This window comes from Pseudorca crassidens, chromosome 18 (assembly GCF_039906515.1).
Source record: "Pseudorca crassidens isolate mPseCra1 chromosome 18, mPseCra1.hap1, whole genome shotgun sequence".
In the NCBI taxonomy this organism is placed as follows: domain Eukaryota; kingdom Metazoa; phylum Chordata; class Mammalia; order Artiodactyla; family Delphinidae; genus Pseudorca; species Pseudorca crassidens.
Genome location: NC_090313.1, coordinates 11,601,740 through 11,872,598, shown reverse-complemented (window position 1 = coordinate 11,872,598; position 270,859 = coordinate 11,601,740). Strand labels below are relative to the sequence as shown.

At 41.8% G+C, this 270,859-nt stretch overlaps 1 protein-coding gene and 2 pseudogenes across 3 annotated transcripts; all 3 read left to right on the top strand.

The window, feature by feature from the left end:
• The first annotated feature begins 27,677 nt into the window (after positions 1–27,677).
• Positions 27,678–267,691, top strand: CLYBL (citramalyl-CoA lyase). Of its 3 annotated transcripts, none has more exons than XM_067713350.1 (9): positions 27,678–27,777; positions 167,549–167,735; positions 238,840–239,028; positions 242,987–243,088; positions 244,835–244,928; positions 246,248–246,415; positions 250,952–251,076; positions 266,422–266,541; positions 267,567–267,691. In XM_067713350.1, exons 1-8 carry the CDS (start codon positions 27,716–27,718, stop codon positions 266,515–266,517), a joined length of 1,023 nt encoding a protein of 340 aa, XP_067569451.1. In that variant the 5' UTR covers positions 27,678–27,715; the 3' UTR covers positions 266,518–266,541; positions 267,567–267,691. The 3 variants fall into 3 exon arrangements, with proteins under 3 accessions (XP_067569451.1, XP_067569452.1, XP_067569453.1); XM_067713351.1 differs by having other exon boundaries at positions 267,547–267,691; XM_067713352.1 differs by lacking the exon at positions 242,987–243,088.
• Positions 153,662–154,770, top strand: LOC137211362 (CUE domain-containing protein 2 pseudogene; annotated as a pseudogene).
• On the top strand, positions 227,539–228,362 carry LOC137211363 (STING ER exit protein pseudogene; annotated as a pseudogene).
• Positions 267,692–270,859: the final 3,168 nt, after the last annotated feature.

The following is a 270,859-nucleotide window of genomic DNA, read 5'->3' as shown; positions in this document are numbered from 1 at the left end:
CTACAAAGAGGCTAATTGAAATCAGAATGCTGGGTCATTTCTCATTCAAATAAAACAGATGGCCCTCCTTGCCACACTTCTGTCAAATTTGGGGGGAAATGATTAAATGCATTTTTAACTCCCACACATGGTTACTCTGCTCCTCAAAGGAATTATACACAGCAATTGAGATGCGGGGGGTGCAGGAGGGAGGGCTTTTTTAAATAGCAGAGCTTGTTTCCCTTTATTTTGAAGGTTTAAGAAAAAGCACTTTAACAGGGATAGTCTGTATTCACAGTTTCAGTTTAGATTCTGAATATTTAATTTTCACTTACTTTAATACAAATTTTTCTTTGGAATAGGTAATCCATGGACATGGTAAACAGTTCAAAATGGACAAGAGAATATAGAGAAAAGTAAGTCTGCTTTTATCCTCAGTCACTGACTTTTCTCCCCTGGAGACAATCATTGTTAACGGTTTCTTTCCAGAAACTGAAACTTCGTTTTTAATTTACCTACCTGAAACCTCTTTTTTGATTCCTATTTAACTGACAATAGTATCTGGAAAAAAAAATAGTATCTGGTTTCAGAATTGGCGTGAGAGTTTTAAGAAAGCAGCTGTGGGGTTTGTATTTTTCTTGGGTATGTTTGGTATATTAGTACAAAGCATCACTGTTACAAAAGTCACCTCGTTGACATTTAATAAATCTGTAAAGTGGTACAGACCACCTCTTAGGATCTGTCTGGGGAAAGAAACTTGAAGAGAAAATTCTCTTGTCCCATAGCTGAGTAGTTGCTCCAGCTCAACTGCCCAGAGACAGTACACAATGACAAGAGATGTAGTAAAAGATCCCAGCTCATGGATGCAGCATCTGATTCCATGAATTGCTATGCAGAAATGTGGCCCCTTGTTACTGATCTCTGGAAAAGGGACTTAAAAACAACCTGATGCCTGGCTAAAATGTGCACTTGTGCACACACACTCACGTGCACCGTTTGCCTCAGGAGCTGGGTGCCCGTCCTCGGCTTTCTCTCCACCTACCCTCCCCACCCAGTCTTATCAAAGCTTAATTTCAGAAGAAGCCACAATGTGGTTTATTTCTACCTCAGGTGTGAATTTTGTTTGTTTGTTTTTACATCCATGTCAGGGTGGTTGCATTTTTAACCATGTAACAGTGAAATGAGCTTTGTTTCCCAGGGGAAAAAAAATCCAAGGATCGGTGTGAACAGCTGGGGAGTAGTTCCTTCTCAGCACCTCGTCGTTGCTCCCCCAAGGTGGCTGACTTCACGCTCTGGAGCAGCCCCTCCGGGGTTTGAAGGGACACCCCGTGTCCTCCCTCACTGTCCTAGGCTGTGGCCGGAAGCCCAGGTGCACAGGTGCCTCAGACACACTCCCAGCTCAGGCTCCAGGTTCTGGCAATTCCCCAGGCTCACCCTGCTGCGCCCTGGCCTCCTAGGATGGTCCCAGGAAGCTGTGGCGACCCCCACCAACCAAAGCCCAAGGTGCTGCTGGTGAAATGCGCCCCGAGGGAAGGAAGCGCAGACCCTACACAGTGCCCATGAGCTGCCCTCTTCCACTGGAAGATGCAGCCTACCTTTCAGAGCTGTGAAAAATCTGTAAAGTCCCCTTTGATCCCATCTGACTTGCACTTACATTCAAATATTTACTCTTCAGACTGCTATGAGGTATGTGCGAGTAAACGTATGTGAAATTCTGTCAGCAAATGATGAAAGGCTAAACGGGAGTTGGGTAAGGATGTCATTTTACGTTAAGCCACAGTTCCTCTGGTCCTCTCAATGTTCTAGTTACTCAAACAGAGTGGTTTGGCATTGCAATCTTTATCCTGATTTCACCAGCTTCTCTAGATGTTCTATGTATGCGTTATCCAGAGTAGCATATTACTCTTTATTTTCTTAAAATCGTAACGTGGCTGCTATAGGAAGGAGAGAAATTGCTGGAAGATGTGAGCGTTGCGGGGAGATGGGGGCCCCATATACCCTGATCCTGCTTCCGGCAAGAAGAAGCTAACCTGTGGTGCGTTCTGAGGGTTTCAGTTGCCAACTGGGCGGTGGAGGCGAGCCCCAGGCCACTTGAGTGAAGGCAAGGAATGGTGGTGGAAACCACTGGAGATTGACACAGCAATGTTCATTGACTGGGGCCTGCTGATGGAGGAGCCCAATCTGCTGGCTTTCTGGTGAACAGAAAACATGAATAAAATACAGGAGAGGGTGTGGCAGTTGAACGGCAACTGTCTTTGAGACAGAAAAAGGCGGGGAGGAAAAGGGAGCACAGTGACTTGCTCTCCGTTTATGGAGCCTGACTCCTGTCATCCTGCCACTTGCACTGTGAACTGCAGGGCAGCTCAAGGTGTCGCCCTTGGCTCATGCCTTTACTATCCTTGTCTGCACCGGGCAGGGCAAGAAGCTGAAGTTCCACTAGTCTGTGAGCACCCTGTAAACACTGAAGGGGCAAGACTCAAGTAGGTGGGATGCCAAGGGATGTGGTGGGAGGGAAGTTCCAGAACCCTCCGACTGGGCACCCGGCAGTCCTCAGGGAGATGACCTGTCCCACAAACTCCCTCTTCAAGTAGAATTTGATGAGGCCCTCAGCCAAAGGCAGGTCTTAGAAGCTGCCCAGGGCCTTGATGAAAGAACAGCTGAGCCAGGCCTAGCCTCCTGGTAGTGTGTGGTTGAAGGAACACCCCAGACAGACTTCTCCCACATCTGGAGGCTGCAGAGCAGTGTCCCCCAGGCCCATCCTGCTGACAAACAGGGCTTCTGACATGTGGTGCCCACGAGGGCACAGAAGATCTGTTTTGTAGTTTCTTAGGATTTCTGGCGGGTTCTGAGGTTTGGCTGGACTTTGGCAACCAGTTATTTCCTGAGGAAGGATGGTCCAAGCACTTGTCTACTTAGCCTAGAAATGTAGGGCTTTCTAGAGAATAAATAAAACGTCTTCCTTGGCCTTCCCTCGTGGCGCAGTGGTTAAGAATCATCCTGCCAGTGCAGGGGACACGGATTTAAGCCCTGGTCCGGGAAGATCCCACATGCCGCGGAGCAACTAAGCCCATGCACCACAACTGCTGAACCTGCGCTGTAGAGCCCGGGAGCCACAACTACTGGAGCCTGCTTACTGCAACTGCTGAAGCTCGCGTGCTCTGGGGCCTGTGCTCCACAACAAGAGAAGCCACCGCAATGAGAAACCCGTGCACCACAATGAAGAGTAGCCCCCGCTCGCCGCAACTAGAGAAAGCCCAGGGGCAGCAACGAAGACCCAACACAGCCAAAAATAAATAGAATAAATTTATTTTTTTTAAAAAAAAGTCCTCCTTTTCCCCTTCTCTGACCTTCTCCCTTCCCACTCACACCCAGCAGAAGCACCAGAATTCCTCAACTGGCAAAGAATTGAAGCACATTTCTCTAATGAGGACCAGGACCCAGGTCTCTATGTCTTTCTTTTTTTTTTTTTTTTTTAAAGAATAATTTCTTTTTTCTTTCTTTATCTCTCTCTGTCTCTCTTTTGAGAGAATTGTAAATTTATATGCAATCGTAAAACACAGCACAGATGGACCCCACGTACCCTTTGCCCAGTTCCCCCCCAGTAATAACATCTTGCAAAACCATAGCACAATATCAAAATCAGGACATTGACATTGATACATGAAGGTACAGAACATTTCCATCACCACAAGGATCCCTCAGGTTGGCCTTGTATAGCTATCCTCACCTCCTGTGTCCTCCTCCCACCATTAATCCATTCTCCATTTCTGTAATTCTGTCATGTCAAGAATATCATTTAAATGGACTCAAGCAGTATGTAACCTTTGGGACTGGCTTTCTTCACTCAGTATAAGTCTCTGAAGATTCATCCCGGTTGTATTGTGCATCAGCAGTTCACTCTTTTTATCGCTGAGAAAGTTCCAGAGGGTGGATGTTCCAGAGTTTGTTACCCACATTGAAGGACATTGGGGTTATTTCCAGTTTGGGGCTAATACGAATACAGCCTCTCTGAACATTTTTATACAGGTTTTTTTGTGAACATAAGTTTTCATTTCTCTGGGATAAATGCCCAAGAATGAAATCACAGGGTCAAATGGTTTAGTTTTTTTGTTTTTTTTTTAATGGTTTAGTTTTATAAGAAACTGCTAAACTGTTTTACAGAGTGGATGTACCATTTTACATTCCCACTGGGAACATATGAAAGGTCCAGTTTCTCCACATTTTCACCAGCATTTGCTGGTGTCACTATTGTTTTATGTTCTGATAGGTATGTAGTGACATCTTTTTTTGTATTTATTTTATATAATTTATATTTTTGGCTGCATCGGGTCTTCATTGCAGTGCGCGGGCTTCTCTGTAGTTGTGGCGTGTGAGTTTTCTCTCTCTAATTGTGGCACGTGGGCTCCAGGGCATGTGGGTTCTGCAGTTATGCACAGGCTCCAGAGCACGTGGGCTCTGTAGTTTGCGGCACGCAGCCTCTCTTGTTGAGACGCATGAGCTCAGTAGTTGTGGCGCACGGGCTTAGTTGCCCCGCGGCATGTGGGATCTTAGTTCCCCGACCAGGGATCGAACCCGCATCCCCTGCATTGGAAGGCAGATTCTTTACCACTGGACCACCAGGGAAGTCCCTGTAGTGACATCTTATTGTGGTTTTAATTGGTATTTTCCCTACGGCTGCTGATAATGGATATCTTTTCATGTGCTTATTTGCCATCTTTGGTGAAATGTCTGTTCATGTCTGTTGCCCATTTGCGAATTGGATTGTTTTTTACTGTTGAGTTCAGCTCTCCTTTTTTATAACATGAATCTATGTCAGATTGCAGGGTGGAGATGGGGTGGGGTGGGGGGGAGTTCTGAAGTTAACCCAGTAATCCTGTTGGTCTTTGCTCATTTCCTGAATCTCTCAGCCAAGGATTATTAGCAAGTGGCGGGGGGGCCATTGCGTTTGAACCCTTATTTTCTGCTCTGAATGGGGTGACAGCTGCCTATAGGATGAGAGCCTTTCCTACCTGTATTCACAGCAGCTTAGAAGCAGGGATGAACATCTTTCCTCCAACCTGCTATCTGAGGGGACGAAATGAAGGAGGGGAGAAATTGTTTCATAGTGACCGGCTCCTTGATCTCCCTCTGTGACTGCCAGACCCAACAAGTCTTAAATCAGTGGCTCTCAAATTTCCACGTGCGTGTGAATCACCTGGAGATCTTAAGATGCAGATTCTGATTCAGCGGGCCTGGAATGGGTCCAGAGATTCTGCACATCTCACCAGCTCCAGGTGATGCCCATGTTTGAGTACTCAGGAAGGGCCTAAAGAGACCCTCCATCTCACAGAAGAGGAAACTGAAGCCCCAGTAAGTTAAGCAGTTTACCCCAAATCACAAAGTCCACAACCAGCTTCCTTCCCACCCCCATTACCACCTTCGCTGGCAGCATCCTGACATTCTTCTTAGGAAGCAGCCAGAAAACCCTGTCCTGGGATGCAGTTGAGTCAGTAAGTTAATGAAATTTCCTTCTAGGGATTTCTGCAGTTTTGGTTTGGTCTTAAGTGGTTTTTTGTCCACTAAGCAGATTCCAGGCTATGTCAATAAAAGTGCTCACCTATTCCATAAGCCCAATTTCATCAAACCAGCAGAGTAAAAACTTTCAGGGTTGGGACTTCCCTGGTGGACCAGTGGTTAAGGCTCCGCATTTGCAATTCAGGGGGCACAGGTTCTATCCCTGGTCGGGGAACTAAGATCCCACGTGCCACATGGTGCAGTCAAATAAAAAATAAATAAACAAAAAACTTTGAGTGTGTGTGAGAGTGATATGCTGGCAATCTGGTTCAACCCTGAACCAGCTGTTTAGGGCTGACTTATGTCCCCCCCACCAATCCATATGTTGAAGTTCTAACCCCCAGTACCTCAGAATGTGACTGTATTTGGACATAGGTCCTTTAAAGAGGTAATTAAGTTAAATGAGGTCATTAGGGTGGGCCCTAATCCAATATAACTGGTGTCCTTATAAGAACAGGATATGAGAACACAGACACACCTAGAGGGAAGACAGTCATTTAGAAGCCAAGGAGAGAGGCCTCAGGAGAAACCAAACCTGTCAACACCTTGATCTTGGACTTCTGGCCTCAAAACTGTAGGGTATTAATTTCTATTTTTTAAGCCACCCAGTTTGTGATATTTTGTTATGGCAGCCGTACAAAACTAATATACCAGCTAATAGGATGGGGAGCGAGGGGAGGTAGCAAGCATTCCTTGGCATGTGCTGCAGGAAAGTATGCTGGAGGGCAGCCATCTTTCAGCAGCAGGATGCCAGGTTGCAGATCCTAGTTTGTGAGAAGATGAGGGCAAGCCAAAGTGGAATTCCTAGTCTTCAAACTGCACACACTGCCCCAGTGAGAGAGCTTTTAAAACTTCTTCTGGCCAAGTAATTTAAAAAGAAGAGAAAAAATGCATAGCAGCATTATTCACATTAGCCAAAAGGCGGAAACAACCTAAATGATCACCAACAGATGAACAGATAAACAGAATGTGGTATATTCATACCATGGAATATTCAGTCTTAAAAAGGAAGGAAATTAAGACACATGCTACAACATGGACAGACCTTGAAGACACTATGTTCAGTGAAATAAGCCTGTCACAGAAGGACAAATATTGTATGATTTCATTAATATGAGGTACCTAGAGTAGTCAAATTCATAGAGACAGAAAGTAGGGTAGGACTTAACAGGGGTGGGAGTTATCGTTTAATGGCTACAGAGTTGGTGTTTGGGAAGATGAAAAAAATTTTAGGTATAGATAGTGATGATATTTATACAGTATTTTTAATGTATTTAACGCCACTAAACTGTACTCTTAAAAATGGTAGCTATCATGTTATATATTCTACCACAGTTTCACCAGTTTGGCATAAATCTAAAATTAAAAATTTTTTTTCTCAAAAAGGAAAGAAAAAAATACCCTTGAGGAGTTGTACTCAGTTTCAGCCTCTTAGTTAGGCAGAGGGTCTTGCTGGGAAAGGAAAAAGGAATTTTGGATCTTGGGGATGGAGGGGTGGGTTCAGACCCTGGTAGGGTCTCTAGAGAGGATATTTATGTAGCCTTGGGTCAGCAAGATGAGGAAAGTTAGGGTGTTAGGAGGTTAGAGAAAAGAGAATCGGAAAGGTCCAATGACAGACTTCACTGCTTTTGAATTTTTTCCCCAACATGTTACTTTCTCATCCCTCCCCAACACTGGCTTGATTTTCTCCATAGTTACTACGTCTATGTTGAAACTTTGAGACTCCAGGCATCCATGCCATCCTCACTTTACTCCTATTTACCTCTTTAACTGTTAAAGTGTAATATCCTGAAAGGTAAAATGTGACTCAGACAAATATAAACTGCTTGCATGTTAAAGATTTTAGTTAACTTATTAATTAGTGAAAGAACAAGTAAGAGGCTATAACCAGGTCAAATGAGATTGAGACTTACAGGGATTTATATTCTCTACTGGATAAGATTCTTCTGCGTTACTGTGAACAGGACTCATTGGCATTGCTAGAGACAGGAAACGTTTGCCTGACTATCCATTTTCTACAAGTTTACTTCTATCTCTACAGAAGTGTATACTAGTCCAATCAAAGACAGTCAGAGGTGCACACACCCTTATAGGATCTGGTACTCCTTTATGGTCAGGAGAAAACACCCCAGCATTTTATTGGAAGGATACTAATAATCTCTTTTGCCCATTTCCAAATCTTTAACAATTTTCCTAGCATATCTGTTTTGCAATGTGTAAGTGGGTCCATGAAAGTCTCCTTGAGTTTGCACCCAACTTTATGGGTCAAACCCCTGCAGGTCTGGTCCACGCGGTCTTTCCTGGGCTGAGCTAAAGTCATCCTATTAGCCGACCTCCTTCCAAGGCCACTTGAGCCCCACTTGAGCCCCCCTTGAGCCCCATCCAAATCCCTGGGGACCCACTATTACTTGGTGCCTGAGGAAAAACACAGACTCTCTGCCAACATTCCAGCATTTTCTGTGTCAGCATTTGCCACTTTGTCTTGTTTAATCTACTTGCAAAAACACTGAACGTGGTCCCAGCCTGAGCACCCACAGCTGTCCCTCAGGCTCTGCATCCATTGCCTCGGTTCCTAGTTGGGAAAACCAGTATCTGCTCCTTTAGTAAAATACTTTCTCACTCTTTCTGTGGCATAGGCAGATAACTGCTCACAATGGGGCAGAAAAAGGATTTAGCAAAATAAACATATTTAACAATATTTGAAAATTTATGCAGTTTAAGTGCCTATTATATGTTAGGCTTTATTACAAGAGCTTAGATAGATTTTTTTTTAAAGGATCAACCTTGCCCCAACTAATGGGGTAAATCCAGGAAAGCAGGTAATTGGCACACTAATGATCTGAGATGTGCCACGACTATATATGGCCTTCTGATGTGCCCATCTCGTAAAGGCTTGTCACTTTGCCCAGAGTCCCCATAGCCGTAAGCTCTTCAAGAGAACAGTCTGGGGGTTACCCCAAGTACCTATTTTTTGCACAGGAATGACTTGTTGGGACAAGCAATTGCCACATGGGCAGGGTCTTCCCAGTCTCAGCTTGGATATTTTTGTTCATAGTTGTATCAGTTAACATGCTTTTGGGAAAACCTGGGTTTTTTGTTTGTTTGTTTTTGATTTTAGATAAATTTGGCTGCGCCAGGCCTTAGTTGTGGCGTGTGGGATCTTTAGTTGCAACATGTGGGATCTAGTTCCCTGAGCAGGGATTGAACCCAGGCCCCCTGCATTAGGAGCGCAGAGTCTTAACCACTGGACTGCCAGGGAAATCCTGGGAAAACTTGGGTTTCATCAGGAAAGAGTAAAGGGTCCTGGGTAGATAATATGGGTTAATTGTGTCCTCCCAGAAAAGACATGTTGAAGTCCTACCCGCCCCCCTCCCCCTTCCCTCTACCTCAGAATGTGACCTTATTTAGAAATAGGGTCCTTGCAGATGGAATTAGTTAAGACGAGGACATACTGGCGTTAGGTGGGCCCTAATCCAGTATGACTGGTGTCTTCATAAGAGGAGGAGAGCGCCATGTGAGGGCAGAGACACACAGGGAGATGCCACGTGATGACTAAGAGCCACTGGGGTGATGATGTCTGCTGCGAGCCAGCGAATGCGGAGGATGGCCAGCAAATCTCGAGAAGATGGGAGAGGTGAGGAAAGACCCTCCCCTACATGTTTCAGAGGGGGTGTGGCCCTATTGACACCTTGATTTGGGCTTTGTTCTGTTTTGTTTTGGCTGTGCTGCACAGCTTGCAGGATCTTAGTTCCCCGACCAGGGATCGAACCTGGGCCCTCCTCAGTGGAAGCACGGAGTCCTAACCACTGGACCGCCAGGGAAGTCCCCCTGTTGTTTTAAGCCACCTGTTTTGTGTTAATTTGCTATGGCAACTCTAGGAAACTAAACGGTAGGCAACCAATAACTTCCCATATTCAGCAAGTAATGAAATGTGCTCTAAAGTGGGGACAGAATTGAAATTAAAATGTCCATCTGAGGGAGCTGTAGAGCCTTTGCTTCCTCGTTCCTATTTTGACCTCTAACCTGGATGATGGACAAATGATAGCTGTTTTCAAGGGGTGACTCTCTTAATCACCTTTCAAAGTGATTTTGCTTATTTTCAGTTTCTGTTCTATTGAAATGTGGATTCAGACCACGAATGCCTTTATCGCACTGAAGGCTTTTGACCTGAGGGTTTGGTTAAAAGTGCAGGATGCTGAGGGTGACAAACGCTGACTGACCCGCTAACCCACTGCGACTGTCCTAGTCAGGGCTGGGCACTGGGGCAGTGTGATTGATGACAGCTTTAATGAAGAGGGCTCACCCACGCTGCCTGCAGCTTTTGACAATGGGGTATTCCCAGGGGACAGGAATAGCTTTTTTGGTATTTTTTCAGGGGACAGGAAGCCACCAATCTGCTATTCTCTGGAAATCACTATCTGAACTGACAGCATAGACATTTCCTCAATCTGTCCAGTACTTCACGCCAAGCCTCTGAGGTATTCGATTTCCTTAGCCATTCACTTCTTCTTGAAACTCTGGTGGCTCTCAGTGTGGTTCCCCAGTCAGCAACAGCAGCATCACTTGAGAACTTGTTAGAACTGCATATTTTCAGGCCTGGACCCAGACCTGCTGGATCAGAAACTGCAGCGGGTGGGGAGGTACCCAGCAAGATGAGGTTGAACAAGCCATTGAGGTGATTCTGATGCTGTCTGAGAACCAGAGCTTGAATCTACTGGCATCTGCTCAGTGCCTTGTCTTAAGGCACTTACCTGCCTTTCTAGCTGCTTCTTTACTGTGTCCCGTCCTGGCTCATTCTTCCTTTATCCCCCTGCTAGTGTGTGTGTGCGTGTGCGTGCATGTGTGTGTGTGTATGCATTCATGCACATGTTCAGCAGACATCCAGGGAAGGGTCTCCTATGGTCAGTTTGGCAGATGGATCTAGACAAGCCTGAAGCTCTGTTGGGATGTTGTTAAGCCCCTTCAGGTTGTAAGGAGCAAAGACCCTTTCAGGTTTTTTTCAGGTGGCAGCACTTATTGTAAAGACCATGATCATAAGCATCTCCTACTACAGTCAGGGGGGAAAAAGCTATATAAAGCTATTTCTATGAGAGAGTGACAGAGACAGAATGAATGAGTGAAGTGAAGCAATGGGAAGTAGGAGAGACAGGAAGTCACCTCAGCATCTAGGCTCCCTGGAGTCATGGCACGTTCTTCACGACAAGCAGGAGCCCCCAGCCGCTCCAGCTGCCCAGCACGGGGTGTCCTTTGCTGCTGGCTCTATGGGAACTCCACTCCCGATAACGGGGCTTTGCTACATCTCTGCTGCTTCTGTGACTCTCTCTCCTTCTCTTCAATGCCACTGCCTACCCCTAGGCGTGATTGCCATGAGGGATCTGCAAATTGGCTTTTCTTGTTTTCTTTCAGTTCTGGCTGCGCATACCACGTTCCTGTCTGTCTCACACTAAAAGAGCCCACAGAGAGGGACTACCGGGTCTCCAGGGTCACGGTGTCAGTAGAGAGACCCCCAGCTTTGGGTGGAGGCTTGCTGTGGCCGGTCTCGAGGTATAGCTCTTGCTGGAGTGCCTGTCCCTGGCTGGTCAGCTGTGGCCAGGACACATGGAGGTGCAGGCAAGAAAGTGCTCGGTGTTGGGGGGTTCGCAAGGGGGTTGTAGGTGTGATAAGGTGCTCAGGTGACGTTAGACCCCTCGCTGGGTTAGAAGAGAGGTCTCGGAGGAAGATAGATCTAGAAGGCATGACCGAGTAAGTGGGTGGTAGTTAAGAGTCTCCTGTGTGGTAACATTGCCCAAGGAAGGTGCTGTAGAAGGGAGCCTAAGATCCACTGGGGAGGGGATGGTGGAGGGCCATTAACATACGGGAGCCAGCATTTGTTGAGCGCCTACTATTTGCCAGGCCCTATGCTTTGATGCTTTACATAAATTACCATATTTATTCTTTAAAATAATCTGTGACCTGCGTGTCAACATCATTATTCCCCAATTTACAGATGAGAAGGCTGACCAAGGCTCACAAAGATTACGATCACCAGACTTGTAACTGACAGAGCTGAGACTTCAAAGCAGTTTTGTCCAACTCCAACATGGTAGCTCTTGCTACCGTATAGAACCATATTGGCTTCGAAAGGAATGGTCTGAAACATGGTAGGTATCAGGGAGAAGGAATTAAGAGAGAAGAGGTCTGAAAGATGACTTTTGGACAGTTAGGAATTTATCAATGAAGTTTCTGATTGCAATGGATCAAGAAGACAAAGGAGACAGTGAAAGTCAGCTGTGAAGGGTGAGAAGCATGGAAAGGCTTGTGTTGTGCTGTTTCCTGCTTTACTGTGCGAAGGGTCCAGTTGGAAGAGAAACCACACCAGTAATTTGAACGGGGAAAATTTAGCATAGAGATGACTAAATTGCTAAGAGAGAATTAACTGTAAAGAGAACTCTAAAGACACAGGAATCACAGCTATAGGGAGAAATCACTACCTCTAGAGCAGAGGCAAATTATCCAAGGAAGACATACAGGTTAAGAACTCATTGGGGAGGGTATGATCGAGGCCACTGGATGGGGTAGCATTTTGCTGGGGTGCTTGGATCCCCCTGGCAAAGCAGTTAGGGTGCTGGTGAAATACCCTGGGAGGCCACTGCTGGAGTGACAGTGAAACTTCTCAGACTGTGTATGTCACTGGGTCTCCCGCTGGCCCCACTGGCTTTTACACTGTAGCAACAAGAAAAAAGACACTGAAACTAGGGGGAAAAAAGTCCCTTTCACCTGCAGTGTCCTTCCCGTCCCTGCTACTGATAAAACTTACCATTGGGACAGGAGGCAAAGGAGACATGTTTATAGGGTTCCAGCTCCTGTGTCACAGGGCAGGGCAAAGTAAGGTGGATTTGGAGCCCTGAGAGGCAATAAATCGATAGCTGGCACAAATGGGATATACTGCAATGGAAGAACCAGTGAAGTCACATATTTATCAAATGAAAGTTCATTCATATTAGAGCTCCAGTGGTAACACTCTATGGCGAGCTCTCAAACCATCTCTAGTCCTGTCCCTTCACTCAAGTTCCCCTCCAGTCTGGAAGCTGCCACCACTTTCTCTGATGAAAGTTCACACCCATATGTTTGGAATTCAGGTACCAGAATTTAGCTAATTCCACTAGTATCATCTGTATATGTAAGACCCTTCTCTTATTTTTTTCTTTATTTCCAAACCTCACTCCCATTCCCACTTTACTCCATCCTCCTGTAATATGTTTGGTGTATGTCCTTGAATATGTCCATATGTACATAATTCTGAAAAATACAGGCATATACTTATATATACATATATATATATATACACACACACATATACACACACACACATACACACATCCCTACATATATACATACATACAGTATTGGGCTATGGGTCTCATTCTCTTTTCATTTTTCTCTCCTCCACAGCATGACCTACCCATGCAGCTATACATACCTCTTGTTCATTACTAACTGCTGCATAGCCCCCAACAGATTGCACCCAGCACAGTTTGTCTGCCCTTCCCTTTGATGTTACTAGGTTGTCGCCAACAGCCTGCTCCCACAAACTGCTGGGATGAGCATCCTTATCTACCTCCTCTTATGGACCTGGGTAAACTTCTGAGTTGCACCCAGGCATGGGATTGCTGGGTCATGGGGTGTACACATAGGAATTTTACTGAGTTCTGCTGAGCTGCTCTCCGGAAGATAGCATAGTCTATGCTCCCATCTGCATTGCATGCTAATTTCCATCTCCCTACACCGTTCTCAGCAATTGCTATCATCTGACTTTCTAATTTTTCCTGTGTTGTGGGTGTAAAGGGGAATCTCGTTTTACATAATTTGCATTTCTCTAACCGTGAATCCTTTGTCAGTGTCTTGCCTCATCCTGTACCTGCTGCCTCCACACGTGTTCTGGGCTCATCACCTGACAGGCGGATTACTATACTATCTCTCCCCCATCTCATCCATCCTGTACACAGCCACACGTTAAACTCCCTAAAGTATAGGTTCTTAAAAAAAATTTTTAATGATTTTTATTTTGGTTAAAGGTGTGTATCAGTTTGTATTAGTACAATGATGCAGCACAGCAGAGCCTTCCAAAACTCAGGGGTGTAACACGATGGGTACTTATTAGTGGCAAGCGTTTATATGTCTGCTGAGGTTCAGCCAGTCTGGACTGGGGGCTCTGCTTTCTGCTGGGGCAGGTTTGTTTCTACTGCAGGTCTGTGGGGAAGCTCTGTTCCACGGGTCCTTCCTCCCCCTCCGCCTCTTCCTGGTGGGCTTTGCCAGGGTGTGCTCTTCTCACAATGATGCAGAAAGATGTGAGGCCTCACGAGGCCTAGAGCTGGAACTGATACACTGTCGTCATTGGCCAAGCGCAAAGTCAAGGGACAAGGAGAGATACTGTACCTACTCTGAGCCTATGGAAAGGTGTAAATGTAGAGAGGGGGGAGAACTGGAGTCAACCCAATCCACTGCACAGAGAGTCAAGTCTAGACTCTACTGCCTGGATTTCAAAGTCTTCCACTGTCTGGTCTCACTCCAACCATCCAACCCAAGCCTCTCCCTTTGGGCTATTCATCTGGGACACATGAGTTCATGGACCTTGGGAATCTTATAGAAACCAAACAAGACTGGGCAATTCCAGGCAGCAAACTATATTACAACTGCAGGCCAAACTTAGCCTGCCCCCTGCTTCTTTCCCACCACACACAAAAAAGGGGGGAATTTTATGGGCCCACTTGCTATTGGTAGGTTTTACAAAATAAACAGATGTTAAACAATTTTTCCTCTAGGAAATAAACTAAGCCAGAGATCTTCTTTATGATTTTTTTTTTTTTTTTTTAGTTCTTTGGGGAAAAAGAAATCTCAAGGAATTATTTTCTCAATAAACAGTAGCAACAGTTTATTTTTGTTGGATTGACTTAAATCCTCCCCCACTTTCTTTTTTTGGGTTGAGAAATTGACTACAGAAATGAGAAAGAGATCATTTTTTATTCTTTTTGTGTGTGTGGTTTCTCTGGCTGGAAAAGAAAAGCTCTGCATTCTTTCTGTATTCGGTGCACTTCAAAGTTATAAAAATTTAGATAAAGTACATCAAGGTTATGGTTGTTCTAGATTTCAGTCTATTTATAACTTCCTCATATTTCACATTTGTTTGACCTCAGGTTAAAGGAATGCTTTTGAAAAGAATAACGATTTGATCCTAGCAATGGATGTAGCAAAAATACTGGGGTCAATAAGTTAAATTAAAAGGCTTAAAATAAAAAAAGAAGAAGAAAAAGAAGAAGCAAAAACTAGATTTCGCAAACTTTAAGCTTAGGATTGCATGACAATAGGAGAATTTCCTAGCTGTGTTCCTATAAAAATTTTACAGTGTGAAAAATATTTTTCAAAGTTTACCAGAGTAAAAAAATTTGAATTAGAAAAAAGTAATTTTCGAATACTCTGAACTCATTTTCACAGCTTACATAGGGTCTCTCTCTGGATTTGTCTTTGGTATTTTTATATATGTATTTTGTTTGATTTTTTTTTCCACAAAAGTATGAGTATCTCCATGTGGGTTGGAGAGTTACCATATTAACTAAACTATATGTTTCAGTGATTTACTGAGAGGAAAAACACAAGTTTTAAAACAATCTATATGTGATGTTATTTTTAAGATATATGTGTATGTGTGTGTGTGTCTATCTATATAAGTTAATTTTCCATTTCTGGAGAGAGAAAAAGAGAGATACACACATACACGCACACACACAGAGAGAAAAATGCATAAGAACATGTCTATAAGGAAGCCATCGGAATATTAACAATTACCTTTGGGTGTTAACTTCCCTATGTCCCTATTGATTTATTTCCATAAGAAATAAGAACCTATTTCCATAGGTTTCAATTTGTCTATAATGAACATACACTGAATACTAAATGGGATTTTAAAAAGAGAGACAGAGAGACATTTAGCAGTTGGGCATTTTCAACTTCTGGAATCCTAAAACTCCTCTAATTTTGAGAAAACTAATGACAAAACCTTCAGAAGGGGCCTTGTTTGAAGGCTGGAAATCCTATGGCTAGCTGTATTGTTTCATTAAGCAGAAGATTAGAATGAAGAATATTACAGATGGGATCGGATGAGTTTGGATACCAACGATTACGTTCTTCACCAGGCAGGTCCTCATGGATCCCTAGACTAGTATGCAAAGTGCAGAAGTATAGGTGCCTCCCCCTCCAATAAAAAAGTATAGGTGCCCAGAGTTCCCTCGGGGTCTGGGCTAGTGTATCGGTTTCAGGTGCAGCTTACATAGGAGAATAGTCATAAGATCAAGGGTCAGGCAGATCTTGCTAAGTGAGATATTAACTTATGCTTAGAAAATTTTTCTTATGCAGCAACACTTTAAAAAAATAACCACATTCATTGAGATGTTATGGATAAGATTAAATACTAACAATATGCATAGGTTTAGAATTTGGCAGATGACATTTTACTTCTTATAAATCAAAAGGAATGACAGAGCTAATTTAAGTTAGTCTCTATTTGGGTTTCCAATTGTAGTTTGCTAAAATTTAGATATCTAAGAACATTTCACTGCAGAAATGATGATAGTTTATGAACAAGCCAATCCCAAAACTGGTTTTGAGAATCTCCAGTGTGTTAGCTACTGTACCTGTTGCAGGGAATACAGAGACAAATGAAGAGTTCAGCTTGTCACACCTACAAGTTCAAGACGTGCTTTGTCCTTTTGTTTTAAATAATTCTCAGAACAACAAATAAAAATGAGGAAGAGTGATTAGTGAATGTCAGCCACAAGAATAGGCTCTTTGGTTACATGGACCATTTTGACCTGGATCAAGGCCATTTATGCCATTGTGAGCTGGGGTGCAAAGGTTTAGTAAGTGGGGATTAGGAAACTGTTCAGAGCAGTTACATCACATAAAGTCCCAAATGCCCAGTTTATCAGGATGAATCCAAGTTTGGTTCCTGTTGCCAAAAGAAAAGAAAAAATAAAAAGCAACGCACATGTTACTTACAAGCAAACCTTAAAGCATACCATCTATTATCAGCAATAAACAGATTTGATTCTTTTGTAAACGAGACTGTCAGGGCCCAGGGGATTTGTCAGCGTCTGGATAATCCTCAAATCACCTGCCTGCCCTATCAGGGATATTAGGAGATTGTCAGTAATAAGGCTGGTTAGCAATCTTCTTGTCTGGTGCATTAAAGATTATTCCACCAAAGCCAGAGGGTCTTAACCAACCAGCTTTCATTGTATGTTTCAACGTTAGACATTTTATCAAGTCTCCTGTCCATAGAGGCTGTGAAAACTCTGTCAGCTGTGCAAGTCCCTGGGCCCTCACTCCGGGAAACAGGCTGGGACTTTGGGAGTTTTTAATCCAATATGGGATATGAAACAGACACAGAGCTCAGTGGCCACAAAGATGCTAAAATGCATATGGTATCCCACTGTCCACATACAAACACGGTGCAGGGAGCTCTGCATCAGGTTGAGTTAGGGACCCAGGTCTAGCTGGGTGAGACTGTGGTTTCTCTTTTCTTCTTTTTGCTTTATTGTTCATATGATTTAAATTTAGTGTTTTGAATAAATAATACATATACATGATTCAAAAGTTTTAAAATTGCAAAAGGGATACAGTGAAAACCTTTCCCTTCCCTTTCTCCATTTGCCTTGTTCCTGCCTTCTCCAACAGGTAACCCCTGTCATTAGCAGCATTATTTTATCCTTTCAGAGTTTTAAAATAATTGACTATAAGAAAATATGAAACTTTTTCTTTTTTTTTTTTTTTTGCGGTACGCGGGGCCTCTCACTGTTGTGGCCTCTCCCGTTGCAGAGCACAGGCTCCGGACGCGCAGGCTCAGCGGCCATGGCTCATGGGCCCAGCCGCTCCGCGGCACGTGAGATCTTCCTGGACCGGGGCACGAACCCGTGTCCCCTGCATCGGCAGGCGGACTCTCAACCACTGCGCCACCAGGGAAGCCCTATGAAACATATTTTTATTTTACTCTTCTTTTTACACAAAAGATAGAATATAATACAATTGTTCTGTGCCTTGTCTTTTTTCACTAGCAATGTCTTCTATTATACATAACAAAATAGTTTCTATATTAGTACATTATATTAGTAAAAAGAATAAGGAAATAAAATATTAAGGAAATAATTTATTTCCTTATTCTTTATATGGTTGCATACTTTTCTGTTGTTTCATGTACCATACTCTAAAAAATCGGTTCCCTGGTGATGAACATTTAGATTTTTTTCCCCAATATTTTGTGATAACAAACCATGATATAGGGAATAACCTTGCACATTAGTTCTTTCACGTTATTACTATATACTTTTTTTTTTTAACATCTTTACTGTTTACTTTTCATAGGGCTACCTGGTAGTGGGCAACACATGGGCCTCTCTCCCTGGCTCCATACGTTAATAACCAAAATTCCTAATAGATTCTTTTTTTTTTTAATTGAAGTATAGTTGGTTTACAATGTTGTGTTAGTTTCAGGTATACAGCAAAGTGATTCAGTTTTATATATATATATATATGTGTGTGTGTGTGTGTGTGTGTGTATATATATATATATATATTCTTTTTCAGATTCTTTTCCCTTATTGGTTATTGCAGAATATTGAGTATAGTTCCCTGTGCTATACAGTAGGTCCTTTTTGGTTATCTATTTTATATATAGTAGTGTGTATATGTTAATTCCAAACTCCTAATTTATCTCCCCACCATTCCCCTTTGGTAACCATACATTTGTTTTCTATGTCTGTGGGTCTGTTTCTGTTTTGTAAACAAGTTCATTTGTATCATTTTTTTAGATTCCACATATAAGCGATATCATGATATTTGGCTTTCTCTGTCTGGCTTACTTCACTTGGTATGATAATCTCTAGGTCCATCCATGCTGTGGCAAATGGCATTATTTCATTCTTTTTATGGCTGAGTAATATTCCATTGTACATATGTACCACACCTTCTTTATCCATTCCTCTGTCGACAGACATTTAGGTTGCTTCCATGTCTTGGCTGTTGTGAATAGTGCTGCAACAAACATAGGAGTGCATATATCTTTTCGAATTATAGTTTTCTCCGGATATCCCACTCCAGCAGTGGGATTGCTGGACCTAAAAGACTCTTATAGTAGGCAAATATCTCTTTTATTTCCTCAATGCGTAATTTGTGAAGAGACAGGCAAGGGATCATTTTGAAGCCTGGCTGTAACTCCTGTGCCACCTGCATTCTCACTCTTATCTTCGTGTGACTCCTTCATTTCCTCCCATCACTCAAAACTAACAACCTGGGACTGCTTGCTTTTTTTTTTTTTTTCTTAATCTCATCATTTTCAGCTGCATTTGAATTGCTATCATTTGTTTTTTCTCAGAGGTAGGGCAAAGTGGTGCTGAAGGATTTCTTACATCTTCTTAGCATGTCAACTTCCCAGCCATTCACTCAACAAATATTTATCTAGCATCTACTGTGTCTCAGGCATCATTTTAGGCATTGAAAATACAGTAGCAAACAAAGTAAACTCAGTTCCCACCCTCATGGGGCTTACATTCTAATGGAAAGCAGCACACCATAAATAAATGAATGGCAGACAATAAGCAAATAAGTGTATAATGTGACTTCAGGCAGTGGTAAGTGCTTGGTGTCTCTTTAATCAGTTCAGGGGTGGAGAGTCCTTTTCAAATGACATACAGAGAAAGGATTCCAATTCTGGCTTGAAAAATTACTTAAGCTGCTCTCTTTAGAAACTTTCAGTCAAGGAGGTTCTGGCCAGAGCAAAAGTTTGTTGATTCTGTCTGACACTAACAGAGACATTTGTGGTCATTTGAACCAACAGTGTCACTTTGGACTTGGAATTGGCGTTAAAAGCACTCTTTAAGAGCCAGTTTGTCTGTGGAGGTGTGCTTGGGAAGGTTTTCTTTTTACTAGGTGTGTTACCGAAAGTGGGGTCTGGCTGCTCGCCACTCAAAAGCCAATAAAGAGGCAATGTTGGTGGAAAGGAAAGTTTGCTTTATTTCAGAGGCCGGCAACGGGGGCGAGGGGAGGTGTGGACACCTGTCCAAAGGCCGACTCCCCTTCACTGACAGCCAGTGGACAAGAGCTTTTATAGATGGAGGGAGGAGGCTACATGTAGAAACAGCACAGTCAGCTCTGACGGTCTTCTTGAAATTGGTCATGTGGTGGTCTGACTGGCGTCATCTTGATTGTTTTAAGTACAGTTAGTCTTCCTTTCCGGGGGTCAGTTTTTTCCCATTTCCTTGAGGCCAGTTCTCGGAATTGTAGCAGCTTATGTCATGGCTACAGTCTGGTCGTCATGTAGTTAACTTCTTCCACCTGGTGAGGGTTTCGGTATCTATAAAACAGGTCCTTGACTATGCTAATGACTAAACTATTATTATTCAGTTTTGTTGAACTGTTTTCCTTTGTTTCTGCGTTTCCTCACTTCTCTGATTAAACTTATTTGGCTAAAGTTTTTCCATAGACAAAGGTAGGTGGAGGACGTGAGGGGGAAGGACCACAGGGTCCTGCTCCGTTTCAAGTATATTTATTTCTTGTTGCTGCTGTATTAAATGACCACAACCTTGGTGGCTTAAAACAACACAGCTTTATTATCTTAGGGTTCTGGAGGTCACAAGTCCAAAATAGCTCTCATGGGGTTAAAATCAAGGTGGCGGCAAGGCTGTGTCCCTCCTGGAGGCCGGAGGGGAGAAGCCGTTTCCTCGCCGTCTCCAGCTTCTAGAGGCTGCTTACATTCCTTGCCTTGTGGCCTCTCATCACTCTGACCTTGAGTCCGTGTCACATCTTGTTCTGACTCTGATCCTCTTGCTTCCCTGTCCCAAGGACCCTGTGATTACATTGGGCCCACCTACATAATCCAGGATAATCTCCCCATCTCAAGATCCTTATTTCATCAAAACTGCAAAATAACATATTCACAGGTTCTGGAAATTAGCATGCAGACATCTTCTGGGCTATTATTCAGCCCACCATGTAGGCAATTAAGAAACAGCAACTGAAGATAACTTTTAACATATCAAGTAAATTAAAATAACAGGGAAAGTTATGTAAAGCAGCAGCCCCCAACCTTTTTGGCACCAAGGACTGGTTTCGTGGAAGACAATTTTTCCACGGATGGGGGGATGGTTTGGGGATGATTCAAGCGCATTACATTTATTGTGCACTTTATTTCTATCATTATTATGTTGTACTATATAATGAAATAATTATACAACTCACCAGAATGCGACAGGAGGCGGAGCTCAGGTGGTAATGCAAGTGATGGAGAGCGGCTATAAATACAGATGAAGCTTCGTTTGCTGGCCCGCTGCTCACCTCCTGCTGTGCAGCCCAGTTCCTAACAGGCCATAGACCGCTGCAGGTCTGTGGCCCAGGGGTTGCAGACTCCCTGATGTAAAGGATAATCTTGGCAGAGGATGCCTCAAGATTCAACACTTTGAGTTGGACAAATTAATTCTAAACATCTGCCCTGTGCCAGGATATGTTCCAGGGGCTTGGGATACACCAGTGAACAAAACAGGCAAAAATCCCTGTTCTCATAGGGCTTACATTCAACAAAGACATTACAAATAAGCCTATTATCTAGTAATTTAGAAATGGATAAGTGCTTTGTAAAAAAGAAAGTGGATCAGGGGAAGGGTCGGGAGAGTCCCGAGAGAGTGTGTGGGAAGCAGGGGGAAACCTGCCTATGCCACTAGGGGGCACTGCAGCACAGTTTTGGAGGCTGAGATTAGAAAAGGATCTTATACAATCAGCATTTGAGAGCCAGAAGGAATTTTAGAGGTCAGCTAGTCTAACTTCCTCAGTTTATAAAGAGAAAGCTAAGGCTCAGAAGGTCCACAATGTGGTCTCTAGTTATTTTGCATTTGGCCTAAATTTGAGAGACAGTCTCCTGTCTCTCCAAGAAAGCCAGACATAGTCATCACCTTATCAAAGGCAGCGCCTGCCAGGAGGTAAGGCTGGGAGGGTTTTGTATCAGAGCAGCAGGAGGGATGGATGATTTCAGAGTGTAGTTCCATCTATGCCACTGTTGAAAAATTATTCCACAGAACCTCTAATATTCCTCTTTCTAAGCGCAACATTCTGAAGTCTTGAATCAGTGACACTGGCCCTCCAGCCTTTGAGACGCAACTTTGGCGAAAATAACCTACATCAGCCAGACACCAAAAGGAAGGGGAAAATGAATTATGATAAAGAGGCTTTGGTGTTTGTAACAAAAGAATAATGCAGCTTCATTTTCCTAACTTATGGCTTTAAATGGTTATTTAAGCTCGAAATGGTTATAGTAAACCATGGTTTGATCAGATATTTTTATCCACTATCTCCTTGGGTGTGACTGTTTCCCAAAACTGTAGTTGTAGTTGAGCCAGTACAAAACCTCAATATTTCGACGATTAACGGTGAGAGTTATTCGAGTTTCATGACATAACACCACGTGGTAACAATGTAACGTGTTTCCACTCAGGAGATGTGTATATTGTAGGGCGACATTGGTTGAGACTTGGGCATTCCTGTGGTTTACAATCTGGAGCAGTGTTCTCTCTGCTTTCTCTGCTTTTCTCCTAACACTTTCAGGCTCACTTTCCACGTCCTGGGAGCTATCCCGTCTCTGCAGAGCCTGCTGGTTTCCCTGACCCTCTCACATAGAGGGAATTGCAGCATCCTTTCTATTTCCATATCCCTTTTCTCCATATCACCAGCAGACCTCAGAACCCACCCATTTTTCCCACTTACACCTGTCTACCTCTTTCATGGATAGCTTCTTTTCAAAATGTCCTTTTTAAAAAATTAAAAACAGAACTACATATGATCCAGCAATTCCACTCCTGTTTGCATTTTCTTATGCAAAGAAAATGAAAACCCTAATTAGAAAAGATATATGCAACCCAATGTTCATAGCAGCATTATTCACAATAGCTAAGATATGGACACAACCTCAGCGTCCATCAACAGGTGAATGGATAAAGATGTGGTATATACATACAATGGAATATTACTCAGCTATAAAAAAAAAGAATAAAAAATTGCCTTTTGCAACAACATGGATGGACCTGGAGGGTATTATGCTTAGTGAAGTAAGACAGAGAAAGACAAGTAAATACTGGATGTTTTCGTTTATATGTGGAATCTAAAAAATAAAACATGAATGAATATAAGAAAACGGAAACAGACTCATGGATACAGAGAACAAACTAGTGGTTACCAATGGGGAGAGGGAAGGGGGGAGGGGCAAGATAAAGAAAGGGGATTATGAGGTATAAACTACTAGGTATAAAATAAATAACATACAAGGATGTAATGTATGGCACAGGGAATATAACCAATATTTTATAATAACTTTAAATGGAGTGTAATATATAAAAATATTGAATTACTATGTTATACACTTGAAACTAACAATATTATAAATCAACTATACTTCCGTTTGAAGATAAATAAAGATAAAAATAAATAAAATCTTTTTTCTTATTTGGTAAAATATGAACATCATAAAATTCACCATTTTAACCATATTAAGTGTGCAGCTCAGTGGCATTAAGTACATTCACACTGTTGTGCAACCATCACCACCATCCATTCCCAGAACTGTTTTCATCTTTCAAAACTGAACTCTGTACCCATTAGACACTAACTCTCTATTTCCCCTCCCTCCAGCCCCTGGCAACCCCCATTCTCCTTTATGTCTCTATGAATTTGACTAGGAAACTCATATAAGTGAAATTGTACAGCATCTGTCCTTTTGTGACTTGCTTATTTCACTTAGCATGATGTCCTCAAGGTCCATCCATGTTGTAGCACGTGACTGAATTTCATTCAGATTAGCTTCTTGAGGTCAGGAATCATGTCGATAAATGTTTGAGTTGAAAAAAATGGGTGGATATCAACGTAATGAGATCTGTAGATAATCTCAAAAGAGAGGAAGTTAACACTGACTGCCCCATGTCAGCAGGGTGAGCACACGTGACCTGCTGCTTCACCTCCACCTTCCAGAGCTCGTGCAAATGTCTCTTGTGAATGACCCCAACCCGGTACCACACAGGCAAGGAAATTATGGGAGAAGTGGTCCTAGCCGAGCTGGGCCGACACTGCGAAAGCCACCACAATGTTATTAGAGTGTATTCCAGACAGGAGAGAGCTTCCATGTTGGCCAGATACAGATAAGAACCAAACTCTCTCTTTACAATTTTACATTTCTGTTAACTGGAAGAATTTTCCACAGATGGTCTCTGGCTCCATGCCTTTCAAACTTTGTTTCTCTGCTACTACTCACACTTCTGGTGCCAGGTGCCCCAGGGGCACATCCTCTGACCTTTGCATCTTTATGCTGGTGAGTCAGCACAGCGGATAGCAGAATTTCTGAAAGCCATTCCTAAACTAGGACTGCTGGTAATAACCAAACATGGAAATGATTGCAAATCACATAAACGTATTCTATTAAATCTAAACCAAATATATCCCAGCTCATCTTCTCCTTGGCCGGACTCCCAAAATACCTGCAGCCACTCCAACGGCACCCAACACAAAGGAAGTCCAAGAGAGGAACAGTTGAAGTAGACGAAGAAAGTGTCTTAACCAATGGTAGTTAAAATATTTTACTTTGGTACAGTTTACAAAAAAAAAAATGCCCTTGTGAACACATTGGTGGGGACTTGGAGGGGACCAGTGCAACTCAGTGGCCCTGAGGCTTAACTGGCTTTGGGTAAATTTGCATCTTGCTCTTTCTATGCAATGTATTATTTGAATTGATTTTTAATTTTTTTTAATAAATGTATTTATTTATTTTTATGCGGTACACGGGCCTCTCACTGTTGTGGCGTCTCCTGTTGCAGAGCACAGGCTCCAGACGCGCAGGTTCAGTGGCCATGGCTCACGGGCCGAGCCGCTCCGCGGCATGTGGGATCTTCCCGGACCAGGGCACGAACCCGTGTCCCCTGCATCAGCAGGCGGACTCTCAACCACTGCGCCACCAGGGAAGCCCATAAATTTATTTTATTTATTTTACTTTTGGCTGCGTTGGGTTGTTGCTGCGTGCAGGCTTTCTCTAGTTGTGGCGAGCAGGGGCTACTCTTCATTGCGCTGCGCAGGCTTCTCATTGTGGTGGCTTCTCTTTGTTGTGGAGCACGGGCTCTAGGCACGCAGGCTTCATTAGTTGTGGCACACGGGCTCAGTAGTTGTGGCTCACAGGCTGTAGAGCGCAGGCTCAGTAGTTGTGGTGCATGGGCTTAGTTGCTCTGTGGCATGTGGGATCTTCCTGGACCAGGGCTTGAACCTGTGTCCTCTGCATTGGCAGGCGGATTCTTTTTTTTTTTTTTTTTTAAACATCCTTATTGGAGTATAATTGCTTTACAATGGTGTGTTAGTTTCTGCTTTATAACAAAGTGAATCAGTTATACATATACATATATCCCCATATCTCTTCCCTCTTGCGTCTTCCTCCCTCCCACCCTCCCTTTCCCACCCCTCTAGGTGGTCACAAAGCACCGAGCTGATCTCCCTGTGCTATGCGGCTGCTTCTCACTAGCTGTTGGTTTTACATTTGGTAGTGTATATATGTCCATGCCACATTCTCACTTTGTCCCAGCTTACCCTTCCCCCTCCCCATGTCTTCAAGTCCATTCTCTACGTCTGTGTCTTTATTCCTGTCCTGCCCCTAGGTTCTTCATGACCTTTTTTTCTTTTTTTTAGATTCCATATATATGTGTTAGCATATGGTATTTGTTTTTCTCTTTCTGACTTACTTCACTCTGTATGACAGACTCCAGGTCCATCCACCTCACTACAAATAACTCAACTTCATTTCTTTTTATGGCTGAGTAAAATTCCATTGTATATATGTGCCACATCTTTATCCATTCATCTGTCGATGGACACTTAGGTTGCTTCCATGTCCTGGAAGGCGGATTCTTAGCCACTGTGCCACTGCGGAAGCCCAAAAAATAAAAATAAATAAATAAAAGTAAACCTTTAAAAAAACCCCACAAAACCACAGCAGTCCTGGTGAGAATGGGCACAGCTACAATTTCTTCAAGCAGAATCTGAAAGATATTGGATCATTTAGCAAATAAGTCATTGGAGGTTGTATTTTACCTAAAAAGCCATAAGGACCAGGGCATTTTTAGTAAGGATAACAACTCATATGTCAGTTCTCAGAATTATAATGAGGCTAGAGGAACATTTTCATCTTATATTTATTAAGTACCTACAGGTTACAAGTCATTGAGCCAGGTGCTGTGGGCACACAGCAATGACAAGATATACCGGGTCCCTGCTCTCAAAGAGCTCACATTCTATTCCTGTAGATGGCGTTTCTAGACCAGAGCACTAGCAGCCCTTCTATGAGTGGGATTGCCCAAACGTCCCTAGCTCTGCACCCTAAATGACAATAATGCACTCTGAAAGCCACCTGATTATGGGCAGTAGTTCCTTCCCACCTTGAGAACCACCAGGGGAAAGGCAACAATAAGAAAGTAAATTCCCAAATTGATAAACGTTGTGATGAGGGCTGTGACGGAAATGATCAGGTTGCTGTGCCAGTGAAATAGACCAGGGGGATGCTCTAGTTTGGGTTGTCAGCTCAGGCTCTTTGAGCAGGTGGTAGATAGGGTAAATGTCCAGGAGGATGCGACAGTATAGCCATAAGCGTTCTGGGGATAGGAAACAGCATGTGCAAAGGCCCTGAAGTGGGAGGGGGCTTATCGCACTAAAAAGACAACAAAAACCAAAAAAACCCACAGAAAGAAGATGGGTAGGGCTGAAATAAGGTTGAAGGGACAGGCAGGGGCCAGATAGAGTAAGGACTTCAGGGTCATGGTGAAGAACTGGGGTTTTATTCTAAATGCTTCTGTCAAAAGTTCATAAATAACAGAAGTAAACCCAGTGAATCCCCAAAGTAGTAATTGGTAAAAGTTTATTGTGCCCACATCAAAAAGACATTCTGCAAACTGGGAGCACTCAAACAAAAACGTGGAATGAGGCTCAGGGATATATTGTTATAAAGCAGCTTATTTAGTGAGAAAGTAGTGACTGTTTATTCTTCACAGTGATTGGTTACAATACTAGAGTTTTCTTCAATATAGGGAATTTGTCAGTGGTTACCTTGGGAAATAGTTCAAGTTTTTGCTTATGATTTCCAGAGGCATAAGCAAGAAATGACCTAGGTCAAGTTGTCTTGCAAAATAAGCTAAATTAGGCTTTGCTTGTATGATGAAACAGATTTTGTCTGCTCAGGGAATTTTCAAGGTTGTTCTTCATTTGTTTTTCATTTTTTTTGTTTGTTTTTGTTTTTCATTTTAACACTTCTCATTGGAAGTCACCAAAGATTTTTAAGAAAGGAATTGGTGTGATGATAATAATAATGAGAAGTAATTAACATTACTGAGCGTGTGTTCTGGGCCAGAAGAGGTTTTAAGCTCTCAGTATATTAACGCAACATATCCTTATAATAACCCTATGAGTACTATTTATATTCCCATCTTACAGGAGGAAACTTCAGCAGAGAGAGCTTAAGTCATTTGTCCAAAGTCACACAGCTGGTAAGCTGTTTTAATACCTTAGCATTCTCCTGACTGTGAAGCCCGAGTTTTGACAGACTGGCAGGAAGGAGTTGGAGTGAAGCGCTGTGTTCGCTGCCCCGTGTCTTCAACAAGCATTTCTCTGGCCCCAGAAAGCTGCCAGCAGCATCTATTCTGACCCTATTACAGTCATATATGTCCCATAATGGATTGACTGTTAACCGAGGCACGCACACGGTGAGACTCACAATCTTTGTTAGGTATAGTATTTAAACAAAAACAACAAAGAAATCCCTAGAAAATCTGGCCACGTCTGGCTGGGAAAATGCAAGGTCTCTCAAAACCCGCCCTAAAAACCCAGAAGCACGGGAAGGGTTGGATTCAGCCACCCCAAAATCCACCCATTCGGACTCTGCTTTGCCTCGCGTTACAGCCTGGAAGTTCTGACAGTCGGAGGGGGCAAGTGCGCAAGAGCAGGGGGGCGTGGCTTGCGGGGACGGGGCGGGGCGTGGAGACAAGGGCTCTGGGCAGGACGTGCGCGGGACGCGGCGGCGTGGGGGCGTGGCGACAGGGGCGGGACGAAGCGGAGACGGACATGGCGGGGGCGGGGCCCGCGCGCAGACAAGATGGCGCTGCGTCTGCTGAGGAGGGCGGCGCGCGGAGCGGCGGCAGCGGCGCTGCCGAGGCTGTGAGTGCAGGTCCCCAGTCCCCCGCTGCCCGGTCAGGCTCACCGTGGGTCGGTACCCGGCTCAGCGCCGCGCAGGCGCGGCCTCCTCGCCCACTGGCGGGAAGTCCCGCCAGCCGGGAGCATCGTTTGCCTCACGCGCGCGCGGGCTCGACCTCTGCCAAGGTCGCCGACCCCCCGCTAGGGTCGCCCCACACTGTCAGTGCCTCCCTGTGGGAGGGCCCTTACTTGGGCCGGGAAAATGGGTACAAGCGTTGGATCTTTGAGACCCAGAAAACAAAACTAGCGTCCCCACACGTGGAAACCGTGAACGTATGCGTGTTTTATAAAAGGGGGCCTGGAGTCAGCCTCTCAGAGGATGCTGAGAGGCGGCTCGCCTCCACTGTTGTTGGGCACAGCGGTTCCCAAACTGTCCGGTCTCAGGATCCCTTTACAGGCTGAGAAATTATTGAGGACCCCGAAGGGCTTTTGCTTGTATCTGTTGATTTTAACGGTATGAGGAATTAAAATTTTTAAATATTCATTTAAAAATAACAAATCCATTCAAATTTAACGCAAATTGCATCTTTAATGAAAATAACTATTAAAAAAAAGTGGCATGGTTTTATATGTTTGAAAATCTCTTCAGTTTAATTAAGGACCATTGGAGTCTCATATCAGCTGCCTTGGAGGAAGTTTACCAAGAAATTTCAGGCTCATGCACAGTCTATTTGGAAAAGGGAAGACCTGGCAGATCCTCTCAAAGGGTCTCAGGGCACCCCGCCCCCGCCTCCAGGTGTCCTCAGATCACACTTTGAGAACCGCTGGTTGAGACTTGCTTGTTTGCCAACTACATGCACATACGGTATCTCATTCTGTTCGCCGATCACCATGTGAAGAAGCTGGATGACTCATTCATAAAGATGAGGAAACTGAGGCTCGGAGAGGCTATGTGACTCTCAAAGCAGAGAATGGCAGAGTTGGGTTCAGAAACCAAGTCAGTGGCTCCTGGTCTGGAACTTTTTTATATCTGCTTGCTCCGTGCTTCCTGACTCACCGGTGTCCCATACCAGGACCCACCTGGTTTTATGCATCCCACCTTCCCATTTCCTACATCTGGGCCTGGTAATGTCTCTGGACACCGGAGCTCACCCCTGGAGCCAGAGGAGCCCCTGAAGGGGTGTATCCAGACCCTTCCAGAAAGTCCTTTCCTGGCCTGTGAAGGGGCCAGCTTCTGTGGCCTGTTCAATGGGTCAAATGACCACACCCAGTCACCTACTTCTAAGGCTCTTGGGACTCAGCTCGCAATGCTCATCATCTCCCTTAGCACATTGGCTCATTCTCAGCACACCTACACACCCCACCAAGGCCATGGCAGCAGGCTTTCATGCAGGGCCCTTCCCAGAGCCTACACCCCAAGTTAAATCCTTTGGGTCCTGGCACCTTCAGAACACATGGGGATGGGAAAAGTAAATGTGCCCAAGGTCAACTTAGAAAAGTTTGCCTAGACATGCCTTAATTTCTGTCCCAGTTGTGTTGCACTTCAGCTTCAGGCCAGTGGACTGGCTTCTGTTGGCTTTTTTCTTCTGTTTTTAGAGTATCAGCAACATTGCTTGTTAGGCAGGTGCTGAAACCTCTTCCCGACCCTCCAACATTTGCCTCTCTTGCTGTCCCTGATACTTCCCCGCCTATCCTGTCTCCAGCCTTGCAGCTCTCCATTGCCACTTCTCAGTTTATATAAATACCCTGTCCTCAAGTTGGGGGAACATAACTGCCTACAGGTAGGTGTGCTATTGCTAGGGATGTCTTTTAAATCCTCAAAGAAATATGTGTGAATAGTAACCCATGCATATATACACATCTAGAAATATTTCTGATGTAACCATCTGTATCTATATATATTAAGCTAAACATGAGTTCATACTGTCTCCAATTCTAATCCATTATCACATGAATCGTTCTAGCCTCTTCACCTTGCTTGTTTGTAAATTTTCACTCCCCCAGTGAGAAACCTGGCTCCCACCATGCGCCATACAGTTACTCAGTTATTCAGTTTCAGCATACACATGTAGCAGTATCTGACTTGTTAGACCATACTCCATGGGAAAAAAGCTTTATCAACTAGAGTGCAGTGCTTAGTGTAGTTCCTTTCCCTTTAGTCTTGTAGGTCCCACTCATTTCCACAGTTACTTAGGTTAGCACCTTTTTCTTCCATCCGCCTCAGTGAAGTTGTTTCATATATTCATCATACAGTAAGATTCTCTTTTCCCTTTTCTTGTCTAGTTGCACTATCTAGTGGTTTTAGTAGCATGTTAAATAGGAGTGATGAGAGGGGGCATTCTTGCCTTGTTCCCAATCTTAGGGAAAGCATCCAGTTTCCACTGTTAAGTCTGATGTTAGTTGTAGGTGTTTTGTAGAACATTTTTATTCCCTGTTTACTGAGGTTTTTTGTTTGTTTGTTTGTTTTTAACATGAATCAGTGTTGAATTTTGTCAGGTTCTTTTTCTGTAATCAATTGATATGATCATATGATTTTTCTTCTTTAGACTGTTGATGTGGCGGATACATTAATTGATTTCTGAATATTGGACCAGCCTCGTATACCTGGCATAAATCCCACTTAGTCATGGCATATAATTCTTTTTATACATTGTTGGATTTGATTTGCAAATATTTTTTGAGGGTTTTACATCTGTATTCATGAGCGACATTGGTCTGCACTTTTCCTTTCTTGTAATGTGTTTATTTGGTATTGGTTTCTATATGTCTCATGTCTTTTTTGTTCCTCTGTTCCTTTTCTACTGCTTTCTTTTGCATTAAGTGAATATTTTCTTATGTAATACTTTTTAGTTCTTTAATGATTTTTTCCACTATTTTTTTTAGTGGTTGCTCTAAGGCTTACCATATGCATCTTTTAAAAAAAATTGTGGTAAAATATGTATAACATAAACTTTGCCATCTTAACCATTTTGACTGTACAGTTTAGTGGTATTATCATATTCACTATCCCCCTGATTTTTTCGTCGCTCCAAACAGAAACTCTGTACCCATTAAGCAATAACTCCTCCTTCCTAGCACCTGGTATTCTCTACTCTACTTTTGGTGTCTCTGAATTTGCCTATTTTAGGTATTTCATAGAAGTGGAATCATGCAATGTTTGTCCTTTTGTTTCTGGCTTATTTCACTTAGCATAATGTTTTCAAGAGTTTTCCATGGTGTAGCATGTATTAGAACTCCATTCCTTCCTATGGCTGGGTGTTTCATTGTATGTATAACCTGTTACCATATACATCTTAACTTATCAGAATCTACTTTTGATATATACTAAATTCCAGAAGATGGAGAAATGTTATATCTATATAGTTCTATTCCCTTTTCTTCCTTTTTATATTATTGTTATACATATTATATTTATATATGTTACAAATCCAGTGATACTTTGTCGTAGTTATCATTTTTTTAACATTTTTATTGGAGTATAATTGCTTTACATTTTTGTGTTAGTTTCTGCTGTATAACAGAAACAGCTAAAGTGAATCAGCTACATGTATATATATATACACATATCCCCTCTCTCTTGTGTCTCCCTCCCAGCCTCCCCCCACCCCTCTATGTGGTCACAAAGCACCGAGCTGGTCTCCCTGTGCTATGTGGCTGCTTCCCACTAGCTGTCTGTTTTACATTTGGTAGTGTATATATGTCAGTGCTACTCTCTCACTTCAGAACCTTTTTTTTTTTAGATTCCATATATGTGTTAGCATCTGGTATTTGTTTTTCTCTTTCTGACTTACTTCACTCTGTATGACAGACTCTAGGTCCATCCCCCTCACTACAAGTAACTCAATTTCGTTCCTTTTTATGGCTGAGTAATATTCCATTGTATATATGTGCCACATCTTCTTTATCCATTTATCTGTCGACAGACACTTAGGTTGCATCCATGTCCTGGCTACTGTAAATAGTGCTGCAATGAACATTGTGGTACATGACTCTTTTTTTTTTTTACATCTTTATTGGAGTATAATTGCTTTACAGTGGTGTGTTAGTTTCTGCTTTATAGCAAAGTGAATCAGTTATACATATACGTATGTTCCCATATCTCTTGTGTCTCCCTCCCTCCCACCCTCCCTATCCCACCCCTCTAGGTAGTCGCAAAGCACCGAGTTGATCTCCCTGTGCTATGTGGCTGCTTCCCACTAGCTATCTGTTTTACATTTGGTAGTGTATATATGTCCATGACACTCTCTCACTTTGTCACAGCTTACCCTTCCCCCTCCCCATATTCTCAAGTCCATTTTCTAGTAGGTCTGTGTCTTTATTCCTGTCGTACCCCTAGGTTCTTCATGACATTTTTTTCCCTTAGATTCCATATATATGTGTTAGCATACAGTATTTGTCTTTCTCTTTCTGACTTACTTCACTCTGTATGACAGAATCTAGGTCCATCCACCTCACTACAAATAACTCAATTTTGTTTCTTTATATGGCTAAGTAATATTCCATTGTATATATGTGCCACATCTTCCTTTATCCATTCATCCAATGATGGACACTTAGGTTGTTTCCATCTCCTGGCTATTGTAAATAGAGCTGCAATGAACATTTTTGGTACACGACTCTTTTTGAATTATGGTTTTCTCAGGGTATATGCCTAGTAGTGGAATTGCTGGGTCATATGGTAGTTCTATTTTTAGTTTTTTAAGGAACCTCCATACTGTTCTCCGTAGTGGCTGTAACAGTTTACATTCCCACCAACAGTGCAAGAGGGTTCCCTTTTCTCTACACCCTCTCCGGCATTTATTGTCAGTAGATTTTTTGATGATGGCCATTCTGACTGGTGTGAGGTGATACCTCATTGTAGTTTTGATTTGCATTTCTCTAATGATTAGTGATGTTGAGCATTCTTTCATGGGTTTGTTGGCAATCTGTATATCTTTGGAGAAATGTCTATTTAGGTCTTCTGCCCATTTTTGGATTGGGTTGTTTGTTTTTTTGATATTAAGCTGCATGAGCTGCTTGTAAATTTTGGAGATTAATCCTTTGTCAGTTGCTTCATTTGCAAATATTTTCTCACATTCTGAGGGTTGTCTTTTTGTCTTTTTTACCGTTTCCTTTGCTGTACAAAAGCTTTTAAGTTTCATTAGATCCCATTTGTTTATTTTTGTTTTTATTTCCCTTTCTCTAGGAGGTGGGTCAAGAAGGATCTTGCTGTGATTTATGTCACAGAGTGTTCTGCCTATGTTTTCCTCTAAGAGTTTTATAGTGTCTTACATTTAGGTCTTTAATCCATTTTGAGTTTATTTTTGTGTATGGTGTTAGGGAGTGTTATAATTTCATTCTTTTACATGTAGCTGTCCAGTTTTCCCAGCACCACTTATTGAAGAGGCTTTTCTCCATTGTATACTCTTGCCTCCTTTATCAAAGATAGGTGACTGTATGTGCATGGGTTTATCTCTGGGCTTTCTGTCCTGTTCCATTGATCTATATTTCTGTTTTTGTGCCAGTACCATACTGTCTTGATTACTGAAGCTTTGTAGTATAGCCTAAAGTCAGGGAGCCTGATTCCTCCAGCTCTGTTTTCTTTCTCAAGATTGCTTTGGCTTGTAGTTATCACTTATATAATTTTATGTCTTTTAAAGAAACTAGGAGAAGGATATGCAAATACACACACACACACACACAAACACACACTTACTTTATAGTATTTGTTATAGCAACCATCTTATTTACTGTTCCTGGTTCTTTTCAAATGTTCCTGTGGATTTGAGTTGCCATCTGGTGCCGTTTCTTTAACCCGGTACATCTTTGCTCCTACCCACCTCCTTTGTGCTGTTATTGGCAAATATATTACGTTTCTAAATGTTATAGGCCTAACAATACAATTATATAATTTTTTTATATAGTTGCTTTTAAAATTAGACAAGAGGAGAAAGGCACAGAAGTATGCATTTAAACAGTGTTTTATAATTACACAGTTACCTTTACCATTGCTCTTTGTGTATGTGTATGAATTTGAATTATTGTTTGGGATTAATTTCAGCCTGAAGAACTTCCATTAGTATTTCTTATAAGGTGCGTCTGCCATCAACTGCCCTACACATGTGCATAGACTTTTAGATTCCCAGGAATATGTTAGAGCTTTTCAAACTCTATGGCTATCTCATTCTCCAGCTTTTCTGTTTAAGCTTCTTTTTAGCCTGTTGTTTACCCCAACTGTTATCTACTATCTCAGGTAGCTGTGATGTTAAATAATTGCTTCTGCTGGTTTTTGAAAAATGACTTCGGGGAAAATGCTGTTACCACTGTTCAACTCTGAGTCAGGTCAGTGGGGTCTTCCAGGGAACCACCAGACAGGTCAAGTAGTGACAGTCTTCTGGGAGTGGAGCTTTGAAAGAGCTCCAGTCCTGCCCTGCCCCCTCCAGTGTCTGCCAGGCTGCTGGTTTTCACTGTAGTTTTAGCTGTTGGTTTTCAAGGCTACCACCAAACTGGGGAAAGGGGTGTTGACCCAAAACAAATAGACTGCCAGATAGTTCTCTAGCAGAAATGGGTTTATTTGGGATCAGCAGAGAATTGCAATTCAGGGTCAGCAACCATGGCAATACATGTTCAACTTCCTGCATGACAAGGGAAGGAGAATGCTTTTATAGAGAAGGAAAGAAAGTTGGGAGGACCGTAGTAAGCAAAGAGTCCATGGCTTTTCATTTATTGAGTCCTTGGCAGGAAAGAAGAGCAGTCTTCTTCTTCCTCTTGGGCTCTGCAGTGGTGCCAGGTCATGAGAGTTCCCCCTTCTAGTTTCCCAACTCTATGTAATCAAGGTTTTTGTTTAATTAATTTTTCATATTTCCACCTTTTGATCAAGATTTTTCTCTGAAAGCATTGCTGATCAAGTCAGGTTTTCTCGTTTCAGCAGCTTTTTGTGCTGCAGTGTCTGGAAGGACCTTTCCTACGTATAGGTTTCATGTTGTAGGGAAAGTGCGCAGATTGGGAACCTATTAAGGTCACATTCCAGTAACAAGGAGGGGCCGGAGGGGGAACTCTCAGGCACTTTTTATCTGAAGTCTATGTGTTAACAAGGTCATAGACATTGGAGATCATCTGAAGTGTTACGTCATTCAAAGGTTTGGCAACAAACTTTCAAAAGGCCTGGTACAGATTTCTTGGGAAAGCTGTCTGATCAGTTAGCATCTGCTTCAATTCTGGGAAATCTTTACTTTCAGGTCACCAGGTGACATTCGGTTCCAGTCAGAATTAGGTGCTTTCTTGAGGTGTGTCACATGAATACAGGAGTCTGTTTCTTGGGGTTTGGTGGCACAAGGGTTGGTTAACAGTATTTGATAGGGGTCTTTCCAGTGAGATTGAAGAGAGTTCTTCTGGAGGTGTCTTTTCCAATAGATGAAATTTCCAGGTTGCAATGTGTGATGCTTAAGGTCTTCATTTCCTGAGGGCACACTGTGAAAAGATTGCTCTACCAAAACATGGTTACTTTTTTTTTTTTTTTTTGTGGTACGCGGGCCTCTCACTGCTGTGGCCTCTCCCGTTGCGGAGCGCAGGCTCCAGACGCACAGCCTCAGGGGCCATGGCTCACGGGCCCAGCCGCTCCGCGACATGTGGGATCTTCCCGGACCGGGGCACGAACCCTTGTCCCCTGCATCGGCAGGCGGACTCTCAACCACTGCGCCACCAGGGAATCCCAAACATGGTTACTTTTAATAGCACCAATTAGCCTTTGCAGTATTGAATTGTCTCTCGTTTTACCAGTTGTGCGTCAAAAGAAGCAGGAGCCAAGTGTATTGGGCATCCTGTGACTATTTCAAAGGGTGAGAGTTTATGAGTTCCAAAAGGGATGGATCTGAGTTTTAGAAGGACCAATGGCAATGCTTTTGGCCAAAGTATTTGGAGGGTCTCTACAAATTTTGCCAATTGAGTCTTAATAATGCTGTTAGTCTGTTTAACTAAACTAGAGGATTGAGGGTCGCAAGTACAGTGAAAGTATTATAAAACCAGACAAGCAGCACATACTTGTGTAAGTGCCTGGCCAGTAAAAATGGATTCCTTAATCACTATGAAGTTTGAGAGGAGTTCCCTGTCTGCAAGGGAAAGCTTCAGTCCAGTGTGTAAACATATAGGTCATGACTAAAACATAGGTCATGACATATTCCACTAGATGGAATAAATAGTATAAAATTCATTTGCCAGACTTCAGATGGTTCATTAAACAGCTTAAAACGTCTGGGAGCAATACTAACAGCGTCCCTGGATTGTACTTTGGACAATGGGACAAGTGAGGTAGGCACTTTTTGTGGCCTTCTTAATGTTTCCCCACCAATATTGATTCATGAAGGCTGTCGTTTTGTCGGTAGACCAATGGTTTAATGAATGTATGGTGGTGAAGAGTGGGAATTTTAGTGTCTCTGGTAGGACTGGGTTGTTGTTTGGTCCAAACCTGAGCTTTCTCTTTTTATCAAAACAACAATTATGGAATTTCCAATTTTGTTTTTCCTTTTCTGAGGCCAATTGTTGGGCTTCTCTAGCCAGTTTTTCTAAATTATCATCTGGTGAAATATCCCTTTGGATCATGACAGAAGTTTGGATGCTGGTGGTCCTTTTAAAGGCAGCATTCCTTGCAGAATTATCAGCAAAGTGATTTACCCTAGCTTCCAGAGAATCAAGCTTAGAATGTCCCAGAACCTTAATAATAGCTAAAGCATGTGGTAAGAGTATTGTATTCAATAATTCTTGAACATAGGGGCCATTTAAATTTTTACTTCCAATGGGAATAAGCCACGTTGCTTCCACAACATTCCAAAATCACGAGTTACTCCAAAAAGCGTATCTACTATCAATTTAAATATTGGCAGTTTTATCCTTGGCTAAATCACAAGCACGTGTAAGAGAATATAAGTCAGCCTGTTGGGCCAAAGTAGCCGTAAAGATGCTACCTCAACAACATCAAAAGGAGTAGTAATGGCATACCCAGCACAATATTTGCCATCATCACCTTTAAGAAAAAGAACCATCAGTGAACCATGAGAAGTCAGTGTTACCCAATGAAATTTCCTGTAGATCATTGCGAGGAGTCAGGAGGTGGTCCGTCAGAGTTAAGCAGGGGTGAGGAACTCTTTCCGTGGCGGAGGGGAGAAGAGTAGTTGAGTTTAGGTTATTACAGTGTAAAAGAGTTATGTGAGGGGCAGGTAATGAGAGGACTTCAGAGGAGGTGAGATGTCTGACTGAGAAATGTTGAGTATGGTGGGAATTCAGGAGAGCTTCTACTGCATGAGGTACAAAAATGGTTAAAGGGGATCCCATAACAATTTTCTTGGTGGTCTTAAGCAAGAGGGCAGTGGCTGTAATGGCTCTAAGGCAAGGGAAGTATCCCTGTGCCACAGGGTCCAGTTGCTGGCTATTATACTTTGTGTCAGTGGTGGTCCCCATGTTTCTGGGTGAGTGCACCAAGGGTGTTCCCTTCCTTTTCATATACAAACAAAGAAAAGGGGAATCTATAATGGATGTGCCCAAGGGCAGGTGGGTTCATCATACTCTCCTTTAAGGCCTTGAAGTCTGTGTCATTTAGTTCATCCCATAAAAATGGGTCAGGGTTGTTATTGTTTAGTAAAACATATAGAGGTTTGGCCATAAGAGAGAAATTTGGAATCCCAATTTCGGCAGTAACTAACTAGCCTGAGAAACCCTCGCAGTTGGCACTTAGTTTGGGGTTTGGGGAAACTTAAGATACCATAAAGTCTATCTGGATCTAGGTTTAACCCTTGTTCTGATATCAGATGCTCTAAACATCGAAACTGGGTTTGGGCAAACTGCAGTTTGACAGTAGTCATCAAAGTGACCTACCAGGTGAATTAAATGACCCTTTGACATCTTTTATTTGTTCCATTTCTGACGGTACTAGAGCAGTTTCTGGAAACACTGATTGTTTGTCCCCATTGAATCAGCTACCACTTCCCTTATGGGCAAAATCTCCAACTGATGTTGGCAAAATTCACAGTGTACCTCCCATCAGAATTCAAATAGACCCCTCAAAATCTCTTCCAGAAAGGTTGGTTAGAGGTCCAGAGTTGCCTAAAGCACTTAAATTTTTAACAGTCTCTTTTTCAGTGTCTTAGCTTTTTACAATAACAGCAGAAAACAGGAGGGTTTTCATTTTCTCTGGGAGCCTTCATTTGCTAGAGCTGAAGATTAAGAATTTTGGTGGTCTTCCTTGGAGGTTACCCATCTAGAGTAGGAAAGATCTGTTTTGCCAGATTAACTAAGTCTGGAATGGACACAGTTTCCCATTCTAACCTGGTCCTTTTTACTTAAAGGGAAAGGTCCCAGTTCAGCCCATTAATAAACATGGAGTTAAAAGCTACCTGGGTGGAATCAACCTCTGAAGGAAGACCAGAATTTTCTTTAAAAACAATCTGAAGTTGATTTTAATAATCATGAACAGGTTCTCAGATTTTTGTGTGCAAGCCTGAATTTTGTTCCAATGAACAGGCTTTGGAAAAGCCCTAGGGATTGCTTGATGAAGTCATCTCGTGATTGCCTGAGCCTGATTGTATAAGAAGTTAGTGGGCTGGTCTCCCAGTTGTAATTCTAGAGACCTTTCAGGACTTTTCCAGTTAGTGGTTTTCATCCAAAGCTGAGCCTGGCCTTTATCAACAAGCATATGAACCAGCCAATATAAGTCAGGAAAAAACAGGTTGATAAGTTTGAATGACTATATTAAATTCTTCAGCAAACCTGTGAGGCTCTTCGGTTACTTTAGGAGAATCTTTGACGATGGCTCGCAGTTCACCTTTAGCCCAGGGAGAATAAGAAATTAAGGATTTATTCTCTGGACCCTCAGAAGACTTAATTTTAAAAGGATAGGTTCTGACAAGTTCAGAGGAAAAGGGAGTGGGGAGAGTTTCAGAGAAAAGGGAAGTTTGGCAAGAGAATTAGTATGGGAGGATTGAGGGTATAGAGGAGGCGTAGGTGGTGTAGAAGAGAAGGAGGAAGATGGCATCGGAGGTGGAGTCTGAGACAAAGAAGCCCAGGAAGAAGAGCCTGAGACTTCAGCAGCCATTTTATCTTTCTTTAACCTTTGCCTCAATTAGTCTTAAAACCTTATTTTACAGAGAAGCAATTTTAGATTCCTGATATCATTGGAAAGCCTCAAAATACCAATCAAAATAAGCATTCCACTCAGTTCTGGAAAACTTTGAACTATTGTAGTCCAATTTGGTTTTAAGGAAATTAAGTTTGAAGATTTCAAAACTTCCTCATAATGGCTACTGATATTCTAAATTGCCTTTGATCAGGTTGGTAATGTTTTTTCCATAAATGTTTTTGCCTGGAGTTTTCATTGTGGAAAGAATTTTAAACTACAAATTCAATTTCTTTAATAGATAAAAGGCTACTCAGGTTATCTAATTCTTCTTGAGTGAGCATTGGTAGTTTGTGTCTTTCAAAGAGTTTGTCCAGGGCTTCCCTGGTGACGCAGTGGTTGAGAGTCCGCCTGCCGATGCAGGAAACATGGGTTCGTGCCCCGGTCCGGGAAGATCGCACATGCCGCGGAGCGGCTAGGCCTGTGAACCATGGCTGCTGAGCCTGCGCGTCCGGAGCCTGTGCTCGGCAACAGGAGAGGCCACAACAGTGAGAGGCCCGCGTACCTCAAAAAAACCCCCAAAAAACAAAAAAAGAGTTTGTCCATTTCATCTAAGTGGTCAAATTCATGGGCATAGAGTTGATTGTCCCTTATCCTTTTTCTTAGAGCTTTATAGAGGTATAATTTACACACCATAAAATTCATCCTTTGTGTTAATTAAATAATCATTAGTAAATTTGTAGAGTTGTGCAACCCATCACCACGATCCAGTTTTATATCACCCCCAAATTTCTGCCATCCCCCAAATTCTCTCGAGCCCATTTGCAATTAACCCTCACTCCCACCTCCTGCCCTATCATCCTTTTAATGTTCATATTGTCAGTAGTGACTTGCTCTCTTTCCTTGGTATTTGTAATTCTTTTGTCTCTCCTTTTTACTTGGTCAGTCTGGCTAGAGTTTTATCAGTTTATTGATCTTCTTGAACTATCTTTTGGCTTTATAGATTTTTCCTATTTTTTCTGTTTTCTATTTCATTGATTTCTGTTCTTATCTTTATTATTTCCTATCTTCAACTTACTTTGGGTTTAATTTGACCTTTTAATGCCATCCAAATGGAGGATGGAAATGGGAGAAGAAGGGTGCAGAGGGGAGAAATTGTAGGGCAGAGAAGAATGAAAGCAGTGAGAGAGAAAGGGAAGAAATCTTTATAGAAAGAATGCTAAAGAGGAGTCAGGGGTTAAAAAGAACTGAGAAATTTTAGAATGATCATTTTGAAAAGAACTCAGAATAAGAATATGTGTACTTTGTCACTTGAATTGGTATTAAAAGGTCAGTGTGAAGTGTTAGGTATTTTAAAATGTTTGTTGACATCTTTAGAAATAGACTTGAGTTGCGCAAATGCATGGTGAGAAGCTAAATGGGATGCTGTAAACAAAAATGATGTTTTTGGTTATGAGGCAGAAAGTAACTTTAAGTAGTCTGGGGAGGTAGGGGGACCAACTGTCTCAACTTGCCCAGGACTGTCCTGGTTTTAGCACTGAAGGTCCCACATTCCTGGAAGCCCCTCTGTTCCAGGCAAGCCAGGATGGTTGTTTGCCCTAGAGATAGAGAAATGAAGGGCTGAAGAATGGAGTAAAGATGATCTAAGATGGTAGACCAGAAATTCAGGAATTGGAGCTAGAGCCTTCTGGAATGGCTTCCTAAAAGAATGGGATGGGAGAGAGTATTCAGAATGCTTTCACGGAGAAAGAAAGGCCTCTGCTAGGAGCAGGGCTGAAGAGAAGAGAAAGACAGAGGAGACTCTGAGGAAATAGGAAATACCATAAAGCGGTATAGACCAGGAGTAGCCTGGAGGCAGGGGACATGCCTGTGGGCTGGACGGAGGAGTTGGTGGGAAATGAGGTAAAACTAGAGCTAAAACTAGTGGGCAGTAGCCAAGCTGGTGAGCAAGAACTATAAGTGGTAGCTAGGCCTGAACTGGAAGATGCAAATGCATGTGGGTGGTGCCTCCTGGAGAAGATGTAGCTGTGGGGAAATTCGCAGCAAGGGGCTGTGTGCCAGCAAGGCTGTGCCAAGCCTGTGGAACAGCATAAGGTTCGCTTGTGGATCCATACCAGCTGTGGAGGGCTTCTACTCCCATTGTGCCATTGCTCTGTTAGAGAGTTTCGCTATGCACTAGAACCATCTGTGTGGTCACAGGCTGGGAGGAAGGACATTGGGTAGCCCCAGGGAGAGACCGAGGGTGGGGAGGAAAGGCTGGGACCCAAAGATGAACTGAAAAACCTTTACCTCCTGCTCCCCGGGGCCCATGGATCCAGAAGGGAGTTGAGGACAGTTTCATCACATGTGCTTTTCTCTGTTCTACTCTGAATGACTGTAGCCACCGAAGTCTCTGTCCTCTCAGGGAACTCTCCTGAGTGCCCCTGCTCTGCAGAATGTTTGAGTGGCATAAGCACTTCATTCTTCTAGAAATACTCAATAGTGGTGCGTTGAGGATGGAGTATTCTCTGAAATTACATTTGAGGTTAAAAGGTGACACATATGCTTGGTTGTAGTTAAGGCTGGTGGAGGACATCATATGTGGTCAATGAGGTAGCATCCAGAGTGGCTGACACCACTCAGCATTGGCACTTCCCTGAAGTGGTTATTTTCTCCAGTGATGGCTTTGCAACAGCCAAGTTTTGATTGATGTAATTTCTGAAAACAGCCTTTGGTCACAGTTTTCTTAACTAAATGTTACAGTGGCCGCTCTGTAGGAGCTGCCATTTTATCCATGACTCCCTGTGGGGAAGTCTGCAGGTGCATGTGGCTAAGATTTTAGGAAGACAGGGAGAAGAAAGCTGGGCTCCTTGGGGAGTGGTTATTGGTGGGTTTGATGAATATTCGTAAGATTGGAAGAGTTGTTAATTGTAAAAAACAATATGCTTTCTTGCCTCTGAGTGCATCTGGGTTGTGTTCTGTTGTTACATGTTTCTTATTTATTCCCCTATGCATTGCTCATGATCTTGACAGGTTAAGTTTAGAACTTTATTAATCAATAAAGAAAATTTCAAGGAAATACTATTTGTGTTTTCCTATAGGTCACTTGGGTATGAATTTAAAGCAATTATAATTCATAAAGGTTTAATTTATTTCATGTTGTTACTTGAATATACTTTTCAGTTAAATAACTCATTTGAATGATGTAGACAATCAGTGGGCCCCAGAATTGAGATTCCTTCCTTCCTTCTTCTTTCCTTCCTTCCTTCTTTCCCTCCTTTGTCTCATTTTCTCCTTCCTTCCTCCCTCCCTTCCTTCCTTTTCCAACTATAAGCCAGACCTAAGATGGCTTTTTATTTAGTTGCTTTGATTTTATGTTTTGGTTAAATTTTAGGATGTTAACCTAATCTCTGAGCATTGATGTTCTGATGTTCACTATTGTTCCTCAGCTATCACATATATATTTGTTTGTATATAACCACAGTTGTTTATTGGGTTTATTTCCAAGTTATTTTTTTTTTCCCTTGGGAAATGCAGAGATAACTGTCCCTGTATCCAGATCTCTGTGGCTACCCTTACTTAAGTCCTTGGAGGTAATTTTCTGTATGTGAACTTGCTGGGTCAAAGAGTACGGACATTTTAAGCCTTTTGATACTTGTTGTCAAATTGCCCTCCAGAAATGGTGATAGATACCTGGATGGCAGTATACCTTTTAGAGGCTTACTTACCTATTTTCCTTGGCGTCAGCAGGCCCATGCACAGTAAAATAAGCACAGACTGTCTTATCTTGCTGGTCACACAGCTGGCGGTGCCAGGCCTAGAAAGAACCCCATCTCCTGGCTGTCAGCCACTAGCAGCTTTTCACTCTGTGGCCTCAGCTGTCATACGGACCCAGCCTACAGGTGTTTTCTGTAAACAGCCATGTAATTTTACTTATATAAGTTCTCTTCAAAACTATGCCACATGTAATATCTTCCTCCTAGGCTATGAGATTGACAAAAGTGCCTGATCATAATAAAGGAATCAAAGCCAATTTCCATGAGAAAGTAAGGATTCCATTTTAATAGTATGCTTGGTGTGGGCAAGTCTGTCTGAACTGTTTCCTCATGCTGTATTCTTTCTTTTTTTCAATATTTATTTATTTGGTTGCGTGGGGTCTTAGTTGTGGCAGATGGGCTCCTTATTTGTGGTTCTCGGGCTTCTTAATTGTGGCATGTGAACTCTTAGTTGTGGCGTGCATGTGGGATCTAGTTCCCTGACCAGGGATCAAACCTAGGCCCCTTGCATTGGGAGCGTGGAGTCTTATCCACTGCGCCACCAGGGAAGTCCCCCATGCTGTATTCTGACTGAGAAGGCAGAGTGACCAAAGTGCTATGTAAGTATTTGCAGGACACTTTTCAAATAGTAATACTCAGAACCCCAGAATACTGAAAAAATTTAAAGACAGCACTTTGTACTTTATTGTCCTCCTTGCCACCCCCAGTAAAATTAGGGTTACAATTTAGTGGTAGACTGTGTTTGCCTTTGAGCTGAAAGTTCTACACTGCTAAAAAATTGTATATTGGGACTTCCCTGATGGTGCATGGTTAAGAATCTGCCTGGCAATGCAGGGGACAGAGATTCAAGCCCTGGTCTGGGAAGATCCCACATGCCGCGGAGCACCTAAGCCCATGTGCCACAACTACTGAAGCCCGCGCACCTAGAGCCCATGCTCCGCAGCAAGAGAAGCCACCGCAGTGAGAAGCCTGTGCACTGCAACGAAGAGTATCCCCCACTCGACGCAACTAGAGAAAGCCTGCGCACAGCAACCAAGACCCAACGCAGCCAAAGATAAATGAATAAAATAAATAAATTTTTTTAATTGTATATTTAAAAAATATGAACCTTTTTAAAATTTATATGGTCATTTAAAAACATCGTTGCATGCATATGTATACGTTGTACCACTTTACAAGTAGTGTAGGCTTATTTTAAAGCACTTACACTTGACTTGTCTTCTTACTTAATCTCACAGTATTCTTTGTGAGAAGGATGCTATACCCACTTTACTTTTTGGCTAAATACCAAGATTTAGCGGGGGGAAAGGAATCCGTGCCACATTAAAAGGATCATACACCATGATCAAGTGGGGTTTATCCCAAGAACGCAAGGATTCTTCAATATACGCAAACCAATGTGATACACCATATTAACAAATTGAAGGAGAAAAGCCATATGATCATCTCAATATATGCAGAAAAAGATTTCAGCAAAATTCAACACCCATTTATTATAAAAACCGTACAGAAAGTAGGCATAGAGGGAACTTACCTCCACATAATAAAGGCCATATATGACAAACCCACAGCCAACATCATTCTCAATGGTGCAAAACTGGAACCATTTCCACTAAGATCAGGAGCAAGACAAGGTTGCCCACTCTCACCACTGTTATTCAACATAGTTTTGGAAGTTTTAGCCACAGCAGTCAGAGAAGAAAAAGACATAAAAGGAATCCAAATTGGAAAAGAAGTAAAGCTGTCACTGTTTGCAGATGACATGATACTCTACATAGAGAATCCTAAAGATGCCACCAGAAAACTACTAGAGCTAATCAATGAATTTGGTAAAGCAGCAGGATACAGAATTAATGCACAGAAATCTCTTGCATTCCTATACACTAATGATGAAAAATCTGAAAGAGAAATTAAGGAAACACTCCCATTTACCATTGCAACAAAAAGAATAAAATACCTAGGAATAAACCTACCTAGGGAGACAAAAGATCTGTATGCAGAAAACTATAAGACACTAATGAAAGAAATTAAAGATGATACAAAGAGATGGAGAGATATACCATGTTCTTGGACTGGAAGAATCAACATTGTGAAAATGACTATACTACCCAAAGCAATCTACAGATTCAGTGCAATCCCTATCAAACTACCAATGGCATTTTTCACAGAACTAGAACAAAAAATTTCACAATTTGTATGGAAACACAAAAGACCCCAAATAGCCAAAGCAATCTTGAGAAAGAAAAACGGAGTTGGAGGAATCAGGCTTCCAGACTTCAGACTATACTAACAAAGCTACAGTCATCAAGACAGTATGGTACTGGCACAAAAACAGAAATATAGATCAATGGAACAGGATATAAAGCCCAGAGATAAACCCACGCACATATGGTCACCTTATTTTTGATAAAGGAGGCAAGAATATACAATGGAGAAAAGACAGCCTTTTCAATAAGTGGTGCTGGGAAAACTGGACAGCTACATGTAAAAGAATGAAATTAGAACACTCCCTAACACCATACACAAAAATAAACTCAAAATGGATTAAAGACCTAAATGTAAGACACTGTAAAACTCTTAGAGGAGGGACATCCCTGGTGGCACAGTGGTTAAGAATCCGCCTGCCAATGCAGGGGATGCGGGTTCGAGCCCTGGTCCGGGAAGATCCCACATGCCACGGAGCAGCTAAGCCCGTGCGCCACAACTGCTGAGCCTATGCTCTAGAGCCCATGAGCCACAACTACTGAGCCCGTGTGCCACAACTACTGAAGCCTGTGTGCCTGGAGCCCATGCTCCGCAACAAGTGAAGCCACCGCAGTGAGAAGCCTGCTCACCACAACGAAGAGTAGCCCCCGCTCGCCGCAACTAGAGGAAGCCCATGTGCAGCAAAAAAGACCCAACACAGCCAAATAAATAAATAAATAAAATTTTAAAAAACACCCTTAGAGGAAAACATAGGCAGAACACTCTGTGACACATCACAGCAGATCCTTTTTGACCCACCTCCTAGAGAAATGTAAATAAAAACAAAAATAAACAAATGGGACCTAATGAAACTTAAAATCTTTTGCACAGCAAAGGAAACCATAAACAAGACCAAAAGACAACCCTCAGAATGCGAGAAAATATTTGCAAATGAAGCAGCTGACAAAGGATTAATCTCCAAAATTTACAAGCAGCTCATGCAGCTCAATATCAAAAAAACAAACAACCCAATCCAAAAATGGGCAGAAGACCTAAATGGACATTTCTCCAAAGAAGATATACAGACTGCCAACAAACCCATGAAAGAATGCTCAACATCACTAACCATTAGAGAAATGCAAATCAAAACTACAATGAGGTATCACCTCACACCAGTCAGAACAGCCATCATCAAAAAAGTCTACTGACAGTAAATGCCAGAGAGGGTGTGGAGAAAGGGCAACCCTCTTGCACTGTTGGTGGGAATGTAAACTGATACAGCCACTATGGAGAACAGTATGGAGGTTCCTTAAAAAACTAAAAATAGAACTACCATATGACCCAGCAATCCCACTACTGGGCATATACCCTGAGAAAACCATAATTCAAAAAGAGTCATGTACCACAGTGTTCATTGCAGCACTATTTACAGTAGCCAGGACATGGAAGCTACCTAAGTGTCCATCAACAGATGAATGGATAAAGAAGATGTGGCACATATATACAATGGAATATTACTTAGCCATAAAAAGAAACTAAATTGAGAGGCTTCCCTGGTGGCGCAGTGGTTGAGAGTCCGCCTGCCGATGCAGAGGACGCGGGTTTGTGCCCCGGTCCGGGAAGATCCCACATGCCGCGGAGCGGCTGGGCCCGTGAGCCATGGCCGCTGAGCCTGCGCTTCCGGAGCCTGTGCTCCGCAACGGGAGAGGCCCGCGTACCACAAAAAAAAAAAAAAGAAAAAGAGAAAAAAGAAACGAAATTGAGTTATTTGTAGCGAGGTGGTTGGACCTAGAGTCTGTCATACAGAGGGAAGTAAGTCAGAAAGCGAAAAACAAATACCATATTCTAACACATATATATGGAATCTAAAAAAAAAAAAAGTGGTTCTGAAGAACCTAGGGGCAGGACAGGAATAAAGACACAGACGTAGAGAATGGACTTGAGGACATGAGGAGGGGGAAGGGTAAGCTGGGATGAAGTGATAGGGTGGCATGGACATATATACACTACCAAATGTAAAATAGATAGCTAATGGGAAGCAGCCGCATAGCACAGGGAGATCAGCTCGGTGCTTTGTGACCACCCAGAGGGGTGGGATAAGGAAGGTGGAAGGGAGACGCAAGAGGGAGGGATTATGGGGATATATGTATACATATAGCTGATTCACTTTGTTATAAAGCAGAAACTAACACACCACTGTAAAGCAGTAATACTCCAATAAAGATGTTTAAAAAAAAAAAAAAAATCCGTGCCAGATACTGTTTTCATACAGAAACACTGGAGGGCGCTCTAGCAATGGAAGATGTAAATTATCTCCTTAGAGGCATGCATCTTAGTAAAAGGAGAATTGGTTTTCCTGTTTGTTTTAACACAAATGAAAGACAGGTGTGAGGGCATATTTCTATACTGACCTATAAATGTTCGCTTGGACAGTTTATGAGACATTTAAGAAGTAGCTCTGTGCTCTGGGCCTCATTATTACCCTTCCCTCCTCTAGCCCTTTCCAGGTATACCGGCCTCGTACTCACTGTTGTGTTCTCAGCCTGCAGCACTCTGTCCCTTTACGTCTGTGCTCAAATGTCACCCATCGGAGAGGTCTTTCCTGACCACCCTGTACAAAAAAGCACACACACCCTTAACACACTACCCTCGCTCCACCTCACTTTGCCTAATGTTTTTTTCCATTGCACTCATTTCCACCTGCCGTATTGTATGTTTATCTATTTATTGGTTGTCTGCACCCCATCCCCAGCCCCCATATTCATGAGAACACAGACTTGGTTTCTTTATCCCATTTCTGTATACCTTGGCCATGAAGCAGTGCCTGGCAAGCAATAAGTGTCCAATATAGATTTGCTGAATGAAAGATACTGTATCTGGAGATTAGTGCCTTTTTTATTATCATAAAGTATACATAAATTTACCATTTTAACCACTTTTAAGTATACAGTTCAGTGGCATTAAGTACATTTACCTTTTTTTACAACTGTCACCACCATCCATCTCCAGAACCTTTTCCTCATCCCAGACTGAAACCCTGTACCCATTACACAGTAATTCCCCATTCCCCTACCTCCAGTCCCCAGTAACCACTATTCTCCTTTCTGTCTTTATGAATGGCTATTCTGTATTTTCATAGAAGTGGAATCAGGCAATATTTGTCTTTTGTCTGGCTTATTTCACTTAGCATAATGTCCTCAAGTTTCACCCATATTGTAGGAAATCAGAATTTCCTTCCTTTTTTAAGGCTGGATAATATTATATGTGTATACCACATTTTGTTTACTCATCAATCAGTGGATCTTTGGGTTGTTGCCACCCTTTGGCTATTGTAGTGCATGTTTTATATAGAGCACAGAAACATGATGTTAAGGTTTTGAGTCTAAGGTGGATTTCTTTGAAACAATGATAACATCTTTAAATTATACTAGTGAGTCACAGTTCACCCTTGGGTGATTTCTGCCTTCATGAAATACTTTTAGTTCAGATTAAAGTAGAAACTTATTCAAGCTCCTAAAAATCAGAGTTGGTTTTAATGTCCCTTATTGGTGCTATTCAGGTTTTATTCTACAAATGTCAAAAAAGAAAAAACAGTTCCCAAGATCAAATTACTAACTCTCTTCTCTGAGCAGGAAGATCCTGGATAGATACTCTGGGGTTCCAGTCCAGTGCTGACGCTGCAGTTAGCCCTTGACCTTGTTCAAGGCCCTTGTCTAAACAGCCTTTTTCTCACAATTAAAACAAGGAGGGTGGACTAGATGCCTCCTGCCCACTGACATTCCATAATCTAGGAAGGAATTATTGACCTAAAGCAAGAGGACTTTGGAGAATTCAGAAATATAAAATATATGGCTTTTTGAGCTTTGGGTTATTTTGGTCCATTTCAGCTCAATTTGACTTCAGAGATTGAAGATAATAAAAACTTTGCTTCCCCCAAATTTATGGACACAGCCTGCATCCAATTGATTTATACTCCTCCCTCCTGCCATCTTGGGAGGTTTTTGTTCATGTGGTATTCATCCTCATCCTTTAGATCCTCAGGTCAGGAAGTGTCTTCACCGTTTCTCTCTCTGTCTCTGCAGTAGGGACCTCTGCCAGGTGCTCTGTTCAGGCCCTCAGTCAAGTGGCTGCTGACTGCTGCAGTACAGAGGGGCTGTGATTCTGGAGTAATTGGGGTATAGTGGGAATACAGAACCTAGAAGAACTCAGGAGTAAGAAGAGGTGCATGTCCTAAGTTAGTGTTATCTGCAAGAATGACTCGTAAAAGTAGAGGCGTGATTTTTGCTTGTATGCTATCCGCTTCCAGTTTCCTCCTGCCCTCCTGGAACCCTCAGGCTGCCCCACAAACGCCCCAGTGCTTGAAGCACAGTGTTCTTAGGTCCCATGGTCAGCCGTTCACCTAGTGATGCCCAGAGACTGAGAAAACCAGGATGTGCAAATGTCATGTGTGTAGCCCCACCCAAATGTTGTATGTTTGAACGAATGTCTTCTGCAAATGCCTCACCTGTAAAGGATTTGGCCCGTAAAGAGAATTTCTCCTCTACCAGGGAAGCGAATGTGGACATCAGAGAGGCTTGTGGTGCCCCTCCCACTCCCCATCCTCTAGTCGAAGGTCCAGGCTGTGAGTTTGGGTTGTCAGTCTCTCCCTGTGCTACACAGTCCGGGATTTACCAGGGGTCTGGTGACATGCCTGAGACTGGGGAGAAGCCTTGCCCTTAGGAACCCCTGATCTCACACTCACACTCATGCACCCCCTTCTTACTTAGCTTCCTAAAGCTGGCCTCCAATCCTGTTACCCACCCCCATACGCAGCATAAATTCCCTGATATCTTCCAACTGTCTGCTGCGTGAAGTCTGGACCCCTTAGTGTGGCAGCACAGGCCACCTCATCCATCACCCACTTTTCCAGTGTTTCTCCCAGCACTACTCACCTTGTGGCATTTAGCCAGAATGCTCATCCTTCTTCACACCCCTCCATCCCTCTCCCCTCTCTGATTTGCTCACACCCTTCCTCACGCCTCTCACCTCAGGGCCTGTTACAAATGCCACTTCCTCCTAGAAGTCATCCTTCCCCAGACCTCTCAGACAACAGCCATCTGCCCCTTCCCTCTGAAGCCCAACCCCTTCTGATGGCTCTTTCCACCTTTTCCCTTCATTAAGTTTATCTAGGATCAAACTCCTAGTCGTATTTGATGCTCTCATCTCCCTTTCCTACCCATAGCACATCTGTTGCCAGGTCTGTTGATTCTCTCCTTCAGTTGTCAACTCTTCCCCACCCTATTAGTTTCCTATTGCTGCCGTAACAGATTACTACAAACCTAGTGGCTTAAAACAACACAGATTTTTTATTTCACACTTCTGGAAGTCAGAAGTCTGAAATGGGTCTCAGTGGGCTGAAACCAAGGTGTCAGCAGAGCTGCATTCCTTTCTGGAGGCATGAGGGGAGAATCCGTTTCCTTTTCCGGCTTCTAAAAGTTGCCATATTCTTTGCCTCATGGCCCCTTCCTCCATCTTCAGAGCCAGCAACAATGGGTCAAATTCTTCTCATGCTGCCCTCTCTCTGGTTTTCTCACTTCTGCCTCCCTCTCCCACTTACAAGGATGCTTGTGTTCATATTGAGCCTACCTGGATGATCCAGGCTAATCTTAATCTCAAGGTCAGCTGATTGGCAACCTTAATTCCACCTTGCCATGTAACCTACCATATTCCCAAGTTCCCGGGGATAGGCCATGGATGTCTTTGGGGGCATTATTCTGCTTACCACACCCACTCTCCTAGCTTCAGGTTTGAGCTCTCAGAGTAGCTGTCTGATTAGCTGCCTGCCTCACCTCCCTCATCACCTCCCATGTTACATGCCACCTGCATAGATATTAGGATGTATATTCTGTTATCAAGACTTGTTGGGTCTGCCTCCAAAAATATTTCGTGGTTCTGTCCCTTTCTCTTTGTCTCCAGTGCCACCATCCTAGTGGTCATCTCTCGTCTGGACCACTGTGAGGGGGTTTTTTACATCCACTTACACCCCTCCAACCCATTTTTAAAAATTGAGGTAAAACTTACATAATATAAAGTTAACCATTGCAAAGTGTACAATTTAGTACATTTACAATGTTGTACAGCTATAATCTCTGTTTAGTTTTCATCACCCCGAGGAAAACCCTGTACCTGTTAGTAGTCACTCCCTGTTCCCACTCCTCCCAGCCCCTGGCAACTACTAGTCTGTTTTCTACGTATTCTGGATATTTCATATAAATGGAGTTATGCAGTATATGGCCTTTTGTGACTGACTTCTTTCACCTAGCACAATGTTTTCAAGATTCATCCATGTTGTAACATGTACCTGTATTCCGTTCCCCTTTATGACTGGATAGTATTCCATTGTAGGTATGTACTTTATTCTATTTATCCGTTCATCAGTAGATGGACATTTGGGTTGTTTTTACCTTTTGACAACTGTGAGTTGTGCTGTTGTGAACATTCATGCAGAAGTATTTGAGTACTTGTTTTCAATTCTTTTGGGGGTGGAGTATACCTAAGAATATAATTGCTGGGTCATATGGTAAATCTATGTTTAACTTTTTGAGCAACCACCAAACTTTTCCACAGTGCCTGCACCAATTCCACTGGCAGTGCACAAGGGTTCCAATTTCTTTGCATCCTTGTCAACACTTGTTATTTTCCATTGTTTTTATTGTCACCATCCTAGTGGGTGTGAAGTGGTGTCTCATAGTTTCCTCCAAACTATTTTCTTTTGAAAACTGTACAATTTTCCCAATTTTTTCAAAAAATTTTGTTTATTTATTTAATTTTATTTTTTGGCTCTGTCGGGTCTTAGTTGAGGCACATGGGATCTTCGTTGCGGCGCATGGGCTTCTCTCTAGTTGTGGCATGCGGGTTTTCTCTCTAGTCGTGGTGCGCGGGTTCCAGAGCACGTGGGCTCTGTAGTTCGCAGCTCGCAGGCTCTCTAGTTGAGGCACGCGGGCTCAGTAGTTGTGGTGTGTGGGCTTAGTTACCCCATGGCATGTGGGATCTTAGTTGCCTGACCAGGGATCGAACCTGCATTCCCTGTATTGGAAGGCGAATTCTTAACCACTGTATCACCAGGGAAGTCCCCAAACTATTTTTAAATACACTAATTGGTTCATCTCACTTCGCTGCTTAGCATCCTTAAAGCTCCCTCCCGTGGCCCTCCAGGGCGTGTCTGGTCTCACCCCTTCTATGTCTTGCATCTCACTTCCACCCTTCTCACATACTCTACTCACCCCAGCATCATAGGCCTTCTCTTGCTTCCTTAAACAAGGAGGGCAAAGACGATGGGCTTTGAGGATCAGTGGGGTTCAGACACTTCCCCAAGATCACACAGAGCTGAGCCAGGGCCCTGGCCCTGCCACTTACTAGCCAGCTCCTTCCAGGTCCCTCATCTGTAAAAGGGGCTCGTGATACCACAGAGTGGTTAGAATTAAATGAAATGAGTGCTGGCTCATAACACTGATAAACAGTGGATGTAAAAAAAAAAAAGAAAGAAGATAGATACATAAAGCCCCTCTTCGTCCACCTCAGCTCCACCGTCTAAGACATATCCTCCCACCCCCATTTCCTCCCTCAGGGCATCTTGTTCCTCATCATACAGTTTAGTCAGGAGATGTGAATGGGTGCATTTCCCTCTTATGTTTGGTCTCTTCCACAAGATGGGAATCTCCACGTCCACCCCTTTGAGCCTGTGCCCAGCACAGTGTCTGACACATAGTAGGTACTTATTAAAAAATACCTGGCTGAGAAAAATCATCATATGGTCACAGTAAACAGAATTTGTGACTAATTATCCACTTGACATGAGAGGGTGGAAAGGCAAACTTTTTTGCTGTGAGTGTGGGTGTATGTATGTTTTCCTCAATTATAGATTTGTCTAAACATTCCTGCTAATTTAAGATGTCAAATCTGAAGTTTCTTTCTTGGCTTGAGTTTTTGAACACAGTCCAGGGCTGTTTTCAGATTCCTCAATATTCTTTTTGGGAAAGAGTTTTCAAAAGCATAAAGTGGGTGTCTTCTGTACATGCTTGTCTACATTATTCATTTACCAGCATGAGTGTGGGGAGGGGAAGATGAGATTTTAATGGCAGTACGTGGCTGTACCCCAACATGGAGGTGTCACTGGTCAGTCCAAGTCTATGTGGTCAAAAGCACCTCCCCAGCCAGTGTTTCTGCCCCAGGTACATTCTGTTTATTTTAGAATTTCTCACCTGTGGAACACACTTCTTTTCCTCAACTCAGCATCTGGAAGGTGTATTAAATAAAGTCATGGTCTTTCAGCTCAATGGAGGAAGCTTAGCAGGATCCGAAACAATATTTCTTTCATTCAGAAATCTTTTCTGCTTTTGCTTCTTCCCTACCCCTCATCATTCCACTACCTCTACCCCAGACACTCTGGGGTTTCATACTAGAGTGAGGTGTCGTAGAGAACATGGACCCCCTTTTCGCCGACATTGGAATTACTGAGCTGCTATTGGAGAAGTCTCATGTCTTCTCCATCAGGAATTAAGGAACCCACAGGTTGATTTGGGGCAGAATCCCCCATTCGGGAGCTCTTCTGCTCATCTGAGGCCCATCAAGCTGTACACTCCTGGAGGAAAAGTTACCACCTTTCCTAATTCCTGTCTCTGTGCAGGGCCTGGGTGGACTACTAACTAGCAAGTTTCTGAAAGCAGCTGGATGGCTCCACACATTCTGTTGTGTGTGAGAACCGCTAAGCATTAGCAACTAGCCAGTGACCAGCAGTGATGAGCAGTTTTTAGGCTCTGCAAATGTTTCATGTGCTAAGTGAGGACCCCAGGTATCAGCTGAAGAAACAACTTTTAAAAATGGAAATAGGACTGTTGACACAGGTACCTTTTACTAATTAGTGTACTGTTTTTGAGGAATTAGTAAAAATGTTAGTATTTTCAGGATTGTTGTTAATGAGGGAGGAGAAGCTTGTCTTTTTATCTTCACAACCATATGGTTTACTGCTTGATGTGGTTTTCTCTAGCTCTTGATGTTTTTAAATTTGATTTTTATTTTAGTGAGGACAAAAGCACTTTCTTGCAGGACTCACTGATTTTGTTATACAGGTAAATGGGGAAAGTATTTTCCTTCATAGAACAGTTTTTTTCAACAGGAAGTTCTAGAACATACCAATGGTCTTCTTTTTAAGTAAAAGTCCCTATAACACATCTATTTTTATTATTCAGTCATTCATTTATACATTCTCCTGAAAAGAATGAGAATTATGCCCCTACTAAGTCCTAGGCCGCAGCTAAGAAGGGGGAATGGGAGAAAATTTCCGGAAGGTCTTTTCCGTGGCAGGCACCTGGAGGTCCTTTATTTGGAGCATTTCATGTGAGATGTGGACTGTGGGGCTTCCCTGGTGGTGCAGTGGTTGAGAGTCCGCCTGCCGATGCAGGGGACACGGGTTCGTGCCCCGGTCCAGGAAGATCCCACATGCCGCGGAGCGACTGGGCCCGTGAGCCATGGCCGCTGAGCCTGCGCATCCGGAGCCTGTGCTCCGCAACGGGAGAGGGCACAACAGTGAGAGGCCCGCGTACCGCAAAAAAAAAAAAAAAAAAAAAAGATGTGGACTGTGTTCTAAGAAGTGTAGAGTTTACGTGGGAATACAGAGGGGTGAGTGACTTTCATAGGGCGTGGGGTCTATTCACAGGGAAATGGACCTCTGAGCAGATCTGAAAAGATGACAGGAGAAGGGCATTCCTGGCCGAGGGAACTGCATGTGCAGAGCAGAGCAGGGGACTTAGGAGTGGGTCACTGTGGAGTGTGGGGTGCCTTGTGGCAGAGGGGCTGGACATGAAGCTGAGCAGGTCAGTTAGGGTCAGGCTGTGAAGGGCTTCTAAGGTCCTACCAGGATTTCAGATGTACATTGTGTTGGTAACCGGGAGGCAGTGGAGATGTTTAATCTCTGTCAGCCTCCATCAGGTTAGTTCTGTACTCTGGTCTAAGTGGTAGTCCCATGTCATTTCAACCTCTTGCCTCTCTCTTTTCTTTTAATTACATTCAAAATGTGCTGGGAAACCTAATTGGAAGAGAGAAAAAGTGATGAAACTCCGCAGCCTATGGGGCAGGCCAGTCCATCCTTTCCTTCCAATGCATTTACTATATTTAAGTACTTCTGGTTGTTTGGAGACTTCAGGTGACTTCATTTCTCTGAGTATTATACACTTAGTTTCCAACATCTGTAGTTAATTTCTTAAGAGACCTTAATGAGAAACTTCAAACAGTTTAAATGTCAGTTACCAAAAAAGTGAGGTTTTCAAGTTCCAGTTATCTTCCTATATTGATTGTTAGAACAAAATCCCAGGTGGATGTAATTTAAGACAGATGCCATTCCAGAGCTTCAGTTACAAAGAACTTATATATTTTCAGGACTAACAAACCGGCCCTGTTGTCACTACACTTGCAGGGCTGTCTACAGTTCTGGCTTACCTGGCATGGGCTCGGTTCACTGCTTTCACTCTGGCTCTGTGTTTAGCCTGGTGCTTTTGAATCTAGAAAGATCCAAAAGCTACTATGTATATAAAAATATGTTGAGAATATCGTAGATGTTGTAATAATTACAGTTTTTAATCCTACACTTTTGAGAGGAAAAAAATAGTCATGATGTACTTTATCATAGATTTATTCTTTTTTTAACATTTTTAAGTACTTGGTTCAACTTTATGCATTATTATTACTATTATTTTTAAATAAATTTATTTATTTATTTTTGGCTGTGTTGAGTCTTCGTTTCTGTGCGAGGGCTTTCTCCAGTTGCGGCGAGCGGGGGCCACTCTTCATCACGGTGTGCAGGCCTCTCACTGTCGCGGCCTCTCCCATTGCGAAGCACAGGCTCCAGACGCACAGGCTCAGTAGTTGTGGCACACGGGCTTAGTTGCTCCGCGGCATGTGGGATCGTCCCAGACCAGGGCTTGAACCCATGTCCCCTGCATTGGCAGGCAGACTCCCAACCACTGCGCCACCAGGGAAGCCCCCATAGATTTATTCTTAATGAAAGGGTTCATCTTAAATTTCTGACTGAGAAATCCCGATCTGTTTGCTTCTTGCCACTCCCACTTTTTTCCCCTGTGTTCCTTCGCCTCTATTTTTGATTAGGATAAAATGCATGAAGAAAGAGTTGAATATGGTGATGAGTATTATTTTAACAGAAAGTAAAATGGAAAGCATGCAGAATAAATTAACCTTCTATTTTCTCTGCAGGTCACTTAGTGGGTGTTAGTTACATCCTTAGTTGTGCTACAGAGTAAATAATTTTTGGCAGCTGGTTTGGTTTTCACCACTTCTAAGCCTATGACAAATGATCTTAGAAGAATTTTGGTCTTAAAAAGGAAGGCTTTTTGTGTGTGAATTTTAAGTTCAGCTGTTTTTTGAAGGCTTTTTTATATAAGCCATTTGGTGGAATTTTGTTTTATTTGAAATTTTTAAGAAGTTTTAAAAGTAGTTAGAGCCTGCCATACTGAACTGTTTTCACATTTAGACATTTAAAAGTTAATTTGCCTTTTCTATTTTTAAAAGATACTGAGAAACATCCCCTGACCCCACCACTAGGTATTCATTATTTATTGGTCAACTGCTTTTGAAAACGGAGTAATTATTTTTAATTGTATGGTTTTTAGTTTTTTTGATTCCTCTAGGAGAAATAATGTAAATATTCTTAGATCTACCATCTATCCATTTATCTATTTAGTCTGTCGTAAGTCACTTTCAAAGGTAAGAAATAGTCATACAAAGTTAGATATATCTGAACATGTGAATTTCATGTATTTTCTGTTTTAAAGGTTTCTTTCAAAAGCAGCTCATCAGTGCTGTATTTGGCATGTTGTGTGTTGTTAAAACTTCATATGAATGCAGAGGTACTGAATCGTGCAGTTTACAGAACCCATCAGGACTTTTTCACTTGTATGCTAACATGATCACTTTTCTAAGTATAGTAATCTTTGTGTTGTGAGATACTGTATCACATATGATGTATACTGAACCGATGTCTGGCTTATCTGATTGAAATGTGAAATTTAACATTTTCCAGTAGTTACTTCTTAACATGCAAATTGACTGATACCCACTCAATGTATATCTAAGTCAAAATATAAAGGATCAGTTGCTTTATCAGCTTTACAGGTGTAAGGTAGGATACGAATTCGTATTCCCTGTCTCCCCAGAGGGACTTGATGACTTACTCCTGCTTTCTGTAAGTAACATAGTAGAGCCTCTTTGGCTTAGTCAGCAGCCTTGGGAGTTAAAGAAATCATTTGAAACATCGAGTGGAAAAGTTGGAAAAGTCAGGAGGCCAGGAGTGAGAGACATATCCTCATCTTTTCCCTGGTGGCCCCTCACCTGTGAGTTCACACCAGGATGGTAATAAAATTGTAGGAGCGCATTTTATGTGAAACCATTAGCAGCCTGAGAATTTGGGGCTAGCTACCTCTCATACTTTAAGACACTGGAAGGTGCCATTCATAAGCATGGAGGGTCTGCAGGAAGGCAGAACAGGCTTGTAAACCTTAGCTTTAGGCCCTGCATGGTAATCAGTCTGTAATACAGTTTAAAGTCTTGGGTTATCAGAATCACAAATGTGCCTTTAAGTGTCGCGGGCAAATCCCATGAAACATCTAACTGTAAAAGGCCAAGACAATGGCCAGTTATTTCCTACTTGTTACTGTGATATTGTATTTTCTTATTCTGCCTTTGTGAATGAGGGTGGGGAGGAAGCGGGCCCTGCTACAAGTGGAACAAGTGAAACCGAATACTTTTGTTAGTTTGAAAATAAATGTTGGCTCTGATGACGGTTGTGTCACAGCTAATATGGGGGTTTTACCTTGAAACAGCTACTCCTGCACGGTTCCTGCACCTTTGTGTGACTGACTCTGAATTCCCAGGCTGGGGCAGGTTTTTGACAGGCAGAGTCCTTGGCTGTGGGAGAATGGGGAAGCATTTCCAGCTTCCATTGACTCGTAAGGTGGAGAGTTTCAACATGGAGACAGGATTCAGGTTCTTGGCTGCCTGTGGGACTGACAAATGGCCCTCACAGCGGGCCAGCCCAGCTTCAGAATCTCTGCTGATTATCCTCAGAGTAGTTCTTTAACTGAAACGATGAAGAAAAGCAGATTAGGTGAGAATTCAACAATCTGTAGATCAAGAAAGGTCTACAGAATCCACCTGGGCGTAATGTGTGTGACCAAGGGTGCTCCAGGCTTTGCCTCTTAACCAGTACAAATGTGACTGTTTAAATCTCAGTGTTCCAAGTCCCCGCGCCTACCCTCCTCCAAGAGTAAGATATGTTACCTGAATTGCCCCCAGTCTGGTCAGAGCTGTCCCTGACGCTCAGTGATGCCTTCCTGCTCTCAGGTCTTGTTGCGGTGAGAGCCTCAGGTCCTTCTGCAGCCCTCTTGCTGTCCCTTTCTCTGATTTCCATGGGTGACCCAGAGGGACTATCACAGTGGAAATGGTAGGCTTTCAGTAATATTTCCATCCTTCATATCAAGGTCCAGTTCTTTCCAGAGGACACAGATGGGATTGGGCTGCAGCGAGGTGGCTCCACGCCAAGAGATCAGTATTACCCTGAGAAACCACTGCTCCCGCTGGGCCCCAAGTTCCTGCTGCCTAGAGTTCCTGTTTTAAGCCCGGTTTCTTTTGAAGACTTCTTCCTTTCCCAAGGAGATTTTATGCTGATCCTCTTTTGAGGATCTCAGAATGTTCTGGTATGTGCCTTTCTGCTTGGAGCTGGTGTTTATTCATTTGAAGGCAACCTCTGCTAATGTACCTGTTACAAGTCAGCAGGTGGTCTTCTCCAGTGATGTGGCAGAAAGGCTCTGCTCACCCGCACTGGCCCTGAGAGTTGCCTGGAGTTATTTGGATGTGGCTTCTCTACTTAGGTAGCCTTGCTTGCTGCCCCTGTGGTCCACATCACTGTGAGGTGGGGCCCAAGCTGGAAGTGGGTTATTCCCATCAAGCAGAAACATGCTTGGATGCTGGCTACACATTGCCATCCTCTCCTGCAGAAGCAGCTTGGAGCATTCCTTGTTTAACTATCCTGTGGGCTATTTAAGCAACGCTTTTCCGAGAGGGAAAATGGGGGATATTGTCCTGATAAATCATGCAGTGCCTCTTTCAAAGCCATCTGCTGCTTTTATGCCTCCTCCCTTTTCTATACTCTTGGAGCCACTTGTAGTACAAGCATTAGTGTATTTGTGAGGATGGTCTTCCTGGGGTTGGGAGAGGCTTTAGGAAGGCTCATGGTTAGTACAGTCTCTGAAAAGAATTCCTAGGAATAATTCATGCATCAGGCTGGTAGGAGCCCAGAAAGTTCAGAGAAATTCTAAAGTGGAAGGGTTGTAGGCAGGGCCTTCTGCAAGTGTTGACCAAAGAGTTTCGAAAAAGATAATGTTTTATGGAATCTTACCTTGAACAAAGACATATTATTTTTGGCCTCCCTTTTTTCTTCTCTTCTCTTTTCTTTCACCTTCCTCTACGACCGACCATCCCAGCTGAGCTCTCTTGTCCCCAGTGGACTGTAGTCTTTATCTTGACCCCATCTCTGCCTTCTTCTGGATCCAGTTCTTATTCTTGGGGAGGACTACACTCTACTGAGCTCTTTCTATATGCAAGGATTATGCTTTTATACATTAATATTATCATGAGGAAAGTATGATATTTAGCTAAATATCTTTTAGCTGTTTTACAGATGAAGAAAGTGAGATTCAGGGAAGTTAGGCAAGTTACCCAAATTTACAGACCTACTAAAGGATGGAGCAGGAGCCAGACTCCTGTTTCTGAAGCCTGTTTGCTGAACCACTGCATTTCAGCCAGCTAGTCTGGACACCTTTGGAAAGAAGAATTCTTTTACTGTTACCGAAACAGATGCTAATATATTAATAAAATGCCCATAAATTGGGGATTTGTTAAATAAATTACGATATAGTCATACCATAGTAATGATGTAGCTATTAAAAAGAATAAGATAGGGCTTCCCTGGTGGCGCACTGGTTAAGAATCCGCCTGCCAATGCAGGGGACACGGGTTCGAGCCCTGGTCCAGGAAGATCCCACATGCTGCAGAGCAACTAAGCCCACTATGCACCACAACTACTGAGCTTGCACTCTAGAGCCTGCGAGCCACAACTAGTGAAGCCTGAGTGCTGCAATTACTGAAGCAAGTATGCCTAGAGCCTGTGCTCCACAGCGAGAAGCGACTGTAATGAGAAGCCTGCTCACCTCAACGAAGAGTAACCGCCGCTCACTGCAACTAGAGAAAGCCCATGCACAGCAACAAAGACCCAACGCAGCCAAAAATAAATAAATAAAATCAATAAATTAAAAAAAAAAGAATAAGATAGTTTCCATGAATGGTGGAGTAGCTTGATTGCTCTGATCCCCTCTGTAGATAACATTTATAATATTCACAAAGTATTTTTTTAAAACTAACTCATTTTAAGGCACTAGAGAGCAAGCAAAATCAGGCAGAAACTGGAACAGAATCTACCCTTGAAAGACAAACTACAGTGGGTAAAGTTTGCAAGTTTGTGGCTTTTTACCTACAGGCACTCCCAAATCCACCTAACTTAAGTGGCAAGAAGCCACAGCCTTACTATATTGAGGTGTTAGAAGGCAGAGATGGAGACTGGCAGAGCAGCCAGAAAATTAGGAGGGAAATCCCAGAGGGGAGGGAGCTACAAAGGGGGTAAACCCCACAATCTCTATACAAAATGGCACAAATCCTTGGCTAGCCACTAAACTGTATGTGTGGAGGGAAGATCCCAAGGGGACTGGTGAAAAAGCAGAAGCTGGAAGATGAAAGAACTGAGCAGAGATCTTAGCTACTGCCCATTGTAGGGGAGACAGAGTTTGATGTTTGTGTTCAGCAAAGTTAACTGTCTGCTAGAATAAAAAAATCACTCTTCAGAGAAATATACAGAATCCAGAGTCTCTACAACATATTAATCATATTGCCCAATGCCCTTTCAAAAATCACTATATAACATATATCAGATCATTCTGTTGTACACCTTAAACTAATATAATATGTCAGTTATATCCATAAAACTGGGAACAGTCACTACATAGATGAAGAAACAGGGGGAGCAGTTAATTGAAGCCAAAGTCAAGATCACCCACATGTTGCAATTATCAGACAAGGACTATCTATATCATAAGTGTGTTCAAGAACTTAATGGAAAATATAGGCACAATGAATGAACAGATTAGAGAAAGAGATTGGGGGCTTAGAGTATGAAAAGGGAGACTAAAGTTTTGTTTGGAATGTTTTTTTAATGTGTATGTATCACTTTTATTTTTTAAAAATAAGTTTTACAATGTCTTGAAATAGTTGGAAAAAAATAGAGATACTTGGTATGAGGTGGGAAAATAATATCTGTCTCTACCTTATAAGGAGTTTGACAGAAATGAAGAAAATATAGACTGGGAGTCAGGATTCTGGATTTCTTTCTTGCTCTGTCAACAGGACACTGTCATTTCACTAAGGCTGTGATGGGGTTCTCAGATAGTGTTCTCAGGCCTTTGACATTGTTTTCCATTTCTGGCATCTTCTTCTTCATCCCTAGACTTCCCCTCTCAGGGGACAACTCCAGAGAAGCACTTCTTGCTCAAAAATTCTTTCTTTAACACTGCCATCCCCACACACAATCTGGCTTAATGCTTTCTCAGATGTGAGTGGCTGATATTAGGGCCCCAGGGCTCCCTTCTGCTCCTGGGTTCTGCATCTCAGGTGGTAATGGTACCATCACTTGTGCTGTCACCCAAGCCAGAAGCCTGTGACTTCTCCTTGACTCACCTTTTTAACAACTCCAGATACATGTAGTTACCAGGCTCTGCCAGTTGACCTAAACACTTCTCAAATTTGTCTCTTCTCTCTGTCATTATTTCCATGATCTACCCTGCCTCCCCAAGGGCTGAATGGACACTTTCCCATTGTTTACAGGATGAAGTCCATGTTCCTTAACACAAGGCTTTCCTAGTTCAGCCCCTACCTCATGTCCAGCCTTATCTCCCACACTTTAGGTTCCAGCCATACTGTTTCCAGTTCCTTACCATACTTTCACTCCTGGCCTTCTCCTGTTATTCCTTATTCTTGTTTTCCCTTCTTGTCTTCACACAGAAAATTATTCTCACCTCAGAAATACCTTGTCTAGGGACTTCCCTGGTGGACCAGTGGTTGAAGACTCTATGCTTCCACTGCATGGGGGCACAGGTTCGATCCCTGGTCGGGGAACTAAGATCCCACATGCTGTGGCACAGTCAAAAAAATAAAATAAGTAAAACCAGTTTTGTGGGGGGAAAAAAAAAAGAAATATCTTGTCTAGAAGCCTTACTTATTCCCTACCAAGCTGGACCAAGTGGTCCTCTCTACTCCCATAACTCCTGTTAATGCTTCTGTCCTACTCTTGGAGAGGTCATGCAGGTTGGCAGGATAATGACAGGGTTTGGTGTTGGACAGATTTGGTTTCAATTCTTGTCCTTCAATCTCTTGCCTATCTGAGCTCAGGCAAGTTATTTAATATCCCCCAGCCTCAGTTTCCTCATCTGTATGGTGGCAGTACTATTATTTATTTTTCTGAAACAGAAGGAATAAAGATAATATAAGTAAAGAGCTTAGCATGGTACCTGTTATAGCTGTTATTCTTCCAGTACTTTGGACTTGTATTGAATATACCTGATGTCTCCCTCTTATTAGACTGTATTCCTTGAGACAGCAGTGTTGTTGAATTGAACTCTTGACAATAAATTAGAACTTTAAGAGTATAGGTTTGCTAAGTTAAAGGAGTGATTAACTCTGTGGAATTTCATGTAATGTGAAATTTGGAGCTTTATGCATATTTTCAGCAGAAACTCCTCAAATTGTATCTTTGAAGAAGCAATTTAACCTCCCCAAGCAAAACACTAACCCCAGCTTTGACAAATGCTTTACTATAGGTGTAGCTTAACCATTCTCCATTGCTCACCCTTGCTACAGGTCATTAAATGTATGGCTAAATAGGACTATTAAATTTTACCAAGGTCTTAAAGTCCTGTTAAGAAAATACTGATTGGGCTTCCCTGGTGGCGCAGTGGTTGGGAGTCCGCCTGCGGATGCAGGGGACGCGGGTTCGTGCCCCGGTCCGGGAGGATCCCGCATGCCGCGGAGCGGCTGGGCCCGTGAGCCATGGCTGCTGGGCCTGCGCGTCCGGAGCCTGTGCTCCGTGGCAAGAAAATACTGATTGAGTGATCTAAAGAAAAGATTACCTGTTAGCTTATGACGCTTGAAAACAGAGACAGTATCTGCTGGGACTGGCTGAGCTTCAGCTGATGGCAGTGTCAGCAAATGTCTGGGCCAGAAAGGGCCGCAAACACGCTCTGAACATGGTGTGTCAACCAGGTCTGCCTGGCTAGTGTGAGCTGTCCCCATGGGCCTGGACACCCTGTGGTCTGCACCTACTCCTGAGCCCATTCCTCTCACTAGAGTTGTTTGGGCGTTGCTGCCTTCCCACACTCTTGAGAAGGATGTCTGATTCTAAGGGGCAAAGTTTAAAAGAGGACATTTATGGTTAACTTTGTTGTGTACAGTGTGCCTTAGATCTTATTTTCTTGGCTAGTGTACAGATAAAATGATAGTTCTGCTGGCGAATAGGAAAAAATGAATGATTCTGGATTCTCTCCATGTCCTGACTCACTCCATTATGGTCACAGTGGCAGTATGGAGCATTAAGCCTCTAAATATGCAGAAATTACTATGCTTTAATCATACATTGTTTCATGAATATTGGTAACCATAACAATAAATACTTGACCAAATCCAGTTCTAGAACATGTTTTTAGAATCATTCTTAAAGGAGTGACCCAATGGTATAGCAGTTGTTTAAATGCATTTATATATAGCAAATGAAAGCAAAAAAGGAAAAAAACAAACCATAAAACCTATCCTTTTAGCCTACACAAGGTGACTGTATTTTTAGAACCACAAATTGGTATACACAGTTTGAACATGTGATTTGAGTGTATTTATAGAAGTGGCTAATTGAACAAAATATTTAAAAATGAAATTATCTGGGAAAATTCCAGGCATGTGATTGATGTATACTTAGTTGAAAATTTATATTTTCTATGTACTGTAGTATTTAATTAAACAGAATGATGTGATTTTAAGCTAGCTTTTGATAATATAAAAGTAAAATTTGAATTTGTTCATTTATTTTTGGTGTTCTTTTAATCATGAAAATAATGCTTAAAGCACCTATCAACTTAAAACAATTATTTTATTTTTTCAAGCAAGGCAATTTAATAGACTGGACAGTTGCATACCAAACTATTTAATACTTTGCTCATCTCATATGGCTTTTAAAAATCACTTAGCTTGGAGCCATATATATTTCACTATGGTTTGTGTATGTGAATTGACATAAAATGTCATCTTTAATGTTTCACTAGCTTCACCGTGTTAGGCTGAAGGTATTTTTGGTTGTATCAAATACCCTTTTATGTTTTAATTTAAATCCATATTTACTTGCTTTAAATAGCTTGAATTATTGCTAAGGCTAGTGGAAAATATTTTAAGCATAAAAATGTGTTTTTTCCCCACGGTGTTCTTTTGAGTTGTTGATAGATGTGAAAAACATTTAGCAGGTTTCCTCCCTTTCCACCCTTTATTAAGCTGTACTTCTGAAGAAATATTCCTAGCAGACATGCTGCAATATTCAGAAACACTGCTGTATTACAGATGCAACATCATCTAAAAGGAAAAATTGAGTGTGGGTTTGAAGTTGACAAGTGATGAAAGTAGCCCTGAAGTTGTCAATTAGGAAGCGAAGGCCTGGAACCGATACCTTAATGGGCAGTGCCCCCTGCTATTTTGTCTTCAGGGCTGTACGATTGTTACTGCTCTGGAAATAGGTATGCACGTACCCAGACATATATATACATAAATACACACATGTATGTATATGAATATATGGTGGGCAGTGCAGACCCAATCCTGCTGGGGAGTCTTTTCTCAGATCACCAGTGTAAGCCTACAATCATACATTGTTTGCAGTTGATACAACCCCAATTGACACACTATGCTTTTTGCTGATTTTAAAATATGGGTAATTAGTCATTTATAACTTACAGGTTAAAATGAGCTGTTAATGCATAAAGTTAGGAACCCAGATGAACCAAAGCTATTTAGATTGTGGTGTTGACACTATATGCATCTTTCTATTACTTATTATACAACCCCCCCAAATCGCTTTAAGTATTTAAAAAGTCCCGTAACAGAAGAAGGAAAGAGTGCACAGAAATAAAAGGTCCAAGATAAACTCAATGGAGTGAGATGTTACTGAGATTGGTGCATTTCCCTTTTTGAAACATTAAGTCAAATTAAACTGTTTAAAATTAAATCTTGAAATAATGCTCCCCAATCTTTTGAATGGAATTTTAAAATAAAATGTTACAGAATGCAGGGGACTTCCCTGGTGGCGCAGTGGTTGAGAGTCCGCCTGCCAATGCAGGGGACACGGGTTCGAGCCCTGGTCCGGGAAGATCCCACGTGCCACGGAGCAACTAAGCCCGTGTGCCACTGAGCCTGTGCTCTGGAGCCCGCGAGCCACAACTCCTGAGCCCGTGCTCCACAACTGGTGAGGCCCGCACGCTTAGAGCCCGTGCTCTGCAGCAGGGGAGGCCACCGCGATGAGGAGCCCGTGCGCCGCAACGGGGAGTGGCCCCTGCTCGCTGCAACTAGAGGAAGCCCACACACAGCAACGAAGACCCAATGCAGCCAAAAAAACATGAATAAAATAAATAAATTTATTTAAAAAAAAAATGTTACAGAATGCAAAAGATACATACCTATGATGATGAAAACCCATATGACACATCTCATGGAGGACCCCTCCTCGCAGAGGAATGCCTGTAAGTGTCCCAGGTTCTCAGACACAGTGCGAGGTGGTTCTGAGAGATTGTTGGGAAAAATCCTCAGGTTTGGTTGGAAAGCCCACACTCGGGCGTTGGTGGGAGCCTCACGCTCTAACCCTTCAGTACCACAGCTTTGGCTAATGTGTACCTCTTGTGAATGTGGTTCTGGTCACTGGGAATATCCAGTCACTGTCAGCTGAAGCCAGACATGGGAGAGGGCTGGCATTGGTCATAGGGCAGGAGGCGGGGCAGGGGGTTGGAGGGGGTTGCTTGAATCCACCACTAGGGTGAAAACCAGAGTATTGGCTCCTTTCTAATCTACTGAACTCAAGTGCTCACTGGGCCTTCATGAGGACTTTGCCCCTGGGCTCATGGGGTTCCTCTCAGGTACTGATTTGACCCTGGAGTCCCCAGGGTCATTCCTCCACCCAGAATTTTTGGACTTTTCTCTGGAGAGAAAATGTGGTACGTCTGTACCAAAGGGCTAGAAGGCTTGGGATACTGTGCTTCTCTCTGCTCCTAGTGGGTGGTAATGACTGGTTCCCACTACCAGCCACAGTTTGTGCATTGCTCTGGTGACAAAAGCCCAACCATTGATTAAGTGGTATCTAAGTATTCTGAATAACGAGGTTTTTTTCTTTTAAAGTTTACAGATCTTCAGGCTTTTCATCAGCATGATTTACAGTCTCTGTCTTTGTTACCTAGTATCTATAATTATCTGCATCCTCAGGTTTTCTGCTAACACCCAACGTCTTCAACAAGGTAGAAAAGGAGGCGGGAACTGCTTGAAGAGGTGGGAGCCTGAACTAAGGGACACATGCATTTCTGACACATTTGCAGGAAATTGTCTCATTTTTATCTTTTTATTCACAGTCATGTTAAAAGTTAGCCATGCAGTATAAGAAGCTGAGGGAATGCACCTCAGCAACCACCACTTTGTAAGCCTTTGCTCCTCAGTTTGGGTCGTTCAGGGCAGTGGTGTTTTAGACTGGGGGTCCCAACCCATAGTGAGCTGTAAATATATTTATTGGGTCAGGACGAGCATTTGAAAAAATGAACTATAATAAAATAGAAACTGTTGTAGTCAAAGTATGTTACAGGTGAAGTTTTGTTTTATAACACTTTTGTTTCTTTTAATATGTGGTGGATGTGTGTGTTTATGGGCTTTCCACATAAAACGTTTTTTCCTGTGGGTTGCAGTAAAAAATTTTTGTTGAAAAATGCTGCCTTAGTGGAATTTCTGATCCAGGGAGATGGCTTTGTTTAAGGGAGTATGGGGCATTCATAGTCTGCGAGCCGTGTCCTGGAATCTTTGTTCCCGCAGCTGTGGAGTTCCCTAGTTGAAACTCATCATTCTTGTCCCATAAGCACACTGTTGCAGAGTGGTTGGGTGTAGTTAAACCAGCACTCTAGAACACTGTGGGGTTAAATGGGCTTTTATGAGCTCTCCTGAGTGCCTGACCATCCTTTGTAACATCTTTTCCATCGGGAAGAATTCATTTGCAGTTCCAAAGAAGCAACTTCTTGGTGAGTTTTATTTTAAGGATTTGATGAGTCTTTTTGAGCATAGCCCTGTCATAAATTAGGCTCTGCTTTTATATACTTTCTGCTTTATTTAATAGTAAAATCTGTTTGTACCTTAAGTGTTCTATCGTGCTTCCTTACTCCTTTCTCACTTCTGATGAAGAGTGAGGTGTTACAGGAACTCAAGGGGCGCCTGGGGTGCATAGCATTGCTGACAGTCAGCCGAGGAGGGAGGCTGGCAAGTTTCAAAGTCAGAACATCTGTGTGTCTGCACCCACTAACGAGTCTTGGTAGAAGGGCATCTTCTAACACTTGAAGGGTTTACCATCCACTTCATCAGTTACCTTTTACTATTGAAGCCAAAGTGGCCTTATAGTGTCTTAGTATAAGGTGGTCTTTACATAGATGTGCTCACATGGCATCCGCCCACTCTTCTTTCCGTAGCGTTTATTGAGCACCCTCTCCATGAGAGGCACTCTGCTAGGCCCTGGGCTCTGGTGGTGAGCAAGGCGGGCACCAGCCTGCTTTTGGGCCATCTCACACTCTGGCGTTTTGTCCACTGGGCTTGTTGGGGCCATGCTCTGCAATAGATTTAAGTTTCCAAAGTTCAGCTAGGCCTGAGGACCACTCTGGCCTCACCTAAGTGGAGCCAGGTGTCCAGCATGTGAAAGGCTTGTAAGAGAGAGGGGATTTCCTTTTTGGGAAATGCTATGGATTCTTTTTTTTTTTTTTTTTTCGGTACGCGGGCCTCTCACTGTTGTGGCCTCTCCCGTTGCGGAGCACAGGCTCCGGACGCACAGGCTCAGCGGCCATGGCTCATGGGCCCAGCCACTCCGCGGCATGTGGGATCCTCCCGGACCGGGGCACAAACCCGTGTCGCCTGCATCGGCAGGCAGACTCTCAACTACTGCACCACCAGGGAAGCCCACTATGGATTCTTTAAAGACAAAAATCTTAGATTTTAGGGCCCCAGCTCAACAAAACAATAGTTGGGACACAGGCTTGTCTATAGACAACAGTCAGAGAGGACATTGTGCATCACATCGAGATTTATTGTTCTGGTCTCTGAAAAACCTTCTTAGGGAAGCACCCTACCCCCCCACCCCTTCTATAGCCTCCCAATTCCATAGTATCTAAACCCTTGTGAAATGTATCCATGCCACACTGCCACCCCTGCAAGCACAACTCCATACTAGGAAGAACTCATTTCACTGCCCATTTTTTCTGAGGTTTATTTAAAAAAAAAAAAAGTGTGAAGGGAATGTATGCTAATTCTCTTGGGACTAATTAAACATTCAGGGAAAGAAAGCAGAGAAGATTTAGGATAGTTAAGATGTAAAAAATGTAATTTTGGGGAAAACAGCCTTCAATTTTTCCACTCGAGTGTTTTTCCGAAGGGCAAAGAGCAAGAAGCATCTTACGTCCTCTCAAAGCTGAGACACATTTCAACATGGAGATATTAGAAGCAAATTTGGTGCCCAAGACAGGTGCCAGATTTTAATTACAGTTGGCATTTCTGAGCATGCTTTTGGCAGAGGTGGCCATCTTGTTGGAAAAGCCATAGATTTTGACACTAGCAGTATGGGTGCCCAGTTGAAAACGGTTGAAAATAATTTCCCTCCTATTTTCATCATGTTGATTGTAAGCGAAAACTTCAGTGGTTAATATTTAAACAAGATACTCTCTGTTCAGAGAAAACAGTTATTCATTGGAATTGTCTTGGTGATTTGGTGTGTTAGCTCTGGGGTGATAATTTCTATCTTAGAGTCTTTGAAAAAACCCAGTTAAAACAATAAAATAGGATGTTTCATTAGAAGAAATGAAGTTGGCATACACCAGGTTTTCCATTAAGTTCCAGGTCACAGACAAATAAAGAAAGTATGTTAGGGAGAAAAAATCCTTTTTAAAAATAATTAGGGAGCTGCCTGTTTTGTTCACCAGATGGAAAATCCGCAGTTGTGGGTGGTCCGTGTTGGAGAGGGCATCTCACAATTGGCAGGACCGTGCCTTTAACTTTTCAAGTCCTAGGACAAAAATCTGAACGCCATTGACTGTTCAGAAGACTCCAAATATGTATTAGCCCTCTAGGTTCTGCTTCCTGAATTTTACCAGTTTTCTAAAAGAGTGTGTAGGTAAAATGATTATGGAGTGCCAAAATAAGTAGTCCATTGTTCTTTGAATTCTGAAACAGTATTCTGTCAGTCCTTGTTTTCTGTGACTTCTCTCACTGTCAGTACCTTACGATGATAATCTGATTAGTGGAACTGCCTGTGTTACTATTTAGAAGCGCCTTTTTATTACATTAATGTATTCCAGAGCAGATAGGACGGCCAAGTGTGCCTAAGGCTTAAGAAATCAGCCTTGGGAAAAAAAATTAAAAAAAAAAGAAATCAGCCTTGGGTAGTTATTTATTGAGGAAGGATATTGTACTGTCATCGACGTGTAGAGTCTTTTATAAACTTGCTTTGATATTCTGATAAAAGTAATTCAGTAAGAAGATATGCTTTTCTTACGGCTTTCTTGGACTGATAGTAGAAAGTTAGCCATCTAGCTTCACTAATAGTTTTCTAAAAACTAGTCATTTTAAAAAAGTTATTTATTATTTAATTTTGGCTGCATTGGGTCCTTGTTGCTGCACGCAGGCTTTCTCTAGTTGCTGTGAGTGGGGGCTACTCTTTGTTGTGGTGAGTGGGCTTCTCATTGCAGTGGCTACTCTTGTTGTGGAGCGCGGGCTTCAGTAGTTGTGGCTTGTGGGCTTCAGTAGTTGTGGCTCACGGGCTTCAGTAGTTGTGACGCATAGGCTTAGTTGCTCCGTGTCATGTGGGATCTTCCCGGACCAGGGCTCGAACCCGTGTCTCCTGCATTGGCAGGCGGATTCTTAACCACAGCACCACCAGGGAAGTCCCAAAACTAGTCATTTTTTTACATGCATCAAAGCATAATTTTTTTCCAGCCCAATCTTATGTGTTATATGGCTTTACGTCTGCAAATCAGACTTTGAAATGGATATTTTACGTTTGAACATAAGGATGTATATATGTTTATAGTAATATTTCATTCATAAATGTAACCCCTCTCAAATTAAAAAAAACTGTTAATGATTACAGGAGAGTTAAATTAATAAAATCATTTTGGATGCCTAAATGCGCATAAACTTTCAAATCAAGTGAAAGAAAAGCCCTGGAACGTAAATCATTTTTCTCGGACAGCAAATGTTTGCCTTTGGATGTACTATGATACTCTGCCTATGTGTAGTAAAAACGGCAATGATTTATTAGCTCCATATCCCCCCAGCACAGATGCTGCACAGTCTGTCCCTTTTCTGGGCACTAAACAGTAGGTTTTAAAAAACAAAATTTCACTGAAGTTTTCTGCTTGCTTTCTGTGTTCTACTATTAATAGCAACCCTTTGTTGTTCATGCCAGCTCACTTCTAGCATAAGACAATGATGTGCGGGAACTGGTTTTAGCCAAAATACTTCTAATTGGCACCCATTTTTCATATGATAGTCCAGGTATAGTTCCATGAAGAATATAAACACCTTAAAAATTGTGTCAAAAAAAAAAACTGTGTCAAAAAGCCAAACAAACGTAACAATTAGTCAGACTTCAGTGAGATGTACCTTTACAATGTCACGGTTTCTTTGGCAAATCTTAATTTATTTGCTGTTAAAGGACATGAAGGGTGGGGAAAATTTGAAACAGTGATGAAGGACTTATGTGTTAAATGTTCTATGAGTCTTCATGAAAAAAAATTTGTGAAGAGGGGAATAGAAAACACTGTTAGGAACATCAGGTGTTCCTGCACTTTTACCGCTTCTGTCTGCCTAGGAGACAGAAACTTCATCACTAAATGCTCATTCAGGGGTGAGATTGAATCTTGATTTGGCCAAAGGTAAATGTGCTCTTCTGAGGAGTAAGGTAAGCAGGGAGGTCTCTGTGTTAGGTGTGTTACCGTGGTCATTGCACCACTCAAGGCCATGGCTCTGAAGTCACATTTCCATGTTTTGTGGCTGAAATCTTTGGAGTTATCCTTGACTCCATCCAAGCCCTTTGATTCTTCATATCTTTGCCATGGCTCCCGCCATCCCCTCCTCGCTTCCGTCCTGGCCCCTTGTTGTCTCCCTCTTGCTGGTCCCTTCTCCATCCCCTCCATCTTCCAGAAGGAGCTTTCTAAATACAAAGCTCATTGCTCTACTCTCTAAAAGTTCCAATAGCTCCCAACACTGAAGACCGTACATGGCCATACTGTGTCCTTTACACCCTGACCCAAAATCACCTTTCCAGAATTATCTCCTTCCCACCCTTGTACCTGATTCCATAGTTGCATTAAAATTCTTACTGTAAAAAAAAAAAAAAAAAAATTCTTACTGTAATGAGACACCCCGCTCTTTTCCATCTTCTTGACATTGCTCATGCTGTTCCTTCTGCCTGCAGGGTCCTTCTCCCCATTTTCCCCCTGGTGAAATTTTGCAGATCAGATATCACCTTGCTCTTATGAAGTCTTACCAATCACCCACACCTACCTTGGCTAACAGACACCCTTCCTCTGCATCCCTATGGCTTTGCTCATGTGTAATTGTTGTTCTTTGCACCCTATCCTGTCCCCCATATCAAATTAAACCTCCTGGAGGGTAGAGAGAGTCCTGTATCTGCTTTCAAACAGACACCTGTCTTGGTGCTGAGTGCATGGCAAGAACTGAATCAATATTTTTTTGAATGAAATGGAATTCTGGGTTGTGACTTTCAATCAATTAAGATTCTTGGTTAAAAACTTATGGTTACCAAGGGGGAAAGGGAGGGGAGGAATAAATTGGGAGATTGGGATTGACATATACACACTACTATATATAAAATAATTAACTAATAAGGACCTACTGTATAGCACAGGGAACTCTACTCAATACGCTGTAATGACCTATATGGGAAAGGAATCTAAAAAAGAGTGGATATATATATATGTATAACTGATTCACTTTGCTGTACAACAGAAACTAACACAACATTGTAAATCAGCTATACACCAATAAAGACTAATTAAAAAAGAAAGATTCTTGGTTAATCAACAGATTGAATCTGGCTCTTTTAGGCAACAAAAATTCTTAAGGAACAAATAATGAAATACAAATACTCTTTTAGGCAAAAGGGGGATTTATTGGAAGGGTATGGGGACACACAAAATCGGTGGGAAGGCAGCTTAGGCATCTTGGCATCAGCGTCACTCTTCCATCTTGTCCTAGCTCAGCCACCAGAATGGATGTGTTACCAGCACAAAATGCAAACTCCAGGAAGGGAGTGTCTGCTTGGTCTGTGTCCACTATTTGGCTCTGACAGAGCTGGGCGCCTTGATGATAATTCCAGCAGACTGTAAGCTATAGGCAGGATGAGGCAAATTCTCAAGAGGTGGAGTGGATCTTGGGGCAGTCAGTAACCAATAAGCGTCTGCGTGGGACTGACTTCCATTTCTAGCATTTGAGCACCACACTGGCCTTGCTGGTGTGACTTGCTAGGGATTCTGAGCAAGCCTTTCTTCCCCAAAGAGGGAAGTTCTATTAAAATGCATATACCCCTGGGAAGGGATGATAACGCAGCCCCTGCTAGCCAGCATCAATCTGCTGAAAGTGGAAACTGTGGGTGCAGGGTGGAGGAAACAGCGTGGGTGAGGTGAGAAAAGGCAGTGTGGGGGTACCCCACAGTACCCCTCACACTGCTCAGTGGGGTCACGTCCTCTGTCATCCCCACACTCGAGGGTGAAGCTTCTCAGATGCCTCTGTGTGGGGACAGTTGGTTCTTGGTTGGGCCCTGGAGGCTAAGATGCCCCTGAAGCGTGTTTCTCCTTGTAAATCAGTCAACTGAAACAGTGGATACCTCTCTTCGTTAGGAAGTGGGAAGGACTGTGCCGGCCACCTTGGGTGGCTGATAGAAAGGTGGGAGGAGTTGCAGTCTGGAGCTGGAGGGGAGACGCAACCTAAAAGATGACCAGCAAGTGGCGACAAAATAATATTTCCAGGATGAGTAGGCTTTGAACACACATGGTAGAAGGGGGATAACACTGGGGAGGTGGAATTATGTCAGCACAATCACGAAGGCAGGAAGGTGTGCCTTGTGCTGGGAAAAGATAAGCCAGTTGAAGGCAGAGGTGTGTTTAGGGAGTGGTGGGAAGTGAGATCAGAAAGTCACGTTTGGGTCAAGTTTGGAGAGCCTGGACCTCTAGGCTAAGGATTTTAGATGTTGCTTTGTAGGCAACTAGGAACACCTGTAGATGTTTCAGAATGCAAGTATCGTGATAGATGTGCTGTTTTAAAAGAGCAGGATTAAGTGACGGGACACTGAGGAGTCTGTCATAAGGCTGATAATCTAGGGACAAAAATGGATGAAAGAAATAAAATCATCTATGGGAGGGAGCACTTAGGAAGCTTGGAATCTGGACTTAAAGTTACTCACTGGTAACTCCTGGGCAAGTGTCTGTGCCTCAGATTACTCACCTGAAGGTAATGGTGTTCATTCGTCAATATTTAATGATCAAATGAAATAATGTTTCATTTTAAAATACCTCCTCAGTTACCTACATCTATTTGAAAATTTTAAAACACCACACGTGAACCTGCTAGGATTATTTTCTCCTTTTCTTGGCTTTCCATTTGTTTTCCAGGTATTTTATCCCACAGTGGTCCAATGTCCGAGTGGATCAACAGGATAGCTTTGGTTTACTTGTTCCTTCTCCTGCTCAAAATTAGATTGAGTCAAGTGATAATATGCTAGACACAATGGGCTAGGTGCCCATTTCATTCAGACGCATCCAGTAATTAGTATACAAGTCAGGATACAGGTTTGGGTGTTGTGACCAAAAAGGCCCGAAAATACGATGCCTTTATCAAAGATAGTTTCGTCTCTCACTTAAACTGTGGGTAGGTGGTAGAGGGCTCATATGGTGGCTCATTGAGAACCCAGGTTCCTTTTATCCTGTGGCTCTTGAATCTTCAGCACACGGCATACATCTTACCTAAGAAGGCTACTCAGACCTGGCCCATCACATGGGAAATAGGAGGATACACTCCTTCCTTTTAGGGGATTCCATAGTTCTGCTCACTCTGACCACACCTCATCAACCAGAACATCCTCCCGGGAATACACCCAGACATTGGAGAGACTGGGAAATGTCCTCGTTAGCTGGGCATCAATAGGTGGTCCATTCTAGGGAACAGACAGTGTCGGTAGCAGCATTTGAACCCCAGACGTGAGGGGTAGTTGAAGGGTGGGGCGAGGCTGGAGAGTGAGCCGTGGAGCTTGGACGTACACACTGGCGTGTCCCCACACATGCAGGACTGAGCCAGGGACGCGAAGAGGAGGGGCTGGCTGGGCCATGTCCCCTTACCCCAAACCCTGTATGTGGCGATGTGGGTCTGTCCAACCTGAATCTTCTGGCCCAGAGTCTTCTCTTTCCCATTTACAATATGTTGCTTCCATGTCACCATAGTCTTGCTAACTATCAAAGTCCCCAAAGCAGTCACAGAGCAGTGGGTACACGTGGACAGAGCACAGAGCCTCTAGCCTCAAAGCCAGTGGTGAGCCACACTGAGACAAGGCACAGTTTTTAAATTAAGTATACTTTTTTTTTTGGCCGCACTGCGAAGCTTGCAGGATCTTAGTTCCCCGACCAGGGGTTGCACCCGTGCCCCCTGTCGTGGAAGCTCAGAGTCCTAACCACTGAACCACCAGGGAAGTCCCGTAAATTAAGTAAATAGTATTTTAATAAAGGTAAAATGTCTAAGGTCCTCACTGCTAGTGCCCAATAGGCAAAACTGAAATGCAGGAAGCTGGTCTTATTAATAATGAGAAATAACAGTGCTGATTTTAATCCTACTGGGTGAAACCCAATGGTTAATATCTCAAACCTCACCCTGCCACACGTGTTCCAGACCTGTACTCGGTGCTTTACCTACTTTTATGCCTCAGAACAGTCCTATAACCTTGGTTCTGTTATCAGCCCCACTTTACAGATTAGAAAACATGTTTACAGAGGTCTAGAAACTTGCCCAAGGTTACTGAGATAACAGGTACAGAAGCTCAATCCGTATGCCTGGGTCTGCCCGGTTTCAGAACCTTAATGTGTTCTTAAGCATTCAGCTGTGCTCAGCTGGCCCGTTTAGCATGGGCAGGGGCAGTGTGGACAGTGCTTTGAGCCCTTTCGGTATGTAACTCCCATGGCGATGCACACCACCATCATCCCTTGGCGATCCCCTCCCTCCTTTCTGTCAATCACTGACTATGCACTGAGTCCCACTCCTAGGTTGGCTCTGAGCTTCATGAATACATCATCTCATTTAAGTCTGATTCCAGCCCTTCAGGATAGGTGTTGTCATCCCCGTTTCATACTGGATGAGCACGAGCCCAGAGAGTTAAGTGTCTTGCTAGGATCACACACGGATGCTTGGCGGAACCAGATACTGGCCCAGACCCACTCCAAAGCCCATTCTTTCTATGTAATGTCTGATCTGTCTCGAGTCTGATCTGTCTCGAGAACCCTCTTCCTTGCCAGGCCTAAGTTAAGTGTTCTTACCACGCACACAAAAATAGTAATTATGTGAAGTGATGGATGTGTTAGCTAACCTTACTGTGGTAATCATTCTGCAGTATTTGTGTATATCAAATCATTACATTGTACACCTTAAACGTACACAGTATTATACGACAATTATATCTCAGGAAAGCTGGAAGGGGAAAAGAACCCATGGGAGTATGGCGAGTGCTGCAGTGTTGCATCTTGTTACTGTCAGGATAGTATGTGCTCTTCTGGGTGTGTGACTCACAGAATGAAGCCAGGACAGCGGCTTGTTGTGACTGGGACAGGAGAGTCGGCTCTGGGCATCCCCCCTTCTCCTGGGCCTCCAGGAACATGTGTAGGTCCTGCAGGATGAGGCCTCTGGTGGCACAGGGGGTGAGGAGCACTGCAAGGAAGCATGCTTGAGCGAGTAACCAGTGCGTTTGTCCAGTAGGATCAATATCAGCACTGTTGCTTCTCATTATCGTTCATAAGAAAAGCTCCCTAATTCCAGGTTTGCCCTTTGGGCCGTGGCATAACTGGGTGGCGTCCTCTCTCATCCCAGTAAATGACACACAGGGGGTGGGGGAGGTGTCTGTCCTCCATAGAACTTTAAATCAAAATAAGTATGTGAAGCGTGGAAGTTGTCGGCCTTGCTTCTGTGGTCAGTTTGTGGCACAGCCCTCCCTGTTTGTACGTCAGGTAGCAGGGATGGTCTCACATGATGAAGGTGATAACACTTCCGTTCTGCTGGACCAGACTCTTCACAGAGCTCGTCCACACACGATCTCATCGCATTTCCAGCAACTCCTCTGAGGCAGACAGGCAGATAGCACATCCCCATTTTATCGATGGACAAACTCATGCTCTGATACCACATGGCTCGCCCAAGGTCACACAGCTGGAGAGCACTTACTACCCAGCAGCCCTCACCCTGCATATCTGAGAGCCGATCCTGTTAGTCCCTAAGCAGCCTCTTTAACCACTGAAAGCTTTAAGTGTCCATGTTTTCGTTCAGAGGGAAAAGGTGCTCCTGTGAAGGCAGCACAGCCTAGAGCCAGACCACCACCCTTGATCCAGTGCTGCCACATGCTGGTGGTGATCTGGCAACACTTCTCTCTAGTCCAGTTTCCTCATCTGTGACATGGGGAGGATTTCAGAGAGTTTTTGTGAGGATTTGGTGAGATAAGATTGAAAGAGCTTAATACCACGTGTGGGCTGTGAGCACAGTGTGTGCGACGTAACTTTGAGCTGGAAAGTGATAGTTGGCATAGGGACTTTTTAGCTGTAACAGACTACCTCTCTTTCTCTGCCTCTCAGTACCTGCGGAGGAATATTGATGTCCAGTCGTACAGCTGTTTCCCCCCAGAAAGATTGATATGCTGACACCAGAGAGTGCGCCTGTGCAGACAACAGGGCTCCCTTTTTATTTGGTCTGGTCCTTCAGGTGTGGTCACAACAATTCCTTATGTGGAAACAGCCCCTTTAAGCTTCCCCACGTGGCTTGGAAGTAGCCCTGGGGGAACACCTGTGACAACACAGTTTGCTTTTGGTAGACCCCCTTCAGCCTTCGGGATCATCCCTCTTATTGTTTGTTTTCTTCTTGTTTATTGGTTTACATTAGGGCAGAAAAGCTACAGTTATTGGGCAGGAGGGTTGGGAGTGCTGGAATGAGCCAAAGTGGAGCAGGGAAACAGGTAGGGAGCCACAGACAGGACGGAGTGTTTCTACGTGTAGGTAGACTAGGGTGCAGTTCTAGGCAGACCACTAGATGGCACTCACACATTAGTGTTAGGACTGGTCCATGCCATTTTCCACTTTGGGCGTTTATAAAATCTCTCTAGGGACTAGCCGAAGCTTTGTATGTGCCATCTCCATCCATGCCTCCCTCTAGCCTCTCTTGATCTTCTGCAGATAGGTAGATAAGTCTCTCCGTCTGTCTAAAAACCTGCCAAAAATACCTTAAAAGACTCCCACCTTTTTAGCTGCAGTGCTGTACTTCTACTGTTTTCCTAAGCACATGTTTACGTGGCAGTAAATCCATTTTTGGAGTACTTAACAGAGGGAAACTTGTTTCTCTTCAGTCATTCTGAGGGTGTGTTCAATAAAAGGAATGGAAATTGAGGGGAAAGGAGTTATTTGGAAGGAGTTATTTCAATTTCTCAAGGAGAAATTGAGGGGAAAGAAAAGATAATAGGTGAAAGAAATGTTTAAAACATTTCCATTAAAAATTATGGGTTAGTAACTTGTACTGAAATAAAAAATCACTTAAGATTAGCAAGTTATTTTATGAAATTATTTTCTCTTCTTGGAGAATTTTCCCATAAGCTGAGATTCAAATGCAAAATATCTGGGGATAGGAGGGAGAAGGGATAAGCAGGAAATCAGTTGATATTGTTATCTTTATAAAGGTGCATGTTGTATAAAAGCTAAACCCCATCTTAAAATTGTATAATCTGCTCTGATATTTAAAGAAATAAGAAAATTAATTTCTGTCTGTCAATTATTATGGATTCTGCTACTGCCTGGTTCAGTTCTGTCTCAGCTGCGTGGACATCTTGGGGAGCATTCAGAGCGTCCATGCAGACATGATTCATCTGTGCACTTCTTAGCTGAGATAACAGTGCTCTGAGCCCCACTGTTAAGGTTAACCTGTACACCGCAGAAGGACAACAGATGGAAATTCTGGTTTGCAGCCACTGCAGAAAAATAAAAACATGTTCCAAAGGGAAAAGGATCTTGTATTTCTGCGTTTGAACCTTTGATCTGCATTCACATCTGAAGGGAAGGCTAGACCTTTTGGTGGAGACACATGGCTTTGCATCTGTGAAAACACAGCTGTATATAGCCAAACAAAACTAGTGGAAAATACAATGGTTTTGCTGTGTCAGGCTAGCTGCTAATGCTCAAAATCTATACAAATATTGTCTTTTGATAGCTCTTTCAAAAATCTTTCTTGACTTTCTATATAATTGTTCAGGAATGTTTTATTCCTTTCAGTCCAGATTTTGAGCTTTTTAGGATTAAGGCACGTGGGTCTCTTTTCCTTATATTTGCTTGTAAAGGGCAGTAAAATAATGGCTTGTAGTTAAATTGTAGTAACATTATCTAAATTTTGACTTAATTGCGGGAGGGGAGCAGAGATAGAAAAAAAATTAAACCCTTAAAAAAAGGTAAAGTTCTAACTGGTTCCTTGATCCAGAAAATCTTTTTTTTTTTAAGATAATATTGCACGGGCTTTGTGCCGCAAGTTACAGCTGAAAGGCCTCTTAAGCGCTCTTGAAACTCAGCTGCTTTGTTTTGAGCAATTAAGATCTGTTATTGAGTGCTTTAAGCAGCTCTGCTTTCCTTCATCTTTAAATAGTCGTCTTCAGCTAGTTTCTTTATCAGCGTTTCCCAGTAACTAAGCCAAGTCTGTTTCATCAGGAGGCACTTGCCTTGAACCTCCATGTTTCCTCTCAGTCCCAGACGGGGAGCCCAAGTCTGTGCGCCCGCCTCATCCTGCCCCATACGGTTGGTTTCCTACTATTGAATTGGCAATCTTTTTCCGTCCCTCCCCTTTCCGTTTAAGCTCTGGCCCCTGTCGGCCCTCCCTACTCCCTACCACAGGAATGGGGTGCAGAGAGGTGGTGGACAAAAGATGAGGATTGATGTGCGAGCAGCAGGCCGCCTGGGTGCCCCTGCTCTACAGAGGTGTTCCTTACATTTTTCTGAAGGGGACCGAGCGAGGGCCTGGCTATTGTGCTGTCACCCTCCCCACCCTCTCTGACACCAACAGCTTCATCAGCAAGCGACTCAGGAGATGAAAGGTGGTTTTCTTTAAGAGAGAGAATTTTTGTCAAAAACAATAACAACCTCTAGTGTTAATCACGCTGGTGGGAAGAGCCAGAGCTAGCTAACGCGTCCTTCCACGCAAGCACCGAGAAAGTTTCCCCTTTGAAGTGCTGGTTCCCGCCTCACCCTTCCAGGAGGGAAGAGGGGGAAAGAAAACAAGTGTGAAGATCTGAAGCCACTGAGGAATGCTGAATTGATGTCTTTCCTCAGCATCCCTGCCCCTCTCGCGGTCCTCCCCTCCTTTCAACTCCCTGCCCTTTGAAACTGCGGGGTTAGGGTGGCCGGCCCCCCAGCCAGGCCCTCTTGTAGCTCATGCCTTCTCTCCGACGGGCATTGGGGCACTGGCTGTGTAGGGAAAGAGGGAGAGGGAAGTCGGTGGAAGCGGGGAGAGCCCCGGGCAGATTCTCCATGGGGTTGTGGCGGAAGCTTTTACCGTTGGGAGGAAAGAAAAACAAACCAGAACCCCCGAACAAACAAAAAAGCCCTCCCCCAGCCCCAGACCCTCCATCACAGCTGCATTTTGTTCCCGGGACTGTTGGTGTCACTAGAGCCTCTTTTTTTGCAACTCGAGAAGCTATTGTAGAAGACTTGTCAAGCCTATTAATTTTTCAGGCAGAACAGATCAAGCCTGCCTTTGATGCTGCTGTTTCCTAATTTAGTATTCAAAGGTAAAGAATCCTACCTTCTCTTCGCTCTTTACATAATTAAAAGAGGTTTTTTTCCCCCAGTGGCAAAGAACTAGTCATGTATAGTATTTTTTGAAGTAAAAGGTCTAACTTTTTATATGACATCTGTTCTTATACTCTTCCCTAAATATAACCAATATTTACTTTTTTCTGGTACTTAGTTGCATACCATACGCCCTGCATCTTAATTTTCGACAGATGGGGTTATAAAGAGTGTTTTCCCCCTCCAACTCATTCCTCTAAGTTTAAATTTATGTATTTCTGTTCTAACAAACTGAGAGTGCAATTAAAAATAAAACTCTAGAAAGAAATAAAATAAAAAAAAAAACTCTAGAATCGTCAGATTGCCCTAACTTGTCTGTTACTTCTTTTTTATTTTACACTTGAGTATCCTTAAGTGGACTTTCACATGTTTCCATCTGCTGTGTTTAATAGCAAATTGTGACCCTCAAAACCACTTCAGGGCCTTTTGTGTTCTTATCTGTGCATTTCAATACCTTCTGGGGAAGTGCCTTCGGTTTCCCTACATATGCAAAAACCCCAGCCGAATTTTTTGACACCCCCTCTCTGTTTGTTGGTGGAGTCTTGTTTTCCATTGTTTGGTTGTTGACGTTGGCAAAAGTCATTTATTTAACGGTGCCAGGGATATTATGCCTTATTCTTTATTGGAACAAAATCCGAAAATATCCCAGAGTGTTTAAAAAATTAATGCATGACATTGGAACTGTTATAGCATAGTTTCATTTTCCCATCATAAGGTAGATAATATTTTAAAGGTACTAGGTAGTAGTAGTCGTCACCAGAAGCCAATTAAAATTGCTAAAGATTCTATCAGAAACCTGTCTGGTGGCATAAATAATTGATATCTGGAAATAAAGCGGCCGCTCTATGCGTAGGGCCCTGCTGTACACCACTGGGTAGCGACTGCAGTCCCAGTACTTCATGAACGAGAGGATGATTTCTGGGCATTATGTCGCCTGGGTTTTAAAAACTTGATAATAAGGCCACACACAAGCAGATTTTTTTTTTTAAATCTCCTTTGCCTATGGAGAGAGAGGAATAGTGACATTATTTTCAGGTGTTTGAGCTTCTTAGAGAAAAGGAACAAATACAGAGACTCCTCAGGAGCCAGGTGTGAATGGAATAAATTGAGGCACTGTCCTGACCCATCCAGCTTTTTGTAAATGATGTGATTAAAAGGGACATCTGAAAACAAATTTATGAAGTTGTTATGGCAACTGAAACACTTGGATTGAAATATGTGTGTCTGAAACATGAGAGAAGCCGGAGAAATAAGCACGGCATTGTATTTGGGAAGGGCGATTGAACAGTGGCGGCCAAATATTATTCCTCCGTCGGTCATCATTCAGGGTTACTGCCTCAATTTCCACTTTTCAAAATGTGTGGTGATTGATGCTTTCCCAGACTGTGTCACTCGAAGTCGCCACGCCTTGTACACAGCAGCCTCTGTGCATTGGTTCTTTGACCTGTTGAGAGCACACTGTCATACGTACAAGTGTTCAGCATGAAGATGCATTTAGAGTTACCTCATCGTTTGCCCAGAGTTTACACGTTTGTATTCTCGTATTAATGTCCTTGTTTGTGATTATTCTCTACCGTCTTTTCATTCACTGTCTCCCCCCACCCAAGCCCACCAACAAACAGCAGCACTCAGAAGAGTCAAAATACTTAAATATTGCTGAGGATTCTCTGCTCTCTTCTAAAAGCTGTATATCCCTTCTCCATAATTTAATACTATTATAATTTTTCATGCTTTTTTATTTTTCTCTCCCATACTGGCAAGAGTATGCAATAATTGTTCTTTTAAATCACAGGCAAGGGTATTTAAAATCAACACCTACATATTTTGTATTACAGTGTGGTGGAAAATCAGTACTTTAAGCCACATCCAGAATCCTTTAAATTTTTTCTGTCATTAGATTCCAGATATATACAGTGTCTAAAAATTGTTTTTAAAATTACTACAAATTATTTGCTATATATTTGGGGCTGTTTTGCTTTGAATGAAAAAATAGTTAAATGTCAATTATAATAATTTTAGTAGACTATCCCATAAGAAATATGCTATTTTAATTGAAAGTTTGACACTGAAAAATGAATTTACACCAAAAAATTCAAATGAAAATTTCTTCTTAACAAATATTTATTTTTGAATATAGATTACTGCTTATTTGGTCTCCTTGATTTTAAGCATAATACTTTTCATTTTGAATAGTCTTAATTCCTAAAATTAAGCTAAGTGAAGAAAAAGAGGAAAAAATAAAATAATTTTTTGAAAATTTTATTTTCCTTAAGTCATGAATTGGAGCTTTTCACTCTTACTGAAATTGCTCAACAGTTTTTTAGTTGGACATGAAGGTATACAAAAACTGACCTTACAGATATAATGGAGTGTTTTCCTAATTCTTTAAAGACTGAGATCAAAACATTTTTCTATTCTATTGCAAAATTAACTGCTGTTAATCTGAAAGACTAATTATTCATTTAAAATATTTAGTTAAGCCTGTGTTTTTAATCCCTTTTTGCATATGCACAAGGAAGTGATTGTGTTTTGATGTAACTTCCTTATTTGGAAAATCCATAGATCGAAGATGATGTCAAAATAAAAAAGAATGTTTCAAGAGTATTAAACATAAAAATTTGGGGTCCTTGCACACATTTTACAGTAATAAATTTCCTTTTTCCTTTCCTTAGTCTTTTCATCTTAAGGATTTTTTTTTAAAGTATGATTTTGATACTTCCAAAGTGGATACTATTTTATTTCAGGTGGGTCGTTTAATAGTTTGTTGATGTTTTCAAGGTCTCTAAACAAAGTCTGATGTGTTAACAGTCTTATTAACGATGTTAAAATAGAATTAACAGCTTGTGGATGCCTCCAGAGCACAATAGCCTGTCAACCTCGCCTGCCCCCTTATAAACTGTACCCCTGCTGTCTTCCCTTTGTTTCATGCCCAATCAGCAAACTAAACTTTTGTGGAGAGAGAAGGCAGTTCAAGTGTTTCTGCTGCCGCTGATGGGAGGAGCTAATGTGGAATTTACGGGGAGACCAGTCAGTGCTGGAGGGAAGAATGACCCCAAACGGGGAAGAAGAACTTTGTTGACCTGCTTGGCTCCCTGACCTTTCCTTGTTATTTTGTCACTTTAAAGAGGTTTACTGTGGTTGTCGCGTACTTTATGATGCTTTTACCAAAGACACAGGAGTTTGGGAAGTTTGGGATTATTTAAGATACATCTCAGCACAGATTTAATTGTGTTGTGTGATTTTTAATTATTTGACTAGATGTTAGCACTCAAAATCATTCTTAAAAGTCTGATGCAGCTACTAACAGTTTTTCTTAAAACAAAGGGGAATAGAATTTCGTCAATTATCTTGAGCCAAAGTAGATTCTAAATCTCTTCTAGTGTCTCTTCCCCATAGCTCCTTTTGACCAGAGAGAATCATTAGCCACTGATGATAGGCCATTCGTCCTGTTTTGTTGAAATTATTCTTTGAAAAATAGATTTATATTTTCTAAGTGTTTAAAACATTGTTTTTGTCAGGCAATGGTCATAATGAGTAGAAAATATATTTTTTTAGGAGAAGGCTTATTTTTTCATTCGTATTGCTAATTTGACAGATTGTCCCATTTAAAAGTACAGATTTATGGGATTACCTGACAAATGGGTCATACCATTTTACCTTTTGCCACCATCTGACTTAATAACGTATAAAGTACAGCACATTTATAAAGTATTTCCCAATCTCACTGCACGTTACACTAGTTTTGGTAAGGGATAATGAGACATTATTGAGAATTAAGTATTTTTTAGGTCACACAAGCACTTATTTATTGCTGTTGTTCTTTCTTCTAATGTGTTTTTTTGGTTTACATTACTTTTAAAGAGGCCACTGTTCAGTGGCTCAAAATACAGTGCTGAGATCCGAGACGATCACTGTTGGTACAAAGAAAAAACATCTCAGGTTGGATGCAGGACACAGCATTTTCTTTCAACCAAGGTTAAATAAAATTACTCAGATACATCCAGATATGGGGAATGAGATACATTTAAATGACTTATGGTTTCAAAAAACGATTATTTTGTCAAAGAGCATGCTAGAAGAAAACCAGGCAGCACAAGCTTACCACTTCTCTTAGCTCACATTGCACTACTCAGGTGAACCCCAAGGGGAATATTTTCTTATACTTTATAAGCCCTAGAAATGGCGTCCTTTGATTGAACTGGAGCAAGCAAATTGTATGTCTGTATGAAACTGGAGCAAACAGGGCTTTGTTTGATACTAGCCACATGAGTGGGTATAAAATATCAATAATAACATTTTCTGGTTGGCATCTTTGAATGCGCGCTGCCTCATTAAGGTCATTGTACCTGGCCAAGGAAGAATGTCACTGTGGTAGTTCTTCCACGACTGGAACTGCTTGTCGTTTCTACCTGAAGCAGCCACTGCTGCCCACCCCCCATCCCACGGCCTAGTGTGTCCTCATACTCCGCTGCTGAGTAGCAGAACAGGCTCACAGCCAAGCGTAACTGAGCTCTTTTTGGGTATGCCCGCTAAGTGAGTACTCCAGGCCCTGGAGTTGGGGATACGCCTAGGGATGTGAGCACCACACGGTCATGGGGACCAGACCTCAGTACTGTGGCCACCTGATAGAAGTGTCCACTGCGTGTCCGCATGACTTGGGGATGCTGAGAAAGCCAAAGGGATTAACAACAAACAAAGCTCAACAACTTTGTGCAGAAGCCAGCTGGCATCTCACAGGGACAACCTGAGCTGCTCCAGTGTCACGAAAGCTGGGTTTAGATGGATCCCATTCGCTACTGCTATTCCAGGAGCGTGGCCAGCCTTGGTCCCCATAGGGGAAGGGGAAGAGTACACTGGGTCCGTTGCTGGGATCCATTTCTTTTGTTTCAGGTGGTGCAGGGAGGGATGAGACTGCAAATTTACTGAAATTTTAGTAATCAGAATTTTTCTCCTTAAAGACTTTGTAAATAGCATTTATCCTCCAAAAAATTCTCTCCTTCTCTGTGATTTTATAAACTTGAAGGAAAAGGAGAAAACATCTGTGGTCCCAGCATTTGCCTTCATCAGTTACCTAAATGGATTTTAACTCTTGACCACTGACGTTTAGCGAGATAAATCCTGATTCAGCTCTGGGAGCAGTCCCCTCGGACAAAAGTTTTCATGTGCTTTTTAGAATTCTGAATTCGCCACAGTAACTTTTAGGAAAGTAAAGGATACAAATAAAGTTTATGACAATTTGACTGTTTGCTTCTGCATTTTAAAACGTGTCAATTGTAGGAAATTTTTTCTCTGACTCTTTGTAATTCCCTGAAGTGGGTACTTTAAAGCCAGTTGTAAAATGCTGCTTTAGAAACAATTCATATAAATGTGCTTCTTTATTTAATCATAAGGGAGATTTAGAGAAAGGATGTTTCATTTTTCAGTATTTTTTGTTCCATAAGGATATGGAATTATTATGATTAGTAATGATACCTTACATTTGCACAGCACTTTAGAATTTTTAATGTACTTTTACAAACATGATTACGTATAATCCTTGAAAGAGTTCTACAGGAAGATATTATTATCCTGGTTTTATAGATGAGGAAACAGTAAATGCACATACTTGTAACATACCACATAGTCCCAGCTTTATATTTCCAGAGGATTCTGTGTTTTAGGAAATATATTGGTATGTAAAATGACTAAAAACCATAAACCTAGGACTGAAGAATTTATTTTACTTCCACATAATAGCTATAAAAGATGATAAAAAGCAGGAATAAAATCATGTGATAATGTGCAATCCCCCTTTTAATGCACAACTATGTGAATTTTTGTTGTATGATTGCTTTGTTTTCATGTGTTTCACATGTGACATATCATAGTACTCTATGTTATAGCATAATAATAAAATAGAAAAATAGGAAAATTATCCCCATATATTTAAAGATAGAAGTTATAATCACAATATCATAGCAGAAGAGTATTTTCCGATTAAAGTATAGTTTGATTTGTAGTTGACAATATGATTTTTTTCTTATGAGATCTCAAAACAGGCAAAATATATTTACTCTTAATAATAATATTTTCCCCCTGCTTGTTAAAGACTAAGTAGCCAGAGTATTCGTTTTGGGACAATTTACTGCTGCGGTTCAGAAACAGAACTATATTATTGGGGACAGGAAAATCTGATTAGTGTTTCTAAGAATTATTATAGCACAGCAAGACAGGGAAGCAGTCCAAAGTGCTTAAGGTTAAAAGCAATTTATAAAAACTAGGAAAAGACTTTGTTTAAAAAATAAATAAATACATGTTTATTAAGAATAAGTAAAATTGTCTAAGTGATATTCTTGATTACTTTTCATTATAATACTTTCATGTTATTTTCATTAAAAATATTTTCGTTGAGGGGAGCAGAGAAGGAAAAATTAAAATGAGAAACGAGACCCCAAAATTTGCTATTCTACAAGATCCAAAATCTTATCAGTATAGTTTTCAGTGAAAAAAATTATTAAAGTAAACTTTCATATGATAACCCTAAGAAAATTCTCTACATATGGTCCCAAAGGTTTAAAAAAAGTAAAACTGGGAAAATAATCATTTTATGAAAAAAAAATCTATTTAGAATTTCACTAGGGCTGCTCTTAGAATCAAATCAATCTTCATTTCTTTAATTGTGATAATCAAGCATGTAATTTGCATTCTAGAAGTTTAAAGGAGGAAAAAACTATTGGTATTATATGTCTGGGGTTTTCTTTAAACAACTCTAACATCAAAATGGCCAAACTGTTGGACTGATTCATGTTAAATAAAACAGATGGGATTCCCAGATCGTGCACCGTTCAGCCGTTTGATGGAATTCGCGCCGCCCTGACCAGCGAGCCCAGATGGCGCTTAAATCTGTCACTCTTTAACGACCCTACTGTTTTTTAAAAATATTTTTATATTTGAGCCCATTTGGTTAATCTGAGAGATTAATCATTTCCAGGATATGTCTGGGGAGGGATTTACTGTGGGCTTCATTTGGAGAAGCTGAGGATGAGAAGAAAGAAGAGACCTCCCAATTCAGGGCTACCTACTCCAGGGAACTCCGGGCAGGAGGCCTGAGGGACCTTGGACTCTGGAACATTTTCTAGGCAGCAGGCTGAGAAGGCCACATAGAGAATAGTAGCAATGGGGATTAACGGAAGAGGGGATGGAGATGTAGGAAGGTATGGGGGAGTGGAGATAAATAGATTGTCACCCAGAGAACTCTTGCATTGGCAAGCCGAGACCCCCCAGGGGCCGAGTGCTGACTGTGACCACACTAGGGTGGCTGTGAGCAGTCGACCCTCACTGAATCGGAGGGGCTCTGGTAGTGCGACTTGGAGCAGACCCCAGAGGTCGGGTCCAACATGATGAGCTGCCCTGAGATGGTTCTAGAAAGAACCTGTTCTGCACCAGAACTTTCACAAATCTCACAGGGTTTTTCTTCTTTCTTAATTATTATTTTGAATCAGTTAGTCTACTGAAATGCTTCAGTGATTTGGGACATGAGATGCTGGCAGGCTCCTCCCTCCAAAATCTTTAACCTTGGATATATTGCAGAGTGGCTTGGAATTGCTTTCTATTCCTGCTGGGACAGGAAACAGAAAAATGAATGGCTTTTCATTATGCAGACTCAGGTGGGTTTTTTTTGTTTTTGCATTTGAATCAGATGTAGCAGGTGTCAAAATACAGTGCAAAATTCACACCATTAATGTGAAAATTTCCATTGCCACCAGAAGCCACCAGACCCACCTATATTAACAAAATTTAAAATGACCTGCCGACTTGAAGGATGTTCTTGATGATCTTCAGGCTGCTCGGTGGTGGTTTTCCTGTTTGTCACATGATGCTGCCTATACTTGGGGGTCTCGTGGAGGGCCAGTGCGTCTCACCCTTGAGTGTAGCAGAGCGCATGGGGGTGGTGTCCCAATGTCCTGTGCCCCAGCTGAGTGTCTGCACACTGAAGACATGTCAGAATTCTGCTTGGAGGGTTTCCAACCTAAATTAAATGACCTTCATGTAGACCTCAAAACAAACAGAGAAGGAAGTTGTGTTGGGAGGTTTTGTTTTGGAAGCTTTAGGATTCAGGATTTGTCAGAAATCATTGCTCTGCCAGGATATAACTAGAGCTGACACTTGTAACTAACGCCCCCCCTCATGTAATCATCCCATGGGTGTGAAGCTAGGTAAGTTCTGAACAGAATGGAAGGAGGAACATGGAGCGCATAATCCATTGTTTTCATCTTAAATCTACTGTAATCTTGCCACTGTCACTGTTTCTTCCACCCTGTCTGGGTGGCCCTGTCTCCCTCCCTCCCTCTCTCTCTCTCTCTCTCTCTCTCTCTCTCTCTCTCTCTCTCTCTCTCTCTCTCTCACACACACACACACACACACACACACACACACACACACACACACAGAGCCAGATTATGGAATGGATTGCAGTATAGTCCTGCTTAAAGGATACTGCTTTTTATAGACGGTAAACTGCCTCTGGAAGCCTGGAGAGGCCGCCCTGTATCTTATTTTGTAACAGGTTTAGGATTCAATAGTGATCAGTAAGACACAATTTTGTGTGTATGTGTGTTGTGTGTCAGCCTCAATTTCCTAGGTAGTCTTTGGATGTTTACAGAATAAAATTGAACATTTTGGTGGAAGCAATTAACACCCACATTAAAAATTATTTTTGTGGGGCTTCCCTGGTGGCGCAGTGGTTGAGAGTCCGCCTGCTGATGCAGGGGACATGGGTTCATGCCCCGGTCCGGGAAGATCCCACATGCCGCGGAGCAGCTGGGCCCGTGAGCCATGGCCGCTGAGCCTGCGCGTCTGGAGCCTGTGCTCTGCAACGGGAGAGGCCACAGCAGTGAGAGGCCCGCATACCGCAAAAAAAAAAAAAAAAATTATTTTTGTGAAGTTATATAATGTATTTGGTATTATCTAAAAAGCTAATTTTTTACCTTTTTGACTAGAGTAGATATTCCTAATAGTCACACATTTTCTTGTAAATTTTACCAATCAACTCATTCCACGTTCACCTGTTTCCTCTAAAGACTAAAGTCTCCCTAATACTCCAATTGGCAAATGGTCTGTTTCAGAACAAAAGGGCATGTATATAATGTGTGTGTATATATAATTTGAAGAATTCTGTGGCCATCTGAGAAATAAAGCTGTTGCCCATTATTTTTCAATAATGCTTGCCAAATAAGTATGAAAAAATGAGGAGCAAAAATAAACTTTCACTGTTAATGAACTGTTGGCCATTTGGAGTAGACAGATGTGTTTGGTAGGTAGAAGGAGGAGGAAACCTATCGCTCTCCATTGCCTGTGACTGAACTTCCTCAAGGTGTGGACGTGAGGCTGGCACAGCAACCCCAGCCGGGCTTCCTTCCAGAGGGGTGGGCTGAGGGTGGCCTGGCCAGGTTCAAGGTACCGGAGCCAATCCGTGAAATAGGGTTAAGGGATAAAACCAAACTCAAAGGCCACGGTACAGCCAAATCAAGGTGTTAATCTAGGTGAAGAACTGGAGGGACAGGAGCTGGGTTCAAAGCACCAGGGAGCTGGACAATGCTGGTTCAGGGCAGAAGGCAGGAGGTAGAGCCCCCAGAGGTGCCCTCAGCTAGCAGGCAGAACCCCTGGTGCTTTCATAGGGCCTCAGCTTTGAAGAGGGAGTGACACATTACGGGCCCCAGATACTGTGAAGAGCATGGAAGTTGTCCTTCCTTCCTTCCTTCCAGAGCCTTCTCTAGCCATTTGCAAAAAATCCACAGGCTCTTTTTACAGTATCCTTTAAGAATGGGGGTGTGGGGGAGTCATAAGCCTTAAAAAAGTTGGGTATCCCCAGCAACCCCAGTTTGCCAAATAGGAAATGTAAAGTTGGGTGATGTTTTAAAATTATAGTTTTGTTTTCTTTACTTCTGAAAGATTTCCTAGTTCACTGAGAACCAGCCTTCAACTGCATGGATTTTATGAAGTTTCTTTTTCATTTCACATAGAAGTCCCTATTTTTAGCTTTTAAAAGCTGTTACAGCTGAGATATAAACAGTATTCCTCACCCCACACAGTACACATTTTAGGATTAGAGTCAGAGTTCCTGGAACTGCAAGACAGGTTTGGTCTTAGTCAATCTGTTAGGTTTCCTTATAGGCATGTTTTCTCATTCTATTATTTGATTTTAGTGAAAGATCTGTTAGAAATTACCCTGGGTATTAATGATACTTTAAAAGTCCTCACTATCCAAAGCATTGTATGTGGAGTTTCCCATGGCAGTTTATTACTTCCTGAACTATAACTTGTTCACAGTTTCTAGACACATGTTCTAAAAACAGGCGTCCCTCAGCCCCACCCTTAATGAAGGATGGGAGACTTAATGAAGGACTTTGGACTACCAAGACCAAGGAGTTAGGTCTGAGCTGGGAGGAGCCTCTAAAAATTTTCAAACTAGGGACAGGTATGATTGCATTTTAGGAAGATTAATCCATGGCAGTGGGCAAGGTAAATTCAAGGGCTTGGTGGAGGCAAGGGAAAGACTGGAAGCAGAAAACCTAAGTTAGGAAATTATTGTGGAAGTCCTATCAGTAGGTGACAGGGACCCAATCTGGTAGGTGGAAGCCATGTATGACAGACTCCTCTTCTGCCTGGACTCATTTCCAGAATCATGCCACCCACCCACCACAAGCACACACTCCCCACCTCACATCCTCTCCTTCACCTTCGGTTCTCAGCTCATGCCCTTTGGGAGACTCCCACACAGGCCTGCAGCCTCCAGGCCAAGGATCCTGTCATACTGTATTCTTCCAGTGTCTAGTAGAATAGCTGGCACATAATAAGTGCTCAACAAATACTACTAAACAAATAAATCAAGCCTGAGCAACTTAGTATGCAAACTTCTAGTAATTTATATTGTGACCTTGTCGTGGTTAATGCACATTCCTGCACTTCCTGGTGTTAATTTGATGGCAGGAGAGCTTAATGGTTAAGAGCATAGGCCCTGGAGGTTAGTATCCTGTCACCATATTTGTTGTTCTGTGACCCCAAGGAAGTTATTTGGTTTTTCTGAGTCTCAGTTCTCTCCTTTGAAATATGAGGATACCATTATCGTGGTCAAATGAGACTGTGTATCTTAACTTCTAAGATCATTGTCTGGCATATGATTAGAACTCAAGTCATATAACTATTAATCATAATTTATTATAATTAGTATTGGGAGTAATCATAATGAAAGCAATTTAGTACATTTAGATTTGGGGGACTTCCCTGGTGGTCCAGTGGTTAAGACTCCGCACTCCTACTGCAGGGGGCGCAGGTTTGATCCCTGGTTGGGGAACTAAGGTCCCACATGCCGCACAGCGCAGCAAAAGAAAATACATTTGAGATTCAAAATTTACTGATCAGAACAGATACATTGGGGTTTAAGATGATAAGCATTATTGTTTTATTCAATCCTTCACATTCTGTGGGGCTCCTCATCTTTTTAAACGATATTTGTATACAAAAATGAAACTTCTGGGCAACATTAAAGTTTGCCCGGAAGTGTATTCTAAAGAATCATATGAATAAATGAAAACTTTATAATGAGCTAGTGCAAAACTCAAAGATGTTCATGTGTGGGCCGGTGTTACCCAGCACAGACCACAGGGGTTCCTGAGTAGCCTGGGTGAATTCCTGCTCTCCTTTTGACCTAGTATTGGGAAATGATATGGACTTTTTGTAATTAAAAAAGAAAAAATATGAAAAAAAGAAAAAAATATGCTTAGAAAAAAAATGCAAGCTGTGCTGAATGGTCTGTTTCAGAACAAAAGGGCATGTATGTAGTCCAGAAGTATAAATGTCCAGAAGTATAAATCGTATAAATGTATAGTATAAATCGTATAAATGTATAGTCCAGAAGTATAAATGTCCAGAAGTATAAATCGTAATCAGTTACTACTGTTTTTATTTTTTAATTTTAACTCCAAGTTCCACTGTGCCAGCTGCAGTTGTGAGCACAGGGATGATGAGATGCTGCTTGTTGGAGTTGTCACCTCTGAGCAGGTGCTGCAGGCCTCCTGGGTGATGCTTGAGCGTTGAATCTGTCTCATGTCTTTTAGAAGATGAGATAGCTCTTTAATATAGAGCTGTATTATTATTAGCTGTTAGCTATTCTTATTAATATGAATATTATTGTTAGTAATAACTATGTTATTACTAGCCCCTGTTAAAGCCCTTCTCAAGAAAAAGCAAATACACCATTAGTGACTACTTTGGATCTTTTGCTTTGGGAGTTTTTTTAGTCTTAATCAGAAAATGCCATAACAGTAAGTTTTTGAATATATAAAGTTATGACTTAGGATATGGCAGTGGTTCCACAGTCTCACTGGAAAATTTCATATAACATTTCTAAAATTGCAAACTGTAACATCAATGTGTTCTTTTTTCTAAATTCAGCAACGCGTTTTGCTTACAAGACCAGGGTTAACAAACAAAATAGGTCACTTTAACTTTTCTCCTGTCACAGCATGGGCTATTTTCAGACCCTCTCTCTATTTCAGGACCATCTTACATATCACTGCAGGGAGAAGCACCACCGTACCACTCTGAACAGGGAATTCCCTGGTGGTGCACTGGTCAGGACTTGGTGCTGTCACTGCCAGGGGCCCGGGTTCGATGTGGCTGGGGAACTAAGATCCCGCAAGCTGCATGGTGCGGCCAAACAAGAAAACAACCCACACACAAAAAAACCTTTGCACACCTCAAAGACCAAGTCAGATGGACATCTCTGTAATCTGCCCCTTCCTCTCTGCTCCAAGTGCTGGTACTTAAGCTCTCATGAGACCTATACCACATTCTCCTCCTTTACCTGGGAATTTTCATTTGCTACACGAGTGTAAATATCTCAACATCCACAACTTCATTGAAGACTTATGGAGTTGAGAGAGTCTCCTCTGTGTTACCTAGCATGTTTTAGGGCTATAATAAATATTAAACAGCAGCAATAACTCTTTACCTCAGTTTTCTTCACTGTTGTTTTGTTTAACATTCTGTGTAACAAAATTTTGTGCCCTTAACTCATAAAGTCACCATTAAACAAATGTTGGCAGGTGATGGGTCCAGTAGGATTTTCAGCAGTCATTCATTCGTCCAACAAATATGTACTGAGGAACTACCATGTTCAGGTACTTGAGATCCAACAGTGGACAGAACAAAGGTCCACCCTCCCAGAACTTGTGTTTTAGCAGCCTGACAACAAACAACAGAAATAGTAAATAGGTAGATCATGGAGAATTTTAGAAGATGGTGAAAGAAAAGTTGCAGCAGAGCAAAGGCAATGGGTAGGGGTGGGGTTGGGAGTCAGGTTGCCATTTAAAATAGGTTGGTAAGAATTCCCTGGCAGTCCAATGGTTAGGACTCCGTGCTTTCACTGTGGAAGGGCTAGGGTTCAATCCCTGGTTGGGGAACTAAGATCCTGCAAGCCACGAGGCATGGGCATAATAATAATAATAATAATAATAAATAGGGGATAAGGATAAGCCCCATTGAGAAGGTGAAATGCTAGCAAAGGTTTGAAGGAGTGAGGGACTTATGTATCATATATATGCATATATCTGGGAGGAGAGTGCTCTAGGCAAAGGAAACAGCCCTGTGTGTCCAAGGATAGCAAGGTTGCCTGGAGGCTGGTGGAGTGAGAGGGGTAAAAAGCAGTAGGAGATGAGATGAGAGAGGTAATGGGGGCCAGATCATTGTAAGGATTTTCACCTTTACTCACGGTGAGGAGGAAACCAACACAGGTTGTGGAGCAAAGGAGAGACATGGTAGGACTCATATTTTAAACTGATGCCTCTGGAACCTGTGTTGAGAATAGACTGTAGGGGACAAGGGTAGAAGCAGGGAGACCAGTCAGAAGATGGTTGCCTTGAGCCAGATGAGAGCTGATGATGGCTCAAACCAGAGTGGGAAGTGGTGAGTTGTAGTTTGGATATACTCTGAAACAGAACCAGTAAGATTTCCTAGTGGATTGAATGTTTCTCAGTTGGAAATGAAAGAGGAGACAAGGATGACTGTCAGATTTTTGGCTTGAGTGATTGGAAGGAAAGAGTTGCCCTCAAGTGAGATGGGAGAAGCTATAGATGGAGCATGGTTTTCTTGGGTTTGGGGGCAGGGAGAGGGGGAGAGATCAGGAGTTCAGCTTTGGACATGTTGAATCTGAGATTATGTATTAGAAATCCAGGTGGAGATGCCAAGTCAGCAGTTGAATATAGGAGTCTAGCATTTGGAATGAGGCCTGGACTGGAGATCTACATGTGCAAGTTGCTAGCATAGAGGTGGTATTTAAAGCAGTAAGACTGGGTGGGGTCACTTTGGGAGTGAGCACAAGGCTGCAGACCCGGTGAGACACTCACTAAGGGGCAGGATGGGGGGGAGGTGAGAGGGAGTATCCAGCAAAGGAGATGGAGAAATAACAAGCAGTGAGATAGGATGATAACCAAGGAGTGTGTGTCCTGGAAATCAAATGAAAACAATATATCAAGATGGGGTGAGGGACTTCCCTGGTGGTCCAGTGACTAAGACTCCCCACTCCCAATGCAGGGGACCCGTTTTCGATCCCTGGTCAGGGAACTAGATCCCAAGTGCCGCAACTAAGAGTTTGCATGCCACAACTAAAGATCCCATGTGCCGCAACTAAGACCTGGCAGAGCCAAATAAATTAAAAATAAATAAATAAAGTATTAAAAAAAAGATGGGGTGAGGGTGGTGATTGTGCCAGATGTTGCTGGTGAGTCAAGTAATTTGGGAACTGAAAATTGGCCTCTGAATTTAGCAGCGTTGGTGGGGAGGTCATTGGTGGCCTCAATAAGAGCAAATTTGGAGGAAGTATGGGTTTTTCCTAGTTTTCTTCCTCTTCAGGGGAGGACAAAGTTTAAATAAAAGTGTATTTGGAGCACTCATCAATCTTTATGGTTGACCCTGAAGCTTCTACTGGAACACGCGTTAAAGGGACCCAAACGCAGTGATCTCTACTTTTAAAAATATATGTATAATAGCTTTATTGAAATATGACTTAGATATCATACAGTTTACCCACTTAAAGTGCACAGTTCAGTGGTTTTTACTCTCTTCACAGAGTTGTACAACCATCACCACAGTCAATTTTAAAATATTTTCATCAGCCCAAAAAGAAACCTCGTACCTATTTGTAGACATTGCCTCTGCAACCTCTCAGTCCTAGGCATCCACAAATTTACTTTCTGTTTCTATAGATTTGCCTCTTCTGGATTTCATATAAATGGAGTCATGTTATATGGTCTTTTGTGAGTGGCTTCTTTCTCTTAGCATAATGTTTTCAAGGTTCATCTGTGTTCTAGCATGTATCAATATCAGTACTTTTTTAAAAAATTAATTAATTAATTTTTGGCTGCGTTGGGTCCTTGTTGCTGCATGCAGGCTTTCTCTAGTTTCAGCAAGCAGGGGCTACTCTTCGTTGTGGTGTGCGGGCTTCTCACTGCGGTGGCTTCTCTCGTTGCAGAGCATGGGCTCTAGGCACACGGGCTTCAGTAGTTGTGGCTCACGGGCTCTAGAGCGCAGGCTCAGTAGTTGTGGTGCGTGGGCTTAGTTGCTCCGAGGCATGTGGGATCTTCCCGGACCAGGGCTCGAACCCATGTCCCCTGCATTGGCAGGCAGATTCTTAACCACTGCACCACCAGGGAAGCCCCAGTACTTCTTTTTATGGCTGAAAAATATTCTGTTGTATGGATAGGCCACTTTGTAAATACCATTGGTCAGTTAATGGACATTCAGGTTGTTTCTGCTTTTTAGCCATTGTGAGTAATACTGCTGAATGTTTGAATACAAGTTTTTGTGTGAATATGTGTTTCTGGGGTATATTCTTAGGAGTGGAATTAGATTTCTACTTTCTTGCTAATATTAATAATTAGGTTATATCAGTACTGCCAACATTTCAGGGCAAGAGGTCAAGAAATGAGACAGGGTTAAAAAGGAGGATCTAGAATGCATGCTGTTCTCTTTCTTTTCCTGGTCCCTAAGTTCCTAGAGCTGTTCCAGCCATAGTTACTTTGAGTTACTACAGTGCTCAATGAATGGATATTTTTCTTTGTTCTGTTTTGGAACATAATACTGTATTAAGCCTCATCAAAAGGGGCAGAGAGTGAGAGAGAGAATCTACCTGCATTGGCTTATTGAAAAAATAAGGTTATTTCAGAATCCAGGTCATTGTTTACTTTTAGCTGCATAAAAATCTTCGAGTAGATCTTCTTACAGCATCACCAAAATAAAGATGCCAGGAAAGGCAGCCAAATACATTGACTTTGAGGAGAGGAAAAAAGACTTGTAATTGCCTATCAGTCCTTGGATTTACTTCAGGGGAGCGCCAATTAAAAATCTCAAACGTGGCTTTTTCAGTGGAATTATATTAATATGAAAGAGTTTTATCAAATATGATTGCATGTATGTGCGTGTGCACATGCATGTGTATGTGTGTGTGTGTGGTTTTAAACATTTCCGTAATGAGTTCCCAAGTGCTTTTTTGGCAGTGGTTATTAAAGCTTGTGTGTTTGCGATTTATTTGGCAAAATGCCTTTAGTGAAGAAAGGATATAGTGTTCTCTTGGTTCTTTGCCCAAAGTAATTTTGGAGAAGTCTGTGACTGTGTTCAGTTCATGTCATTCACTGGAGACAAGTCATTGTAATTACATTTGATCACAATCAGTTTACAGTTGTTTTATCATGTTTTCATGCTGAATATCTACTTGGACATCATAGCAAAACTTAATGGCTACTGTTTTATTTGTACATAAAATGTTTTATAGCCTTTTTTTGCAGTACTCATCAGGTTTCAATCATCACTGCTGCATAATGAGAGGAAAGTGATGGATAAAAAACTATCAGAAATCCTTAACTACATAAAATTTTATTTCCGGTCACCTTGTCATAAAAGATATTGAATGTATTTTGTGGCTTTCCCCCTGACATGTTAACCATAGCAGAAGGGTTGCAATATTTGGAGGAAGCCATAGGAAATGTGGAACTTAATTCACCTAAGATGGTGTACATTTGTGTTTGTTTTCCATTGGAAATGGTTCTACCAGTATTAGGAATGGCTCCTAGGTAATAGGGTAAAAGGCAGCATATTGTTATCCTTGGCATTTAAAAGCAGATTATCTTCTTCACTGTAAGGCTAAACATTTTGTCACTGTTGTTTTGCTGTAACATCTGCATTGTGTGGCAGAGTTACGTTACAGGATGTTATTTACAGCCACCAAATGCTGGAGGCTCTCATCAGACAGACCATGATTTGCTAATTGTGGAAGCCTTGCTTCACCAGTGAATTTGGGTGAATTCACTGGTTATCTCCAAAGTGTCAATTCTCACCATTCCTTATTTTCCCCAAAAGGCTGGTCCCTAGGCCTTCTGAAAACCGCTGTTGTTCTATATGTTTGAGTCTTCGTGGTTTAAGAAGCTCCAGTTACAAAAGTGTAATTAATGGGAAACTTTGACATCCAGCTGAGAAAATTAGTTTGCATCAAAAAAGGCAAGATAGAGGATTAAAGAAATTTTAGTCCTAATCTAATTAACACCAATTAAAAGATGCAGATAAATTTGCACCAACAAATTGTTAATTATGTACCAATTTGCCTTTTCTACAACCAAACCAAAATTAGGAAAGTATTATTATCCTTTTTGTTGTAGGAGACTCCCAGAGCAGCTTTGTTAGAATCATCTGTTGTATAATTAACGAAAAGGTAGGCAGTAAGAGTTAGTGTGAAATATTTCACTCTCTTGATATTTTTATGTAGATTAACTCTTTAAAAATGGAAAGTACAGGATAATTCTCCCAGCATTACCACACATCTAATGAGGACCTACTAAGTGATGATCCTTGTTCCATGCAGTGAAAAACCAAGCATGTATGTATGCAGTGATTGGTTTTTCTCATTCATAATATTTAAACTGCTTATATTGCTGATGCACTGCTCCTTTAGAAAAAAAAGGGCTTTGTGACCTAAATTGTAGAGCTAATTAAACTCTGCCTTGGATACATGTTATAAAGGGGGAACTGCACTTGTTTTAGGCCTGAAGAAATGCTCTTTAATGTCCCCAAACTCCTCTCTAACAATGTGGTCTTTTGGGGTATTCAGCTTACATCTTCCTCACTAGGTGTTTCTGTGTACCAGAGTGTTATTCAGATGTCCACTGTGCTGGGACTTTCTTTTTACCTTTTGAATCACTCTTAGAGCTCCTCAGATGGAGATATGAGTAATTATGTTGGGGGATAGTGAAGCACAGACCTGTTATATCTACAAAGGACACATCTGTCCAAGTGTCATGTAATGAGTAACCACAATCCACTTTATATGAACCGTAATTCTACTGTTTACAACGTGAGAAGAAGAGGGAGAAGGAAATGTCTATTAGAAATGGGAAGAAATGTTTTTAACTATGGATTCCTCTAGCCATTAATTATATACAAAATTCAGCAGCTGCCCTCAGATTTCCAGGAGCCTGTTGTTAAACTTCATTCAAAGAAAATATTTGGCCCACTAAGTCCTGGTGTGAGAAACAGCATTCTAAAGAGCAGTGTATATTACTCTCTAGCACGCATACTTAGAATTTAAATAACACATCTAAATGACCATGTTTTATTCTTGGGGCAATATTTAATATAAAAATTTAGGATGCCCAGTTTGCATTTTTCAATATTTGTTCTGGAAACTTTTGTATTCAAGACTTTGGCTGAAAGCAAACTGGTATAGAGTAGCTTTCACTGGCTGGTGTTTTTATGGGTAATGGCAGCTTGAAGTTGGTCTACTAATGGGAGAATTTCAATATGGCAATGCCTGTAGCAACAAATGGGAGGCATTCTTTAAGAGCATTGTCTTCCTCTGCACATGTACAAGAGAATATCTGATACCAACTTTGACTTCTAGGGCACGCATTGTATTGATACTTATCTGCACTCATGCCTGCAGGTCTGAGGATGCAGTGCACCCTTGCATGAAAACATATTCCCATTTCATAGATTCCATGTGAAATATTTTGTGAATAAAGTTAGAAGCTGCATAACCTAGCCTCATGAAGTGGTCATTAGTAGGGATGGTATATCAGTTGCCTGACAGGTACTCCTGTCCTATTAAAATAAAAGAATGATACCTAAGTTGACCTAGTCTTATAAAAGGCAGTTTTGCATGAGGCCTTCAAAAATAATTGACAGGAGCTGGCGAGTAACAGACGAAATCTCTTACCCCGAAATCCCAAACCTAGAGTTTGTCACGATTAGTAGAAAAACTCGTTTGTTTTATACCTAAGTAAGGTCTTGAGTTACCCAATGTGCTTCCATCACTGAATGATGATGATTCCATCAGGGTAGAATAGGAATTTGGAGTGTATTCTCTGGTGCTACTACTGTGTACCTGTGGAATACCTGTGCTCCATATCCAGCCTTCTCTCTGAGCAGCAGCACAGGCGTGGGAGGCTGCCGAGCTCGAGGGTCTAGACTACTTGTATTTCTCTCACTAGCCTGAAACTTTAGTCATATTGGTATCAGGCTAGAACCAAATAAACAGCTTAGTTGTGAAAATGTATCACATTTTTCATGATGTCTTACGGTGGCCAATCCTACATGCTCTTTCTTATCCCATTAAAGGAAGATAAAAATTACACATTTTTCTATAAATTTTAATTTTTCCCTTGTGACTATTTTGGACCAGAGCCATAACATGAAGGGATTATGAGAGGAGTCATTTGTCTGTGAACAAAGTCTTTAAGAAGGTTGTAGTATTGCAGTTTACTGAGTCTAAAGTGGCATGAAAACTAAATGCAATGAGTGATTTGGGATTGGATCATGGGCCAGAAAAAAATGGACATATATTACATTATTGGGACAATTTATGAGATTTAAATAAGGACTGTAGAATAGATAACAGCACTGTACCAGTGTTGTATTTCTTGATTTTGAACATTGTAGTGCAGTTGTGTAGGAGAGTGTCTTTGGTTTGGGGGAGTATTTAGGGGTAAGAGGGCACAATGAATACAACTCACGAATGATTCAGAAGAAAAACTAAACATATGCATAATATATGAACATCAGTCAATCAACCAGTAGAGAGGGGCAGTCATGATAAAGCAGTTGTGGCAAAATGTTAACAATTGGTGAATCTGGGTAAGGGGTATTCAGGAATTTTTCGTGCTATCCTTGCAGCTTTTCTGTTAGTTTGATATTATTTTAAAATATTTAAAAATTAAAGTAGAAATGTTGGATTCTTCCCCCCAAATTAATAAAACTTCTTGTGCATGATTCTGGAAAGAAGTCAGAAGTTCTACTTATGACAAGGATCCTCAGACAAAGGCTGCCACTGTATCACATGCAGAGGGTCAGTCGTACTGACTCAGCCAGTCAAAACCGATTATTAGGATGAACGTTCACCAGGGCAGCAGACTGGTTTTGTTCAACAGTTTAATGTATTTCCTGAAAGTCTATCAGCCTGATGGAATAGCAAACTAAATGATCCCCTCTGCGTCTATAAATAAGAAGATAAAATGTTCCCAAGTCCATTTATTTCTCACACACACCTCCCCTGTAAGATTGAGCCATGGGTTTAAGTGAACACCAGATCTGCAGTTCACTGTATTGTATGTTCCCTTTCAGGCAGGACTTCACAAAGACCCTCTTTTATAAAGAAAACAACCAGCCAATAAAACAGTATTAGAGTACATTATATATGTGACCAGTCATTTATAAAATCTGATGTAAGCCTTCAGGCAAATTGGAGTTCTTAGCAAAATACTTTGGTTTTTAATATTTCTATGACCCTCTAAGGGGGACTTTGCAATTACTCTTAAATTTTCAAAGTGGTACATGGAGTTTTAGCTGCGTGACTTCCATTAAAGCCCATAGGAGTCTTGTTGCTAAAACATCAGACAACTCATGAAAATGTGCTCCTTCTTGTGAAATTGTTAGAAGTAATGGGTGTGGAAGTGTAGCCTGGTATTTCTGGCACATTTACAGGCTTTCTGCACTTGTTTCAAATTTTATACTTTTTTAAAGACTCACAGTTCTATAGGAATTGGGGGGGGGGGAAGCCTATTATGTGTATTCCAAAAGTGAAGGGTAGGAAAATATAGTAGAACTGATAAAGTTCTAAAATAATACTTCAAGAAAATTCTAATGTTTAAAAATATTTATCATCTTTACTTCAAAATTCATATATGAGCTCCCAGATTTTTAAAGCATGCCTTAAAGTAATAGTTGGTTTGATGACCAACTTTCAGTAGAGTAATCACATACAAGTTGTTGGGTTTTCAATCACCTCTTCTGTTGAAACCTACAGAACTTAAGCATCATCTCAGCAAAAACTTCAGTCCTTCAGATGGGGGTGGCAGTCTTCACAGAGGAGTAGCTTTAAAGTTTGCTGAGTCCCCTTTCTGTCAGGAACCCTCCACATAATGCTGGCTCAGTGACCTGGCACAGACTCAGCTCGTGGCCTTGCTGGTGATCTGGCCAAGCACTTTCCAGGTGCACCCCAGTCCCTCTTAAGGCAGAAACAGACCTGAAGTTCTGTTTCCTCAGCTCCTGGGGGGGACACTGGAGACCAGGAAGTGGCTTCAGAACTAGATATATTTGTTTTAAGCCATTCATAGAAAGAGAGAGAGAGAGAGAGAAAGAGAGAGAGAGAGAGAGAGAGAGGGAGGGAGGGAGGGAGGGAGAGAGGGAGAGAGGGAGAGGGAGAGAGGGAGAGAGGGAGGGAGGGAGGGTGGAAGGGTAGGAGAGGAAATGGGGAACTCAGTGATTACTTCTTGAGTTAATTATTGTTGGCTCAGTTTCAGTGGTGCTATGTTTTGCTGTAGATTCTTTTTACTAAGCAATATTGAATTATTTTTATTCATTATTGGATCTCAGGAAGATCCTATAGGTATAATTTTCTCCTGAAATCTCTACTAATGTATGGAGAGTAGATTTTAGGATAGGTTTTAAAAATGGACAACTTGACATAGGACCAATTTTTCAGCATAGCATTGAATGAATAGCGTCGGTTAAGGGTGAGGTATGCCACCAATTTGAAGTGTCCCAGCTGGGGTCAGAATTAGGGACTGTCTAAATAAGGGAATTACAGAAAGGCAGAGGAGAAAATCAAGGTACAAATGAGAGGAAATAAGCCATTGTTCTTTTAAAAAGCGTAGTAACCTCGATAATGAGAGGCTATGAAATAGTTCTTTTTATAACAGTAACTTCTTAACTTCACAGCCCTAAGAGCTCCTAGGGTCACTTTCGGAGAGCCCCAGGGCTACACCTGCCTTGCGTAGATTAGGGCCTGCTGCAGCTGTCTTCATTTGCAAGACTAAGGTGTAGCCCGGCGAGGCTGTGGGTCTCAGCAGGGAGTGCTTCTTCTCGATCTCAATAGGCTGGCATTTCGGATTAAGATGGCCATTGCAAGCCAGGCTTAGCAATTGCAAGATGAGGCAGTAACTATTTCCTGGGTTTTATGTATCTGACCTTAAGAGGTATGAAGCAGGGAACCCTCATGTGTGGCTGCCTTGAATTAGCCACGCCGTTTCCAATCAGCCCTGCTGTAGGGCAGCTGCCTAACCATCTAGCATATCCAGGGGCCAAGCTTGCCTTTGGCACACAAACATGTTTGTAAAGAGCCTGTGAACGTATAGGATGATCTATTGATTAGGACAAAAAGGAATGTCTATGGAACCTATACCCATCAGTGTCAGTCTGTGGGTTGGATATGCTTTCTCAGAAATGTGCATTTGTTTCACAGAAAATACAATTAGGATAATTCTTGTGTGTTCTCTACAGGAAGGAAGTAGTATACTGCTTGTGAATGGTAGGCTAAATGAGGGAATCATTAAAAGGGTTTTTAATAGACTTTTGAACCAAAAGACATAGGGACTATAGTTATGTTGCCTTAATTGAGAAATATTTTGCAGTATGAGGAGACTTAATCAAATTTTATTACACACCTGGTCAGGGACTAGCTGAATGTTTCTTTAAGCAATTTGATAAAATACACATGGAAGACTTGTTAGTTATGTGAGAATAGGTATGAAGTGCTTATCATCTCTCCTGTGGGTGCCTGAGTATCAAATACTTGGTTTACTGTGTTGGGTTGACTGCTTCTGTTCTAATTTCTAATGAACTTTACCACCAGACTACTTGATCATGACTAAACCCAGGAACAATGCAAATGGAATTGCCCCCTGATGGGGAGGAATGGGCCCAGATGGCCCTTAAAAGGTGATAATTAGGAAATATAGCATATCTGAGTAGCTAGAAAGAGAGAAACTTGTTAAAGACAGTCAATCTGTTTGAAGCAATAGTCTTTCCCTTAATTATATGCATTTTCATTTAGAGTTGCTTTAAAGTAAAATTCTCCCAGGAAAATTCTTTGTTAGTAGCTGAAACCTAGAAACCACACATTTTTTTGCTACTCTGTTTCAGATTATTTAAGACATTCTTTCCTTCATGCATTTTTTTGTTTTCTAGATCTGTGTAACAGACTTGCTGTGTTGTTTTAGGGGGCCGTTTTAGGTTATTTTAGCTCTTATGCTAAAACAGTGGGGGAGTGATTAAAAGTGAGAAAAATATTGGTATATATTTGTAAACTGAGCTTTTAAAATTCAAATAGTTGCAGGATATTACAGTCTGTGATTTCATATACTTTGTAATAAGATTGCCTTGAATGTGTTGCCTTCTTGGCAGCATATCTCCAGATTCTTCTTGAATATGTCATTACAATAATTTTACATATGACAGGTTGGACTTTTAAAGCATTATCTTTTTATGCGAATTAGCATATTTGCATTTGCTAATGATATCATTCCTGAAGCTTTTCTTTATTCAAAAAAATTTTTAAGTGTACAAGCTTGGCATTACAAGTGAATGACAAGTGAACTGAGAATGAGGAAGTGGTGACATAAAGAGAGAAGAAATATGCTCAATATATCTCTTCCAGCTTCTATATGGAATGGAGTATGGTGAAAATAGCTGTTCCTGGGAATTAAAGCACAGAGCAAAAGCTATAATGGCCAGAGGCAACTTTTTCATTATTTGTAAATTCAGGAAGTAAAATTACATTGAAGTGCTAAATCACATCATTCCAAATATCTTGGCAGTCATATTTTGGCAGATGAGTTGCTTTCCTGAAATGACTCAATACCATCATTCATCCTGACAAAAGCCAGTGGTATAGATGTACCTTTGGGACTGTGGCCAAGGTAAGACCTGCATTTTCCAGGTCTGCCCACTAAGGTTTTGAAGGACTCTCCATAAAATAAGCCTCACACCCCAAGCATTGCCCCTCCCATCCTTAGCAAGTACACTCTGGCTAAAATGTAGGGGGTCTTAGGATCTAGTCCTTGGGCCTTAATACAGATTCACAAAGTGTCTTCTTCTACTCAACATCCTCTTATCAAGTCTTTGAATTTTTAAGCCTAGGTATTGAAAAGTGGTCATAGTTCATTCTCAATTTCAGGATTCAGAAGCACATATACCAAGACAGAATGAAGAAGCATCGTGCTTTCCTTCAGCAAGCTTCAGGGGGAAACAGAATCAAGCATGAGCCATGAGTGCATTATTTGCAGGACGTTTTGAATTGTATCCTTGCAATCATTGACAGGTTGTCCCAAAAGAATAATCAGGCTCAAACTTCTCTTGTTATCACTGAAAAACAAAAATTACCTAGCAGAGGCGTCCTTTAGGGAAGAAAAGTCAAGAGGAAAACTGCAGATAAAAATCATTTCTATTTTTAATTCCATAATTCACACAGCAAGGAAGGAGTATAGTTTACATCCCATTGCCCAACTGTATCTATAAGTGAGAGTATGCTTTTTGAAGATCGTACTCAATTATTTCAACTTCAGTAACTGCAAAAAAGATCTAGCACTGTTTATGAACAGTTACATTTATTTACTGTTACTTTCTAAATGTGATGTGACTTGAAACTTTTATAGTTGTTGAAAATTTTATCCATCACAGAACAAGTTCAGAGAAAAGCAGCTTCAACTTATCAGATGTTTTTCAAAGAGGCTTAAATTTGACCAAAACCTACCTAGCCTTTTCATAAGATATCTAAAACATGATTTGCTATAATAATATTTGGAATTTTGTTTAACAGCAAATTTAAAGAACCAAGTTGAAATAGCCCAGGAGATGGATGGCACTTAACTCTGCATTCTTTTTTGAAGATTTTATTAATTAGCTCTCTAACTCAAATAGATTACATCCTCTGAGCAGTAAATTGCATTCCATTTGCAAAGCTCTGCGGATGAAATTTGCATGTGGCCTAAATGCTGTCCACATTGTTGTGTTAAGTAGAATTTATCTCTCTGGACCTTCCCCTCACCCCCAGTGGAAAGTGTTAACCACTTTTCTTGCTGGAAGGGAAGTTCACATGTAGTTTGGTCATTCGGCACCGTCCTCTTTTTTACTGTTAAATGCACTAAAGCCAGTCATGCCTGGCAGTACCAAGCAAGCTCTTCCCTGTGTTCTGGTCTGCTAAGCATTTGGAGTTCTTTGCTGTTTATTTACATGGAATGTTTTCAGCTTCTGTCTTTGCTTTAAGAGCTGATTAAAAGGAATCTTAAAAAAACAAAAAGGTAGTTTTTATTGTAGGTTTTTCCTTTCTGGAATCTTCCCTTGTCTCCAGCCCCCTCCCTCCATCACCACCTTCCCCCCCCCCCCCACACACACACACACGCCGCCACCTCCCACGGCATGTACTTTTTTAAAAAATAATTTTGACGGTATTTTAGGAAGCACATTAATACCACACAGCTTGGAGAAGAGAGAACTAGGTGACTCCCCTGTCACGAATTGATCAAATATCATCAGTGTTCCAGTTCTGTTTGTCATTATGATCTGAGAATGTTCCTGAGCAGCTGCCCTTCAGAGGATGTTGATGCTTAGACAGACCGTCCTGTCATTTACCTGACTTGCAAGCACAACTCTTTTGAAGGAATTAATGTCAAACTTACATATGAGAATTTACCATTTAATAGGGTGGATTCCTTTTCAATACATACTTTTCAGTTCAACGGGGAGGGGGATCCAATCTATTTTTAAAAACCATTAATTACATACTTCTGACATTTTCCTTTTGAATTTCCACAGGGGGAAAAGTTATTTGAATAACAAACAAATAAACAAAAACCCCTCCTCACAAATAGCTGTCAACCTCCTACTTCAACAAAAGCTTTCTGTCATACTGAGACGTACAGTGTCCTATTTGGTTAGAGGCAGCAGTGTGGTATAGACACTACAGAAAGGCTTGGGTTAATAGCACTTTGTGGATTTAGTCTCTCTCTTGATTAACGCTTGGATTACTGCTTTGAGTTTCTAACCCACTATCACTGCCCCATGCAGAATTTCCAACGTGGTTGCCTCTTCTGTAGATGCCCCTCCTTAGATGCCCTGTTGGTAGATAGGATGAAAATTTGTAAGCACTACGGTTTTCAAATGAACTGAAAGCAAAAAGCTGAAGCATTACTCCTTGCTTCCTTGACCTGAGAGTCATTTTCTTAGTGAATAACTAAGTTGATCTAGACTTGTAAATAAGCTGTACGAACTAATTTTTAGACACATGTCTTTAGATCTTTAGTTCAAACCAACCCTTATATAGAAACTCTGATTTATTTTTTTTGGAGGAGATAGTCGGGGATCAGAGACCCTCCCCCTTGCCTGTCAGTTGGTGTTCCTTAAGGAGCTTTCAGAGCCCCAAGTTTAAAACACATTTCATGTAATGAAATAGGACCAAAATGATGGTTTCTTGTGACTATGTATTAGATTGACCCATAAGAAATTGCCACTGTTTGACCACTTCTGATGTCTAAAAATAGCATTAGAATACCAAAAAAATTTTAGTGCAATAACACCTCCTGATTAGAAAATGGAGAAATAAGAAAGCTTGAAGAGGACTTCCCTGGTGGCACAGTGGTTAAGAATCCACCTGCCAGTGCAGGGGACAAGGGTTCAGGCCGTGGTCTGGGAAGGTCCCACATGCTGCGGAGCAACTAAGCCTATGCGCCACAACTACTGAGCCTGCACTCTAGAGCCAGTGAGCCACAACTACTGAGCCCGCATGCCACGAGCCCATGCTCTGCAACAAGAGAAGACACCGCAATGAGAAGCATGTGCACTGCAATGAAGAGTAGCCCCCCCTTGCCGCAACTAGAGAAAGCCCGCATGCAGCAACGAAGACCCAACACAGCCAAAAATAAATAAATAAATAAAAAGAAAGCTCGAAGAATTAGACTATAAGCTCATCAAATAGTGACTCCTTCCCTGCCTCCCTGCCTCCCTGCCTCCCTTCCTTCCACAATCACCTGTTGAGTCCCTTCTACATACTGCTGGCTAGGGATAAAAGGTATAGTTAACTGCCCTCAGATCACTTAAAAGACAAATAAATACCAGCTGTTCCACATGATGGTGAAAACAGAGCCCATGGGGTGGTGGGAACACAGAACAGGAGTTTCTAGAATCCTCAAAACCTGAAACTCATTGCACAGAGAGCTCCAAATCCCTATGTTTTTAGAATGTTATTTCTATGGACTGTATCACAGTAATAATAATTCAGAAAGTAGAAACTCAGTGTCCATTCTTCATAGCCAGGAGGTATCCAAGTAAGCAATGGATCCAGTTACTTATTTTCTTCCTTCATTCTTTCATGTTAACAAAGTGCTTAGAATCCATACTGTGTTCTTAATACAAGCAGAGGTGGCATATATAACAGCCCTGTTCCCTTAGTCACATTACTCCCAATCCTAACCTCCCATAGCATTTTTTAAACATCTTTATTGGAGTATAATTGCTTTACAATGGTCCATAGTATTTTATTTTATTTATTTATTTATTTATTTATTTTTGCGGTACGTGGGCCTCTCACTGTTGTGGCCTCTCCCGTTGCGGAGCACAGGCTCCGGACGCGCAGGCTCAGCGGCCATGGCTCACGGGCCCAGATGTGGGATCTTCCCGGACCGGAGCACGAACCCATGTCCCCTGTATCGGCAGGCGGACTCTCAACCACTGCGCCACCAGGGAAGCCCCCATAGCATTTTAAAATAAGTTTTGGGAATGCCCTGGCAGTACAGTGGTTAGGACTCCGCGTTTTCACTGACGAGGGCCGGGGTTCAATTCCTGGTTGGGGAACAAAGATCCCGCAAGCCGTGAGGTATGGCCAAAAAAGAAAAAAAGTACTATTTATAATACTATAAAATTCACCCTCTTAAAATGTATGATTGAAAATTTTTTAGTCTATTCACGAAGTTATGCAATGATCACTACTACCTACCTAATCCCAGAATATTTTCCTCTCCCCAAAAAGAAACCCACATCTATTAGCAGTCACGTTCCCCTCTTTCCTTCCCTTGGAAACCCCTGATCTGCTTTCCCAATCTTTAGATTTGCCTATTCTGGACATTTCATATAATTGTAATTGTATAGCTGTGCCCTTTTGTGTCTGGCTTCTTTCACTGTAGCGTCATGTTTTTCAGGTTTATCCCTGTTGTAGCATGGATCAACATTTCATTCCTTTTTATGATGTCCCATTGTAGGAATATACTACATTGTATTTATCCATTCATCTGTCATGGACATGTGGGTTATTTCCACTTTTTGGCTATTACGAATAATGCTGCTATGAACATCAGTGTGGACTGAACATCGTGGACATACATTTCCATTTCTCGGGTATACGTAGGAGTAGAATTGCTGAGTCATATGGTAACTCTGTGTTTAACATGTTGAAGAACTGGAATGCATAGCATTTTGTGACTGTGCTATGAAACTCATTATGAAGCAACTTATAGTCAGTTATCATTAGGCCTATCTCCTCCACTAGGTTTTAAGTTTCTTGAGACAAGGGTTGTTCTTGTTCATCTTTGAATGCCACCCTCCCAGTCCAGCACCCATCAAGGGACATAGTAGGTTCTTAGAAAGTTCTTGAGAATGAAACTGACCAGTGAAATTCCCAACACCCCTGAGACATATACACACTCTCTCTCTTCCCTGTAACAAATGACAGCTTGTCAGGAATATAAGCAGCTCCGTATTGTCCATCAAGCTTTCCAGCTGGTTGCTGACCCTTCTTATCTGCTGCGGGGCCTCACCAGGCTCTTGGGATTTCTCCAGGCTTCCTCAGCCCCACAGCAGTAGTTAGGACCTACTCCAGTTTATGCAGATACTTTGAGAGAGATTATTTTAAGCAACACTGAAACCCAAGCAGAGGCAGGGCTGGAAACCTTGACATTCAGGGGCACGCCCCTGTTTGACATGGTTCACACATCTAGTTTAGGGGGATTTGGACAAGGAGGCCGTCAAATGCCTACCCAGGCTTTGACTTGGGAGCTTGTGCAGGGGGTTTAAGAAAGCTTATTTTAAGACTTTCTCAGAAGGCCAGAGTAGCATCTTTATGATTTATCCTGCTACCTTTCACTCAGAGCCTGCTCTTTCTAATAACATCTATTTCAGGTTGGATTTAAGAGACAGAGCCAGCCTCTGCTGAATGGGCCACCTTTGATGTTACACTGCCTACCGAGGAGGGGAGGGACAGATGGAACAAAAGTTGTAATTGCCCAAATTTACAATAGCTTCCCAACAGCAGCCAGCACAAAAGAAATGTTAATGCAATAAACTGTAAATGGAAGGAAGCTGAGCAAGATTTATGGTTGGCGCAAACCTGCACCAAATCTCTGGAACCTCCTTCCTTCATCTGTGAGGCATTTCAATAGAGTAGAATTGAGCTCTTTGGAAAGTCAGTGACCACTCTGTACCCTCCCTCCCTTATATGTCTCCCATCCCCCAAACAAACAGATTCCTGCAAAAACCTGGGAAACCTGATCAAACAGTTGGGGGGAAATATCAGTCATTGAAGGCTCAAACCTGAAATCGTGGCCATGCCAAGAGCCCATGTCAGCAGGAAGCATGTGCATTCCAGCTGCAACTGAAGCGTGTGTTTCTCTTCTCCTCCTCTGAGTTGGGGATCTCTGCAGATACAGCAGATGGCCGGAGCGTTCCCGTGTCTCAGCCACGAAGTGAGAGGGCAGTATGTCATTCGCCAGTCAGGCACGTACCCATCCGTCAGGGCTACTGCTATAAATGGCTGTTTTTCACATTTGGGTTCCTGCAGCTCTCATTTCCATTTAGGCTCACACATACCTTTACCTGTGTTGTAACGTGCGGAGTGTGCATTGTCTCCTTGTCCAGATTGCTGGCCCGTTTGGTTTTTTAATTAGCTGAGGAGCACAGTCTAAATGGAAAATTGCTTTCTGAGATCCCTGTGCTCCGGTTCCATGCTGTGAGGGGCTCCCTGTAATTAAACACATTTTAAGAGTTGTTCTCTTGTGTATGTTCTATGGCCTTTCCCACTAGCTGGAGAGGTCTGTTTCAGGCCTGAGACTTAAATATTAACACTAGGTATAATTAAAAGGAAACTTGTATATCAATTGATTAAGTATGGAGGATTTTTTCCCTCTTTGATAGTTGGGGAAAGAACTCCTCGGTGGGAAAGTAATTTTTATGCCTTTTAGGGCTAGGAAAATGGTTATGCACTGAGAGGAAATTGGACAGACGTCAGGAGATCAGGATCACAGATGTCAGCAAATTCTCGAAGCCCTCCGTCTCAGGTTCCTGGTCCCCACAGTGAGAACAGAGTGGCTTGGGTATGCTACAGCCCTCTCACAGATCTAGAATTCATTCCAGAATTCTGCCTTTCAAAATAACGTGTCCATAATTAAAAGTTCCTGCTACTGTTTCAAATGCTACACAAGCAGCTCATTAGAGCTCAGACAGAGAGGGACACATTGGGGACATGTCATGTGAAGGATCAGTTCATCGGTAATTAACAAAAGATGAAGGAAACCTTTATGAAGTTTTTGCTTAAAGGCTCAAAATATACATTTAGAGTAATGGTCCCCAGGTCTGCATAGCCATTAGAGAAAGTCTGACATGCGATGTAGAATGGCAAGCTCTCCTCTGGAAATCTTTTCTGAAAAAGAATTTGCAATTTTTTCTAAGAAACATGTAGACAAAGTTGTGGGGCATATAGAAGTTTGGCCTCAAAATCACGAATATTGGGACTTCCCTGGTGGTGCAGTGGTTAAGAATCCGCCTGCCAATGCAGGGGACGTGGGTTCAAGCCCTGGTCTGGAAAGATCCCACATCCCACATGCTGCAGAGCAACTAAGCCCGTGCGCCACAACTACTGAGCCCGCGCTCTAGAGCCCACGAGCCACAACTACTGAAGCCTGCGTGCCTAGAGCCCGTGCTCCGCAGCAAGAGAAGCCACCGCAATGAGAAGCCCACACACCGCAACGAAGAGTAGCCCCTGCTCGCCGCAACTAGAGAAAGCCTGCGCGCAGCAATGAAGACCCAACGCAGGCAAAAATAAATAAATAAAAAATTTTAAAAATCACGTAATATTGATCATTCATTAGGAATCACTGGAATTAAAATCCACTACTCAGGTCCTAATCTGCATAAAAGACACATGGCACATGGTAAAAATCAATTTGATCACTTCCTAGGAGGGCCAGACTTGGGAAAGAAGGAAAAAGAAAAGAATGAAAACAAAGATCAGAAAAGAAGAAAATATCTGTAGACAAAGAGCTATACATACTCAACCCTCTATTTTTTTCCACAAACGTGCATGCCTATATATCATGACCTACATCTTCCTCTGACCCTGTCTTCTCTATGCTTTGCAGCAGAGCTCATATTTTTCCATATATTTCTGCGACCAGTACTTTTCCAAAGCATGGGCCATGTACTTTAGTGCCTGAACCCATTTGGCCAAGCTCTTTGAGCTACTTTCTTATTTTTGAGTCTTAGCTGTAGTTTAGGGTGTGTGACAATAGAAAGCACCTGGGATTTGGATGTGGCTTTGGTGAATCCCTGAGTTAGAGTTGCAGCACTCGGATTTCCTTATCTGTCAAATGGGTACAATCAGAGTCCTGGAAGGCTGGTTGAAAGAAGTGTGTGGGCAGTGGGGTGGTTTGCAACTACCTTCCCATTTCATTTCACCTGCAGGTGTCACAAGCTTGTGATGTACTAAGGAGAGTAACATCAGCCCTCTTGTGTGCTGATATTGCCTTTGCTTTAACCCACAGGCTTTTAAATCTCAGGGTTAGCAGGGCACTGGGTGAGCAGGTGTATTAGGAAAAATGTTTTGGTTTAATGTATAATAGAAAAGAGATTAATTAAGGATGTTAATGTAATCTAGCACTAAATCCCACAAAGCCTCACAGGACACACAAACAGCAATCCATACAATATGTATATATTCACATGCTTCTGAACATCTTGAAGACAATTTGCCTGGCTGTATTTTTTATATTGTTGGTATTAGATGGGCTTGGGATTGTCATGCCCTAATGGAGTTTCTAGTAGAGGGATTAGTGTCATTTCTGGGCCCCCACCAGAATCCATTCAGGCTATAAGTAGTCATACAAAGTTGTAGGTTAAATGATTTGGGAATAAAATGTCATTTGACGTGACAGAAATGAACCCTCGGTGGCCCACACTTCCTCTGGGACTCGCTCTCACTTATGGTTCTCATGTTAAGTAATTTTATTAACTGAGGCAAGGAGGGGCATGAGGTGACAAGGGAAATATTTTTTGCTAACATTTTAATCTTAATCACAAAATTTATTGTGTGTGGTTTTATACGCATTTGTAGCTATGAAGCCCTGGAAGACAATGAAAGTAAAAATTAGAATGCGTTGTTTTTCTTCCCAGGTGTCATTTAAAGCATTGTATGAATTGTCAAAAAGATTAATTGTTGCTTGCAGCTAAACAGATGATAAATTTTAAAATTATATTATTACTGTGTGTCAGCATAAAAGCTCTGTGTCCCAAGTGTGTCACCTTTTTCTGTTGCTGTTGACAAGGTTCACATTTTATAGCACACCACCAGAAGGTGTTGACATATATTCAGATCACTGATTAAATGTTTTTAAAACGTGCCACTCACAAACTAACCCTGATGTTCTATGAAAGAGTCATTTTAAGGAGTAAGATTTTTTTCTTCATCGACACAGAGGAGATTTTAAACATTGCCATTAAAAAAAAAACAACGCTAATGTGATTACATTTTCCTATTTTAAATTTTGGCACAGAAGAGAAAATGTATTTTCCTCACTTCTCTTCTCCACAGGAAAGGCAAGAACACGGTGTAAAAATATTGCGAGGAAGGTGCTAAATAGCTACTTGTAAACACCCCTTGTTGGGCACGGGACCCATGATGTAGGAAAGTGAGGACAGTCCTGCGGTCGGTCGGTCGTATTGGTGTTGTAAAGTCTGGAGTTGTGACTCCTTTGCTGTTCAATGCTGTGACAGCCCTTGTGCTACAAAGTATCACAACAGACAACTTTTACCCAGTAGCTGAGGGTGCAGAGGGCTCTATATTCTTTTTCACACTGTGATGCTTGAAGACATGGCCGGTCATGGCTTTTTGCATTTTATGGATGGCCTTTAGACCAAGGCTTCAGTGAATCCAAATGTATATTTGCCACAGTGATAAAGGTAATGCCTCAAGAATCAACATTTTAATGCTTTTCTTTTTGGTGTTAAGGTATTTGTGGGACCCTGTCCATCTATTCTCTTGTCTCTGAGCACAGCACGAATGAACTTTAAAACAAGTGATTTACTGTTCATTATGGGAAAGTTGGATTCCCCCCACCCCCTGCCCCGATTGTCAAGATTCCTTTGTTGGTGTAAGTTTTGGAGTGTGAATTTTCCCTTCTGGGTACAGAGGAAGTTGACATTGCTTCAGTGATGTTGCAGAGGATGATGTAAGACTGCCATAAGCCCATGTCGATTGTCACTTCACCCCAGCATGGCACAAGCTTAGAGGTGTTTCGGTGACAGCCTTGGGTGTCCTTGGGGGGGGACCAAATCTCCAAATGATCTCTGACCAAAAGTAGTTAGAGGTCATGAGTAGCTTATGGCAGCAATAAGGATAGCAACCTTTTATGGAACACTTAATGCATGTCGGGAATCCTCACCACTTCACATATATTGTCTCATCTAATTCCCAAAACATAAGAGCAGCTATGTGTGTTTATCCCCATTTTATCAAAGGAGTGAAGCAGGACTCAGTCTCACCCCCAGTAAGTGGCAGCCAACATTTGAACCCAGGTATGTTAGATTTTAGAGCCACTTTCACATTCATTCAACAACTACTTATTGATTTTCCATTCTATGTTAGGCACTGTCTTCATCACATCTGTCTTTTTAATCTGCTTTTTAACTTAATTATTTGGGGCTTTTAAAAAAATAGACTCACCATTGGAAAACAAAGCCTCATGCAGAATTCCCTGGGAGTTCAGAAGAAAACAATATCCTGAGAGCCTTGAGGTTTCCTGCCTTAAAGAAGGGGAGAGGGGGAAAAGATTAAAATGCTCCCTAGAAAATACCCACTTGTGGCTCCATCTCATGTACTTTGGGCATCTGGAGCTGCCTCTAGGGCTTCTGAATGTATATATAAACACTTTGCTCCGGTTACACAGGATGCTGGTAACGTTGATTGGCTTCACGGAGGTGAACTGGGGAAAGAGGGAAGGGTGGGTGAGAGGAAGATTTTCACTATGAACTCTTTGGTACCCTCCTGGAACCATGTGAATATAATACCTTTTCAAAAGAAAAGGACACTTTCTCTTAAAAGGCCACCTCAGGTAATCTAGTTGAAATGAAAATTTCACTGAATTCAGACTATCATGCAAACACCAGTAGTTCTAAACTCTGTTATTTCGTGGGTTGCCGTACCACCCAGTTTGTGTTTCCATTTCATCCTTTATTTCCTGGGCCACCCTCTCCATAGTGCATCCTCTGTTTAATTGACCATAGCCTCTTAGTATGAAGTCAGGTGATTTTTTTTTCCTTCCTACCTCTCAACTCTTGTTTTTAATGTTTGGATCTCTTTGGATTGCATTTGTTTCATATATATGTTCTTTCTCCACATAGGAGATATATTCAGAAAGATCTCTGCCTCTGTGTGTGTGTTTGTATTTTTTCCCTTTTAGATAAAGCATTTGTTCTTTTCCTTGAAAACTCATCTTCAGGGTTTAGGGTAGAATGGAGAATTTGGCCTTAGTCTTCTTCCATCCACTAGTTGGGAACTTTCCTGCTTTTATAGGCATAAAAATCTTGTGCATATATCATAATGTATAGCATGCATAAAGATATGTAGAATGCTTATACATTCTGTAACTTCTGTATTTACAACACAAAACCAAAGCTTGTGTATGTAGAAATGCTCCTGTGTTTACACTGGTCAATGACATCTAGAGAAAGCAGTTGCTGTAAAGGAGAAAAGCATCTGTGGATGTTATTTATGTCAGTACCCACGCCTTCATTAAGCAAGTTAGTCTTCTTTATGCTGTTAATGGCATTCAGATCTTTCCTCTCCTTCTCTGTGAGTGTGCCATCCATTCCCTCCAAGCCTTCAGATGTCATTTTCCTTTATCTCAGGGGTCCCCAACCTCCGGGCTGCAGACCAGTACTGGTCCGCAGCCTGTTAGAAACCGGGCCGCACAGCAGGAGGTGAGCGGCGGCCAAGCGAGCAAAGCTTCATCTGCCGCTCCCCATCGCCCCCCATCACTCGCATCACCGCCTGAACCATCCCCCACCCCCCACCCCCGAGTCTGTGAAAAAATTGTCTTCCATGAAACTGGTCCCTGGTGCCAAAAAGGTTGGGGACCACTGCTTTATCTGATACATTTCAGGGAAGAATAGGGAAAGATTTATTCATATTACTGTGATGGTTTCATTTTCTTTTTGGAAGTCCAATGACTCAGTTATAGAAATGTCCTCGGAACATTTAAAGTCCAGTTCTGAATTTTAAAATAGCTCAATTGGCATAGGTTGACTTCCTATAAATCTAAATCATGATTGTAAACTAATTTGGATATAAGTAGGACTTAAATAGTCATCATATCCATTTACTAATTTGTTTGTCTAATGCAGTGCATTTCTTTCTTTGATATTTTATGTGTTCACATTATGACACATGAACAGGGAAACCAACCAACATGTTGAGTACCCCCTGTGCCCTGGGTGTTCAGCAATGTGCAGACAATCCCAGAAGGGAGAGGTCCACACCCCAGGTTTGGGGACTGTATGACAGTCAGCACTCAATAAATATCTGTTATTTAGATTACTGAAATGAATGTAAAAGGAAGTAGCAGACTACAGTAGACTATTTCATTTTCCTAGATTATTAAGTGCTCAGTTGTCAACAGACAGACTTTTTTCATCTGCACAGATTATCCTGTGTAGGGGTCCTAGGTTTAGTCTTTTATCTCCTTTAGCATTTTATACACAGCCAAACTCAAAGAACTCAGAAGTGACTGTCAGTTATCTAGGGCATTTAGAAACCTCAGCACACACTGCACCCAGCACGCACTGCAAGGATGCATCTGTTTACAACATTTACCATGTTTACAACATTATATGTAAGAAAAATACAGTGAAGCCATTAAACATAGAATTCCATATGATCCAGCAACTCCTCTTCTGGGTGTATACCCTAATATACCCAAAAGAATTGGAAGTGGGGACTGGAACAGATATTTACACACCCAGGTTCATAGCAGCATTATTCACAATAGTCAAAAGGTGGAAGCAACCCACATGTCCATTGATGGATGAATGGATAAAGAAAATATAGTATATCCATACAATGGAATATTATTTAGCCTAAAAAAGGAAGGAAGTACTGACACATGCTACAACATGGATGAACCTTAAAACATTATGCTAAGGGAAATAGGCCAGATGGAAAGGACAAATGCTATCTGATTCTATTTACTTACATGAGGTACCAAAAGTAGTGAAACTCATAGAAACAGTACACAGAATAACGGCTACCAGGGGCTGGAGGAAGTGGAGAACGGGAAGTTAGTGTTTAACAGGTACAGAGTTTCAGTTTGGGATGATGATAAAAGTTCTGAAGATGAATGGTGGTGACATTTACACAACAGTGAGAATGTACTTAATGCCACAGAACCATTTCTACAAATAGAAATGGTTAAAATAGTAAATTTTATGTTATATGTACTTTACCACAATTAAAAGAACAAAAACACAATGAAGCCAAAGCCACTGGGAAAGATACAATGTGCTCCTGAGCCAAATACACACAGAAGAGCAAAATATAAAACCATTTCGAAACTTTGTCTACCACCCTCCAGGTCTCTTGCCTGGTCTGCATCCTGAGAGGTTCCTCACTGAATGGCTCCAGTTATTATGAGGCTCTTGTGGGTGAGACACGGGGGGCTGCATATGGCAGAGATGGCTTTTGGTTTCTTAGTAGTTTTGGATTACTGTGTCCTGTATTTCTGAGATAAAAGCTTATCAATAGAGTATCATTGTGTGGAAGGTGATATAGAGTAATTGCACCTTTCTTGGGTATTTGGCATGAAAACAGTTGGAAAACGGATAGTCATGTACAGTCAAGTTCAAATCTCTTGTGCTGTTATGTTAGATAACATGTCATTAAATTGGTCACAGATTTATTTTCCAGCACTGGAGCAGATCTCCATTCCTTCAGCAAAGTGCCAGAAGGGGAAGGTGGCTACATTTAGAGGCAGATTCTTGGGAAAATGCATATTTTGAAATTTGATTTTAAACACAGACATCACAGTTAGCCCCCAAGACAGGATGAGAGGCTCAGAGGATCTGGGAGACTTTCATAGGCTGATTTACATCTTTGTTCTTAGTGAGTTAAGTGGCTGGTGGAGCCAGGCATATATTATACTAGTTAAAGTATTTCTCTTTCAACTGTTTTTTTCTATATGATCTATAATAAAACAGATTTAAAAGTTTGAAACACTAGTTGCTAAAGAAAGTTCTCTTTGTAATGGCAGTTAATCTTGTTGCTGCTAAAATGGCAGTTGACCTTGTATTAGGGAGTTAATAAAGCCTGGTGATTTGTGTAGTTGCCCAGATTGTGTTTTTCCCAGATTAGCTCCTCAAATCTCATCATTTCCCTTACGTTCAAAAATCATTTCAGAATTATTTCATTAGAATTGGACACACACAAATCACTAATGCATGTGTCTCCTGCCACTAAACACGTTCTGTCGGACTCCACAGCCTGTGTGCTCCTTGCCACGTGCCACTTAGCATCCACCCTGGACCTAAGGTTACTGCTGGAGACCTGATGGGTGCTTTGGGCAATGGCCCTACTTTACTGTGTAGAAATTTTCAGCCACCCATCAACATGTTCATTCCCCATTCATGTACTTCATTCATTCTCTTGGGCATTTATTTATTGATTCTATCACAAAAATTTCTGAATGGGTGAAACACTGTCTTATTAAATACAGAGTAAAGGGTAGCGCTTAGCACGTTGGCCTCCCTTGGACCAGGTTCTGAAATCTTAACTTTGTTAATTACCAGCTGTTTGATCTTGGGTAAATTACTTAATTTCTCTGTGCCCAATCTTCCTTATTTATAACATGGGGATAATAGTTTCAATGAATTACATGAAATGTGCATTGCACAGTGCCTGGCACCCAGTAAGAACCCAATAAATACTACCTGTTGTTATGAGTTGAATTATGTTCCTCCTCAAAATGCATGTATTGAGGTCCCAATACTCAGAATGTGACCTTATTTGAAAGTATGGTTGTTGTAGATGAAATTAGTTAAGATGATGTTATCTTAACTAATCTTAATTTAAGATTAGGGGGACAGGGCTTCCCTGGTGGCGCAGTGGTTGAGAGTCCGCCTGCCGATGCAGGGGACACGTGTTCGTGCCCCGGTCCGGGAAAATCCCACATGCCGTGGAGCGGCTGGGCCCGTGAGCCATGGCCGCTGGGCCTGCGCGTCCGGAGCCTGTGCTCCACAGCGGGAGAGGCCACAGCAGTGAGAGGCCCGCGTACCGCAAAAAAAAAAAAAAAAAAAAAAAAAAAGATTAGGGGGACACTGATCCAATATGCTGGTGTCCTTAAATAAAGGGGAAATTTGGACACAAAAATAGACGTGCATAGAGGGAAGACAATGTGAAGAGAGATGGGAAGAAGATGGCCATCTGTAATCCAAGGAGAGAGGCCTAGAACAAGTCCTTCCCTCCTTGGATTTCAGACTTCTGAACCAACACTGCCTTGATTTCAGACTTCCAGCCTCTGGAACTGTGTAAGCCACTTAGCTTGTAGAACTTCGTTATGGCAGCTGTAGCTAATGAATACAGCTGATGTTGTCATCCTCTGCCCACCATGTTTCTCATTGATCTGAGAACCAGCCTCTAGTTTCTGGCCCATGGGAAATATATTTGCCCCTTTTCAGCTTGTATTTTTTCCTTTTCTTTCTTTCTCTTGAAAGAGCATGCAAAAAAAATTCCTAGCAAGAACAAGTGTTTAAGAAAATTTCCCTGCCCTTCATTCCTGTGTCTGTTTCTAAAAAGCTGTAGTTGAAAAGTTTCTTTTCTCTCTTACTACATTTCTCACCTTCTCGCCTTGATTTTTCTTTCTTTGAAAGATCACAATCCCTTATAAATTGCTAACTCCTGGAGATTGCCCCGATTCCAAACTCTTGATGAGAGGTAAGAGTTTATTTGTAGGCTTTTATGTGTGTGTTCTTTCAATAAAAAGGAAATGCAGATGAGCAGCTCTATGAAATGAAGCAAGATGAAAGATCTAGTGGAGGAGAGAGCCCTCTTTTTTGTTGTTGTTGTTTTTGTTTTGTTTTTTTTTTGGAGAGAGCCCTCTTACTGCATTTTTGTAGCTGACTTCACTCTTAACCTATCTCTAAATTCGTGGCTTGGGTTTTTCTTTGTTTGTTTGTTTTTAAGAAACTTGAGATCGGACAGTGTTCTCCTTTCCCTCCAGAGGCCCAGAGCAATGTGGCGGGTTGCATTCTGGACTGGGCAGCACTAACATTTGTTCTTCCCGGGGACCGTCTGCTGCTTTTCTCTGCCCCAGTGGAGCTAGGGCAGTAATAAACCTCTTATTATTTACACTGCACAGCATTTTTGTCAGTGGTCTTTGTCATTGAGACTTACGAAGTCAACATAGGACATGAGGGAATTTGTGAATTTTTACCCAGGCAGGAGAAAGAGGTGAAGGAGGGAGTTATCTTTCCAGAGATGTTGCTTTTCTAAACTCCAGTTTTCCCAGTCCCTTTCTTTGCCCTTTGCCTACACTCTTCTTTCACGTGCTGTACAGTGACCTGTGAACTCGCCACCTTCAGCCCTGTCTCCTCACCACCCTTTTGATCTGCCTCTTCTCATCTGTACTGTCACATAGCTCCCAACCAGTTTTCCTGCTACCACAGAATATATAAAATCTGTCTCCTTGATTGTTCACTTTCTCCATGGTTCATCTCTTAATTTCCCTGTCATTTAAATATCCTTTTTTAAAAAAAGAATAATCAGGGATTGCTCAAGGACTTCCCTGGTGGTCCAGTGGTTAGGATTTCACGCCCCAGGGCGAGGGTTCAATCCCTAGTCGGGGAACTAAGATCCTGCAAGCTGTGCAGCCAAAAAAAAAAAAAGAGTAATCATTGGTCTCCAAAAGTGCACCCCTTGACTCAAGCAGCTCACCTCTCTCCATCTCCTACCCCTCCACTTGGAAAGGAACCTTCTTCCTGCCTCCTTAAGTTTCTCAAATGAGAAGGAGTCATCCTTCCTCTCCTGCGTCGGCTGGCCCCTCCTCATTTCTTCCATCTCCTTGGAGAATCTTGGTACACCAATTCAGTCCCTCTTTCTCCTCATCTTTTCCTCCTTGTCCCTTTGTGCAGTCCTTCCCCACAGCTTGCAAAGATATTCTACACACATCTTTATCAAAAATGAAGTACAGGGCTTCCCTGGTGTCGCAGTGGTTGAGAGTCCGCCTGCCGATGCAGGGGACACGGTTCATGCCCCGGTCCGGGAAGATCCCACATGCCGCGGAGCGGCTGGGCCCGTGAGCCATGGCCGCTGAGCCTGCGCGTCCGGAGCCTGTGCTCCGCAACGGGAGAGTCCGCAACAGTGAGAGGCCCGCGTACCGCAATAAATAAATAAATAAATAAATAAAATAAAAATGAAGTACAGTCATTTTTGGTTCCAGCAACCCCAAGGATGCCAAAAATCCGTGGATGCTCAAGTCCCTTATATAAAATGGTATAGTATTTGCATATAACCTATGCACATCCTCCCTATATTATACTTTAAATCATCTCTAGATTACTTATAATACCCAATACAATGTAAATGCTATGTAAATAGTTGTCAGCTTGTGGCAGATTCAGGTTTTGATTTTTGGAACTTTCTGGAATTTTTTTTCCAAATATTTTTGTTCTGAAGTTGGTTGAATCCTTGGATGCAGAATCCACAGGTAGGAGAGCTGAGTATAAAACATAAACTCTCCTTTGTGTCCACATCTTCAAGCTGTTGATGTGTCTCCCAACTTCTCTTGATGCCTAACTTCTTGAAGAGGTCTGTGTCCGCCTTCCTCAGTTCCCACTAAGTCACACTGAATTCTCAGCTTGTTAGGAGCATATTCATCCCTCTGGCTCTGAAACTGTCCCCTTAGGTCTCAAATGCCTTCAGAATGGCCAATTCCAAGGCCCCGGTTTTTTTTTTTTCTGGCCGCCCTGCACAGCATGTGGGATCCTAGTTCCCCGACCAGGGATCGAACCCGCCCCCGTCCCCTGCATTGGAAGTGCTGAGTCTCAACCACTGGGCCACCAGTGAAGTCCCTCCAAGGCCCTGTTTTTTAATTCGCATACTAATTGACTCTCTCCGGCTCTTGGTGCTGTAACATGCTCCACTTCCCAGAACTCTCTCCTCTCCCTCCCTGCATCAAGGATACTCATCTCCCTGGAATTTCTTCTGACTGAACATTCCGTCTTGGTTTTCCAAAAGGGTTTTTACATCCTTCTTTGAGCACTAAAGTCACGATCCTGCCCAGGGTGTCCTCTCTCTAAGTTATTCCCCTCGATGATGACATCCTTTTCATTTATGATGGTCTCAGAATCTTCCTTCAACTTGGGATGTTTGCACAGCTACTCAAATTTTGTATATACTAAACTGACTTCATTAGGTTTCTCGAAAACATTTTCCTGATTTTGGGGTCTAAATAATGGCTTGTTTTTAGCACTTACAATGTTGTGTTGTGATTTATCTCTTTGCATGTCTGTCAATCCAACTAAAATTTGAATGCCATGAAGATAGGACTTGTGTTGCTTTTAAACAAAATCTGTGCTTGATTGTTGCTGGTATATGGGAATGCTGCTTGATTTTTATTTTACTGTAAATTTAAATTTTTATGAAATAATACAAGATTTAGAGTTTTTCTGTACTCAGAGTTTTCTTGAGTGCTCTGCTTGGTTGTTTGTTTTAGTCTTTATCTTTCATGTTAATGACTTTCATCAAATGTCTGGTGATCTGTGGCTATCAGTCCATATTTAAGAATGAGGAACTTAGAAATCGCTGGAGAGTTCATTATGCATGCTAATTGATGGACCTCACTGCAGGGTTATCAGATAGGGATCTTACACCTTCACCAGGGGATTGCCAGATATCAGTGTCTGTAGGCCCTCTGTTTCTTAGAGAGGAATCCTCCAGCTTCCGGTCTCCGGTCTCCGGGGATGAAACCTGGCTGCCAGCATTTTGGAAGCCAAGGGGACAAGGCCTGGGGAATCCTCACCATTCCATGTGCTGACTTTCGCTTAGTCCCAATTTTCAGCTCCTTGATTAAGTCCTCCCCATTGCTGTGTTTTGCATCCACAAGTTGGAAGCTGTTCTGGTTCATTTTCTCCAGAGAGAGTTACTTCCTTTGACTATTGGAATGAGGATGTTAGTAGGGGGAGGGTCTTATTGCTCTTTATATACTATAAACAATCCTTTGTTCAGACCCACAACCTTGCCTTCAGAGGTACCAGGAACCTCAGTTCCTAAGCTTTTGCAGAGTTCTATTGTGGAAAGAAGCTTCATTCTTTTTGACCTGCCACACTTCTTTGGCCCCAGTGCTGTGCGCAGTTAGCAGTTAGCTTTTCTACCTGTTGATTCACTTTCCATTTTCCAAATTTGTTGACATCTCTCTTCCATTACATCTGTTTCTGTGGCTTCATACTCCTCCCCACTTTAATGTGGGTTTTTAAAAGGAAGTGGAGATAAACACATGTTCATCTGCCATGTTTCTGCTTTTGAGTATTTTCATCTAGTATCCAGCTGACTTTATGAACTTTTATTAGTTTTTTAAAAAAACAATGAATGATTATTGACCTTTTTCCCTAATTTTGTTTTATTATGGTTAAATATAAAATTTACCATTTTAACCATTTTTTAAAAGTAAGTTTATTTAATATTTATTTTTGACTGCATTGGGTCTTCGTTACTGTGCATGGGCTTTCTCTAGTTGCAGTGAGCGGGGGCTACTTTTTGTTGCCGTGCGTGGGCTTCTCATTGTGGTGGCTTCTCTTGCTGCGGAGCACGGGCTCTAGGTGCACGGGCTTCAGTAGTTGTGGCTCGCGGGCTCAGTAGTTGTGGCCCGCGGGCTCTACTGGCACAGGCTCAGTAGTTGTGGCACACGGGCTTAGTTGCTCCGTGGCATGTGGGGTCTTCCCGGACCAGGGCTTGAACCCGTGTCCCCTGCATTGGCAGGCAGATTCTTAACCACTGCACCATCAGGGAGGTCCCCATTTTAACCATTTTTAAGTGTACAATTTAGTGGTATTAAATACATTCATAATTTTGTGAATTATGACCATCACCACCATCCATCCCCATAGCTCTTTTCAGCTTGTAAAAGTGAAACTCTGTACCCATTAAACAACTCCCCATTCCCCCTTCTGTGGCTCCTAGCCGCCACCAGTCCACTTTTTATCTCTACCATTTTGACTACTCTAAATATGCCATATAAGTGAAATCATAGTGTATTTGTCTTGTTGTGACTGGTTTATTTCATTTAGCATAATGTCCTCAAGTTTCATCCATGTTGTAGCATATGTAAGAATTTCTGTCCTTTTAAAATCTGAATAATATTCCATTGTATGTATATACCACGTTTTGCTTATCCATTCATCCATAATATACATGAGGGTTGCTTCCACATTTTAGCTATTGTGAATAATGCTGTTATAAACAAAGGAGTATAAATATCTCTTCAAGACTCTGCTTTCAATGCTTTTTGGTGTATACCCAGAAATGGAATTGCTCCATCATATGGTAATTCTATTTTTAATTTTTGAGGAATCACCATACTGTTTTCTATAGTGGCTTTACATTTTTACTAGCAGTGAACAAGGGTTCTAATTTCTCCACATCCTCGCCAACATTTGTTATTTTCTGTTTTTTTGATAGTAGCCATTCTAATGGGTATGAGGTGGTATCCCATTGTATTGTATCAATAGTTGGATTTGCATTTCCCTAATGGTCAGTGATGTTGACCATCTTTTCATGTGCTACTGGCCATGTGTATATCTTCTTTGAAGAAATGTCTATTTAAGTCCTTTGACCATTTTTGAATCATGTTGTTTGTTTTTTGTTATTGAGTTTTTGGAGTTCTCTGTATATTTTGGATGTTAATCCCTTATCAGACATATGATTTGCAAATATTTTCTCCAATTCTGTAGGTTATCTTTTTGCTCTGTTGATATAGTCTTTTGATGCACAAAAATTATTAGATTATTGAATTTTGTCAAATGCTTTTCCTACATTTTTTGAGATGTTCAAAAGACTTTTCTCTAACTGTTAATGTAATGAACTATACTAATATATTTTCTAATGTTCAATCATCCTTGCATTACTGATATAAAACAATTTTTTTCCATTTTCTGGATTTTGTTTGTTAAAATTCAGGAATTTTGCATTTATGTTATAAGTGAGACAGGCCTATAATTTTCTTTTCTTGTTTTTGCCTTCTTTGGTTTTTATACTCTCTTCAAAATAAATTGGGAATAATTATTTGAGGAACTTTCCCTCATATTCTGTTCTCTAGGGCAATTTGTATAGTTATGAATTATCTGTTTCTTAAAGGCTTTTCAAAACTTATTAGAAATTATCTGTACTGTGTGTGTGTGTGTGTGTGTATCTTGACTACTGATTCAATATGTTTAGTAGCATATGATCTCTTCAGATTTCTTAGTTCTTATTAAATCACTTTTGGTTACTTATATTTATTTAGAAAATTATTCACATTATCTGTTTCCAAATTTCTTGCCACAATGTTGTTCCTAGCATTCTCTTCTTATTTTTAATCTCTTCTGCATCTATAGTTTTAGTTTCTTTTTATTCCTAATATTTTCTTGATTTTGCCAGAGGTTGCCTATTTTATTTATCTTTTCAAAGAATCTTTTTTGATTTTGATGACCTTCCTTGTACTTTGTTAACTAGTTCATTAATTTTCACTCTTATTTTTATTATTCTTTTTACTTTCCTAGGATTGTCTTTTGCTCTTTAAAAAAATTTTTTTCCTGAGTAGAAAAACGAATTCATTAATATTTTACTCTTTCTTTTCTAGTATATACATTTAAGCTTATAAATTGCCCCCTAAGAAATACCTTAGTTCTTAGTGTGTCTCATGGATTTAGATATGTAATGTTTCATTTTCACATATTTTAAATATTTTCTCTTAATTATATATTTTTTGATCCATGAATTATTTAAAAATATGTGTCTAAGTTTTCAGAAGTATTGACTTCTGACTTTACTGCACTGTGGTCGGAGAATTCCATTTGTACAAAATTGACTAGTATTTCCTGAGACTTCCTTTATGGCCTTGTAAGTGGTCATGTTTTGTATATGTTCCATGTGTATTTTCTAATAATTCAATGAGGAATTCTTTGTAAGTCCATTAGCTAGTGATTATTAACATGATGTTCAAATCTTGTATATTCTTAATAAATTTTCGTCTTTTAGACCTATCAATTTCTGCCTCTGGTTGTGAATTTGTCAATTACTTCTGTAATTCTTGTAATTTTTGCATTTATTTCAGATGTCTACAGTTTGAGGAATATTATTTCTTTTTGATAAAATGTTCTTTTCATCATTAGATAATGATATTCTTTATTCCTAGGTGGGGTTTTGGGGGGTTTTTTTGCCTTAATTTCTATCTTGTTTAATATTAACATCCTTAATCCACATTGATTTGGAAGTTATATGTTCAATTTTTTTCCTTTGGTGATTATTTTATAATTTTAATATGCATATTTGATTTAACAAAGCCTGAAGTTAACTGATAATATCTCTATTCTCCTTCTGAACAAAGTGTTCTAGAATATTTTAGCTCTGATACCCACCTTAAATCTTTCATGTTCTCTGTCTAGTATGTTATCAGAGTCTAGTACTTTATTTGTTGTTGATTTTTTTTTTTAGTACTTTGTTTAAATGAGACATTATTATTGCTTCTGGATTCAGTTTCTTTTATTATGAAATATACCTTTGGTCGCTTCTCTCAGTAAAGATAACTTCTTTCAGCCTTTGTTTGTCTGGAAAATGTATGTATTTTGGCCCTATCTTGAATGACAACTTAGTTGAATTAAAGGCTGAAGGTTATTTTCCTTCAGTACTTTGAAAATATTGTTCCATTATTTTAGGGTTTATTTTGCTGCCTAGGAACATTATATTGTGCAGCAAAATTGTTCTCTCTTCATGAGTAGTCAGTCTTTTCTTTTTTCTTATTTAGCTTGTGACTCTGTTTCTTTCATCTGAGAACTTAAATATTCCTTTCAGTTCTGAAAACTTCTCAGTTGTGAATCCTCATTCTTTCCATTCTCTCTTAGACATTTATTGTAATGTCTCATTCTGCCCATCTTGTTTCCTAACTTCATGACTTCCATCACCTACCTCTCTGTGCCATGTGGTGGCACAGAAACCACTCTGTGTAGTTTCTTTTCATTCATCTTATAGTTCACTGATTCTTTTTTCAGCCATGTCTAATCTACTGTTTTACTTATTAATTTTGTGACTATATATTTTCCTTTTAAAAATGCAATTTGAGGGCTTCCCTGGTGGCGCAGTGGTTGAGAGTCCGCCTGCCGATGCAGGGGACACGGGTTCGTGACCCGGTCCGGGAAGATCCCACATGCCGTGGAGCAGCTGGGCCCGTGAGCCATGGCCGCTGAGCCTGCGCGTCCGGAGCCTGTGCTCCACAACGGGAGAGGCCACAACAGTGAGAGGCCTGCGTACCGCAAAAAAAAAATAAAAGAAAAATGCAATTTGATTCTTTCAAATTAATTTTTATTTCCAATACTGTCCTAACCTTTCCACGGTTACTATTCCTTCCTGTGTCACTTTAATAACTTCAAACTTATATATTTCATATTCCTTCTGAAGTTTTCACTTATTTCTAGTTCCCAGGTACCTATTCACCCTTATGTTGTGCTTAGTGACCCTCCCACCTGGTGGTTTGTTTCCTGACATGGTTGGGATGGTATTGTGAGCTCATCTTCAGCAGGGGTTGTTTTTGCCTCTGGGAGTCCATGTGCCCTGGACTGTGGATACATTCTTGCAGCACTGCTTTGCATTTTTCTTCTGCAAACCAAGACTCAGTTGTTTTAGAGTTTTGAACTCAAGTTTTTAATTTTAACTTCTCTATCTGTGACTTCAAACCCATCTAGGTGGTATAAACTTGACACCTGCACTTGCTCTTAACACAGGCTTATGGTTTTGATGATTCATACAAAAGGTTTATTTATTTTCACAGAGCCCAAACCAGACCTCAGGCTGCCTTGCTGTTTCTTGTGGGCATAATTCTTCTAGTTCCCTATTCGTGGATTAGATAGCTTTTAAAGGGGCCCAGTTTTGTTCAGTTCCTTCACCTTGCACAAGCCCAAGTTGGTGTCTTCTGTCCCACGTGGGTATTGACACTCCGGCCCCTAGTCTTTGTTCCAGGGCTGATACCCCTCTGTAGACACAGCATCAGCTTCAGGAACTCTGGCCCTGGAGTTCTTGCTTTGTCTCAGTACTTGAAGATTTCCTTTTCCTTTTTTTTTCAAGCTCAGCTATATGTTAAACCTTTCTTTTTTTAACTTTTGCTTTAGATTTTCCAATATTTCTGTGTGTTTTTAAGTAGGAGTGGGGTCTGCATCCACTCAGCTTACCATAAACCTATTCACCTCTGTACTCCCCAGCTCAGAGGAATAACTGGTCTGTACCAGGTGCTAGATGACTGACTGACTGACTGACTGAATGAATGAATGAATTTATTTTTTATGTCCAGAAGCAGATGGAAGCAACATTCTCTCTCTCCAGGGGCACCGGAGCAAGCAGAGTTTATTTTTCTATGAGGTCATAAGTGAGGAGAGTTCCAAGCAAACAAAATGAAGAGAGAATAGGACTTTTTACCTGCTTTTTCTTTAAGTCTTGGAACAATGGAAACGTTTAACTGCTTCATACTGCTTGATATCCGAAGGTGGACTGAAAGTGAACGAACAGTGAGTTCCCATACCATTCGCTGGTGGCTCCACACAGCATCCTTACCAAGAGGAAAGATTAAAGAATCACAGGGAGCAGGACATTAGGCCTGTTTATTTCCCTTTCTCTCCCCTGTTTTTAAGAAAAGCGTGCCTTTGATGAGATATAGCCACAGGCTCTTGTTTCACATTTTACGTCAACCACGTTTGTTGGAAGCTGGTTATTGATGCTGTGCCCTGTTTTAATTCACACTTCTTTGCTAATCAATTACAGCATTTATCCATTCATCAGGCATTCTGACAGGGTCAATAACTGCTTTTTGGGTTTCGTGAGGGGTTGCATGTTATCAAGCAAGGAATAATGCTCAAGAGCTCACTTAAAAACAGTGTGACTTTCCCAGGCTGGTGGACTTCTGGAGCAATAAGCATCTCATGCAGATTTCATATGGTGGTTTTTTAATGTATTTGGTTGATGGGATTTTCTCACTGAACACTTCATTAGCAGGGCTCAACATTAGTGAAGTGTGGACAGGTGTGCCTCTGTTTAAGAAAAACAGAAACATCAAAAAGTAATTATTCCCATTCCTTACAAATGACTGTATTTACCTAAAAGTGGCATTAAATCATGAGCTTCTTTCATTCATATTAAGTGTTTACAAACAATATCTTCTTGGTAGTGGGGTTTGAGAGCAAAGAAACTTAATGCCAAAATATTTGGAGCTGCTACTAGATGAAAACCAATCCAAAATTTAGAGCAAATATCTCTATAATTATAGTGTGAGTCAAGAGGAAAATATTTTATAAACAAAAGCTGAGTTAATATACCAATTTCCTAAAGCCCATCTTTTACCTAGAGTGTTTTAAACCTCTATGTACACATACATGAGTACATACACATTCTCAGTACCCCTCAGCCTTTATAATTTGTTTCAACATATTCAGATGTTGTAAAGCATCATAGAAGTTAAAACTTTTCATTTTAGCAAGGGTGAGAAACAGAGGTGGCAATGTTTAATTGGAGAGTTACAGTTTGGGCAATTGAGTTTACCGTACATAATGATGGTAACAGGTTTCAGTGATCTTTTTTATGACAGATGTACCAACATTTAATTGTTTTTCATCACGGGTGGAGAGAAATGACACTTCTGTAGATTTTTCAATTCTCCTACGTGTCACTTAGCTGTCCCACCATTGTCTGAGTTCCTTTCTCTCATCCCTTTTGCTGCAACGAGTTGTGTCATTCCCTCATGATCAGCACTTTTGTTGTCTTTGTTTTTTGCTGTACCTCAGAAGTCCATCTTTTCTTTCATCTCCGTCCCATTCATGCATGAGGGAACAGTTGTGCCCTGTTGTGGGGATGTTCCGCTGGGTTTCAAGCAGTAGGGTTTCTTTTTATTCTCTTCTAAGTAGTACAATGGGGCTGAATGTCTGTTGCAAAATGCACACACTAATATGCCAGGTTATTTGGTTTCCAAGAAGTCAATAAAAATACTACATTTAGGCTCAGCCCTTGGCTGGCTTTTTCCCTGTTCGCCTCCTTTCAAGTCTTTGGTTATAAATCTGTTTGTTTGTTTCTGATCGTAAAATATAATCTTCCATATTAAAGTGAAGCGTGGAGTCAGCAAACACTCAGAAAAATGTTGCTGGCGGTGGACTATTTTCACACTAGCAGATTTGGCAGCCTGCACCCTCCCTTGGTAAGAGCCTCAAAACAGCCGCCAGAGCTAATTAATGGCAGCTACAACTCGGAGGAGATGAAAAAAGAGTGGATCCCAAGTTGGTCTTGGCAGAACTTTCCAGTGTAAGAAACTAGCACATCTCTGCATCTAGAGGTGTGCAGCTCTAACTCTTTTCATCCAGATCACCTCGCTTGATTCTTGTTTTGGTGGGGGGAGATGAGTGTGAGCGTAACTGTACCTAGTTATAAACACAGACCCAAAGGCCCTGTCAGCAGTAAAAGGCTAAAGACATAAAAAGCTAGAGGTGTCTTAAGACACTTTGTTCTCATATTCAGGAACAATCTTCAAAATCCTTCTTAATGAGGTCATAAAAGAAAAAAATAGAACAAGTGTTCCTTGTGTATCTCACTAGGGCCTGCCATTAGGGTCACTTGCCACCAGTATCCTGTTTGAAAAGGGATTGGAGTAGTTCAGTCAAGCATTGCATTAAGAGAGAGACTTTGATTAATTCCTTCTCTTTTCTTTTGTGCCACAGATAATTTCAGTAAATTTGTGATACTTTCTGCTTAGCCATTGCTGAGGCTTAAAGTTCTTGACGCATCATGCTGAGTATTAGCATTTATCGGGCCTACTTGGCTATGGTGAAGAGAAGTGAATGCTGCAGACTGCTCTCTAATCTTTGATGAGCAGGGTTGGTCTTGAAGCATGACCGGTATCTGAGATCTTGGCTCAGGGAAGAGCCTGCTCTCAGGTTGGTGGCAGAAAGAAATCTTGATGTAAGAGAAGGAAAGAACTAACAGTAAGTATGATGGTGATTTACCATGGTGAACTTTTTTAAAGGTACTGGATCTGCCTCTTTCTCAGAAAATCACAGCTTGGGGAAGTTTCAGGCATGGCTCTCAAAGGAAACAAAAGCAAGAAAGGGACAAGTGAGGGCCACCAGTATGTGCTTTCACTGAGGCTGCTGTGGGAGAGTTGAAGATTAGCCCTGGGCTGGTCAGGTCAGGTAGGAAACTGGATTCTCTTGTCATTTGCTTTCTTTTATTTACCAACTTTGTTGAGAGGCCATCAGGGATACGAGGGAACGTTTGAGTCCTGTGCTGTAGAAACCCAGTGGCTGTTGCCATCTAGAAACAGGTTAGGATGCATTTAAAGCACTTAGTTAAAAACTTAATCACATAGTTATTGTATTTTATAAGCTAATTTTGGAAAGGTATACAATTTACTTTATTGCAAATGCAAAGTCTGTTAGGCATCCATGCATTTAGGTGCCACTGAAAAGTTAGATTTGGGTTCTGATGGACTGGAACGGCTCCCAGGGGAACATTGTTGTGATTGTGTAAATCCCCTCTCCTTTGTGGTTTACTCACTAGATACGTTGGGTTGGTTCTTAGGGCTGCTGCTTTCTGTCCTTAGCAGGACAGAATTCAGCCGCTGCACATGCGTGTGAAGGCAGTAGGTTAACAGTCCTTAAGTGACTTAAGAAGATAGTTTTGGGTATGGGTACATAGAATTGCTTCTTTTCCAGTTGAAGCACTGGGTTTTTTGTTCTTTGTTTTTTCATTTGATAGAGGGGTAGTTGGGTTTATTTTAATGAATTTATATGTGAGACATGTTTATGTAAACAAGCTAAGGCAAGATTTCAGAACTAATTTTAGAGTATGTTTCATGATAATTACTGCTTTCCTGCTAACGGTTTAATAGCCAATCATAAGAGTTTTAAAAATTATTTTGAAATGAATAAGATGTTAGACTTCTCGTTGATTCTTTTTCGGTACTGTTCCAGATTAAGAACCCAAAGACATACCTGTTCATTCATCAAATATTATTTATTAAACTACTACTGTATGCCAGGCTCATAGTGTTGTATCACCATTATTATAATTGTCAATGTAATTTTTTTTATTTATATTTACAGTGATTATTATAAATATTGGAAACCCCTAAGTATCCTAGTTTTGATAATCAGCTTTAACTCTTTGTGAGGGTGAAGCCTGTCTATGAATAGATCACTCAGGCCTGACCTGAGTAGTTCTTGGAATGCTAACTGGAGTTGCGTGATTGATAGATTTTTCAAGATTTGAAACTAGAGAGAGCCAGGGAGGCAGAATGGTGTCATGGAAAGGACACAAGCTGTCACTAACTTTTCCTTGCCTGAAAGGCAAGAGCTCAGGGCTCGGTGTGTGAATTAAGTTCTCTGAATGTGGTAAAGCAGCCAGCACCTGGCTTGTCCCACGTGGAATCCTCTGGGAATCCCACTCCCTTATTCCTAAGAAACAGGTATCCCCAGGGCCTCAGCATTTACATTCTCATTCCCATCATGCACACTCAGGGGCCGGGAAATTATCTGATCGTTACCTCTCTGTGCCACCAAAAAGAGAGCAAGGATGTATACTTAGAACCTCATTCTTGTGAAAAATACCTCAAAGATTTTTTAGATCCAGGGAATACCTGCCTCATTTGTTTATTTGAAGCTTAATTGCAGATATTTTAAATATTTCCCTACAGTGGAAATCTTCCAAATGTTACTTTTTTCACAAAATCAACATGGTGATTGCTGAGAAGAAAGAGGCCACAGCCTTAATCTCCTCAACAAAATCAAGCCTGCTGCCACGTTTCTTCCTGGGCTGAAGGTTCTTTTTCAGATAAACGTCTCAGCGGGGAGGCAGGGTGGAAGGTCTCTAATAAAATCGGAGGATTGTGGTCGTCTGGGCACCTTGTCTTCTGATACCAAGTGAAAAAAGGATGAACGGAAGCACATTTCAGCCTCTGCCAAACCACCCTCAGGTCAGATCTAGGATCCAGCAAGTAGCAAGAGTAGGCCACCTAGCAAATGAACCATTTCCTTTGAAACAGGCAAGTAACAAATCTGGGCTTTAAAAATCCCTAGTTTTCTCTCCCACGGCCGACTATACAAACTGCTAGCTGAAGAAAATTGTCCTTTTACCTTATAATAGATCTCACAGAAAATGATACCTTTTGGTCTTTATTTACAGAGAATGTTAGAAGTAATCTTACAGATTCCATTATACCGCTTTTACTGTGTTTGGTGAAACCAAAACTTTTACTGTGTTTCCTGAAAACCCATTCAGTATAATTTGGGTCTTTTTAATACTTGATTAAAACAGCAGTTTTTTGAAATGTCCAAGACAGCTGTTGCTTCTGCTTTGTATTGCTGAAAACTTTCTGCATAATTATGTTCTGGAAGTTCTACGGGGCCTTGCTGTTTTAGAGCTTGAGAAAGCATAATGTCAAGGACCATCCAATTGTCCTCTTCCTGTAGATTAGGATGAAGGTCTGCATTAAAAGTTCTCTCTCATCATAAGCTCAAAACAGGTAGCGCTGAAAAGAATGCTTCTGCCTGATGTCTCTTGTCTTTCCAGCGTGTGAGCCCTAAGTGGGAGAGGGTGTGCCTGTGTGGTGCAGTGTGCCTTATACACTGTCGGTGACTAGCAAATGTACTCAGCCGTTTCTGTGGAGATAGTATATATGGGACCTTAGCCGAAAGGGCCTCTACTTACCAGTCAGTTCCTAAACCTGTCTTCTACAACCTTTTAGATTGGACTCCTTTATCAGTCATCTGCTTGAGTATCAATTAGGCATAAGGAAAGGACACGGGAAGTGGTGGTTGGTGGTGCTTGCCATCTGTGTCTCTGAGGCATAGTTTCAGCTGGTAAGGTGTGTACTTTTGGACACCTAGGTCTTTTGGGGGCTGAATATCTTCAGAGTTTGATGGGCTTTGGAAATGTACATAAATGGGAAGAGGGGAAGGAGGGACCAGAAGGTACTTCATCACTCCTTCCCTTCTCCAGTGGGGACCAGAGGCAGTACAGGTGGCCATTGGCCCATTGGCGAGGTATTGAAGAGATTGAAAGATTGAAAGATTCTCTTTCTTTTTCTTTCTCTGTCGATTAGCAAAATGAGATTTTCTTGTGTGGATAAAGTTTAGGAAGAGAGAAAGAGGAGCACCACATCCTGGGCCACTTTCAACCTGTACTTAAGTGTTTCAACGGTGTGACTGTCCCGACTCCCCATCCCCAGTCAGTGCTGTGTTACTATTGTTAGTGCCGTTACGAGACCGACCACTGGCTGGAGGGTAACAGGTGCTTTAGGGCCCCATCTTGCCAAGGACTTGTCACTGTAGCTTTGGATCTCAAGGTGCACCTGCAGATGCTCAGGAAACCAGCCTCTCAGTTGGGCGGCTGAGGCCTTACATTCCCGTGTTAACGGACTTCATTCGACATCTGAGTTTGCCTTTTAAAATTTGACTAGCAGATGTGGTAGAAATGATCACCACCACAGCCTACAAGTGCAGGGACGGCATGGCAGGCCCAGTGGCAGGCAGGAGGCACAGAAAATGGACCTTAGTGGGGGCAGCCCCAGCACTGGCCAAGTCTGGGCAGAAAGCATTTGGCTGCCTCGCTGACCTCTTTGCTAGTGAGAACTGGGACTGCCACCTCAAGTACTTGCCCTTCGTCTTTCCTCAGGACAGGCCAAGCTAGGCCCAAGAGGAGGGGCAAGGTGGGTCCATCTCCAGGTGGAGACACAGTGAGACTCAGGCCCAGGGCCATCTCTGAGCAGTGGTGTACAGGGGGCCTGGCCGGACAAGGGCCCCAGAGGCCTTGGAGAGGGCAGCAAAGCAACCCAAGATGATTCCGCGGGACGCCTGGTGCGGACACCACAGTGGCGAGGACCATGGAAACCGTGGCTGGGAGGGAAGCGCCCCAGCCCCAGTCTGTGAGAGGAGGCCCCAGGAGCCCTAGACAGAGCTTCATTAGTAGGGCTTCAGGGAGGGGCACTGAGGGTTTTATACTCTGTACTTTGTCAATATAGGCAGGTTGCACTCTATAAAGAAATGTAAACATGGGCGGAAAAGTTATAAGGATTGGTATGGTCAAAATAGGGCTAGCAAACCTTGCTTCTAAGCTGAAGGTGACTTTAATTTCTTTACTTAAATAAAAAGCCTAACAGCAGAATAAATGACTCTCTAGCTTGTTTTTTTGTGTGTTTTTTTTTTAGCTTGCTTTTAAAAAAGAAAGAATGCCTCAAAGCATCAAACCACTGATGATTCCACTATAAGAACAGAAATATTGCAATTTGCAATGTTGTGGGTGATGGAGAAGGCCATGTACTGGTTTCAGAAGTGGGAGAAGGTGCAGGTTGCGGGGTGGGGGAAGGTTAGCAGGAGAGTTCTAATGGACACATTTAATGTATAGAGTGTGGAAAAACATGGACAGTGGCCATACTGCATGATGGCGAGGGGGAAACCTAGGAGTGTTCTGATATTCAGAAGGCCTGTGCTGTCACTTCCGACTACTTTGTTTTCTAGCTAAGAAGGAAACGGAATAACATACTTCACAACAAAATGGTTTCACATTGCTTTAGCATTTCAGGAATCTGTATTCAATTCTTTAGTAAAACTGTCACTTCTGCATTGGAGGCTAAGGGGTTGACACATTTTCAAACACCGGAAGTATAGGTATACTTACTTGCATGAATAGTATCAGAAGCTTTGGACTTTTGCAGTATATTCTGCGGAGGCTTTGCTTTTGTTGGTAGTATATATTCGTTTTCTTTTTTCTTTCTTTTTCCTGTTTTCTGGATGCGGTATATTGTGTAAAGACGCCTACATCTTTCAGACCAAATTGTTTTCAGGATTTGGGCATTATATAGCAGCGTCTCAAAGAGGTCTTTTCTTTCTTCACTTTTCAGAGAGAAATCGGTTTCCTGTGTATTTTAATCTATGTCCACAGGAGGATTATGATAATGAATCACTGTTTTGTAATTTTGCTATTTTAAGTAAGTTTTAAATAAAACCTGTACCCCCTTTCTTGATCTCTGAGAACATAGCCATTAAATAAGTGCTATAAATATCTTGAGAGCTTAAAAATAGAGCTAAAATATAAAAACACAGTGTGTAGTAAAAGAGGCATCCTTTACCTGCACCCCACCTTCAGTTTCTACAGGACAACTTTATACTTCACTCAAAGATATTTAAAAATATTAATACATCGACTTCCTTGGCAATTTCCTGACTGTATCACTGTTTTCATTTTCATGGTTAACGCAGTATACTGGTTGGTAAGTAAGCAGTGTGATTCTACTTGCTCTTCTAATTTCTAAAATTCTTTACAAATAATTATCACTACTACATGATTAAGGAACAGATATTTATATAAAGCTAGTTTAAGATTTTTGGCCTTTGCATTCTTTTTTTACTCATTTATATGTTTAATTAGCATGCATTATGTACAAGGTATAGTGCCAGGGTCAGCAAAAAGAGTGCTTCCTACAATCACGACTCCCTAAAATCATGATTCTTAAAGTCCGTTCTCTGTCTGTTTCCCCCTCGCAAATATTACCTCCTGTTCTTCCTTCTCATTGTGACCAGTTATTTAGATTAATTTTTTAAGATCTTGGAGTCCCAGTGATGTACTGTGCAGTAGGGATGGTTAAAGAAGAGGAGATCTTGAAGAAATTTTAATCACTGGGGAGTTGGCGCTAACAGGCAAATCAACAGCCTTATCTGTGTAGACAAGGAGGGCTGCTCAAGCTGAGTTGAAGGACCCTGTTGTAATTTGAACCCTTGAAACCCTTTCCACTTTTTTGTCAAAATTACTGCCTTCACTTCCTCCCTCTCCTCATTTGTCTATTTCCCTTGCGTTTTATCTTGTGCACTCCCAGTGTACAGCACGGTGGTGGTGAACTGCTTCCTGGAAGGCATGATTAGTCATCAGGAGCACGTGTTCCTTATAGCTGGAGATAAACGGGCACTCAGCCTGTCAACCACAAGTTGGACTAATTTGGAAAATATGGTTCCTCTCCTCAAAAGAAACGGCTCATGCTCCTTTGGACACTTGTATAAAACAGCTATGTGCACTTCCCTGTTTGTTCTGAACAGCTGGAATCAGAGTGTCCGGCTTGATGCTAGAACTGGAATTTAACTCACAATGGCAAGGAAGCTTTACCTAGAATGTCTGTCACTGTGAAAGGCAGGGAAGAGCTGTACCAGTTCCGGATCCCTTTGAGTTTTGGGTTTGCTTCCCACTTTTCTTTCCCATGATCGTTTACTGTGTGGAGTGTAATCCCAAATCTCTCACCAGTTGTCTCATCATCTTAAAGGGAAGAAGAAAATTATAATGGATGTTTTGAATGTGCCTGGCCTTTATTTTGTTCATACCCAAACAATGAGGCAAAGAGGTTGAAATGTTTTCTTGTTCCATCTGAGTAAGCATGAAAACCTGCAATCCTTAATCTTTTAAAAGAAAATAATAACCTCCTCTGTTTGTGGGATTTCTGATTCATTTCTTCCACCCTGCTCTCTATTTTTTTAGTCAAATACTTTCTGGACTTTTGTGAGCCAGTATCTTCCTTCCTCACCCTTTTCCCCTCTCCTCCCCTACCCCTACCCTGTGGTCGCACAAAGAGCAGGGAGCCCACAGAAGACTAAGTTTCTGGGTTTTGTATTTAAAAGGAGGGTGAAATGCTGGATATACTTAGGAACACAAAACTGATCTGTTAAAACTTTGCCAAAAAAGAAATTTATTGGTGTCAGGATAAGGGGAATAAGAGAAACTGAGATATTTTTTTTAAAATGCCACAAATAGAGGAGAATATACAGTTGCTTTTCGTGATTTACACCAAACTGACTTTTCTTTAGTTCAGCACAAACTAGTAGGTGTGGCAGCGACTTCAAACCTCCCAAGTTAACAAGTGATATAAAAAAATGAGAATCACATGGGAAGGGAGCCAGGAGCCCTGGAAGCTTTCTACTTGTTGATGTCTCTGAATAATAATCAGGACCAGTACACTGGCCTGTAATTCAAAGATGGGTACTTCTCTGTGACTTGGGCCCTGTGCCTGTGAAACTCTGGGTCTCCAGGGTAAATGAAGTTGTCTGTGGCTCAAGCCTTAGAGAAATATTCTAAACCAGGGTCCCAGGGCCAAATTCTGCCTGCCACCTATTTTTGTGCAGCTCTCGAACTAAGAATGGTTTTTCCAGATGAATGAATTGAGAATAGGGAACATTACCTTTGAACTCCAATTAAGCAAGATGCTATCCCCAAAAGGAGTGCTATTCTTCTCGTGAGTAGAACTGTATTACAAAAAAATTGTACGCAATTTAATTTTGAATTTTGTCATTACCAAGTATGTGGAAATTTGTGTTCCCTCTTGTTACACAAGTCCCTGTATAATATCCTTGACTTTGTCTCTCAGCTCACAAGTCTGAAATAATTTACTATCTGGCCCTTTCAGGTAAAGTTTGCTGAATCCTGTTCTAAACTGTCACATAAAGAAAATTTCGAAGAGAAAAAAAGGCATCTTTACTGTCATTATTTGCCTAAATCTCTATTTCAATTTTCTTTTTTAAGCATGAAGCCAGTATGGATGGAGTTCATATTCTTTGGCTTGTGCAGTGCCCTGAAAAAACTGGTTGGTATCAGTTGTGAAATGTGGCATAATAGTATCAGCAGCTGCCTGTTTGAAAATTTAAGGTCATAGAATAAAATAAACCTGTGTTGCCCGATGTAAAATAGATGGCAATAATAGTACTTATTTTGTAGGATTTTGGGAAGGATTAAGTGAAATAATGCAAGTAAAGGACTCAATAGATGTTAAAAAGCAAAAAAAAGAACAAAGACTACCATTGAGAACTTAAGTTTGTTTGCCTTAGTGTGTATGAGTCCTGGTGCCTTTCATTTTAACATTTTGTATCTGTGGACAGACATACTGTCCCTTGTATACTGGAAGTCCCTAAATAATGCTCTCATAAGCTTCAGATAATGCAAAATATAATCTGGTTTTATCTCCTTTCAACATGATTCTGATTTTAAAGGAACACCCTATCTACTTAAGAAGAATTATTACTTAAGTCCTATATATTTCAAAGATGATTTTAAAAGCATAAATAAATGTTACTGAAGAGTAAAAAAGGGAGTTTTTCATATAAATTTATTTTTTAAATTTATTTATTTTTGGCTGCGTTGGGTCTTCGTTGCGGTGCTCAGGCTTTCTCTAGTTGCGGCGAGCAGGGGCTACTCTTCGTTGCGGTGCGCGGGCTTCTCATTGCAGTGGCTTCTCTTGTTGCGGAGCACAGGCTCTAGGCGCGTGGGCTTCAGTAGTTGTGGCACACGGGCTCAGTAGTTGTGGCTCGCAGGCTCTAGAGTGCAGGCTCAGTAGTTGTGGCGCATGGGCTTAGTTGCTCCGCGGCATGTGGGATCTTCCCGGACCAGGGATCGAACCCGTGTCCCCTGCATTGGCAGGTGGATTCTTAACCACTGCACCACCAGGGAAGTCTGGCAGTTTCTTTTAGGTCAGAAAATTTTAGGATATTGAGTGTCACTGTTTTGGTCACCATCTGTGACAGAATACAGCATTGGAAAAAGGACATTGTCTTGGTATTTCAAATAGCTGGTGTTTATACCTGGAAATCCCCCATATGCAGGAGGGCAACAGATAAGAATTAGAGGTAGGCATGGCATTTGCAAAGAAAGAAAATCACTGGTGATACTTGAGGAGATGGTCTCAAATCTTTCTCATTATACTGCATCCACAATGCACTTTTTGCCTCTGGAGTTTGTCCTCCTCCTTCCAAGGCCCCATCTGTTGTCACCACCTCTGAGAAGCCTTCTCAGAATCGCCCCTCCCACTGTTTTCCAACTAGAGTTAGAGTTTGCCCTCTTGCCTTAGAGACCCCAGTCTCCCCAGCTAGACCTCGACTTCCCCCAAGGCTGATTCTCTCCTCCCCATTTGGATATCCCTGCCTGGCTTACATGTCCAATATCTATTTGTTGAATCAGTGAAATACTGAATAAAAATTTGTCTAACGTTAAAATAAAATGAATGGCAAAACCCTTTTGATTCGTCTCTTCAGACGTAGATTAATGTACACAGATAATCATGAAACACTCTTGTAGAGCTGATGACAAATTCACAGATAGGTGGAAATGTGTAGGTCACTTATCCAGCTATTAAGTTGTGAAGACTTAGGGGGCATCAGAGAGGAGACACAAATCTGACTTCTTTATTTTCTGTGGTGCCAACCCTTAGCATGGAAGCGGGCTCCCCAGCCCCCTTGGTAGGTGTGTTTCCCGGGTGTGACAGAGTGCCTCCCACCATCTGTCTATGTGGGTGTGTGAATCCTAGGCGACCCTCTGTTCCAGACCCACCTGGCTAGCTCACAGAGGTCAGGGAAGAGGAAGAGGGGTGTCCTATCCTTAATAGTAGGAGCTATTATTGATTGGACTTCCTGTGTGCAAGGCACTTTATCAGGTGTGTCACGTGCATCATTTCATTAGACTTCTCACAACAATCCTATTATTACATCCAACTCAGAATCTGAATCTGAGACTGAGAGGTTAAGTGACACGCTTAAGGTGTCACCAGATCCAGGTCTGCTCTGAGTTCAAGAAGAGCTGAACTCTCAGAGTTAGGAATTGTGTCCTGGTCACCACATGCCCTTGTTCCTCCCATAACTTGGAGCGGAGTCGTCACATATACATGGACGTGGCTAGGCTGCAAGCTGAAGGAGATGAGTGAGCAAACTGCAAAACAAGTAAGACTTCCACCTTTTAGAAGAGGCTAGTTCCTGTGTACCTCAATTCCTTCTAACCTTTTTAGGTGTCTTATGTGGAATCACATGCAAGTTAAAGCCATGAGTACCACGTGCTGGAAGTTCCAGGCAATGAGAAATGAGCTTCATGGTAATTGAGAATGAAGTTAAGGAAGAAAATTTTATTGTTAATCAAGGGCTTAATTGCCTCTGGGACATTTTAAATAAATGCCATGCCATACTTAAGCAGCAATGTTCTGTAAGTGAAATGCAAAAATTCTTCAATTAAACCATCGCGGGTATTCCCTGATTGAAATATCTGCCTTTATCTTCATAGTTAATCCTTCCTGATTCATGTAACAACTCAATCAGGGATTGAGTAAATTAAGGGCTCCTTGAAAGAACAAATCAATTGTATAAAATTGAAATTATTTCTGGAGCAGTCTTCCTTGTACTTATTTGTATTGATCACAGCCTATTTTTGGTGCATTTTCTATTTAGTGGGCTTGTAGAGTAAGCTATTTTTCAGCTTGCAGGGGACAGATTATGCCTGTGGTATGGTGTAGGGCAGATGGTTATTAGAAGAATTTGTCTGAGAAAAGGAACAAATGTAAGGATTTCTTGGCCATTGAGAAACCCAGTGATGATGACTTGGATGGTCCCTACAATTAACCAGGAAGGAAGATGGTAAACAAGGTGGTCCACACCCATGAGTGTGGCCCCACTCCAGGCCTTGCTGGATGCTAATCAACTTGTATTAGTGTCCACAGCCAAAGGGCCGAGTTTTTTTTTATTTGTTATTGAAGTATAGTTGACTTACAGTGTAGTGTTAGTTTCTGTTGTACTGCAAACTGATTCAGTTGTGTGTGTGTGTGTATTCTTTTTCAGATTCTTTTCCATTTTAGTTTATTATAAGATACTGAATATAGTTCCATGTGCTATACAATAAATCCTTGTTGTTTATTTTATGTATAGTGGTGTATATCTATTAATCCCATACTCCTCATTTATCCCTCCCCTCCTGCCTTCCCCTTTGGTAATCATAAATTTGTTTTCTGTGTCCGTGAGTCAGTTTCTGTTTTGTCAATAAGTTCATTTGTATCATTTTTTTTTTAGATTCCACATATAAGTGATATCATATGATATTTGTCTCTGACTTACTGTACTTAGCATGGTAATCTCTAGGTCCATCGATGTTGCTGCAAATGGCATTATGTCGTTCTTTTTTATGGCTAATATTCCATTGTATATACGTACCACATCTTCTTTATCCGTTCATCTGTTGATGGACATTTAGGTTGCTTCCATGTCTTGGCTATTCTAAATAGTGCGGCAATGAAAATTGGGGTGCGTGTATCTTTTTGAATTAGAGTTTTCTCCAGATATATACCCAGGAGTGAGATTGTTGGATCATATGGTAACTCTATTTTTAGTTTTTTAAGGAATCTCCATGCTGTTTTCCATAGTGGTTGCACCAATTTACATTCCCACCAACAGTGTAGGAGGGTTCCCTTTCTCCATACCCTCTCCAGCATTTATTATCTGTAGACTTTTTGATGATGGCCATTCTGACCTGTGTGAGGTGATACCTCATTGTAGTTTTGATTTGCATTTCTCTAATAATTAGGGATGTTGAGCATCTTTTCATGTGCCTGTTGGCCATCTATATTTCTTCTTTGGAGAAATGTCTATTTAGGTCTTCTGTCCACTTTTCAGTTGGGTTGCTTGGTTTTTTTGATACTGAGCTGTATGAGCTGTTGTATATTTTGGAAATTAAGCAAAGGGCCAAGTTCTTATTGCCAACTAAACAGACCCAGAGATTCAGACCCATAGACCCAGATTCAGAAACAGACTAAGGAGATTTGCTGGCTCTCTTGTTGTACGCAGAAAGAACAAAAAAATGAAAAGGTATCCAAAAGTTTCGACTTACAGGATTGTTCACTTTGAGTGGCAGGAGCGCCTGACATGGAGCTCAGTACGTTTTTTTAAATACAGGAATTGTTTGCTTTGGTAAGCTAACATTGTGACTTCATTTAATTCTTAAAAAGAGAAAAATTACCATTTAAAGTTACCAAAATTTTGAAACATACCATCACTTCTATTTTTTTTTAAGACACCACTTGTACTTGAACATTTGTTACTTTTTTTTTTTTTTAATTTATTTTTGGCTGTGTTGGGTCTTTGTTTCTGTGTGAGGGCTTTCTCTAGTTGTGGCAAGCGGGGGCCACTCTTCATCGCGGTGCACGGGCTTCTCACTGTCGCGGCCTCTCGTTGCAGAGCACAGTCTCCAGATGCGCAGGCTCAGTAGTTGTGGCTCACGGGCCTAGTTGCTCCGCGGCATGTGGGATCTTCCCAGACCAGGGCTCGAACCCCTGTCCCCTGCATTAGCAGGCAGATTCTCAACCACTGCGCCACCAGGGAAGCCCCTTCTATTTTTAAAATTGTGTTTAGATTGAGTAATCAGCAAATAATTTAAATAAGTCATCAAATAATGGTATTCTGTAGAATGGGTTCATACTGAAATTTTTATCTTCTATTTTCAGGGTTCTTGTTGTAAAACAACTGAGCCCTTTAAAAGCGGTTTCGTTTTCAAATAAACACACATAACAGACGCACCTTGTGAACTAAGTACTTGAAAGAAGGAAATGAGGGGAGGAAAGAAAAATATTTGAAGTCGTATTTTCATAAAGGCCCTGTGGTGTTTGACGTGTGTTGGCCAATTCAGGCCAGGCTCAAAATGACAGTTCAGGTTTTGCCTACTGTCTTGGGACTCCACTTAGGGCCAAAGTGTCCCCTGAAAAGCCTCTCTTCCTCAGAATCCTTGCTTTGGGCACATATCAGAAAGCCTGTGTGGTGCCTGCCAGCTGCAGAAGGGCCCCCGTGATGGGTTAGAGGCGAAATCACACTCAACTCTTTGGCAGCATCTGGAAACCTAGCATTGTGATGTCACTGTGAGAATAGAAATCCCTTCAGAATTCTGCATGATGATTCAGAGCAATTAATTCTGTTCTACTTTTCATGCCCTGAGAAGAACTCTATTTATATAAACTTGGTCAGGGACAAGCATATCTGCACATAGTCTGTGAAGAAAGGAAAACGAGCCATGTACTCCAGAGCAAAACTAGCTGCCTTGCTCCCCAGCCTATTTCCAAATGATTCAAATTTATGTAAAGAAACGCTGGTGAGCCCAGGAAAGTAAACTGCTATCTTAGCATTCTCTCCCATCAACGTTTTTTGGATTCTTTATGTGATATAAATATATTCATGAAATCACTTTCTCTGACTCTAGTACATCTGCCTTTGGGAGCTCAGTGGTAAATACACAACTGGCATGGATCCTGAGAAGTTCAGGGTTCTCACGACAAGCTGGCTCTGGCTCTTTGCGGACCGAGGACGCCTGTGAGCATGTTCCCTTAAGCCCCTACTCACTCCTTCATTGAGTTCAAAGGGTCTCAAGTCATCTCAAGAAAATCGCCATCTGAGCATCATGTTGCAGGGCTGGTGTTTGCAATTTTTGTGACTACGTGGGTTCTGTTTGATCCTTTCCCCTCTGCATCTGTCTTGTACATTCCACGTTCTGGGCTTGCCTTAGTCATATGCTTCGGGAGAAGGTATCATGAATGACTTGATGCCCATATTATAACTTAACGAGCTGCAAAGTCGTCAGGTATAGATTCTACATCTCTCAAACTGAGATTTTGGATTCAGAGACAGGTCACATGTAGACAACTTCCCAGAGGCTCTGGCTGCTTGAGACACAGACTGTAATCAGAGTAATTAGCACTGAATTTTCAAGTCCTGTTCTCCAGCTTGACCTGGCAGCATTTAGCCAGCATGCACACAGCTGGATCAATGGCAAGAATTGAAGGGGCCGGTTGTAGGGCTGCTCCTGGCAGTTTGTGGTGGGCACCATCCACAGGGAATTCCAGGGGAGCATCAGGGACAGAGGAGCAGTGAGGAGACTTGGGGCGTGGGAGGAAAGAAATATGATATTGATAAGCACCTGTCTGGGAACTGTTACAGGAGACAGATCGCAGTACAGACTTTTGCCTGCAATTCATTATCATTGATCTGTTTTTCTCCTTCTTACTTAGTGCAGTTTGGGGTATTCCTAAAATGTCCCTTGTTAAAAGTTTACACTTCCTGGGCTTCCCTGGTGGCGCAGTGGTTGAGAGTCCGCCTGCCGATGCAGGGGACACGGGTTCGTGCCCTGGTCTGGGAGGATCCCACGTGCCGCGGAGCGGCTGGGCCCGTGAGCCATGGCCACTGAGCCTGCGCGTCCGGAGCCTGTGCTCCGCAACGGGAGAGGCCACAGCAGTGAGAGGCCCGCGTACCGCAAAAAAAAAAAAAAAAAAAAAAAAAAAAGTTTACACTTCCTTTCCCTAAGAATAAGTACCTGCCTATCTAAATCCAAAGGCTAGTGAAATAAAAACTGTAGGACATGAACAGATACTTTGGTGGATCCAAAATAGAGGGTTTTTTTCAGCTTGGTGCCTGGCCTTCAGGTAGGGCAGCACAGTCGTGGCAAAGAAGCACCGGTACTGATTATGAAGTAAATTATCTGGGCACTTTGGTGGTGGTGGTGGAGAGACAGGGAATCAAGCTCAAGTAATCCCAGGGCGCTTCTGTCACCCACTTGCTCTTCTTAGTCCCACGGAGTGTGACGCCTCACAAGGGCAGCTAGAAGGTAAGGGTGATAAGAATACTGCAGTGGGGGGATGTCAGACCCCACTCCCCACCCATTGAGGGTAATGATTTTGAACGGGTGCTTGAAGACTGGACACTGAATAATAATAAATAGGTTTAAGTTTATAGGAAGTACTTACAACACAAAACTGCTTGAGCATATATAGTATCCCTAACACTATGATCAATATAATGGAAGAAGCACGGTAAGCAGATTTTTTTTTTTTTGCGGTACGCAGGCCTCTCACTGTTGTGGCCTCTCCCGTTGCGGAGCACAGGCTCTGGACGCGCAGGCTCAGCGGCCATGGCTCACGGGCCAGTCGCTCTGCGGCATCTGGGATCTTCCTGGACCGGGGCTCGAACCCCTGTCCCCTGCATCGGCAGGCGGACTCTCAACCACTGCGCCACCAGGGAAGCCCAAGGTTAAACTTTGAGGGAGTACTTTCGCATTTTTCAGCTGTAGGCTTTTGCACTCAAATTACTAGAATATTTGTGTGGAAAATGAGGTCAATTCTGTGTTTAAGTGAACTGTTGTTGGCTATCTCACCTGACAGTCATTTTGTGATTTGAATGTTAAATCTTATGACCCTCACATGCTCACACATAATACTTTCCAGGCCACAATTAACATTTGCCACTAAGCAGTATTTTAGAAAGTATTTATAGAGGCTGCTGCAAAGTGCTGTATTCTAGTGATATGGAGTATTTTCTCTAGTCATCTGCTTCTAGAATGCACCTTATCCTGGCAGTAAACTGGTGTCTTTCATAAAAAGTTCCTTAATATCCAATAGCTCACTCTGGCACACGCTTAGCATTTTTCCCTGAAATCCTTTCGTAAATCAACAGGAAGCCTTCTTTCCCATTTTTATTATAAAAGGGGAATTGATGATAAAACTTAAACACTCATTGTTATTTTAACATCTAGTCTGTTGAGGAGTTGTGTTTTTACTTAAAAATATTTTAGCCAAGAATCAAAACCAGAGAATTATGCATTTTCCCAGCCTCCTGTCAATGATGGCTCTTTGTTAAAAGCACACAACAGAATATACTGTGCTAAACTCTTGTTGGCTTAAAAAGCCATATATGAAGCCTTAAAAGCCAAAGCATTTAATTTTTAAAAATGATTTAAGTAAATCACTTAAAAAAAATCTGTGCCAAACTTTTAAAAAGTACTTTTCACATCTTGCCTTTATAAGTAACTGTAGCATTAAACATACCATAAATTTATTTTCTTAATAAGTTTGGATTTTCACACAGCCTCTATTTTTTATAATATAGGTTGTACAAGGCTGTTTCATTTCAGGTTGAAGAGACCCAGCCAACATTTTGACACTCTTTTTTCTTAAGTGCGAAAGTTGGATTGGGACAGGGACTGTTGAATTTGGAAAACATCAATTGTTTTCTTTTTCTCCTTCCTTTTTTTCTACGTTTATTTCACTTTGTAGTTGCGAGTCATGGGTTTTTTCACTTCAGGCTTTTGCTCTCCCTGGTCTTTTGCTTAACAATTCGCACTAGGAGAGGCTAGTGGGCTTTTTTTTTGTTGTTTGAGGTCTTCTGGGTTTTTTTTTTTTTTTTTTTGCATATTCTTTCCTTTCCTCCAGATATTATTACTGACCACATTTAAAACACTACAGTGTTTAGGATCCCTGCAGGGCCATTTTAAGTATTTGGACCCATAAAGGGCCCCAAGCAATAACTACCTGAATTGCTTTTAATTACACAATATAGCTGCATCATTTTACTTCAGATTCTTTTTGATTGATGCTGCAAGGCAATTGTAACCACGGATGATGGGATTAAGTGCCTCTTGAAGTGACTTTAGCTTCTTGTGGGAACAAAGGGAAAGAGGAGAACACTTAGTCCCTTTTTGCCTGAGCTGCCTTTTTCTTAGCTTGCATATAAAGAAATACAATTAACAAACATTATCCCCAGAGGTAAATTGAAATGTACATGCAGACCAGAACCTCTCTTGACTGCAATTAGACATATATGATCTGAGGTATTCTGACCATTCATTAGTGCTAATTGTTTGAGAAACAAGCCCAGAACAAATGATTAAAATCTAGGCACCATAACTGGGATTATTAGCATGTGTGATAAAATGTGCGCTCTGCAGCTGTACCAATAAGATGCTCTGGAAGGTGGCTCTGATTAGACAAATGCTTGGTTTGGCTCTGTGGTGAGCTCTTGGTGTTTGCTCAAGACCTGGTGATGTTTATAACAAACAACTTATATCTTTCTTTCTTAATTAGTGGGAATTACTATGTAAATGTTGGTATTTTGTAATTTAATATCCTATGGTTTTTTCCCGCCTTTGGGCTGTTATTGCAGTCTACTGATCTTGCTGGGAATGAGATAAACTGAGTTCTTAGGTTTTGCTCCTTTGCTCTGTTTTCTTTAAAATGCTGGATGCCATGGAGAACTACTACAAAGTTTGCTCTGTTATTTGGTTTTTGAACCAAAATAGATGCTCTTGTATTCAGCACTTGTACTATAGTCACAGAGACCTGGCAAGGGTAACTTAGTCAAACATAAACTAACTGGGAGCTGGTTGGCCAATATGGACAGTCAGCATTCTGCTAAGCCCTCCAGCCTAACCTTAGCTAAGAGAGCAGAACCAGGAGGAAGACAGAAGTGACTGCCAGGGTAAGGACCAATTTAGAGTGATGGATGGCCGTTGAATTCCCCCTGGAAGTGCATCTAGGAGTTCGGGGTTAGCAAAGAAATGTGAGCTCAGCTAAATGTGAAGTCAGTGAGAGATTTGGGAGGCGCAAATGGGAATGGAAAGAAAGGACCTGTGAGACGGAAGCATGGAACCAGGGTGCCAGGGAAATGTGCCAGGCAGGCAGAAGCTGAAATCCAACGTCAGACTATCTACAGATGGATGTTTCAGGCCTCCTAACTTGTAGCTCAGAGTTCCTCTGTCCCCTGTTTGCATTTCTGAAACCAGCGTCAGAGGAAGGACCATTTGGAGATTGTCCATATGGTACCATGATAACCTACAGCAACTTTTCAGTCTCAAGTGGTCTGTCCTTTTCACCCAACAGACTTCTGAGCCACCTATTTCTTAGCATATCAGTTGCACATACCAAAGGAAGACAAATATCGGTGTTACTCCAGATAGAAATAAGATTAAATTAGCTTTTAAAATTAGTTAATACATTACAAAGACACATGCAAAAAATTGTCTGGTTATCGTGTTCTCTGGATAACCTATTCCATCTCTCTTTCCATTATCATAGAAAACCCTGAATCAAGTCAAAAATAAACCATAACGTAGATTGTCATGGACATACAGCTTGTGGAAAGGATTCCTCTCTTAATTTTTCATTTTATTCCCTGTGTATTTACAATAAAAGTGTTACTCTCTGAGTCTGACCAGTTCATTCCACAGAAAACTAAGTAACAATACATATTCAGTAAGAGTGGTTCTTTTAGAACTAAATATAAAGGAAAAAGAGGCTGTTTTGCACTTTGGCTGGTGCATTGCTAAGTGTGGCATTGAATAAGAAAAAAATCTTAAGCTCCCCTAAAATTAGAAGTTCTAGGAAGTCTTGCCTTAAATATTTAAAGGAGTTAGTGCCTGTAGCACATTAAACATACTTTAAAAAAAAACTGTGTTAGAGAAAGCCTTCATGATCACATCCATATGTTTAGTTTTAATTTTCATCACACTTAGCTCTGAATAATTAAGAAGGAAAAAAACAATCTTAATCTTATTGTTGGTCCCACACAGTCAAAGCCACATACACGTGATTCGTGATCACAGCTTGTATTCACAGCTTTCGTGTGTGTGGTATGGGTCTGGCAATTAGACTGTGTTTTTTCTAAAACTTATTCAGCACTAGAGAGAGATCAGTATTAAAATTTCCCCAAATCTACATATCAGGGTAATCAAAGGACTATAGCTAACAAAATATCAAAATTCTAAGCTGTGTAACATTTTGGCCTCATTTCATTGCGATTGACACTTGAAAGGAATTTTTGAGAGAATCTAGGGAGAAAAAGATTCCGTTAACCTAGATGATTTTCATGACAGCTACCAAAAAAATAAAATAAATAAGATGTGGAGAGAACTGTTTTCTCAAAATTGCAGATCCATTTTTCTGGAGGAAAAAAACATTCTCCCATGATTACTTTCATATCAAAGAACCCGGTCATGGGGGAGATGCATAATTTGACACATTTAGCAGCCTTTGAGCTTTTGAAGGATTCTGTAAAAGAATCCATGGTTACATCTGTCAGGTTGACAGTCTTCTTTCGTGACCTTTAAAAAAAAGTTGAGAAATTGATCTTTGTAGTTCACATTTGCTCAATTACCTCTAAAGTTCTGCCCAAGCCAGGAATTGGCCATCTCAGCTTTAAATTTATTATTTTTTGAGCTAAGATAACCGAGTACTAATGGAATCTCTAAATGGAGAACTTTTGTGAATGGTCTTTTTTTGTGTGAAATTTTCTGGTGGGCCTATGGTGATAATATTTCCTATATTCTCCATTGGCTGTTTTAATACATTAACTACTAAATATTGTCTTTTATGCAACTCATTTTAGAATCAGATCTTCTTAGGCAGGAATGCCAGCAGTGAACAATCCAAACATAAGGCTCTGCTCTGGGTGCTCAGTTATGGCCAGGAGTGGAACAAGTAAGCTGTTGGTTCCTTGCACTCAGAATTTCACCATCCAAAACCCCAAATCGTCTCTACAGAGGCTAAGTCGACTGGCATGTCCTTTAGGTTTTAATTACAATTTACCAAAAGCTCCCACGTTCTGCACTTGACAGGTGCGTCCTCTCATCATTCCCAACACTGGGAAATGCATCTATCAAATTGCTATGGGGACTTCCCTGGTGGCACAGTGATTAAGACACTGCTTGCCAGTGCCGGGGACACAGGTTTGATCCCTGGTCTGGGAAGATCCCACATGCCGCAGAGCAGCTAAGTCCGTGCGCAACTACTGAGCCTGCACTCTAGAGCCCGTGAGCCAGAACTACTGAGCCCACGCGCCTAGAGCCCGTGCTCTGCAACAAGAGAGGCCACCACAATGAGAAGCCAGCATATCGCAACAAGGGGTGGCCCCTGCTTGCACAACTAAAGAAAGCCTGCACCCAGCGGCAAAGACCCAACACAGCCAAAAATAAAATAAAGAAATATAAAATAAAGAATCCGCCTGGCAACGCAGGGGACATAGGTTTGAGCCCTGGTGCGGGAAAATCCCACATGCTGTGGAGCAACTAAGCCCGTGCGCCACAACTCGTGAGCATGCACTGTAGAGCCCGCGAGTCACAACTGCTGAGCTCGTGTGCCACAACTACGGAAGCCAGCACGCCTAGAGAGCCTGTGCTCTGCAACAAGAGAAGCCACCGCAATGAGAAGCCCGCGCACTGCAACAAAGAGTAGCCCCCGCTCGCCGCAACTAGAGAAAGCCCATGCCCAGCAATGAAGAACCAACGCAGCCAAAAATTAATTGATTAATTAAAAAAAAAATCACTATGGGTAGAGGGTCCTGAGCATCATTCCTGCAGTTCTCAGTGACATTAACTCAGTTAACTATTGATAAACAACATCCTTAGACTTCTTTGTGTTTCCAGGAGCCCCAGGTTGAAGCAGCCCAGAAACAGAAGAGATGCTAATCACATTGTGTTCTTAAATGTGTTCAGTGAAGGAGTGCAGGTTTCCCTCTTGACCTCAGTGTCACTCCGGGGGTGGGGCGGGGGGAATAAAATCCCTCCAGTTTTCCATTCAGATAAAACCTCTGCTCCTCCTCTTCTCACCAAAAGTAGAGCAAGGAAGTGGGATTATGGTGAATGCCCACTAGCAGGCACATGCTCTATTGTCATCCCCTCTTCAACCGGAATCAAGGAGCTTTGCAGCAAAACAAAGCTCCTCTCCTCTCATCCCATCCCCCACTCTCCCTCTTGGCCCTCACCTCCGCCTTCCTTCCCTCCCGCCCACTTTCTTATCCGCCTACTTTCCTTCAGGACCCATCCTTTCTCCTCCCTCCCTTTCTTTCCTCATTCTCTTCCTCTCCCTCACCTCCTCTCAAACACCCTCACCCCTGCCCTTGTCTTCCTCCTTATCGTCTGCTGGGCTGGCTCGTATCAAACTCCTCTTCATTTGCCTTTCTGAAAAATGGCAGCGTTGCCCTTAGAAGTGCTACCGAGCACCCAAGTGCCACGGGGCAGAGTGGTGCTGTGGCCACATTAATTTATGAGGACTAATCCATTCGAGATATAAACGTGGATCTCTGTTTTCATGGAAAACTTGCTCTCTTCTTCGGGACCCATTAATGGTCACCCAGTTGTACAGGGTTTTCCCTGTTCTTGGGGCTTACCCCACCCATGCACCTATCTGGAGAACTACAGTTCTGTGGCCAAAGAAGTGGATTCAGTGACCAGCGAGGGTCTGCTGGACACATGGCTTCTTGTCCATGTTTGCTCAACCCTTGGCCTAAGGGCCAGCTCGTGGTGGACTCGGTATTTATTGAATGCATGATCCGTACTGAATTTCATCAGTACATTTGTGTTTATGAAACAATAGCATGGATATAACAAGGGAAAGAGATTTGTTAACTTTAAATTTTTTTTCACTGTGGTAAAATATACATAACATACAATCTACTATTTTAACTATTTAAAGCTTATTGTTCAATGGCATTAAGTACATTCTCACTGTTGTGCAATCATCACCACCATCCATTTCCAGAACTTTTTCATCTTCCCGAACTGAAACTCTGTACCCACTAAACGGTAATTCCCCTCCCCCTTCCCCCTCACCATTCTATAATACTTCCTGTCTCTACGAATTGACTACTCTACGTACCTCACAGAAGTGGAATCGTACAGTATTAGTCCTTGTGTGTCTGGCTTATTTCACTTCGGATAATGAGTAATTTTTGATATGGATGTTTGTTTGATTTCTCATTCTGTATGAAAAAAAGAGTTCCATTACTGGGTCACTTGTTTTTGCCCTTTGGTATTCTGATGGCCTGAGGAGGAAGGGATCTGCACTGAAACAGCATTACACAAATTTTACCAAAGTGAGCAAAAATAAGGGTTTTGCTTTTTTCTTTATTTCTGATAAATCTGTCCCTTATTTGACACTCACCTCTTTTCCTGGGGTTTCCATGGCAAGTGTAGGCCAGGAGGGAAGTCCCTCACCAGCATCCCTCCTTCTCGATGGCACCACGATGGCCGAAAGGCCGGCCCACAGCCCATGGGTCTTCCCCATCCTGTGCCCTCCTGACTCCTTCCTTTGAAGTGAATCCACAGCGGACCACAAACTGCTATCCTGTGTGTGTCTGCTTTGGACACAAAAGAGTATCTCTTCCTTTCATTACAAAATGGAGCACTTGATTAAGGTGTGATATAATTTCTTTGTGAGAGAGTTTGCCCTGAAAATGTCTTGGCTTTTCTGAAGCGGGCTGCATGCTTGTTTGTGTTTGCACCACATGCTAATCTCACGAATGGCCCTGTTCTGCCAGTGAGAGGACAAATAGCTGTTCTTTTGCTCTTGTGCCCATGGAAAGCTCCCCACTTCTCCTTGCCCTGTTGCCATAGTAACTGAAACACAGTTCTTCAAAATAGGGAAGGAATCTCTCTGGGCAGTTGGGAACTTAGCAAACTGAGAACATACGTAGGCCTCAATTATTACAGATGCTGGTGTAAATACCTAGTTATCAATAGTCGTAAGCGTGGCTGGAATTTGTAGGTGAATTTTACTGTCACTTGGGGGGTGTATAGGAAAGGATCGATGAATGGGTTCTTTATTCTAGTCCCACAGATTCTTCTATGAGCATCAGAATTGTCATACAAGGTCAGATCATGGGCCTTACAACAGAGAACTCAATTTTTCCCAATATTTCTGTTCCCAGCATAGAGAGTAGGCAGTGACAGAGTGCAGTTACACTCCTCCAACTCCCTCAGAGGATTGAAGATACAGCCCCAACTAGAGGAGTCCTTTAAGAATCAAGATTTGTGCATAATCTTCTGTGAGAAATTTTTATTTTCAACCTTTATCAGCTCTTAGAGTCAAAATTGCTTTAAAAGAACTTTTAAGGGGCCATATCGCTCATTGGTGGGGCTGTGGGATGAGAGCTGCACCGTGTGGGACGACTTGCCGGCGGCGCCCGACGGAGCAGAAGGGGAGAGAGCACGGAGCCGGAGAGGGTTGTCAGTGCAGCCGTCCTTACCTTTGTTCAGACGCACCTCCCAGAGGCTGACCTCAGCGGCTTGGATGAGATCATCTTCTATGTGCTCGGGGTCCTTGAGGACCTGGGCCCCTCAGGCCCATCGGAGGAGAATTTCGACATGGAGACCTTCACTGAGATGATGGAGGCCTGTGTGCCTGGCTTCGCCCACATCCCAAGGGGTACAATAGGGGAAATGATGCAGAAGCTCTCAGGGCAGTTGAGTGGTGCCAGGAACAAAGAGAACCTGCAACCACAGAACTCTGAGGTCCAAGGTCAGGTATCTATCTCCCCAGAGCCTCTGCAGCAGTTCAAAGAAGAGACGATGTCTTCTCCGACTGCTGCTAGGGACACCCAAGATGAGGCATCCGGCGCTGAGGAGGAGCTGCTGCCAGGGGTGGACGTACTTCTGGAGGTGTTCCTTACCTGTTCGGTGGAGCAGGCCCAGTGGGTGTTGGCCAGAGCTCGAGGGGACTCGGAAGAAGCTGTGCAGATGCTGGTAGAGGGGAAGGAGGAGAGGCCTCCAGCCTGGGATGGCCCCAACCAGGACCTGCCCAGGCGCCTCAGAGGCCCCCAAAAGGATGAGCTGAAGTCCTTCATCCTGCAGAAGTACATGATGGTGGATAGCGCAGAGGATCAGAAGATTCACCGGCCTATGGCTCCTAAGGAGGCTCCCAAGAAGCTGATCCAGTACATCAACAACCAGGTATTGAGCACCAAAGTGGAGCGATTCAAAGATGTGCGAGACCCTGAGGCTGGGGAAATGAAGGCCACACACGTCAACCTCAAGCCAGCCAGAAAGTGCCGCTTCCACTGAGGCACTCGCCAGACTCTGCCTGAGCCGTCTAGACTCAGATCCCAGAGGGACACAGGAGCCCTACATCCGCACACAGGGCCCGCCCTAACTCCTGTCCCCCATCTTTCCCTACTTCCTTGCTCCACAGTGCTAACCTCCTCTTGGAGCTGCCATGGGCACAGTAGAGGTAGCCCCAGGAAAAACAAACAAACAAAAGGGCCATATCATTTCTGTGTGGCGTCCTAAATAGCAATTTATTGATGTATTATTTCAGAATGATTTGTTTTCTTATTATTTATGTTTATAAACAATTGGGAATTTAGCAAAATTTATTAGAATTTGTGGAGGCAGTTTCTAAAGGGCAAGGGTGCATAAAAGATGATTTTTTTTTTTTTTTTTTGGTTCAAAAACACCCCTTTAGTGGTAACTGGACTTGAATGCAGCAGAAAATATTTTAAAATAATGTTTGAGTGGAAATGTAAAGTGATACAGACATTATAGAAAGAAGTATCGTTTTCCCTCAAAAAACCATATGATCCAGCAGTTCCACTTCTGGGATGTACCCAAAAGAATTGAAAGCAGGGTTTTGAAGAGATATTTTTTCATAGCAGCATCATTCACAATAGTCAAAAGGTGGAAATAATCCGTATCCATCAGTGGATGAATGGGTAAACAAAATGTGGTACGTACATGTAATGGAGTATTATTCAACCTTTAAAAAGGAAGGAGAATCTCACATATGCTACAAGATGGATGAACCTTGTGGACATTATGCTACGTGAAATAAGCCAGTCACAAAAGGACAAATACCGTAAGATCTCACTTACATGAGGCACCCAGGGCATTCAAATTCATAGGGACAGAAAATACAATAGAATAGTGGTTTCCAGGGGCTGGGCGGAGAGGGAATGGGCAGGTTGATGAAAAGTTCTGCAGATGGATGGTGGTGATGGTTACACAACAGTGGGGATGTATTTAATGCCACTGAATCGTATGCTTAACAATGGTTAAAATGGTAAATTTTATGTTACGTGTATTTTACCACAGTAAAAAAAAATATTTGATCAGCAGAGGTGTAAAATGATAGAATACAGATCAGCTCAAGGTGGGAAATACTGATCTTGAAGGTTTAACACGATCCATAGATTGTTTCATCATTGCTCAAATAAGACCGTTATAAACCTTCACCCAGCGTTTCGGATCTCCAGCCCCTTTCCATGGCCACCTTCACTCACTATATCATGCCTCTTTTCCTGGAATGTCCAAAACCCTGGTGTAAAGAGTACAAAGGGCTGTGCATAAGCACATGGCCAGCTAGGCACCTTCATGCCCCGCTGGTGGCAAAATAAGTTAGTACAACCCTTTGTGAAGACAGTCTGGGGAAGTCTGTGAAGAGCGTAACCATGATCACGCCCACTCTCCCTTTTAGCCCTCTGAGGACACAGGCTAATGGACACATGTGGCCCTCTCTCCTTAAACGCTTGCCAGCCCACCGCCCATCCAGCCCTGAGTCCATCCTTTCCTTCATTCCTCTCTCGGGTCCAGTCCCTGTATGTGCTGGGCAGCGTGGTGCTGAGAGCTACACATACACCCGTGTTGGGTCAGGATGGGGAGATGCAGTGCGGAGGTGTGTGGAGAGCACGCATCTAGGCACTGATATGTGTTAACTATCTAGTAAGTGATGTATAGGCATTGTCTTCATCAAGGTTCTCCAGAGAAACAGAACCAATAAGGTATGTCTGCGTGTGTGTGTGTGTGCGTGTGTGTGAGATATATATAAGAGATGTAGTATAAGGACAATAAGACCCACATGATTATGGAGGCCGACAAGTCCCGAGAGCTGCACTCAGGAAGCTGGGGACCCAGGAGAGCCATTGGTGTAAGTTCCAGTCCAAAGGCTGGCAAGCTTGAGAACCAGGAAAAACCAATGTTTCAGTTCAAGTCTCAAGGCAGGAAAATCTGGAAGGCTATCAGGCAGGAGGAGTTCCTTTTTTACTCAGGGGAGTATTGGCCTACTTGGTATCTTCCACTGATTGGATGAGGCCCACCCACATTAGGGAAGGCAGTCTCCTTTACTCAGTCTGCTGATTCATATGTTAATCTCATCCAGATATATCTTCACAGACACACCTAGAATAATGTTTTCCCAAATATCTGGGCACCTTGTGGCCTGGTCAAGTTGGCACGTAAAATTAATCATCATGGTATTATGTACTAAAATGATTTAGAATTAATTGTGCTGCCTAAATCATTGTAGTTAACAATTGCTTTTCAAATCAGTTTTGAATTTAAGAGTGACATTATGAAAAGTCCTGAATCAAATTCTTTTTTTTTTTTTTTTTTTTTGCGGTACGTGGGCCTCTCACTGTTGTGGTCTCTCCTGTTGCAGAGCACAGGCTCCGGATGCGCAGGCTCAGTGGCCCTGGCTCACAGGCCCAGTGGCCCTGGCTCACAGGCCCAGCCGCTCCGCGGCATGTGGGATCTTCCCGGACCGGGGCATGAACCCGTGTCCCCCGCATCGGCAGGCGGACTCTCAACCACTGCGCCACCAGGGAAGCCCCTGAATCAAGTTCTTTTCTGCACTTGGTTAAGTCTGGACTGCCATTTAGATAATTCAAAAAAAGTATTAGGCCCAGTACATTTTTGTTCATGGAGTGATAGCATGAATGTGACAAGTGGAACAACTTGGAAGTTCCTTGGCCTTCCCTGTTTCCATTTGAGCCCTCCAGCATATGGTGCTGGCTGAGGGTCATCCATGGGTGAGGCAAGAGCATCTCAGAGCCAAGTATCAGCGTCAAGGCTAAGATGTGGAGTCCTCAGTTAGGGTCCCTGGACTTTGTACAGCATATACCACCTGGCCTTGGCTTCAGAGAGCTCTGCTGCTTGTGAGGAGAGATCAGCTGAGGCCTCCACCCTCAGTCCCACCTGCCTTCCCAAGCCCTGGATTTGGATGTTTGCCTGGGCTCTGGCAAGCTGCTTTTCTATCTGCATTGGCTGTAACTTGGGTGGAACCCTGCACTGGGGCCCTCTGGAGCCTCAGCTGCCTGGGCCAGAGGAGAGGAGTAGAATCTGGACAGGTAGCTTGAGGGCAGGGGAACCAGCCCAGCTGAGCATCTGCCCCCACAGGGCATGGACAGCATTGAATCACCGGGGGTGTGTGGCAAACTCAGACTTGTATGTTGGCTACTTGGGGTTTATGGCTGAGGAGCAGAAGTTTTTAAGCAGTGGGAGTGCTCCCAGGTGCTGTAGCAGCCAGTGTGATACTGACCACCACAAGAGCCAGGCCAGGCAGCAGGATCCTGATAAGCAAACCCAGGCATCCTCCCACGGGGGGATCCACAGGGGCCTGGGAGGGAGCTGGAGCGTGCTGCATTGGCCATGCAGGTGCCCAGCCCTCGCCCCTGCGAACCTGACCTCAGGCTTAGGAGAGCAGGTCTAACTCCAGCCCCTGCTGGTGCCTGTTGGCTGCCTCACCAGAGGTGGTGCAGGTCCTCAGTGCCTGGTGCTGTGAGGCCCTGGGAAAGGGTACCGCTTACTTAAGATGGGAGGAGAGGGGCTTCCCTGGTGGCGCAGTTGTTGGGAGTCTGCCTGCCGATGCAGGGGACACGGGTTCGTGCCCCGCTCTGGGAAGATCCCACATGCCGCGGAGCGGCTGGTCCCGTGAGCCATGGCCGCTGAGCCTGCGCGTCTGGAGCCTGTGCTCCGCAACGGGAGAGGCCACAACAGTGAGAGGCCCGTGTACCAAACAAAAAAAAAAAAGATGGGAGGAGAGGGAGACCCGGAGGAGAATCCACTTCAGCCCCCTGAGAACAGGGCTAAGTCCCCTCTCACTGAATATGACAGAAGTTCTCCTAATGCCAAGTTCCTGTAGCCCTTGCTTCCTAGGGAGGCGGCTGTGTGACCCCACATGGTGGTTCCCAGGACACGGGAAGCACTTGGTCTTCAGTGGCCGATCCATAGCCCAAGCCCCCTGTGCTCCCCACTCCATGTGGTCACGTTCTACCCATCTCTGCACGGACTCTGGCCCCTCAGTGCCTCAGCCACCTGACAAGGGCTGAGTGGTCACCGCCTGAGAATTGCAGGGACTTCGTTTATCTTTGTGCTTTTCCCAAGGATCTGACCCCCTAGTGATCACTTGTTACCTAGTGAAAACTAGAATCAGATCTGGGGTTGAAAGCAGCATCTAGCCAACACGCCCTGGTTCCTGACCTGTGTGTGCTGACATAAAATCCTCCCCTCCCCAACTTACCAATGTATATATTTTTTAAATTTTATTTATTTTTGGCTGCATTGGATCTTTGTTGCTGTGCACGGGCTTTCTCTAGTTGCAGCGAGCGGGGGCTACTCTTCGTCGCGGTGCGCGGGCTTCTCACTGCGGTGGCTTCTCTTGTTGTGGAGCACGGGCTCTAGGCGTGTGGGCTTCAATAGTTGTGGCACGTGGGCTCAGTAGTTGTGGCTCGCGGGCTCTAGAGCTCAGGCTCAGTAGTTGTCGCGCACGGGCTTAGTTGCTCCACGGCATGTGGAGTCTTCCCGGACCAGGGATCGAACCCGTGTCCCCTGCATTGGCAGGTGGATTCTTAACCACTGTGCCACCATGGAAGTCCCTCACCAATGTATTTTGAAAAGCCTGTCAGATTTTCTAACAAGAACTAAATATGAATTAACGTTAAAACCCAATTGCTGGGCTTCCCTGGTGGCGTAGTGGTTGAGAGTCCACCTGCCGATGCAGGGGACACGGGTTCGTGCCCCAGTCCGGGAAGATCCCACATGCCGCGGAGCGGCTGGGCCTGTGAGCCAGGGCCGCTGAGCCTGCGCGTCCGGAGCCTGTGCTCCGCAACGGGAGAGACCACAGCAGTGAGAGGCCCGCATACCGCAAAAAAACAAACAACAACAACAAAAAACCCAATTGCTATTTTTAAAACTCCAATTACTATATAAACACATTTCACCTAAACAAAAGTAGATTTGTTAAGTAAGCCAACCATGAGTTGGGTCAGCATTTGTAAAAGTGTCTGATATACAGGGCTTTTCCTGGAATATGAATTCATTAGAACTTCAAAAGCAAAACAGCATGAGGTTGGACACTTTACTGGAGCACTGGAGAGTTCTCAGCCAACGAGAGGCTAGATGGATTGATATTTGTTAAATTGGGATTCTGTTTGTACTGCCTTCAATTTAGTCCTGTCTCAGGATTTGGTGGTTCCCCTTCAAATCTAGTTTGTTGACTGTTTTAATCATAAAAGATTTTGTCAAATGCTTTTTTCTACATCTACTGAGATGATCATGTGGTTTTTGTGAAAGCTGTAAATTTAAGTTACACTGGCTCCACCTAAGGGGAAATGTGACTTTTTGGAAAATACATAAATGGGTAAGATTCAGCAGTGTAATACCCGAATCTGAGGCACCAGTACTGGCTTCAGCAAAACTCCTCTGATGCAACTATTTTGTTACTTCAGGGCTCACTGGTCATGAGAAACTAAGTTGGGGAAGGGTAGAGCATTTTCTAGCCCTGGAGCTATTGGGTTGGCCAAAAAGTTTGTTTGGGTTTCTCCGTAACATCTTACGAAAAACCTGAACTAACTTTTTGGCTAACCCAATATATCCCTCACTGCAGAAGACAAATAGAAAGTTCCTAAAGAGTGGGAGCCAGGCAGAATATTCCCCAGTTTCATCACTCATGCTTTCCCCCCACAAGCTTCTCTCAGCATCTGACGAACTTAGTCCCTGCTACTGGCAGGGACTTCCTTTATTTCACATGCCCTGTCCTTGCTCACTCTGCCTCCTGGGAGCTTGAGGTTTGGACCCTCAAGCTGTTGGAAATTAGCAGACTTCCTTCTATTCACTATGGACTTGATCTAAGAATCTAGTTTGAACTACAGGCTCAGCAAGGACTTCTTGGTGATCACCCTCTCCCCGGCCCCCCACTTCCAAACCCTAACATGATGGCTACTGATTCAGTGGGTGGGCATGTACAGCATCATGGTTTCCAAGCAAGGAAAACTGCCATTCCTCTCAAAGTTATCGTTCCCAGTCACTTCATTAGTGGGAAGTTGCATAATTGGTACCCAGCTCCCCTGCCTAAATATGGTAGGATTACGTGCTGGCAACTTTTAAAGTCCAGCAATCCCAGATCCTTTCTAGGACCAGTAAGACACTTTGGTGGTACTTTGAAACCATGGTGCCGAGGTTCTCATCCTTGGCTGCACCTTGGAGTCTCCCTTGAAGCTTTAAAGAAACACTGTTGCCTGCGACTCACCACAAGGCTCTGATTTAATTGGGCTGGAGTGTGGCCTGAGGTTTTTTTCTTTTTCTAAGTTCTCCAGGTGATTGTAATGTGCAGCCAAAGTAGAGACCTCTGTACTAGCTATCAGCTAAGTAAAGAAACCACTAGCTTGGATGAGAAGTCACATATCAAATGGCAGATCCTGAAATGGACATTAGCTTAATTATTGCTGCTATTTCAAATATTGTTAGCAGTTTGTCATTTTTTTATCAGAAAGACTTTTCCTCAAACATGGATTTTTCCCCCAAGTTTGCTGCATTTTTAGTTACAACTTTATTATTACTTTCGTAGCATCTACTTGTATATAATAGTAACATATGACTCACTTAAGAGAAGTTTTCGTTGGAGCAAAATTTCCTGCGTTAGGGCAATGGCTACACATTGGGATCATCTAGTACAGTGGTCCTTCAACTTGGCTATACATCTGAATCACCTAGGGGGCTTTTAAGTTCCAGAGCTTCAGCCTTGCTCCAGGCCAATGACTTCAGGATTTCTGTGACTGAGCTTTAGCGTCAGCATATTTGAAAGCTCCCCAGGTGATTCCACTATGCCCCGGAGTTTGAGTCAGCCTAGAACAGCATTCTCAAACTCATGAGATAAGCGTCCCCTGGAGATTTGTTAATATGCAGCTTCTGATTCAGTGGGAACCTTAGACTCTGCATTTCTAACAACTTCCCACATGGTGATGGTAGTTGCTCCCATGAGACATGGGAGGGTCTCACATGAGAACAGATAAGAGACCAGCATAGCTGGTCTATAGCAACACCTCACTTAAGTGGCAAGAACCTAAAGAGCTAAAAAAAAGAAAAAAAATTATATACTGAGCCTGGGCCCTATTACCAGTGAATTTAATTTGATTGCACTGGGTGGGGTCCAGAATTGACAAGTTTTTAAAGCTCCCCAGGTGGTGGTGATATTGAATCCCAGGTGGAGAACCCCAGCAGTATTAGGGACTAGCTCTGTCTCTTGTGGTATAAATGGTTAATAAATGGTATCAGGTGGAGGAGGAAAGGGAGAAGACCCAAACAAGGCCAGTAGGGACCCCCCTCCAGCCAGAAGAACCCCTAGACCTGCCAAGGGATGTCTTATCTAGAAAAATTCCCTCTGTAGAGAGAACTCACCATAAGGCTACCAGATTTTTTTCAACTCATCTTATGCCCCTGTTTTGCATATTGTTTGAATATATTTACATGTTGACTATCAAGAGGCCCTAACTCCAAATATGTAAGATAAAATAAAATAAGTTAGATCTTGCACCTACTGCAATTGTATTCATACGCAGTAGTCAGTGCTGAACACAACTCAAGTAGGGAACAGATTTTGAAACAGCCGGAGATGGGGGAAGGAGAGGACACGCCAGCAGTACGGGAGGAGGGAGGTTTGGGGAAGCCACGACGGGCTCCTGCCATCTGCCCAGTGACAGCCCCCTCTGGGACCTCAGAGTCTGCAACAGGACCTGAAGCCCAAACCCCCTCTACACCTTTCTCCTCCTTATTATTCCAAACAGTCTTGCTGCCTTTGATCTTTCTCCCTGAAGCTTCATTCTGTACAGACCTTTAGCCTTCCTGAGCTGCTTGCAGGCCATCCTCTGGGTGTTCCTCCCTGGACCTTCTGGACTTGACCTGTATCTTTTGGGCCGCCTCCCTGCAGTGCTCAGCACAGTGCCGGTCAGGGCAATCTCGTGCGGTTGGTTGTGCCCTGATCAGGGTGCCTACAGAAGCCACGCGTGGGGCTGAGCTTCAGCTCTCCTCTACGCATCAAAGTTGCCGCCTCAGGAGCAGGCGGCACCTCTTTGCCCTTCCACCTGCTGGCAGGCTCGAGGGGACACCTTTTTCTAATTTGCACAAAGGGACCTGCCAGGTGTGCTAGTGGAGACCCTGCGCAGGTCACCCAGTGCATGCTTCCTCAGTACTCACTGAATGTATGGACAAGAGAACAAAGTGGAGGCAATGAGGATAAATAAGAGGTTTCCACAGTCATCTCGGTAAAGGTGAACGAGGCCCCAAACTAGGACGTCATCTGTATTTACAGGAAGGAGGAGATAAACAAAGGAGAAGAAACAGGCCATGGGTTGGGTTAAAGCTTCCAGGATGGCAAAGGAGAGAGGGAATAAAAATGACCTCCTACCTGTAATCACCACTAAAACTTGACTCTTGCCCAAGAAGTATAAGGATAGTGTGGTTGCAGATCAGTCTTACATACCCACTTCTGGACAGCTGGCGTTGGTTGGGTAACGAGGTAACAGGAATTCTGTGCTCTTGTCTGCAAGACCCTGTGGTAAGCAACGTGGGGGAGACGTAAGACTTCCCCTCCCTCGGTTGCTTGTGATCTAGTTGAGGGCACTTGGGTCCAACAAGATTCCTGATGCTGGTCTACACGGACCAGCATCACATGTGGGTGACAGGTGTCAGATGATCATAGTAGCTATGGACGTACATACTGCTTTACTGCCTGTGGTGAGCTCTCCCCTGTATGAGACAGCTATTATGTTGCTTCTCACCTAAGAGGAAGTTGACATTTCTTGCTTGCTTCTCACCCCATCTTCTGACTGCCAGTCACAATATTGGCATGAACCACATAAAATTAGCATTTTTGTAGGCCAGAATGGTTAGATATCAGCAATTTCATATAGGTGGTTCTTATTCTCTCCACCATATTATGCTGCCACTTGAGACCTGTCAAGTGATTTTATTGGTTTGTTTTAAGCCTATTATAAAAGGATTTTTTAAAAAAGAGTGATGCTTCTTCTGGTAAATGTGCAAAATAGGAAAAAACTGTGCAGAAGCAGAAAAATCTTTTATTTGTTTATTTATTTTTGGCTGCGTTGGGTCTTTGTTGCTGTGCACGGGCTTCTCAATGCGGTAGCTTCTCTTGTTGCAGAGCACAGGCTCTAGGCACGTGGGCTTTAGTAGTTGTGGCTTGTGGGCTCTAGAGCGCAGTCTCAGTAGTTGTGGCGCATGGGCTTAGTTGCTCCGCAGCATGTGGGATCTTCCCAGACCAGGGCTCAAGCCTGTGTCCCCTGCGTTGGCAGGCAGATTCTTAACCACTGCTGCACCAGGGAAGTCCCTGGAAGCAGAAAAGTCTTAATCCCAAATTCTAAAATTCAGAGGCATCCCTAATCACATTTTGATGTATTTCCTTCCAGATATTTTTCTTTGTATTTTTTATAAAGTTGAGATGTTATTGCATATGTAATGTTATATCCTCTGTTTAAAAATAACAATCTTCACTTCACATTAAATATTTTTATAAACACAATTTTTAATGATGGCATAATATTCCATTGAATGTAGGTACTGTAATTTATCCTACTGTTGGACCTAAAGGTTGTTTTCAGTTCTTAATATTATATATATGTAGTTTTATTCCTGTTCATTTTCTTAAGATAGATTCCTGTCTTAATCCATTTGGGCTGCTGCTGTAACAGAATAGCATAGACTGGGTGGCTTATAAACAACAGAAATTTATTTCTCACAGTTCTGGAGGCTGGGGAGTCCAAGATCAATGCTCTGGAAGATTCAGTGTCTGATAATAATGTACTTCCTGGTTCATAAATGTCAGCCTTTTCACAGTCCTCCCATGACAGAAGGGGCTAGGGAGCTCTCTAGTATCTCTTTTTTTTATTTTTTTTGCGGTACGCGGGCCTCTCACTGTTGCGGCCTCTCCCGTTGCGGAGCGCAGGCTCAGCGGCCATGGCTCACGGGCCCAGCCACTCCGCAGCATGTGGGATCTTCCCGGACTGGGACACGAACCCGCGTCCCCTGCATTGGCAGGAGGACTCCCAACCACTGCTCCACCAGGGAAGCCCTCTGGTGTCTCTTTTATAAGGGCATTATTCTCCTAGGTTCTGCCCTCGTGACTTAGTCACCTCCCAGATGCCCCACCTCCAAATACCATCATACTGGGGATTATGTTTCAACATACGAATTTTGAGGAGGACACATTTAATCTATAGCAATTCCCAAAAGGAATGGGGTCAAATTACTTGAAATTACTGGGTCAAAAAGCAGGAAACTTTTTTAAGTGTCTTGATTTGTAGCATCCATTGGCTTTCCAGAAGGCATGTGCCCCTCGATTAACTTTAGCCATGATGGCAGAGCCAGTCCTTTGCTGGTTCTGGTTTGGTTACCAGTGATAAATGCTGTTTTTAAAGATGAGAAAGTCTAAAGATGAATGGTCAAAAAAGACTCCGCAGTTAGGTGGACATTGAACTAAGCTAGAAAGATCTGTAAGTTTCAAATAAACCTTGAAGCTAGAAAGATCTGTAAGTTTCAAATAAACCTAGGGGAAATACTTTTCGAGCAGAAGCAAAGGTACAATGGAAACAATACAGCATATGTGGACAGTCATAATCTAATTTTCCGAGGGTAGATAGTTGCAACGTGGGAATAGTGGGATATAAATTGAGAAAAGGGCTCTCAGCTGAGACTACATTACCTACATTCAATGTAGGTAGATATCTACCTATCCTGTAGATAATGGGGAGCTGTTGACAATTTTTGAGCAGGGGATTGTAAGAGGAAAATAATGTTTCAATGATTATAGGAGACTTTATCTGGGAAGCCAGAAACATCTTTACGAGTGGCAGAAGATTTTTTAAATGATCATCTGTTTTAGAAAATTACACATCATATATAAACATCCTAGGAATGATTTGCTCTAGTGCTTAGCATGTGACAGTGGTATGACCTGTCAGCCATGTCTGAGTGTCTCAGGCTTTGAGATTCAGGTGGTGTGGCTTGGAGATCACAGTGGCTGGATCCAAATTGGCAGTCAGAAGCTATTTCGCATGGAGGAAATCTCAGTTTTCATGAAATGAAGGTGTCTTTGGCTTTTACATGTGCAGTTACAGCAAATCCTCATGAGGAGTGATTTTGCCTTAAGCATTTCTTGGTAAATAAAAATTTCATCTCTTTTAATTGCATTTTTACGATTTTAAAGGAAATGCATATGTTGCAAATTCTGGTTTCCAGTACGAATAAGTAAAATGTGGTTGTTGCTATTACATCATTATATTTTCTCTTTTTTAAGATAAATCAGATATTTTTAATCAGTATAAAACGATGACAGATACTTTGGGAATTCTTCAATTATCTGTCCATACTATATTTAATATCAATATTAGATAAATGTCTTGTAATATATGTACACTTTTAAAACCCATCTATATGTCACCATATGTCACATAGCACAATGCTTATGTTATGGAAAAATAAGACTTCGACTCACGTTTTAGATTTAATTAAGGTTAGCTTCAAGAAAGAATGAGGGGGCCCTTAACAAAATTGATAGGCCACCAAAAAGACGCTGATTTTTTCTTGAGATACATTGTCACAAGACACACTAATCATGGCAAAATGTTAACAACTGTGTAAAATATTTGATGGCATTAATGTAGGATAACTACTAAATGTCAAGAGCTTTCATGAAGAATACAGCTGGCATATTTTTGAAAGGATGGTGCTGTTTACCCCGGGGGAGTAGAACAGTAGGGTGTTATCCAGTTTGCTGGGGCTTTCACCTTTCTTTAACTGGGATTTTCATGACGTACAGCTCCATCTGTTATGGGCAGGGCTGGTTTCATGGATGTGTGACCTGCACAGTCACGGATGGCCCTATGCTTAGAAGGGTCTGGTGCTTTGTGTGATGTTTTTCTGTTGCCATCTTGAAATTCCCAATAAATTTTGAACAAGGGCTCTGCACTTTTATTTTGCACAGGTGATTCAAATTATGTAACTGGTGTTGATTGTGAAAGCTGATTTCACCTTCCTTTGCCATGTGTTATGGGCTAAAACATGGTTTTCACGGGACCAAACTATGGACCAGGTTAGAGGAGAGGGCTGCGGTGGGCCAAGGGAGCTTCTGGCCAACTCCTCTTATTTCCACAGGAGGCTAAACTTAGTACAATAGGAGAAGCGGGGAGAGAGCAGAGTTTACGAGCAGGCAGGGCTACTGACAGCTAGAGTTTCTCCATTAAGAACAGCAGCAGTGGCTGCCATTCCCGCTACACCCACCTACCACATCAAGCTGATAACCCCCAGGCTCCGGCTGAGCGCTTCATGTGCATTATTTCCTTTAACTTAATTTTCTCAGCAACCTGCAACATGAGTATTATTTTTACAGATGAAGAATCTGAAGTTTCCAGCAATCAAGTTGCCCATAATTACAGAGCTAATAATGGTCTTTGCTGACTTAAGAAGTAGCCAGCCATCCTTGTCTGTTGTTAAAATTGAACTTGAATCACTTATTTGTCTACTTAAAAAGATTCATTGTCAGGGAGAGAGCCATAGACTTTGTTTACATAGATTGTTCATTTTCTACTTTTTACTTTCATGTAATTGTAGATAGTATTGTTCTTTAGGACCTTTTAGATGTAAATTTCTTTACTTTTTTCTCCATGGATGCTATCTGGACAGCATACTAATGCTGGAAGTGTTTTTCCAAGAAGAGATAGCTACACCTTCCTTCTTTTCTCAGAAGATTGTGTCAGTAAACAGTATTATATATTTTTTAAACCTCAGCCAAAATGACATTCTGTTGCTTGATTATTTCTGTTATTATTGTTTTCCTAGTTGTTATGTGTGATTATGTTCTGCCAGAAGTTAAAAAAATTATCCATGTTTTCTATTTTAATTTTGTATTAAAATAAGGTTTTTCAAAAATTTGTAAGTGAATTCTATTCTTGACTAATTCTAATTATGTCTTCTGCAGGAAAGCATCTCTGGCAGCTGATGTGTCCAGGCTTGGGTACAGTTCCTCACCCAATCACAAATACATTCCGCGAAGGGCCGTGCTCTATGTTCCTGGAAATGATGAAAAGAAAATTAAGAAGATTCCCTCTCTGAATGTGGATTGTGCAGTACTCGACTGTGAGGATGGTGTGGCTGTGAACAAAAAGGTAATGGCATGATTTTTCCTTATGATGGAAAAAAGAAATGAATTGAAATTTGGTACTCTCCTGGTAGCACTGCTCACTATTTGGAAAGAGTCTACTGTACTCACCTTTTTCTGATTATCGATGTGTTCTTGACCAGCCCTTGTGTGGGTTCTGAATGTGTATGTTCTTTTCTCCAAGAGACAGGAAGAATCCAGCCAAGATATATTTAAAATCATGGCCTTCAGTATATGTGACTATGTGTGTGTATAAAGAGATACACACTTAAAAAAAGAGAGAGAGAGATAGACACTCAATCCATTTTGGCTGTGATATTTGCTGGTTTGAGTAAATGATGTAATCCTAGAATTGTGGTGTAAATTTTTCAGACCAGTAAGATGGAATTAGGAATTTATCTCTTTTTTTTACTGCCAGGTATATTGTGTAGTGGCCTTATCTCTTCTGGGACAAGTGCCAATAAAAGAAAAGATAGATGTCAATGGATGAGTCACCATTTTCCCTCCTTAATTAAAGAGAAACTACACGCAGAACCTTAAGGTTACAGCTTTTGGCTGATTTTCTCATGGCCTGATCAGAGAAATGAGTTGTAGAAAATACCCAATTTGTAAATAGGTACAAAAGGTTCTTACTGGCTGGTAGCATAGTGGGTGCTTTTTGTTTCATTTTGATTTGCCTAACTTCTTTTTCTAGGTTTTTATAATGAACAAAGATTTGTTCAGTAATTGGGTGAAATACATAAATTATTTTAACAATAACTGAAGTTTGCATGGAACTTTTAAAATTAAACACATGCTTTCCCTCAGCCTTCATGTATCCAGTCCCTAGACAATGAGGTTGGCCTGGGAATGGATTGTGGGGCTGGTGGCACAGAAGGAGCTGGCCATCTGGATTTATATCTATTTGGATAGTTTCTTTTCCTAGGTGACCTGAAATAGCGTGGTTGTCCTATACAACTTTCTTGATTAATTGCTTTCCTTAGAGATTCTAGCAAACAAATATTTGCCTTATTTTTTTAAGTTAATTTACAGCATCTTTCTAATGGTCAAAGCAAGGCTTTACAAGTGTTTGGGAAAGGATTAGAATAAACATGTGGAATTTAAAGCGTCTACTCAATATCTTTGGCATGCACCAAGGAAAATGCAATTAATCTTCTTTCTTGCAGAGATTAAGGTAAATAGGGCTTTTCTTGAAGGACATAATATGATTCCAGTATGCTCCCTTCCAAAACTCATGTAGTGCACTCTAAGATTAGATACTAAGTTGTAATTCTAGTTCTGTGTGACCCAGGGCAATTCACTTTACTTCTTTGCCTCAATTTTTTATCTGTACTGTGGGATGACAAAATCTTCTTTTGTCAGGGATAGGGATTATTACAAGGAATAAGCTTGATAAAATGCCTGGGAGTAGCTTGATTTCCTATAGGAAATAGATTAGATAAGTCCTGTGGTAATCATGATTAGAGGGGAATTTACTTTAGCTTGTAGCACAGTGAGCCATTAGGTGCCCTGATAAACTTCTAACTGTATTTCTTCACAAACCTTGAGGCTATCTTCCTATTCCCACCTGAGGATGTTTCCTGCTACCCAGATGAGTTCGAAGTATGGTTCATTCCTACCTCATATTTCCTGTTTATCTGTGTTCTGAAGCCCATCCTCATACCCGGAGCCACTACTGAGGAGGAACCTAAGGAGGAGCAGGGGAGAGAAAAGTTTATGATGGGCAAGTTGTGCCCGCCATCTTGGCATCTATGTCCAGACGGTCAAAGCGCTGCAGTTCTCTCTCTCTTTTTTTAAATTAATTTCTTTATTTATTTTTCTTTATTTATTTATTTGGCTGCGTCAGGTCGTAGTTGTGGCACACGAGATCTTTCATTGCAATGCGTGGGCTCCTCTCTAGTTATGGTGCGCGAGCTCTGTAGTTTGCGGCACGCGAGCTCAATAGTTGTGGCACGTGGGCTTAGTTGCCCCATGGCATGTGGGATCTTAGTTCCCCGACCAGGGGTCGAACCGGCGTCCCCTGCATTGCAAGATGGATTCTTAACCACTGCGTTAATTGCCAGACACACTGTTTTATATATGCTGAACTTGGAGTCAACCAAATTTCCCTTTCTTGTCCACAGAGAGTTCTGGCAAGCCAGGCTAGTACTTATAAAACACTTTTTTCCCTAATTTTTTCTCATATATTTCATTTCATAGCCCTAGCCTGTCAATGTCTTTTTGGATTTTGATTTCATCATCCAACATTTATACCATCTGAGAATTTGACCAGCACACTAGAAAAATTTAACAAGTTTCTGATAGAAGTGTTGAAGAGGTTGGAGCCAAGTGCTTTGCAAGCATGCCACTAGAAACTTCTGTTCGAGTTCATTTAACAAACATTTATATAACGGTGACTAAATGCCAGGCACTGTTTTAAGGGCTTTAATTTGTATAACAACCAAGTAAGTAGTACTCCTACAGATAAGGAAACAAGCATGGAGAGGTCAAGTTCATGAAGCAGTTCTGTGAATATGGTTATTCAGTCACCTAGCTCTCCTAAAATCCAGTCTTTTCATAAGAATAGTATAAGAGATTTTATTTAATTCCATTTCAAAATGAAGACACCTTCCTGATTTACATGGCCTAGCAATACCTTCTCTCTCCACATACTCCACCTTGCCAGAAAAATGAGGTTAGTTAGATGAGACTTGATCTTGAAGAACCCTAGTCAGTACTACCTAGTTGTTACCACCTTTGCTTTGAAGTGCTAGAGAGACGAAAATGGTAATAGCTACCATCTACCGAGAGTTTTCTGTGTAAGAGGTGCTATAATAAATGCTTTAACTATTTCATTTACTCCTTATAGCAAAGTTTTGTCCAGGGTCCAGGGTCATTAAATGGCAGATTTGAACCTCCTAGAATTTTTGCCAGGAATCAGCCTCAAGTTTACCTGCTGGCATATTCCATACATAACTCACCTTTTCCTCCTTTCTCAGAAAGTTAGTGCCTTGGCTTCTCTTTATCTTTTGGCACCTTTGTATACTCCGTAGTTTCTCAAAGATTACGGACAGGAGTGCCGGATTCACATTTGCAGATTCTTTCAGTGTCTTGGGATTTTAATGCATTTAAACCTAGGGACTTCAATTCATTTGAAATGTCCAGATAAGTCTGAAACTTCTCACATAGCTCATATTATTTTTCCTTTCTTGAAATCACCTCTTAATCATATTTTTGTTTGAATATTATTCCTCTTGATGGAGGAGATAGAATAGAGACCATTTTCAGTGAGTTTATTTCTTACCTTGTTAAAACTGTCATTTCAAATGATCTAGTTATGGTTTTGCTAAACTGAACTATTATTGCCTAATTCAACTTTCTTGGCATTATTAAAACTTAGTCACTTCATTTTAGATATTTCATTTCTTTTTTAGTAATTGACTAATTCCATATTTCATTTGACTGACTCTGTGGAGTATGGGCTTGTAATGAAAACAAGAGGAGCTTCCACAGAGCAGTTTATAAGTATATAACACCTTCCAGCAGGCTCTAATCCTGTTTTGTTAATCCAATTTGTGTTTAAGCAGCTCCTTCATGTCAAGGATGGCGCTACCAGCTCACCTTTCCAAACATGGATGATGAAAAAACCATCTCCATTACCCTCCTATCATCTCCTTTTCATTGTTAAATGCATGAGGAGATACAGGGCTGTCTAAGCCACTGCTTGCTGGGACACAGTGAAAATAAGCCAAGTAATGCACAGATTTCTGGTGAAATCTCCATGACATGGGATGAGGCCAAGAAGGTAGGAGTAAAATAGATAGAGGCAGGGTTCCAGAGCTGCTATTTTAGTTGAGTATTTAAATTTATTTAATATTTAAGTTTAAATATGTAAATTTTAAAATACTCAATATTTAACTAAATATTGAGTACCTACTCAACCAGGCACCATGGCAAGCAGGAGGAGAACAAAGATGGCTGCATGGTCCCCAACAGAGGAGCCAAAGGGTAGTCGAGAGACAGGCAAAAAAAATAAATTGTGATCTAACAGGATAGGTCTATAAGAATGCATACTTTTTATTATCATTTGGTTCTACGGTTTTTTTTGTTTTTTTTTTTTTGCTGTACGCGGGCCTCTCACTGTTGTGGCCTTTCCCGTTGCGGAGCACAGGCTCCGGACGCGCAAGGTCAGTGGCCATGGCTCACGGGCCAAGCCGCTCTGCGGCATGTGGGATCTTCCCGGACCGGGGCACGAACCCATGTCCCCTGCATCGGCAGGCGGACTCCCAACCACTGCGCCACCAGGGAAGCCCTCTAAGTGTATATGAGGTTTTTAATTTATTCTTTTGTTGCTGACCTCAAGCTTGGTTGCATGATGGTTAGGGAATGTGATCTGAATGATGCTGATTTTGGGAAACTTATTGAGTTCTGCTTTATGGCCTATTACATGAGCCATTTTTGTAAATGTTTCATGTATACTTAATAAGAATGTATATTGTCTGTTTACTAGATGCAGAGTTCTATGTATTTTCCGTTAGACCAAGTCTGTTAATTATATTGTTCCAATATCTAAATCTTTAATGATTTTCATCTGCTTGATATATTAATAATTAAGAGCCTAGTTGAAAGTTACCCTCCAATGGAGAATTTGCCAGTTTCTCCCTGTAGTTCTGTCAATTTTTGCTGCTGATAGTTTGAGCCTATGTTATTATACAAATTTAAAATTATTATATCCTCCTCGTATATTGAATTATTTATTATTATGCACTGACCCTCTTCATCCCCTGTAATGTTTTTTTCTTTATTTTTTAATTATTTTTAACAACACTGCTTTGTTTTGATTATATTTCAGTCTTTTTTTAAATAAATTTATTTATTTTTAGCTGCATTGGGTCTTCGTTGCTGCGCGCGGGCTTTCTCTAGTTGTGGAGAGCGAGGGCTACTCCTCGTTGCAGTGTGTGGGCTTCTCATTGTAGTGGCTTCTCTTGTTGTGGAGCACGGACTCTAGGCATGCGGGCTTCAGTAGTTGTGACACATGGGCTCCGTAGTTGTGGCGCAGGGGCTTAGTTGCTCCATGGCATGTGGGATCTTCCTGGACCAGAGCTCGAACCCGTGTCCCCTGCATTGGCGGGCGGATTCTTTACCACTGCGCCACCAGGGAAGCCCGCTTTTTTCTTTAAAGTTTATGTGATCTGATAAGAACACACCAGGTTTCTTTCTTTTTTTTTGGCTGCGTTGGGTCTTTGTTGCTGCGCATGGGCTTTCTCTAGTTGCGGCGAGCGGGGGCTACTCTTGGTTGCGGTGTGTGGGCTTCTCATTGTGGTGGCTTCTCTTGTTGCAGAGCGCGGGCTCTAGACACGTGGCCTTCAGTAGTTGTGGCACGTGGGGTCAGTCATTGTGTCTCACAGGCTCTAGAGCGCAGGCTTAGTAGTTGTGGCACATGGGCTTAGTTGCTCCGCAGCATGTGGGATCTTCCCGTACCAGTGATCGAACCCGTGTCCCCAGCATTGGCAGGCAGATTTATTAATCACTGCTCCACCAGGGAAGTCCCCACCAGCTTTCTTTTGATCAGTATTTGCCCAGTATATTGTTTTCAGCCTTTTGTTTCAACTTTTCCATATCTTTATGACTTAAGTATGTCTCCTGTTGTTTTAAAAGTTTTACATTCATGTAGACAATCTGTGTCTTTTAACTGGAACATTAAGCCACTTCTAATATAGTTACTAATAAATTTAGATTTAAATATGCCATTATATTTGACCCGTTTTTCTCACCTGTTCTATGTTTCTCTTCTTTTTTGGGGGGACCACACCACGCAGCTTATGTGATCTTAGTTGCACGACCAGGGATTGAACCCAGGCCCATGGCAGTGAAAGTGCAGAGTCCTAACCACTGGACTGCCAGGGAATTCCCTCTTTTTCTAACTTTTCTTGCCTTTTAAAGATTATTTGACTTTTTTGATTTATTTCCTTAGTCCATTTTTTCCTCTCTTAGTTTAGAAGTTATGGCTATGTTTCTAATTTTTATCGGTTACTCCTGAAATTTTACCAAATATACTTAACAGAGCCTAAAATTAACCTGTATCTTCTTCCTGGACAAAACAAGAATTTTAGAAAGCTTTAAATTCAATCATCTTCCTCACCAATTTATATTATTTTTAACGAACATTTCAGTTATCTCTTTTTAATCCCATGAATTTTACATTGTTACTATATCATTATTTTATATGTACAGTTGTTAATTTAGATTAAGCTACATATTTTACCACTTTCTCTGATCATTATTCCTTCTTGTATCTCAGACCTTCTTTCTGGGGTTATCTTTCTTTCTCCTGATGTTCACCCTTCAGAATTTCTCTATAGCGAAGGTTTGTTGATAGTAAACTCTCATAGTTTTTGTTTATTTGAAATGTCTTCATTGTTTGCCTGGGTAGACAAATTTAGATCAACAGATATTTGCTCTCAGAACTTTGAAGATATTATTCCATTGCCTTCTGGTTACTATTAGTGCTATTGAGAACTCCATTGTCAAATTTAAAAACTAGGTTATTTGTCTTTTCTTCTTTGGCTGTGCTGAAGATCTTTTGCCTTTCGTGTACTGAAGTTTTGCTAAAATATTGAGTAGTTATTGATGTATGTCTCCTTACCTCCTTTTCCCCCTTCTTTCCTTTTGCTTGGTGTAAGTGGTTTTTTTGTGTATTTGTGTACTCATGTCTTTTATCAGTTCTATAAAATTTCTACTATTAGCACTTCAGATATCACTTCTAGTCCATCATTTCTGTTCTTTCCTTCAGAGATGCCAAGTAGACATATTAGGAAATGTTTGTTTTATCCTCCTTGTCTCTTACTATCTTTTCATGTTTTCTATCTCCTTTTCTCTCTCTGCCACATTCTGGGTGAGTTCTTCATATCTAATCAACATTTTTCTAATTGTCCCATCAGTTTTGTCCAGTTTATTTAACCCATCCTCTGAGTTTTCAATTTTAATGATTGTATTTTTCATATCTAGAACTTCCATTTGATTCTTTTTCATATCTGTTTGGTACATTCTGAATCTGATAATTTCAGTATTTTTGCATCTAAATTGCTTTTTGTTGTTCAGTGACTCATACTCATGGTATGAACCCATATTGATTGGAATTATTTCTTGGGAATCCCAAGGGCCTAGAGTAGGAAGATTTTCCTCTAAAGAGAGTTTGTATTTGCTTCTGTTGGGAGTCAGGGATATTATTAATCTGGAGTCTTTGTTTATTCTCCTCAACTTTGCAGTGATCTCAGGCTAGTATCCTGATAACAGTTCTGATATAGGTATTTGGTTCCTAGCTTTCTTATTTTTCTGACTCCTCATAAATCAGAATTCATTTTTTGTTGTTGTTGTTTTACATTGGTCCTTATGTTCTTATGAGCCCAGCAATGCATTTAAAAGTACTTTTGTTGAAATGTATCCATTTTATAGCTGTCGGCCCTTCAGAGAATGTAGTCTGCCATATTGCCAAAAGTAAAGTACCCATCCTTTAAAATTTTTAAATTATAAACTTAAAAAAATTAGTGTAAAATTTATTTTTACATATAAAGAGTCAAATCGTTGTGAAATAAAGCAGCCCCTAATCATTATTCCATTCCCTTCTCCAGAGATAATCCCTTTTATCTCTTCTAGCTTATTCTTGTGGCATTTATTCCCATATCTCTAAATAATACACTTTTTGAATTATTTTCTCAACTTCAGGCATGATACTGACTCCCTGCTATGGGAGTTATCTTTCCCTCCTGCTACCACCCTGTCCCCATCACATGTGAACCTTTCCCATCCTTCACTTGTCCCAATACAATTATATGTAACTTTGATGAGATTGGTATTCAGTGTAAAAAGTATTAGAGTTGAGTCACATAGTAATAAACTGATCACCTTTCCTTTTTTTTTTTTTTTTTTTTTTGGCCGTGCAGTGCGGCATGTGGGGTCTTAGTTGCCCAACCAGGGATCAAACCTGTGCCCCCTGCTTTGGAAGCTCAGAGTGTTAACCACTGGACCGCCAGGGAAGTCCCCACCTTTCCTTTTCTGCCAACCTGTTGTTTTCCCTGGAGTTCATAATTATCTGTTTTTTCCCCTGGCTTATTTTTCTATTCAGTTGTCGCTAATTCAACACCCACATCTTCACTAATTGTCTAAATCTCCTCTTAATGTGTTTAGAAGCATCTGATATTTTATTAGTTTCATCTTCTTGGAGAAATCTCTCCTTGACTCTTCTGATCCCCTCAAGTCTGAACTACTTGTCCTTCAGGCCTGCAGCACAATTGGAATCCTGAACTCTCCCTTCCCACCACCCTGGGAATTCCCTTTGCCTCTCTGTTGGGTTGGATATCCTGTTTTCTGGATTCTGTGACTCTTTATATCTGTGTATATTTCCCTGTTTGGGTGAGGACACCCTCTAATAGTTCCTGAGAGAAGGTTCCCCTCTGAAGGACAGAAGCAACTTATACATAGTCTGATTTTTTCCTAATTTGATTTGTAAAGAGCAGGAGTATATTCGGAATTTAAGATCGTGAGTGTCTTACATTGATTCTTCCGGAAGCCAAAGGAGGAACGCTGAGTTGTGATTCGAGGAAGGCTTTTCTAAGGGAACTTAACCTAGCAAAATCTGGGATGTCACTCACGGGCAACTTGACTTGAGACCAGCAACCTGGTTCAGTGGAAAGGGTAGAGTGCTTGACAACAGATGGCTCATTTAAATTTCCCAATTTTAACACTCTCTACCCAGGGAACTTGAGTCCTGTAATCTCATGAGCCTCTGTTTCTTTATCTGTCCCATGAGATTGATGATAATGAAACCTACACTACCCACCACCAGGCCAGCTGTGAGGCTCAAATAGAAAAGCATTTTGTAAACTTGCAAGTGCTATAGAAATAATTGCTTTAAAAAAAGAAAAAAAGCAGGTGTCATTTAAAAAAAAATAAAGCTTAGAAAATTTAGGAGAATGGATATTTAGCATGTTCCTTGAGATGTCTCTTTCAAGTAGAGGAACATAACTTGATGGTCAAGAGCATAGACTGTGGAGCCAGACTGTCGGATTCTGGTGTCTGGATTCTGGCATCATCTTGTCCTAACCCCGTGACCTTGGACAAATTACCCCACCTCTCTGTGCCTCAGTTTCGTCTTCTGTAAAATAAAGGTAATAATGGTAACAATAATATCTACCACAACAGAATTATATTAAATGGGTATTTATAAAGTGATTAGAGCAGTGCCTGGCACATAACAAGTGTATGAATATTTCATAAATACCTAAATAGCAATTGTCTTAGCTGTACCCCTGGCCAAGAGTCTGATGCATCAGTTCAAGTCACTGATGATTGCTTAGAATGCCAGGGTTTACTGGTATTGATTCGTACTTTAGATTCCTGACTCTCAGGGTAATATGCTGGCACAGATAGGTTTTTGCTCTAAATGTCATGGAGTTTGCAAGTTTTGCTATTTTTTTAACCTTCTCCCTCAACTTTGGTAGACAAAGAAAAGACTCTAGAGACAGCAAAATACCACTTTTTCTTTCAAGCTCCCTCAAAGGTTTCTTAACACTAGGGGGCTAGAAACAGCTGTCTTAGAAAGATCTTACTTATTTTTTTCCTCAGGAAAACAAAGAGAAAATAATCTTTCTTAAGCAGCTAAGCAATAGGTTTTTACTTTGTATTTCCGTGCTGGGTACTTGACAGAAAGGGAGTAAGAAAAGGATGGAGGAAGGTGGCCAACACTGTGAAGGCATTCCCCTGCAACAGCTCAGAGCAAAGAAGCACTGGGCTGGGGTCTGGGTCCTGAGCAACCCCATGTACAATGCTGTTCTCATTTATGGTGTACAGAGGGAGAAGGATGGCCCGGGGCTGGGGCTGTGGTGTCTGAGGAGAGGTGCCCTCAGCAGTTGAGGGGAGCCCCTGGTCAGTGGGGGGTTGGAGCAGCAGCTACCTTCCCTACAACCTGCTCTGCATGCAGAGGACCTAGGGCTGCCAGGACCTAGGCCATCTTGTTGAAGCTGCCCTCTATCATGAAAAGCAAGGCAAAGCTATTTGCCTTCTAAGCAGCAGTCGGTGCTTCAGAAACCCCACAGGATCACCCCCACTGGGCCATGTTCTTTGATTGCTCCAGCTCCCTCCACCCATCCTGGATACCAGGACATACGTAAGGACCAAAGGGTTGTGGTTGTGGAGAGACAGTTGGAAGCAACACCGCAGAGATGAGGGGAGTACGGCTTTGTACCCCACAATAAGCCCCTTTCTAAGTACTCTTCACAAACAGTAATTCATACCAGGAACTCCTACAGTTACCTGTCAGACTCTGCAGAACCCGGGAGTCATCCATTTGCAAGTGTGAGTTGCTCTTTAAGAAACACGGAATATCAGTCAAGGTTGTTGGCTTATCATTAATCTTCAGTTAATGTAAATAGATTTCCTGACACTCATCATTTTAAACCAGTTAACTTTTTTTTTTTTAAACCAGTTAACTCTTGAGTTCCTCTGTAATGCCTTTTGTTTTGTTTTGTTTCTTTTTTCAGAGGTCACCAATTATCTTTTTTTTTAAAATTAATTTATTTATTTTTGGCTGTGTTGGGTCTTCGTTTCCGTGCGAGGGCTTTCTCTAGTTGTGGCAAGCGGGGTCCACCCTTCATCATGGTGCGCGGGCCTCTCACTATTGCGGCCTCTCTTGCTGCGGAGCACAGGCTCCAGACACGCAGGTTCAGCAGTTGTGGCTCACGGGCCCAGTTGCTCCGCGGCATGTGGGATCCTCCCAGACCAGGGCTCGAACCCGTGTCCCCTGCATCGGCAGGCAGATTCTCAACCACTGCGCCACCAGGGAAGCCCCTGTAATGCCTTTAGTTGCCACACAGATGTAAACCTTTTTTCTACCCTGAGCTTACGTATTCTCTCTAATTTGTGCTCTCTCATTTGGCTTCCTTTTGTGCACATGTGTGCGCACACACACACACAAGTATGTAGATGCTAAACCACCACTTACACTTACGATATACACACACAAATCCACTTGGTTAAATTTTTTTTATCTTTTTTTTAAATTAATTAATTTATTTATTGGCTGCATTGGATCTTCATTGCTGCGCGTGGGCTTTCTCTAGTTGTGGTGCACGGGCTTCTCTTGTTGCCCAGTGTGGGCTCTAGGAGCGCAGGCTTCAGTAGTTGCAGCACGCTGGCCCAGTAGTTGTGGCGCACGGGCTTAGTTGTTCCATGGCATGTGGGATCTTCCCGGAGCAGGGCTCGAACCCGTGTCCCTTGCACTGGCAGGCGGATTCTTAACCACTGCACCACCAGGGAAGTTCCCACTTGGTTAACTTTTAAATACTCCTGTGCTGTCACTTTAGTTGAAATAAATTAGTAGAGTAGCGAGGAGGTGTATTCTCCCAACAGGCAGAAAGCTAACTGATGTGCAGTGAATGATTAAATGTATACAGGGCGTGGGGAGCTAACTCCTCTTCAGTAGGGGAGTGAAATTAGGATGGGAAGGCTCCTCTCCCAGGGACCTTGCTTTTATTAAAAAAGACTTGAGAGCTTGGGAGTTTCCTTCACTAGGAACTGGGGTGTCTTTGAGTCTTGTGGGAACAGTATGGAGAGCTGAACTGTGCTTAGGAACTCTGTAAATTCTTTTTGATCCTTAAAGCTTCTGATATAAAAACCTATCCAAGTTTTCATACAAGCAGTAAAATGTTTTCAGTCTTTTATTAATCTCTTCATACCCTTAAATAGTCTTTCCCTTTTGTGGAGTAATTGGTAAAAATCAACAACAAAAAACCCACCTCTTTCCCCCTCGTTTTATTCTTCATACGGGCATCTTCTTAGTGCAAGGATTCAAATATCTCTATTAACTGCCAGCAATTTCCATTTAATAAGCTCAGCAAAATATCTTTACAAAGAGGTGCAGGCTTCAAGTTGCCAGTAATATCTTTTCCAGCAATTTCTAGGAATCTAATTAAGACTGAGTATAATCTATAACATGATATACCTGACTATGGAAAGGCCAGGCCTAGGCAATGAAACAGATGGTTGAGGTCCAGCTCAAAATTAAGGGTGAAAGAAAGGAAATCAGCTTAAATGAACGGAAACTTTATAAAAGTGGAAACTGTAGCCATTTCCTCTGAAATAAACTAAGAAATAGCTTGGAGACTATAGTGAAAACCAGTAAACTTGCTTATTCCAACTTTGGTTACCAATTAAAATCTGTTCTTTTTAAACAGGGGACCAGTGGTGATTTTCACAAAATAAGCCCAAGAGGTTTCAGTTTGCTAAATCTCTGTGACTAAAGAACCAAGTACACATAGCCACTGCCAAAATAAAGGGGCTGCAGCGTGAAATCTTGCAGTGCAACATGCTTGATATCAAAGAATGGTGTTTTTTTCAAGTTTTCTTATTTAAGTGGCCACAGTTCATATCAAAGTATTAAATACACCATGTTTTCAATAATAAATTAGTGGATATATATATATATATTTTTTAAACACCTTTATTGGAGTATAATTGCTTTACAATGTTGTGTTAGTTTCTGCTGTATAATAAAGTGAATGCCCCTAGTGGGTATATTTTAAGGCAGAATTTAAAATTCTGATTTAGAGAGACAATTAGGAAATAATATCCCCACACATCTATGGATAATTAATCTTCAACAAAGGAGATAAGCATATACAATGGCGAAAAGATAGTCTCTTCAGCAAGTGGTATTGGAAAAGTTGGACAACCACATGTAAATCAATGAAGTTAGAACATACCCTCACACCATACACAAAAATAAGCTCAAAATGGCTTAAAGACTTAAATGTAAGACATGACACCATAAAACTCTTGGAAGAGAATATAGGCAAAACATTCTCTGACGTAAATTGTACCAATGTTTTCTTAGGTCAGTATCCCAAGGCAATAGAAATAAAATAAAAAATAAACAAATGGGGCTTCCCTGGTGGCGCGGTGGTTAAGAGTCCGCCTGCCGATGCAGGGGACGCGGGTTCGTGCCTTGGTCCGGGAAGATCCCACATGCCACGGAGCGGCTGGGCCCGTGAGCCATGGCCGCTGAGCCTGCGCGTCCGGAGCCTGTGCTCCGCAACGGGAGAGGCCACAACAGTGAGAGACCCACGTACCGCAAAAAAATAAATAAATAAAAATAAATTTAAAAATGGGACCTAATCAAACTTACAAGGTTCTGTACAGCCAAAGAAACCATAAACAAAACAGAAAGACAACCTATGGACCTGGAGAAAATATTTGCAAGTGATGCGACCAACAAGGGCTTAATTTCCGAAATACACAAGCAGCTCATACAACTCAATAACAAAAAAAACCAAACAACCCGATCAAAAAGTGGGCAGAAGATCTAAACAGACATTTCTTCAAAGAAGACATACAGATGGCCAATGGGCATATGGAAAGGTGCTCATCATCACTAATTATTAGAGAAATGCAAATCAAAACTACAATGAGGTACCACCTCACACCTGTCAGAATGTCCATCATTAAAAAGTCTACAAATAATAAATGTTGGAGAGGGTGTGGAGAAAAGGAAACTCTCTTACACTGTTGATAGGAATGTAAATTTGTGCAGCCAATATGGAAAAGAGTATAGAGGTTCCTCAAAAAACTAAAAATAGAGTTGCCATATGATCCAGCAATTCCACTCCTGGGCATATACCCAGACAAAACTCTTAATTCAAAAAGATACATGCGCCACTATGTTCATAGCAGCACTACTTAACAATAGCCAAGACATGGAAACACCAGAATGTCCATTGACAGATGAATGGATAAAGAATTGTGGTATATATATACAATGGAATATTACTCAGCCATAAAAAAGAGTGAAATAATGCCATTTGCAGCAACATGGATGGACCTAGAGATTATCATACTAAGCAAAGTAAGTCAGAAAGAGAGACAAATACTATATATCACTTATATGTAGAATCTAAAATACAACACAAATGAATATATCTGCCAAACAGAAACAGACTCACAGACATAGAGAGCAGACTTGTGGTTGCCAAGGGGGAGGGAGGGGGAGGGTGGGAAGAATTGAGAGCTTGGGATTAGCAGATCCAAACTGGTATATATAGGATGGATAAACAACAAGGTCCTACTGTATAGCACAGGGAGCTATATTCAATATCCTGTGATAAACCAGAATGGAAAAGAATATGAAAACGAATATATATATGTATAACCGAGTCACTTTGCTGTGCAGCAGAAATTAACACAACATTGTAAATCAACTATATACTTCAATAAAAAATTTTTTTAAAGAAATAATGTTCTACTTTTGCCGTATATTTTCAAGTACATCAGAGCTTCTCAGGGTGGTGATAGTTTAATTCACATTCAATACTTGCTCTGTAGGTTAGGAAAGATGGTGTTTTAAAGGGAAAAGAAAATGAAACTGTGGATTAGTCAGGGGCAAGTGCCAAGTCATGAATTAACCCAAGACATAGCCTGCCTTCTGCTAAAGGTATGGTGTCTGTTTCAGAAATGTTTTTGCAATTTTTTCCCATTTGATGCAACTGCACTAGCCATTCACTGATCAAAAATTAACCTCCAGGGCTTCCCTGGTGGCTCAGTGGTTGAGAGTCCACCTGCCGATGCAGGGGACACGGGTTCGTGCCCCGGTCCGGGAAGATCCCACATGCTGTGGAGCGGCTGGGCCCGTGAGCCATGGCCACTGAGCCTGCGCTCCACAACGGGAAAGGCCACAACAGTGAGAGGCCCGCGTACTGCAAAAAAAAAAATTAACCTCCAAAAGTTAACACTTGTGCTCTGAATTCCCAGCCAGATCTAGTGTAAGCAGCAGCATATTCTTGGGCAAAGTATTGATTAGCTCCAGATAATAAGACCAAAAAGACCTTCCTAGACACCGGTCAGAAGAGCAAAAACCAAGAGAAAGATGAGCCAAGGGGCTGGCCTCAGATAAACATGAGCTTCTGAAAGACTCAAGTTTTTCCAATACAGCATAGGAGAGTAAACCTAGGGTTGAGCACCAATAGGCTGTTCCACTAAGCCTTTTATCCACACCATCTAATCCCCCTTCCCTACTAGAAGGGGAAGGCTGATGGTCTGGCCCAACTGGTGCAGGTCTTCACAGCACAGGGGATTTCAAGAGCTTCTCTCCCCTAGAGCTGTGGATGGATAGATGCATGGGAGAGGGCAGAGTAGACAGGGCCAATAAATGAAAAAACTATTCCAAGTAGTCTGTGAGAGCAAAGTGAGTTTGAAATGGGTATGAAGTGCCCAAGTTTGCAGTCATAAGAAGGTTAGGGAGAACCAGATCAAGAACTCCCAGTGGTTAGGGCAGTCATGGCTCTTTGGACTAAAAGCCATGACTGGGTTTTTCCCGTATTTCCCCAGGAGACATACTGCATATATACATCTTCAACTTTGAGGGTCAGATGGGGGACAGGCATTATCACACCTCCTCCTGAGTGGTCTGGATGACAACAGCCTCCTTGAATTTTGGCCCATTCCTGGGCGGAAGGCAGTTTCCCACAATCATTCTTTCCAGCTCTGCCCTTCCAAAGAGGACCAGGCCTCTTGGAGCTGACCGTGGTGCTGAAGATGGTCCAAGACCAATACTGGAGAACATTTAGTGAGTACATAGTACTTTCTGTGTATCAGCACTATTTCTAACTGCTTTGCCTGGAGTAACTTATTTCATGCTCTCAGAAACTCTATGAAAGAGGTACTATTATTATCCCCATTGGCTTACAAGAAAAATGGAATACAGAGAGGTTAACAAACTTGCCCAAGGGCACACAGCTAACAAGTAGGGAAGCCAGGCAGTTCATACCCTATGATGCACTTTTGGCCACTACACTTGCTAATGAGACTTATTAACAGAGCCATACAGAACCTGCCAGATTTTCACTTGTCCATGTATTGCCTGAGCAGAATTGAGCCACAGTCCCCTACCTCGAGTTGCCAGGGTAGGTAGCTGTGGGTTGGTACCTTGGAGAGTCAGACACAGCAGTAAGGATGGCTTGGGTGCTCACCTACCCTGTTATAACAGTCATCACACCTTAATGTAATGACTTGTCCTGTGTCTGCTTCCCTGCTAGACTGTCAGCGTTGTGAAGAGGGTACCATTTTATACCCTGCAGCTTACCATAGTGCCTGGTATATAGTAGGTGCTCAGCAAACATTTGATGAATAAGTGAGTTACATGTGGTCAGTATAATGATAAACTATTATTCGCCCATGTATTATTTCAACATTAGTAGAAGCATTGTGTTGTGGAAATTATAGTCCCTTTGTATTTTGTATTTGTTATGCCCTGTTTGGAAGCTATATGAAGCTTGGAGTGTATCTTAATTTCTTATAGTGCATCTATACAGACAAAATGAAACAAAGAACTAAGGTCATGATTTGGGCAATTCGAATGCCTAAACACATGCATGATTAAATTTTTATTGCATGTGAGATTGGGGATCTTGCACTATATTTTAGATTTGGTATCTTGTAGTATCTTAGGAAGGGAGCTCCACTGACATGAAAATAACTCTGAACATCTCTTTTAAAGGGTGTACAAGTATTCTGTGGTAACAGAGCTTGTAGTGGCAATTATAGCATTTTCCAATCAAATTTCCCATTTCAGAGTCTGTGTGTTGTTTGATTTTAGTCAAGCCATGTTTTTGCTGTGTTGTATTAACATGTAGAAGACTTCCATATCTGCCATGTTAACTCCAGCCTGTGTGTTTCTAAACAACACTCCACAGCTGAGCCCTTGGAGGACCAGCCTATTTTGACAGCTCCCCTTAGTCTGTGTATCACCAAGCTCATTCTCTGCCAATATGTTTCACATGATTCTGGGGACATGTGTAGCACGCCTGTGCAACTTGCAAACACCCATACATTATTACAATAATAATTGGGTTTTGATGCAACTGGAACTCAGTACTACCAAGCTGCCAGCATTTCCTTTTGGCTACCAGTACTAGGCAGGAAAATTATAGTCTAACTGTCTTCCTGTTTATTGATAAACAAAGTGGCCAGCCCAGCAATGGAGCCTGATTAGCAGTTTGCACCCTTTGTGAAAGGATAAACAGAACCCTACTGTTTTCTGTGTTTGACTGCCATTTGCATCTTTAAAGAGGTTAGGCTGCCCTGAGATTCATGTTCAACTTCCCAGTGCCTGGATAGTCTTTGATATGTTACATATCAGCCTCCTTGTTTTCCTCTCCTTCATCTTGAAACAATATTTGCCCGCGCGTCTCTTTTCCCACCTGGCCTACCATAAGCTTCCCGATAGTCACCTGTCTGAAGAAGGAGGGGGTGGGTAGGGGCGGGAGAAGAAATATGTCTCTGTTTCACTGCACTTGAATTTTACATTCCCAGAAGGCCCTTTAATGCCAGCTCTATTCCATTTGTGAAGAGAGGATGATACAGGATGAACAGCCAAAGACAAAAGGGAATCTGCTTACTATTCTATCTGGCCCACAGGATCATTTTGGGGCCCCCTCCCTTTCCCTTATCTTCACCCATCCTCCAGAAAATGCCTTCCCCCCTTGTTAAGTGAAATACAATATTAGCCTTCTACCTCGAGTTTGGTGTGGTGCTCTATTCTGAATTTATTCTAACCTAATTAGGTTCTTAAACTAAATGGTAAGAGACCAAGTAGTTGACTCCCCCCTATAATTATTTTCAAATGAAAGAAATGAAGATCATTTTAACTTGAATTTGCATGATGGAGAAGGAGGCATTAATACATGTAAACATCGATTAATCTGTTTAAATAAACTTTCCCCATAATCCTTACCGTATGTAAACAACATTTGTTCTGCCTTAGAGATATTGCATGATTGGACCCACGAGACTCTGGTTATCTGGCTGAACAGTTTCCTTTTATAACTTCAAAAGCAATGTTACATATTTATTGGAGGTTGTAGGGTGTTAAGTGTAGTTAGACATAAATTGTACCTCAGCTATTTCGTTAATGCCAGTAGGGATTAAATTAGATTTTATAGTTGTTGTAGAAGTCTATTTGGTAGCTAACAAGTGGGATTTTTAAATCCTGGAAAACATAATCCTATTATAAAACAGGCAGCTGAATTAACATTACCCAGGAAGGTCCTCTTCATGGATTAGCATTTTTTGACAATAACAAAGAAAATCATCAAATGCTATGGGGATATTACATGCTTTTCTCAAAAGTCAGAACAGCGAATTGGGAAAAGGGAACAAGATAAATGACCAAACATGCTATTACTTAGACTGTTTCTTTTTAAGAAGAGCAGTGGAGGCTGGGAAGTAAAGCTGAGTGTGGCCTTGTCTATAATACTGGCACACGCTCTGGAATTGGAAATGTGGCCTTGCTGATTTCCATGTCGGTGCCCCAGCTTCAGCTGTAGATAATTATTTGCATCAGTAATTCCCTACTCCTGGTTTCCTTATATGGTCACCAAAGGGCAAAAAAGTCACTAGAAACCAAAGTCCATGAATTAAAACACAAATTGGTGGTGGAAGAAATATCTTGCTACTTTGTGAAATCAATAACATTTTTTCAGTTATCGTTAGACCCTGGAATCTGACAGTTTTAGACCTGGGAAGGACCTTGACATTTATTTTATTTTTATAGTCCTATTACAAGTTTTACTTTAAACACCACAAAAAGATGGATCCCTCTCTCTCTCTCTCTCTCTCACACACACACACACACACACACACACACACCAGTGTATGGCTGGCTTTTTTATTTTTAAAGAAGAAACTTCCTTAAGGCTTAGCCATTGGTTTTGGCTTGCTGGTGAGGGTTATTATTAGAGTTGGCAGGTCTTGCCAATTTTCATTTGCACGGGTATCAGCTTAGCAGATAATCACATGGGTATCAATCAATGGCATATCATTGTGTTAGATAATTGCACGGGCATCAATCACGTGTGTATCTGAAGCAAGTCATGTGGGCATCAATTCCATCTATATGGAGGAAGGTAATTGCATTAGAAGCAGGGAAGGGCGTGTCTTCATGGCAGATAATCACATGGGTATCAATCACTTTAGGTATCGAGGTAGATAATCTGTGCATATCCATCTCATGTACTAATGGGGATAATTACATGGATGTCAACACGCTGGTTTTCTGGTAGAGGTTTACACGCGAAGCAGTCGTGTCATATGTTTGTTTATGCTGGAAAAGAGGCCTGGTGTCCCTGGGCACACACCAGGGCAGGTGGCTTGGCAGGGTGAAGAAGCAGCGCCACCCACAAGGCCTTCTCCAGTAGAGCACTGGAAACTCCATGATTAAAGAGCCTTTTGAGGCCAGAGTGGAAATACTCCTGGGAAGAATGTGAACAGGTGTAGATGACATTTGTAGTTTACCACTGAACATCTATTTTTCCTTCTTCAGAGGTCAGCTACTGATTTCTATTCCAGCCCAGGTCATCTAGGTGTGGTTTCAGGCCCCAGGGAGTCTGGGGTTCAAGATTAACCAGTCAGTGACACTACGCTGGCCATGGTGATTGACTCAGGCCAGGACACGTGACATTAGCCAGTCCAGTCAGGGTGAATCTCGAAACTTCCATGGGAGAAAGGGGCTGAGGTTCTTTCTCTCTGGACCTTGCTTGAGCAGAGATGGGAACGGTGCTGCTGCAGCCATCCTACCTGGGAAGCTCAGAGTGCCCAGAGTTTACGACATGGAGCAGAAAATCAAGTCCTGAGAAGTCAGGGCTGAGAGGCAGGGAGGAAGCCGGCCCTGAGGGTGTTCCTTGAGCCTAATTCCAGCGGGCTCTGAGCAAAATCTCTGACCCGAAAGCACTCACCTGAGCCATTAAAATCCCCTTTGGCAGAAGCCAGTAGTGGAGGCAGTTCTCTGCCCCTTGCTTCAGAGAGTCTTAACTGATAGAATAAGTTTATCAGCTCCTATCCTGAGAAAAAGGTTTCATCAGACCAGGCCCTGTAGAAGGAGCGGCTAGCTCTGAGGAAGGAAGTGAGAGCAGAGGGTAGGCTGGGCTTGGTTAAAGACTAATCACCATCGCCCTCAGCCTAGGCCTGGAGCTGCACTTGGCCCTGCTGGAGTGCCCTGGTCTCCTGGCCTCTAGGCATCTGAGCTCATGCTGTGAGGAAGGTTGATTAAAGACCTTTAAATGTGACCTGTGTGTTTTCCCTTTTCACCCTGCCTTTTCTTATTATTTTGTTATTTATCAAATACTCACAATGTGTGAGTTATACATCATTGTCCAAGTGAAGTTTCTACCACCAGAATAAATGAAAAAATATAGAAATATCCTCATGGCAAGAACCGTACTGTTCTCAAGCCTTCTTTATTGACAGTGCAGTAGGCAGTGGGATTTTTTTTTATCAGACTGAATGCTCCATCCTGATGGTTATTGATTGATTTGGAAAGAGCCAAAAGTTTTGGAAAAGAAAGTAATAGAAAGAAATAATTCTCCTTGAAGTAAAAGTTACTGCTATCCTGAATAGAATGTTTCTTAGAAAAGCTAAATGGAATTTATATGCTTTGTTTCCCAAATTCTGGTGTCAAGCAACTTATGCCTTTTCTCCTTCAGTTTGTGTTCCTACTGGTACTATCACTTTGTGTACATGCTGAGATTGAAATCAGAAGCTAATGGGCCTATTCATAAACACCTAGTAAGAGAACATCAATCACTGAAATTTACTTACAATCTTAAAACCACATTTTAACTTAATGATTCCAAATTTTTCCTCCCTTCCTTCCTGCTTTCCTTTCTTTTTCTCTATCTTTCTTTCTTTCCTCCTCTGCCTCCTCCCCTTCTCCTTCTCCCCAAACATTAGAGATAGCAAAATGTACTACCTGTGGTTTGAAATTCACCTTTTTGGGGGGCAGACTGTAGGGGAAGTTCAAATAAACAGTAGATGGCTAATGAGAATGGGGGGGAAGTGTAAGGCTTGGCTCATTCACAGACTAATCATCTCTTAGGTAAGTCCTTTTTGCCAGTGATGTACATATGTTCTCACCTGCTGCAGGTAGATACTCGTGAAATGAATGCATGCATGAATGAGTGACTGAACAAATGATTGGTCTCTGGCTGGGAGGTGTGTCATGGACTTAAGGTCTAGTGTTAGCATTGTGCAGTTTATTCTCCACTCCAGTCTTCACCTGTGCTCTTCCTTCTGCCCAGCATCCTCTGAGTCTCACTGGGAGCATTGTTCCTCAGAGGCCTTCCAGGACCACTGAGACTCAGTGATTTCCCCGGCTCTGTGTTCTACCTGTGCTATATGTACTTCCCCTTCTGTAACATTCATCGCCCCTGTAATACCTGTACAGTGCTTATCTTTTGCTATAGACTGGAAGCCCCATGAGGGCAGGAATTAAGTCTGGATCCCTAGCGGCCAGCACTGTGCCCACACGTGCTACTTTGTTGCTCTCAGTGGAGGTGGGAGTGGTACAATTGTGGTGGACTTCCCTTCTCTGACATTGAGCATCAGGAAGTGGGTTCGGGGAACCCATCCTGACTCAAGGACTAAGTCTGACTAGGCCAGTGAAGGGTAGTTAATTCCCCTTGCCAGTGACTGCTGCTCTTCGCCAGTGAGATATGTGGAATGGCTTGCTGAAGGTTTCTAGTAAAGTTTTCCTTCCTCTTAAAAGAGAATCAGTCTTTCTTTCTTGCTAATGATGACAAAGGAGCATTTCACAGCAGTTACTACTAAGGACAGTCTGCCTTAGAACAAAGACAACATTGTGGGCGGCAAAGGGGGTACAGAAGAAACAGGCGTCCTTGACATTGTTGAGCTGTTGGCTTTGCCAACCCAGAAGCTCCCCCACCTTTGACTGTTGTCACATAACTGTCCTTAGTGTTTACTTGAGCCAATCTGAATTGGGTTTTCTATGCTCTGCAGCCTAATGTACCCTAACTGAAATGGAACCATTGTGGAAAGGCTATGGGCTTTGGCATCCGATACATTGGGTTTGATTCTTTCTTTTTTTTTAACAACTTTATTGGAGTATAATTGCTTTACAATGTTGTGTTAGTTTCTGCTGTATAATAAAGTGAATCAGCTATACGTATACATGTATCCCCATATCCCTTCCCTCTTGCATTTCCCGCCCACCCTCCCTATCCCACCCCGGGTTTGATTCTTATTGGTGTGAACTTCAGACTGACTACCTTAATAAATGTGGTGGAGAAAGTAATACTTCTAACGTGGAGTTAATGTGTGGATTAAATGAAATTATGTATGTAAAACATCTACCAGAGTGCCTAAGACAGGTTAAGTACTCAACAAGTGTTATTTATTTTCCATTTAGGAGATGTTTCATGTGTTGATCTTGGGGGTCCAATGGGTTGAACTAACAGTGAAATAAATAATCTCCCAGGTCCTTTGCACATGAACTGTCAAGTAGTTTACAATCTAGCACGGGAGTCAGACATTCATAGTCATAATTATAGTGGGTTCTAGAGCAGCCCTAATTGGATAACATGTCCTACTGAAGGAAGGTAAAAGTACTGGTCAGACCACACACAAAGGCTGGAGTTCAGGTCTTGAAGCCATAGTCTAGAGGACAAGGAACAGTCAAAGACACAGAGGACGTTATTAATTCTGAAAAAGAGAAGACTTGAAACCAGGAAAGACTTCAAAGAGAAGAGGGAATGGAATTGTTCTTCACTGCTTCAAGGGGCAGAACGAGGACAGACCCCATCAGCGAATGACTTGAATACAGATTTTCATTCAGTGGGAGAAAGAACCATGGAAGAATGAACAATGAGTAAATGGGGGAAAGCGAGTGCCCATCAACAAAGCAGAGGCCTGCCTGAGCACCCGTTCATCAGGACCCCCAGGCAGGAGCTGGGCCACCTGGCCCCCAAGGGCTCTTGCAAAGATCTGGATTTGACGTTGAACTGTTTGGTGAGACTCTTGTTTGAGCTCTAGCAGGTGGATTCAGGTTTTGCTGTTCCTGTGGTTTTTCTGATTCCTCCTCTGCTGGCCCCATGACCACCACCTCCAGCTCATCCTTCACACTCACCTCTCACCTCCAATGTTTATTTCCCATGCTCCACTGACAGCCAGAGGGATCCTGCACACACAGACAGGGTAATGAGATTTGGGCTCTGCAGTGCAGTTTTTAGGGAACTTAAAGGCCTACCTGCTCTATAGTCTTTCTGTCTCGCATGCCACAATATCTGAAATTTGCCCATTTTCCTCATCTTTCACCTAAGGCATTGCCTCCACAATGTACTTGGTAAGATCTCAATACGTATAGTGCTTGCTAAGTTGTTAATACATTATCTAGGAGGGATATTAATACCATATACCTTTTTAGAATTTTGGTAAAGTATGCATAACGTAAAATTTACCATTTTAATCATTTTTAAGTGCACATTCAGTGGCATTAAGTACATTCACAATGTTGTGCGGCTGTCACCACCATCCATCTCCAGAACTTTTTTTATCATCCCAAACTGAAACGCTGTGCCTATTAAACAATAATTCCCTATTCTCCTTTCCCCCAAGCCCTTGCTATCCACAGTTCTACTTTGTGTTTCTGAATTCGTCTATTCTAGGCACCTCATATGAGTGTATTCATACAGTATTTGTCCTTTGGTGACTGGCTTATTTCACTTAGTGTGATGTCTTCAAGGTTTGTCTATGTTTAGCATGTATCAGAATTTACTTCCTTTTTAAGGCTGGAATAATATCCCATTGTATGTATATACCACATTCTGTTTATCCACTCATCCGTCATTGGACATGGGTTGTTCCAGCTTTTGGCTATTGTGAATAATGCTGCTGTGAACATGGGTGTACAAATATCTGTTCAAGTCCCTGCTTTCACTTCTTTTGGATATATACCCAGAAGTGGAAATCCTGGATCATATGGTAACTCTATGTTTAATTTTGGGGAGAACTGCCAGAATGTTAATACTATATGCTTAAAAAACAAACAAACAAACAAAAACCATATATTAACCAAGGAGAAAAGAACAAGTTTATTTTGATGAGAGAATTAGAAAGTGTTAAGTGTCTAGATCCTATTGAGCTCTGGAAGTCATAGATAAAAGCAATAAAAAAGCAAAAGAAGCACTCATACTGAGAGGGAGAGAGTACAGAGGTACTGTGAGACCAGTGTTGATCCTGCAACCTCAGGATACTAGAGTGGGAAGGAAGGAGGGGTGAGGCAGAGAGGGCTGGGAGGGAGACCCTGTTGAGTGCCTGCAGGGACTATTTCTAGGAGCTTTTACAACCATTAACTTATTTAATCATCAAAACAACCCAGCAGGTACCCTTATTTTTATGGACAATTCTTGTCAGCTACTTCAAATTTTTAATTTTTATTACTTTTAACAGCCATAAAGAGTATTTTTAAAAGGGAAGAAATCATTTTGATCCACCAGTCTCACACAAAATTCCATCCAATACTTCCCTGTTCTTTTTCAGGCTTTGCCCATTTGAAACCATAATTTTTACATGATTGAATAGTTATAATTTTATATTCTGCCTTTTTATTGCTACAAAAGTCTTTGTATTTATTATTTTAATAGATGTATATATGCATCAAGTGGTTACATTTCAATTAAGTTAACCATTCCCCTGCTACTGAAGACTTAGATTGTCTCCAGTTTTTCACTGTAGTTCATAATATAGTTATTATATAATTTTATTGTATAATTATTATATAACTTAAAATTTTATAATTTTAGCAATAAAGCATTTCATCTATACAACTTTATCCTTTTTAGACTTTTTTTTTTTAAGACATTTCTTTATAATATCTTTCTAGGACTAGGATTACCAGATCAATGGGTAGAAACATTTTTTTTTTTTTTTTTTGTGGTACGCGGGCCTCTCACTGTTGGGGCCTCTCCCGCTGCGGAGCACAGGCTCCGGACGCGCAGGCCCAGTGGCCATGGCTCACGGGCCCAGCCGCTCCGCGGCATGTGGGATCCTCCCGGACCGGGGCACAAACCCGCATCCCCTGCATCGGCAGGCGGACTCCCAACCACAGCACCACCAGGGAAGCCCAGAAACATTTTTATGGCTTTTGTTATATATTGTCAAATTATTTTATAGGGAGATGTATAAAAAATTACTTTTCAAAGATTAATAATGCATTTTAAAAAGCAGTATTGGAGTGTACCAATGTCTCCACATTAAGTATTACTTTTAACTTTGTTTTACTATTTTTAGTACCTGTAAAATTATGCTTTATTGTAGCTTTTTTTAAAATTACTTGCATGGTTTTCATGTGTTTAGTAAGTGTATTTCCACATGTATTTTGTTTCTTTTCTTTTTTTATTTTTTGGCCATGCCTAGCAGCTTGTGGGATCTTGGTTCCCCAACCAGGGATTGAACTTGGACCACGGCAGTGAAAGCGAGGAGTCTTAACCACTGGACCGCCAGGAAATTTCCTGTATTTTGTTTCTTTACACCCTTTGCCCAGTTATCTATTGGGTGACTTTAGCAGTTTTGCATTAAAATGAAGACATTAGGTGCCAGAAGCAAAGATGGATTCAGTTCTCACCTGTGTTCCTTCTTAATCTTGAGCAAGTTATATTTAATTGCATTAAGCCTCAGATTTTTCATTTTTAAAAACAGAAACAATAATAGTACCTACCTCAGTGGATTATTGCAAAGATTAAATGAGGTAATGTATATGAATCAGTTTAGTACAGTGTTTGGCACATAGAACATGCTCAATTAATATTAAACATCTTTCTTCTTATTACTTCAAGTCATCCCCCTACCTAATTTCCTTCTCTTCTTTATCATCTTCTATTTCTTTTTTTTTTTTCCCATTACCTCTCACCCTTGGGTGATTGAGCTGCTGGGAGTCAGAGGTAAGGTGGTGGAGTTGTGCAGGGCCAGCCCTGCCATCGTGTTCACACACGGGCGTGATCTGATCTGGCTAAACAGCGTTTTCACTCCAAATGTCTGTGTCTGCATTCTTATGTTAAGTGGGTGGATGGTAAACAGTGGAAATGCAGAGCTGGAAGGATGTACAGAGACCCCATTTTCGCTGCCCTGTTCTTCTAATGAATGCTTCCCATTAGAGCTGGCATTCGCCCAGGATTGTTGAGGTAGAGTTACCCTACTTGCAAGGATGTTCGAGGGAAAAAGGAGCCTCCTCACCCCCAGCCAGTTCCGGCTCCACTGTTGCAGCTGCAAACTACATCTGGCTGTTTCTCCTCAGAGAGAGCAAGGAGGGGCAGAAGGTCCAGTCCATGTCTCTTTAGCACCTAGTACTCGACAGGCACTTTATATAAGCTGTCTTACTGAGACTTGAAAGAAGTTTGACAACTTGCCCCAAGACCACCAAGTGATTCCAAGGCCTATACTATCCACTACATAACTCATCTGCATGTTAGTCATTATTCATGTATTTGAAGATATATTGCAGTGTATATTTTTATAGTAGAAAGAAATTCCTTTTCTTGCATCCTTATTTCTCATTCTTTCTTTTTGTCTCCTTGGTTTTTGTTTTTAATTTTCTATATTTTCACCTTAAGACCAGACTTTTTTTTTTTTTTTTTTTTTTGCAGTACGCGGGCCTCTCACTGTTGTGGCCTCTCCCGTTGCGGAGCACAGGCTCCGGACGCGCAGGCTCAGCGGCCATGGCTCACGGGCCAAGCCGCTCCGCGGCATGTGGGATCTTCCCGGACCGGGGCACGAACCCATGTCCCCTGCATTGGCAGGCGGACTCTGAACCACTGCGCCCCAGTGGGAAGTCTGGGAAGCCCCAGACCCATTATTTTCATAAAGATTCTGACTCTTAGTAGCTATAGGATTCCACTCTGATTTAGGTGCTTCTCCTCTGGGCTCCCAAGAATTAGGCTCATGCCCCAGCATGAGTATGACTAAGCCACAAAGGTCTGATTTGATGCAAAATACAGTTGGGTAGCATTAAAGTATCTATAAGAACTAGAACCCAGCACACCCATGTTCATAGCAGCATGATTCGTAATAGCCAAACTTTAGCAATAACCCAAGTGTCCATGACAGGTAAATAAACAAAATGTGGTATAGCCTTACAATGGAATAGTATTCAGCCTTTAAAAAGGAAGGAAATTCTGACACTTGCTCAGCATGTATGAATTTTAAAGATATTACACTAAGTGAAATGGGCCAGTCACAAAGGACAAATGACTGTATGATTCTACTTATGTGAGGCACCTAGAGTAGTCAAAGTCATAGAGACAGGAAGTGGAATGGTGGTTTCCAGGGGCTAGGGGGAGGATGAAATAGAGAATTATTATTTAATGGGTACAGAGTTTCAGTTTGGGAAGATGAGAAAAGTTCTGGAGATGGATGGTGGTGATGGTTGCACAGCCATGAGAACTTACTTAATACCAGTAAAATATTAAAAAGGGTTAAAATGATAAATTTTATGTTAGGTATATTTTACCACAATAAAATATTTTTTTAAAGAAAAAAAATTGGGGCTTCCCTGGTGGCGCAGTGGTTGGGGGTCCGCCTGCCGATGCAGGGGACATGGGTTCGTGCCCCGGTCTGGGAGGATCCCACGTGCCATGGAGCGGTTGGGCCCGTGAGCCGTGGCCGCTGGGCCTGTGCGTCCGGAGCCTGTGCTCCGCGACGGGAGAGGCCACAGCAGTGAGAGGCCCGCGTACCGCAAAAAAAAAAGAAAAAAAAATTGGGACTCAACCAAGAATATGAAGAACATGAAAAGAGGTTAGTTGAAAAAAGTTACAGCAACTTGGGGGAGAAGGTTACAACTCAAAGGAGAGGAAAGAATTAGGTTAGATTGTAATTTAGATTTAAGAAAACCAACTCTATCTAAAGGATAGGAACTGGAAATTCCCCATTGTCGTAGCAACCATAAGAGGGCTCAGGATCCTCTTGGCAAAGAAAGAATCACCTGGGCTTATGTGTGCCTGGAGGTCATCTTTGGTCTATAGGAAACATCAGTCCCCACAGACATTATCAGTAATTTAAGATTTACAAGCACTGTTGAAGTATTTGGGAAGGTTTTGCTTGTTAGGTCAAGCATTTGAAGCACTTAAAAAGAAAATAAAATTATTAAATTCATAAATACAGGTTTTAAAGTTTAAGGGAATTTAATAAAGCTGTAAATGGCACCAGTTGAGACTTGAACTTATTTAAATCTCTTCAACTTGAATTAATCCATTTTCTTTATAAACAGAATAATAAGATTGTAGGCCGAACACAAAGGCCTAAGGAAGATAGATGTTTTAAACTGGTAATTTTTAAAACCAAAGTAACCTACATGGTCTTTTCTGTGCACAAAAGCTGCCCTCAGACATTTAAAAAATTTATGACTGCTGCAATTCTAGAACTCTACTCCACAGCATAGTTGCTGATTTATCTGTGAGTTTCTTCTACTAGTACACAAACTCCTTGAGGCCACAACCATGTTTGTGTCCTAAACACTTCGTACGGCTCCAGGCACGAAAAAGGCACTCAACAGATGGTTGAAGGAGGTGGCTTATGGGGAAAAGATATGCTTGAATTTATCCAGGTGCTACGCTTGTTAATTTTGTACACACATAACTCCCAGGTACCTGCAACAACTTCTGTTTTGATATCTATGCAGATGTTTGCTGGATGTAGCCACCCACTTAATTTAATGGATTGCCATAAATACATTATATAACAAAGATAATTGAGCAAAGAAATTATGAGGACCATTGTTATTTTTATTTTCCCCCTAAGGACCCTATGCAATAGTGTCTACACAATGGGTACCCAATCCGCATTTGCCCACGTGCTCTCCTGAGAAAGAAAAATGTTACTTTTGTGAGACTCCCTTCCTTGAATGGCCAGTGTCACACAGAAGACTGTACTCTGCCATGCTGAGCTTGTGATCACATCTTTGGAGTCCAGAGGCACCGCATTTGGATAAAAGCATCAAGGATTCAAGCTTGGTAACAAAAGAGAGGGCTCCCAAAGCATCTTGTGAAAGTTGAGAGGAGTCCTTTCTCTGAGTCAGGAGCTGTGTCATCATGCGTGGTTTCCTCTTCTGGCACCTTTCCCCTCGTGGTGGGACAGATCATGAAGTGAAGAAAGGGGCGGCTATAGTCCCTTGGCTGACACACTGTTAGTGATTAGTTGTTTTCAGCAATTATGCCCTTCCATCCAGGGTGTGATGGCTGGCACCTCTGGTAATGAGATGATTTCCAGGGCTTGCATGTTTAAGGCTCTGCCGGCTTCCTCTTGGCCTTCGCTTGCTGTGCTCCTTGGCAGCTTCAGAGTTTACTGACGTTATTAACCAACGTGACATGTTCCTCTTGGCCGACACGGAAATTCAGGGAAGACACGCCAGTCTGCCATGAGACAGGGCCCTTGGAGCTTCAGGAGAGAAACATGGAGCTGGGTGTAGCCCCACAGCAGACTTGCCCCCAGGGAGTAAGAGACACAGGCTCGTCATCCGGACTCTCAGGAATAACCCTCACCCAAATTTGCTGGCAATTGGAAATTTCCACTGTGTGCTGGAGTAACATGGGAGCTTTTCTCTTAGATAGGCGTAGCATAGTTGGTGAAGGTAGGCATACCAGCTAGAAAAATGATTCACTTGGTAACTCATCAAGTAATTATTGAGAAACCACTATCTGGCAAGAGATTGCTAGTGCTGGAGGTGAGCAAAGAAAATGCAGTCCCTCCGCTCACAGAGCTTATGTGCTGGAGAGAGGGACAGACATCAGTCTGGTGGCCACCGCAGCTAATGTGTAGTTGTGATAAATGTGATAGATGATGGGAAGACAAAGTACAACTGCTATGAGGGTATAAAACAGGACTCCAGCCTGGAGAGAAGGAGTCCTCATGGAAATGACATTTGAACTAGGATCCAAAGGCGATAACTAGACTAAGGGTGGGATACAGGGGGAAATGGAGTGGAAAGCCTTGTGGGCAAGAGGAGAGGCACATGCAAAGGCCCAGGAGCAGCAAGAAGCCTGTGAAAAGGTCGTGTGGCTGGAGTGCCCAGAGCCCAGGAGTCATGCAGGATGAGGCCAGACAGGTGGCATGAGCTGGGTGATGCAGGGCCAGGTGCCACAGCCAGGACTACACATGTATTCTAAGGACAGTGGAAGGCCACTGAGGGTTTTAAGCAGCAGAGATGGGTGTCTTACAGAATATTATTCTGAATGCAGTGGAATGGACTGGAGCCAGGCCAGGGTGGATGGGGAGGCCATCCGCACGCCATCACAATGGTCAGTGGGAAGAAATGAGGTGATGAGGGATACAGAGGACATTGGAGACAGGATTCTCCTCCCTCCCCTCCCTTCTCCTCCCCCTCCCTCCCTCCTTCCTTCCTTCCTTCCTTCCTTCCCTCCCTCCTTCCCTCCTTCCCCTCCAAACCTATCTGCTCTCTCTGCTCCAAAAGGCAGAAATGCGTTCTTTTTCTTAGAAGATCTTTACAGCTTTCTAAGTAAAATTCCATCCTCCTGTCTCTGTAGGGGAAATTCCTCAAAGAAACAGTGGCCTACAATTCTATGCCAGATGACAGAATTTAGGAAAGCCATGTTCAGTTCTGAAGAAGCAAAGGGCTTTCTCACAAACGCAGTAGACTTCCTTTGCCACTCCAAAAGCCCTCCTTCCAGGCCCATTAGAACCCCCAAAGTGATCTGATTTCCATCAATCCCAAAGCCAGCCAAGCAAGGTCACGTTTACAGGACTCCCTCCCGGCACCAGTCCAGAAAACAATAAAAACAGATGCAAGCCCTGCTGTGGTACAGAAGCCCACTTTGGAAACCAGGGGGTCAAGTGCCCATTATCCAGGTAAGCAGGCTCTCCGTGGGAGACCAGAAGTGCACGTCGACATGCCAAGTGGAGAGGAGCTGGAAATCACAGGCGCCACCTGGGAAAGGAGGCCTCAGCCAGGCAGTACTAATAAAACCGGACAATGCCACAGAGCTGGCGTGGCTAAGCCAGGAGCGAGGGAAGGACAGACTGGGGGAGGAAGGGCCTCCCTTCCTCCAAAATCAATATCCCTGTTAACTTGGGCAGAAGAAAATCTGACAGCTCTGGAAACCTGCCCATCTGATGAGAAGGAGGAAGCTGAGAAGCGGCTGGAGCCCGAGAAAGCCCAGAGATGCAGGCGCGATCAGCTGCCCGTTGGGGACCTGGTGGCAAGTCCACTCTGCACTGCTTTTACCGAAGCCCAAGAAGACAGGTGCTGCTGCCAGTCCCCACACGACTTCCCCAGCTGCCTCATAACATGCCTGCCCCTCCGGTGATCCCAGCTGGATCTGTGTTATAAAAGATCCAAGAAACAAACAGGGCAGTCAGCTTCTGAACTCAAGTTCCCTGAGGTCTGGCCATTGTCGGGCCATTCCATTTTCTATCTGGGCTATAACTGAGAGGCAACTGGCATAACCGAAATCTACAGAGAAACCGAAGTCTGGCCAAGAAAATTCTAGTGACCAACCACCCTTTTATTGATAAAGTGATACTATCTGACTGGCCCATGATACTTATTTAAGGCCACTTGTGTGAGGAGGAGAGTATGAATCCACAATCCTTCATCCACATTTCCAAAATCCAAAGAGCTCTGAATGCCAAAAATTTTATTGTAAGTTTTCAGCTGACCCACTTGACAGCAAAACCTGCCCTAAACTGACATAGGGTGATTTGTCGACTCCATCCCCTAAGGGGATGTGACTAGTCCTACATTTTGCTCCAGGTTTCCGGCTGGGGTGATGTAAGATAAACTGCCTGAGTAACCTTTTGACTTTCCAAAAACTTCTTCATTCTAAAATTCTTCATTCATACCTTTGAGAAAGTCTGTTGTGTTTCCATTTCCTTGAAAACTAACACAAGAATGGACACCTATTAGTTGCCAGATAAATGTTATCTGTTGAATAAAATGCTTATCACAAATCTTAAAAAAAAAAAATACCTTTGTCTCCCAGGTTTTCTAGTGAGGGATTGTAAACTTGTATTGTTATGGGTTTGAGGACTTGTGGTCTAGTAGATAATCAGGAAATCCAAGGGCAGACTAAATAGAGCCCTTTGCACTATAAATATTTAATAGCCATATAGATGTTTGGGGTTGATGGAATTGCAGAAATTCACTCTTACATAGTCTGAGTCCAAATTTCAATGGAGACAGCATGTGGTGAAAAAAGCATTGGTTTGGGAGTCAGAAGGTGCCTGGGCCATTATTAATGACCCTTGTGGCCTTGGGCAAGACTTTTCTCCTCCCTGGATCTCATCCATAAAATGAAAGACTTGGACAAGATGATCCCTAAGAACTCTTTGTGTTTTTATATTCCATAATTCCATGAACTACCCGCAGGAGGGATAAGGAGCTGGGTAGCAAGAAGCTCAGATAAGGCCTCAAAGAGGGAAAAGCAAGAACACGGTTGCATGTTCCGATCCATTACTAGGGATGGAAATAACACAGCCAGTCAACTGGGGTTGGGCAAATCATGCCACCATTTATGGGACTGTTCACAGACTCTTGGTGCTGGGTGATCAATACACCCAGGACACTGGATGATAACAGGCCTGGCAATGAGTGAGGCTGGGGAGGATCCCTGTCATGCCGAGGCTGTGACATTGCATTCTGCTGAAATCAATTTGGCTCCGTTTCATGCATACCTAGCAGATTTACCAGATTGTGAAAATGAATGTTTTCTATGCGCGTGGCTGATTTTTGCATGCATCTGTTCACTCATCTAAACCTTAGTTACATGCTGCTTGGAGAATGAAAGGCTATAATTTCTTCTTTTTGAAGCAGGAGTGGTAGAGGCACCATGATTTCTGCTTTATGGATCTGCGCCAGAATGGTGCACCACTTTTCTTCTTATCGTCTCAGAAAAAAATGAAGTGATGTGTCTGTATTTTCTACTGGATTTGCAAATGATCCTGACTTTAATGGGAGTCCAGTGCCTGAGAAGATGGTCTTCAGAATGTAAATATCCAGTGGAATGCAAACATGAGTATTTATATCATTTTCATGTGACATTAATAAGCCCTTGATGGCTTGTCATGTTTCCATTTTAGATGACAGTGCTTCCTTCAGATGTCAGTGGTCAGGCTCAAGGACAGTGATACTAGTATTTATTTAGTGCTTTGCATTTCTGGGATGCTTTTATCACCCTTAATTAGTAAACCACAAATAATTTCTGCTCCATAGCTTAGTGCTATAGTCTTCAGTGTTCATGAGGACAGTATGCTCTAATGACTAATAAGTAGGATGGATTTTGGAATCAGTCAGACTCAGATTTGGACTCTGACTTACTGGGTGTCTGTCCCTCATCAAGCCTCCACGTCCTCCTCTGTAAAATGGAGACAGCGGCAGGCTTATCACAGAGTGGGTTTGAAGATTAAATCAGAATGTGCATGTCAACTGCATAACCTAGTGCCTGGCCCACAGTAAGTGCTCGATGTATCTTACCTGACACTAGATGACGGCCACTTTGCTGTCCCCAAGTCCTCCAGTGCCTGGGAATCATATTATAGCACAATACTTCCTAAAACGGAAAAATCCATAGGCCATAGTAGGGACCAAAGTCCCACCACCTTTCCTACTCCCTCCCCCCTTCCTTTTCAAACTGCTAGAACCTGTCTATTCTTCTTACTTTATTTTGCAGAGAAATTTGGTTTTTGTTGTCTCACTCCTGGTCTGTCTCAGCCTTGCCCTGAGGGCTCTTTCCACTAGCAAATAGCCCAACCAGTTTTTGTTTATTTGTTTTTAAACAAACAGGAGTAGTTCTTTTTACCCTTAGCCTTTCTATACTAATTTTATTAAAGGCAATTATTAAAATAAAAATTTTTTATAAGACAGTTTTCTCCCTGAAGAATTCTGACACCAGCTCTTAAGTTACCCTTTCCTCCCTCCTCACCATGTAGATATTATGGGTTACTGCAAGTTCTGGTTCAAGGGCTGGCAAACCCATTGGAAAAGTAAGGAACTTACCCAGGTCTTAGAGTCAGAAACAGAGACTGAACTCAGAGCATGGGAATTGAGCCTCCTAGACGTTCCTTTTTCCCAAAAGCAAGGTTTCTTCTTTCAAACATTGCAATAAAAAGTTGGGAAAGAGTGAGCCAGGGTGGGGCTCCTGAAGCCCAGGTTTCTCTAGTGGCCCCTGGGCAGCATACCCGGCCTGGGTCATCTTACTCTGCCTCTTGGGGTGGCACTTCAGACCCAACTGCTCACCAGGACACTTAGGATCACCCCATGGAACGGTCAGGAGCAGCATTCCCAAGAATAAAGGTTAGAAGTTACAATCCCAAAAGGGACCTGAAACCCTGCAAGCAGCAAGGTACAATTTGTGCGTGTGGATGGGTGTGTAGAGGCATGTGTGTGCGTTGCGTCTCTGGGGGGGTGATGTGTTTGTGTGTGTAGATGGTGTGTATGGATGGGTGTGTGTGTGTGGGGGGGGTGTATGGCGTGGATGAGGGAATGGGTGAACCTTACGAAGTTCAGAGCAGGCCTATAAGCAGAGTAGCCTGGCAGCATTTACTATAGGTACGATTATCCATTCTTACTTCAGTAGTTTCTAAACTATAGCCAACCAGCATAACATAATAATGATGTTTATAATGATTAGCTCAGTATTTACCAAGTGCCTAAATGTTCAAAGCATTGTGCTAGTTAGTCTTGGCAGGGGACAAAGAAATATAAAATAGCAATTTTATTTTTCTCATTGTCCGATTTAAGCTCTGGCTATAACTTAGATGTTTGACACAAACAACACTCACCAAGCCCCACCAAGTTCCAATTAGATCTTGTAATTTGTCCTGGTTTGAAATGATTTTTCACCAAATGAAAACATTAACATCAAAAATGCCAAATTTGGGACAGATACCTGTTTTTCAGGATGTAACCCCAAAATAGTATTTTAATGTGCTGTGTAAGGTGTTTTTGCTTGAAAATAGCTCCCAATGTCTGTGTCCTTCCTTTTGTTGGTCACAACCACAGTGGAAGAGATCTGAAAAGTGGGGCAAGAGCCGAGTAAAAACAGGCCGCAAAGAAGATGAATATGCCAACGCTTTTCTGGTGCCTTCTGGCTGGGATTTCATGGGAAGTGATGGGAGTCTCTTAATGTATGCAACAGGTTGGATTTGCTTTTCTTTCTACCCGTCGACAATGGGATAATGCTTAAGCAGAGATGTGAGTGACACTGGAAATATAAGGGCCATGTAATTCTGTAGGCATTTGTTCATTCTTTCTCAGCCAAGTCAGCTCTTAGCCAAATTCTCTTGCTCAAGAACCTGGATTTATACCTGGTATTTCCTTCCCAGGGATGATTTTCATTGAGAATGTAATGTGTTTCCTAAAAAGAATTCGATTGTATATTGGTTGTACTTAAATGTAGAACAGCTATCTTCTGTTTAGATTTCCACACATAAATCTTTATCTTTAGTGCATGTGTGTGTTTGTGTGTGTGTGAGAGAGAGAGAGAGAGAGAATATGAATGAGAGATGGAAATGTAGGTACTGACCTAAGCTAGAAAGACCTGGGTTTCCAGTTCTTGCCCTACCTCTTGTTAGATGTGGGTATTTGTGTGGTAGAGATCAGCCAGCTGTTCACCAAAACCTGCTTCTGCTTCCTCCTGGCACACAGATGATATTTTTGAGCCTCCTTTGCAGTTACATATTGCCATGTGATTAAACTTTGACCCACAGAATGTGCATGGAAGTGATGTGTACTTCCATCCCTCACCCACAGAAACTTTTCTCTATCCTCCATGTTCTTTCTCCTTGTTGACTGTTAATAGCCAGAGAAAGACTTTGGACGTTGTGGGTTAAGATGAGAGCCACTGACAGGCTGGGTCCCTGAAGACACAGCCTCGCAACTCCACCCCACCACAGACTAGTTTTGACATGAATAAGAAAGGAACTACCAGTGTGTTAAGCCCCTGTGACTGTGGGTGTCTGTTATAGCAGCTCACACCGCTAAAACATGAGGTCTACCCTCTTCAGTTTCTATAGCTGAAAGGTAGAATTTGCTTTTTGAAAAGCTCCACTTAATCCCCTTGAGATCAAAATGTGATGTGTGTAAAAATACTTTCTTTATTCTGTGTTCTTCCCCATGCATTTTTACTCAGTTGCAGTAATGGTTTAAATATAATTTTATATTTAGCTCTTTTTCACTTAACACACCACAAGCATTTTTCCACATCGCCACAGTCTTCCTAATTATAAATGTTAATGACTGCTTAATATTCCATCGAGCTGATGTCCCATAATTGTCTAAAACGAGTGTGAGATGCTGCTGTTATACCCTGCTTTGAGAAAATCCAACTTATCAAAACCGTTAAATCAGGGGGGTAGCTACTAAAGTGAAAGAAATTTTTACTCATCAAAAGAATTCTCTGCAAGGGACTTTTAAATACCGAGTTCCCCTTGTGTTTCTTTAAGTATAATTTAAATTACAAAAATGTAATACACCCTCAGCCACCTACTATGCAAAGCAAGATACTTGTATTTAATATATACAAATTTTGACATGTGCATTCAGTAGCTGCTGGTTGCAGAGAATCCCAGCTTCCCTAAAGCAGACCTGATCCAGGTGACCTTTCCTGAGTGTTGGACCTCCTCCACTTGCCATGGTCTAACCAGGCTCTGAAGACCATGGTGGGGGTGGGGTGAGAGGTTGCATTCATGGGCGCTCACACTTATATTGCATCCATTGTTTTTGCACATGCCCACATTTTAAAAATCGTGTCTTAACTGCAAAAACAATATAACAGCAATAATAGAATAAGAGAAATGGAAAAAATCACTCAGAATTTTTTCACAGTGACAGTAGATGTGCTGCTTCAATATACTTTGTTTACCTTGCCCATATGCACACATAATATGCCTAGCTGTTTTCATCTGTGTTCAGTTTGTTTCCTCCTTCCATCATGTAACCCTATACATTGTCACATTTTTTCATAGTCTCAGTATTAGTACAAAACTCCTGTACTAGCTCAACTCTCACCATTGGAGTAGTCACTATAACAACTTGCAGAAACTTTTAACACAGCATTCGCCATCTTGATCAAAATTGCAACATGGGTTTTTATGTGTGTACTGGCAAAAATTTAGGTTTTGTATGGATTCAGATCAGAGGATCAGAGCATGTTCAACTGTATCCCGGCTGAGATCACACTGCATGTCATTTAAACGGGTGTGTTATCACTAATGTCCAATCCATCTCATGTTATTGTCTTCCAAGAGAGGTCCCTTAGCATGTAGTTACATTGTTTATGTACATTACCATACATGTTTAATATGGCATAGAAGGAAAACATAAGTTGTATCCACTACTATACAGTCTCATGTACTGTAACAAATACACCCATGAGTGCTCATTCATTGTTAAATAATTATAATCAGTGTTTTAAATCTTTTACATTATGTACAAAATACTTGGTGGGTTGTTATATGGGCAGTTAAACTGGGTGGGGTTTTTTTTGGCCGCCCCACACGGCATGTGGGATCTTAGTGCCCGGACCAGGGGTCGAACCCTCGCCCCCTGCAGTGGAAGCTCGGAGTCTTAACCACTGGACCACCAGGGAAGTCCCGGCAATTAAACTGTTAAAAATGTTTTCTGAAGGTTTTTGGGTGGGCTGAGAACATCATACTTTTGGTTCCATTCATAATGATGGAATATAAGCTCTTGCCATCCAAAAACTTGCTACCTGGACATTTTCAAGGGATGGGTTAGATTTTGGGTGTTGAAGGGTATCTATGTTTATCCGTATCCCTTACTAGGCTCTGAGCATCTTAAAGACAGGAACTATAATGTATTCATCTTTGGGTGCCCAGCATCTAACACTGTACCTGGCACTTAATTGGTTTAATTCACATTTTTCTGTAAATAAATGAATGAACAGATACCATTTATCCAAAATTGCTCCTGTTTTTGGATGAGCATATCAATAATTTTCATTTTCTATGGAAAATCAGGGTTGTTGTGCTCCCTAAAGGGCATAGCCAAGGAATTTTTGTGTGTGTTACAAGACAGCACCAAGGCACTGCATGTGTGTAGATCCTTCTTCTCCCCCTGCTCTCCTAGGTATGGCCTAGCCCAGTGGCATTGACCTCAGGCTCACAACAACCTGGTTCCCCTCATAGAAAGCACACTGCCAGACTTCCCTGGTGGTGCAGTGGTTAGGAATCCGCCTGCCAATGCAAGGGACACGGGTTCAAGCCCTGGTCCGGGAAGATCCCACATGCCGCGGAGCAACTAAGCCCATGTGCCACAACTACTGAGCCTGCGCTCTAGAGCCTGTGTGCCACAACTGCTGAGCCTGCGCTCTAGAGCCCACGAGCCACAACTGCTGAGCCCACGTGCCACAACTACTGAAGCCCGTGTGCCTAGAGCCCGTGTGCACAGAATCTTGAGCAAATAAAATGGTTGTGGTTGTAAGCCACTAGGTTTTGAGGTGGTTTATTACACAAATATGGTACCCACACCATCAAGTCCAAATGAGTAGGTAAGACTGTAAACAGGAGAGCAAAACAGCAGGACTGGCGGCTGGCAGGCTTAAAACTAGGACAGGATCAGAGTCAAGAAAATGATTCAGAAGTAAGGCTGAGACTAACTCATGAAAGTTGAATGTCTTAGTCTGTGTTGGTGCCTCTTAAAAGAGCCAGTCTCAACAAGATCAAGTGCAGCATGCTGACAAATCAGACCAATGGGCCTTAGTAAGTGGTGATCATGGATTTGTTCTGATCTGTCCACATGCTGTAGCCCAGTTTCCATTCAGACAAGGTACATGTCTGCAGTGAGCAGAGGAGTAAGGTATGGTCCATGTGCTCAGAGAGAGGTCACAGCTCTGACCTGATTAATATGGTGCCCTACCCACTACATAATTGTGCCTCAGAGTGCTGAGGGGTCAGGGAAACATAGCTGATTTATGGGTTTCCTTTTTGTTGCCATAAAGCTCTTAGAGAAAATCAGACCTTCCTGCCCCTCCCCAAGTCTTGCTCCCTAGAATGAACTACTTTCAACTTTTTTCACTTTCTTGCTGTTTCTAAATAGCATGTTTATACTATTCTTGATTTTTCAATTTTATATATTATCTGGTGACCTCTTTTTATGTAAGATAAGGATTGAGCTCTCTCACTCCTCTCCCTTATCCGCATTTTTCCACTATAAATATAAAATGTTTTAGGATCATATCAATATTCAATGTTTACTTAATGTGTCTAAGTAGGTATGTTCACAACTGAGTCATATGGCTTACTGTGATTATATTTGCTTTCTTGTTTTTCCTGAAATTAATAATTGCTTTGGTTTTATTTATTTAATCTTTAAAATTTATTAACTAAAGTCCATAGATTTTTTTTTCAGAGTATTTTTTTAAATTTATTTTTGGCTGTGTTGGGTCTTCATTGCTGCGTGTGGGGTTTCTCTAGTTGTGGCGAGCAGGGGCTACTTTTCGTTGTGGGCATGGGCTTCTCGTTGCATTGGCTTCTCTTTGCAGAGCATGGGCTCTAGGCGCATGGGCTTCAGTAGTTGTGGCACATTGGCTCAGTAGTTGTGGCTCGCAGGCTCTAGAGCGCAGGCTCAGTAGTTGTGGCGTGGGCTTAGTTGCTCCGTGGCATGTGGGATCTTCCCAGAGCGGGGCTCGAACCCGTGTCCCCTGCATTGGCAGATGGATTCTTAACCACTGCGCCACCAGTGAAGCCCCTAAAGTCCATAGTTTACATTAGGATTCACTCTTTGTGTTGTACAGTTTATGGGTTTTGACAACTGCATAATATCATTTACCTACAATTACAGTATCATGCAGAATAGTTTTATTACCCCAAAAATCCCTTCTGGTCTGTTCATCCTGCTCCCAGTGAACCCCTGGGAGCCACTGATCGTTTTACTGTCTCCATAGTTTCGCGTTCTCCAGAATGTCATATAGTTGGAATCAGACTGGCTCCTTTCACTTAGCAACGTGCATTTAAGTTTACTTCAGGTCTTTTTGTGGTTTGATAGCTTTTCTTTTTATTGCTGAATAGTATTCCATTGTATGAGTGTACCACAGTTTGTTTATCCTTTCACCTATTGAATTTGCTTTATTTTCTACATCTCTCTCACTAAATCAGTCCCAAACTCTCCAACATAGTTGCTGTCTACCACCCCAGTCTTGTGCTGGTTACTCACTAAATTGTTATCTGGGAGCTTCCCTTCCTATCTGGGAAGTCCTTTGATTTAATTCCTGAGTTGGATATTCTGTTTACAGGATCTCATGTCTTTTTCTTTCTTGGTTTGTTCCCTCATTTTAATGGAGTATATCCATTATTAAATGCCTCAGAAAGGATACATGGGAGATAATTTTTTTAAAAGATTTGGCATGTCTGCAGGTCTTTATTCTATCCTCATAGATCAGACTTTTCTAGACCTAAATCATAAGAGGAAAACTAGTTGACTTGCTGGTGACTTAGTATAAGCATGTTATTAAGAGATTCCTAAATGGTTAACATTCTATTATTTCTTATATCTTTGGTCTAGTTTTTCTTTTCTACTATTTTGAAGCCTTCAGACTAATAACCCCCCCACTTAATCTTTTTTTGTAAAATAGTTTGAATTGGACACACTTTATTAATTGAGCATTCGAAATGTTAACCTCTGTGCAGAGGTATATATTACAGTATGAGAATGGCTATGTTTACTTATTAATATTTCTTTCTCCACTTTTGGATTGATACAAGCACAGAATAATTAGAGTCTTTTTCTGGCAAATAAAACAGTTAATAGTTGGAAAGGTATGTTTTAGTGAAGATTGTTTATAAACACACCTCTTGCTGCCAAGATCTTAAAGTCTAATTAATTAGCATCATCCCAGCTTCGCCTTTCCTCTTCTGTCACTTGCTTTCATCTTCATTTATACATACACACTCACACAAGCACACACTTCTTATTCTCTTGCTTTCACTTTTCCTCTTTATCTCTGTCTGCACAAGTTTGCACACAGAATTGGCTTCCCTTCTAGCTGTTTTGTCCCTGAACTCCATCAAAAAATATTTTCTGCATCTCTGATTTCATCAAGATATGCCTGACTGGACTTCCCTGGTGGCTCAGTGGTTAAGAATCCGCCTGCCAATGCAGGGGACACGGGTTCGAGCACTGCTCTGGGAAGATCCCACATGCCGCAGAGCAACTAAGCCTGTGCGCCACAACTACTGAGCCTGAGCTCTGGCGCCCACATGCCACAACTACTGAAGCCCGCGTGCCTAGAGCCTGTGCTCCACAACAGGAGAAGCCACTGCAATGAGAAGCCCACACACCACAACGAAGAGTAGCCCCTGCTCACCACAACTAGAGAAAGCCCGTGCACAGCAACGAAGACCCAATGCAGCCAAAAAATAAATAAAATAAATAAATAAATTTATAGGAAAAAAGAAAAAGATATGCCTGACTGAGAATGTCAAAACCACTGAGCAGAAGTGTTTAATCCAAAGTTGGCTCTGCCGGTGATGATCAGCTGAGGAAATGACCTCAGATTTTTTCTTAATATTTGTTAGAGTGTAAGTTTCCACTGTATGAAATAGATTCACATCCAACTTCTCATTCGCTGCTCTTCATTGTGCAGGCCTCCCACTGGTTTCCAATAGAGCTCTCTGCACCCGAGTAAGACACGGGGAGGGGAAAGGTACCTGGCCATATGTGGGAACACTGCCTCCAGCAAAGGTTTTCCATAGTAGATAGCCATTTCATGATTTAATGGGCAGTCAGATTCTGGCCACATTTATGTAACTTCATAAACTGAGGTTTGAGAGTTAAGCTGGTCACCAGCAACAAGCCCCAAAGTAGTCTAGGCAGCCAAGTGTGGAGCTAGGATCAGAAGATTGCAGCTCCTGTCCCTGCTTAGCAGCCTGATGGCTATATGACATCAGGAAAGTCTGTTAACCTCTCTGAGCCTTGGCGCCGTCATCTGTAGAATGGTGATAATACCATCTACCTCCCAAGGTTGCTGCAAGGATAAAAATAAAATAAGTGTATGTGAAAGCACTTTATAAATGATAAAGTGCCGTGTAAATGTTACTTATCATTATCTGACCTCAGAGATCAAAAGGATGGGCTTCCCTGGTGGCGCAGTGGTTAAGAGTCCGCCTGCCGATGCAGGGGACACAGATTCGTGCCCCGGTCCGGGAAGATCCCACATGCCGCGGAGCGGCTAGGCCCGTGAGCCATGGCTGCTGAGCCTGCGCGTCTGGAGCCTGTGCTCCGTAACGGGAGAGGCCACAACAGTGAGAGGCCCGCGTACAGCAAAAAAAAAAAAAGGATGCATTCTTATTCCAAGTTTTTTTTTCTCTTTTGATTTAGTCCTCTTAGATGAAAGATATTTTGTGTTTAAAGTGTTTTATAAATATAAAAATTATGACAGGAAAGATGTAGAGTATAATTAGCAGGGAAGAAAACTTACGGTTCTCTGGGTTGAGAACACCCATGACTTATTGACCCAGTACAATATGTTCATAATCTCACATGTTAAGAGCACATCATGGTCAAAGGGCATACTGAGTGACTATTTGAGAACGATGGTGATGGAGAGCATGTACCAGGAACCGGTCAGTGGGCAGACAACCATTTGTGTATTGGCTGTAGTTGGAAGAACTGCTTCAGAGACACTAGTAGAACACTAGTAGAACTAGTAGAATGGAAACCATAAAATAGATGGATCTTCCTCCCCTCCATTTCGGCTTGTTTGCCAGTCCCCTGTCTGCACACCATCTGTACAAGGCTCAGGACCTGCAGCCCTCTTCCAATGGGTATCTGATGAGGAATACAGTAGAGTTATAGATCACTAGAGTATCATGCCTCAAGTGATGGATTGTGGCTTGGACCCTTCCAAAAGTGAGAAAGAAGGCTGAATCTTCATGGACTGAAGACAGCTATTATTTTTTCACAGTTTGGAAGAAAGCTACTGTGATGATCTGCTTTATGTGTCAACTTGGCTAAGCTATAGTACCCAGTTATTTAATCAAACACTAATCTAGATGTTGCTAGGAATATGTTTTGTAGATGTGGTTAACATCTACAATCATAAATTAGATAAATTACATAAGTTAGACTTTACATAAATTAGATTACCCTGTGTAATATAGGTGAGCTTTACATAAATTACATTACCTTTACAGAAATTAGATTACCCTGGGTAATATAGGTGGGCCTCGTCCAATCACTTGCAGACCTTAGAAGCAACAATTAAGGTTTCCTGGAAAAGAAGTTCTGCCTTAGGACTACCACATCAACTTCTGCCCAAGTTTCCAGCCCCTCAGCTTGCCTTATGGATTTGCACTTGTCATCTTTTGAGCTATTGCTTTAAAATAAATCTATCTGTCTATTGGTCTATCTATCTATCTTCTTTTGGTTCTGTGTCTCTGGAGAGCCCTGACTGATACAGCTTCTCTCTATCCAGAGTTTGCCGGGGTTTTTTGTCTCTATTATAAACCCAGCTCTCAGCGGTCCAGGGTACAAAGTGTTTTCTTTACACTAGGAAAATCAACTGCATTACTAAAACAACAAACCATGTAAATTAATCCTAAACTATAAGCCAACTCTGATCTTAAAACCTACTAATCTTTGGTATAACTGAAGTGCATTTTTAAAATCCTTATTGATCTTACCTTATCAAAAGTTGTAAGTTCAAAATATCTGCATTTGAATCCCATATCTGCCTTAGTTCTTACAACTTTATAGTCTCTAACTATTCACCTAGTTGGTCTCCCCACTTGAACACATACCCATCAGTAAGGAACCTCAGTATGCCAATGAGGTGGCAGTTGTCTCTGGGTGCTAAGACAGTGGGACTGAAGTTGTAAGCTTTATATTACAGTGAAGTAGTCTTTCCTTTGACACTAAACTTGAAAGGTGATAATCTCATATTTTAAGGTTTCAGGATCACTCAGGAGTGAAAAATTCTTCCCTGTTTAAATAGTTATTTTTATTTTCAGGACCAGTCCTGGAATCCTTTACATACATTCAAGTCATTTGAACTCTGAGAATCACAGACGTTAGGAACCTCACCTCTCGCCATTCCCAGGCATACTAGTCAGGGTCTGGGTTCTGTGAGTCATTTATCACAGGCTTCGGTTTGAAGCCATTCCCAATGGGGTTACGTGTAAGCCTTTTCAACTGTCCATGACTGTGTTCCGTATACACATATCGATTGCCCTTTCTAATTCCCAGACCTGGTGCCCTGCCCTTTCTCTCTGGCTTGGGTGAAGCCACATGGAGGCACCATGCTGGCCCTTGAGGGGTGGGGAAAGAACCTGGCCCTGCTGAGCAGACGCCTCTTGATGGTAATCCTCCAGCGAGCCAAGGGCTTCCAAAGAGACTGTGAGTGTGGCCTTGTTGATGAGGAATGTAGTCACAGTCATACAAAAAAGTACCCAGTCTCTGCCTCACGACCCTATGCATGGCCCATCATCCCTGCCGCAGAAAGAAACTGGATAGGACCTCACCATAGGAGCCTGTCAGCCCTTGTCACTACTTAGCCCAGGGGCTACTCAGAATGACTGGAGGCACTCACGTCCACCCCCCACCAACTGCACGGCCCTCTCTCAGCCCTTGCCACCTGGGGAGTGCCATACCAGGCCAGGGCAATCAAGCTTGGCTTCTGCATGGTTGTGCAAAGCTCGCCATCAGCCAAGCTCCTGAAATATTTATATTTATACAGGCAGGGCTCAGATTCATTTTTAACCAACAGAAGCCATAGAAGGTTAGGTCTGGGTGTGGTTTGAGAGGGTCCGTTCATCCCATGTAAGCAAACCTATCAACGATAGCTCACCTGGCTGAGAGAGCAGGGATCTCATTTACCAAAAGAGTCAAAAAGTTGGCCATTGTCACAATCTAAGCATTGGAAGAAACACACATCAGAAAATCACATCGTTTTCCCCTCCCTTTTATTCAGAGATTTGATTTCATTTATGCACAGGGAAAAGTCAAAATGCCCCTGCTGATGGGCACTCTTCTGAGTGCCAGCACTCAGGGCCAGCACATTGCAAGGTGAGAAAGCACAATACATGTATTTATTTTCTTTTCTTTTCTTTTTCTTTTCTTTTTTCGGTACGCGGGCCCCTCACTGTTGTGGCCTCTCCCGTGTGGAGCACAGGCTCCGGACGCGCAGGCTCAGTGGCCATGGCTCACGGGCACAGCCGCTCCACGGCACGTGGGATCTTCCCGCACCGGGGCACGAACCCGTGTCCCCTGCATCGGCAGGCGGACTCTCAACCACTGCACCACCAGGGAAGCCCACATGTATATATTTTCAAAGATAGCATGACGTGACACCATAGAGCTTTTGTGGCTACCTAGTCTCTTTTGAAGAACTGTTAGAAAAACTAGACGATTGGCAAGAAAATCTATAGAAGGGAAGGAGGCAGGAAGATCCACATTTTCAGCAAAGATGGATGGGTGCACTCGAGCCTCAATTAGCCCTTGTTCCCAAATATTTCAGCACACCTTAGACATGGGTTTTCTGAGAGAAAACAACTATCAAAGCCAGAGGGTTAGGTGAATGTTCCCATGGTTGTGACAGCTGTCCCCAAAGAAGCAGTTGAATTTATCTCAAAACTGAAGGTTTCACTAGCTTGTGCCTCTCATCAAATTGGTTTTGCTTGCAAATTATTTTTATTTTTAAGTACTCTAAAATGGTATCATTTCCTAGTTGCAAATTATTTGGGTGTATTTTGAAACTAATTAAAAGGGAAATGTCCTATTTTGTAAAGAGCAGCATTTCTACATTTTAAACATCAGATGTTCTCTGTGGGGAGCAGGGTTTTATCTTTGTCAGTGTTGGCTGTTGCTAAGTGCATCCCACATTGAAAATCTAAATGAAATAACTGCAAGGAAAGGCATGGGGGAAGTTTATGTTGGAAAAGCAGGAGAGAGACACATATACATATATAATACATAGACAATTTATCTGTGAATTTAAAAAGCCTTTTCATGGCATATATTTTTCTATCTTGCTACTTATTTCACTGTAAGCACTGCAAACATGGTGGGCTGCAGAGGTGCCAGGCTCCATCATGGTGTCCAAAAATTGGCTTTGTACATATGCTAAATTAGAGATTGGATGGCAGAAGCAGTTCACGGATCCTGGATTGGCAGGGATTCCTCATGAAAGAAGACAGGGCTGAAAGCCTGCGGGACTCACTCTCCAGCCAGCAGTAATGCAACATGCTCTATCCAAGCAGCCAAAACCCATTTTAAAATAAATTCTGAACCTTCATCAGTCATTAGGTCCAGCTGAGGTAACATAACCACCTCCCCAAAAGTCTAATCCCCTTTCTTGTTTCATGAGGAAGGGATTATATTCAATCTTGCATGGGACAGAGCTTTGAAATTTTTCACCAAAGGATCCAGGTCATTTCAGTTGCCCCCTGCAGTGAACAGGCCACCCCAGTGTCGAAGGAGGAAGGCAAGAATCCTACAGACAAAAATCTTTCCATTTTTGTCTTCCTTGTAAATAAGCAAACTGCCATGACGGTTCTGATGCAAGAATTAACACAGCGAAGAAATGTATTAGACAGCCGGAGCAGATAAGTCTATGCCAAAAGGATCCACCATCTGGGTCTTTTTTGCTCACTGTGTCAACCAGAAAATGCCTCTCTCATTTACAAGTAGCTAGTTGACTGTTTTACTGTTCCCCAGAGATACACTTGATTTTTATGGACAATGATGAGTTTTAATAAAAACAACAAGAAAAAAAACCACAGCTTGGGTTGTTGACCTTGGAATGCTGCTTCATCTTAGAGTTGAGCGCTAGAGAGGAATTGAGGAGACTTATTTTCTAGGCCAATAGGTACTTTTGACTCAAATGATGACATCTGACAAGTTAAGAAATACTTCTAAGTGGGGACATTAACTCCAGGTACTTTACCTTTCTCCTAAGGGTATAGTGAAGAATCAAGAGTTGAACTAGGTGACCTTTGTCCCAAACAACACCCTAACGTGAAACCTGGATCAAAGCCTCGAGGCCTTTCAGATACTGTCAATCTTTCACTCACCTGAGTATGCAAGCTCTGCCCACAACACACACTCAGTAAATATTGTTGAATATATTCATTGGGTTGTAACTTAATCGGTTCAAGCTGATATAACGAATATCGTAGACTGGGTTTTTTAAACAACAAACATTTATTTTGTCACAGTCTGGAAGCTGGGGAGTCCAAGATCAAGGTGCAGGACTATTTGGTTCCTGATGAGAGCCCTCTTCCTGGTTCATAGGTGGCTGCCTTCTTGCTGTGCCTACACATGGGGGAAAGCGCCTTTCTTGTGTCTCTTCTTATGAGGGCACTAATCTCATTCAAGAGCTCTACCCTAATGACCTAATTACCCCCCAAACCCCCATCCTTCAAATACCATCACATTTGGGGGTTAGGGCTTCAATATATGAATTTTAGGGAAACAAACATTCAGTCCATAGAAGGTTGATTCTCTCATTGGGTGGCACCAGTGCGGTCAACATCTTGAGTAATCCGTGGAGGAGAGAGCTTTGTGTCACATTCTGTATTGTGTGTGACAGAGTGAAAAAGTGCCTAAATAGGCATCAGGAGACTTCAGTTATAGTCTTGGCTCTACCCCCATCACATTGATGACTTTCAGTGATTTATTGATCTCCCTGGGACTTGCCTCTCCTTGTTTCTAAAATGACTAGATAGTTGCTGAACTTTCTTCAGCCCTAAAATTGTATGTTTTTCTGATTCCAAATCTTAGCCAATCATTTAAAATGCATTCTTTGAATGATATCTACTAGGCCTAAATTTAAAAGTCGGCGTTCTTGGTGGAAAGAATTAAACCAAGCACACATCCTAAAGACAGTGATTCAGAAATACTGTCTTCCTCTTCCCCTTAACAGGTGCTCTTTCAGTGGAGGTGAAGAGCAAAAAGGACAAGAACAGGCACTGATGCACAGAATGAATGGAAAGGCTGAATATGGCTCCAGACAGCACTATGATCTTTAATGTAGAATTTAAGAGGGAAGGAAGGAAAAGGGAGAACTCATCTTCATTAACACACTATTTTGTAGTAGCTCTTTTGAAGAACCTTTTATTCCACTGTTCATGGACTATGCTGCCCGTAGTGGATTGATTGGTGGCTTTTCAAAAGATGTGTCCACATCTTAATTCCCAGAACCTATAAATGCAACCTTATGTGGAAAAGGGTCCTTCTAGATGTAGTTAGGATGTCAAGATGAGGTCATCCTAGATCACCCAGGTGGGCCTTAAGTCCAAGGACAAGTATTCTTAAAAGAGACACAGAGAAGAGATTAGAGCGATGCAGCCACAGGGGATGCCGACAGCCCACAGAAGCTGGGACAAGCAAGGAAGGATTCTCTAGGGAGGGAGCACAGCCCTGTTGACCCCTTGATTTCAAATTTTTCTGGTCTTCAGAGCTGTGAGAGAATAAATCTCCATTGTTTTAAGCAGCCAAGTTTGTGATAATTGCTTGTGGCAGCCTTAAGAAACTAATACACTTCAGAGGACATTTCAAAGGATGGACATCATTAATTGGGAACTCCAATATCTCTTTTTCTAGTAACATCATGGTCAGTCTTGCTAATAATAAAAATCAAAGAATGCTGACTTAAAACATATTAATAATATTATTAAATCTGAATATTGGATCTCTTTTGAAATAAACATTTTTTGCTCATGTAATGGCTGGCCAGAAATATCATCTTCTGAAAGAACCACCGTTTTTTAAAAATTTTTGGTAGAAGGAATCACCCCATTATCAGAGAAAAGGGCTTCATTCCTCCATCCCCGGCTTTGTTTTGGGATGTTCATTTCTGTACCAGATCCACCCTCTTCATTAGCCTTTCTGTTTTAGGGTATTTCAGCTTCACAGAGTAATAGTATCAATAAAATTCTGCTGTTTTTTAATACATTTATCAAACAGTCGACTAGCTGGTCTTTTGGCCCGAATTTGTTGGCCTGTTCTCAGAGTTCTGTCTCAGTACATCTTTTAAAAACTGTTTTCCAATATAGTTTTCATTTCAAATTTAGAATATGATGTTAATCAACTTGCTAGCTAACAATTGAGGGTGAACAGCTTACAGTGTTTGTGACAATATTGGATTTATTTATTTCCAAGCAAGTGATTTTTTTTTTTTTTTTTTTTTGCGATAACGCGGGCCTCTCACTGCTGTGGCCTCTCCCGTTGCGGAGCACAGGCTCCAGCGCGCAGGCCCAGCGGCCATGGCCCACGGGCCCAGCCGCTCCGCGGCACGTGGGATCCTCCCGGACCGGGGCACGAACCCGTGCCCCTTGCCTCGGCAGGCGGACTCCCAGCCACTGTGCCACCAGGGAAGCCCCCAGATAAGTGATTTTTAAATAACAGCACATTGTATGCTTGTTTGTTTTTTATAATCCAGTTTTGCAACTTAGCTTTGATGGTTGACTTCCAGTAGGAAAACTATGAAAGCACTTAACCTTTTACTGGTCTTAGATCTTCCTGACATTTCTCTATTCCCATGGTGCCAACCACTAGTTCATACCACTGGTTTCTTCTTCCATACCTTAAGATGATCTCTTGAAAGAACCCACCTTAGACCCCACTGTTACCTTACTTCTACTTCTTTTTTAATTATTCAGTTCAATAAACATTTATTAAGTAGGTACAACATGCTCGCCAGGTAGAAGAAACCAACATGTAGACAGGTCATTTCAGTAGATGGTGGCAAAAACTGACAGGGGTAACTGTACAGAGATGGATGTGAGCCGGTATGTTCAGACTTACATATCAAAACTGAGAAATACCCTGGAAAGGAAGTTTATTGTCAGACAGACTTCTCTAGTCCTAAAGTTATTTTCCAGGGGAGCTCAAGAACCCATCCCCTAAGTGGACTGGGCAAGCCAGCCATTTACCACTGGTCACAATCAGAATTAGGAGTGTGGGTTTCACAATAACTTTGGGTTTTTCTAGTTAGAGAGTGGGAGCAGAATGTCAATAATGGCTCCATTTGACCACCAATGGAGGCCAACGGCCAGCTGCAAGTGGGGTATGTCATTAAATCTGTTAAAGCCAAAAAAAAGAGAGAGAGAGAGAGAGAAGAAAAGAAAAAAGGAAGGAAGGATGGGAGGGAGGAAGGATGGGAAATTTAAAAATGAAAGAATGCATTATATAACCATTATATGTTAATGGAAAAGTTTATATATTTAATTAAATAATTTATATTTCTTTATTATACCAGTTCTTATCATTTAAAGGGATAGAATGATTAAGTAAACCCTAAATGTTATGTTATATCAGAATCTTTGAGCTACTGCCATAACTGCATAATGGCCAATCCAAATCCAGGGTTCAGTATTAGAAAGCCAGCACAACTCTTTCACTAAACTGTGTCCCTAACCCAGCTCTTATCAGAAATAAAGGAGATGTTTTAAATCTCCCCCTGCTGACTCTTTTACCTTATTGTTCTGTTGGTTCAGAACCTTGATGGTCAAGAGGTATTATTCATTGAGGCGCTAAACAAACACATCTAAAATCCAACTTATCATCTACACACACACCCCCAAATTTCACCTGTGGTTCCTCCTGGGTCTCCTCCCTCCATTGTTAGAAGACACCCCCAGTTCCTAATACACACACAAAGAAGTGAGAAACGGAATTATCCTGGACCAGCAAAAGGACTGCTGATCAGTGCCCAGGGCTCAGAGGCTAGAAAGCGGGACTTGGTAGCAGAGCCTGTCTTTATATTGTCTTCCCAGACAGTCTTCCTGCCCCTACTGCATACTCCACTCTCACCATCATCCCCATCCTCCATGTGCAGTTGACCTCCTTTTTTGTTAGTGTACAGGCTCAGCTACTACAGCAGAAAGACCCAAAGCTAGAGTGGCTCAAACTGAATGAAGTTTATTTCTCTCTCACCTAACAGTTCAGAGGCAGGTGGGTAGTCCAGGCAGGTAAGCAGCCCTCCTCCTTGAGGTCATCCAGAGACCCATGTTGCTTCTACCTGTTAGTCTGATGCCCTAATTTGCGTGGCTGAGACTCTCTTCATACCATGTTTGAGTTTCAGCCTGTGAGATGGGAGAAGAGAGAGTGGAGGGCAAGTGGCTTTCTTCTAAGAGGTTCAACGTTTCACACACCACTTCAGTTCTGTTCACATCCTAGCTGCCATGGCCACTGGGCCTGCACATCAGAGCCTGTGCTCCACAACGGGAGAGGCCACAACAGTGAGAGGCCTGAGTACCGCAAAAAAAAAAAAAAAGAAAAGAAAAGAATACTCGAATATTAGATATTTTGCATTTTTGTACCATTAAAATATTAGGCCAGCAGTACATTATTATTTCTATCCAAAAGGAAGTAATAAGGGTACATATTTCTACTATTGGAAGGAGGGGGTTCTCTTGGACAATTGACCAGAGTAGGGCTATACAGAGAATGGTGAATGTTGAAGCCAGAAAGAAACTCAGAAACCAATTTTTCAGGCCCCAAACACATCGAATTTTTATCTCAGGAATGCTACCATTTGTGGCATATTTTCCATAGCAGTTAAATGTGAGTTGCCAAGAAAATAATTCTGAATATGCATGTTGTCTGGCTTTGGAAGAAGTCAAAGCCTGACTTTTATGAAATATGGTAATCTTCCATGTTACTGTGTTATTAAACATTAAACGTTCTTAACACCCTTTTGAAAAACTGAAAAATTGTTATTAAGCATGGCTGGATTTAAGAAGACAACAATGGAAGCCATGTTGTTAAGCACATTGAGTGGATGAAGAGTTAGTCTAACATCGTAATCAACCAAAACTTCTTACCAGTCTTCTTATGAGTCAGCTGTGTGGCTAGCCACCTTAATCACAGCCACCTCCATTCAAAAGGTGACATATGCATACAGCCTGAAAAAAGATAGAAACCTTCGTGTTCTTTACTACCTTCTTAGTCAAACAGCACCAAATAGTGCTTATCGCCAAACCATATTTGATGTGGCTTGAGAAATAAGCTAACACACAGTCCAAATTTGAATCTTTAAAATCATTATCACTCCTAGACCACAACAGCAACAGATGGACAAAGGAAGAAATGGAATGTGGTCACATTTTGTACCAACAGCATAGACCTTTTCAGGTGGCAGTGAGTCATTTGCCATCTGCAACCTGTGGCCTTCCATTCCTGCCAAGGCACCAATTCAAGATTCCAGGTTTGGGTTTCTATGTTGAAACGAAAACATTCAGCAGGTTGCTATCTGTGCCTTTTTATCAAGCAGTGGTGAGCACACTAGACTTACCTGCCCTCCTGAAGAATCCAGCAAACAGAAGGCCATGGTCCCTGTAGGAAAGTAGACTTTGGATATTTAAGATCTGATTTCATATAAAATGAAAGGTGTAAGATTTAATAGGCAGGCTATCCCACTATCTGTGAGTATATCGACTTCTTTGGGGACTCTCCTCAGTGTCAGGAGACCAGCCCCCTGTGTTTTCCTTTGGTTTGGGCACTAGGGACATGAGAGCCACAAGCTACCATCCCTGTCCTCGTGTGGTTACAGTCCTGGTGTGTGGACGCTGAGTTCTTGAAAACAGGTCAAGCTAGTATGAGCTCAGAACCAACCCCAAGTGGGTGGGCACCAGGAAATGGGAGTTTAAATTCGTACACCCCAGGACTTCCCTGATCATCCAGTGGCCAAGGCTCCACGCTCCCAAATGCAGGGGGCCCATGTTCAATCCCTGGTCGGAGAACTAGATCTCACATGCATGCCGCAACTAAGAGTCCACATGCTACAACTAAAAGATCCCACATGCCGAAATGAAGATCCCACGTGCTGCGACTAAGACCCCGTGCAGCCTAAGTAAATAAATATTAAAAATAATAATAAATAAATTTGTACATCCCTTTTTTAAAAATTAGTTTTAGTATACATGTTTAAATGAGTATGTATTTTTTTTAATCTAACATTGTTAACCACTTATGTTACACCATTTTCTTTTCTTTTTTTTTTTTTTTTTTTTTTTTTTTGCGGTACGCGGACCTCTCTCCGTTGTGGCCTCTCCCGTTGTGGAGCACAGGCTCCGGACACACAGGCTCAGCAGCCATGGCTCACAGGCCCAGCCGCTCCGCGGCATGTGGGATCTTCCCGGACCGGGGCACGAACCTGTGTCCCCTGCATCGGCAGGCGGACTCTCAACCACTGCGCCACCAGGGAAGCCCTGTTGGGTTTTTTTTTTAATTTAATTTTTAATTTATTTTTGGCTGCGTTGGGTCTTCATTGCTGCATGCAGACTTTTCTCTAGTTGCGGCGAGCAGGGGCTACTCTTCGTTGCGGTGCACGGGCTTCTGATTGCAGTGGCTTCTCTTTGTTGCAGAGCATGGGCTTAGGCGCGTGGGCTTCAGTAATTGTGGCACGTGGGCTCCGTAGTTGTGGCTCACAGGTTCTAGAGCACAGGCTCTGTAGTTGTGGCGCACGGGCTTAGTTGCTCCGCGGCATGTGGGATCCTTCTGGACCAGGGATTGAACCCGTGTCCCCTGCATTGGCAGGTGTATTCTTATCTACTGCGCCACCAGGGAGGTCCCTCATAGCCATTCTTTTGGCGCCTAAATGAGCATGTAATTTGACTTTGCATTTGTACTTCTAGGATTTGGCCTAAGGGAATATTCAGACAAGTGCTCTAAGATGAATGTTCTCAGATATTCATTACAGCTTTGTGTATATAATCTTTTAGGTATCAGGGCGAATGTCATATCCTCAAAGAAGCTGTTTTGCTACCCTATCTCAAGCACCTCTCTCCCATCACTCTCCCATTATTAAATTCTGTTCTCTTACTAGATTGTTTCATAGTCTGCATTTGTTTATTGGTTTACTTGTTTATTAGTTGTTTTCTGACTGGAATGTAAGTTCTGTGTAGGCAGGGAGCTGTTATCTCCATTACTTAAAATAGTACCTGGCACGTGAAGAGTATTTAGTAAATATCTGTTGAATAAAATGAATGAATTAATAGCAAAAGAATTGGAAAAATTTAAATCTTAATCATTAGGGGATTGATTAAATAAATTATGGCATATCCATGCAATAGAATATTCTGCAGTCATTACAAATGATTATATAGATTATCCCCTACATAAAGGTATTTCCTACCTGTTGTGTGAAAAAGACATGGCATATTGCATGTGTATATGATCCCCATATCGGCCAGGGCTCCTGGTAGCCAACCACAGAATCTGCTGAGTTTAAGCAGAAAACAAATAGTTTATTATAGGCTATTGGGTAAATCAGAGACTCTGTAAGATATGCAAAGAGGGGCTCTGCAGACAGAGCACAAGATTGGGAGCCTTACACATGAGTTCTTCCTCATCTCGACTGCTGTCTGGCTGTGGGATCTCTGGATAGGTTCTCTGGGTAAGTCTTATAACCCTCACGTTCTTCAGGCAAACATGGATAATAATACCTGGCCCTGTGTACACCGCAGGACTGCTGTGATGGCAAATGAGAGACAAGCCCTTTGAACTGTGTATGCACATACATCATCGTTTTCAGGTGATTTTGAATGTCTGAGCACATAGACTTCATTCTAAAACCATATTGCTTGGCATTGGGACGCATTGGTCCTCTCTATTAACTAACTGTACGTCGCTGCACGTTAAATTGCCCCGTGACAGTGGTCTGGACAAAAAGGCTGGTAATTCCAGCAGTTGTGTTTGCTAAGCTTGTCCTAAAATCATCTTCTGTGTGACTTCAGCCACTCTCCCTGTGGGGCAACCTTTGCCTCTGCTTTGAGCCTGCCCTTTTCTCAAGGGTCACTAAGCTTGCCATCTGCAGGGAACTTGCTTTTCTCATCCCTGGGACCTACACTGTGCTGGCCACCAAGCTTGACTTCTTCCCTGAGAGTCTTCCTCAGTCACCTTCATTATTTATGAGGGCTGACACCTAGAGCATCAGCATTCAAAGTCAATGTCAACTGACTAGGTATAAATCAAAGGCCGGATTCAGTGAGTTTTTTAATTTCCTTATTTGTTTTTTGCATATTCTCTTTATATAAGAAAAAAATCTTTGGTTCTCTCTTCCTGCCTGTCATTAGAGGAAAATGGCATTGTGATGTGACTGGGGATTTTAACAGGTACTGATGTCATGAAGAAGAACTTCATGTTCCTGAAACCAGGTGTTTGTTGCAAGATGGGGTGATTTTCCATTTCTTCTGTGTCCAGAAGCCTTTCCTGACAGAACTTCTAGCCCATGAGACTTTTCATCTTCACCTTGCATGAAGAGCAAAGAGCGACTTGGTTCTGACGCCTGGGTTAGAGGAGCCACTGAGCATCCACACAGTCCATTATGCTAAATCACACCTGGTGTCCGCGCAGAGAAGGCGCTGGTAAGCATCCTCGCCACTGGGACGAAAACCTCTGACCCTGACTCTAGAACACGGCAGTGTTGCAGGGAGCCTTCCGAGAGCCTGGCTCACCGGCACAGCAAATTAACCTGCTTGTTCTCAAGTTAAATGCTTTATGAAAATTTACTGGGCGCAAAAAGAGGGAGGAAAACCCAAGTGGTTCCGCAGTGAGCCTGCCTGGCACCAGTGAAAGAATGAAGCCGAGGAGAAAGTCAACATGAAGAGCTGGCAAGAGGAAAAGGTGTCAAATGCAATGAAAACCAAGTGTGGTGCCAGCCATTGCATTGTTTTATTAGTATTTTCTCGAGGAAAACATTTAATTATAGAAGATATGGTGCCCGTGAGCTAGTAAAGGTGACGCTGGGCTCTGCCACGGTACCCATTTTCAGAGGAATTATGGTGTAAGATGTGGAAGTCGGCAGAGAGAAACGTCCACGTGGCCTGGTCCTTGAGAAGCACTCTTTGCTGTAACCAAAGCTTAGTTGTCAAAGGGCAGAATCTGCCTTTTTTAAAATAGAATGTTCTGATGGCTATCATCATCCTCCATTCTTCCATTTTACATGATATATTTTTCTTTCCCTTTCCTCGTTGATTTTCTTTGGCCGCGCCACGTGGCTTTCGGGATCTTAGTTCCCTGATCAGGGATCAAACCCGGGCCCCATCAGTGAAAGCACCGAGTCCTAACCATTGGACCTCCAGGGAATTCCCCTCCTCGTTGATTTTTAGAATAAAATAATATGTATAAGGAATAAGGTGGAAAAGTTCTACCCTTTAAAATACTTATACATTTGCCACCTAAAAGAAACAAAGTCTTTTTTAATTCACTTTCTTTGGGAAATAGCTAGGAAGCAAGACAAACAATAATGACAAACCATGAAAAGTAAATGATCAGCTACTATAAAATGAGGTTTTGAGTGTATATTTGAGCAACAGAAATCAAAATACACGAAGGTAGAACCAACAGGTAATATTGTGTGGGGAATTTTAAAATTCCTTTTAGCTGTAAAGCCTCACCTACCTTAAAAGCAGTTTGTAAGAATAATGATCCAGTTTAATGTGCTGCAAGAAATACTTCTTTACATTGTTTCTGCCATCACAGGGCTTATTCAGTTACCTGATTTCTTCATTCATGGTTGCCAGGAAGACTGATTAATACTAAGGAATGGAAAGAATCCTGTTTGGGATGCTCTTCTGTCGCAGGGTAAAGCTTCCTGCCCAGAACAGAAGTCAAGGCCTTGAGCCTGCAGCTAGCTCAAATTCCTGTTAACTTGGTTCGTTTAATTGCAAGGTTGTTTGGGCCTTATCATTAGACATTTATACTTCTGTCTGTAAGCTTTTATAACCTCCTACTTAAGGAGACAAGATTCTTTGTGTCAGCACCTTAGCGAAGTGTTGTTGAAGCACTTGGCGCACAGACAGGAATTTCCCGGCGGCAACAAACGTGGGTGCAGCCGGGCTCCTTCATAACCTACCTTAGCGCAGCCTCAGAGAGAAAAAGCCAACTTGCCTCCAAAATTTGGTGATGGGAAGGGAAACAAATGTTTTCCACCAAAGAAGTGAAGCAGCTTTGGCTTCAAAGAAAAAACTGGTTCTTTATGTTTACATTAAGACCATTTGGATCCATTTCTAGCAATGTGTCTCACTGTTAGCTTGAGAGGGAAAGGAAGTCATCAGCCAAAATACGTTGCGGGCATCACAGTAAAACTTCTCAGGTCAGGATACAGGTGACACGGCTGTTACCTGATACGTATCTGGAACCACGGCAAGGCTGCCTCATTAAATTATGAACCGATCACTCTTGATTTGTTGTTAAAGAAGAATGAAAGGCCCGCGGCCCCGCCCTGTGTGGGTACCCCGTGCCACCTGTGGCACATGGCAAGGTTCTCACCCTACAATGAAGAAGGGCAGGTGCAGAGTCCTTTGATGACACAGTTCCCTTTCGCTTGTTTACTTTTATTCTCCCACGCAGACTGAAACCCGGCAGGAGGGCTTTTAAACCAAAACAGTTCATTACCTCCTCTAGCCCAGAGAAGTCGCCAAACACAAATAGAGCAGGTTGAGAGGGAGAGGGCAGATTTGCTTGCGGCTGTGCTTTGCGCCAGGTGGGAAGGGAGCCGTCTTCTCCGCTGTCGGAGGGCCAGGACGGAGGGAGACCAATTAGAAGGCGCGAGTAGGGGGGTGGGCTATCCTTCCCACTCCACGTGTTCTTTCCATTTTCGCTTTCAAGGGCTTTCAAGGTATGGTACTGTGAACCCCCAGATCCGAGACCCGCGTACAACACCCATTCCAAAGACAAAAAGATTAGCTTTCACAGCAGCGAGAAGCCCGCGCACCGCAACGAAGACTAGCTCCCACTCACCGCAACTAGAGAGCCGGCGTGCAGCAACGAAGACCCAACGCAGCCAAAAAATTAAATAAATAAATAAATTTGTTGGGGGAAAAAAAAAAAAGCTTTGAGACTAGAGGCCCTCTCTGGATAAAAGCGCTCTCGGGGGTTGGGGAAGTTGCCCACGGGCAGGGCTGACTCAAACAGGGACCTTCTCCACTTAGTGCTCTAAGGGCTGCGGGGTGGACCTTCCCACAGTCCGGGCCGGGCACCAGGAAGCTTCCGATGTGGAAGCTGCTTCCTCAAGTGAACTGTGATTCTTGTCCCACTTTCCCCATCACCCTTTCCTCCCCCAGCGGAACAGGGCCTCCTAAAACATGGGCTCTCCCCTGCCCGCTTGGGAATCTCCTTTCTGTCCGTCTCCTGGCACCAGCACCTTCCCTCCCTAACCTCATAGATACTGACCATCTGCCTTTTGATTCACTCATTATTCCTACCTGTGCCCTTTGCCTTTACCAGCCCTCTGCTGGGTGTTCCTCCCTCCTCTGCACCTCTTGAGATCCTCAACTTCCTGCCTCCCAGCTCAGCCTGCCATGCTCCCTCCTGCCTCTAAGTCCCCTCAAGTCTGTCCCACTGACTTGAACTGTTACTTCAATTCTCATCCTATGGGCGTTGCGTCGCCCCAGCTAGATGATACATTCCTCTGTTGGTTTATATGTCAATATAAAGGATTTATATATCGTTCCCTCTCCTCCACACCTGTCCCTAACACCGGGCATGGTGGATAACATTTGATTGAGCCCTCCCCTACTTGTTAAAAAATTTTAATTGCACCAAACCAGGCACATCAGGCAGAATATGAGAATAGTATTCAGATAATTTTCTTTTCATAATCACAAACACTCTTTTTTTAAAAAGGACAAATCCTATCAGTTATCTAAATGTTTTCAAGTATCTGGACATTTGGTCTTAAGTACATAAAACACCTCATGAGTGATGACATTGTTCAGTTTTCCTCTGGATCCTTCCCATCATGGAGCCATGGCTCCTGCCCACTCCCTACCCCCCAGGAGAGAGCAGTCATAGCACCCCTTCCTCACTCAGATCATCCCACTTGGAACAGATCTCGTGTGCCCTACTAGAACACAGAAATAACATTGCTCCTCTGAGGCTGAGAACAAGCAATGAGTGAGAACAAAGAAAATAATGAGTGGAGAGAGCCATGAACTTGCAGACTCCGGAGCTCCAGTCAAATCTGAGCGTGGTGGTCATTACTGGCTTTGGGAAGGGCGATGCAAGCCTTTAGTAAGTAAATACTTTGTCTTTGCGAAGAGCTGTGTGCAAAGTGTACCTCAGAGCCTCACTGTTAAATCATAAAGTTAACAAGAAATGTAAAAAACACGGGCAGCTATGCCCATGCAGGACATCTTCTCAGGAGTAGCTCCACAGTTCCCTATAGGTTTGGGTTTGAGGTCCCTCAGAGGCTCATGGGGTAGCCTGGCAAGGTCCTCAGGAAAAAAAACACAACAACACAAGACCTGTCATATATAGTTGAGGAAAATCCATTAGGAGCAGATGGGGAAAGGGCAAAGTGAAAGAGGAGCATGGCGGGGAGGTGGTGGATAAGGCCTTGGCAACAGGAAAGCTAAACACCAGCCAGTCACCAGTCAGGGGTGAGGGCAGAGCTGAGTGAAGAGGCTGATGGAAGTAAGCCCTTTCTTTCCACTTGAGTTTCCTCTTCCCAGGGAATTTTCATTGTATTTTGTTGAGAGATGAAGACTGAAACCACAAAATAAAAATATCACAAACCTCCCTATTGTATACAAATGAGTAGACCAGAAATATATCAAGAGCCTAAATGTTGTTAGAATTAAAACTATAAAACTAGTAGAAGACGACATGTGTAAGTCTTCATAATGTTGGATTAGGCAATGATCTCAAAATGATAACAAAAGCACAAGCTACCAAAGAAAAAATAGATAAATTGGACTTCAGCAAAATTATAAATTTTGTGCATCATAGGACACTATCAAGAAAGTGAAATAAGGGCTTCCCTGGTGGTGCAGTGGTTGAGAGTCCGCCTGCCGATGCAGGGGACACAGGTTCATGCCCCGATACGGGAAGATGCCACATGCCGCGGAGCGGCTGGGCCCATGAGCCATGGCCGCTGAACCTGCGCGTCCGGAGCCTGTGCTCCGCAACAGGGAAGGCCACAACAGTGAGAGGCCCGCGTACGGCAAAAAAAAAAAAAAAAAAAAGGAAGTGAAATGAGGTGAATGACGTCATTTCCGCGTGACTCTTACTTTTGCCTTTATAATTTCCGGTGCTGCTCTGAGCTATGCCTAAAGTAGTTTCCCAGTCCGTAGTCTGCTCCGATACCCGGGATCGCGAGGAGTATGACGACGGCGAGAAGCCCCTTCACGTCTACTACTGTTTATGCGGCCAGATGGTCCTGGTGCTGGACTGTCAGTTGGAGAAATTGCCCGTGAGGCGCCGGGATCGGTCCCGTGTGATTGATGCTGCCAAACATGCCCACAAGTTTTGTAACACAGAAGACGAGGAGACTATGTATATTCGGAGGCCTGAAGGCATTGAACGACATTACAGGAAGAAATGTGCAAAGTGCGGGCTGCCACTCTTCTACCAGTCCCAACCGAAGAATGCTCCTGTGACCTTCATTGTGGATGGAGCAGTAGTCAAGTTCGGCCAGGGTTTTGGGAAGACGAACATATATACTCAGAAACAAGAGCCTCCTAAGAAAGTGATGATGACGAAACGGACTAAAGACATGGGCAAGTTCAGCTCTGTCACTGTGTCTACTATTGATGAAGAGGAAGAGGAGATTGAGGCTAGAGAAGTTGCTGACTCGTATGCGCAGAATGCCAAGGTGATTGAGAAGCAGCTGGAGCGCAAAGGCATGAGTAAGAGGCGGCTGCAGGAGCTGGCTGAACCGGAAGCCAAGAAAGCGAAAATGAAGGGAACCTTGATTGACAACCAGTTCAAATAATCAGGACCTTTCCGTGAACCCAGACTGGAGGCAAGCATTTAGATAAGGAGGAAAAAGAGTGTTTTCTTGACTACATGGACTGGTTCCTACCTTTATGCCCCAGCAGAAGGCTTTACGTGACTTCCTAGTGATTCTCCTACATTCAGTGAGGTATTTTTTGCGGTGCGCGGGCCTCTCGCTGTTGTGGCCTCTCCCGATGCGGGGCACAGGCTCCGGACGCGCAGGCTCAGCGGACATGGCTCACGGGCCCAGCCGCTCTGTGGCATGTGGGATCCTCCCAGAGCGGGGCATGAACCCGTGTCCCCTGCATCGGCAGGCGGACTCCCAACCACTGCGCCACCAGGGAAGCCCTCAGTGAGGTCTTTGAGTTCATCTGACCTGCTTTCTAGAGATGGATTTTTCTCAATCTTTCTGTGTATAGGTCTTCTGTACTATTTTTTGTCCATTGGATATAAACTTCTTCATCTGTGTAGAAGCTCTGTGAATAGATCAGTGCTTCAGTGTGTCTAGTTTCTAAAGGAGCTATTCTTATTCCTTCTTCAAAGTTAATAAAATGTTTAAAGATTTTTGAAATCTTGGCACAGGGATATCAGCTCGGTGCTTTGTGACCGCCTGGAGGGGTGGGATAGGGAGGGTGGGAGGGAGGGAGACGCAAGAGGGAAGAGATATGGGAACATATGTATATGTATAACTGATTCACTTTGTTATAAAGCAGAAACTAACACACCATTGTAAAGCAATTATACTCCAATGACGATGTTAAAAAAAAAAAAGAAATGACACCGAGATAAAAGTTATCTGTTGACTGTCTTTTATTTCACATTTGCTATTTGTGGAGGAGTGTCATATACATAAATATTTAATGTCACACTGCTTCAGTGACATTAGTATGTAGTGTTTGTACCCATGTTTTTATCTGTTCACCTGTATTGCAAGGTGTTGGGACAGGAGGAGTGTTTTAGCCTCTTCGTATTATTTACATGGCTTGGGTGCTTAGTAGGCACCCAAGGCATGTATGTGAGGTGCTGCTGGGAAACAGTAGGGCATTTTTCTTTGCTTTTTTTCCCCCGATTTCTGAATTTGGAAGGAAAAGTAGGTTAGAGTGGGGTTAGATGTGAGCTAGCAAGAACTGGGAGAAGGAGGGGTGGGGGGGTCCTGGGAAAGCCTGGGGTGGGGCTGTGTGACCAGCTTCCCAGTTACTCTCCTGCATCCAATGGGGGCTTTGCAACTGAGTCTTCCTCTCCACCTCATTTCCTGGTCCTCATGTTGAGAGATAATTAGGCATCGTGTGGATAAGCAACCATAACCTCCTCACAATTCCTTGACCACGACTCCAAACAATGACCTTTACCTTCACCCCCCTTTAGCCACAAACTCCTTGGATATCATCTACACCACCTGTGAGAGCCAATACTCTGCTCTGACCACAGCCTCCTACCATTGCTGCTCTTTCATACTTACTTCCACTAAACCTGTTTTGTTTTGTTTTTAGATTTGAAGAGAGATTATTATTTTTTTCATTGAGGTATAGCTGATTTACAATATTATGTTAGTTTCAGGTGTACGACAAAGTGATTTGGTTATGCATACATATGTATATATCTATATTTTTTCTATTCTTTTCCATTATAATTTCTTATAAGGTATTGAATATAGTTCCCTGTGCTATGCAGTAGGACCTTGTTGTTTATCTGTTTTATATATAGTAGTGTGCATCTGTTAACCCCATACTCCCAATTTATGCACCCACCCGCCCCCCTTTGGTACCCATAAGTTTGTTTTCTGTGTTTCTGAGTCTGCTTCTGTTTTGTAAACAAGTTCATTTGTACTATTTTTTAGATTCCACATATAAGTGATATAACATTTGTCTTTCTCTGCCTGGCTTCACTTAGTATGATAATCTCTAGGTCCATCCATGTTGCTGCAAATGGCATTATTTCATGCTTTTTTATGGATGAGTAATATTCCATTGTATATATGTACCACATCTTTGTTATCCATTCATGTGTCCATGGACATTTAGGTTGCTTCCATGTCTTGGCTATTGTTAACAGCGCTGCAGTGAACATTGGGGTGCATGTATCTTTTCAAATCATGATTTTCTCTAGATATATGCCCAGGAGTGGGATTGCTGGATCATATGGTAACTCTATTTTTAGTTTTTAAAGGAACCTCCATACTGTTTTCCACAGTGGCTGTAACTAATTTACATTCCTACACCCTCTCCAGCATTTATTATTTGTAGACTTTCTGATGATAGCCATTCTGATGGGTGTGGGGTGATACATCATTGTAATTTTGGTTTGCATTCCTCTAATAATTTTTGAGCATATTTTCATGTGCTTTTTGGCCATCTGTATGTCTTTTTTAAAGAAATGTCTATGTAGATCTTCTGCCCATTTTTTTGATTGGGTTTGGATTTTTATTATTGAGTTGTATGAGCTGTTTATATATTTTGGAAATAAAGCCCTTGTTGGTCACATCATTTGCACATAAAAAAAAAAAAGAAAGTGAAATGATAGGGAATTCCCCAGTGGTTCAGTGGTTAAGACTCTGTGCTTTCATTGCCGAGGATGCAGGTTCGATCCCTGGTTGGGGAACTAAGATGCCACGAGCTGCATGGTGTGGCCAAAAAAAAAAAGTGAAATGACAACCTACAGAAGGGGAGAAAATATTTGTGAATCATATATATCTGATATGGATTAAATATCTAGAATATATAAAGAACACTCATAACCCAACAACCAAAAGACAAACAACCCATTTTTTTTAAAATTTAGGACTAGAATAGACATTTCTCCAAAGAAGGTACAGATGGTCCCTGACTTACAATGGTTCAGCTTTATGATGGTGCGAAAGCAGTACGCATTCAGTAGAAACCATACTTTGAGTACTGAATTTTGGTCTTTTCTTGGTCTAGTGATATGTGGTCCGATCCTGTCTCGTGATGCTGGGCAGCAGCAGTGAACCACAGCTCCCATCAGCAATGTGATCATGAGGGTCAACAATCGATGCACTGGCAATCAGTCTCTACCCAGACAACCATTCAGTTTTTCACATTTAGGACAGTAGTCAATAAATTACGTGAGATATTCATGTTTAGATGACTTTGCGCAATTGTAAGCTAATATGTGTTCAGAGCACATTTAAGGTAGGCTAGGCTGAGCTATAATGTTCAGTAGGTTAGGTGTATAAATGCATTTTCAGCTTATTATATTTTCAGCTTACAGTGTGTTTATCGGGACATGACTCCATCATAAGTCAAGGAAGATCTGTATACTGATGGCCAGTAAGCACATAAAAAGATGCTCAGCATCATTAATCATTAGAGAAATGCAAATCAAAACCACAACGAGATACCATATCACATCTACTGGGATGGCTATTATCAAAAACAAATAAAATGAAAAATAACAAGTGTTAGCAAGAGTGTGGAAAAATTTGGAACTCTGATAACAGTGTTGGTGGGAAATGTAAAATGTGGTACAACCACTTTGGAAAACAGTTTGGCAGTTCTTCAAAAAGCTAAACATAGAATTACTAAATGGCCCAGCAATTCTACTCCTAGGTATATACCCAAAAGAACTGAAAACAGAGACTCAAAGAGCTACTTGTACTTGTATGCCAGTGTATCCACCCATACACATCCTGAGCCTTCTTAGTCCTTTGAATGAAAGCTGATTTGGCATTTTAATAAACCTGTGTTTTAAAGGATCTTTCATAATCAGCATATCAGAAACTTTGCTCTACCAAAATCTACAGTTTCAGAGTAAACAGAATGCCTAGAGTGTAATAACTTATGGGATGAAATCAATAAATGAACATTTTCCTCAATTTTATTGTGATAAAATATAAAGTTTACCATCGTAGCCATTTTTAAGTGTACCATTAAGTGGTTATTAAATATATTCACATTGTTGTCCTTTTGTAACTGGCTTATTTCACTTAGCATAATGTCTTCACTTAGCACAGCAGGTTTATCCATGTTGTAGCATGTGTCAGAATTTCCTTCCTTTTTAAACCTGAACAATATTCCATTGCACATATTTAACACATTTTGCTTATCCATTCTTCTGTCAGTGGACACTTGGTTTACTTCCACATTTTAGCTATTGTGAATAATGCTGCTATAAAAATGGGTGTACAAATAATTTCTTCGAGACCTGCTTTCAGCGCTTTTGGGTATATACCCAGAAGTGGAATTGCTGCATCATATGTTAATTCTATTTTTAATTTTTTTAATAAATTTATTTTACTTATTTATTTATTTTGGCTGCGTTGGGTCTTCGTTGCTGCTCAGGCTTTCTCTAGTTGCGGCGAGCAGGGCTACTCTTTGTTGTGGTGCGCGGGCTTCTCATTGAGGTGCCTTCCCTTGTTATGGAGCACGGGCTCTAGGCGCGTGGACTTCAGTAGTTGTGGCACGCGGGCTCTAGAGCGCAGGCTCAGTAGTTGCAGCGCACGGGCTTAGTTGCTCCGCGGCATGTGGGATCTTCCCTGACCAGGTCTCGAACCCATGTCCCCTGCACAGGCAGGCAGATTCTTAACCACTGCGCCACCAGAGAAGTCCTATTTTTAATTTTTTGAGGAACTGCCATGCTATTTTCTATAGCGGCTGCACCATTTTACATTCCCACCAACAGTGCACAAGGGTTCCAATTTCTCCACATCCTCTCCAACCCTTGTTTTTTTCTGTTTTTCTGACAGTAGCCATCCTAATGGGTGTTAAGTGGTGTCTCGTAGTTTTGACTTGCATTTCCCTAATGATTAATGATACTGAACATCTTTTCATGTGCTCATTGTCCATTTTTATATCTTCTTAGGAGAAATGTCTGTTCAAGTCCTCTGCCCATTTTTGAATTGTGGTGTTTGTTTTTTTGGTGCTGAGTTTTAGAAGTTCTATATATGTTCTGAATATATATTCCTTTATCAGACATATGATTTGCAAATATTTTCTCCCATTCTGTGGGTTGCCTTTTCACTCTGTTGAAAGTATCTTTTGATGCACAACATTTTAAATTTTTCATGAAGTTCAATTTATTTTTTCTTTTGTTACCAGTGCTTTTGGTGTTATTGATGAATGAAATTTTAACCAGTTAACTCATGGTATGTTCAATATTGCTGTAGATTTTCTTTTTTCAAAAACAGGCAAACCAAGGGGCTTCCCTGGTGGTCCAGTGGTTAAAACTCTGTGCTTCCATTGCAGGGGGGCGTGGGTTCAATCCCTGGTCTGAGAACTAAGATCCCGCATGCCACACATGATGCAGCCAAAAAAAAAAAAAGGTTAAAAAAAAAACAGGCAAACCAAGATTTTTGGGGGTTAGAAAACTCAACACTACCATCTTACCTAAAGAAACACTACCAGGTTGTAATAATCAGTGAGAATTTGGCTTTTTTTCTAATGCAGTAACTACAGCAGTCTCTGTGATTATAATACATTTTATACATTTGTAAGAAAAATACAGTAATTTTCTAATGATGACTTTGTCACAAGCACTTCTGTTTTTTAATATTAGTGTATAAAAAGAACTTATATGAAAAGGGAGATCCTTAAATGGAACAATACATCAGAACTTTTTATTTTAAACCAAACAATCTCAAAATTTTCAAAAAAATAATTTTATATAGATGACAATATCAGGGCCTTTTGCCCATTCCAATCCATGCTTATGACATCATTTTATGAGTCAGATGAAATCAAAGTGAGGTGAGATGGACAAATTCAGAAAAGACAGAATTCACTAGTGTTTTTGAGTATTGGCATGGCAATTTGCCTTTTGTAGGATGAAAATAGTCATTGCTCATTTTTAAAAATCACAGAGGTTATGCATCTCCCCAGAGCCTAGAAAATATTCCGTACTTTTTAACTCCCAAGTCTTGTTTCGGCCGCACAGCTTTCTCACTGCTCCTGTTGCATTCAGGGTCGTCTTGGCGACTTCATCTGAAAACATTATATGTTATTAACATACAGGGTTTCGGGGTGGAGGTGGAAGAAGAGGAAGGTGTTAATTCAGATGTTATGAAACTGTAATAATGCTATTATTTAAGACACTTATTTGGGTATGTTTATACTTTGTAGTTTTATAAATAAGCCCAAGGGGCTCCTCCTGGTTGTCACAATCCTCCTTGAATCTCGTATCCTGTCTGTCTCTTCCTATCCGACAGTAGAATTGATGTCGCTCTAATCCCTGGAAGTTTGGAACTAATGAACTGACTGCTGAGCTGCTGCCACGGAGCTTGGTCCCAAACTATACTGTACTTCACACTCGATTTATTCTCCAGATGGCGAGACTGTGCCGCCCCGCCGCGAGGGACCACCTCTTCCACTGGAGTGTAAAAGTGGACGGATGTTGTTTTCTTTGCAGATTTGATCATTCTGAGCTAGAAACTTGCAAGGCTGATTAGTTATTAGCTTTAATGGGTGCCAATTGAACCAACGGCACGCATATTTTCTCCTTTAATTTCAGAGTCTGCAGGTCTCGGTGATGGTTGATTTATCCGCTTTCTTACGTCAGCAGAGCATGTCTCTTCCCCAGGTGATAAGAATCCGGTCTCTGAAATCATAGCACGCCTTGGTTCCTGGCCCAGAGTCACATAATACGGTGGCTTATGTATAAGGACAAGTTTATTAGCCACCGGTCCACTGCACTGAGCAGCCCATGGCACGAAGTATCAGTTGAATGTGGGAACTTTGGTAATACCACCTTTTAGGACCAGGGCCTGTGAAGAGTCTGACCTGTGCCAACTTTCTTTGTGGCCTTTGCAGAGCCCACCTCTGGAATCAAACATGCTACAAACACACAAAGGTAATTAGTCTCTGCAAAAGTCTCATGTAACTGTTGAGGAAGGCCTTGCACTCATTACTCCCTCTTTTCAGGTTGTCAGATTTTAGGAGGACAGGTTCGCCCTACACTGAGAAATGCTTACCAGGCTGCCCTGCAGTGCCAGCACATTCAGAGTGCAGTTCCTTCTCAACTCCATTTTGAACAACCTGTTTTGCTTCCAGAATGTAAGACCACCCCACCCCCCAAAAACAGTTGTTTTTGAGTGGCCTCTTTTTGCCTTCATTTCCTTTTCCTTCTTTCTCCAGGGAGCATTTACCTCCCAATAATCTCAGCAGATCACCTGGATAGCCCTTCTGAGAAGGTGGTGTCTGCCAGGCCGAGTCTTACTAATCCCCCTAATGAGATGGCACTTGGAAGGATGGTCAGGGCCAAACAAGAGCCAAAGAAAAAGAGAATGAAAGTGTGAAGGGAGCGAGGTGATGGAGATGAGAGAGATGTAAGAGACACGGTAGCAAGACGTAAGGCCTGTGATAGAGAGAGAACAGCATGAACAGAATTTCTTTCTTTTCACAACTGGTGGACTGTGGCTCTCTCTAGCTGAAGACCCAGAACTAAATTTAATTGTTCTTAGAAACTGCCTTCCTCTCACCCAACAGATGGCATGGGTGTGTTTGCTAGCATAGTAACATATTTCACCATTAAAATACCAAAAAGAAAAAAAAATCAACATGCTTGTTGGTTGGTGTAAATTCAGTGAAGTTGTTGGATATTTTGGGATACACAGCAGAGGGATGCACACTTCACTTATGTAAATTGTCACAAGCAACAGCCCGTTAATAAGGGTGTTGTATGGCAATATAACTCCAAAGCCATCATCTTTTTTTGGAAAGGTACAGAATGATGAAGTGGAAAGAGCTTGGTTTTAATTCTGAGCCAGAAAGAGGAAAAAAAGTCTAATAAAATGCTGAGTATTCACTGCTCATTATTACAGCATGAAAAGTACTAATCAGATTATGCCTAAAATTGGAATGGGGTACTTCATTTGCAGCCAATTTCACAAGGGCTGAATTTTACTAAGTAAACCGGAATGTGCTGAAACCATGGCAATCTGACTTTAAATAAAAATCACAAACAGGTTTAGAACATGAGCTTTGAACAAACAGTCCCCTTCGAATCCAAGTGACACAACTAAACAGCTTAGAGGTCAGATTTTGTTTGACACCAACATGAACAATTTAGGAAGCTGATGTTGCCAGGGATCCTGCGTCCTTGAGCGCACATGCAGATTAAACTAGAGGATGGAGGTGATGATTCAAATAACTCAAGTTTTTTGGGGTTTTTTAAATAAATTTATTTACTTATTTAATTATTCTTGGCTGTGTTGGGTCTTCGTTGCTGTGCGCGGGCTTTCTCTAGTTCCGGCGAGCAGGGCCTACTCTTTGTTGCAGTGCGCAGGCTTCTCATTGCGGTGACTTCTCTTGCTGTGGAGCTTGGGCTCTAGGCACGCGGGCTCAGTAGTTGTGGTTCGCAGACTTAGTTGCTCCACGGCATGTGGGATCTTCCCGGACCAGGGCTCGACCCCGTGTCCGCTGCATTGACAGGAGGATTCTTAACCACTGCGCCACCAGGAAAGTCCCTCAAATAACTCAAGTTTTAAAATGCACTTCAGCCCAAATGATCTAGTTAGTTCCCTTCCATTTCCCATACACTTTGTCCCAGCAGACCCTTTACAAGCCCGACCTGCCCTTGAAAGGAAACCTGGAAGTTGAAACTTTTCTGAGCTGAAGCCATCCCGGGTTTGTAGCTGTGCCAGGCTGCATGGAGCATAGCACATCTTGGGTTCTTTGAGGCTATGGATCTAGATACACACAGGAAGCATTTCTCTCGACAGCTGTTGATGGCCTTGGAACCATACTACTGAGTTGATGAGTTGACTTCTGACCTTCACCTTCAGGATCTTCCTATCCTGTGGCTGCAGCGAGAGGGCATGACAGAGCAAGTGGATGCATTTTATTGCTGTGGGACAGCCCACAGCAAGGTGTGGAACCAAGCCACTGTTGGCTGCATCCTTCCTCACTTTAGCTGGCGTGAGCTCTCTCTTGCTTTTGTCTAAGCTTGGCATAATTATTGGCAGTCAGAGCTCAGTAAATCAGGACTCCACAGAGCTGTCTCAGACTGCTCCTATGTACTCTGCGTCCATCCGACTTGACAACTCTAAGCTGGTTTCCTCACACTGCTTAACTCAGACCACATTTGGAGGCCTTCCCTGCTTCTACCCGGTCATAGACCTACATCCGCCTGGTTTAAATCTACTGTCTTGGCTTGTCTCCTTGATTGGACTTCAACTCAATATTGGCTCAAATAATTATTTTTTCTCTCTGCTTTGGTTTATTATTTTCCTAGATAACAACTGCTATCCAAATGGCCATATATTGTTAAGACCTTTTTTTTCAAACTACATTCATCAACAGTGAGAAGCTTTAAAGTTTTATTAGTATCATAAAAACCCTTCGCAAATGAAACTACTTTTGATAAGTGTTCATTCTGACCATGAGAATTTGTTGAGGGCTGTTGGCAAGTTGGAGGAATTTGGTTTTGAAACTGAAATTGGCAGGAAGTAATGACCTCAAGGGCTTTCTTTCCCTTGATTCCTGCCCCCACGCCCCAAGTGCACTCCCCTCTCCCCAACCCCTGTCCCCGCTTCATCACCCCAACGCAAAGCCAATAAATAACATGTTTGGTTTTATATAGTTTTTCTGGGGACAATTCAAATACTGAATCAGACTTTCAACCTTTCAGCTTTTCTTAACTGTGGAGCAAAGCCTGCCAAATCAAAGAAAAAAATGTATTTGTCCACCACTTCATGAAGGGATTTCTTGGTGATATTATTGCCTTCCATCTGAATAAGCTAGAGCTTTTTTGTAGTGTGAAGTGTCATTTTCCTGTGAGTGCCTTCTTAATTAAATGTTAAGATTCAACTCAGTTGCAAAAAAATTTTTAAGTGAATAAAAAAAGCATGACGCATGTGGAAAGAGAAAAACAAATCCTTATTTTTTTCCCTAATGTGAATATGCTGGCAGTCAAGACTACCATTAATCCATAAATTATCTAGTTTCTTGTATTTATTCAATGAGAAAATGCAGGTAGAGCACTTAGCACCATGCCTGGTGCTTAGTAAATGCTCAATAAATGTTACCTATTAGTTATTTTACCTTTCCAATGGGAAAGTAATGCTAATGCGCAAAATGAGAACACTATTTATTTATTTATAAATTTATTAATTTATTTTTGGCTGCGTTAGGTCTTCGTGGCTGCACACAGGCTTTCTCTAGTTGTGGCGAGCGGGGGCTACTCTTCGTTGCAGTGCACAGGCTTCTCTTGTTGCGGAGCACAGGCTCTAGGCGCACAGGCTTCAGTAGTTGTGGCTCACAGGCTCTAGAGTGCAGGCTTAGTAGTTGTGGCACACGGGCTTAGTGGCTCCGCGGCATGTGGGATCTTCCCGGACCAGGGATCAAACCCATGTCCCCTGCAGTGGCAGGCAGATTCTTAACCAGTGTGTTACCAGGGAAGTCCTGAGACCACTATTTAGAGTTTCACCAACGTGCATTACAATGGCTTTCATCTCTGCTATAGTCATCTCGAGTGAAGTCTGGAAATCAGTCACTTGCCCATCGGACTGGACAATTCATTTCAAATACCAGTTATTTGGTGGACATAGTAGACATTGTAATGGTGCTCAGACTCTCCATCCACATAAGAGTTTCACAGACAGTTTGATTGTGTTTCTTCTCAATGATAAATAAACTTAGGAGTTACATTTTATCTACACTCATAGGATGAAGCTCGATTGAGAATAGTAAAAACTCTTGAAGACTTTGATCTGGGCCCAACTGAAAAGTGTGTAAGAATCAACTCAGTGTCCAGTGGTCTGGCCGAAGAAGACCTGCAGGCCCTCCTGCGGTCCCGGGTCCTTCCTTCCAGCCTGATGCTCCCGAAGGTAGAAGATCCTGAAGAAATCCAGTGGGTGAGTAGCTCATGCTTTGCTTTAATTAAAGACTCAGGAGAGGCTAACAAGGAGTAGCAGAAAGGAAGGATTTGGGTGCTGCAGGTTTTGAAAATGCATACACAGAGCCGAGAGAAAGGGAACTGAGAAAAAGGAGCAGGTCCCAAAGACCATTTCCTGCACACAAGGAGAACCTGGCTTTGCCTAAGTGTTCACTGGAACAGCTCTGCACTTGAAATGATGCTTCTGCTGCCTTAACAGATCTGTGGTTTAGACAGAACAGCCTCCTCCAGAGCAGCCCCTGGAAACCAGCTTACCTGAGACTACACCCGGCCAGGCCCTAACCCTCCACCTGGAAGAGCAGTGATTTGCATACCTCTTAGGCAGATTCATTTGAAGTCATCAGAGACAGTGAAAGCACATTAGCTGCAAAGGAAAAAATGAACCTAGAGGAGGAGAGGAAAAGGTCACTCCTTGGGGCAACTATAGGAAAAGACAGGAAGCTTTTAACTAGTGGTTTTAATTAGCACAGATATTATTTCCTGAACAGTTTTCTAGTTCATCCTTTTTAAATTGCTGACAGGTGTGTTTGTTTCATGACAGACTTTTCAGCCAATAAACCCTTGGCATGTCAAATTACTTAAGAAAACTTTGAAATGGGCCTAATTATACTATGATTGTTTTAATTGTTAAAGTGGGGTGGAGGTTGGAGGGTGAGGCTAGATTTTATTTAGGGGCTGCAGTGATTCTGCAGATCTCTGCCAAATACAGTACGGTTCCACTGTGCCACTCCTGAGAGGAGGGCCCGTGGCACCCAGGTGCTGGAAGCATGGTAAGGGCGTGTGGACAGTGGTGATTTTGATGCCACATCTAGGGTGATCCCTAAGTCTATGGCTACAACTGTAGCAGTACGCCGAGTTCTAGTTGTGGCACCCAAATACATTGCTCACCTTTTCCGTGTATGTAGCTATGTTGGCTCTGTGCTTTCCAGTGCCATGGCTGCCTGCCACATGTGGCTAGGGAGCACTTGAAATGTGGCCAGTCCAAATTGAGATGCGCTGTAAGATACACGGGACTTTGAAGACTTCATAGCACCCTCCCCCGAAAAAAGAATGTAAATTATCTCAATAATTTTTATGTTGGTTACATGTTGAAATGATAATATTTCAGATATATTGGGTTGAATAAACCTCTTATTAAAATTAAATTCACCATCTGTTTCATCTTACTCTTTTAATGTAGCTACTAGAAAGTTTAGAATTACACATGTAGCTACCATTATTTTTCTGTCCATCAGCTCTGCATTGGTGTCTTCCTGAAGACCTTCGTTCAAGGTCCCATATTTACTTTCAAAACCGGAGCTCTTCTCAGCAAGGTCACCCCTCAGGAGCTGGGAGATCCTAGTGATAGCAGGTTAATGTTCTCAAGAGTTCCTACCCCATTCGAATGTGTCTTAAGTTGATTGAAATGGAATCTGAAGTCACTGTTCCCTTTTGGTTTCATAGTTAGTGCCTATTTATCACCGTTATTACCCCTCATTTGAGAGGGGAGTGCTCACCCCGGCCTTCAGCTAAGGCCTCTGTTCGCTGTTTTAAATCCTTGGATGTGAGGAACATACCGAAATCTAAATAGGATTTCTAGTTAACAGAAGTCTTTTGGGCTGTTTATTTTTTCCTCTCCGTTTGTATTTATGTGAAGCATAAAACCCAGAGCCTGATGCACAACTGAAAGATGGGCTTCCTTGTTTTCTTTTGTGTGAGAATCTCTTGCTGGCCTTTTGTCGCTAGTGTGGGTTCTTGTTTGACTGGCACGGCTTATTGGACTATAACAAGCGTGACTCGGCCTCCTTTGTCGTGGGACAATTCTCCCACAAATCCCGAACAGGGTGCATTCTTCCAACACACTATTGGGTGTGCACTGGAATTGAAAGAATTGCTGAGCCCTGCTACTTCATCTCCTCCCCAATCTCTTTGTGATTTTCCCCCTTCTTTTCCTCCCCCCACGCCCCCAGTCCCCTCCACCTCCCTGAAATGAACACTTTACCAGGCCGGAAACATTTAATCGTCTCCTTTTGAAAAAATTAATTGAAACTTCTCCACTAGTTACCTTTTGTGTTAGTACTTAATGCAATTTTTTAAGAAAGAAGGGGAGGAGGAGGAGGAGGATGGGCTAGAATGTTTAATTTTTAAATATGCCCCTATTGCCTTGAAAACAAAAGGTGTTAGAGATTTTTCACACTAGGAACAGGGATATTCCCTGTTGTAAAGGATATTGTAAAGGATTTACCTAGTTTTCAGCTCTACAGTTTTTGGGGTTATAACCATTATCACAAAGAATGGGGCAAGTAACATTGCAAGTTTTCCTTTTTTTAACAAGAAAAACAAAATTCCTCCAGTGCACAGGTAACACCAAAATCACTAATATTTTACCACCCGTTTTCTAGCTTAAATGTGCCATAAGTTAGGTTTTATTTTCATTTTCGTGGAATACTATACATTTTGTCCCCTGAAACTGTAGCCTTCTCTTCCTTCTTGCTATTTTGGTTGAGTTATTCCTTCCCTTGTAAAGTTGCTAAGGAGGCGATGATCATGGTGTCGAGGAAGGGAGGGGCAGCGGGAGCAACTGGGAATAATTCTTCATTACTGAAAGCTGTGATTTATTTTAGCCTAATTGTAAAGTTACTGCAAATCGCTCAAAAGCTTTTTAAAGATCCCAGTGATTAGATTTTTTTTGGTTGGGGAGGGAGGTGCTGCACGGGCAGTGGGGGGGGCAGCTAAAAGGGGAAATAACACCTCTAATCCTGCTTCTGGTAAATAGGCTGCCAGCCTTTAAAATGAGTTTCCTTTCTATTAGTCAGAATATTATGCTAAGCCTTAAGCATTAGTTTTTTTATGTTGCCATAGCAGCCCTATTCCTGCAGGGTGGTGACCTGCGATGATTACAGTACAAAGCTTATAGGGTCTTGAAACCCCCTTTGAAGATGAAAAGTCTTTGATGGTTTATATTTATGCAAATCTCTTAGATATGATTTACCCAACTGAGACTGAATGGAGAGATGATTAAAATTCCCTTTTCCTTTGATATCCATTAATGGCTGAATATTCCTTAAATTTAAAATGGATATATATGTTTTTATCTTTATTTACAAAAATAGTTTTTTCGTACCTGTGTGTTTTTTTTAATCTCCCCACATCTTATTAGATCTAGATAGACATAATAGATTTACAATTTAGAGTGTGGTGGGTTTTTTTTTTTTCTCCTTTGAAAGGGGTGGGGGGGAGATCTGTGCAAGAGCTTTTGTATGTTTCCAGATGATAGATTTTGGAATTTGGGCTACCCCACTGGCAGCACAGAGCTAGCTGTGAACTGGTCTCATGGAAAAAATTGGCGAGCTTTGGTCTTCAAAGAATTAAACTTCCTTTTTAAGGTCTTCCTAGGTAAGCTAAAAAATTATGAAGAAAAACCTCCGAACAAAGGGTAGTGTTGCTATAATGAATAATATGGATTCCACGTAGAAGGCTTCTGAACAGTTACACCGATGTCTGTGCAGGGTCCGAAACAAAACCAGAATGGCAGGTAGAGCAAGCCTTCATTGTTTTAGGGGCCTGCCACATGCACTGAACGAAGGGAAGGCGAGAGGCCTTAAGTAAAAACCTTTTCAAGGAAAGCATTTAAACTTGAGAATCTCTCCTTCCACCTCTTAACTCCTAGGCCTCAAATTGTGCCTTCAGAAAAAAAAACAATTTTTAATGCTTGAGGTTTTACTATTTAGTTTGCTGGGAACTTTGTTACCTTTTCTCTTTGGTCTTTCCTCTGTTTTTTCCGTTTTTTTTTTTTTTTTTTTTATTCTTTGTGTGGATGAAAGAGGCTGGGATATTACTTCCTCAGGTCAAAGACTTAAATACTACTTCTATTCTACAGTTCAATGATTGTACATTTTTTTTCCCCCACTAGTCACCTATGACACTTTTTATTCTAGTTTTCAGACAAATTTTCATTCTACTTACAAGGCCGAAAACTTGAACAACCTATGAATTTAATCCCTTTTGTGGAAACTGCAATGGGTTTGCTCAATTTTAAGGTAAGGAAACCATAATGTGGCTAGTAAGTTAGTATTTTATTTATTACCTAAAGAGAACTTTTGTTTTCAATTTTAACATCTACTTAAAATATTTTTCTAGAAAGATTTATAAGCAAAGTAAACCTTGAGCACCATTTATTATCTGTAATAACCAAAACCAGGCTGTGAGCATCTTAGAAAACAAAGAAATAGACGCAGTAGCAAGGAAAAACTTCCTCGTCCTAAATATTTAAATGAAATATTTATATATTCCTGGCATTAATTTTAATTAAATAATCACTATATAAATTTTTGCTGTGAATTATTACATTTATCGAATAAACGTACATGTACATTTGTCACCCTTACAAATTAACTTTCAATTATTCTTTTGTAACAATTGCCTTTTATTGGGAAATTATCAGGCCTCTTTGTAGCAACATAATCGATAATGTCTAATACATAAGATTACTATTTTTGAGTTAGTATACACACTAATTTGTACTATATTATTTCAGTTTGCCACATTAGAACATAAAATATTTCCTAATATACATTCAGGAAGATTAGCTGAGCCAAGCATTGTCACCATTGTATGGCTGCATTAAACTATTTGCCTTAACGAATTCATAGCTAGCTTGTTTCTTCCTCTTTATCAGTGGCCATTTAAATTGTTTTCCAAAATATGCCTCATGTTCCACCTGACCTGTGAACATCATCACTGTAGTACCCCATGACCAAGGGCAGGAGAGAAGAAATACCTAAAAACAAAAACAGATAGTTGAACTGTACTGGAGAGATAATATGTGAGCAAAGGCTCCGAGAGGAAACTTTGAGAGACCTACTGGCCTATGCAGGAGGGGCAGAGTGCAAATGTTTGGGGAGCTGCTTCAGGCCTCGTGATCAGCATGTTTACACCACTAAGCACAAATCCTTCCAGCCTGCCCTAGAATTCTGAGAATATAGTCAACGCATATTTCTTAGATGCAACTAGATTCATACAGTGATTTCATTTTAAGCGCTGATTTGCCATTTTATTCATAATACACTTAGAAGCACTCACAGCCCCTGAAATTAATCAACAGTGTCCTCACCGGTTCCTCATGTCCTCCCCACCCACATATGTTAGCATGCTTTCTCTCCACCTTTGCAGCATCACAGTCCTGTCTAAGATGACTGTTATTCATCTTTAATTTCACAGAGAAATGTCCAAGTTGCTTATTCATACATCTTGGATGACTTATTGCATTTTTATTTTCCCCTCTGGAGTTGTAGATTTTTGTATTGTTTGTCTTTAATCCTGAGACCATTTACTAAGAAATCTTGATCCCAATGCAAATAATCCAATTAGTTTGATTTTTAAATTCTTTCCTTTTCTCCTGTGGTTTTATGTTTATTGTTGGAGGGTCTCTTAAAGCAAAAACAAATTTTGGAAGAACAGAAATAACTTACAGTCCAATCAAAATGAGTTAACTTGAAAGTTTCTCTAAAGATTGGATGAACTAAAACTTGAACATTATAAATGTATTAATATATGCTACTAACTATATTAATATAATCCATTAAGCAAAGCAAATATATGCAACATACTTACTTTGGACAATATTAAATACCTTTTGAAAGGGGTGAATTGGGGCTGCATTTTCAGGACTGCTTTCAGCTAGACTGTGTTAAGAGGTGGACCTTTCTGTTACTGAAATATACCATGCTGCTTCTCTCTAATGGGTGCATTTCTGTGAGCTCTGGTTCTGTTCTGCTCTTTTACAGGCAGTGTGTGAAGAAGCACTAAAGAACGGGCCTCAAGTGGGTCTTTTTCTAGATGCAGTCGTTTTTGGAGGAGAAGACTTTCGCGCCAGCATAGGTGTCAAAGACATGTTTCTCTTCTCATTCTCTCTGTGCATATGTGTATATATTTTTTCTTTGCCCCTTCAAGAATGGGCATTTACATGACAATATATATTTGCCGACCATGACAATGGTTTTTCAGCTGAATGGGCAATACTTCCTGATAATTTAGGGCACCTCATAGCTGTCCTTCTTCCAGAACACTACATCATCACTTCCGTTCATTTATAAAATAACTAATAAAAAGCCTGTCGTAGCCTCAGACATGTTCAGGCATATATGACGTCTACTGTGTTCATAATAACTACATTATGTGAACAGCCTCTCTGTTGCTTAAATGTGTTGTTTTCCCATCAGCCAGATGGCTATCTAGGCTTCTAACACAAATTTAAGGCAGTTTCACATTGCTTTGATGAATCATTTTCTACATTAAATGAAGTATGTAAAAATTTTAAATAGATCTTAAATTCCCCCTAAAATATATTTCAGAACCCCTTTATTATGAAATATTTATTGAGATAGTATGCTTGTTTTCACCGATCTTCCCCATCCCTTGGGCACTATGTCTTTGGTCTGGGTGCATGTATAACTAACTAGAGGCTGTGAGTGCATCTAGAAAAGAGGCCAAGGCCACAAAGTGTTTTCAGAGCACCACTCCCAGTGACCTGAATGCAAGAGCTTTCCCTGAGCAGTGATATGGTCCAAATATAAACAGTGACAGTTACCCCACTCCTGGGGGAAAAAGAGGAACCAGTCTTTCCAGGAGACTTTTGTGTATCCAGCAGCTCAGTGGACACTTTCTGCCTCCCTCAAAATCAGCGTCCTTGCGTTCCCCCAAGTTCCCCTTCCACACCCTGAAGCTGCAGTATTTGGCTCAGAACCTGTTATGACATGGCATTACAACCACAGCACACGAATTCTGTGCTCAGTGACGGAAGTTAACTATTTCCACACACAGCTGTTTGGCTACCTTTTATGGTGCTATCTTTGGACTGACACTTTCTGAGCAATGGCAAGAAGGAAAAAATACACCAGGAGTCCTTTGTGACCTATCAAGTCATTTGTGTCTAGCTCCTGAGATAGGGAAGGGGGGCTTTTCTTAATGCACGTGCAAGTAACTACACGAAAAGATGCCTTGCAAGATAAAGAGACACATGTGAGATTTAACTCTGCCTCCACATAGCCCTCTCTTCATTTATATTTGAATCATCATTTCGCTAGGGAGAAATCCCCACGAAAACAGAGGTGTCTTTACAAACGGCGTTTTTATAATAGATATCTAGGTCCAGTTTCCAAAGTTAACGTCTCCTTTCTCGGTCAACGTTCTGTTTTCAGGTGCAACAAGTAGTAAGGAAACCCAAGATATTCTCTACGCCCGACAAAAGATTATTGTTGTAGCAAAGGCCTTTGGTCTGCAGGCCATAGACCTGGTGTACATCGACTTCCAGGATGGAGAGGGGCTTCTCAAGCAGTCGAGAGAAGGAGCTGCAATGGGATTTACTGGTATGATTCTTGATAATATCTTAGAAAGCAGTATCTGGATTAAGCAAACATTCCAGAAAAACAGAAATTTAACCAGGAACTGGTGTTTCTAATGTAGCCAGGTGTCTCATATACTTATTCCATTATTTGAAACATGAAAAAGTTATCCAGGACCAGAACCTGCCAAACAAATTATCATGTTTGTCTTTGGCTCCACAAGTCAAAAAATAAAGCACTCGTTTTAGTTTCTTCTAATATTACTTACCAGTTTTTTCTGTCCTCTTAAGTATTTTGTTGCAGTTTTTGCTGACACGAGGGGAGGGATGAGGCCATTTTAGAAGTGTTTTTGAGGGAACTGCCATAGAATTTGAGTTGATGGGGAGAAAAAAATTTCCTCAGATATTCAAAATACTAATTTATTTCTGAAAAAAATTTAGTGGTATCTTCTTTGTTGTTTTTTTTTAAACTCATAACTAGCTTTTTATTCTTCTGGCACTTCAAGCCCCTCCTTACTCTCTCATCCCCCAGTAAGTGTCTGTGCACCTGGGGACACCTATGGGCATTGACTGGCACTAAGATCAGCGGGTCCTCGAAATCCTGTCCTGGAGAACAGGCAGATATCTGTTGATTGGTGTGCCCAGTCACTCAGATACCCAGGAGCCCAGGGAGCAACCGAAAATTGTATTTTTGCAACAGAAATCTATTTTTTGAAAAACCACAATACGATTCTGTACACAAACACATGTCAGCAGTTGCACACACACACACACACACACACACACACATGCGTACACAACCATGGGTAAAAAACACCATAAGCTCTTTTATTCTTATTTGTTCTCCTGCTGCAAGTTCTAAGGATATCCTGATCAGAGATGCACCCAAAAAATAAGGAAAAGAGACAAGCATCCATGCTATTCCTTTTGTAAATATTTTTGCAATGTGTTCATTTAGAGGTTAATGAAAGAAACATTTCATAAAGTGACCTTCAGTGTAAAAGATACCTTCGTGGATGTTAATTTAACCCAAAGTAAAATTGAAAAACCATTTTAGTGTTATAGTAGAATTAAATAATGCTCTGACCTTTGTGTTTGTGTCTTTAACATAAAGAGTTAAAATGTGATTCCCCCAATTTGTTAAATAAATAAATAAATGTCTATTATAGAGAAATATTTCTCAATCATCTGAACTATTAATAAATGAATCCTCCCTACATTTAATAGTGACTGAGAAAGAAAGAGTCCCTCCACTGAATCCCTGGCGTTGTCCTTGTCTCTGTGCCTGTGACACCTGCCTCCTTCCAATGACCTGTTAGGATGTGGCCCAAATGGAAAAGTTGGAGAAAAACTCCATGAAATCTATCTAACAGACCCCGATGTTGTTGGTCTAAAATATGTGGCTTTGGCTGCCAAGCAGCCAGATGTTGCTCTGAAATGGGCACTAATACAATAAAAAATAGAAAACACTAAATTGATGGGGGCCTCTCTCACCATCACTCAGGATAACCTGGGTGTCCTCTGCTTCCTCTGGGGTAAATGTTTGCTCCAGAACTTATAAGGGAGTTTGAGAGTTTCTCCAAGAGACGGGACTGAATTAAATTGGTCCCTAATTCAATCGTAGAAGACAAGTTATTGCAAATCAGATTTAAATTTCTAGACTGTGCCCAACTCAGCATGAGGAGCTTACGGACTTGGCACTATTGTTTCTCAACAACAGGGAGTATTAAATCAGAAACAAAATGGAAGTGGGAGGGAGATGGGAGAGGATGAGGAGGCACGGAGTGTACAGTGCCCGTTATATATTCAAGTGAACTAGTCAGTAAAGGAGGAAGCTAAACTTCAGAGCCATTTTGCAATTTTTAGAAAGGTCTTTATTGTCCCAATTATATTTCTATACACCAAGAAAAGGTAATTAGTCTGATAATAAGATAGATTATTTGTAGTATTTTTAAACAATAAATGCTTTAATGAGTATTTTAGACCACTCACGATCTGCTTGTCCTAATTATTTGTCATTTAATTGCCATACTTGGGGCTTTGCGCAAGAAGGGAGAAAAGGAAGGAAAGAAGGAAGGAAAGAAAGGGGAAGGAAGGAAGGAGGGGAAGAAAGAAGGAGAGCTACACACCCTATCTGAAGCAAGTGGTTGAAAGTTTTAAAATTCAATAAAGTATTATGTTATCCATAACACTGATAAGGATCTGTGCTAATAAGGATTTTCTCGACTTTTAAAAATTAGATATTTTTTAATGAGTTGTAGGTTTTTTGAAACTTAGCCATGTAACAAACAGCTGGTTACAGTTTCTTTTCTGTATTCATTGTTTCATGAGGCCACAATCCATGTAAATTGATTTTAAATCAATGCATTGGCTGTATAAATTATTTTTATAAAAAGAAACCAAAAATAAATCTTAGAATAAAGCTTTAACAGCCTACTTAGTCATCACAGTTATTCTAGTACTACATGCTGAGAAGAAAGATTATAAATATGAAGCACTATAGGTTTTCTTCTTTTTTGCAGTCTTTTGTAGAAGACAAAAATGACACCATCATACAGTTACCTAAAAGATTTGACAGGTATTGATTTAAAGCACGATATATCAAGTGGTACTGTAAAAAGGATTTCATGGTCATAAATTTTAATGTCTTCCAATTTTGCACCCTCTCAGTAACTTGTCAATAACAGCTCTTCTGTATAAAATATTTGCTTTGCTCCCACATGGCATTAAAGTCTGATGTTCAGTTGTTGGGATATATAAGATTTGACGAAAGATAACTTCACATATGGAGGTTCATAAATTTCTAAAACCTAACACATATCTTAAAATTAGCCTCAGTACCAAAATATGGCTACTTAAAAGCCATCATTAGTTTCACAGCATTGTAAATAGTTTATGTTTGCTTCTCAATTTATAGTGTCTGTACCAAGAAGTTCCCATGAAATCTGGCTTTTTACACATTAGTGTAAATTATGTACATAAATTATAAAATTCAGGACTAACGATTAGTACAAAATGACTACCAGAACTGACATCCTTTATTAATAATATTGTAACAACTGTTAGATTGCTTAAATATAATTTCAATATCTACTATTGAAAAAAGTCTCATTTGTCATCATTGATGTTATTTGTTCCCAGAAATTATTCCTCAAATAATTTAAAGCATCTTTATTTATATAAGATTTTAATGTTTTATTAGTATGCTGACAGATAATGAAATAGCAACATGAGGATGTTTTAATTATGCTACTGTAAAGAAAAGATATTGTTATATTTATTTACTTAAACTCTTTTTCATGAAATAGTAAAAAAATTTTTTTAGAAACATTGTTCTTTTTTCTATTTGACAGAATATAATGACAGTAACAGGAATGCACCTTTAATAAAACATCAAGGATATAATTTGTACTGGCTATATGTTAAAGCAGCTATTTCAAAAGCAAAGCAAATTGATATGCCAACAAATATACTTAGCAGAGTAAATTATCATTAAGTGTACATTCATTTTTAAAGAACCAAATATGTCTGTAATTTTATCATATAATAAAATATAATCTCATCATTATTATAACATTAAAGTATGTTGCATTTTATCAATGACCTGATTAGATTCCACTCTTCCCTGATTGTTAAATTGTTTTTTTAATGACTACATGATTTCATAGAATCCTGTGACTCTTATCTTTGTATAATGTTTTAATTTAAGATTCCTTTTTAAAGCTTTTTTAAAACCGTTACTACAGAAATAAGATTTCTTCTGGGGTGTCTAAGCGTCTGTATAAAGGAGAAATATCCAATCTTCATTCCATAAGCAAAAAGGGAAAATCTGAGGGGGGTTTTTTTGGTTAGGGAAACTTTATGTAATTTTTTATTTAAACATTTTTAAATGGAGTAATCTAGAGATCACAGTGTTCAAATCTGCCTTCTGTTTTACTATACTGAATAAAATTTTTTCATTGAAATCCAATTTTCTATTAGTGGTTAGAAGGGATACACTAAGTTCATCTGAAAGAAAGAAAATTGAATGTATTATTGTAAGACACTATTGATATTAATATAGTTGTAATGTCTGCTTCTGTAAGCTTTATGAAAACCAACAGACCACTTTTAAAAGAAATCATGGAAGATGGGGTAATGGTACAGAATAAGCAAAAGACAACTTGCAGAATTGGAAAGAATTAACATGTAATTTTTTTCTACTTTAACTCAAAATAATCACTTTAATTTGCAGACATTATCCTTTTAAAGTTCCAGCCAAGCAGTTATTCAACGAGCTGCCTGGTCAATCCACCTGTAACTAAAAATGAGAGATTATCTGCTCTGAGATGGCATTTCTATAGGATCGGAAACACAATTACTCCCATTGTTGTATTTGTTCTTATGGGGTATTCTGGAAAAGCCTGCCTGATTGTGTTATTTTCTTTTTAAAAAGTTCTAAAAATAATTAGTTATTTTACATACAGACTGTAAGGCATTCAGGAGACTGGCGTGGTTGAGACATTTTGTTTGAACATGTGTTTGTTGTTTTGTGTTTCTGGTGTTATTAATCTTTCTGTAGGTAAGCAGGTGATACACCCTAACCAAATTGCAGTGGTCCAGGAGCAGTTTTCTCCTTCCCCTGAAAAACTTAAGTGGGCTGAAGAACTGATTGCTGCCTTTAAAGAACATCAGCAGTTAGGAAAGGTAAATGTTTTGTTAATGCCTTGAAACATTGGTGAATCTGGCGTTTAAGATACTGTGGGGAAGAATGAAAAAATAGATACTGTTTGAGTGGTTTTTAAAAACTTGTATTTTGAGGAGGAGGATATGTGTGGGCTTAGGGGGGACAACATTTATCACTGAGAAATTCACTTAAGGTAAATTTGCCCTTCCACGTTCCTAAATATTTCACTCACTGGATCTCAAGTTTCTCATTTTATTCTTTTCATAAACTATATTGGCAGCCTTTGAGAAAACAGAAGTCTGTTTAGTTTTACTCTACAGACCCGATGCAGCATTCATATGAAAATAATTTTAGATCAGAATGAGAGCAAGTTGTAATGAAATAAACACAGTTTGATCAAATGGCTCTTTTGGAGAGAAGAAATAAATTTCAAGTTATTTTAATTTGGGGAGAAAAAAGTACAAAAATCTCCGGTTTAGTCATTTAAGAGTGGGAGGTTGTATATGTGTTAGTACCAATTTCTGGACCTGAGATTTGGATAGAATAGAAAGCAAATTAACACTGGAGTATGGTTGTTCCTAATTTAGTGCATCATTGAGCCTCGCGTTTCCTGCTCTGTGGGTTTCTGCTATGTAAATATTGCAGTGGTGATGCACAATCTGTCTCCACTTTGTGCCAGTAACACTTAAATTAGGTGTCGCCTGAAGGAAGATTTTATGCTAGTTGCAGCATTGTCAGTTAATTATCTTAAAGGTTATTTGCAATAATACCGTTTGCCTCTTTTTAAGAGGATGGGGGGAAAGTTGCATTTATAAATCCATCCTGGAGGTTATATCTAAACCTGGCCTTGTTACTACATAAGGAGTGAAGTTTTGATGCCTGTAATGCAAAAGTACTTAGGGGAGAAAGAATGTTGAAACATTATGAAGGTTCTAAATGTTAAACAGTACCCCCTACAAAAAAAAAAGAACAAAATTGGTTTTCAGTGGTGAACCGGTGACATCAGTGTGAGAAGTGTGGCTTACACTTTTCACTGGCAGTAAAAGCACCTAAAAATCCCAGGACTTTCGAAAGTAGGTAACAATATTAAGTGGGTCACTCCCTCCCTCTCATTACCTGCCTTCAGCTCCAACCATGCTCGCATGCTCACCCTCACACACATTCAGGCTCATCTTTGCACAAACTTGCACTTAAAATCAAAAGACGGAATGTATGACACTGGAGACATCCCATTTGGACTATACCAGTTTCAGGATAAACAGCAACCTTTCGTTTCAAATCAGTAGTGACCATCAAAAAAAACATATTGCAGTACATAAAAAGATTTTTTCAGTTGACATTATGTTTTATGTCCATTTCTATATCTTGATCCCAAAATCCAGATCCTCCATCAATAAATATAGGTATTTATCTAGAGAGAAGAGCCATATACTTTTACATTTATACATGCAAATAACTCCATCCACTCCCCTCTCCTGCATGCTTGCCTGTGCAGACACTCACTAAATGTTCTGTACCTCCGTGTGTGCCTTATGCCAGCTAAGGATATGTACCTGATAATACTTCCTACTGAAGTAAACTGAGGCAGGATGGGGACCATCAAAACGGCAGACCAAGTAGAGTTCCAGTCTGGGCTAAAACTGCCTTCTTGAACTATCTACACTGGGTTTCACATTGGATAAAATCAAAGGGCGCCACTGGCATTATAAGCAGCTAGAGGTATGGAAGAAGTTACCTAAGTTTCAGTAGCCAGCAAAGAAAATTCAAACTAGAAACACACTCTTTTACCAGCATTTAAGTTCTTGAATGAGGGAAAAACAGCACTTTTCCATTATATCTTGAAAGTGCTATTCCCAGGGAAAATTGCCCTAAAGTGTCCTTGCCTTTTGATGATGGCAACTTAGATGTTAAATTCTGAACTTTTTTTTTTTTTTTAAATAAGAAATGCCCTCTTGTTGGGACATATGCTTTCACAACAGTGTGGTAGAATAGCTTTTCTTAACACAGAACCATAGAAATTAGAGCAGAAGGGAGACTAACTATTAGGTCATTTCTTCCCTGCCCCATTCGTGTAGGTTTGTTTCCTACAGCAAATTCTCCTGGTGCTTTGTCCAGCAAGGTTTAAATGATTCAAGTAATGGGGCTTCCAGTGGGGACATATGGTTATTTTATCCAGTCCGCATGTTTCTTTCACCTTGCCTATAAATTGGCTGGTCACAAAAATTGGGTCTGCAGGTAGGTGACTCTGGGTCTTGAGGGGTCTTGGGGTTTAAATAATGTAGGTTCTGTTTTTAAAGATTTAGTATAAATAGGTCGCTCAGTTGTATAAAATATTGCTTCCAACAAACATCTAATCTGTTTTATTTCAAATGTGACTCACTGATGAAAACATAAACCCTCGGATACTTTGTCCAGAGCACAGGTGACTCTCTCAACAATGGGAAACTGATGGTTTGTGTCCTAGTGAGATACTTATAAATTTCTAAAAGACCTTTTTTCGCCCTCTGATGAAAATTTCATTCAAGTAATGCTTTCAAGCAGAAATGACCCAAGAAGGCAAAATTATGTATCATTGTTTTTCTCTACTTCCTGCTCCCATCTTAAATTATATTCTGCCCTAAGATGAAAGGTATAGCTGAAGTTCACAGTTAGTGCTGGGTCATTAGTATTTTCTATAGTGATAATAATATTATTATTCAAAAATTAAAGTTCTACCTTTTTTTTCCTGTCCCCTCCAAATAACAAACTTCATGAGAATACTTAGATCACAAGTAGATAAATTATTGGGGTTTAGTCTTTAGTATCACGGGAATTTTTTTTGTTCTATATTAATTAAAAGTTCTAAGGAAATAAAGTTTGATGCCCTTAGTCTAATGTTGGCTAAAAAATACTTTACATTAAAAAATAATAAAAAATAACTATCTGCTCATATAATCAGTCTCTGTTTGGCAGGTAATGATACTTGTGACTGCTTTGTTTCAGGAAACTAAAGATATTTATTTTCAGGCTAAAAAATTTTGTCTGGCATGACAGTCCCCATCATAAGAATTAGGGCTATAGATTGATATTAGGGACTCATTAAAATCTGTTGGAAAAAGTTTAAACATTCCACATGCTCTGTGCTCCTATTTTAATTCCCATAAGCTAAAATATTTCTACTTTAGCTGACACCAGTTGTGAGGTATATATCCACACTATTGATCACACTTGATTTTTTCTTTCATCCTTCCAGAAAAATATAATTTGAGATACAACCTGTATGTCATTAACTATTTTAGTCTCAAATTATTTGGTGAAATATTTTAGCCAGGATAAATCACTCCCATGTGATTTGTTTTAAATTTGTAAAGTATTTTCTTAAAAGTTAATTTCATTTTTGATGTCATTTTTTCGTAATAACAATGATTCCAATATTTGAAAATTCTCCATTCAGAACTGAATTTAGCATTGTTCATTTTAAAATATGATTTTAACACTTGTTTTGTTATCAACTAAGAACTGTATCTAGTATGAAATTGGATAATTGAAATCATCCCAAGCAAATAATTAGTTAATATTAGATGATAGCAATAGAAACTGTAATTTGTATATAAGTAAATACATATACATATTTATACTATATATATATTCATATATGTATGCTACTGAGTATTTTTTCACATCTATATTATAAACTCAGTGCTAAATTCATCACTTCTTAGGCAAAAATGACAGCTAAAGGAAATAGTCGGTTGCTTTTTTAAAATGATTGACAATCCCAGGAAATCCTACATTAAGAATTTACCATTTCTTTTCAAATGGTGGCTCAAACAGAAAAATATGAAAAAATAGCAAAAGGTATTAAGAATAGCAACATGTATTACATGAGATCGATCTTTAAAGGTACTTTGCTAAAATATTCATATTTCTGCAGTGTCTGACTACCAATATGAAGCTTTGCTTCATTTTCAGTATTCTAAGCACTCTATTCATAGTAAATCTGTAAATGCTTTATTTGGTTTTGGAAGGATTTTGTTTAAATTTTTCAATATTTTTTGTTCATTATAGATTCGCAAGCTGGGTAAAAACCAAGGAAGGGAAAGTGTCCACCTTTAAAATCTAGGTTCCACTAGTAATTATAAGGTCAAAAGTAAGGTCACTAGCTGACATAACAACTATAAACAACACACATAACTGATACATCCTAACTTCACTCAAGAGAGAGCAATAATGCAGATTAACATGTTTACATTAATAACCAAATCCTCTATAGGAATATAAATTGGGAACTTATATCTTAATAAAGAAAGAAAAAAGAAAGAGGTTTTTTCCCTCATGTAAGTCTTTTCGTCTAGAAAATTACAAAGAATAATTCCCCCTCCCCAATATTGAAAGCAAATTATTTTCATAGGTATCTGACTACGGCTCAGACACCTTTCGTTTGTGTTTCCAAATGCAGGGCTTTACAAAAGAAATACTGTTTGGTCCAGATGGCCTTCTAGAAGGCTCCCTGAGAGAACTCAGAAGTCTCTCTAGCCAAAAATATTGTTTCCGCTTATTCAAGTGCCAGAAATCCCACTGCCACTCTTTCACGCAGATCAAATAAACCATCCAAAGATTTGGTTGTTGTCTTTGTCAAAGGAAGGGGTTGATTCCACTAATAGACAACAGTGTGCCCTCCCACACTCATGCATCTCACTGCCCACAGCCTTGCCCCCTTTATTTGTAAGCAGAAATGCTAAAATCAGAACTGAGTGATTGCCAGTGAAAATGAAAGAGGAAGGGACATCACTCTATTTTTAAGATGCTTAGTTATTGCATTTCTCCATTTATTTCCTTGTTCATTGAAAATCTTTAGAACTATATCGCATAATTTTGACTTTAAAAAGTCAAGTTCTTAGAAAATTTGAGAGTCTGCCAATGGTGACTTTAAGGTTGATTTGATTAACAACAAATTGCAGATTTCTAAACGTTTAAAGCAAGGCAGTACAGTTTTACTGCTGATCATATCCTATTTCACATAGGCTTAGTGGCAAGTGGCTGATTTAGTGTTAGGATAAGAGATTTTGTATGTAGGTTAAGTCTGATAATTTTTAAAGTTGTTTGTTTCATCCTTAATTTATAACACATTCTGAAGAATATTTTAATCAAAATACTTCTGGTTTATATGGTTCAGAATTTTTTTCTTGCTCAATTAAAATTTTAAAAAATGTAATTCTGTTAGATGAAATCTCAGAAATATTCTAGTTAAATCCCTTCAGTTTACAACTTATAAAATACACTGAGACCCAACTTGGGTTTGGAAGTTACCCAAGGTCACTCACAGCCAAGGTGGTTATAGAGACCTGACCAGAATTTGGGGCTCACTTTGTAAATAAAGATAAGAACATAGCTTAAATCTGGTTTCAATTCGGTCACAATGAATCTGCACACTAATGACCAAAACTAGATAGAGCTTTAAAAGTATTGTCACAAACAAAATGTGAATTTCATTAGTTCAGATTAGAATCTTTTTCTTAGTCATGCACTTTTTTTTTTTTGCATGAGCAGAAACTGATGAGGAAGGAAAGAACAGAGAGTATCCCTGTACCTTCCCAAACTTCCTAGCTATTATTCCCCACATCGCTCCCTCCTTCTCAATTCTGAACCCTGCGCTTGTCCACTGCCCTGCCCCAGAAAGACTTCTTGGCTCTGATCACTGCAAACCTCATTCTGTTTTATTAGTCATTCAGTCTCCTAAGGTATGTTGGAAACTCTCAGAGCAAGACCGGGAGCCTTTGGCAAAGAGGCCATATCTGGCCCCAAGCTCAGTTTCATCTCACTCAAAGGACAAGTTCCCAAAGTCCTGCTTTCAGTTACACCTGTGGTTGCAAAAACACACCATGCCTTTCAGTGCCTTTAATAGCAAGAGCCAAATAAGGGCCATGAAAGGACAGTTTTACTCCTTGGACATCTTTCTCTCTTTTCCTCTTACGGTATTTATCCCTCTTAGGATGTGTGGGTCTGCATGTGTGTTTCTGTATATGTCCTTCCTGTTCCTTCCCCGTTCCTCTTTCCATGGATTCTTTTTTGTTTCCTCTTTTTCTTTATATCTCTCTTCCTTTCTCACCACATCACCTCCACACCCTGCCACTACCCCATGCCTTCTCTCCTTCAGCTGATTATAATAGAGAAGTTCAGAACATTCTTTTAATATTTTGTGGTACTTATTAAAGAATTTTGTAATTCTTTTTATATTAAAAGCAGCCAAATGGAGCTTTTACTTTACTAAGAAATATAAATCAAGAGTTTCTAGAATTCTCTTTTTTTTTCATTTTAGGTTAGTGGACCTCAATGAAAAAAAAAGTGGGGGAATTTTCCACCACTACCCCAGAGAGTAAAGAATTCTTTCTATCACAGATCTCCCTGCAGCATCTTGGATGGAAATAGGTACACAATATACATTTAGTAAATACTGTTTAGCTAACTGGTTTCTAAATTTCTGACAGTGCTAAAAAGAAATTATTCATTTTACTTTTTAACAATATATATGGTACTGACCTTTTTTCCCTTCTAGAAAAGTTGAAAGAAAATTTTTCACCAATTATTTCATCAGTTATTGTTCATCAGTTGTATTTTAGTAAATGTTTAAAGTTTAAAGTGCCTTCTAGTTAATGTTAGTTCATTTAGATATATTTTCCAAAGAATAATGCTACAGCATTTAAAATAGAAGTTTAATATTATTGGTCTTAGCTGCAAGCTGCTATAAAAAGGCCCTCATTTTCTACTTTTCTTATAGGCAATATCAGCTTAAATTTGACATAAAATATTCTGAATTAAATGCAAGTATTTACACATTTATCTCAGGATTAAAAATAAAATATTTTCCAAGATTTCTAGTTTCAGAAAAAATCTGAGAGGTGATAGTTGCAGAACTCTATGTAATTAGTAAAAGTCAATAAATTATACACTTAACAATGGGTGAAGTTTATGGTATGCAAATTATACCTCAATAAAGCTATTAAAAAACAGAAAATTAAGCACAACGTCAAATGTGCTAGCATATGTGGAAACCCCTTTAGATTGCAATATGCTTATAAATCCAATTGTTTCACCTCGGTAGGTAGCTTTCCATGTGGCATACTTGGCCTGATTTTTCCAGATTTCCTTCTCAAAAGATATTTAAAATAAAGACTTGTCTATTCCTGTCTCATCATTTTGCCTGAATATTTTAAAAGATAAATCCTGTTGCCTGCATTTAGTGGGTTCTGAGAAGAATTTTAAAAACAGAAGGCACCTTTGGTCTCCCTATCCGTTTGTGAAGTAAGGATGCTCTGGTCCACTGAGACCCTCCATCTGGGCAAGTAGACAACTCAGGACTGGTCACATATTAAGATAATTGACCTAAACATTCACCTCAGCTCTCCTCCCTACTGTTCAGCCACCTCCATCTTCCCTGCCAAATTCATCTTCCAAATCTTCTATTTATTCTTCTTTACTCCTCCAGCTTCGTAAAACTATTGGTAAAGTCCCAAATTAATCTTACCAGTGTCCAACACATGAGTGTTTCTATTTCCTGTGTAGGGCTAAAGCTAAATAATTTCGTGCTTCCTTTTTAAAAAGCAAGATGTTAATGATGTCCCTTCATTTTACATCCACTCAGGTCCCACGTTCCAAAGAATTTCCTCTTTTTATAAACGTGTCAGGCCATTTGTCTTCACTAGTAGTCTTCCTTTTCCTTCTCACCGTCTGCTGAAAACTGTCCTGTTTCACCACTGCCTCCGGCATAGCTGTGCTCCCAACTGCTGGTCACCTGCATCTGATTCGTATCTCCTCCGGCTGATAAGTTTTTAAATTCTTTTAAATGGATTTAAGAGAATTAAATACAGAGGGGCCGCTTGGACAGGTGATTCCCCACATCCTCTCAGGCAGCACTGACCTGGCAGCTGGAACTGCACTGGGGGGCATACAGGACCCTCCATCCCATTCTCCATGGAGGGTTCTGTGCTCTTTTTTCAAGCCAGAGAGCCACAGGGGAAAGACAGGGGGAGGGATAAGGAGGGAGCTTCTCCAGACTTTTCCACCTTTCAGAACTTGGAAAATAAATCCAACAGGCTGCCCAGGATGCAGGATACCCAGCACCCGACACCCCCTCAGAGGCTGTGCTCTGAGGCAGGGGCTGAAGGGATCCTGTTGAAGCAGTTCAGTAGGCCTGAACTGTCACTATATTCCCCAGTCAGGCACAAAACAAACCCCCTTCAAATATTTCAGCTGTTACATTCTTATGAATCATTTAAAGGGTCTCCCCATCTAAGGCCATGGAATATCACCTGTGAGAATTTCAGTGCTAGTAGTAAGGACAGATTAGCCAAATGTGAATTGCCCATGTTGAAAGACTTCAGTTGAGCTTTTAGAAATTTCAAGTAGAGATATATTAAGATCTGTAAATTCTCTGGTCATAGAGTGAATGATTATTGAATTTTAATTCAAAATATTAAAATACCTATCAAATTATCACTACAATTTAAAGTGTTAAAAAAAGAAAAACATGTTCTCTATTCCCCAAGTCCTCAGTAGTATTCTTTTACTCTCGATGGCAGTTTTAAAAGATGATTTATCCATAAAACAAAGGGTTACTGATATTCAGAAGCACATACAAAGATCAAACGTCACCTCCTTTAATCCTTCTTACAAATGCTTTGGGTTTTTTGAGGACTTAAAATGTCATTCACATTTTTATTAGTGAATTTTTTCTCACTGAAAATATCCTTTGGTATTTCTGCCATCATAATAATTATAGTAAAAGCTTCCAAGTGGAAACTCAGGATGGAAGCACGTTGCATTTCAGTTATTCCCAAGTCAGTTATTAAAATTGCATTTTCACATACTTGCTTATCTGGGCCTTACCTATATGTCATTAATTTTTTCAGCCTCATTCTAAGTAATAATATCTCTGGGGGCTTCCCTGGTGGCACAGTGGTTGAGAGTCCGCCTGCCGATGCAGGGGACGCGGGTTCGTGCCCCGGTCCGGGAAGATCCCACATGCCACGGAGCGGCTGGGCCCGTGAGCCATGGCCACTGAGCCTGCGCGTCCGTCCGGAGCCTGTGCTCCGCAACGGGAGAGGCCACAACAGTGAGAGGCCTGCGTACCGCAAAAAAAAAAATCTCTGAAATAACAGTTTAGATATGCTAGTTATTTTTTATAAATCACATCAAAATAAATTTTTAAATATAGTATATGTAAAATAATGTATATTAAAATTTTTTGATATTAATTTTTTCTATAATCATCTTATGTACCATGGTTACCAGACATGCTTTGAGGTATACTGATTAGTGGGAAGAGTTTGAGATTTGGGGTGAAAAACCGAAGATTCTAGTCCTATCCTACTCATAAGTTGCTTTAAAAAGATGAACTAATAACTGAACTGCAATTTTTCTATCTGTAAATCAGATTGTTGGATCCCCAGACTACTCTAGAACAGAGAAAAAATTACCCAGAATAAAGGAAAGGAAACAAGTGGTTCAATTTCCTCCCCTCAGGGTCCAGGGCCCCCTTGGGTCCCCCAGGGCAGGGAGCAAGAACAGAGGGAGCCCTGTGGGTCCCAGTCTGGCTGCATCAAGCAGGGACTGAGTCCTGTGTGCTTTGTCGTGAGGAAAGTCTGTTGTCCCTCTTCCAGATTGCTCTCATTGAGGCTAGATTAGTCTCCCTTTCCTCAGGCCCTAGAGAAACCCCTTCATCAACAGACAGATCCAGTAACTCGTACTGTGATCCTTCATTTTGCTTATCTATTGAGTCACTGATGACCAGAAGTACAGGGGGCTCTTGTCGAACACAGAAGGCCAACCCCACTTGCACATATGGATACACTGCTCTTTTTCCCCTGCCCCTCTCTTGACCTTCATTTGGCATCTCTAACCTTCTAAAGCTGACTTTAAAAGTACCCGTTCCCTTGGGAATTCCCTGGTGGTCCAGTGGTTAGGACTCCACACTTTCACTCCTGAGGGCCCAGGTTCAGTGTCTGGTTGGGGAACGAAGATCACGCATGCTATGCGGCACAGCTAAATAAATAAATAAAGTACTGTTCCCCAAAGCCCCTCCGAGGCCAAACCACCCCGTTTTGATGGCTCTTTCTCTCTGCAGCTTCTAATTCCTTAAGCCCCACTTACAGATAGACTCGCTTGCACTTTAACCGTTAAGTCATTTGCATGAGTTAACCTGACCCCAGCCCAACATCACATTTGTTTAGGTCAGTCCCTGTGTCCTACTGGAGGCTCAGCAAGTGTTGGCCAACTGACCAGGGAGTATTACCAGACCAGGGAGAGATCAAGTGGCACAGAAAGACACTTGCAGATAAAGGAGAGCAGAAAGGTAAGAGTGATTCTATCTTCCCAAGTCATTGTCCCCTCAGTCACCCAGCTCAGGCCCCACAAAAGACACAAGCTTCAGAACCATGTTTTGGGTGCTGGATTCTGGGGATTCAAAGATATATGAGCCCCTGTCCTCAAGGGCTTCCCAACACAGTGAGAAAGACAGCGACGTAAACAGATAATTACAGTAGAATGTGACAAGTGTTGTTACAGGAGGATGTATAAGGGAAGGAAGGAGAGAAATGAGCCCAACCAGGGAAGTCTAAAACTGATTCACGGACATGACATCTTCTGACGTCTTGAAGCATAAGGAGCAGTTTGCTGGACAGACAGGGAAAGGACTATCAGAGCAGAGAGCAGAGCCTGTGGGAGAGGTGTAGAGGGGGGTGTGTGTGTGTGTGTAGACTGGCAGGAGACTAAGCTGAGAGCAGAGGCAGGGCCTGGTCTCACCGTGGGGAGCCCTGGGCCCCCAGCTAAGGAGACTGCACTTGATTTTGTAAGTCCAAAGGGAACCAGAGCAAGGTTTAAGCAAATGGATGATCTTATCTGATATTTTAGAAAAATAACATCACGGTCCCAATTAGGAAGGTATCCCAGCACTCTCTCAGCAAGACCTCTACTAGCCAGCTTGGGAGCCAGGCAGCCTCCACACTGAGCTTTGGGTGCCTGGTTACCAAACTTAAATCCTTACCCCTTAACCAAATTGTGAGGGGACCAAGGCCATACTAGGGCCTGTCCAAGGACTCCAAGTGTGATAGGTTGAAAAACAGGAAAGAAAGAATGAAACAGTGCCCATCTGTGTCTCTGTGAGAGCATCATATTCCCCATTTTGAGGGGTATCAAGGAGCAGTTAACTTTGGGAGTAAGGAAGAGCTATGTGATGGGAAGTCAGGGCTGGGCCTGAGAGATTTTAGCAAGAAGAGGGTATAACCAAGGTCCTAAAGACAAATTCCATAGTGACCAACATTGACTAAAAGTTTTAGGAATTCACTGGGAACTGTAATGAGGTAAATAATTTATTGGGCATAAGACTTAGCATCATAGAGGAAGAAATAAAGTGTCACTCTGAAAAAGAAGACATATAGCAGCTGTGCTAAAATGTTATCATTAATTCTGACACAGCAACATCAGCATGGGAATGTGCCAAAGAGAACTCCCTGAATGCCCAAAGAAGTTATTTGAAAATACAATGAGTAGGGAAAGAATTAGATCAATTTATGGATGTTAGAAAAGTACTCTTTTAGTACTCTACAGAAAAAAATTCTCAAGTGCTAAGTGCCAGAAATGTGAAATATATGAATATTTCCCATAAATGTTATTACTCTTGTCATCACCACCATCATGATCACCAGTCCTTTTGCCATCAAATTGTAAGTCAGATTCTCCCCCATTGAAGAACTTCAAGGTCTGATAAAGTTCATGTTATTTCAATGCCTATCTTACCACCAGGCAATGACCCAGATGTTAGAAAAAGTACAGCCCAATAAGTAATTGTTTTCCTTCCTATACAGACAACACCTATGCAAAGGTGATACTGCTCTTCATTTCCAGGAGGCTGAAGCCATAGACATGTGTATAGTAAGATGTGCCAAAGTGGCTGACTAGTGATTTATTACAACAAATAACTCAATAGGTAATTGCTGAATAAAAGCCCGTTGTGCACAGAGGTGGAGCCCCATGACAGCTCTAGCGGGAAACGCATGACATGCACTAGGTATACAATATCATGTCTAAGTCAACAGTGTGAAATGGCAAACATGGTCCTGATTGGTAAGAAGGGCAGCCTTTTCAGGCCTCTGATCTCCCTATTCATAACACTGGCTTTTTCTCTAATTCTTGTTGTGTTTTATGGCACCTGCTTCCATGCTCTTCCTGCAAATTTTAGGTCCTGGAGAGCAGGGATGGAGTGTTGTACCCATTTAAAAGCCAGCCTAACCATTTCTACCCAGGAGAGCTAAAACACAGAGCTTCTCAAACTTCAATGTGCATTAGAATCATCAGAGGGTTCCTGGCCAACGCTCGGACCTTCTGCATGAAACCTGATAGGATGGAGCCCAAGAATCTGCATTTTAACAAGCCACCTCCCGATTAGATGATTCTGATTCAGGCGGCCAGGCAACCCACTCGGAGAACAATCCACAAGCCCAGGGCGTAAGCCTGGAGCACACGCTTTGGATCAAATAGAGCTAGGTTTTATACCAGTTGTATACTTAGTGAGCTACAGGGCAGACTCATACAAGTTTCTTCATGCCTCGGTTTCCTCAGTTATAATATGGGGATGGATATATACTCATAGAAACAAATGAATACATGCTCATTGCCAGGGGATGGAGATGGGGGAATGGAGAGTAGTTGTCTATAATGGTACTGAGTTTCACTTTTGCAAGATGAACAAGTTCTGGAGATCTGTTGTGCAATAGTGTGAATCTACTTAACACTACAGACTCATACACTTAAAAATGGTTAAGATGGTGAATTTGTGTTATGTGTTTTTACTACAATTGAAAAGAAAAAAAAAATTTGTTAATGGGGATGGGTCATAGTATCTACCTCACAGTGTTTTTACGAGCATTACCTGAAATAAAACATGTCAAGGACCAGGCACAGTCCTGGGGCTAGCAACTGCTCAAGAAATTATAGCTATTATTATTGTTGTAGTCATGGTTGTTAAGGCTTTCAACCATGAATGAGTTACTACTTAGAGGCATTTTAAACCAAATTATATTCTGAATCTTCAAGCTGATGGAAGTTCCTTCTTCTTTTCAAAATGGTACACCAGTTTCTCAGAAACGCACTGAGCTGTGAAACCGAAACTTATCTATGATCACACATTAAGGAATGTTTCAAACCCTCCCCACAAATCCAGGTAGCTTTTGACAAGCTGCATTCTTCCAAATCCTGACCAACAGACTGTTCACATTTCACATGTAGATCCATATGTTAAAAAACCAACCATATTCTAGGTCGATGTGAAAGCAGGAGGATATTCGTATTAGGAAGTCTTGATTCTTAACACTAAAATCCTCAATTTGCAGAGATGAAGGAAACAAAGAACAAAAATGTTAACTTTTGTTTTCCAGCTTAAGCTTAACAAAGGAAGTCAAGCAAAATCTGCCACATAAAAGAAAGAAATGATTTCCCTGTCTTGAAAAACTACATGAAATATTTTGCATCTTTGACGTGCATGTGGAATCCAAAGCAGAGTCAGGGAACATGGCATAGACGCAAAGCCAAGTCATCTTGATTCTCCGTGCATCATTTTGATTTCATGTGCATCTAGGCTAATTTCATCTCTGTTATTATTAGCCTATTATTTAAGCTTTAGCAGGACACACAGGCTGTTTTACAGGGCCAGAATCCACGTGGTGGATGGATAACCAGGAGGCCTTTGGTCTTCATCATATACTCCAATAAGAAAACTAGACTCTCGCCTTGTAAAACAGCACGAGTCCCATGCCCTGATTTCACATGTCATGCGAACCCACAGAATATCCTTAGAACTTCTAACCAAATTCATAAAATTCATCATGGTCACAGAGACAACTAAAATTAGCTCTAGGTTGAATGAAATTAGGCACAGACCAATCTGGGAGTATAAATAGTAAAATGGGCAGATTGGAAAATGACCTAACGGTATAGGATTTTAGGCAACACAGGTGTTCATATGAATCCGATTTCTCATTCTCGGGCTGAGAAGGCTAAGCACTGGTGAGAATTCTAATCCTAATGACTTTTAAATCTCTCTTGATTAAAAAACAAATTTCAAAGTCACTGCTAAGGATTCCCTGCCAATTTTTTTTAACCTCCATTCTGTGTATAACTCTATGTTATTATAAGAGATGAGGGTTTCCAGCGAGCCCAGGAGACCATCCCAGAAGTCCTGAATAATGACAACATTGACTGTTGAGAGGTGGTACTTGTAAAATCCAGAAATGGATGGCAGTATATACAAATGGACCATCACCAAGGATTATAATTGCTCCAACCCACCTTCAGGTCTCAAAAGACCACCTGCTCCCCACTCACACCAGCATCCTTACCAACAGGTAGAAAGAAGGGGAATTAAGAAGAGCTGTAATTGAAAACAGCAAAAAGAAATGATTAAAAGAACATGAATAACCAGACATTAATTTCAGATTCATACTGCTTCTGTCCATTTAATTCTTTTTCTGAGGCACTAAAGAAACTACCTTATCATCATAATGTGGGAGTCTCTAATGAAGGCTTGAGGTTCTGAGACCCAAGTACTAGCCCCAGCTCTATCTTTTCCTAGTCAAGTGACCTTGGAGAATCACTTAACTACTCTGGGCATCAGAGTCCTCATCTAGAACAGCACTGAGATCACATGACACATTCAATGAGTATTTGCAGAAGTTTTTAAAAAGTGAATCTGTAAAATGGGTATAAATCAGGAGATCGCAGGTTCTTTCCAGGCTAACCATTCAACAGACCTATGATTTTTTGTTACAGACTCATGTCCCCTGTCATTGTAATCCTTTTCTGCAAAAGTGTGTACCAACAGAAGAATTTCTTTTTACTCAGTATAATCCTACCTTACATTTTCTCATCACATGATAGTGTTACCCCTCAATTACGTTACAACAAGAAGGAAGCATTCTTCCTTTAACCTGATCATACAATTATTTATTCAAACAATAATCAGTTGCCAGAGCATATTACTGTTTTCACAGTTCTATGCAGTATTTCAAAAAGTATATAAGGAACTATTTACATTTTCCTTCCACCCTTGTTTTCTGCTTGATTTCAAGAGTTAAATGAGCAGTTTCCAATACCTTGTGCCTGATGTTTTTCTTCTCCATTAAAATGCTGAAGTGGTTTTTTTTTTTTTTTTCCTTTTTAGGAGGAAAAAAGAAATCTTTCCCCTGTAATTTACTTTGGCTTTCTCAAAAGTTGGGTAGGAAAGTCAGTATAATTCAGGTGGAATCTAAAATGTTCTTGTTGTACAAGTGTGTGCAGAAAGGAAGCCTGTAATTTCCGAGCATTCTTTCAGGAAGTTTGTATTCTCTGTCTTCCAGGGAGCCTTTACTTTCCGAGGGAGTGTGATCGACATGCCATTACTGAAGCAGGCCCAGAACATTGTTAGGCTTGCCATCTCCATCAAGGAAAAATGATCTGCTAAATGAAGCTCTCATCAGGTGGGCTGAACATATACAGTGGGTTCCTTAAAGACAAGCCATAATACTCAAGGCAACTTGTTAGTATGCCAAATGGGAGCCTTTCTTCATTTACAGTTCATGTTAATCACATTTTTTTTTTTTTTTTTTTTGGTTATCTCACTGGCCAGTTATTCCTCTAAAAATGAACTTTCTTCTTTTTGATTCCAAGCTTATGATTTTATTGTTCACGAATGTGTTACAAGTACAGACTTATGATTTCGCAGGGAGATAAAATAGTGGAGAGAGATGGGCTGTTCCAGGAGAAGTTTGGTCTTTAATGAAACAGATCTTTCCCAAATACGTATACTCCCTTCACCCTGCTCATGTTAGATGTTTCCCACGTTGTGCATTGTTCACTCGACACCAGAAATAGTTTTAAGAAAGGCCAACCTTTTAAAAAATAATAACTCAATGAAGCGTTGGTGTTTATTTCACTAGTAATCTGATAAAACAACAGAGATGGCATAGAAAAGTTGATTAAGTACCATACTGGTTTATATAGATATCTTCTAAAAATAAATCTTCAAAACTGATTACTTTAACCTCCACCACCCCACCACCCCCAAAAATGAAATATCCCTATCCTTGAACTGCTAGGTGATCACTGTGAAAGCCCTCATCCTGGGTGAATGCTTTGGGTCAACAGTTACCAGCAATTAAAAAATAAATGTGCAGAAGCACAAGACCATCCATTCTCTCCCTTTATTTCCCTGTTTAACTGTTTGCCATTGAGGCCATTTCCCCCCTGTAAATGTATGGCTGGGACAGGGCCCCCTCAGCAATAAACTTGTAGCCTCTAAGAAGACACAATGCCACAGAGCTGGTGCATATGGTCCCCTGTGAGATTTGCATCACATTAGAGATGCTGCTACAGGTCATATGGGTGGTGTGGTTAACGGGCTTAGTAAAGCTGTTTTGAAGAGGTTAACCCAGCTTGTAGTAAGGGTAAATAAACATAACAACCAGCCATTCTTCCCTATTCAGCATGTGCTCTTATATTGAAGGCTAAAGGGTATTGAAGCTGCGAAGGATCAACTTGTGTTTGCCAGAGGACGCCAATGAAATTTGAAACACCAACAATCAGAGATTTTGTTTCTGCTCCTCATTAAATCATGAGCTTTTGTGTGGAGACTCTGGACGACTGTTCTTTAAGAAATTAACAGAATGGGAAGTTCTAAACTCTACACCAACCTTTTCATGACCTACACAGCAGCAAAGCTGCTACCCTTAGACAAACACCGCGGGGAAGGCTGTTCTGTTTATTTAAATTCGTAAATAGAAAACAGTTGTTTTTTATTTTCATTTTTTACCTCCTACGCCCTTTTAGTTTATTTCCTATGTGGCCCCTACCATGTGCCCCACCCAGGGGTCTACTTTCCCCTACCCCTTCCAGTTCCTCCAGGAAGCCCAAGAGGGGAGGAGGGCTGAAGGTTATATACAAGGAAAGGCATCATGGAACCAAAGCAAAGTGGGAGAGGCCCACGTATGGTCATACAACATCCACCTCCAGTGCAGGGCAGTTCCGACAGGCATGCAGAGGAACCTGATCCAGGCTGGGCAGTTCTGGGAAACACATGCTCTGAGACGCTAACATTCTCAAACACGGGGCCCGACAAGGCGGCTCTTAACTGAGATGGGATGTGCTGCGCTGGAGCCCTGCCTCCCCAGGGCATCGCACCCCCCAACCCCTCGAGAGCATGGGTCGTAGCTGGAAAGAAAGGTGGGAGCCTGCCTCGTCCTCACTCGGAGGAGCTGGAAGGAGGAAGACAGTGTCTCAGCCAACTTGGGAGATGACTGGCCTCTAGCCAAACTGGGCTTCAGGGCTGCGGACAGTGACAGTGGGCAGCAGTTACAGGAGAAGCCATCCCTGCAACCCACGGCGCAGCTGTGCCCGCCTAGGGTGGTAGTCGGTGTGCACAGGGTAGACCAGGACCATAGGTGCCCACGCAGCTGGACCCCACTGCTCAGCACACAAACACAGGAGGACCGCTCAGAAGGCAGAGGGAAGCCTCCTCTCATTTTGACACCCTCAGGGTGTTGGAAGCATAGGCAGGACCTGTCTTAAACAAAAGACGATAATAAAAGCCTTTCTTCATACTTCCCTACAGGCAGCCTCCACTTCAACTCCACTGTCCTGCCCATCCTCATGTGTTGGTCCAGATAACCCCACCTCAGGCTTTGACAGGAAGAAAGGGCGACGCTCTAGTCTCCACCCCTGTTACACAGGCAACCCCCAAACCCTATAGATGGACCTCCTCGAGCCTGGGGCTCACTGAGAGCCAAACCCTCCAATCTAAGGGACCCCAGATGCCAGGGTGAAGGCATGCAGACCTCGGGAAGAGCAATCCTCTCAGCAAGGTCTCCAGGGGGCCCTGAGGGCCTGGACCTGACTAGGTGTTCCCCACCCCCATCACCAACGGGCCCACAGGTTCCTAGATTTCCAACCATGTTGGACTGGTCACCACGCCCTTTATCTCAAACCACACTTTGTTCCAACAAAAGCACCTTGTTGTTTAAGTCTCCCTGAGTGTCAGATTTATCATCTTCCTCATAACCCCAGGGTCCCAATTATGATAGGATCATGACACTGGGACACACTAGAGCCAAAAATCTGGACCAAGGTCCCACTCTCTGAGCACAGACCCTACAAGAGGGACCCAGAAGAGGGTTTAGTCAGAGTCAGAGATCCATCATGCTTCATTCCTTGAGGAACAAAGGCAAGGAGATGTTGGGAGACAAGAGGTATCCCCACTGTTTTCCCACCCACATCTCTCTGGTGCCTCGAGTGGGTGAAGGTAATACAGGGAGGGTGGGAGGGAGGGCTGGGTGAGCTCACCCCACTCGGTATGTGACAGTGCCCAACCTGGGGAATTCCTCCCAGCTAGGAATGGACTGACTGCAAGAAGAGAACCTTGCAGTAATCTGATTAATTAAAAACCGTACCTGTTTATATTTTGTGTAGCTCATCACAAGCTGCTTCACCGTATTACCCCCCTGTTATTAATTCTTGGGGGCTAAATTATGGGTAACACTATTAAAACATTATCAGAACTGATGAGAAACAATTACTTAGAAAATGAGCCAGGACAAGATTGAGTTGAGAACATCAGTGGTGATCACTGCAGATTAGTTTAATAAATCATCAGGTGTAAGGCAAGACTGACTGTATGTATGCAAAGCCCCGTCACGGGAAAATGAAATTGAGATTTTTTTGGCATAATTTTTTCATTAATCTCAATAGGACCCGAGTGGTGTAGATTGTTTTATTCCCTAATACCTTGCCTGAGGGGGGGTTCCCAGTAATGTCTTCATTGTTTTACTGAGGTCTTAATGACAATCTGTGACAACCTCATTTTAATGTATAGAGGATTATATCAGTACCATCATGTTTTATTGAAATGGCGAGAGGAACTCCAGCAGAGTCCGGAGTCAGGCACTGTCCCTGAGCGCAAGTTGGGAAGTTCCCCCGCATCTGGGTGCGGTTCCCTTCAGATTTACAAGTATTGAACCGCTAACTGCCCTGACATCCTCTCCTCCAGGGACTGACTGGGAAAAGTGTCTTCAACAACGAAGACTTGCCGCCTCCAATTTGAATTTGAAAGTAACTCATTGCCTGGCATATTTTGCTGCGTAAATGGAATAGACCGTGTAGGGTTTTTTTTTTTCTTTTTTTTTCTCTTCTAAAATATTATGATGAACATTCCAGCCCCTAATAGTTCTTCGGCAGTTCGGGAAACTGACCTTCAGTAGGGACGATGAATTTTCTAATGATGTCTTAAGAGGAGAAGAGTTAATACGTGCTTTTTCATTTGAAGGGCATTCTGCTTCTATGGTTTCTGGTTAGCTTGGAAAGCTAAATGTCTTCCGTTCTGATTTTGATTTTTACCTCTAGTATAATACTTGGGAGGCAGTTGATGGTACAAAACAGGTTCTGAGATTAACAGCAGGATCTTGTGCATATTGATGCTGCGGAGGGTCACCGAACCGGTTTGTAACCGCAAAGCTTGTGCCCCAGGCTGGGGGACACTGTCCTCCCAGCCCTGAGACCCTCCCCCCCACCCCGGCAGGTTTTCACATTGCAACTTAGGGGGAAAGTAATCAGCCGACCTCAACACTTAAATGTTAAAACCTTGGTCTTTCTTTCCGCGCTTTATTTTAAATCGGGGTGGGATAGGGGGTTAAGAGAGCAAACAAATGGAGAATAAATTACTTTCAAATACCTTAGTACCAGAAAGCTTGCGCGGTGGGACCGGGCAGCTTTTTAGTGTTCTGTGACGGGTGGTGGTGGTGAGTTTGT

What these genes read in the sequence shown, in the direction of transcription:
- CLYBL (XM_067713350.1), top strand. Translation starts at nt 27,716, where the DNA reads ATGGCGCTGCGTCTGCTGAGGAGGGCGGCGCGCGGAGCGGCGGCAGCG. An exon ending in GCAGCGGCGCTGCCGAGGCT is followed by an intron (nt 27,778 to 167,548) that starts GTGAGTGCAGGT and finishes TGTCTTCTGCAG; the next exon opens with GAAAGCATCTCTGGCAGCTG. An exon ending in AGACTTTCGCGCCAGCATAG is followed by an intron (nt 244,929 to 246,247) that starts GTGTCAAAGACA and finishes TTCTGTTTTCAG; the next exon opens with GTGCAACAAGTAGTAAGGAA.